The sequence below is a fragment of the Rhipicephalus sanguineus genome, chromosome 7, assembly GCF_013339695.2.
Source record: "Rhipicephalus sanguineus isolate Rsan-2018 chromosome 7, BIME_Rsan_1.4, whole genome shotgun sequence".
Lineage (NCBI taxonomy): Eukaryota > Metazoa > Arthropoda > Arachnida > Ixodida > Ixodidae > Rhipicephalus > Rhipicephalus sanguineus.
The window spans coordinates 145,628,728-145,907,933 of record NC_051182.1 but is presented as its reverse complement, the minus strand read 5'-3'; the positions used below and the strand labels follow the sequence as shown (position 1 = coordinate 145,907,933).

Sequence of the window (279,206 nt, the reverse complement as noted above, 5' to 3'; positions counted from 1 at the left end):
GGAAGGGCGCATGCGCCGTGGTACTTTTGAAAAAGGCGGATTTGTATGAATGACAAGGTTCTGATGCATGGCGATGCATGAGTATCGCCGTTTCGCCATTGTCAGTGGTTGGCCCGTGTCACGGCGGGGGCCAGAAACCTGCGCCGTGCCGCTTCGCGGTTCTTGCAGCCATCACTAATGCCGGGGCAGACAGTGACGTCTTGTACCAAGGACGACATGACGCGTCTGCTCGGGTCACGTGATCCTGGGCTGTTGAGGTGCAAACAGAGTCTCTCGGTTTATGCACACAGGGTTCGATTCAAAGCTCAAAGATGGAGTAAGGCTGAACTTGTGTCGCAAGGCAGCCGAGTCAACTTGCGCTCAATAGTGACGTCACTGAGTTACGCACAATTGTTTGACTCAAGGCTAAAAAAAGTGATGCTGGACAAAATACACGTTTAGGACAGGCAGGCATAAAATAGCGTACTGTTTTCGCTATCGATTTATTTGTTTTGTTGTTTTTTGTCCCGAGAAGACGACCTTTTCTTGTGTTCATCCTTTCAGCACATTAGAAGTAACTACACGAAGCGCGTATTTCCGGCATATTTATGCGTCAATGCGCGTTCGACGTGTCACGCGGCACGACTTAATTACCATATATATCTATCGTAGTTGACACGACGATGTTAGTACAGCGCATTGACCACTGTACGGGGCAGCCATGAAATACAGCGCGATATCATTATGCACGGATGAAATGGATGCCCCTCGGTGTCTCATGAATTTACGCTGAATATACGTATATCGCCGGAAATACGGGGCAAGCGGTCTGTGACCTGTATCAATATGGCTCGTCGTCACCTCTTCCTGTCAATGCGGCGTAACCGACCGGGTTCTCAAAGAAGTGACTATTGCAAACGCACCATTTGTACATGTTGGCCGTTCGCTGCGACATCTGTGTATACACTGTAAGCTTACAGTATGCCTGAATGTCAGAAGTTACCCCAGCATCTGGGAAAATATCCATTGTTTCATGTAGTTTTCTGTGAGGAGGGGGGTAGACCCTCCTCACACGCTTAGACTCCTGCAGACTGATTCATATCCAAATCTGGCCTTATTTCACAAAATTTAGCCGGATACTTACACTAGCAGCTCGTGTCCCCTTTGTGGGGAAATAGCTAACTTAGAGCATATGCTCTGGCGATGCCCCTCGTTACTGGGCAGTGAACAAGCCGACCCAGCCAAGTGGAGCTCCGCCATCAGAAGCCCCAACAAGGGGGATCAGCTTTGGGCCGTCCAGAGAGCCCACGATGCGGCGGTCAGGCTAAGCCTGCCCGTCCCAACGTGGGAGAAGCCCACTGCGCGCTAGTCGCGTCTCTCAGGACTATATTTAATAAAGTTCCACCATCCATCCATCTGTTTGAGAAGCCAGAGCTCCTCTGCAAGACCGCTTGCGAAACACAATGCACTTGAAACTGCTGGCGCAGTTGGCAACAACAACCGTCGGTGAGGTCGGTGACGTATTAAGCCGAGTTCTCGAAGGACAACGGTAAAACGCGCCGGCGTCGGGCTTTCGCACATGCACCCAATTAAAATCTGTTCGAGGATAGGTGTACGCGCGATAAATGCTTTGCCTCCACATATTGGGGCACGCCGCTTCCAAAATGCTAGGCCTAAAAACGCGTGCTTACGCGCAGTGCATCGACGTAAGTACGGTGCAGTGAACGCCGCAATCGAGGTAGCACGCCTTCTATCTTATGCATTCGTGTACGAGGCGGCAATGGCGTGCCGTCACGCTGAACTCAAAACGTAAACTGGGGCATATAACAAGCGTATTAGGCGAAATAACCGTCATCCTCCCTTATTGGACATTCACGAACCAAACTGTACCGCAGTTCTCACTCATTTGACATTTGATCGTACCTTTCCAGTTACAGCCCTGTACGCCACATGCGCGGTCACGTGATCACCTTATACGCTGCTTCGTGGCCATGGCGACGAAGAGTATCACGAAACGCAACGAGGGGGCGATCGAGAAACAAACGCCGCACAAGCTCGGCAAAAATGTATGTGCATCGGTAGCATCGAAATAGGAAAATAACTTGGCGTGGCTATTTCGACGTGCTTTCCTGCCGTCGAAGCACCTTGCTTGTGTAGCTACCACTATATTGCACCGGTACGGTATTTTAGGACACTACACTACCAAGGTACTACCGACGAGCTTACGACTTCACCGCTTTCTTTTTAGCGAAAATGCACGCGTTGCTGTGCTTCTATTATTTCGCTTTTAACACGCAAACGGAGGTATGGGCTAAACGGGGAGGCATACAGAATGTCACAGTAAAATGTTACTCAAGTACTCACACAATATCATTTACTATTTCTTTCATTAAACCAAGGTCCGGAACCTCAAAACGATAGAAAAAGTACTCTCAAGCTTCAGTGCACCCCAAATATTGTAATTCGAGAGCATTTCTGCAGCCAGTTTTGGTCGCGTTTCCCCGAGGTTATTCTGCATCGTGACGTCACAAGCCGAAGTTGGTGACGTGGTAGCAGGACAATATGACGTTACTGACAGTCGCTTCTGCTTGATCGATCACTTTTTATACTGCTACACGCTGCGAGGTAGAAGACAACCAAGGGAGCCGGAGCGAACGTCTGAACGTCACGTTGTGCTGCTCCCACGTGACCCCCTCCCGCGTCATGACGTCATGACAGTGTGCAAGCCTCCGGGAAGGGAAATCGAAACTTGCTTTTTACTGATGATTTGTTAAATTATTCATGGCGCTATAAGGTATGATAGTATCTTTTTCGATGATTTTGAGCTACCGGACCTTTCAGACCTTGAGGTCAGGGACCTAGACATCCAGGATCTTCACCAGGACTAGTCGAAAATATCGTGTCGGTTACCCCTTAAAGAGTAGTATTGGTGCGTAACAGAGTTCAGTTTGAAATTGACACCGCACAAATAAGCGTTCCGCAGCACCTGAGCGGCAGCTAACTAAAGAATTGAACACGTACGTGACTTGGAAACAATGACAGCTTGGAACTTTCTACAGCTACGGTCATCAACGAGGCTCAACCGTTTGGCGTCGCGTCGAAGGAAAAAAAATAAAACACTGAACGCGAGTAGTATAGAAGCAACCGACAGTTGTGCATTTTGTACTTGGCAGCGGTTTATGAACGGAAACAAAATGCGCAGGATTAAAACGAGAATTGGAGCTGCTAGGTGTATAAAATAGGCGTCACGAAGACATGAGCAAAGGGAGTAACAGTGACCGGGATCGTGTACCCGTTTTGTAAAACAAACGAACATTTTTGCCGGCACGCGATTGGTCGAGGCTCGCTCGTACGTCCCCCGTTTGTGACGTACGCGCGAGCCTCGACCAATCGCATGCGGCAAGAACGTTCGTTTGTAGAACGGCGTACAGGACCACGGTCCATGCTTTCAGAGAGTCCAAACTTGGCGTACTAAAGTTTCTTTGGCTGAAGTGTCTGCTACGAGAAAGCGTAAGCAAAAGGAGTGTTTGGCACAATAAGGCAGTTCAGTTGGCTATCCTATTATTATATGTCTACGAGGAGCTGTTCCGGGGTTCCGGTGGTGCGAGAAGTGTTAAGGGTAGCCATTCGGAGGAAGGTATCAAAGTAGGAGGGAGCATGACGTCACATAGCCAGAGCAATGTCAACTTCCGGTGAAGTCCCCTCCACATCTCTCTTTCTGCCTTCCGGGGCCTTGTCTGCATGTTGGCTCTCGCGAAGCAGCACGGAAAAAGGAGCAAATGAGGAGAAAGCATCGCGGCAGCACGATTGAGCCCCTCCTCCCTCCAACCCCCCAAGTAAAAAGAAACAATATAGCCCTAACGAGTGATTACCACGGCAGAGCTTTAGTGGTCCTGGGATCTGCAGATAAAGCTGCCGTAGCGCCGCTACACTAGCGCCGCCGAACAAGTATGCGCGTCGAATAAACACTACCGTGAACCGGACGCACTATTTCATAACCATTCATTTCTCCTTCTCCTGTGTCTCCTTAACCCTTTACGTCAATTGTGGAGTATCGGGATAGAAGTAGCAGGCTAGTAGCATCCGGGTAGGAATATCAGGCTAGTAGTAGCAGAATAGGAGTATCCCGGTAGCCGTATCGGGCTAGGAGTATCAGGCTGGGAGTATCAGGCAAGGAATGGCCGGGTAGGGTTATCAGGCTAGGAGTATCAGGCTAGCAGTAAACTTGGGAGTAGCACCCAGCAGGTCTTCAGACCGAACTTATCCACCATTCCTGTCATTAAGTTCCTCCTTCCCTCTTTCTCAGAGATCACATGTTGGGCCTACGCTTCGAGGGAAAAAGCGATGAGACTGACATCACGATTGTCGAGGCTTTCTATGTGACGCAATACCTTCGATTTCTTCCTGTTCTTAGACATTTCCCCTTCGAGACATAGGTCCGTGGTAGCTTCTAGCGACGCCCCGTCATGAGAGTCCCCTCGGCATCCGGCACTCACTCGTACTAATTTACCGCTTTCTTATATGTCGCGCGGTGGGGAAGGCATATATTTCCCATGCGCCTTTTCCTTTGGCGCTTTTAACGGCGAGACTTCGAACACTTTCACTCGACGTTCTCCCTCCTAGCCTGTTTCCTTCCTCCGAATGACGGTAGCCATTCTTAGACGTCGAAAACTCTATACATAGTGTTTTCATTCACGCGCCAACTCTACCGCTCACGCACCTTGTAACATTGTACGCAAGGAAACGTTCCCCATTCGACGCGGCAAACATGAAGCCGGCGAATCAACCTGTACGTCGCATGACTGAAATCGTAACACCATATCACGCTTGTGAAAACCACACTGCGTTTACAAACGGGCAGCTCGACGTGGTCACCTAATCCACCATCTGATCTTATTGTCATACGCTCGCGTATGTACTATCGTAGTAAGTGCATTACTGTAGTCACTAAAGCGAAAACTACATGGAGCGTATTTCACGTGTATCTCACGCGCTGATACGTACACGGCGTGTGTTCCTCGGTTTACGCTGTTATTGACACCGGGGACGAAATGCGTGTGATGTGGTTACCGATTAATTGGAAACTGCACGAAACTAATCTCAACTGCAGTTTCTCCGAGAACATGAGGCACAACAACGCGCGCAGCTGAGTGGCGTGCGAAATACGCCCGAAATACGCTCCATGTAGTTGTCCCTTTGCAAGCCCGCACTTCGCAAGGCATCTGTTCTTGGCACAGCTAGATGGAAACTATTAGCGTGGTCAAGTGTGCGAATGTGCTTCGATAGTCATAGCCTTGAAGACAACCTTCATGTATACGTGCGGCGAGGCTTAGAGACAAGCTTAAATTAATATAATTCTTCATATTTTTTAGCACGGCTTGAGCACCTAGCTCCGTCCATTCATCCTTGGAACATTTGTCATTAACGCTGTACGCATCTTCACACCATCAATAAACACTTGACCCCTATCACGCAAAGAGCGCCCTCATTTCGACAAAGCACCGGGAAAATATCGTGCTTCAAGATTGCACGCTTCACTCTCTCTTTTCCACGACTCTCACAACAAACGCGTTTCGCAGCTTAGCTCGGAAGGTGTGTTGGGATCGTATTCGCTTCGGGCAAGTCGGCTATATTTAAAGAATACCTTTACAGTTTCCTGGTATTTGCATCATGTCTGGTCAGTCCTTGAGTCGTACATGTACTGAGAATATCTTCTCTGACTCATGACTTGCCGTAACAATGTGCATGCGAAGTTATGACTACACGTTACAAGAACAGCAAAAAGAAACAGTGTATCCGTCTAATAGACTGTTAAAAAGCATTCTTCAGAAAGTGTTTTCGTCGATTTCGCAGTAGAGACTTTGGTTAACTGTAGCGTAACATAAACAGCTAATTCCGTTTTTTTTTTTTCTTCTACGCCGCATTAGCTTCAAGTATGTCGCTTCGAAGATTCGCAACAAAACCACATCGTCATTGTCAGTGTTATTAGCGAGTTTTGCTACTGCGTACGTAGCGTCCGTAACAGCGTTCTTACATACGCAGCACTAAAACTCGCTAAAATTATCTTCGCTATGTCGTCACAAAGTCGCCCACTGCTACATCATTCGAACATTACAACATTACGTGCAACTCGGCAATGACCTGTTCCGGTTTATTTAATGCTTATAGCACCTTCACGCCTTAATTAGCTGCGTTCTTTTGTTCTTTGTCCCTCCTGAATCGAAACAGCGGCAGTAGACAGCAACGTAGTTAGCTCAAAGCTTGCCACCAGTTGCATCTCTACAGACGCGCCCGAGGCCTTCGTATTACGACCTTTTTGGAACACAGTGATAGATGCAGCATAATAAATGTATATATCTTCCAACACCTATTTCTAAACGCAGCACCTGTGGCTCTTGCACACGACACGCAACTTAAAACAAACGAACAATGCACAATTTATATTCAAAACATCGCCGCCCGTGCTAAAATCTCCTCCCCCTTCAACGCTTCGAGCACAGCATACGGGCACCGCAGCAAAAAATTTTTTTGTAATCACAGTCATTAGGCTTAATTGTCCCAGTTGTTTAAAAACGAAACAACAAAATAAAGAAGGAACAGTCTCGAGCTGAGATCATTATATCACCGCGCGGCGGCGTACACCCCCTCTAAAACAACGAACGCCGCTGCTAATCTCTACGGCGGCCTCTCATGTCTACCCAGCGCGGCTATATTGATAAAGTCAGCCGTAATATCACCGGTTAATCTTGTGGCCCTGTGTTACTGGTCCTCCTGAGCTCCTCCTCCCCCTCCAATATCAGAGAGAAATACCCGTCACACAGACAGACATACGTCAGTCCAGTAGGACGCCGTACAGTCCCGTACAGAGTGGGACCACAATCTTGACCAGGATATAACTTCGCGGGTCCAAGAACTCGCTCAGGACCAGTCCTGGAGGAGACGAGGGGCTCTGTCTTGGACAAGACCTCTGGACAAGCCTCTGGGCAGGTCTAGGTCCTGTAGAGTGGCACGTACGGTACAGAAATGCTTGTGTCCTGGACAGACAGTGGTCCCCGAAGACGACCGCTTCCCTCCTGGACAAGATTCCTCCCAGAGGAGACGCGAGTGCCAGGAACCACCACTGCTGTCCATGTTTAGTCTAGACCTGGAGAGGTTAGAGCCTGCACAAGAAACCTTAGTTCTGGTAGAAGCCAGTCCACGATCCTTATAGAAGAGACCGCAGCTCTCTGTGCAAGGACAAGCCCTGGACAAGGACATGTCCGCTTCTGCACGAGACCAGTCCCGCTGAGTTGACGAACCGGTGGCCAGGAGGACTACGAGACTTTTAAATCGAGGAGGAGGAGGTGGATTGGAGGCTGACGTCGCAAACACGACCTGGTTCCCTGTCTAACAGCGGTGAGCCGGGTAAGCTTCACGACTGTGGCAGCGTTTTCCGATAGTCACCGCCAGGCGGAAGCACCTGATATTTTAGTCTTGGTGTTCGTGCGCCGCCGCAACCGCCGCCGCCGCGACTTGGGCTACCTGGCCCGACCTGAAGAGGTACCGGTACACGGCGTGGTAGTGCACCAGCGTGGCCGCGTTCACGAACAGGTGCCAGATGGCGTGCGCGAACGGCACCCGGCCGTCGGACTTGAAGAACACCACGCCTATGAAGTAAAGCAGGCCGCCGAACAGCAGCTCCTTGAGGCCTGTCAGAGGTCGCTGCGAGCGAAAACACGGGGTCGCAGGGGAGGGGAGGGGAGGGGGAGAGGTGACAACGTGGTTGTTGTTAGAGGAGCATCGATATACACTTTCTAAATTGCAGAACTTCTAGGGGGATCGAAAAGTGCGGTCATATTGCATTAGTAACCACGTTACTTGAAGAAGCACACATTATCTGTTGGTAGAATCACTTAATAATCATAGCTAATTAATATTGCTATTAACACTTGACCAACTATCGGAAGTTGTGAACTAAAACCCAGCGGTAATGAAGAACGAATGTGTTAAGCGCAACTTTCAAGAAATACGTCAAGAGAAGTGGCAAGCAGCAGTGACGTTCCAGTTCACACTATGCAAGAAACCGATGTGCTGACACTGGTACAGCCTGAAGTACACTTGTCTAGAGCGGCCAGTTGGCCGCTTCAGCCGTCGTTTTTTGCAACAACATGCAGAGACCGACGTATTCATGCCAAACATAATCATACCGCATGCCCGCATGCTAGGTCCTTGTGCTATAATTCAAGCATACATGGATAGGTCGGCAAAAAATGTGGAGCTCACTCAGACTTACTCATGAAATATATTTTGCCCCTAGAGCTCACTCGGGCTCAGACCCGTCAAAATTTTCCTCAACTGGACTCACTCGGACTCAGACTCACCAAAATATTACTCACTCGGACTCACACGGCTCTGAGTCTGAGTGAGTCTGCGTGAGTCGACTGAGTCCGTTAGCGTATAATTGGCTTTTTTTACCATGGTGTCAATGCTCTTTAACACCAATATCTCGCATATTTGGTGCTCTACTTGGCGCCTTTTGATCTCGAACCATATAACATGAGTTATCAATGGTTGCAATCCAGTAAGGACATTTTTATTGTAACTGGTGACTCACACGAGATATTTTTATCAAGAACTTCCTGTGAAAGAGATCGCGGGGGGGGGGGGTCAACCTGACCCCCCCCCCCCCTCTTCTACGTAACTCACGCATCTGATTAATAAATATTGAGCTGGCGTATGAACGCTAGTGCTTTGAAGTATGTGTGAATCGGCGGGAGTATAAAGGCGAGCCGACATAAGGCTGATAGTAATGCTGAAGTTGTGTAGATAGAACTATAGGTTGGAAAAGAAGTGTGGAGCACACTCAGACTCACTCAAGAAATATATTTTGCGCTTAAGGCTCACTCGGACTCAGACTCACCAAAACTTCCCTCTACCGGACTAACTCAGACTCAGACTCGCTAAAAATTTTCTCAAACGGACTCACTCGGACTCAAGCTCACGAAAATATCACTCGCCCAGACTCACTCAGGCTCACGGCTTCATCTGAGTCTGAGTGAGTCAACTCATGAGTGAGTTTGCCGACCTATTCTTGTAGCTAACGCTATGCAGCGTCCCATACCATTCGTCCACTAACCTCATGTACCTATCCATTCATGTAATTATCCATCCATTCATTTACATTTATCCCTCCCTCAGTTCAGCAATCAATCAATCAATCAATCAATCAATCAATCAATCAATCAATCAATCAATCAATCAATCAATCATCTCATCCCACATCATTCATCCATCGACCTCCAATCACACAGATATACATAGAATCATTCGTCCATCCGTAAATCGAAATAAATGAATCATTCATCCATCATGCAGTCACTCAGTCAATAAAACAATTTTCTCTTCCCACACCTTTTCTCCACCGACATCTAGTCCATTGACCATTGCATTCATGTAACCATTCGTCCATCCGTCAATCGAAATCAATCAATCGTTAATTCATATGCAGTGAGCTACGGATGCAGTATCCTCACAGTTGGGAAGGAACTATGCTCTCATACTGAACGAGCCCTTACCATCGAAAATGTAGCCGAAGCGGGAAACAAGGCCGAGCCTATGTAGATGAGCACCTCGAGGGTTTTGTACCTGTAGCGGGAAGAGAGAGACAGATGGACCACTTCTGTCTCAAACGTCGATGAGATTTCACACATTGTCGACCTGCTCTCTTTTTAAATAGCCTAGAATTTTCACACTATGATGAAATCTCGTGCCAATTATCCTTTACGTGCGCGTAGTGCATTCATAATTTCGAAGTTGTGTCTTTCACATATTTACGATTAGCAAAATAAAAAAGACAACCTTGTAAGCTTTCAGCACAATATGCTGTACCTTCAATCATAACGGTTTTGAACGGTGTGTCGTGTGTGAATTTTTAAACATTTCAATTGTACACTTATAAAGCAAAATTGTTATAGGTACGATCACCCTTTCAAAGTATCCTAAATCAATCAATTTTCAGCCCCATTTTCTATCTTCGTGATGCTGCCCCGCCACGCGCGAGAAGAGCAACAGTCCGGCTTTGCCGCCATATTAGTGTATGTGCAGTGAAGCCAGCTTTCGGTAGTTCATGTACGGCTTGATGTCGCAATTGTCGGAAATGCAATTTTGTTGAGACAATTATAGTACGTAGCATTTTCTGATAATGCGAACCTTGCGAACAACTTGAGTGGTTTTCACGCTGCCTTACTTTCTTTAGAATAATGAATAGCAATTCCTGTTCTTGCGTTGCCGCGACGACACATTAACCTTGCGCGGAGTGTGGACGGACTGTAAAAAAGAACGGCAACCAAAAATGCAAATAAAATTAAAAATTATTAAAGTTAGAGCTACGTAGATATAAAGATGAACATAACATGAACCTCTAGTTCAGCCAATCAGCAAGTATCATTGTCTTAACGTTACCCGGCGCCAAATTTTGCAGCAGTTTACGCGTAGTGTACTTACAGTTGGCTGTAGACAAAGAAAAAAAAACAAAAGGACACGCTTTGATTGAGCATGACGGCGACCTGAGATCCATTCTAGCGATAAGCAGATGTAGTATAGATACTGCTTAGTAATCTGATGAAAATAGCCTTGGTGAAGATGAAGATAGCCGAGCAAGATAGGAAAGCACACGGACGAAATAAGAAAGTGCCCGCGCTGGTTGGATTACTACAGCGATAACCTGCAGCTCGCTGTAAGCATCGTCATCTCGGCAAGGCGAGATGCTCACAAGTGATGGAGATAAGATAAGATGGTGCATTTATCAACAGTAAGTGAACAGCCTCAGGCAATTCGCCTTGTCGAAATGTCTGCTTTAGGCTGACGCTTGGTTAGTCTGCTCACGAACACTTCATACCACTTCCTCAACTTACACTACACGTCTAGAAGAAGCGTACATCAGGATGTGCAGTAGTGAGCTTATCAAAATGCTTCACACCACGCGCATTCCGCTTAATGTGCACAGAAAGGCTACAGAAGGCAAGCAATCATATGCGGTTAACTAGTTCATAGATAAGACTACGAGGAATCAGAAACGCTGCGTACAAAACCTTGCGCACGAGCTAAACGAAAGCAGCGTACATTGTAAACGGTGTCACACTCCTCATGGAGATTTCACGGTGGAAACACCCCCCACACACCTTCATTTTGGGCTTCTGGTGTAAAAGTGGGTGTTATTGAGGAAAATGCCCATAGCACATCCCTTGCTTACTTCAGGGGTGCATGAAGGGCATATCTTCCGATTATTACGCACGATAAATGGGTGGGATGTAATGGTGTTCTTTGAACTATTGTACCTACTATGTTCGGAAAGCATTGACACGTATTGCGTTGTTTGGACAGACTACAAAAAACTTCATTCGGGTACACCAACACTAAGGAAGCAAAGCATGGTAGCTGTACGAAGATGCTTACCTCTCGTGAAATATATTTTGGTAGGTGATGCCTAGCAGGCAGAGGAACCAGACCACGTACAGCTGCTTTTGGCCCCATGAGCTGTACTCGCGTAGCATTAGCCTGCGACACGATGGGAATGACACCATTAAAAAGGTGTATACAAAGGTATATATAGAGGATATACAGCCTTGAAAAGGGCAAACCGGCATGAAGTACCTTTAACTACTTAAATTCATCTGGAAGATATTATCTAGAATAATCTTTATGCTCCCGACGGTAAATTTCACAAACAATAATTTATACAGAGTCTAAACTGTCTGTAAGCGTTCCGAAGGCGTATAACTGCTAACTGCTGCCCACATATAGACCTCTTGTTGAAGTGTCCGGGTATAGACAACAAGACTGATTATCGATAGATTGTCAGGTTAGCGTTTTCACTCCTCCGACTCGACGCGTCACACAACCTCGGATTTAAGCGATGGTGTGTCAAGGAAATTCAAATATCTTGGAGGAAAAGTGATGGCGAACCAAGTGAAGGGAGGAATCTCGGAGCCAGTGCGTTAGTGCTCACCAGGGCGTGTAGGCAGACGCGATGAAGATGTAGATGGCAGCACGGTCGCACCGGTGTAAGATCACTTTTAAGGTCCTGCAGCATAGGCAGAAGTACGTACACAAAATTAGAACAAAATAGTCGGACAATCCATCCATCCATCCATCCATACACCAATCAATCAATCAGTCGTTCACCCAAGAAAGCAAACAAACAATTAATTATTTAATTAATTCTCGGCTGCCATTATCGTCGAAAACCTGCATAGTCATAACCCTCCACTTTAAACAATGACGGGACAGGTCCAACTAACCATGGGCGAGCGCGGGGGGGGGGGGCAGAGGGGCGGCCGCCCCCTCTAGTCATCAAAGTGTTGGGGGGAGGGCGCAAAGTCTTCCCCATACATTGACTTAATATGGAGGGGTGGGGGCGCTGCGATGAACCTTCGCCCGCCTTCCCCCACCCCCCCTACCCCCCGCCCCCAAGAAGGGGAACCCTGCGCACGCCTATGCAATTAACTAAAGGTATGGGTCAGATTTGGCGCCATCATAGAGGATTAGAGGGGGCAGCCACCCCTCCTGCCCTCCCCTCTCCCCCCTGAGCGCACGCTATGTCGAAACCCGTTTGCGCAGTAATGACGAAGGCTCGCGCTCACCTGAGCTTTCCGAGGAAGTGCACGGAGTGAAAGAGCGAGGAGGTGACGAACAGCACTACCAGGGCGATTCCGTACACCACGGCGGCCGTCAGGTGCGCAGGGGTGTGGGCGCGCTGGAGCAGGAACTTGAGAGCGAAGAAGCTGGGCAGGATGCTCAGCTGCATCACCCATCATTTCATAACACGGGCTTAGTGAAGGCAGGTGAAGCGCGGGCACAGTGAATAGACTGAGACATAGTCTGCACTGTCTTCGCTGAGTCTTGGCCTTAAAAATATGCTACCGTACCAACTAGCACGAATATCCAGATGCTAGTAAAGGCTTAGTAGCCGCATAGTAAATGCACGCCCGAAAAAAGTCAGTTTCACAGCAGGGGCGGACCAATTGTACATAACCTTAATATTTTAGCTAACATTGTATGAGTACAGAAAATCATGTTTCACCCCCCTCCATAATGCCTTTGGCCCGGAGGATATTACAAAATAAATTGTAAAGACAATTATTAGCCCCAGTGTATAGTTCCAAGGCTTCGCGACAAGATGAATAAATAAATAAATGCAATAGCAACAATTTTCGATGTTATAAAAAGTGTAAGCCTAGTAGCCAACCCCTTTAGGATCCGATCTCGCGCCTCTCTACAAAATTCTGGCGTAAGGGAATACGGCCGCTTCAGGGAGCGAAGCGGTTTTCGTGCTGTCTGTCGCCTCAACGCGAAGCGATGAGGGCGCAGCACTTAAAGGGCAGGGGCCGTCTACCAGTGCCTGTCGGCATAGCGCGCGCGCGCCACCGCGCCCTTTAGATCAACGTTCGCAGTCACTGCCCGAGCGACGCAGCCTCGCCACCGGCACCCCCTTCACGCTCCTTCGCCCGACAAAGCCGGCTGCCGCGTTTCATCTCTACTTGAGCCGCGCCCGTCAGCAGCGTCCGCAAGCTTTCGCTCGCACATAGAATATAGGACGCGCGGGGCGATGTTATTGATTTGTTCTTTATAAGTAACATGACGGCGACGGCGAAAATCCGCCTCCAATGTCCATATAATTGCTATCGCAATAAAACGCAAACTATCAGCTATCAAGCGAAGTACGCAACGGGCAGTTTCATACTCTCGTTTCAAACAAGTTATTGTCCCCGTGTTCTTAAGATTGCGCGCATATCCTTAAAGTGTTCCATCTGAAAAGCAATACACCCCCCCCGCACTTCCCACCCCCCACTGGCATCGCCACACACTGACCGCGTGCGTGATGATGTTGGCCACGTGTTCCAGCTCCGTCGGTACGTAGGGCTCGTTCCCAGTCGGCCGGGGGTTCATCAGTCTGCAATGGGAAACGATGAGCTTTAATAAGGCAGTACTAGAGACAAGCGTGCAGAAGGGTTTCTCCCATGCTGCAGCTGTGGCAGAGTTTCGTACAAAATTTTACTAGCGACTGGATGACGGTTGTGTATATGCTGCAACGAAAGCCCGGAAACGGCACACCTTAATGAATTTCCAGCATATTCGCCCAGCAAGACCAGTAGTAGGCGTTCATTTCTCAGAGGCTCCGGGATTCAAGGCGGCTGGACGCGTTAACTCGATCAGTGGTTGAGATTGGCAAGAGACGTTTAGACAACCAGTGGGTAAGAAAGCAGGAAAGAGATGGATATTATAGAAATGGAGGCTTGCATGAAGATTGAGGGAAGTAAACAAACTAGATAACTAATGCTAGGCTGCCCAAGATAGAAGTAAGTCGGATTATAACAAAGATGTGAAGTGGCTAGTTATCACCGTCACACTTTATAGGCGATGCCCATCGGTATCACCGTCGTCATCATCTACTTACTGCAGGGGAGGGTCAAGTATGGCGGTTTAGCCACTCGCTATGCTACTCTTTACACTGCCGAATTCGCCCTCATGTCAATCTTTGATTGACCCAGGGGGGCTGCTACGCGCCCTCTCTGATTGGCTTAAGGTGCTGTCCTTACAGGATCTGACAATATGGCTGAATTCAGCTATGTCCGGAACATTATCCCTCCATGGGGATGATGGACGTGTCTGATAACTTTGCTGGCTTCGAGTGGATTTTGTGACTTTTGCAAAGTGATCACGTTTCCCACTATCCGAGCATGGCGGAAGTTCAGGGCGTTGGTTCAGGGGACCTCTCATCACATCGCAACCCTCCACGTTCCCCTGAACTTCCGCAATGCTCGGATAGTGGGAAAAGTGGAGGGTTGCGATGTGATGAGAGGTCGTCACATAAGGAATGTTCGCTCGAGCTAACGCTTCTACAAAGGGACTTCGTCTTCTTCAGCCCCACGTCCCTGACGCTCCTTTTTTTAGACCGTCACATCTCCCACTATATACCGAATCAACCATATATTGCGTTAAGTATTGCGCAAGGTTTCTGTGGCCGCCTATGTCCTTGTGTTCTTTGATTCATTGATGAATGAATGAATGAATGAATGAATGAATGAATGAATGAATGAATGAATGAATGAAAAGGGACGGACGGACGGACGCAGCAATCTGCAATGTTCCTTGTGAAACAGCTCGGAGACCTACCATCATGTCGTGTATCGCTGCTTGAAATATCGGAAGGGAGGTAGACCGTATAGTGATAACATAATAAGGCTGGTTGAAGCCATGTAAGCACAAAGATTGGGCAAATCAATGGACGAACGATCATTCATGTACTTTGTGTAGTAGAAGCGTAGCCTGAAATTTTTTTCGGGGGGGGGGGGGGTTCAACCATCCTTTTTTATGTTCGTGCGCGCGTTTGTATGTGTGCGTGTATATATACACATGCAAATTCGAAAAATTTCGGGGGGGAGGGGTGGTTGGGGTTGGGATAGTTTGTGACAATTTCGGGGGGGGGGGGGTCAACCCCTCCCCCTTGCTACGCCCTGTTGTGTAGTTGCGCTATGCCAGCGCTGGAGTTCCGTGTGCAACATTTTTGTTGGAAACTCTATGAACGACAGCAGACAGCATGTTTGGGCCAAGCTGCGCCGCTTCTACCACAGAAAGATTGTGAAGGTATGGCAACGGGGGGACTAGCGGAGACAACGACTGGAAATGAAAAGCTTTGCTAGAATGCGACTTCTAAGGCTAATGACACTTTTGTTTCGAAAAAAGAAAGCTATGTATCCCACCTGAATCCTCGAACGCTCTTCTGCTCCGCATCTGTACTCGATTTCCTTCGTGTCACGCACATTGGTGATCACTCGTCTCAACATGCACGCACACTGCTGTGCAATGCTCCGTGTGCGGAGCGGAATGAGCAGCGAAAACTAAATAACTGCGCGGACAGCACGCCTAGCCAAGTCATATCCATATCCTTTGCCGTTGTCAGATGATCCAGGATGCCGATCATAGAGGGAGGAACACTGTGGGAGAGCATAGCAACGCCATTGAAGCAACAAAATAAAGCGTCAGCCGAACACGTGATCGCCACGTCATATCGTGGTGTGCAGTGCAAGAAAAGCCGCTGCCGAGCAGCCGAGCACACCTTCTCGGCCAATAAGCTGCCTCGCAGAAGGTCACATGTTAGGTCCACATTGCGTGGGATAGAGGAAAAAGAATAGCTTCACGGAAAGCTCCGCTTGCGAAGGCTGGGTTTCGTGACGTAATGTCCTCACCTCGTCTGTTTCTTACTCCATGATCGCAAGAATAACTGGTAGTGATGTATAGCTATCATGGAGGAAGGAAAAAAAGAGTCTAAGGGAGCTTCAGGTGATTCCACTAGCCTCGGCAAGCCAACCTCCTCTGACGCCATCCCTCGCGCTCTTCCGGGCATAGTTTGTGCTGGCCCACTGCGCGTCGACTCTTGGGTAGGACTAGGCCTCCACAGCACACCTAGCCACTGCGAGCTGACCAATAGTGGCGCTTGCCTACCGCATGACCTGGGGCAATTTCTCCGTACTTTTTACGATTAGGCTTCAAGGTTGTCACGTGACAGTACCTCCTAGCGTTGTTCCTTCCTCCATAATAGCGATGGAGGAATAAAAATGTGAAGAGAGCGTCGCAGTGGGATTGAAGCTAACAACAACAAAAACAAAGAATATGGGCCCAACACGTCATCGCAACGCCAGAGCACACGCTCTGTGCAGGCAAAACTACGACAGCATAGCCGAACATGAACACTCGGCCAATACGCAGCTTACAAAAGGTCACGTGACGTCTAAGGGCACGTGCTACACCTCTGTTAGCCATTGCGAGCAGAATGGCTTCACAAAGAGTTTGCTTCTAAAGGTTCAGCTTCGTGACGTAACGCTCTACCTCGGTTTATGTTTTCCTCTTTGAGCATTAACGACGCGAAACAAGGATAAAGCCAAGCCGAGCCATTTCCTTTGTGCAGTTGTCAGGAGATCCACGCTGCAGACGAACGCAATGAATGATGCCAGACAGTGCGCGAGGAAAATAACAATGCAAAAACAAAGCAAAGAAGCGTCACGTCGGGAGACGTCGTCTCCATTGCGGCACTATGCGCTAGCTGCGACACCTAGCGGATTTGGCGTCGGGTTGCCCGCCATGCCCGCCATCAGCGCCGCGGTGGCGCGATCGCTTCGGGTGTCGTGTACGCTTGCGTAACGCTGCGCGCGAACGCGTACTATACATACCGACGTTTGCGCAGGCCTGCGGCGCGGTGTCGCCTGTCTGTCGCAGGCGCTTGTGCGCACTGCCTTATGGAGAACGAAAAAAATAAGAACAAGAAAGAAGGGTGCCTGCTTTTTCATTCGTTCCGATTCTTGTTCCCCTGGCCATTTCGACATATCCGTCCACATCAGGGGCGTAGCCAAGGGGGGGGGTTGGGGGGGGTTCAACCCCCCCCCCCCCGAAATTTTTCAATTTTGCTTGCATAAATAGGCACGCACACATACAAACGCACGCACGAACACACATAAAGTATGGTTGAACCCCCCCCGAAAAAAATTTCTGGCTACGCCCCTGGTCCACATCGAACCACGGATGTCATCGCATCGGCGGAATTGCCCGCGTGATATGACAAGACTGGATAGATAGAAGGCGCATCAATTCTCTCACTAGGTGGCGCCAGTGAAATTTTGGAATGCCAGGATATTCATCCAACGAGAACCGTGGATATTTCGAGAGTCTGGGTTTCGCAGCAGATGGAATCACAGAGGTGAAATGGCGATGCTCATTTCCTGTTGTTTCTTATTAAGGCGAAAGCCTTAAATGCCTCACGAAATGCGAAAAGTGACCGTCGGCGGTGTTAACAGGAAGTGATGCGAAAAACCATTGTGATGTCATCTTGTAACATCATCACATAATCATCGCATGACCTTGTGACGTCCTCATGACATCAGGGATTGTTAAAATTTGTGACGTCATCGTGAATCGGTCCACCTTTGACCAAGCGACGATGTCATGCGTTGACGTCATCATACGTCGCATAATGTGACGTCGCGTGGTCAACGGTAGGCCGATCCCGGAGGCACCGCATAACAGCGTCAGGTGCAGACAGCTTTCGTAGGAGGGGGGAGGGGGAGGGGGGGGGGATCGGTAATATCGGCTGAGAAGAGTGACAGTTGGGCGAGTTGGTACGGATAGATTGTTTAAGAAAAAAGACGGGTTTCGCCTTCGAGTCGCCTGAGGCGAATACATACGGGACCGTGAGACCTTCTTGCATATAACATATACCCCGACAGCGACACCACGTGACGTCAACGACTAACCATTTTTAAAGCTTACACGCAAAGGATGACAAGGCGTTTTTGACAGATATATTCGTCTGGACCACTTGTCGAAACGTTGTCTAGCCTGTCCTAGGCAACTTATCGCAGCTCATTTAACCTTGAACTTTCAAGGACTCTCACGATGACGCACAATCCTTGGTTTGACCGTGCCTTTATTTGCTATTGCAATAAAAATACTATGCAGCAAATGTCTTAAGCGGTTCGACTACAATGTATGTCTACTTCCCAAGAGCTGACACGCAGACAGCACTCGAAGAAAGAGTGGGGCGGCACATCAAAGGCGGCTGGCTTGCCGAGCCAAACCGACGTCACATATTCCATTGTTTAGAGCGAAAGCTCTACTACGCTGTCCCTCATCGCGTCGCAATGACCTTGAACCACCGGAGCGCAAGTGCGGCAGGCATGGCGTCATGCCACGTGATCCGCTGTGTAGGGGCATCGCAGCTGCGGTACCATGTGACCAGGCGAATGGATAGATAGATAGATAGATAGATAGATAGATAGATAGATAGATAGATAGATAGATAGATAGATAGATAGATAGATAGATAGATAGATAGATAGATAGATAGATAGATAGATAGATAGATAGATAGATAGATAGATAGATAGATAGATAGATAGATAGATAGATAGATAGATAGATAGATAGATAGATGCATGCATGGATGGATGGATGCATGGATGCATGGATGGATGGATGGATGGATGGATGGATGGATGGATGGATGGATGGATGGATGGATGGATGGATAAACTTTATTATGGTCCCTCGGAACGCGCTCTAGCACGTTGCAGGCCGCCCCCACGTCGGAAACTGAAAGACCAAGTCTCTCTGCTGCATCGCAGGCCCGTTGGACTGCCCGTAGCTGTTCCTCGAGTGCGGAGCTGGTAATAGCAGCCTCCAATTTGGAAGGCGTGATGACTTCGCCGCCGCGTAACATGTGGCACCGCCAGAGCATACGTTCTAGATTGGCTATATCCGCGCATAATGGACATGCATTAGTTGGCTGTATTTCCGGATAAATCTTGTGCAATAGCGCTCTGACACTCGGGCTACTTCAGGTCGGGGCGTACTCTAGGCCTTGACCAGGCGAAGGCTTGATTTTAAAAAAACATTGCGTGCATAGCCTTTGAAACGCCAAGCCCAACATGCCACGAAGTGCACGCATGGTTTCTAGACTTGTATTTCCATGCATTCGCGCTTGTTTGAGGGCTGTGGTGGATGCTGGTACTGTACGTCGTGACAATAGTGTTTACCCCCATGTCACAAACTATCCACTTACGCCATAAGTGACGTCAGTCGATCGCTGACTTGACTCAGCGAAAGGGTTTGCCACTGCAATAGTTATCCTGACAATAAGGTCAAATAAATATGTGAAAAAAAAAACATTTCGGAAGTACGCACGATAATCAATTGTACCTCAACAGAAGGCCAACCTGAGACAACCGAAATCCACCAGTCTCTTACAAATTTCATTGAATTTTGCTGGATTTCAGCTAGCTTTCTGATGATATGCAACTGAGTAGCATGCCTCAATTGTTTTGTTTTGTTTTTTTTTTTCGCAAGAAAACCGGCCTCAAGTATTATTAGCTCTGTAAGTGAAATCTTCAGTCTGCAAACTGCCTAGAGAATCTGCAGACTTCACGAAAGATTGCTCACCACGGACTATCTTAGACTATAGATAAGACCTTAACGTAAGTAGGATTTTGTGTTGATAAACCCCTTTTTAGAGCACAAGAAGATGGACCAATGAGCACCAGCTGTCGAACTAACCTTGAGAAGTCCCTTATGCCGAAGCGGAACCGTGCCACGGTGCCGTTCACTCCTGCGGCGGTCGCCATTAGTGGTGCACGTCATCTGCGAATGCGTGAAACACAGCAAGGCCACAAAGGCGATGAGAAAAGTGTGCATACAGTCGTAAACAATATGACATGGAACACATAAATTATCTTCAGGAGGCAGAATAGAGCTCACAACGCCAAATGTTAAAGCTGAAAGGTACATTTTGAAAGTCATTATGTCATATTTGTATTCGCACATTAGTGTAATCGTAGCTCGAACGCGAACTCGGTGTTCCCTTTCATACTGTTCACGGCTGTACATCACGACTATCGATTCATAATTTCGGCTCGCCATTTATATCAGTATGTCAGAAAGAAAAATGTACGAGTGAATTGATCGACGAATGAGCCAGTCGATCAGTCAGTCAACAGAAATAGAGATAAGTGGTTGTGACGAGAGTGACAACTTGCATGTGTTGCCAATCATTGCTATCACGGCAGGCTGAGGAAAGAACGGGGAAAGCTTACATGTACCTGCAGCTCTGAATTGAAGAGCAGCATTTGCGAGTTCAACGGAAGCGCAAGTGGACGAGAAAAAAACAACTTGGCACCTATGGGAGGTGAACCCCCCCAAACCTCCGCCGATTACGTACGTTTGTGCGGTGCACTGCCAGTTTTGTAGTACGGCGAGGGCTGCTCCATCATACACCACCTTGCGTATTCATGCTGGTTTTACCCCAGCAATCCACAGAAGTTCAGGGGAAGTTGGAGGCTTGTATTGACGAAAAATCGTTAAACAAGGGAATCATAACGATTTTTCATGAACCCTATAGGAGAGTTAGACAGCGCCGCTCCTGTACACGATGACCGAATGTTGAGCGTTCTTTTTTGACCAATGGCGTCACGTAGCACGTGAACCTTTATTTATTTTTTTTTTTTTGCTTGTACAAGGGGTGGGGGTGCTAAACTTTCGTATGCCATTTATAAGCGTACAAAACATACCGAAGTTAAGACCCTCTCTGTGAAATCAACGCAAGTAAATGTATTAAATGTACACAAGCTCTCAACGTCCGATGTCGCAGTAGTATTTTCTATGCCCGCGGTTGGCGGGTTTTAGTCCACACTTCGAGTATCCACACAAAGCAATGACCTAAAGTGAACCAACCTTCTGTCCTGTGTAGCTGTAAACAAAATGAGCAACTAGAAGATATGCATTCGCCAACAATAAGTATATAACCAGCTTGCAGCGTCCTCCCGGAAATGAAATCAGCTTCCGGTTCCTCCGAGTGAAAGTGTGAAGGGAGAAAGGAGGGTTCTTTCCGGTGCTTCCTCTGACGCAAACACCTACGTGCGCTATCTGATACACCCCGGACGAATGCTGCATGGGTGCGTCCGGCTATCGACCGCGTGCAACTTCTCGCAGTGCACCGACCGTGTTCGTTTTTTTTTTTTTTCGGCCCGCAAGGACTACATTCTTTGTTCTTTTTGTATTTTGTACATTACTATTTTATTGCTGTATATATCTTTACAGCGGAGCTCTTAAGCTTTTCGTTATGCCGGCTGGCGTCAACAGAAAGCTATCATAACCAGGAACGAGTATGAGCCCAATGAGGCCAGTGAAGCCAAGCTCAGGAAGATACTAATTACTACTGACCGAGTCGAGCCTAATTAGTTCTAATTAATCCGAATTGGCGCTAATAAGAATAATCACAATTACGACTAATTAAGTTATGTGTGATCGGACCAAGCCGAGATACTTGAGTTTCACGTGACTTAAATAGGCTAATTAAGCATAAATAATTTTAATTGAGATAGAGTCAAGCCGGGACTAGCTAAGAGATCCCCAACTTTGCAGTGACTCATCCTTACGCCCCTAATGGTAACTGCCACATTTTTAATTTACAAATGCTGCAGGCGCTCCTCGGGCCCATGCAGGTGTGCATACACACAAAAGAAACAGCAGTAAAGTAGAGAGGTGGGCGAATTGGAAGTGATCATTTTTTAAAACTTTTCAGCGCGAACTGGACGGCGGCACAAAGAAGAGGGCACAAGGCGTCCTGTGTCCTCGTCTTTGTGCTCCGTCACGTTCGCGCTGAGAAGTTTTCAAAAAGAAACAGAAAATAAAGTTTAACGCATTGAACTGCTTGGCGTAGTTGTAAAAGAAACAACACATGCATAAGTAGAAAAGACATAGTAATGCGCTGTACATACATTGTTGCTAATACAAGATACTATCATTCAAAATAAAGTATCAAGGTAGGTATCGTACTTTTGCAAAACAAGTATTTTTTCGTGGTTGGTAATATGTAGTGAAGCAAACTTTTGGTACATTACAGGACATTTATTTCCCGAGTATTTATAGCGATAGTATTACATAATGCAGTTTTAACGCGTGCCTATAATTGTTCTCTACTCTGACTTGTTGCTCGCGGATTGTATGTCACTTTTTGGTGTAATTTGTGTATTTTTTATGTTCGCACTGTTTTTGTTGCTATAATACCACTAATCACAATTGCTCTTATATCACTAATCGCACCCCCAGCCTCCTCGACAGTATCTAATTTTGGTACCTCCTGATGCTGCATATGAAATGTAAGCCCGTTTTCTTTTGTATATGTAATAAGAATGAACCTTTACTCGATAAGGCTCATTCTGAAGGGGGAGAACTGAAGGGTGAAGGCTGGAATTTTTCTGTAGAATCCATAGGGCTGAAGTTATGACAGCAGGTAAACAGCACGTGATTTATATAAAGAACGACATAACAGATGTTGTAGAGAATCATATTTTTCTAGAATCCGGAATCGACGTACACATGACAGCTCTGTCATAGATAAGTTTCTTCGCTGAATTTCTGCCGTAAGTGGCAGGAACAAGAGATCGCTGTTCCCGACAAAAGTAACATGTCCGAATGAGCACCTGGTGACGTTACCTCCGATGAAATATGCCAAAACTTTGGGGCTTCTTAAGTAAACCAGTAACGCAAAGGGACACGTTGCACAGTGTCTGTCCGGAGCAATTAGAGCCGTATTAAACTCATGAGGAATATGAGGGAATTGGTACCTTTTCTTCGCTGCAAGCTACCCGTTTCGTCGTGCCGATGGTAAGATGGCGGATGTCTGGCTTCACCATCGGGACATCATTTGCACTCCAGCATTTTCTTCGGAGAATTTTTTCGTAGCTTAAGAAATTTTCGATGTTTGGCGAGACCTGACGACGCTTCGCGAGACTTCACTATCGAATGGTTAAAAAAAAAACTAATAAAAGTGGGTCAAAAGGGTCAAAAGTCACGTGATACTCAAGTGAATGAATGTGTGCCGTCAGCGTATCAAAAGTCACGTTATGTCGTAAATGACGACACATTGTGAGGTCACAGAAAGTCTGTGACGTCTTCATGACGTCACATGATGACGTCATCAGACGACACTGTCGCTTGGTCTATAAGGTGGGCCGATCCCGGAGGCTGTGCAAAACTACGTTAGGCGCAGGAAGCTTTCGGAAAGGGGTGGGGGGTGGGAGGAAGATCAACACAGTCGACTGCGAAGAAGATGGCTTTCGTCTTCGAGTTATCTCAGGCGAATTCACAAGGGACATTAGAAGTACTTTCTGAGGGGCTATAGTTGGTGAAGTATAATGGTGAAGCGCTCGTCATGTTTCTCAATTTGTCGTGTCTAAATTTGCGCCTTTCCTTTCAAGACCCAAGAGGGACCGTGGGATTAATCCTTAACCCCCCCCCCCCCTCCCATCTTCTCCTCCCTGCTTACCAAAAACGAGCCCTTCGATCCGTTCGCCTTGTTCCGCTCATACACTTGCGAGTCACTCGTAGCTCGACCTCAAGGGGGACGTTCGATTCGCGGTGGGCTTTATTTCTAGGGCTTGCGTGACGTCACCACGCAGCACACACGTAGGGCTTCCCGCCACAACGACTGTGGGGCTTCCTTGTTTTTCCGGCGGTGCACGCAACCGACTGCACGGCGCCTGCACAACGGGCTCGCTTGCCGCAGTGGCCGCGGCTTATTCCAACCACAGGCTAGAAAGAGGAAAAAAAAAAACAATAACCCACGACGCGCGTTGGCCGGCTCTCCCGGCAAACGTGCGTGTAACCGCGGTGTTACAAATTGGATTGAACGCGCTCGTTACGTCACGCAAGGTTGAAGACTCGTCGTGGCGCATCTTAGCGGTTCAGGTCGTTGCGCCGCTAAGCTCGAGTATTCAACGCAGAAATTTGGGATAGTTAGTAGTAACTGAGCTTGTACATCTTAAAATTCTCAAAACAACAATCACAGAAGCAGGCCCGTAGCCAAGAATTTTTTCGGGGGGGGGGGGGGGGGCACTTGCTGAAAACCTTGACTATTTGAGAAAAACGCCTATTTTCATTATTTATTTTCGATAAAACACCATGTGTCATCAAAATTTCTGGGGGGGGGGGGGGGAGCGGACCCCCTCCCCCCCCCCCCCCCCCCCTCTGGCTACAGGCCTGCACAGAAAGTAGAGACACCTCTGTGAGTGTATGCGTCCTGCGTCCGTCTAGTGTCCGTTTTATGTACTTGTATATACCTTCCTTCTCTGATTGTTGCTTTGCGCTTGTTAAGATGTAAAGCTAAGGTCTAGGATGCGTGGGTTCGACTCCCGCTCACGGCGGCTGCATTTCGACTGGGGGCGAAAAGCAAGAACACCCGTGTACCACCAGCGGAAACTGAAGTTTAAGTTAAGCCTCAGTTGTCCGCCGATTTATAGGAAACACGCGCAACTACGTGTGATTTTCCAACTACGTATGTTGTATCTATACTTTACTATGTAAGTGTGTAAGTTGCAGCTGCCTGGAAGGTAAACTTGTTGGCTAGTTGCATGAGCATTCTTATCCAGGGAACAGCGCGGAAAAACGAAGACAGGGCAGAGGCATTCATTCGTTCATTCAGAGACATTCTTCTGACCCTATTGCCAGTTCATCTATTACTAACGCGTTGTGCACAAGTCATGCGTATGACAAGATGGCCACTTGCATACTAAGTCTGCCCGTAACCTTTCATAATTCGAGTGGCGGCGCTATGAGTAACTGAACTTAAATTAAAATAACCGAATCTCACCTAACCAACAGATTTCGTTTATCGCCACAACCGGAAAATACGGTTCGATAATGTATTTAGTTACTACAGGCGGCCATCTTCACACCCACTGTGTCTAACTACTAATATCTGGGGTTTTACGTCCCAAAACCACGATATGATTATGAAAGACGCCGTAGTGGAGGGCTCCGGAAGTTTCGACCATCTGGTGTTCTTTAACGTGCACCTAAATCTAAGTACACGGGCTTCTACCATTTCGCCTACATCGAAATGCGACCGCCGCGGCCGGGATTGAACCCGCGACCTTCGGGTCAGCAGCCGAGCACTGTAACCGCTATACCACCGCGGCGGACTCACTGTGTCTAACTACAGATGTACAAACAAATAACGTATTGATTTCGCAGTGAACTGATGTCATGAAAGGTGAAAAACATTGGACGCCTTCGTATACAAAACTACTTCGTTTTATATACCTCCAGGGCGAACGCAAACAATTGTACAAAACATAACACCTAGGATCACATGCTGCGTTACGTTATGATCACGTGGCTATCATGTGATGCGCAACGCTCTTTGGTGCCCCTACTCCATGAAATTATCCGTCATAAAATTGCACTGTCATGTCGGGTAAGAGTTACTCCTCAAAATATAAGGAAAGAGCTAAAGTGTGTACAACGAGCTAAAAAAATTAACTATTTTGAAGCCTGTCAACTGGGCACGTAGTGACTCAAAGTGACAGTTTGGAAACTATATGATTCAATAACAGACAATTAAACGTTCAGTTTGATATCATAGCGATAGCACGCTCAGTGGGCCACCGTAACATGAGGCTATTTCGGTCTCCTAATTAATAACTTGTCAGTAATTTATTGCAAGAAATGTATTAAAAATGAATATAAGTAAACCTGAGATTAATCGTACTAACCGCTGAGAAGGTATAAGAAATTCCGCTGTCTCTCAATAAGTTATTCCGCAGGTCGCAGTACTAACTCATTCATTCATTCACGGACAATATTGCTACTTTCTAATACATACGGATAAACATTGCGCTAACGGTCACGTACGAAAAGGGGTTGATCGATCGCGCCTTCACACCATCCCTCCGTGCGCGTATTAACGCTATCATTTAAGAGTTCCCTTACGTAACCATCGATCAAAGCGGGTCGTAAAATGCGGTGTCGCAACCGCCGTTAATCTCTCACCTGGCGCCCTGGTACGGAGTCAAGTCACTCGGCTGCGCCGTGCTCTTCATTTCTTCAGTGTCAAGGCCGCGGTCCGACGGCTTGTCACAGTTCACCGGGAAAGCCAGCGCGCGAACACGGCTAGCCGCCGTTGCGGGTCCGGCAGGCGTCGGCAGGCCTAGCAACGAGTACGGCTCGCTGCCGCGGCGTCGTCCCCGACGTAAATCGTGGCCTCCAACGCCGATAGAGACCACGAGCACGGTGCACCCGCGCTGACGCACGCACGCGGCCGTACGTACGAGGCTGAAGCCGCCGCTTCGGAGGGCTGTGCGGCTACGGTGGTTACGTAGGGCTCACTTCCGCCGCCGGCGCCGAAGCGCTGCCGCAAAGCCGACTTGCAGGGGGAGGCCGGCGCCTGACGCCATCTTGCACGACGAGGGCGAACCTAAAGAGAGAGAGAGAGAGAGAAAGAGGAGCTGAGTGACGCAATCGGTAAGCCGATAGAGAGAGAAGAGAAGGCGCGATTATCGTGACGTCATCAACAGAGGCAATGAGCGCGAGAGAGTGCGATAGAGTGCAACAACACAGGGAGTGGCGCGGGCTGGAAGCAGCACGCCGCTTCGATTTCCCTGGTGTCGAGAGCAGGCGACAAAGCGGCGGCTCCCTTTCAGAGTAACGGACGGAAACAGGTCTTTAAGGCTACGCTTTCTTGCCGTATTGCCGCGGTCGAAAGCACTGATCTCCACTATTATATCATGCGAGTTAAACGTAGACTAAAGTGAAACTTTGGTGAGCTTTAGACCCTTTAGACCGATAACTCTTTGCTTTGTCTTTGTTAATGTTGCTATAAAACTTTCATTATCTAACGAAATAAATCAAGAGCACTGTTCGGTATAGATTTCTTCTTAAATATCGCGCCGCACTTTAGTCGCGGGAATGTCAGTTTGACGTCACAAATTTCGATGCATTCTGTTTTTCGTACTTTGGCCGCGTTGACCAGATAAATGTTTCCGAGACTTGCCCGATATAGCATCTGGGTCCCTTCACAAAGTCTCTGGCTTCCTTATAGAGCACAACACGCGTTGTTGTCGATGAAGGAAAACATAAGCCCTGGCCGGCGCAAATCATAAATTATGACGTCCCCGCAAAATGGCGCGGGAACTCCAAAATGGTGTCGCCAGCTGTCTGATCTTTTTAAAGCTCTTCTAGCTTTCCAAGCGTCTTATGATGCAAAAGTTCGATATCGTCGATGTGTAATTGACTCATGTAAGTTAAAACATCTTCTTTACTGTGTAATGTCCCCTCGAAAGTATCACGGCCAACATTGTCGGTGACCACGTATGCTGTGACCGTTTGCACTTGCTTTAGCAACACGCGCCAACGCTGATGTGCCATTAGTGCGGTTGTGATCCGGTCGGAACGATACGTTCGAGCGTTTTAGGAGAACGCAGCCTGAAGCTTTTATTTTCAAATTACGCAGTAACAAAAAAAATGCGGCTATAGGGTGTCGCATTAGAGAGATGTTGTGGATGTGCGTGGCCCAATACGAAACCTTAAACGATGTGAAGAAAGATATATAGATAGTCATAGGCGTCCGCATAATAGGGGGGAGGGGGGTCGGCCGCCACCCCCATCATATGACGGGGGCACCCCCCCTCCCCCACCCGAAAGCCAAGTACATTGGCTTCATTTTCATTTTTTCATCCGTTGCGAAGCTTCTTATCTTTCATGCGTATGTAGATAGCCCCCATGTGACGTCATGGACTCAGCTTCTGAACGTACTGGTACTCCAGGATGGCGGGTTTGATGACGTAAACGCGACATAAACACGCTGCTTCAATGTGCTGACGACGTGGCAGTAAAGTTATTGGCGTCTGCGCATGGATAACTAAAGAACCTCCATTCTATGTTCTTATCACATGAATGTGACATCACAAATGTCGCGTTCAAATATGCTTGTGCTCCAACACGGTGGTTTCAGTGAGGTCAGTGCAAGCCATCGATAGTCTTGTTGCGGAGTGACAGGCTACAGTCACGAAAAATTCGTGGACACTGTCACCAGAACAGACTAGCGGACTTGTCTCGACACCACGTGTCAGTGGCGTAGCCAGGGGGTCGCACACCGGGCCCCTCCCCTCCCGCGAAACAAATTTCTGCCTACGACCCGTGTTCACGAATTTTTCACCTCTGCGAGCTTCCACCTTCTCGTGAACCTCTGCCTTTTTTAGGGTATAGTTATGCATTTTCTGAACTGTCAGAATGAACACAAGAGTGCAGTGTATTACGTGCTTTGGAAGCTCTATAAATAGACTCACAATTTTGTTTGTTTCTTCTCAGAAACCGCCGATGTACCCAGATGATCGCCTTGGGTGTTGCTGACGTCACGGCTTTCGTTCTTCGATGACGTTGATGAAGTTCTTCGATGACGTTCTCGCCGACGCCCTGTCGACGGCGTCAGGGCCTAGCGGTGAGGGCGGCGAGCCGCCATGGCTCACTTGGCGATGGCCAAGCTGATGCCACCCACACACGCGGACGGGGCACAACCACTTGCCTTCGTCTTCTTTCCCGGCGTCGCGCAGGCGTACACGAACGTTCCGGGCGCTAACGATGGCTCGACAAGAAAGCGTGGATGCGTGATGGAACTCGACAAAAGCTCGACTTGAGGCGCGACCACGGTATTCGGCGCATGAACCGAATAGAACGGTGCAGTATAAGAAGCTGGGTTGATGATGATAATGGACGATGGGGATGACCTACGTTACTGGCTCACAGCCACCCTTGCAGGTTGGCCAAGAAACGAATACATTTTTTTTAATGGACGCATATAAATTGCATGGATGTTGAGAAATTGGAGAATAATGAATGTAAATTAGTAATAGCAATTTACGAGCTTCGAGTGAAAATCGCCCTGATTCCATTAAATATTTTTCCACGGCCTAGCAGACATCCCTGTTGCGCGCGCACTTCGTCGTCATTTTTCTTGCGAATCTCGACGAGCGAAAAATGCAAGCAGCTTCATTGACTTAACGTCGCGAAGAATGGTTAAACAGAGGTGCTGGTGGCGACGTACTGCTATTCCATTGCTTGACATAGTTTTGCCACCATCTGCCTGCACGAAAGCCCGGTCTTCCATTCCAAAGTCACCGAACAATCGAACAATTCTTGCAGCACATGTAACGAACAGCTGCTCTATATTGGGAATTAGGCGCGCACAATTCACGATGAGGCTTGCTTGTCCATGAACTTTCCCCGACAGTGTCGCCGTTTGCACATATTGCGCAAGTGGAATCCTGTGGACACTATCTATCTATCTATCTATCTATCTATCTATCTATCTATCTATCTATCTATCTATCTATCTATCTATCTATCTATCTATCTATCTATCTATCTATCTATCTATCTATCTATCTATCTATCTATCTATCTATCTATCTATCTATCTATCTATCTATCTATCTATCTATCTATCTATCTATCTATCTATCTATCTATCTATCTATCTATCTATCTATCTATCTATCTATCTATCTATCTATCTTCTGGAAAGCGCATGCTTTAGCCATCACCGAACATTCTAGTTATAAGCAGCTTACGTGGGGCAAATGGGGCGCTGCCTCGACATTCGCCTGCGTCCTCATTACAAAGCTCTTTAAAGGGCACGTCTTGTTCACATCTGTCAGCTCACTGCTGCACTTGTGGTTACACCGTAGAGTTGTACCGCACCACCATCGTTTTTAACGCGATAGCATCAAAGAGCTCATTTCGAATAAATGCAGTGTCGACGTCGTTGGTTAATTCTGAGCGAGAAATCAGCGTTGCCCATGAGCGAAAATTCGAGATCGACGCAAATAAAAAAATAATAAGAACGTTGGATTCGTGTGGCAATCGAACCCAGGCCCCCTGCGCGGCAAGCAGGTGTCCTTACCACAGGCCCAAGGCATGTCTTAGAACTGTTTCCGAAAATAACCCGTTCACGAATGTCACGTATACAGTTCGAGGCGTCTCCTCAACGCATGTAATGTCGCGTGGCAGAAGCGTAGAATCGCGCCAGCCGTGGAAACATGTGAATTGCACAACGAGTGGGCGGTTTAGAGGCCCACCCATCGCAAAAACGAAGTGAGCAGCTGCAGCTGCTCACTTTGTAGGCGGAGGCGTAGTGGACACTTCGCTAATTCGCAAAAAGAAGAATTATGGCGTAGTGGGCACTTCCGCAGCTGTACTTGTAGTAGGCATCCTATAGGATAGTTTCAAACGGCCAATGTAACTCGCACAGACGTTGCTTTCTTTGCGGCACGGTTTAGGCGTTCGCCGAGAAGTGAAGCCAGGCTGCTAGCGGTTGAGAAGGCCGTGCAAACGGGGCCCGATTTCGCTGTCGCGTTCTGCTCTTGAGGCGAATCTCAAGCGTCTTCCAACCTCTGGCGCACAGTGATTTCCGCATTAGGAAGATGGCCGAAGCATTTGCTATCTGCAGAAATGGTGGCATGTGTGTATAAGGACCCCGTCCATTGCGTTGCTTGACTGTGAGTTGAATTACTTCGAGAATACTCAGTGATGCTGCTGACCAGTGATCTTTTGTCATAGTGTATAAGTTGCGCGAGCATGTTATGTTCTTTCATCCTCCTCTTTTTTTTTACTGTTTGAATAAATCATTCAGTTAGAGTCTCGTGTTGTTCAGTCCTCTTCTGTGTGTTTTTTGTCTTACGCGCTGTCTAAAACATGAACCCAAACCAACTGGCCCAACTCTCCAATTTGTGTGGGTTGCACAAAATGTATGCTAACATTTGACAGGTGGCCTTTCCCGTATGTCATATATGGGTCATTTCTGAAGGGGATTTGGCGCTACGGATTCGAACAACATATCGATACCGATCTCCAGATTGACTGAAATCTACGCTCTGGAATATAGTTTTTGCTTCACGGCTATGTTTTGACTCATATTGACCGCATGGGATGCTTCACGAAAGAAATGCTTGAGACCAGTCATGTATCTATAGCTCATGAATATACTTATTAAGAAAAAAAATACATATGGGACGAAAACAGTCAAGTGCGGGCGGGGCAGCTATAGCGAAAGGTCCGCGGGCAGTGTGTTCGAGACCCCCGGCTTATAGAAAAGCTCTTTAGGACAAAAGATAAATGATTCATGAGTACCACTTGTACACTACTATGGGAGAACCCCGCCGCGGTGGTCTTGTGGTTGTGGGGCTCGACTGCTGACTCGAAGGTCGCGGGATCGAATGCCGGCCGCTTTTTCGATGGAGGCAAAAATGCTTGAGGCCCGTGTGCTTAGATTTAGGTGCACGCTAAAGAACCCCAGGGGGTCGAAATTTCCGGAGCCGTCCACTACGGCGTCCCTCATAATCGTATCGTGGTTTTGGGACGTTAAACACCAGCAATTCTTATTAAGGCGAGTCTTAGAGGCCTCATTAAACGCGAAATTTGACCGTTGGCGTCCCGCGACGTCGGGGACGAGTGATGCAAAAATCATGATCACGTGATGGCGTCACCATATGACGTCACAGATCGCCAAAATTTTTGACGCCATGACGACGTCATCACACGATCTTGATCAAAGGTGCTTCGATCACGGAGGCAATGCGTAATCAGGTGAGGTGCCTCCTATCTTAGAGGTACTGCAAAACCACGTTAGGTTTTGTGACGTCATTATGGCGCCACTATGACGTCACACAACGTGATGTCACGTGACGACGTCATCTCATGACATCTTCGCTCGCTCAAAGGTGGGCCGATCACGGAGGCAATGCGAAAGGAGGTGAGGTGCAGACAGCTTGCAATGCCTCCGATCCCGGAGGCATTGCATAAGCACGTAAGGCGCAGAAAGCTTTCGAAGGCTGGCGGGGCAGGATCAACACATCGACTGAAAAGAAAAAGATGGGTTTCGCCTTCGAGTCGTCTTCAGTAGATGCATAAGGGGCCCTGTTAATTTTTATTGCAATACGAGAGCACCATTCCGCCCGGTGCTTATATATGCGATAGATGACGATTGTCACCTGAGCACACGGCAACAACAACTGCTATTGTATTCGCGATACCTCCGAGCAACTATTGGTATTACCATATAGGCCCACGTTTGTGTCACTGGCTTTGCACAGGAATCTTTAATGTTCCAGCACTATGACGTCGTGATGACGTCGTAGTGCCGCCGTAATGACGTCAGAAATTTTGGCGATCTGTGACGTCATGCTGACTTCATGTGGTGAGGTCAAAAAGTGATGATATTATTGCATCACTCGTATTGACGCCGCCGAAGGCATCTAAAGCTTTCGCCTTAAAGGGACACTAAAGAGAAGAACAATTTTTCTCGCATTAGTAAATTACTCTTTCACAATTCCAATATACCTGCCACGGTGGTCTAGTGCGCTATGGCGCTCGACTGCTGACCCGCAGGTCGCGGGATCGAATCCCGACAGCAGCGGCCGCGTTTTCGATGGAGGGGAAAATTCCTGAGGCCCGTGTACTTATATTTAGGTGCACGTTAAATAACTCCAGGTGGTCGAAATTTCCGGAGCCCTCCATGCATTACGGTGTCTCTCATAATCAAATCGTGGTTTCGGGACGTTAAACCCCAACAATTATTATTATTGCAATTCCAATATCACCACGCTTGCCGCGAGAAGACGCTTGGTAAGCGAGAAAACGCGCAAAAAGAAAATGCTGGTGGCGACGTCACCTTGAAATTTCCGCACGAAACGCTGTGACGTCATAAATTTTGACGGCGTGACGGCGTCTCCTAGGTCCTAAGCAGTTTCTAATCGGTAAAAACGAAGTTCACTGTCCTCTATGTGGGCCATATGCCAAGTTTCAGGAAATTTCGTTGAGCCAATGTCGCCAAAAACAAACAAAAAAAGCGCTTTGAAATCTGTGACGTCACGCGCGGAGCGAAATTTAAACTTGAAACTTTGACATTGATTTTTTACTCTATTAGTAAACCTATGATGGTGAAATGAACGAGATTAGAATTCTCAAAGTACAATTTATCAATCTAAACCGTAAAACGTTGTTTCATTTTAGTGTCCCCTTAAAAGCGTGCGTGCCATCTTATAAATAAGGCTCATTCACCGTGCGTCGCTATGTGTTCTGACAGGCATACAGCCATGATAAGTCGGACTTGGGGTGCTAGTCGGAACATTATAAAAAAAAATCACGCCATATTCACGGAATGAATGATGATGAGTGGGGCAAAGCTCGAGAGGGGAGATCATCGGTAAAACCGTAACACTCCCGTGTAAGTTCGCCCATTACAACATTAAGAAAGACGTAAGACTCGCAAGTTCACTTCATAGAACTCGCAACTCGTAAGACTCGCAAGTGCACTACATAGAACTAGGCGGTCACGTACCACGAAAGACATGCATGTACAGACCCACGGCTTTAGGATGTATAGCGTAGTGGGTTCCTCGCAAGTGCACTTCGCCCCTAAAATTATGATGATTTATAGCGTAGTGGGTTGCTCGCAAGTGCCCTTCATAGAACTAGGCGGTCACGTACCACGAAAGACATGCATGTACAGACCCACGGCTTTAGGAGCTTCGCCCCTAAAATTCCGCCATTGGTGAACTATGATTGGTATAGAGGGCTGCTACGGCATCTCTGATTGGCTTACACATGCAGAGAGAGAGGAAGGTTTATTCAACCAACACACGCAAGCGCTACAGGTGCTTAGAAGGTACGCAAACTGCAATCGTATACACTCTGCGCTACCAAGCAACTGTACAACATCATATTAACTGAAGCATCGTACCTGCCAAGGTGGAGCAAGAATTGTTGACATCATGAAAAAAAAAATCACAGCATATCCACGGAGTGAATGATGATGAGTGGGCGAAGCTGCGGAGGTTCATCGGTAAACCGTGAATCTTTCGTGAATTCTGCCCTGTACATCATCACCGACGTGAGATCGGGCGCGTTTATACTAAAGGTTCGATGAGAGTTATGACGACTTGCAGCTCACTTTAATTTTACATGTACGCTGTGATTTTTCATTGTTTAGAAAACCATTGCTTTAGAAAACATCTGGCGTCTTTCGTTAAGCAGCTGGCGTCTTTTCGTTTTGCTTTAGAAACATCTGGCGTTCTTTCGTTTTGCTTTTAGAAAACACCTGGCGTCTTTCCTTGGTTTATTTCATCAATCAACGGCGTTTTGAACAAAATTTTTATTGTTTAATCACGCACAGGAGAAATCTCACCAGGCACTACATTGGAGGTAAACAATGGCTGCTAATGGGAATGAGAGACAGAAGAAGTCGGCGTTTAGCTAACGCGCACGCTGTGAATTTTTTATTGTTCAACAACGCACAGGAGAAATCTCCTATACCGGCACCACCTTGGAGGTCAAGATCTGGTACTAGCGTTACGACTGGTTACGCACTACGACTACGAGGGACGAACGGGTGCCGCTTTAAGGAGCTTCGCCCCTAAAAGGAAGATCAGAGTAGAGGAGGCACACGAAAAATTTCAGTCAAGGGAAAGAACGACCCATCATCGATATCACATGTTTTGCGAGAGAAATTCACTTTCCTTGCTCAAAAGAGAAAACGAACTTACACTGATGCACTTTTTATCAAGTTGCAACATTTCCTGGGCTTCTATGATTTCGCGCGCTATCTTATCTTTGTTTCTTGCAAGTACACGTGCGTGATTAAAAAGAGGCCGGCACACACAATCCCGGCAATGCATTCCCAAATGTCCACTAATAGCCCTATCTACATTGTACCTGTGTTCCTTAGGACGTATACGTTTAAGTTCAGCGCTGTGTGTGTCTTTCAATGTTGTCCTCGTTCCTTGCACTGCGAAACATCGAATCCAGCAGTATGCCACTTTCGCGCTATATTAACCCCGTGAGGGTTTTCGCCGTACATGTACGGAAGAATCTTCCTGGTACCAAATGGTTTTCGTCGTACATGTACGGCATAGCGTTTATTTTTAAAACGCGCGCCTTTTTCGATCATTTCTCTTGCTTGGCCTGTGGTGCCACACTTCGGGACTATATGGAATGTTTTTCATGCGCCGATGTCTCTCCGTTGTATTTTTTTTTTTTTGCTTCCCAAAATGGCGCGTCGGCTATCGCTTGCCCATCCAAGCGCGTTCGCGGTGCAGCTGGTTTAAAGTGCGCGCCTTTTTCGATTATTTTTCTTGCTTTGCATGTGCTGCCACGCTTCGGGAATACGTGGATTTTTTTTTTCATGCGCCGATGGCTCTCCGTTGTTGCTTTTTTTATGCTTCGCAAAACGGCGCGCCGGCTATCGCTTGCGCAACCGAGCGCGCCCGCGGAGTGGTTGGGTTCAAACGCGCGCCTTCTTCGATAATTTCTCTTTCTTGGAATGTGCTGCCACACTTCGGGAATACGTGGATTTTTTTTTATTGCGCCGATGCACCTCCGTGCGCCGATGTCTCTCCGTCTTTTTTTTTTTTTTTTTTTTTTTTTTGCTTTCCAAAGCGGAGCGGCGTGATCGGAACGCGCGCACGCGGTCCGGCTGGTTTCGGTTTCGTCCTTCGGGTGGTTTTCGCTTCTTGCGCCCGCAAAGCTGATGGCTGTTTGGTTTCTAATCTCTCAAAGGATGACCGCTTGTTACTCTCTCGTTTATTGCTCCCCGGGGCGCGATTACATCTGTTTCCGTGCGGCGCTAAATTACACAAACGACGCCGCCGTAATTGTGTTTCCAGCTTTGGGGTCTCGGAAAAACTGACTACGTCTTGTTGGCGATAAGACGAAGGATTACTGTAGCTTTTTCACTCATTTTGATTTCCGGACGGGTGCACAACCATAGAGTTTTCTTCCATGCGCTCACTGACGCAGTTCGCTTAGGCTATGGAAGCGCGCGCCGGTTGCTCTGCTGCCGGTGAGTCGAGCAGCGATTCTTCCAATGCGGACTATTCCCCAAGTGCCGAATCGGAATCTGATTAATTGGATTTCAGTTTGTCAGACAAGGATTTTTTGACGAGTTCAGACTCCGATGACGATCAAGGAGCGACATCTGAATAGCGTGTGCGGCGAGCCATGCTTCAAAGACTACCACACGCTGAAAAGTTTTTAGTGTTAGAGCAGGAACATTTTTAATCGGAAAAGTACTCTGGTGCGCTTATTTTTGTATGTATGTGAGCTATGTTTAATACAATGCATAATTTTTATTTATAAAAATCTGTTAAAAGTTCTTTTTTTTATTTTGCTTGATTTTACTACGAATAAACCATGTGTATGCAACAACAAAAATGTCTTTTTTGTCACTTTACGGTCACGAAGAATTTACTTCAGCAATGAAAACATTACACATTTTTGGACTTGATTTCGCGAGAAAATGCGACCCTCAACGGGTTGATCAGCATCATGGCCACAGAGGTACGCGCGCGTCGCGCCACGAGACATGAACGCTTGTTTCGCTTCTTCAAAGCCCCCTTCTTTTAACCCACGCCCGTATCCCCCACAACTCCGCTTTCTCCTCTGAGACGCAAGGCGCCAATCAGTCTCCTTGAAACTTTTTCCTCCGTGCCTTGAAATGCCTTGAAATGTCGAGCATTGTGGTTGGACTGTTAGGCGAGCTCTTACGCCGCCAGGCGGCGCCAACGGCGTTCAAAGAGTTGACGTTCGCGTTCAAATGCGCGCGCTTTGTGTGTAGCTTCCGTGCGTTCCAACCGTTCCAACTTCGACAGTGCACACCATACACTGGTTACATTTGTCCAACTGGAGCATCTGTCGTAAAAGCGCATCCTGCTGGTGCGAGCGTTGTTCGGGTCTTCAAAAAAACCGTCCGCCCAAGTTCTGAAAGTTCCTCGGGGATTCATGGATTCTCACGGTTCGCACTACAGGTGAGAGCTCATTTGAAGGCACGCTGAAATCTCTACTGACGGCTTCGCTCGTGCACTTTTTCGATCCGGATCGCACTTCGCGATCGCGGTTGACTCGTTTACGCATGCTTGAGAGTACTAGCCAATCGCGATCGAGAATTCAGGGCCCCTCAACTTCGATCGCGATCGGTAATTGTCTTCCTCGTGCCCCTGTGACTTGCTCGATCGGTATTCACTTGTGCCCTTAAGTTTGCACAAACGAGCCAAGCGCGATCGAGCATTCAGCTCTCCTATCGAGTTCGATTGCGATCGATATTGTCGGCCTTGTTTGACTTGTGTGGCCTTTTAGTTAGAGTGCGTAGTAGTAATGAAACGTCACATAGGGCACCGCCGCATGCATTGTGGCAAGCCACCTCAGACCTATTCAGTTACCGAATGATGTCAGGTGGTCCGTTCGTTTTGATGGCGACTAATTTCTGGCCGAGATCGTGTGCAAGTTCTGCGCCCGTGTTTTTTATTTGATTCGGCGGCATGATCAGGCATTTGCAGTCTCTTTGCGATTGGCGACGCTGTTGGCGTTTCGAACGGGTGCGCTCTTTTTAGCGGCGCTGACGAGCGCTTGCCAACGAACGCCGCGTTGTCCCTAAACATTGCGTCTTGTCGTACCTAACTGAACGAAAGGGCGTCCCTAGAAGCGCGCTACGCGTGCTTGCTGTGTGTACAGCAGGAGTTAAAGGCGTTTTCGGAAGTTTTCGGGAACCGCTAGAAATGCGGTCGTAGGGGCATTGTTGCCGTGATAACAATATTATGTTTAGGTGACATTATTCTTGCTGCTTCAGTGTGTGTGTGTGTGTGTGTGTGTGTGTGTGTGTGTGTGTGTGTGTGTGTGTGTGTGTGCGTGTGTGTGTGTGTGTGTGTGTGTGTGTGTGTGTGGAGAAGGTGGGGCTGTTGCATAGGCGTATGGCTGCCTATTCCACGCTTGTGCGTCTTGCGCTCCAGCATTGCAGAGGAGGTTGTCGCTCAGCAGGGGCTCTATAACATTGCAGCAATCTGTCATGATTTTATTTTGTCCTGCCTGGCCTGAAATTTAAGTAATCCGCGACGCAAATATGGGCGGGAACCAGTAAACGTTTTATAGCCCGATAAAACGCTCTCCTTTTTTCAGGAAATTCAGTTTCTTTGAAAACGAATAGCATCGCCACTGCTCCATATTCAAGCTGCTGTGAGTTGATGAGTGTGCAGAAGTTTCCAGTATTTTAGTTGTGCCTAGCCAGGACAGCTAAAATAGATTCCCACTTTAGTCTCCGATTGGCCTGCTTCACTTGGCTTATCATATGGTAGCCTGCAGCGATCGTGGCGGCTTGTAACAAGGCAGTGGACTCGAGTACATACATTGAGAAGCCCAGCTTTCAAGTTTGCCCCGTTACTTGATCTACCTCACCAGAGAAATGATCAGCGACCACGGTTTCTGGGCTAAGAAGGCTGCCTACCTGCAAAGGATTGTGTCTGTTCCTAATTATGTTTATTTCTCTTACTTCTTTGTCAGCAACGATGAGTTCACAGAGAGTTGTACGCGCGCAAAAACAGCTCAGCATCATTACACTACAACTCAAAGTATCTATTATACACATACGAATCCATCTCGCCCGCTATATACTATAAGCAGCCGCTGCCAATGGGATTGGCGGGCAGCCTTCTTAAATTACGTCCAGAAAGAGACACTGTCTGGCTATTCCGAAAAAAAAAAGAGTTATTGTCCAGAACAGTAATGTGCTGCTTATTGTGCACACTTCATTTTAACGCCGCGAGTTTTCGCAGACTTGTGACGTCGCGTAACAAGTGGAGGCGATTTTATGGCATATTGAAAATTTTTGACGAATAGCGAAGAACCAATGACAATCAATACGCCGTATTGAAAATAGCTCATTGTTATTATTTTTTTACATAGTCATGCGTACGTGGTAATTACGCGGTGGATCACTTAGGCGTCATGTGTTGCGTCGTTTTACGAGCAGGTGCTGTGAGTATGACCCAGAAAATTTCGACCAATCATTAACAGCTAACGACCTATACGGAAAGAAACAATGGGGGGTAGTTTAACGTTATAATCGCCCGCATTTTTTCAAGAAAAATTTGAGCTTACACAGTTTCCGTAGGCTATTTACTTGAAGGAACCGGAGGGGAGGAGTAAAGGGCCACTTCACCGCTTTTCCGTCCACCCCCCCACCCAAGCTGGGAGAAGTAGGAGGGCAAGGAACGACACCTAGTATATAAATTCGTAGTCATTTATCATATTATAACAATACACAACCAGCTCAATGTGGTTTGCTTAAGTATTAATCGACTGAACTTGGTCTTCTTCATAAGAAAGACTTTATATTAGAGGGCTCTAACAGTAAAGAAATTGGCACTCGGTTTATCCAGAAGACTTCTGCGAAGTACCTTGCTTTGTCAGCCACGTGTTTTGTTTACTAAGTGAGAATTTAAGGTACTAGAGTCCATAGCAGGTTCTTCATACTCATCGTATCTACAACGCCAAACTAAGACTGGAAAGTTTGCTGATGCAATGCTCAGCTGATCAGGTTAAATTTGGGTGTACTTTTTAAACTTCACGGTAATATTTCCAAAATGTTATTAAACACTGCTGTGTTGTTGCGGTATAGGGCGGCCCAGCCTGCACAAACTGTTTGTGCAGATTCTTCCTTCATTTAAAACAGTTTTGAAAAGCAAGTCATCTAATATATTTACATATATATATATATATATATATATATATATATATATATATATATATATATATATATATATATATATATATATATATATATATATATTGCGGCGAAGCAATTGGTACTGTTTAACGGTTGCGCTCTCCAGCGGCTCCTAGTGGGTCGCCCTCTTCTAAACGCCGCTCGCGCTCGGAGCCCGTGCCTTTGCCTTGACTGTCGCCATAGCTCATTGTCGCCGAGTGCTGTCCAATAAACAGCTTAACAATTTGGTGGAGAGTGCTGTGCTCCCATTCGATGCCCCTGGAGCTTCGTTCCCGTACTCTGCCGTCTACCATGCCTCAAGACGCCGCTCAGCAAACTCCGCCTCCCACACCGACCACATGTCCTGGTGTCCCACGCATCCGCGATCCACCTATCTTCACTGGCGCCGATGGCACCGACGTGGAGGACTGGCTCGCAATTTACGAGCGCGTGAGCGTACCCAACAAATGGGACGAAGCAGGCAAGTTGAGCAACTTGGTCTTCTACCTCGCGGGAGTACCGAGCTTGTGGTACAACAACCACGCGTCCGATTTTGCGACTTGGTCGGATTTCAAGACCGCCGTCATCAACGTTTTTGGCCGCCCTGCAGTTCGTAAGCTGCAAGCAGAACAGCGCTTACGCGAACGAGCTCAGCAGGCCGGTGAATCTTTCACCAGTTATATTGAAGACGTCCTGGACTTGTGTAAGAAAGCCAACGGCACCATGTCCGAATGTGACAAGATCCGGAACATTGTGAAGGGCATTGACGACGATGCCTTCACCATGTTGCTCGCCAAAAACCCTTCCACTGTGGCCGAGGTCATAACACTGTGCCAGAGCTACGAGGAGCTCCGCCGGCAACGTTCGATGACCCGTCGCTCTCCATCACGTGACGACGAGCTTGCCGGCTTGGCGGCCATACCTGACCAGGCCACGCTGCTGGCAGAAGTGAAGGCATTCGTGCGCGAGGAAATCGCACGCCAGTTCTCTCTCCTGGCCTTCGCCCACCCGCCGCACGTTCAGCAGTCGTCGACGACCCTTCTTCCTCCCCTCCGACGAGCAATTGAGCAGGAAATTGCCGAGGTGATGCCTGAGTACCACCAGCAACCTCCGACTCCTGCGCCACAGAGTTACGCTCAAGTACTCGCCAGGACGCACCAGGCAATCCCTGCGGCTGCTCCATTGAGTTACGCCGAAGCCGCCGTTAGACCTCCGTCCTTCGAAGCGGGCGTGCCCGCTCCGTATGCTGCCGTCATCCCTAGGCCCCGACTGCAACCCACCATGCAGTCGTTTCAGCAGCCGCCCCGTCAATCGCATCCTGCGACATGGGCGGGACCTGCCCCGGCGAACCGATGGCGCACACCCGACAATCGGCCCATCTGCTTTGCATGCGGTTATGCCGGTCACGTGGCACGTTACTGCCATCGCGTGCAGCCGCCTCGAGTCGCGTCACCCACCACCAGCCAATCCAGCCGTGCATTCTACGACCCGCCTATGTCACCGACGTCACGCCCAGCCCCATCCACTCGCCGCTCTCCGTCTCCACGACGTCGCTCACTGTCACCAATGCGGCCACGTTCTGTCGCACGAGAGCAGGAAAACTAGTCGTCGCAGTCCACGAGGCAAGGGCTGCGACGCTATCGAACTGTAAAAGCCCTCAGCGAAGTCCATCGAATGTCATAGACGTGTTTGCGGACATGTTCGCGCATCTGCCCTTATCGACACTAGGAGCCGCTGGAGAGCGCAACCGTTAAACAGTACCAATTGCTTCGCCGCAATATATATATATATATATATATATATATATATATATATATATATATATATATATATATATCGTCTCGTTCTGGCAGACTTGTTGCCTTTTCGTAGTATGCGAGGGATTATTGGTCGGCTTCCAGATCGTAGTAAGATCATGTGCTACGTGTCGCCAAAAAGGCAGAAAAAGAGTGTTCCACACTCGCCGCCATGGCTGCGATCGGCGCTGACTAACACTCCTAGGTTTGAAACTCACATATATACCCTATAAAGTGGACGGGGAGATGACCGCCGCCGTAGCTCAGTGGTAGAGCATCGGACGCGTTATTCGAAGGTCGCAGGTTCGGTCCCTGCCGGCGGCAAGTTATATTTTCGTCCACTTTACTTTCTTCACATTTATATCCCAATTATTACAAATAACACCCCCTATACTTTCCTGCGCATTATTGTCTGTTAGTTCCCATTAATATTGTATCTAACAAAGAAAAAGAAGCCCTTAAAATTAACAAAAGTAGAGATTGTAAAATGTCTTGGTGTGATACAGGCCCGTAGCCAGAAATTTTTTTCGGGGGGGGGGGGGCACTTGCTGAGAATTTGACTTTTTGATATATATATATTTATTTATTTATTTATTTATATATACGGCGGACAGAGTGAGCGACGCCAGCCCTCCCACTCGCGAACGAGTTGGTACGCCACTGGGCTGTTGACCGCTGGTAGTTATCCTAGGACGTTCCCAATTGTGTTGTAAGGTACACGCTGGTGCCATTAATAGTGATTGCGTCACTACTGTTTGATGACAATCGTAGAGAACTTTAGACTTGAATACCCAGGCCATTTGTTCGTTTGGTTTGTGTAATCGCGTCATATATGCTTTTGGAGTAAAAATTGGCCGTGTATCTGCGTGCTTCGCTGCAAATGTCGTCTAAAGACGATAGAAGAGGCGCTGCGTGAGATATGGACGCCATCTGGCAGTACGTCGGGAAACATGAGTGCTGTGTTGCGGGCTGGTAGTCCCGGCGCAGCGGCAGGCGAAGACCGGCGGTGACCAACGCGACCGGTGGGGACGCCGGCCAGCCCGAAGACGCTGTTTGGCACGATGCGCCGAAGGAGAAGAAACGTCCGCACTCAACGAGTACTCTCTACAAACTCTCTTTTTACACGTCGCCTGGGTAAAACAGGAATGCCAGAGCGGCGCCCCCTGTTATTCGTAAAATGCAATACTGAACCGAAACCGAAACAGAACATGCTTGTGCAGAGGGCACGGAGGAAGGCAAGTTTCAGCGCAGTCGCATTTTCAGCGCAGCTTAAGAAACTAGGGTCTTAAAAATTGCGTATCTGTGTATTTTCTATTAAAGGAATACACCACCTAATACTTACCTAATTATGTTGCGCCTCAGATATGCGTAATATTTACTTTTTGATCGACAACGTTCACAAGTATGAACAGCCGCACCAGTTCAAGAAGGGTGGGCGGTAAGCAAGTGGTTCAACTTTGGCCTGGTGGCTGAATCGGGTGACGTGCCGAGTCTGCTGACAAACAGAAAGACAGACCAAAATTTCTGCGTTTAAGTTCCCCAAGAAAGACTATCGTCTTTAATAGTTTGTCCTGACCCCTGCGTAAATATGGTCTGGCTGTGTGGCTCCGGTTGACTCCGTGATTTGTTCGTCCGGACGCGATCGCGCGCTCTTCATCTTTACAGGCGATCAGCAGACGGTTCATACCTTTGCACGTGCTGTCCTCACCGCTGTCTTTGCGTTGAAGCGACAGACAGCACGAAGCTCGCTGCAGCGGTCGCGTTTCCTAACGCACGGATTTTGTGGCTCTAGGCCAGGTTGGGTGATAGTTATCTGCTAGCCTTGCTTCGTATAACATCCCAATTTGTTGCTATCGTGTTCATTAACTGCTTCGGCCTTGCGGCGAAACTGTGACTTTTTGAGGTGATAATGTCTGAACTAATTCAACTTCCCTCGAGTAAAGGCCTTCCTCCGCTATTCTCTCACCGATAGTGAGGAAACTACAACCGGAAGAGACGCATAAGAGCGGAAATAGAAAACGGAAGTGCTTTGAAGGCCGGAAGTGTGTGCACGTAGACCACATGACGGACCGGAAGTTTAGAGCAGAAGGAGGAAGAAACTTTATTCAGGAAAAAAATAGAACTAGACAAAGTTCAGGTTGGTAAGCGTTCATCATTTTGCGTTTGCGTTTTCTCGTTCTCTTCTCCCGTGTCCACCCTCTTTCACGATGGACCGGAAGTGGCGTATAATCCGGAACTAACCTGACAAACGTGGGATGTGGTTGCAGTCATTTTCATATTGGTACACTAGAGGAAATTCTGGCGCTAGTGTCTACGGGAGCTGCAACCAGTGGCGCTTCAGCCAGCATGGGAATGATGAGAAGTATACATGGATAGCACTTTAGGGACCTGACTTGTCGTAGCACTTTAAAGGACCGGCTTGTCGTCCATCCTCTGTCTCATGTCGCATGGTCACACAGTGGTCAATGCGGGTCTAAAAAAACACTAACAATGCTCGAAACCATTGCAAAATAAGCTAAGGTCTAAAATAATATAAACTACCGAAATAACCAAGAATTAGTTGCAACAATTTGCCTAATATTGCGGAAAATGCTCCTGAAACATCCGGCTTGTACCCGCGCCGCGCAAGATTCTGAAACATCCTGCTTATACCCGCGCCGCTCAAGAGAAGGCGCCACCGCCTTGGCAAGCGCGCGATTGCCAAGGAAATGGCTGGGTTGTCCGTGCTGCGCACTTCCTCGGGTTTCACGATAGTGGAGTTGCATTAAGCGCATCATTTGGAACTACACCATGATCTACACAAGGACGACATTAGCGCAGAATTTTTCGTTTATTTTGTGCAGGACCCGTAGGTTTGTCGCGGAAAGGCAAGGATCCAACGCCACCACGAGGACGCGGGAACCCGATCGCCGTCTGGCCACCCCCTCGGCTTCATCCCCCTCTTCCTGCACCGACTTCAGCGCCTTCGACTACGACGAGGCACCGGACGACTGCAATGGACGACTCTACTATTGGCCCGTGTTCGTGCCGCCAGCGCCGCCGGCGGCAGTTGCCGGTACTCAGGCAGCGACACAGTCGGGATCCTTGCGGTAAGGGAGGCTGGCACTCTTGAATTATTTGCATTCATTACACTATGCATAGTTTTCACGTGACGTCACAGGTTCTCTGCGCTGGGTACCTCAAGATGGCGGCCACCGTGACTTTTTATCTCATTAGAGAGCAGGGGCGTAGCCAAGGGTTCGGGGTTCAAACCCCCCGAAATTTTTCAATTTTGTATGTGTATATATACACACACACATACAAACGCACGCACGTAAATACATAATGTACGCCCCTGTTAGAGAGCGTCAGTGCAGGGGAGGACATAAAGTCATGTTCCCCACGTTCTTTCGTGCTCTCCCCAGGGGCGTATCCAGAAATGTTTTTCGGGGGGAAGGGGGGGGGGGTAGGTTCAGCCATACTTTATATCTGTATGTTCGTGCGTGCCTTTGTATGTGTGCGTGTATATATACGCGGAGGGGCTTTGAACCCCTCAACCCCGCCTCCCCCCCCCCCCTGGCTACGCCCCTGCTCTCCCCGCTTTCTTCTGTTCGCCAGCCGCGTCAAGGGGGAACACAAAGGAACGCGAGGGGGCACCGGCACTAATCTGGTTTCACCGTTTCTTGCTCCGCGCGTTCAAGTAAGAGTTCACGCAGCATCTCAACCAGCAGGGGCCCTTATATGGCGCCCATGATGACGTCAATGAAAACTATGTATAGGGTCGTGCCTATTTCGCTCGTAATCTTAGAAGGGCAGAAAGTTGGGCTACTGTAGCTAGGGATTCTTCGTACCCTTACAAAAATATATTTACAGAGTCTACAGACTGACTAAAAATGGGTTTAGACAGTCTATAGGCTGTCTAAATTATTTTTGTAAGGGTAGAGCAAGAATTAGACTTTATTGTACGACCTTGTTATGCACAAGGGTTCCTAGGTGAGCTAGTTGGTTCATGAACATTGTGGCAGAACAGCGCAGAAAACGGGACGATCGAAGAACGTACATTTCTTGACAATGTGCAAGTTCTCAAGAAATATCGGGATCAGTGCGGCCCGCGAAATGTGTGAGGCGCGCATAATTCGCAAAAGGGGGGCAGCTTGCGTTAGCGCGCCATCAGTAGCACTTTTTGACATAGAAATTAGCTACCTTGAGCCTCATTTGTGATCACGCAGCTTTTTGTCACATGGTTTTGTTTTCTTGTTTTTTTTGTTATTGTCCCTGGTTGCAGTTTTCTAGCCCTGTTTTCACTTGCTTACAAACCTTTCTTTGTTAAACTTCGGTTCTTGTTTTTTGAATGTCCGCTTTTAGCTTTTTTTTTAATCAGTTTTTGTTCCGACCAACAAGTCATGGCGCTTTTTGCCGTGTTTTTTTTTCGCTCGTGTTTACGATTTCATGAAATCTGCTTTTCCCTGCATCTTGTAAACCCTTATCCAAATTGATAGGTATGCCGGCCGGCCGCGGGTCACTCGATAGCGTTTGCGCCATTTTTCAATTTTTCATTTCTCATTGTTCGCCTGCATGATATATTCCCAGCCTTTCCAATAAAGAAACCAGTTGATAGCGCTGCGTCCTGTGTGCTCATCGTCCCGTTTTCTGCACTGTTCTTGCACAATCCTCTTTGTAAGCCAGGTTTCTGATCCGCAGGTAAGTGCCGGTAATATGCAGCCGCTGTGTACCTTTCGTTTGAGGAATAGTGGTAAACTATAATGAGGATAAATACATAGGCCTTCTTTACAGATTTGCAGGTGGAACCACCAACAACGTCAGCGGCGGCGGTCAGTTTCCCTCGGCCACCATGAGCAGGCTGCAGGTTCTGGCTGACCGCGCCTTCGAGCTGGACTCGCACAGCACGGGTCCCGGACCCTCGTTCGTGATCGAGGCGCAGGAGCCCGAGCGCACCGACGAGCCCCGGACTCGGGCTGCGGCCGCGGCGGCCGCCAGCCGGTACCGCCACAACTCCCGGCTCATGGCCGTTCTGCTGATGGACGACCGTGTGGTCGAAGGCCCCGCCCTTCAGGTGGGCTTTGTGTCTGTGTGTGGGAATTGATATATTGCGAGTGTGCTCACCTGCATGTATACATACATACATACATACATACATACATACATACATTTATACATCAGGCACGTAGCCAGGGGGGGGGGGGGGCAGGCGAACGCCATCTTCGATTTCTTTTCAGTGATGTATTGATGCTGCTCCGCCCCCCCCCCCCCCCCCAAAAGAAAAGCTTTCTGCTCCTTACCTGGTTTTGCACAGCCTCCGTGATCGGCCAACCTCTCTATGACCAAGTGACGATGTCATGTGATTGTGGCGTCACACATTTCGGCGATGCGATGGCGTCATACGGGGACGTCATCGTGTGGTAATTTTTTGCATCACTCGCGTCGACGCCGACAATCAATTTTCGCGTTTGATGAGGCGCATCTAAGGCTTTTGCCTTAATAACACACTAACAGCTCGGTGGTGTCTCGTTGGAGCCGCCATTCGGACCCTTCTTGATTAATCCCCCGGCGATTCTCACACTTTCTGCTTCCAGTAATGCGCGAACGCATGAACTGTCGGCAATACGCAAACTTGGTGTTAGACTGTGGTAATCCGCAGACTTCGGCCGTGTTGGGCAGTGTCATAGCCGGAAATTGTTTTCGGCGGGTGGGGGTTGAGGGTTCAACTATACTTTATGTATGTTCGTGTGCTCGTTTGTTTGTGTGTCCATATGCATGCGAAAATAAAAAAAAAATTCGGGGGCTGTTAGAACGCCTCCCCCATTCCCGGCTATACGTACGCCAGTCCATGGTGTCGGCCCGTGCCGACAAAACTCGGGGTGTGTGACGACGGGCGGTTTCTGCGCACGCAGGACTGGTCGAAGGTGTATCGAAAGCGTCTTCAACAGCGCATGCGCATCGAGGAGCAGCTGCGCGCCATGAGAGAAGAGACGCGCGTGATGCAAGCGGCGCAGGCGGCCAAGAGGCGTCAGTTGCTGAAGGACTCGGAGAAGTTCCGCGCAGACCTGCTCAAGTGCTACCAGAAGGAGCACCTGCTACAGGTACATGCGCAGGTGTCCTCCAACTCCACAGATTCATGTGTGAGACGATTAATTAATTAATTAGGGAATCAATAAACAACCGCTGCCAGATGGAGCAGCTAGCTGCTAGAGGTATATGCGCAAGTTTGCTACTACTCCGCAGGTTCACGGGTAAGATGATTCACTGAATGAATGAATGAATGAATGAATGAATGAATGAATGAATGAATGAATGAATGAATGAATGAATAAGGGCAGCCAGAGTGAGCACCTGCTAGAGGTATGCATGCCGAGGTTCCTCCAACTCCGGACGTTCATACTCGAATGAAGGAATAAACGAATTAAATCCGTCATATTTCTCGAATCCGCCGAGAACGATCGGAGTTACGGAAATTTGTCGCACGCTTCAACAGTTTTGTTCTCTCGTCCCGACGAGTGCGCTGGCAGCTACACAGGGAGGTGTGGCACGGGGGAAAGAAGCTACGTCAGCGCGCGTCACGAATCGCAATCGATCACGCCCGAGAAATCGTCCACCGGGCGTGTCACCCGTCATCAGAGCAGCTACCCTCCCGACGAGCCCAGCAGGCTGGGGACGAAGAAGTCGAGTCCTGGTGCGGCCACGCGAAAGAAAGAATGGTCACGTATGGTGAGATTGTCATGCATTACCGTAGGGCAAGGTTGAAGTACCCACCCCCTGACAAGTCGCTAAATAAGCAACAGTCGACAACATGGCGATTATTACAGACGCGAACATTCCCTACACCCACGCTGTACAGTCGCATATACCCGGACGTTTACACACCACAGTGCAAAGCTTGCGGGGTGGCTCGCGCCAACCTCGACCACATTATCTGGGCATGTCCCGCAGCGACACACACCATCAAACACAGCAAGAACCCTAAACTTAAGATAACCACGTCCGAGCAGTGGGAGGCTATGCTGCTCAGCGCGTGCTCGGATGACCAGCTCTCGGCAGTCCGGGTGGCCGAAGACGCCGCCAAGACCCAATGTCTGTCCGCCGCCTGAGGAAGGGGGGCTCCGGTAGAGCTAGTCTCCCGGCCCCCGCCTCCCTTGACCCCAGCAAGGACACAATTAAAGTTATGTCTCACTCTTCCGTTGTGATTCCTGCGCTCGCTAGTGTTGCTACTGTGTAATTTTAGCGCAGTGGAGAGCGCAGCGCCGGCACGTGGCGGCAACCCGTGGCTAGAAGCGCATCTAATTCAAACGCCACTCCTGATGTATGTCAGCTATCAGCCAACAGCCGCAATCTGCTGTTTGACTACATTGCTGTTCGCGCTGTGCTCGTAACGACCATAAGATTTGGCTTAACTGTTCACAGCAAGAATTCTAAAAATTGGTGCACGAGAAAGAAAACAACCTTCCCTCTCACATTTCACTCTGCCACTGAGGTCCAATCACCGCGCACCTCTTATGGAGAGATAGCGGAAGTCTCGCCTCATGGTGGCTAGAGTGCCTCGATGTCCTCCTCGGGCGAGAAGGACATCGAGGCACTCTAATGGTGGCCGTTGTGCAGCGCACCTAGCGTTATTTTGCAATTTCGATCAGAGTTTCACATTTAAAAGCATAAATCATTTTGTATTTGAGGAAATATAAATAGTGCTCGTATAATTTCTCGCGCACAATAGTGTGGCCCAGCTGGGACCATATGAATATTACACGCGACTCGTCGCGTCAAACCAATCAAAATGCCCGGCCACTGTGTCGTCACTCCAACGTGATGAAACGTCACTTCCGATCACAAAAATAGCCGCTGCGTGTCGCCCTAGTCCGAAACTAATGTGGTTTTTCCGTTGAATTAAAATTATAAGAGCTCTTGTTATCGGCGTTGCCACTTGCGCTACGATATCGGTGTACTCCACAGTACCAGAAGAAGCGATGAAAACGACACGCTTAATTTGTGTCGCAGGACCCCTTTAACGCTACATTCTTTCTTTTGTTCTTTTTTTTCCCCAGGTTGCTCGCACTATGAAGGTCCAGGGTCGAGCTGGACAATCGACCGTGCCAAGCAACTGCAAGACGGCCTTCCGCCTCAAGTGCGTCCGTTAGCTTGGTCGTCGTATACGCTACGAAGCCTTGCTTATGACTATCGTTTTTGATTATTCGAGAAATAAAAGTTTCACGCACGTCAACTGCCACAAGTATGCTGCTGCACTTCCATCATTTTAGGTATCGTTCAAAATATATATACACATCTATATTTCAAAGGGACACCAAGGAGAAAAAATTAAAGCCAGTTCTACGCCAGTGAAATCTGAGTAAACAGCGCAGCTGGCTAATAAGCGCCACCTGGTGAACGCAAATTTAGTTTATTTCTTATCTTCTTTCTTTCCTTATCTCTTTCTGCATCTTCGCCATTTTCTTCTCTCAATTTCTTCTTTATCTATTTCCATATAGGTCTCTCCTCCTTTCCCTTCTGACCCTCACTCCCCTCTCCCACCCCTTGACATGCTGTGCTGTACATTAACCCACATATGCCCAGTGTCCTACATATAGGACGCTTCTTTGATGCACTGTAACATCGGTATTTCTTTAGCTGATGACCAGCGCCACCTACAGCACATCAAGCAGGCCTCATTCTCAACGTGTGCAAGCCTAGACATTGCTTGCTTTTCATGCTGCCACGTGCCGACCGTTTTCTCCGGGTAAACGCGTGCTTTGTGTGAAAGACGTCATGGAGAGGAACAAGTGCAATGTCGGTGTGCACGTGAAATGTTTCAAGGCTTGCCACACCCGCACATAGCACCCATAATGCCCTGTGTCCTATATGTATAGGACGGCTCGAAAAACAGTGTTGCGTTTACCTGGCAGTAAATAAAGAACTCGTGCTTTCTTTTGAGGGTGGAAGTACACTTTTTGTGAAAAAAATTATTTTTGTCATTTTTTTTTTTAGTTTGGGCATTCCCTGAACAGGAAAAAATCTAGGGACTTTCCTATACATGTCTATATGCTATGGCTTACCCTATAGTGTAGAAATTATTCTAGTACACTATAGCTTACCCTCTCACCTCCTTTTCTTCCTCCTTACCCTTACATCACTCTTCCTCCTCACGAGGGGGAGGCAGAAGCTAGGTGGCGCAGATGAGGTTGAGAAGTTTGTGGGGATAATTTTTGCCACAGCAAGCACTGGACTGGGTCAATCGGCACGCGCGCCGTGGTGGTGTAGTGGTTATTGGTGCTCGCCTGCTGGATCGAAGGTTGCGGGATCGAATCCCGGCCGCGTTTAGATGGAGGCGAAATGCTAGAGGCCCGTGTACTTAAAATCTAGGTGCACGTTAAAGAACACGGGATGGTCAAAATTTTCGGAGCCCCCCACTACGGCGTCGCTCATGACCATATCGTGGTTTGGGGTTCGTCAAACCTCGACAATTAATATTATTATTATTATTATCCGTCTATTCGAGTATAATTCAAGCACAGCTGGCACTCGAATTGTGCAACCTGCCGCAATCGATTTTTAATAATTACGTAATAATAATTGTTGGGGTTTTGCGTCCCACAACCAAGATATGATTATGAGGGACGCCGTAGCGCAGGGGCTCCGGAAATTCTGACCACCGGGCACGGGGCTTAAGCATTTTCGCCTCCACCGAAAACGCGACCGCCGGGGCCGGAATTGAACTCCGCGACCTTCGGGTTGAATAATTATGTACGAATTAGTCTTATAACAAAGAAAGGTAACCAAATAGTGTTACGCCAGCGGATTATAAGAACAAACTTATACGAGTGAACACGTTATAGCGAAGCGTGTTTCGAATTCTCTGGCGTTTCCACGTGTAGATGGGTCGCAGTGACGTCACTGAAACCGCCATGTTGGAGCAACAGCTTGATGGGACGAGATGTTTGTGATGTCACATTGATGTTATCATGATAAGTACATCACATGCAGGTCCTCCCGTTATTCATGCACAGAGGCAAAGAAAGTCGCAGTGGCGTCGTTATCACGTGAAAACGGGTTAACCGCCACGTGCTTATGCTGCCTTGACGTCATCAAAGGCGCCATGTTGTAATAATAATAATAACTATCTGGGGTTGAACGTCCCAAAACCACGATATGATTATGAGAGACGCCGTAGTGGAGGACTCCGGAAATTTCGACCACCTGGGGTTCTTTAACGTGCGCCTAAATTAAGTACACGGGCCTCAAACATTTTCGCCTCCATGCCATGTTGTAGGACCAGTACGTGAAGGTCGAACCTGCGCACATGAAATGACGTGCAAGGCATCTGCCTGCGCCTGACGTCACAGTGGCGCTGCCGTCCTCAGGAACGGTATTGCCGCTCGACAGAACGACGCCACACACACACACACACACACACACACACACACACACACACACACACACACACACACACACACACACACACACACACACACACACACACACACACACACACACACACACACACACACACACACACACACACACACACGCACGCACGCACACACCAAGCGAGCAAACGGGCGAGCAATGCTGAAAGCTACGTTACGTCACGGTCGACAAGGACCAGAACCCCTTTGCGGACTAGATATCAATTTTTGTGCTCGTTATCGCGAACGAACACAAATGCATATCGTTTCTAGCTCAGAATTCATTTGTGACGTATAGTTCACGCCGCAAGCGTGAAAAGATGGATTCTTGTTTGACGATTCCAGCGAGGGATCTAGGATAAGAACGACTGATGCATTCGCTTGGGTCGTCTTTCGCACGTGAGCACGCGCTTTACAATACAACGCTCACCGGCTCGGGTTCTGGCGTTATCTTTCAGCTTTGCCAACCTCAAGCCGCGTCCCTTTAGATCCTTCGTCACAATTTATTGGTTTTATTTTTGCTCGTTCTTATCTGAATGAGTTCAGCTGGCGAAACGATGTTCCCATATTCTCAGGAATAAACGGCGCGCCGGCAGACTGCAGCTCCGCATAAGCGCTCCCCGTTTTCTGCCATCGCGTAGTCCGTGTAGACGATTCCGTAGGCCTACACCGACCCCTCGCCGCCATGTCTCAGAGCAAGATGCCTTCAGCGACGTACCGAGGTGGCCGCGGACGCTCCCAGCCCTACGCAATCGGCAACCCGGCCAAGTCCACCGTCGCGTCCAGGTCCAAACCGTCCGCCGTGCCAATGGCTCTCGGATTAGCGCCGAGCGCCAAGAAGCCTTCGGCACCGGGCCAGTCGACAACCTGCATTGCCTACGCCTTCCAGCCCGCTCACGGACAGGAGGCCATCTTGCTCATACCGACGAGCGCGTTGAAGTTCGAACTACGCGAGCAAGCGGGTCAGAAGGTGCTGCAGTTCTTGCCGCCTTCGGCGGCGTTCCTTCCGTTATTGAAGGCGACCCCAGTTCCGTCCGCGGCGGCTGCAACCCGAAGCCAGCCGGAACAACATGGCGCCACGCAGACGACTCATCCGAAGCCGCCGCAGCAGACATCTTCCGCGTCGTCTCTTCCATCGGCGACAAAAGACAAGTCGTCCATGTGTCCGGCTGCTGCGAGCGACGTAGCTGCAGTCGTCGAGCCGACGTTTCGGTTTCAAGAACGTCCCGCATCCTGGAACGATGCCCTAAGGCTAGACTACGGCGGCAAGATCCACAGCGGCAAGGTGTGTACCGCTCCCGAGCCGTACACTGGCGTTGGCTTCATCAACAAGATGGTGCCCGTGAATGCCTTTCCTGGACAGGAAGAGGTTGACGATGAAAAGCGGAAGGCGTACGTTCGGTACAGATCGAACAACAAGTTGATAAACCGAATCCTGGATGACAGAGCCGTCGGATACGACTCGACTTGGACCGAGTCGACATCTAGGAGGGAGCGCATCAGCTCGCTCGCCTCGAAGGTACGCGCCGCCGTGGCAGACGTGGAGCGGACTGAGATTCGGCTCGACCAGAAGATGGCCGAAGTCGCAGAGGCGAGCGACCTGTTTCGGTACAAGATGGTCAGATTCCAGCAACTGGCAGCTCTGATAAGCAGCCACGAATTTCACCAGGCTACGGTTGAAGCTGAACTGCAACAACTTATGCAGGACCTTGACTTTGGCGGCAGTACTTGCGCCTTCTAAGAGGTGGATCTGCGGTTGTCTCGCTTGACAGTAATCGTTAAAGAACCGAGCTGGAACATGTCGAAGTCTGCGATGAAAATGTGTACGCTGCGGGTTTGTTGACATTCTGTCTCTCTACCTAGTAAATACAATATATATCTAATATAGACTAATATTAGCCGCCAGTTCGGGTGCCTTCCCCGCCCCAAATGCTCGGCTGTTTAGGGTTCTTGAAGAACGGCAATAAAACACGACGCTGATTGTATGCAGTCTAACATATGTCGCACTGCCAGTGGCGTTCCACTAGTGCAAACAAACAAGGATGAATTCTGTTACTGTAATTGTAATGGAACAGGTGATATGTTGTGTGGAATGATCCGCAAGGAATAAACTCATGTTGGTTGACATTTATGCGTCTCCTTTTCAAGTTGTGAGTGGGCGTAGCCCGAAAGAATCAAATAAGTATCAAATCCCGGCAGCACAATTTTCTTTCGTCTGTGACCTAATTGTGATTCTGCGATCATCTATTTCCTTTGCTCGGGTTATCTCGTAGTACGGTAGTGTTCCATAGACTGGCCCCAACTCGTGTTTTCCTTTGGCTGCTAGATTTAACACGTTTTGGCGCGAACGCGATTCGCGTAAACCAAATCTTCGCGCTAAAAACTAAATCTTACTGCTCTCAGCGCCATCTCTGGAACGGCAGTCGACACCGTCCTAGGTGGCGCGACGGTCCTTTGTGTGTTTCGGCCTGCTCGTGAACGTACCGACTGGGGCCCCCCTTTATAAAAAAAAAATATCGTAGTGGACACCGATTGTGTGTAGTGACGCCGGCGAAGGATACTTGTTGGCCATGACACAGCACGCGGCTGTCACAGGTAAGTCCTGTACCCGTATTTTCCGCCGAAACAACCGTTTGCCGAGCACCGGTTGATGGGCTAGCGCAGCTGACGAGAGAGGCGAAACTTAAGCCTAAAGCGCGTTGAGCACCACGGCACGGGCGCAACGATTGTATGTCGTCCCTCGGCGCGTCTTGTCGCGATACCGTCTCCCCCATCGGTGCTACGAAGACGCTGTAAGCGACCGAAGGTCGCCAGGGAACTCAGAAATCCTTCGTAAACGAGCTTACACGTGTTTGTTGAAAGGGGAGCACAGCGTTTTGACGACTGTGTCGGGCGGGCGGCAGCGCTAGTGTAGGTGACCGGGCGCCTAGCTCGGCTTCGCGCGCAACTGCTTCAAAGTGCGCCGCCGTCGCACGTCGTCCCATGTGGCCCGGCAGGCCGGTGCGCTAGGCCTATTTTGACGTGTACCTCGAGTCCAGGCGCTACGCGTTTTTTTTTCACCGTACAGGCAACAAGCCTTACGATCTTACGCGAAGTCGTCCTGGGTCCCCACCTCGCAAAACGCGATGCAACAACCCCTCTGTTGTTGACGGCGGCGGTAGCGCTAGTTACTACACTACCACGTCGCGTTATTAAAATCCGCCGGTGTTGTTGATGAAACGGACCACGAGAACTACGTGATCTAGCTAGTCGCGTAGCCCTCAGACACATTTTCAATGTTCCCGATGCCGTTCGCATACTTTGAGCGCCAGGCTCGCGACGGTTTAACCAACAAATGCGGGTGCGATGATAAAGAACACTTGTTTTAAACGTGGTTATCAAATCACGTTTAGTAACATTCCGCATCGTTAGCTTATGCGCGCTCATTTCGTGTACGAGTACGTTTCTTTGAGGATTCAGCTTACAGAAAGGCAACGGTGACGGCTTTTGGGAGTTTCACGAAGGCGAGGTTTGATCACACAGAAACGCGGAATATCAACCGAATTGATTACTAGACATGTCGCCATGGCCGACCTCGTGTTGTTCCCTCTTTTGCGAAATAGGCTCTGTTTATTTCGTTCGCGAGGCCATTTTTTTGTATGCAAGCACCTTCAGTTACCGGCCTTCTTTTTATACAATTCTAGCTTTCTCGATAGTGAAGCTTCAGTGGACGCTTCCGCTAATTTCGTTGCAATCGCAAACCTACTTGTATCTATCTAATCGCTAAGCGCATTCCTCTGAAGCTGCGGATAAGTTATCCCACGCAACCAACTTCGCGCTACATCCACGGATGAACTAGTTTTCTCCCTTTTTTACGATTCGTTATTAGACGTAAGAGAAATTGCCAGAACAGCCGGGACGGCTACATAGATCGGCCGGCCGGCGTATAAGTAGAAAAAAAAAAAAAAAAACCCACGCACGCCGTACGAAAAAAAAAAGGAAAATATCGATCGGTGCTGAGACGTCGGTTGCATCGCAAGCCCGCCTATTTTAAATCCACGTGATTCGAATGCGCGCCTGATGTTTTCTTTTTTTCGTAGAGCCACGCTAGCTTTCTCAACTGGTTTGTGGTAGCTTGCGTAATGTCGGGAGCAGTATTGTCCCCCTGTTAATGTTTCGTCTCTTTGCGTTTTTAACTTTCGTACCGTTCTAAGTGCGGCCGCTTGCTTCGCTACTTCGCCTGATCGCTTCCTTATCGCTAGCTTGTTCATGCGTTCGCCGCGAAGCAAACACGAAAGAAAGACATCTTTAGAGCTGTGCGTGCGCCTAGTTATGCCCGTCTTTCAAGCCGGGGAAAGTCTTTAACTATTAATTAGAGCTAACTAAGTATGTGGTAATGGTCTAACTGGTGAGCCATCATATTTGAAGAAGCAGCGCACAAGGGACGCAATCACGCACACGTAAAGAAGAAGAAAAAAAGACTCCAACACCAGCGCTTGTGTTTGCGACTTTTTTTTTATGTGTGCTTGATTGTGTCCTTTGTGCGCTGCTTCATCAAATTAGATCTAATTGGGAGAGAATCGAAAACGCGGAGGATACCGTCTGAAGCCTCGCCCCCGCTTCGATATAGGTGCGTGCGCGTGTTTTAAGAGGCCGCAGATGCGTTGCTGTTTTGGGGTTCTCCATGGGGCAAGCAAGCTGGCGAGTTGTGCTCTGCTTGTCAGCGTTGGCGCCGATCCAAGCCGAGGAGATCGTGAAAAACTGCGGCGGTCTCGAAATCGCCATTCGGCGCATGTTTGTGTACCGCCATATTGAAAAAAAACTTCGCGAGAAAAATGTGAAAGAAAAACGTCGATGTTATTATCGAGCTGCGGTGTTAGTGGAGTGTTTATTTCTGAAGGGTACTCTTGGATCACAAAGGGAACCAGCATCAGAGTTCCCAAAAGCGATTCCTGGGTCCTGGACGTACAGGGGCGGTGAAAAGTTCTCAGGCCACGCTGCCATAGGAATACATGCGATCGTGGCCTGGGAGCATTTGAACACCCTTGTACATGGTCGACCAGATTTAAGGTAAAACACCTTATTAGAACTAGAATGTTTGTTCGACTACGTGACATCAAATCATAGTGTTTATTGATAAACACAATACTGATTTTCCAAATTATGTATTAAACATCAGCCTCTATGATGTCTTGAATACTAATCAGGTGTTCTCGTTAGATGAGGCTGACCCTGTAACATCGAAGGAAACGTTACTGAAAGGTCGTGTAGTGAGAGCTGCCGGTTTTGATGGAGTGAAAAGTTGAAGCCAACCGAAAGACAAGATGAGGATGGCCCTTGCACGAGACGACATTCGTGAGGCCTAGAGGTGCTATTCTGGACACAGTTAAATTCTTCTACAACGGCATTTTGAGCCAGTCAGAGTTGACAAGATCGTGAATTTCACAGTTCCCATAGCGTCAGTTCGTGATAGACAACATGGCCCTTGAATCAGTAGAAGAGTATGTCTATCTAGGCCAAATATTAACAGAGTAGCCTACTCGTGTAAAGGAAGTCCACCGAATAATAAGGAGCAGTTGGTGTTCATGCAGTAGGCATTCTCAGCTCACAATGGATAACTTACCACTGTCACTAATGCGGAAAGTGTACAAACACTGCATTTAGCCAGTCCTAAGATATGGTGCAGAAAAGTTCTTTAAGGCCCGTATTCACAAACCAACCTTATCTTAACGCTATAAGGCTCCCTTTTATAAGGAAGGGAAAAGTGTAAGGATGAGAAAAGGCCGCAGTGCATTTCAGAAACTCGCCTTATTCGGTTTTAAGGTAGCCTTACGGAAGGCGGCCTTGTCGTGATAAGGAATGAGCATGGGAGCGAGGCTATGAACTTTTGCTGGCTGATTGTTGGTTTATTAGCAAGAAAAAATAGCTATATGCTCCTCAAAACAATAAGACAAATGCAGGAACGCATGACCGTGCGAGTTGCGGAAAGAACGCGTATCGTCTGGTCGCGCCGTGTGCTCCTTTTCTTTGTTATCGCTTTACCGTTGTCATAGCAACCGTCCGCTCGCGTAGACGCGCCGCCGCAAGCGGAGGCAGTCGAAGACGCGCCGGCATGAGCCGGTCCACGGAGCACTCATTTCTACGAGGGCACCAACGGATGCGCCAAGTTGCGAGCCGTTTTCTCCGTCTGCCTGCGTGTGTACGTGTGTGGATGTTTGCGTGTATCACACATATGCCTTGTTATTGAGTGCGGCAGAAAGGCGAAAATTGAATTTTACTGAAGATCCAGCGCTGCTCATCGACTTGAAAGCGTCGCATTGTGATAGCACGCGGTGTTCAGTGAAGGACAACACGAGAAAGCGGGAGCAGCTCAGAGCAGCAAAAGCGATGTGCAGCCGTACAGCGGCTCTGTGAGTGCAAAAAAGTGAGAAAAAATATATCCCATACCGCAGTGAAACACGCTCGCTTCCGCGCCGTACGCGCAGTGATTTTTTCACACGTTTATTATGCGGGGCAGTGTGGCAAGCGTATGTCCACCAAGTCACCGTTCACAATTTGAAAAGTGCCTGTGCCGTAGAAAGAGGGTGCCACCAGCAGCTGAAGGAGGGGGGGCACGGGAAAACCGACGTATTGGACTGTTCGTTTCTAGCGGCAAGCTCGGGGACATGAAGTGCTCGCTTCGAGAAGCGGAGTCTGCAAAGCAACACACCATCGCTGAACTATTCCTTGGAATTTTGACGGTTCCCGAGCACGTACTCGCAGCGTTAATTGCACATATGGACGCCGATCGCGTACGTCACCTTTTCTTTAATGATTTTGTACAGCTTCTTGCGTAAATAAGCCGTAGCGCGCCACATAAGTGGCGCCTTAAGGTAGCTGCCGGGCTACCTTATCGAACGCCACCTTTTCACGGCGATAAGGTTAAGGAAAGGCTGGATTGGCGCATAAGGTTTGTTTATGAAACGCGCTAAGGTGCCGAAAAGGTAAGGAAGGCAAAAGATAAGGATAAGGTTCGTTTGTGAATACGGGCCTAAGCCCACCTGCACATTTAATTATGGCTTCAAGAACATTGCCTATTTCATACAGAAAAGGAACCGTGATGGCATGTGCGATGCCGTTTCGTTGGCAGTACAAGGCACCCTTAAATGTGGTGCTGCTTGCTTTGAGTAAATGCTGAAGTCACTGTAATCAAAGTACACCGTATTGCGTCCTAATAGCTGCTCTTATATTACTGCAACTTATCTACGGCCTTCAAATGCAAATAACCGTAGATAACGCCGGCACGTATCCCATATAGAGGTCCACGCTCATTGCAAACATAAATTGTGTGCAGCTCCTCTCTGCTGGGCCTTGTCATATTTGCAAGTATTTGTTTTACAAACCTTATGTAGCTTGTGACTTGGCCGGTAGGCTTCTGCAGTTTTGTGTTATGTACTCATGGGTTTATGATGGTATTTTTTCCCCTTTCACGCTCTCCTTGTTTCAGTGGCCCTGACACTGGGAAGGAGTCTAGTCAGCACCCCCTGTAGGTTCTAAGAATTCACCCTGCCACCCCCACCCTGCCCTCCCTGCTTGGCGGCAACGCCACAAGCCTCAGCAGGAAAGATGCCACAAGAAAGTTTGAAGATGATCAGCAACTCCATTAGCATGGGGCTCGGCCGTAGTCCGCTTGGTCTCAACCAACAGGTGCGTGCAACGTCAACGGTTTGCGATAGTAGTGTCGCTGCAGAAATACTAACTTCTATGTTTGCTTTTAACATTACATATTAACATGACATATAACATTAACTTAGAACGGACATGATGACATATGTTTAACATGATGATGCAACATGTTAACATGGGATAACATTAACTTGGGACATGACACTATGGCTCGTTAACGTGGCATAGCATGTTACTTAACATGACAACACATCAATTTGGGACTTACATAACATGTTATCATAACATGGTGGCACAGTTAATATGACAAAATTAACATGGTACATGGCATGATTATATAGCACATTGCCATGAGAACACATTAGCTTGGGACTAGCACACCATAACATGTTGTGGTAACATAACATGATAACATGTTACCATAACACAACATGTGCCATGTTAACGCAACATGCTATCATCACGTGATGACAGAAATGCTTGTTTTGTCTTTTGTCAATTCGATATTGTACTAAGCTCCTTCCCTTCAATAATGACCTGTTGGCTCCACAGGTTGCTGGTGGCTCGCGGTCGTCTGTGCTTTTGTCTCGCGTCGACTTTGAGCCGGGCGACGGCGGGGGAAAGCTCTCCACAGAGGCGCTGAGGGCTAAGTATTCACCGCTGTCCCCATCGCCAGTGCACAACGGCCAGCTGAGCAAGAACAACTCCCTGCATAAGATAGGTAAGCTCGACAAGACTCGCCAATTACGAAAGATTGTTTCTGAGGTTTCACATGCAAAAACCACAAGATATGGCTGTGAGGTATGCTGCATGGCGGCAGCAACATTTCTTCGACGGTGGTGAAACGCAAGAGCACCCGTGTGCTTTGATTTAGGTGCATGCAGTGATTCCACTCCTGCGCCAACTGCGCCAAAGTGCGCCAAATTGTATTTACTGCGCCATCCTGATAATATCGACGAAAATTGCGCCAAACTGCGCCAAAGTCTCGGGTTTGGGGGCGTCTATCACCGGCAATCGCACGGCCGGCGCGTCAGAACATGTGCAGCTTGATCTTGGGGCTGCCAAAGTCGCAACCATGGACCAAGAATTATTCCGCTGAATAAATAGCGCTCGCGCGTGCGTCCCGAATAAGCCACGATGCCATGCACGGTGCCGACGCAGCTTCTGTTCTGCAAGTCGGCTCGACAGCAAAACGCGCTCTCCGCAGAGGCTCGTGACGTCTAGGCCTCTCGGTAGCAAGAAAGTGCGACGGCGATTCATCGGCGGACGTCGTCTGTTCTAGAAACGCTGCAAGATAGCTCGTTTCAAGCGTCGCACGGCACGTAAGGAAAGCAATGTTCAGTAATAACTACATGTGTGCTGCTAAAATGTCTCTCACTTCTGTTTCCGGACATCGCGGAATGAAATCTGGGATCGCTAGCAGTATATATATGGAACAATATCGAATTTTCCTTGCTTCGCGTTTTGGAAGAGCACGCGAACGGTGGAAATGCGTTCACACTTTTTCTCAGATATACTTTATCCATGGATCTTCATTCGGACGAGCTTTTTCGTAATTGCTTATACCAGCACGTCCGAGTTTAATCACTCTGCGGTAAATAGCCCCTAAAAGGCCCTGCCCTTTCGAGCTCACGTGCTAGGGTTCCAATTCGAATTTTTTGCTTGCTTTTTAAAAATGTCATCTCATTATAAAAGCATATATCCTGGTCGGAGCAGCCGCAAATGCGCAGCTGTCAGTAGTGGGCCCGTCGCTGACGGCCCACAGTGAAGCGGCTACCCCATGTTACACGTCCGCCCCTCGCTTTCGGGGGTCAATAGCTGACGGGTAAAAAAAAGCTCAGTTTCGCTTAAGGGCGAAGCAATGAATGCGATACCAACAAATTGTATTGTTAAACGAAGTAAGGCTAGTAGCTAACTCTTTTGGATTCGATCTCGCGTAACTCAACAAAACACTGGTTTAAGGGAATATGGCCGCTCCAGGAACCGAAGCGTTTTCTTGCTCTGAGTTCTCTAAACACGATGTAAGCGTTGAGAGCACAGCAAGTTTACGAGCCGTCTGCTGATGCCTCGAGATGGCGCGCGCGCAAGCGACTCGACCTTCGAACGATGCTGTCCCCTCGACCCTCCACCACCGCTCCCCTGGCGTCCTTTCATGCTCCTTACGAAAGACGGGCGGGGCGTTTCCTCTCTGTTTGATGAGCAATCGACGGCAGGCCCGCACGCGGGAAGATGTTATCTCATGCGCTGTCCGTGCGACGGAGACAGACGGCCGGCTAGCTTAATCTCCGCTTCTGCCGCGTTCGTCGCCAGCGCTCGCGAGCTTTTACCCGCGGCTAGAATGCGCGTGGTGATGTTATTAATTTGGTCTTTATACAAAAAATTACGGCAATGGCGACGGCAAAAATCCGCGGAGAGCGTCCATATAATTGTTATCACAATAAACATTTAAAAAAAAGTTGAACCATTTCACTCTGTGAAGTGGATGATAAGCGAAGCTGTTTCGCGCATGGCAAGGAGGTGACATGGTGGAGGACAGTTTGGTATGTAAGGCCAGGTTGTTAACTTTCAATACGCAATATTAATGCGAAAGCATCAGATGCTTTATCAGACACTAAAATTGACCGTCGGCGGCGTCAATCGATTGATGCAAAAAATAATCTTGTGATGGCGTCATCATCACGTCATAGATCGTCAAAACTTGTGACGTCATCATGGCGTAATATATCGTGATGTCACGTGATGACGCCATCATGACATCGTCGCTTTACACTGCTTCCGTAATCGGGGCGCCAATCATGGAGCTAGCGCAAAACCAGGTGAGGTGCAGGTAGCTTGCAGAGAAGGAGGGGGAGGATCAACCCGTCGATCGAGAAGAAAAAGAACCTGGCTTTCGCCTCGGAGTTGTCTTAGGGGAATGCATTAGGGACAGTGTGGCTGTTTGGCATTGAGGCACTGCTGTACATCACGGCGTTTGCCTAAAGTGTCTGCTGATAACCACAAAGATGTATTTAGAGTGTTATTTCATAAAGTGCAATTTTATTGATCTGGTATTCTGTTTATTTGCTAGTGTCAAAAATAATCGCCGAAGAGGTTAATTCAGAACACTCAACTGCATGAGCCCTTATTTTTTTCATCAGCGAGTGAAGTATGGAGTCCTCCTGAGATGATTTTTTCCATGAGATTTGCAATGAATCGAAATATTTCTAGCCTTCATAAGAGCCCCATAGTAGTATTCTGGTGCTTGAATGTTATTGCAATATGCTTCTGTAGTGCACTCCAGGATGTAAAATTCGCTGCTCCAGAGTGCTCCCAGATGCAAAATTATCTGCTCCAAAGTGCTCCAAGATGAAAATTTTGCTGCTCCAAAGTGCTCCAAAACGGAAATTTTGCTGCTCCAAAAATTGCTCCAAATCAGAAGTCCTCGGTAGCATCACTGTGCATGTTAAAGAACCCCAGGTAGTCCATATTAATCCGGAGTCGGCCACTGCGCCTTGCCTCATAACCGTATCGTGGTTTTTGGCAGCTAAAGACTCCAGAATTTTTAGTAGGAGTACCGGGTATAACTCTGCGCTAAAGGTGTCAAGGTGCTTATTCTCCGTTTCATACATCAGACGCAATGCTGTGGAAGCTACACAAGAACTTTGGTCAGCAAAAGATGCAAATCCGTGTGTCTCGCGCTTGGATTTTGTTGTTGTAAATGTGGCCTCCGCGATTGGCTTCGGCTGTGCGCCACCGGAACTAATCGTGAAGTCCACAATACGAAAAAAGAGATGCTCTAAGCATCCGAGAACGACCTATGGACAAATAACGTTTTTTTTTTTTATTGCTAAGGCGCAAACCATCTTCATATATTACTAGGTCTAAGAAAATGCATTACGGGTAGTAAAATCGTCGAACTATTTTTTGCTGCGGACACATCTCCTGGAAGAAGTCTTGTTAGCTTCCACAGAGTTGCACCTGGTATACGAAATGGAGTGTAGACGAGGTTTCAGCACTCTTGCTGAGAACATGTTTCTTGACGTTTGTAAATTGCACCAGGAGGCAAGGTGATGGTGAACGGTGCCGCCCTGACGAACGGGGTGGGTGGCGGCGGCGACGCCGGGAACAAGGTGGCACGCCGAGATGACGGGTGCGGCGAAGACGGCATCCCAGAGCCCCGGGTGCGGCTCCACTCCTCAGACTCCATCTTGTTGGACTGGCGGGAGCAGCGGCGCATCGGCGCTGGGCTCATCAACATGGGCAACACCTGCTTCATGAACACGGTCATCCAGTGTCTGACCTACTGCCCGCCCCTGGCCAACTACCTCCTGCACCAGGACGACCACTGCACCAAGTGTAAGTGCGCGCCGGTTGTGATTCTTGCACGATCGATGCACCAGATTGCACAGACTTCACCACTTAGGGTGTATGGCTTTTGACGGACTACCTGGCCATGTGGCTGCCATTATCTTGACCCAGCACTTTTCTGATTGTGTCATCTCGGCAAAGTCTGAGTGACGTACTGTCACTCGTTAGTGTAGTAATCATGGCTAATTTATTATCAGGTGATCGTGGTGTTTTGCAAGAGGTGGAGAAAGGTATCTCGACCTGGGGCTTGGTAGTCTGGATACTGATATGGTCAATGCTTAGTGTAACAAACACCGATGTAACTATGGTTTATAATGAAGTAGATGGAGAATAGTCATGCCAATATTACGGTGCTGGGAATGCATTGTTACAATGAAGTTTTTATATGATGAACTTATCTTCGTGTCAGATGAGACTTCATCTTGAAAAGGTGGCCTCTCCTTTCCATTATCTTGTTCTCAACCTCCTCACCCACAACACTGTGCCGTGCTTCTTTCTTAACCTCAAACCACTATTTCTCCTCGTTCAATATTAATGCAGTGATTGAGTTGTCAATGAATAGTTTTCTTTTTTTCACACTTCTTAGTGTTGACCATCTGCTTCCGCGTCTTGTGTTTGCAGGCAAGACACTGAACTTCTGCATGATGTGTGAGCTCCAGAGGCACATGAAGCGCGCCCTGGAGAAGTCTGGTGACACCATCAAGCCCCTGTACATATACCAGCGGCTCAAAGGTACGTTGCCGGACACTGCCACTTTGTGGTCACCTTTATGACCACCGACTCTAGTCGTCAACAGAGTGAACAGTGTCACTTGGTGATCATCGATAAAGTGGACACTCTGCTGCTTTGTGATCACCGACTTTTTAATCGCTAGCTTTGTCATTGCTGACTTTATAATTGCCAACTTTGTGATTGCTGACTTGGTAATCACTGACTTTGTGATCGCTGGCTCTGTAATTGCCGACTTTGTAATTGCTGACTTCATGATTGCTGACTTGGTAATTGCCGGCTTTGTGATCGCTGACTTTTGATAACTTTGCGATCATGGGCTTTGCGGTCACTGACTTTGTGATCCCCAACATGGCAGAGTTCCCTGCAAAAAACAGCCACTAGGGAAAGCTGGTGCCAGCCAGCGTACACTTGAGGTATCTTTCTAGTGTAACTGGAACACGATTTATTGCACACGAACGCATGTAGTCAATCAAAAACAGCACCCCCACTCGCATTCCCTGATCGCGTTACCAAGACGAGTTACTGCCGACAAAGTTCGTGAGAATCTGTAATAGTCCGAGCGCAATTTGTTGAGAGACAATGACTGCCACTGGCTCTGCAATGCTGCGATCAACGAATACGTGATTGCAGTGCTTGCAGAGAGCCATTTGCAGCCACCGTCTCGATCAACTTACCAACTAGTCCAATGAAAAGTTCTAGCGCTAGAAGTATCGTGACGGGTGTGTGTGATTTGATTGTTGGTCTGCATGCGTGCTTGACGTTTTGTTTGTTTCCCTTCTCGTTCTCGTTAACAGCCATAGCGAAGCACTTTCAGTTCGGACAACAGGAGGATGCCCACGAGTTCCTCCGCTACGTCATTGACAACCTCTGGAAGGCAGCGCTGGCCAACTACGACGGTGACGTCAAGTGAGTCTCTCTTTGGTCTCGAAATGGCAAGTTGAGTCAGTTGGGGCGTGTTCATTTTCTGAAGAAAAACAGTGCACAGAAAAAAAAATGAAGACAAGGAGGCAGCCTTGTTTTTTTTTCTCTTTAGTCTTAGCCACAGAATAAGATCAGACAGGAGCGCCGACTCCGCTCGTCCGGAAGGGACACATTCTGCAAGTCCGGATCATGCTTCACAGCATGTTCGCCAGATGGCGCTACGAATGAAGGAAAACGGCGTAGGAGCCACGCTGGTCCTCGAGCAGAGCCGTGGGTGGTTCCTCTGTTGTTGCTATAGCAACGGCGCACGGTCGCGCTTTGCCGCGCCTGCTTGCCTGTCCGTTTTGTTGTGTCTACTGCACACACCGCTCCCAACCGCCGTCACCGCCAGCCTCCACGATTCTGCACATGTGCTTATGAGAGCAGGTGTAGAATGATTTCTGTGCACCTCGACAGATGGCACTACGTGTTGTAATTGGCTGGGAGCGCAAGGGGAAGAGGAAGCATGGAGAGGAACACAGGGAGAGCGCAAAGGACTGAGCTAGACACCAACGTCCCCGTTGCGTGTGTTGTCCCTAGCGAATACGTTGAGTGGCAGTGGAGTCAGCGCTCCTCTTGTCTTACTCCGTGGTCTTGGCTCTTTTCCTCTGATGGTACATTTGGCTGGTTACTACTTCACACCGACTTCGGATTGCAAAAATCCAGAGCTTGCTCTTCATCCTAGCTCGGAAAAGCGTGTCTGAGCTGAATGCTCAGCCACTTGCCAGAGCGATCGGAGGTTAGAAAAGTAAGCACGTTGGCATGTTTTATGTTTCCCAAAGAAACGGTGAGGAACCACCGTGCATGCGAACATAACTTACGTCGGGCTAACAGTAGGAGCTGCGGGAGCCGCGCGACTGGAACTGTGCCAGATCTCAGTCACGTGTGGAAGTCGGGGGTTGAGAGCGCCGTGAAGTGCTCTGGGAGAACCAGCCGAATGTACCATTATTCTTTGCCTTTCTCCGTTTCGGAGCTCTTTGCCTGGTGGCCCAGCGGGCGTCGAAACGCTAGTTCATGGGTTTGGTTCCCAGTCGCTGCATCCGTGCTCTGATGATAAAAATGTAGAAACGGTCTTGCAAGCTTGTTAGACACCAGGCATACGCTATTTGTAAGTAGTCATTATGAAAATCGCTCTATAGCCAAAAATCTTTTGTCCTCTCCTTACAGGCTGGACCCTGCGAGCAAGGAAACAACCGTCGTCAATGAGATTTTTGGTGGCTACCATCGGAGCCAAGGTGAGTGAACTACTACGCACACGTTGCGCACGTGTGGTTAGGCGACTGTGTTGGCCCGTCTTGTGTCGGATTCTTGCACGGCAAGGTCTAGCCTCACAAAATTTCGTTCACTCATACCACCTTTGGGCCTGTGGTTCTTAGAATAGGTTTTCCGGGCTCGTTTAAGAATTTTTTTTTTTTTTGCACGAGCCAGTTTTGTCGGGTGAAGGGGAGGGGCCAAGGGTCTGTTCTGCTAATTGGAGGGGAGGGCTCTGGATTGCGGCTTCGACACACGGCCGATGCATCATACCCTCTCTTTAGCTCACTCGTGCTGCCGCGCATTATTGTTACAGCTAAAAACCTTGATTTAGCCATGTACACAAAGGACATTCCTGATATTAGTTGAGTGTTACAGATGTAAAACGAACTTTCGGATATACTGTAGCTATTAGTGTTCGATGCGACTCTGCTATAATGAAGTTTTATTTTATCGTGGAGAGTTTCTCGCTGTCTTTGTCCTCTGTATTGGGAGCAGTGGTGCGCGTGAAATGCTCTGTCACATCTGAATGTCCCAGTAGGGTTGCGGCTGGAACTCTTGTTTTGAGTTTGCTGAAGTGGCTGTGGAGTTTGTCGCTTTGCTGGAGTTTTTCTTTAATTGTTTCGTCTGTCCCGCCATGCAGTGACTTGCATGAAATGCAAGGAGAAGAGCAACACTTACGACCACTTCATGGATCTCATCCTTGACATCAAGGTGAGGGACCCTGCTAAATGCCCTTGATACTTTATTTATTTATTTATATTTTTGAGAGAGCCTGTATTTGTGAGCCCTTCTTACTTTGTGCAGTCTCACTTTGTTGGCCTTTTAATTGATTGGAAGTCTTTGAATGTCTTGTACATATGAAGTGATTGGCAGCCGATCACTGCCCATCTTCACACACCCGCGTCATTCACTTTTGTTAGTCATATGTACTGTGCTCAAAGCTTTGCTGCTAAGTTTGTCTAAAACGATTTGTTCGAGTGTGGCAAAAAAACGCGTCATAGATATTCCTAATGCTTGATTAGAGGACATCTTAAAGGTAAGGAATTTAGTGACAGATTTTTAAAATTTTTATTTCTTGTATTGGTACTACAGTCGAACCTCGATATATCGAACAGCACGGCGATCGCGAAATAGTTCGATATATCCAGAATTCGATATAAAAAATCACGTAAAAAATGCGTCAAGAACTCGTGGAAAACAACCAACGAACCAATCGTGGTGCAGTAAATACTCACTTGAAGATTCAAACAAAGTATTTATTGTGTTGGCTTAAAATACTGAAAAAGAGTAGCCTGCTTTTTGTTGGCAATGGCGTGTTTGACGACTGCGTCCTCAACATAGTCCAGGCGATCCACAAGTGAAAGGCCGGTGCCTTCAATTGCGCTGCAGTGGCAGCGCGCAAGGGCCAAAGCGGCTACGACCTCAGCTGATGTTGGGAGCGGGGCACCATCAGTGCTTGCGGGATCCACCTCGGCAGCGTCTTCATTCGGCTGCTCAGCGGTAGCTTCGGCGACGATCTCTACATCCGTTAGCTCCGCCGTTGTACCAGTGCTGTCGTCACCTCCAACGAAGTCTTCGATGCACATGCTTTGCGGCTCCGCACCAACAAAGCTCTCCAGCTTGCTCCACGTTTCGGCGAGCTCGCTTTCTTCATCTGCGCATGCCAACCCAGCTTCCTCGGATTATTCCATTGATGCTTCGTCAGTGCGTCCACCGAAGCCCGCATGCCGAAAGCAGTTGGCTATCGTCGACTGCTTGACGTTTTCCCACGACGCCTTGAGCATTTGGATCGCGCCCAAAAGATCGGTCTTCAGATCTTGGCCCATCCGGAGTTTTACCAGCAAAATGTCGATCAGCCGACGCTTGTAGATAGACTTAAATGTGCGGATAATGCCCTGGTCCAACGATTGGAGCTTCGAAGTGGTGTTGGGCTGCAGAAATACCACTTCGATGTTGCTCAGCTGGGCATCGGTGGGGTGTGCTGTGCAGTTATCGACGATGAAGCATACCTTCCGTCCCTGACGCACCAGGTCCGAATCACACGCCTTCAGCCACTTGAGGGAAATATCCCTCGTCATCCACGACTTCTTATTCCAGGCATAAGTCACCGGAATATTGGGGCAGTTCCGCATGCACCTCGGGGTTTTAAAGGGCCCCTAAACCCCCTCCGACATTTTCCCAAACATTTCAAGTAAACAAGCGCATCGCGTGCAGAATGCCGTCGCGATCGACGATGCCACACGCCGCAGCGCTACAGGTCGCGGGCGCGCCACAATTTCGAAAAAACAATAGCTTCTCCTTTCCGGTCCCCGCCATTCCCACCACTGACATGTGTGACATCACCAGTGAAACTATGACGTTATCAGTTTCTATGCTTGCGATTGGCCGAACGACAACCGACGACTTCCGGTTACTCTGCAAACAGCTGTTCGTGCGCACCTTGCTGTTCTTGGTCGTGTTGCCGCTTGCGAATCGACATCTGCGGCCCGTAAGGGCCCGCTCACGCTAGCGGCAAGCCTGCCGCAACGGCACGGTGCCGCAGAACGTCGGCCGTCGCCGCACGCGCGACAGCAGTCCAACATGCACGGCAAGCTACGCCGGCAAGCCTCCGAAAAACATGGCCGCAGTGCCAAAAGCGGTTGTCGTCCACCTCGAGTCTATCAAGTGGCCGCCGTATGCTCTGTAGCGTGTAAGCTCCGAACTGATGCTTCCATTTGCTTTAGATTCATGTCCTTAAGCTTCGACGGCAAAGTATTCGTACCGATGCAGCCCCGTTTTGAAGAGCCATACTCAAATAATCGATGCTGTAGGCTTAGCGAGTCGAGAAGGGCGCTTCCGAATGCTCGGAGGACATAGATTACGCGTTTGTTAGTTGTTTCTAATCCTCCATAGCTGGCGCCACTTGACCTGGCGCCAGCTTGGGGACATTTTATTTGGTTTTACGCGACGCTTTCTTTAATGCCGGACAGACTAAAACGCAACTGCCAAGTCGCTAGCGTAATTACACATCCACGCCTTGCGGTTTGACGAGCTCCGTGAACTCATCTCGAGCCGAGGTGGTCTGGCACGGCGTTTCCCCGTACGGGTCCCATCACGTTGGCGATCCTTTGAAGGCGTGCGCGCAACACAGGGTCCATACCGGCACGATTCGTAGGGGCACGGGCCGGCACGGCAGCAACAGCGGTTAGTCAACGAACAATGCACTCAAATACCACACAGAGTTGACGGCGAGCTGGAGCGTCGGAGTCGCCGGAGTCGCGGCAACCGGAAGTAGACGCTGTCTCGAACAGCGCGTCAGCGGTGACGTATGCCATGCGAGATGAGGAGGGGCATTCAGCGAGGAGGGCAAAGCGGTTTTGGAAGAGGGTAACGTAGGAAAGAGAGAAAGAAGCGATCGTCGCGTTTCGATCATCAAACGCGTGTAACTCCGCTATTACGGCACCGTTTCGAAAAATTCTCACGGCTACGTGTTCGTTGTAAACTCGAGCACAAATTCCTCACCTCAACTAAATTTCGACCGCTGGGTGGTTTAGGGGCCCTTTAAATTTGCCAATTACAAGTGGCCGCAGCTTCGTGCTCCCATCCATATTGGCAGCCAATAGGACCGTCACACAGGCCTTGCCTTGCTTGCCCCCGTGGCACTTGTCCCCGCGAGTGTCCAGCGTTTGCCGTGGAAGCATTTGCCAGAACAGGCCCGTCTCGTCAGCATTAAAGATTTGGCTCGGCTCATACTTGGCGAGAACTTTGGGCCACTCATGATCAAGCCACTTCTGAATTTCTTCATCATTGGCGTTCTCACTCTCTCCCGACACAGTCTTCCCGACAATGTTGAAACGAGTCTTAAAACGTTGTAGCTAACCGCTACTCGCACTGAAATTCTCGACGCCGAGAATGAATGCAAAGTTCTTTGCCTTCTGTTGCAACATCGGCCCCGATACAGGAATATTTCGGGCCCTTGCGTCCATGAACCACTTGTGGAGAGACTTCTCAACACCTTCAAAAGCAGCTTTGCGTACATGCCGCGCGCCCGAGTGCTGACTCTTCTCGGCCTTGGCCTTTATGTCGGCTTTGTTTTTGAGCAGAGTACTCAATGTGCTCCTTGGTATGCCTAACCCGTCCGCGACGCTCGACTTCTTCTCACCATTCTCAACGCGCTGGATTGCCTCCAGTTTTGCTGCAAAAGTCAGGGTCATCCGTTTCTTCGCGTCTGCAACCATCGCTACACACACCACAACGCGCGGCAGGCCTAACACACAAGCACAACAACGACCGATGCGACGGATGCCTGGCGATACTATCTAGGAGGAGCTGGTGCAACAAGTGCAGTGCGTCGTTGCTGCAAGGCTGCGGCGTGCGTATGCCGCTGCGTTCAAGTGGCGCACTCGGCGCCATCGATGTGTGCAGCAGTCGTAAACGCCCACCGCGCTACCGCTATTTTCGAGAGTTGCGGGAAAGCTCGCCGCCTGTCAACGGAGCGCGGGCGGTTTGGGGTGGCCAAGTTCTATATATCCATTATACGTCAAACTTTGTTCGAAATAAAAAATTAAAAATGCATGCGATTTCCCACGTGATATAGGAACCGTTCGATATAGGCAATAATTCGATATGTCCGTGTTCGATATATCGAGGTTTGACTGTAGTGCGCTGCCTCATGTTCTGGATGACAGCAGAAACGGGCCAAGAGAAAAACCGGGGAGGTGCATATCCCAGTTGACATGAAGCAAAAGAAACCGACCTGGTCGGATCACGTAATGCATAGGACAGACAACCGGTGGTCAGTTAAAGCAACAGAATGTTTACCAAGGGACGACAAACGTGGCTGAGGTCTGTGTTAGATTGACGAAATTAAGAAGTTCGCAGGGATAAAATGGAATCTGCGCGCTCAAGATAGGGCAAATTGAAAGTGATTGGGAGAGGCCTTTGTGCTGCTGTGCATCAAATAGGCTGATAATCATGATATTCTGCAACGTGGTTGCCACATTTTGAAAGCATCAAGCTTACTGGGAAACAAAATATTTAACCTTCAAAATTGGATAGTGCGAAATCGACCAGGACTACGAAGGAACACAGATGCACAAGATGTGTTCCTTCGTAATCCTGGTCGATTTCGCGCTATCCAATTTTAAAGATTATGAACCATCTAGCCCAGCAATGTATTCTATTAAAAAAAAGAATAACTATGATCAGATAAAGAAAGCCTTTTGAACACTTGATGTCTCATTCTTCGGACTATCTTATCCTGTCTTCATAACTTTAAATTTCGATTGTTAACGTTTCTCGGGCGACAATGTCGACAGATCTGCAGTATTGAGGTGAGCAGATGGCCAGCTTGTCTGCCTGTTGCGGCACTTAATTGTAAGCTGCTCCGGATTTCGGAACCGTTTTACTAGAGCCTGTTTTCGTTTCGTTGCTCCAGAATGCCTCCAGCTTGGAGACGGCCCTGGAGAAGTTTGTGGAGCCCGAGCTGCTGCAGAACGACAACGCCTACAAGTGTCCACGCTGCAACATCAAGGTGATGGCTCAGAAGCGGTTCACCGTCCACCGGGCGCCCAACGTGGCCACCTTCCAGTTGAAGAGGTGGGCGGTTCGTTTCTCTCGTCAGCCTCTCGCGAGGCAAAGAAAAGCTGTACTAGTGACTAATACGGTAGCTAAATTTCGGCAAATCGAAATCTCGACCAATTTGAGCTCTGCGACAGGTGCTGGCCGGATTCGTACGTATGGAAAAACCCCGTTAACTTGAAGCTGTAAAAAACGGGAAAAAGAAAGAAATCGCGATAAGCACAGTTGTGAAAGTGGAGCCTCACTGGACTTGCATACAGCTCACAAAGCCTTGTGTTCTGGACTGCAGCTTGTTTGAATTCTCGGTACTCCAAAATTAAAAAAAAATATGTCTACTGTTGCATAGCAGTGTTACTTTGTTTAATGAATGTGTGTGCCTGTTTTTCGCTTCATTCACCTCAGAAATAAAAAAAAGTGCAATCATTGTGTAAGTACAGTACACATTCAAGGAGGCTTCCTCTAGTCTAAACTCTGTTACTTAAAACAAATTTCCGGTCCTATTGGCATTGAATTAACAAGTTTTCTTTGTATTTGAATACAGCCGTAGTTGTCATTCCTTGCGTCTGTCCTTGCTTTTCAAGTCCTACTAATAATCTTTATGGTTCCCGGAACGTCGGGCTGCAACTACGACTGGCACGTTTCAAATTTGCTGTAGTACGCAGTAACAGCTGGTGAATGTGTGAAGCCTTTAGAAAGAAAAATGTGCTCTTATCTCGGTAGGTTCGACGCCAACCGGATGTTTGGTGGCAAGATCACGAAACACGTGAGCTACCCCGAACACCTGGAGCTGCGGCCGTTCATGTCAGACAAGCACGTGAGTTTTTTTTTTTTTACCATTCTCCACTCTTGCAGGTTGGCGCGTGAACAACGTCACTCTGAGCCATGTGTTTCGTATAGAATACTGCCACATGCACTTCTTTTTCTGTTTTCATAAAAAAAAAGATTTGAAAACTGGGCGCAAGTTTGCCCATAAAGAGTGACACTCAAAGTGGAACGATATCGGCGCACACAGTCGTCGGTTGTTGAAAAATCTGCTCGTCGGTGCAGTACGTTGGCTTTCATACATCCCTTTATCAAACCTTCCAGTGTGATCGCTGGTGCTCACGTTAGCTATAGAATACACTATTGTTCGCGTTGAGCACGCAACTTTATCGCAAGATTCTAAAATAGTCTGGAACGTTCAGAGACATTCTGGCGCAACCTGCGCAAGGCAGTGGTTACACATGTAACAGGTTGGTTACATGAAAATAGAAGCGCATGTGGCAATACTCTATGGAGGAAAAAGTAGCACCACCATTTGCAAGATTTCGTCGTCAAAGGCTGCTGCGACTCCCTGATTACGGTGGGTGCGAGGGGTCCGGCTTCTCGAACCCTGCTCGGCTCAGCACACAGCCACAACTGTGCAGTTGAAACCTTCATGTAACTGAATATCATTAGAAAAAGATTTTGTGCTTGCGTAGCATGTCTTCAAAACATTCAAAACATTTCTCCACATGAAGTGCTAATCACAGAGAACTCCACTTTCAAGGTTGCGATGCTTTCGATTGTGATGCTTGCTAAACTTGGTCGACAGCTTGCATTAAGGCTTGCAATTAGGTTCATCTTCGTACTCATTGGGACGGCCATGTTCATTTTCAGGGTGTTGACACTTAGTTGTGGTGGCATAACGTTCCAGTTTGCAAGGTTGTGGGTTTGAATCCTGGCTACAGATTGGTTTGGACAAAGTATGCAATCTGAAATTAAAAGCGTTCAAAGCAATAAAAGGGTTTAGCATTGTGCCGAAAGGCGTTGGAGAATGCTGGTACGATGCAGAAAATGGCATTGTGACCATTGACACAGACCCTGCTATTGCTTGATCACGGACTGGTTCCTTCTGTCCGGTGCGACATCGATACACTCTAAAATCAGTCGCATGCCTTTCGAATGTCTTCCTGTCACACCAAGACAATTGCTGCCTGGCTTGCTTGTGTTTCCTTTCTTTTGAAGACTGTTTATTTGTCACTTTCCTGAAAAGAATGCTAATGTCACGGTGGTAACGCACACACCAATCGTGGCCCGAAAGTACCAGATGCACGACGTTAAAGCTGGGGGAAAAAAATACTTGGGACGGATGACGGCAGATCTTGCATGACGAAAAGACTCCACGAAGGGTGTGACTGTTTTCGAGAGTACAGACAATGGTTCGTTTTTGGCGTGCCTTGGCTGACATCTCCGTATATCCGACCGCGTTACGTGACCACATCCAATCCGTTTCTCCAGGGCGATCCGGTGACGTACCGGCTAAACGCCGTTCTGGTGCACCTGGGCGCCAGCTGCAACTCGGGGCACTACTTCTGCTTCGTGCGCAATTCCAATGGCAGCTGGTACTGCATGGACGATTCTCGGGTAAGCGTGCTGCACTTTTCTTTTTCACTCGGGTACTTGCGTAAGTTCTAGAACATGCATGGTCATTCAAGAATATTCTGGAACAGGAGGTGTTGCTGGAGCCAATGCTTCGACTAGTCTCATCGTCTTCAAGGGTGCCCTGAAGACGACTAGTGGTCTCGTCGTCTTCAAGGGTGCCCTGAAGACTACTAGTGGTCTCGTCGTCTTCAGGGGTGCCCTGAAGACGACTAGTGGTTTCGTCGTCTTCGAGGGTGCCCTGAAGAAAAGACTACATGTCGAAACGTTCTTCTCTTCAAGCATCCATCTTCTCCTGCCATTCACATTCTACAGGCAGTCGAATTAGAATCGGCAATAGGATTCGAGAAACTTTTAATGCACGAAGGTGCACCTTGCACCGAGCGTTCACGTTGTAAACATTAGCTAGGGAGTGAAAAACAGTCGCCAGAAAAACACTAATAGATGTGCGTGTGACTGAGATGATGATGATGGATTTGCTTGTTTCTGGAATGCGCATTTATTTCAGTATTCGAGAAATTTTACAGCTACCTAACCTAACCTTGTCGGCTTTCGTTTCGGTTTGTCTCTAGGTGCACCAGGTGAGCTTGGGCCAGGTCCTGAACCAGCAGGCATACGTCCTCTTCTACGTCCGAACGCCGTCGGAGTCGCAGGAGAACCACATTGTGAAGGTGCGTTAGAATTTCTCCGCTTTGACACGTTTGTTGCAAGGCCAATTTTTGTTTTTTCTGTTTTCGTAGTCCTGACTCTGGTGTTGAATTTTGCATTGACTTCATTGCTAACTTCAGCATTGTTAACAGTGTTAACCGATCACATCATGCAGAGCTGCATGTTATGATCGGTTGGACAGGGCTTTTATTTTCTTTTTATTTCCAAGGCAGAGGGAATTCGCAAATCGCCCATCTTGCGAAGTTACGAGACTGAAGTCGTGTATGAGGCATTTCGAAAGGGCTTACTGTCAGAACTTGCGCGATTGCCGCTATCGTCACAGCTGAAGCTATGGAGCTTTTGGTCTGTAGGACGTGATAAGGAGCTCTTCATTCGTGAATGCTACGAAAATGAAGTGCGAGCAAGTCTGGATTCCTGAGAGTTAAAGTGCTACGTTGATTGTGAAAAGTCGGTTCATGTTAGAGTTGTTTTTTGTACCCAAAGAAAACTTGGTGCATGTTGATGCAGGTGCTATACCTTTGTAGAAACAGTTGACTTAAAAAAAAAAATGAGCCTCATGTGCACTTTCGAGATCTTGAATAAAGTATTTCTAGGGATGGGGGAATATTCGGGCATTTCGAATATTCGAACGAATATTACAGTATTCGAAATGAACGAATATATGTATACATTTGACCGCACATAACCCCCGGAAAAGGTGGTTTCACTGCAGCGTCTGGTTGCTGTGCCGTGAAACAACCCATCTAGGGAAAATCTGCACTGCTGCGAAGCCACACTTCAAGTTTAAATGTACATATCTTTTTAAGTTTAAAAGCGTCTTATATGGGCTTATATGCGCTAAGTATAGTAATTTTTAAATTGTCACGTATTGCACCACTTATAACTTGCACCTTACAGCTATTCAAGTCTTGATACTATTCAAGGCTGCTTCCACTTCATTTCAAACCAAAAAAGTGACATTCACTCATACCTAGTTCCAATCCTTCAAAATATTGTGCAAGGGTCATGACAAAAACGCTTATTTTTCTTAATATTCGGTAAATACTATTCGAACTACTCAATTCCAAATTATTCGACCAAATTAGTATTCGCGTCGGATTCGCTTCGAACCTCAAATTCACTATTCGCCCATCCCTAAGTATTTCCCAAATGTTGCCGATAACTTCTGTCAACTAAATTTGTTGCTAGATGTTCCAATGCATGTTGTCTCGACTTTCAGATTAATTGTGACTTTTTTTTTTCCTCACTTCCTGCACATGCAGAAGTCCAACTCCGTGGCCACGTTGTGCAGCCGGACTGCTACTCCCGAGCCAATCCGGAACGGGCAGCTGTGTAAGTCAAACCGTGCAGCCAGTCCTTTATTGATCCGAATTCGACGTACCGCTTTTGACGTGTTGCTGAGTTTGCATTCCCAGTGGCGTTACGAACCGTTAATCTAGGGGGATGCGTTTCGTTGAAACAGTGAAAGTTTCTCTATTAGATCGACTGCTAGTCGTATCGATAACATCAGTGTGTTGATGCTCAGTGTTGTCGTATTTCGACGAAGTTTGGCTGTTTGTGACATCACAACTGCTTGAACCTACGTTTAGAAGGCTTGCTCGGTTGGGGTGGTGTTTCGCAGCCAGAGTGGCATTCTCTACAAACTGGATTGTTCCACAGACACAGTACTTGTTTCTTTCATGCCTCTGGTGTTTTGGAGTGTAATGATGCATTAAATTTGACACATGCAATCCAGGCCCCGGTTTTAGTCTTACTTTTGTCTCGCTTAGTAAATACACTATTGTAAATGATCAGTTATGAAGAGTGCACGCTCCGGCCGCCCCTATTTGATAGAGCTTGAGAGTTGGTGGGCTGGTGCCAAATATAACCGCCTATTTTGATCACTATCCAGCCAGCAAATGCTAAAATGTTAGCGTACTTTTACGGCATACCTCGCCAGGGTTGCCAGAATCACGTCCTACTTGTTGTTTATGAAGCCCCGAATTTGCATTGTGCTTATGGCCAGAATTGTGTGACAGTTTCATGCTGGCACATACCATTGCTGTTGAACCGGTTCTAAATCTAGCTTTGCAGCTACGATTGGCTCTTTTGAAAACTATGGAAAGGAGCATTACGTGTCTGTTCTGGACGATACAGAGAATTCATGCATTCTAATGTGATGCTGCATTGCATTGATTGCTGACTTTTTTTTTTTCTATAAGATGTGAGCGCAAACGTGTTCCTGGTTTCAACTAGAAAAGCCAGCAATCTATGCAACATTTAGTGCTTCAGTGTGCAAGATCCTAGTTGGGACTTGTGTAATAGTCATGTCATTCAGTCAAGAATAAACAAGAAATATTTTGCTGGTTAATGTGCGATAAGCGACTAGAGGGTAATATCAATTCAGATTCAGGAATCGCTCCAGCTTTGTGTGCCATTGGATGTACTTGCATAGGCGCGTACTGAAGCATTGTGTACTCTCCCGTAAAAGTGAAATGCTTTCTTGGTGTGTTGACTGTCCCTTTCAACAAGCAGTGTGAGAGAGTTTTGCTCTGCGAGTGTGACACCATGTAAGTTGCTATCTATTTGGAGACTGCATTTTAATCATGGCAGCTCAAGTTTGTCCTAAATTTTGCTCATTTATGTGGCTAATACACTAGTCTATGCACTAGCAGCAAATGCAAATGAGCGTGCAAAAGCCTGCCCCGCACATCAATGTTGAGGGAAGTGAAATGTTCGTTAGTTGTTGAGATCTGTTTTGTCACCTGCCAAGAAAATAAATCTTGTGTTTTTTTATAGCCTGTGTCAGCGGAAGCTCTCTTATAGGGTAACAGTTTTGCCAAGCTTTTGTGTCGTGTGAAATTGTTTGTTTACTGATGCAAACATAGTAAACGTGCAGTCTCGGTGAGTCGAGTGCAAAATTTCTGGTTGAAAAGTGTTGCAAGGCAGTCGTGTGAGGAGGTGGCGGGGGTTGCGTGTGCCGTGCTGCGGGCGAGTGGTTCTTGACACCGAGGTCGTTGGCTCGTTGCAGCCGTGGCCGCGGAGAGGAGCACCCCGCAGAGGCCGAAGCAGCCCCCGCCCAGGTCTCCCTCGTCGCCCGCGGCTGTATCCACGGCCGGAGCAGCAGCCGCATCGTCGTCGTCGTCCGTCGCCACCCAGCCGTCGCCCCACCGGACGGCGGTGGCCACATTGCCCTCGACATCAACGCCGCTTCCCGACAATCGCCCTAAAATTGCTTTCGGAATCGGCGCCTCGTCTTCGTCCTCCGCCGCAGCATCTCCCTCCCCATCGACTTCTCAGCGAAGCATTGGGCCGCCTAAACCTCCTGCTCCAACGGCGCCTACAAAGCCCGCTGCGGAGAAGCCGGTTGAGAGGCCCGTGAACAAGCCGCTCACTCCGCTTGCCCTGGGTGACATGAGTCTGGTTCCGTACGCTGGGGACTCATCGGATGCGTCGGACAGCGACCGTACAGACGGAACCATTGACCGGCGGAAAGGGACGGCGGCTCAGACACACGCCTCGGACACTCCCAGGCCCAAGGGTTCCTCGACCTGGCAGGTTTCGGACGTGAACCTGCTCTCCCCAGCCATCTCGGTGGAGTCGAGCACGACGAGCGTCAACTCCACGACAGACTGGAACGTGACGGACAAGGAGCGGCCTTACGAGGCCCGCAAGCCGGTCGCCGAGGAGTTTCCAGGCTGGACCGTGGAGCCGGCAGCCGCTTCCGCTGTCGCGCCTGGTGCGGCGGAGCCGTCGTCGCTGCCGGGGAGTTCTAGGGACGCCCCTTCAAAGCACGTCCAAGACGAAGACGGGCCGGTCGTCACAGAGGACAAAGACCAACAGCTGCGGCCCTTTCTTGGCGACGGACGCGTTGGCGTCGTCGATTCCACCGAGACTCAACCTTCTGGTGACGGTGCGCGAGGCGGTGACGCGCTGTCTCCAGCGAGTGAACTTGCCACGGGTCACGACGGCGGCGCGGCGGCGCCAGTCGACGAGCCCCCAGTGCGGCCTGTTGTGCCTCCGCCGAATTCGACGGCGCCGGCTCCCATCGCCAACGGATGTGTGAGGGCCTCCGTCACGGCAGACACGGACGACAGCAGTGATTCGCATGAGTGGGTTGAACGGACAAAGGAAACGTTAGCTGCCGAACGGCGCCACTCGTCGAGCAGCAAAGGTAAAGGAATGGGCGGCTTGCGGTATTTTGCTGCTGGTAAACGCGTTAATCCACAGTGTAGTGTGCACACTGCGTGGGTTATGGCTCCACAGTGTTCCTGCTGTAGAATATCAGGTTTCTCGTTAAGCTTGAAGGAAAAACCTACTTTTGAAGCCATTTTCTTTTTCGTTAAAGGGCGCTCTTCTTTTGAGAGATTTCTCTCTAGGGAATGGCACGGTTGCTCGGCTCTAATGCCCATGACTCGCCGTTGCCATGATTGACGGTCTCGTCATCATGGTTCCATCTCCCACTGCTATTGGCAGTGTTTTTCCCCTTTCTTTTTATCTCTCCGGAGTAACTTAATAGAGAGAACCCTGGCATTGCAACAATTCTGCAACTGTGATGAAAGGCCAGCATATATGGATTTGTCCAAGGCCCGTATTCACAAATCAACCTTATCCTTATCTCCTTTTCCTTATCCTGTTGTACCCTTAACTTATAAACAAATACGAAGCCAGTACTCATGAACAAAGCTCGGTTATCTTTTGACATGCTGACTGTTTTCACGCACTTAATGTGCGTTTAGGGCACCGGAATGATAAGGAAAACGGAAGACACAGATACGGCTGGTTTGTGAATACACAAATTTTCGTGCCCGTTACTTCAGACGTTCTTGTGGGTTTGCACTAGCTGCACTTAGTCTTCGTGAACTTTTAAGCAGCCTTAACTTTATCTAATTGCCTGAAGGCAATGCGTTTCGTTCGCGGTCGTCGCGAATTGTTGCACTTACGACGCGATGTTTCATTGAAAACAAAACAATTTTCAAAAGTTACGAGGTCGATTGGAAGCTGTGGCAACGGAGTTTAAGCAAATCCACATGTAGCCGCCCTTCCTTCCAGTGTTGGCGGAACCATCGTACGCTTTCAGCTTCCATAGACACCAGTGCTGCAACTTCCTCTAGAAAATTTTTTTACTCTTACGTATAGAACACCCACTGCAGTGCTTCTGGTTATTTGTAGAGTTCGTTTGTTGGGTTGCAGAGTGCACTTATTGGCTCAAGATCGGGGAGTTATTACATAGTAAAGCTCCCGCGGTGAGGTACGGAGGATATGGATACTTGCATATGGAATAACGGCTAATGTGGAGTCGGCGTGATATGGGTCGCATATGTACGGTTTCTGTGCTAAATACATTTACAGGTATACGTTGTGATGGACCAGGTAAAAATGCACAGGAAAGAAAAGGTGAATCATGTTCTTATTCACCTATGCAAGTACATGACTTGCTGCCTTATGTCCCAACGTTCGGAAATTTACATAAATATATTTCTTGAAGCAGAGCTTTCGTGTTGAGATGTTTTCATCACTGAATCTACTTTTACGGCAGGTTTGTTCCTTTGTTTGACTTAAGTTTTGTTAAGACCTGTGCCCAGTGTTAATTTCATTCTTTCTTTTGATATTTTTAGAAGAATGCAATGGTCTGTGTAATGGCTGACACGAAGTGAATGGCTGGAAAGAAATCCATGGAACAGGAGAAGAATCTTTGTGAAATACAGATGCCGGACGCCGGCTGTTTGATCGCCGTCATTCGCAGCGCTTTTTGTAGCATGTCTAAAAGAAGATAGATTCTTAATTTACTGAATTGTTGCGCAAAGTCATGATGGAAACCTCGCACTTCCTTTACAATACCGTGCTACCGTGTTGAATAGAGAGTAATTGTTGTTTTTTCTCTTTCATTGCCACCTTGCATATTTACATGGAACCGATTTTCTTTCTCTGTGGTTCTGTACGGTTTTGCACTCTGGCTGAAGACGTTGAGTGTAAAACTGGAGCAGCCTAACTGGTACTTTTGCCATAAAACGTTACGGACTGCTGGAGACTGTTTGGGTGTTTATTTAGGAAGTTATCATGCCATTCATGTACCTTGTCTATTTGCTTTTGAAGTTTTCACATGGCATCATTGCTGTCGGAACCGAGCCCGGAAGTCCCGGAACGCTCGAAAATCGACTGCCGTCGTCCTCTTCGCGGAGGAGCGGTGACCTGCGAAGGCGTGGCCAAGCTTCCCTTCATGGTTTGGCCGCGCCTTTGAGAGTTTCTCACACGCATGTCGACGTAACTCGCCGTTAACAATCTACTTTCCCCGGTCTTGCGCAGCCACAGTCCACAAGTGGGACGCGCGGCCGAGCGTCAACGGCTCCAGGGAAGGGTCGTTAGCGTCGTCGCACTGGAACGGCAGCAACGGCAGTGCCAAGAGGCAGGCGGACATCGTCGGCTACCTCCAGAGCAACGGCTCCCGGCAGTACGGCTACGCCGTGAACGGATGGCGCGGCCGAGGCTCGGGAGGCGGCGGCTACCACAACGGCTACGGCAACGACCGAGGTGGCGGCGGCGACTTCTACCGGGACAAGCGGAAACACTACGACGACTACGAAAGTTACGACGCTGAGTATGACAAGGGCAAGGTGCGTGGTGTTCTCTCGAGGGAGTAGGTGTTGGTGTTGCCTTCATTTCTGTTTGAGTGAGTTCTATACTCGTTACAACCTATGAGAAGTTGTTGGCTCCGCCCACATCCATTGCTGTCCCTCCCACATAGAATTTACATAAGTGCTTCATCCAATAGCACGTACTCATTTTTGTGAAGTCGAGCACTTCTTGAGTGCTTCAGATAGTTGACTTTAACCATACAGATGCATGTTTGTGTCTCTGGTTTTAGGTCGGAAACTTAAACGTCCTGGTAAATTTCGTTACGGACTCTGACATCGCCGCTCAGCCAAACTTACGTTCTAGATTGTAACAACGAACCTTTAATTTCTAATATGCCTATTATTTGCATTAGCTGAGAAAAAGTACTTCCGCTTCAAGCGGAAACCAGCTAGCACAGCTTTCAAAATTGAAGGGCAGGTGTGCCGTAGTTCCGTTGGCGGAGCTTACATTGCTTCTTAGGTTGTAGCAGACTACAGGTGGTTTCCCGCGGTTTTGGCCCCCGAGTTTTGTGCACAGGTTCTTGTGTCTCAAGCTTGCACATTTTTCTCTCTTTTTTTTTTTGTTTCAGCAAAAGCGCACGAAGAACGGCTTCAGTCAACACTCGGGGTCGCACTACCGCAACGGGTCGAACCCGTTCCAGGAGGCGCATAACTTCAGGAACCAGCAAGGCGGCGGCGGCCACCGGTTCCACCACCACCAGGTACGACATGGCTTCGCCCACAAACACACTGCCCTGATGCCAGGCCTAAGGAATGGCACGGTATTGCCGAGACGAGAAAGCGTGCAGCCTTTAAGGGGTCATGAACCACCCCTCGGGTTTGGTGGGAAAACGAATCCTGCAGATAGCAGACACTGCTATGAACATCTCGGCCAAACCTTGCAGTCAGGCACGGCAAGGAGCGTTTATGAGCGGAGCGCGAGATTGCCATTTTATAGGGGCCCATCCTCACTTGCTTTGGAGCTGCCGGCACCCGCTGTTTGTTGTCGGACAGCGGGTAGCATGCTATTGGCCGATACTTGGCATAAATCAAGTGTGGCGTTTGATCAGATGCGCTTTTCCCCACTAGGTGCCGCCACGTGATGGCGCTGCGCTTTATAGTCTGCTAAATTTCCCAGTGAGCCACAGTTTGCGCGCAGGATTCACAATGGGTGAGAGCGATTGCATTTCATGACACACGCTCAAGGTCGTGATGCGTGCTGACATAACTTCGTTGCCCCTTGCTAGACCTTCCCGTGTAGCTTACAGTGTGCTCGTCGGGACGAGAGAGTGCTTGAAGCGTACGACAAACTCCTGTAACTTAGCTCATTCTTGACGGATTCGAGAAATTCTTGTGGCAGTTGATTCGTGAGGCAATAAACTCAAATACTGAGGTCATTTGACGATTACACTCAGACCTCGATATAATGAACACGGATATCACGAATTATCGGTTATAACGAAGTAAATGAAGAATAGTGTTGTCATATATAGTGTTGCAAATAAATGTTTATAACGAATTTTCGGATATAACGAAGTTATTTTCGTGGCAGATGTAACTTTGTTATACAGCATAGACCGCTTATAACGTAAGTCGCCGGAGTCGCGAATATCCGCACTATAAGCGGTACCGCACTATAACCAAAACAACATTTTTAAAAGGTTGCACGTGTGCAAAACATGACCAACGGGTAGGCGCGCGATTCCGACTATCGAGGCATGCGACTGGGACGTAAGTTTGCGTCTGCTTACATTTGGAAATGTTGAACGGTTAGCGTCCGCGGACCTGCGGTGCCGACGTGACGAATGCGGAAAAAATGCGCCATCACAGGAAGTCACCGCGGTAGCACACTGCGCGTGCGCCATGTCGAAAACGGTGGCGACCACAAACCACCACTCGAGTGTTTCACACGCACGCCCGCGTTTTCGTTAAAGATGTAAGTCACCCCTTCTAAGTGCAACAACTGCAAAATGTTTCATTGACTCAGCACCAAACCGCAACTTCTGTATTCCGCGGCCGCCAACATGGCCGCTAGCGCTCGTTAGGCCTTGCGTGCGCGTTGCAACTTGGCATGCCGCCGCGAGGAGCTTGCCCTAGGCAACACTGAGATCGGTTGTAGAAGAGATCGCACTCGCGAGCTAAACCGAGGGCATCACGCGTGAAACGCAGTTTCGGTTAGCGGACGGGAGAACAGCCACGGCAACTATCCTGAAAAAGTCTCTCAAACTTGTAAGTCCGCCTGTTGGTGGCAAAGGCGAAAGCTCCATCACGTTGCACGCGCGATATCTGCGCTCTACGACGAAGCAACTATTTTCCCGGCGGAGACAAATAGCGGTAACGCGCTCTTGATGCGGACGCGGGCGCCCGTACGTAGCGGAGTGCGCATGTCATGCGGCCGGGGCAAAGCGCGCATGTCAAGGGGGCAAGGGCTTCTCCATCGGCCACGCAACCGCTCCCCCTCCTCACACCACGCACCCGAGCCGGGCTGCTGCCCCCCACAGCCATCCCCTTTTTTTTTCTCCCCCCGCTCCTTGTTCGTTCGTTTCGCGTCCCCTCCTCCTTAACGCCGTCGCCGCTCTCTCCCCCGCCTGCGCATCTCCGCTGAGAAGCACGCTCGCTCCCTCGAATCTCTGAGAACGTTCCGGCAGCCGCATTATAACCGGTCTTTCATCTCGCGGGACTGCACAGTAAGCGGTATGCGTATACATGGAGTTCTATGGGAGGGTAAACGGGAGTCAGAAAAAATCGCATTACAGCCGGTACTGCACTGTAAGTGGTTACATTATAAGTGGTCTGAGCTGTACTGAGGTTTGAGTGTACCTGCAATGTGGTTCGTGACCCCTTTCCTACTCCATTTTGTCGTGTCATCCACTGGTTCACTAGTTCTGTGGGGAGATCACACACCCTGAACACTACACCCATGTATACACCACAAAAAGGGCGTCTCTCTGTAACAACAGTAACAGTTGTCTATCACTTGTGCCTTCCAGGTCATGTACGGCACTTATGCTGTCTGCGTGGCATAGCATTCCTGACGGGAATGAAGTTGATGCAGCTTTCGAGAAAGGAAATTGCGAGCAAAACGGGTGACTTTTGTTGCACGTCAGAAAGGCGCCCGAATACAATACGCCCTTTTTAGAGTGTCATGTACACTGAGATACGCACCCTTTAGGGTGTATTTCTGTCACATAGCGATAATCGTGTCTGAATGCTGCATTCCGGTTAGCCATTCATGGAAACGTTAACGCGAAAAGCAGTTACCCTTCCACAAGAAGGTGCTTGGCAAGCTATAAAAGGCACGAAAATAAAATACTAGTGGTGCCGCCACCTTCAAGTCTCTGCATCGGCTTGCCGTGACGTCATTCATTTCGACCCCGTCTGATGGGTTTGAGCAGTCTACGGGTGTTTTTGTGTTTGGTAGTTAGCTCTGGCATGGCTTGGATCGACGCCGTCTGATGGGTTTGAGCAGTCTACGGGTGTTTTTGTGTTTGGTAGTTAGCTCTGGCATGGCTTGGATCGACGCCATCTGATGGGTTTGAGCAGTCTACGGGTGTTTTTGTGTTTGGTAGTTAGCTCTGGCATGGCTTGGATCCTGCTTCGGCAAGCAGATTTGTATGCTTGCACATGAAACTTCCAGGGTTAGACTATGCTGATGGTGAAAACATTTCCCAAACTTCTGAAGAACTCGGGGCACGCCCCGAGCTACACTGGAGCTACTGCTGACATTGACCTTCCCAATGCTGCACTGGCTTGGTGCTCTAGACCAGTGGTTCTCAGCTCTGGATGTTAAGTGGTGAGGGGACCCTTGCAGTGAGAGTAATGACACAATATGCAGCGTGAAATAGGTGCCTTTGTCAAAGAAAGGTCAAACTAAAGTGCCACGCCAATTCGATCTCGTCAGCTTGTCAATAAGTTGTGCAGTCTGCAGCCACATTCAACCTGTTAGCTATGATTACTCTTCGAATATGCAAGCCTGGAAAAAGTATGCCTGCGTGAATATGTCGTAGAAAACTGCAGCAAAAGCTCTACAGCCATTTCATGGAGAAGGGTAAACGTAAGTTAACTCCACTGCAATGCAAAGGTGTTATGCAGTGAAGCATATAAAAAAAAAAATCGGAAGAGGCCGCTGGTCACTGGGCATAATGTGCCTCCTCCCGAGAATAGGTTTTGCAGACCCACTGCTCCAGACACTCCGGCTACTTCTAGTAGCCAGGAATTGGGTTTGGCAGGGTGGCCTGCCATTTCGCCAAGTTTCTACTCGTGCCTGTGAGTCTTTTTAGAGAGGGATTGTTTCTGCACAACCATGTGGTGTGTAGGAGGGAAATATCATATGTAAAGGCTCAACCTTCTTCTTTGCGACTTGTGATTAAGATGCGACGCTGCTGCTTTTTTTTGGACCAAAAGTTGCGAAAGGAAATAAATTTTTCGGAAGTGTTATTTTTGGATTCTGCCACAACTGGTGCCTAACCCTGTCATTTTTTCGTGAATCTTAGGTCATTATTTTGGCCACAGCAGCCTTTTATTTCGCATCAGCAGCCGATGTTTCGTTCTTTGCTGTTTTCCCTGTTTCAGTTTTTCATAACCGTACAATCTTCTCAAAAGCTTTTCTCAGCTTTGGCCTGCACAGTTCTGATCATTTTTGTGTTCCTGAAAAGCCGAGTGTTTAGTGAGCGAAATAGGGTGCCAAAAGCTATTTTGGGAAGTTGTAAATGTTTAGCAAGGGATTAATTAAATAAGAAAACTGTAGGGGTGTGCGAATATTCGAAATTTCGAATATTTTTCTAATAGTGTTTGCTATTCGATTCGATTCGCACTGGAATTTTACTATTCGAACTTCCCAAAAACAAATACAGTCAACGTCCGATTGAAAGCGACCCCTTCAGATTGTCAATATGCTTCACCTCATTACACTCTCGTATTGCGGCAAAGCTGCCTTTCAAGCTCCGTTACGGTCGAACATTGCCAAGACACAGTCAACGTCAGATTGGAAGTGGTCCCTAGATTTTCAGTATGCTTCACCTCATCACACCCCCTTATTGCGGCAAAGCTGCCTTTCAAGCTCTGCTACGGTTGCAAATGTATTAAATGCTGGTTCCAACATGGAGGTGAAAGATGTGGCAGAGTTGGGGGCTCATTAATGCTGTTTCGGGCCTGAAATTTCGGCAGGAAGTCCGAAAAATCGGACGCCGAAGTTTTTTAGCATCCAAAATTTCAGATGTATATATTGATGTCTACGAGGCAGATTTGGAACACCGGACTTCAAGGGAGCACACCTTTGTCCGCCACATCAGTTAGGCTTCCACAGAAGTTGAAAGAGGAGGAGAGGCTGAGGAAATGGCATCTTTGCCTATCACGTGTAAAGTGTTGTCGGCAACACTTTGGTTGCACCAAATCATCTACCTAAATAAAATTCGGCCTCTACATTGCCTCATTTTTGATAAGACAACTATGAAACACCACCCCGCTAGTCCTTCATCAAGCTAGCGAAAAGAAAAACTTTCATGTTGCTATCTCATAAGAATATGCTTAGGAATACTCTCCAACTTTTTTCTGCAATTTCGCTTCGAAGTATTCGAAAAACATTCTAGAAATATGCGATTCGATTCGCACTCACACTTTAATATTTAAATTCGCTTCGCACCTAAAATTTTGCTATTCGCACAGCTCTAGAAAAATGTCTTTTCTCGGTCGTTCAAATGAGGGCTTTGAACCTTCGTAACTTTTTCTTGTTTGAAAGCTAGGACCTCACATTTTTTGCACCCATTGGCACGTGCAGAATCCAGTGACTTTTAATTGAGCAAGGTCTGGGCAGCCAGTCTAATATGTGACCAAATTATGCTTTCATCAACAATTGGTTTTAAAAATAATGACATAGTGTATGTGAAAATACACTGTCACTGAAGTTTCATAAACCTAGCTTAAAGGGGGACATGGCTTGTGGAGACCAAAAATCATCAAAGAAAAAACTTTTTTTAATTATAATATTAACATCTACAGCTATTATTTTGCATGTAAAGCCTAAGAGAAGTCTTACAAGATCAGTATTTCATCTGCAGTTTAGATCTGTGCAACGAGTACGAGCTGAACGTTAGGTGTTTTTGGGTCATTTATTTAGCTTGTCGGAGTGATATCTCATGATCTAGAAGAGCTAGAGCTGTAATTATTTCTTTAACATAAAGCCTAAGCTGTGTACCACAAAGTGCTGAGAGCAGAATTCTAATTTTCTGCTCACAGATTTTTTAAAATTGATTTTGTTTTTTCTTTACGGTAGTCATGGTACAAACATTGAATTTCGATCTGCAGAATGACTAGTTATGATCCGATCTGAAAACTGTTTGCAGCGTTGCACTTATTGTATATAGTAGTATCTAGCTACCTGATAATATTCACTTTCTGCTGAACGGCTTTTTTTCCTATTGTCTCCGGAAACAATAGAGAGGCAGCTTTGTGTATCTCGTAAACCAGTTTGCTTACAAGAAAAATTACTGTATATTTGAAATCAGCATGAAAAACGAAACAAGTCTATTTAATTTCATCAGGTTTGGACATAAGATACAGAAAATATCTCCACACACCATGTCCCCCCTTAAATAATATAACACCTTATGTATAAACGAAAGTCACTGCTTCCCTGAAGGTAACATTGAACCACCGAATCGAAAGTCGCACTGATGAGAAGAAAGGGAAGTCAGTGGCCGTGCGCTGACTGCTACCAACCTACAATTCGTTAAAATGAAATGAGTTGTAATGAAGTCACATCAGACACGAAGGTAGATCCATCACATGCTTTGTGCATTATAAGCACATACCTGTGTTTTGTAATAGTGGCAAGCCTGTTTTAACGGTGAAGCCGTTTAAGCTGTCGGTAACTTGTGCTCCGCCGTGCAAAAACTCCGCAGGTGGGTATACGCCGCAGGAATTCGGCAAGCCCCACTACCGTGTACAGCAGGTGCGAGTCCCAAACGAACACGTGAAAAAGAGAAAGAGAGAAAGAAAGGGAATAAAGACATAAAGAGATAACAGACACGAAAAAGAGATAGCAAAAAAACAGACAGCTCGACAGAGAGAAAGGAAGAGAAACAAAAAAACGGAGAGAGAGTGAAGAAAGCAAAGAAAGATAGAAAGACTTGGAAAGAGATAACAAGGAACGGGCACAAAATATAGATAGAAAACACAGCAAGACAGAGAAAGAAGCAGAGAGCGAGAGATAGGGAAGAAAAAGAAATAAACAAAGGAAGAGCAAGGGAGAAAGAAAGAAAAAATAAAGAGAAACGAGAAAGGCTACTCAGCTGTGCTCTTTCTTTCAGGCTTGGCATCGTTAGCGCGAAGCTGCCATAAATTAACCGTAGTAATATTCATTACAGCAGACCCAACATAGTCAGCTCCGCTGGCTTCCCATCTTGGTAGCAGAGGAAGGATTCTGAATTTTTGTTTCGTTTCTTTCATTTTCATGCAGCAGTTCCACCAGAGGTTCCAGAAGGGCCCACCTCCATTCTACGCCCGGCATCACCACAACAACAACCGTCAGCACTCCAACTACGGACCGCCCCGCCGGAAGCACCACTACAGTCGCACCCGATAGCGAGAATGCGGGAATGGGGGCCAACACGCAGTGCGATTCAACCTATAAACGGGCAAGATTGTGCCGACTCGGAAACAAAGAACTGCAGACTGCGCAGTTGACGGCGTTTCCGTCGTCAGCCCCTCTCGTCTCGGCGCAGAGAGCCTCTCCTGTTGATGAGTGCATTTGTGGGACGCGACGTAGAAGGTGCACTGTTCAGCTGCGGAAACCGAGGTGTTTTGTTAGCCTTCGCGATGGACCGTTCTTCCGCAGTGCTTTCTCAGCTCCAAGGCAGCGCCATCGACCTGAAAGTGCGTCATCCACTGCAACGTTCGCCGGAGTGTTGGACTTGTAATCTAACGGGGAGGGAGGACTCTCGCAGGCGGCTAACGTCCAGCCCACGTCAGACTTGCTCCAAACATTGCGACAGTGTTCGTTGCCGGCTTGCCTCGTCGCATTCGAAGTCTGCGTGGTGCAGTAAGGCAGACACGGACTGCCTTGCGCGTCTGTCAGCATGGTGACGCGGGTCTCAGCTGAAGTGTGCGACTTTTCACGCGATTGGGTGAACTTTCAAAAACCGGCCTGTGTGTTCTCTTTCTGCTCTCTCGCTTGGTGAACGACCGGACTGAGCCCGTTCGTTTTTGGTCGATCTTCGAAGTCACCTCGTGGTCCAGCTGCTGTGGAGACACGCCCGCCAACGCTGCACCGCTACACGAACATAGACGAGCTTTCTGCCACCCCTGCACCGTTGACCGTGTACTATCACAACTAGCCATGGACACAAAGCCTTTTCATCACTGTCTGAATCAGACTTGTTAATATTCTTTTTCTTCGGGAAAACGTCGGTGGACTTATGTTGGGTAGAATGTTACTGGCAGAGGTGTGCTTTCATTTAAAGAACTCCCCCATTTTATTATTGCCCTCCGTGTTAATTTGTGCTTGTTCTCCGCAAACTTTTTTTTTTCTGTTCTCACTCGCTTAGTTTCTGTAAACATTGCGTTTGCGGTTCGACCGCTAAGGAAGTGACGTCCTTCACGGGTGGCGAGACTTTTCTGCGTGTGTGAAGTTGTGCTAAAATAGGAATTCGGTCGTGGTAGGAACTGTTGGCTTTGTGGGGAAAGTGAAAAAAAAAAAAGCGTCATTGTTTCCTTTTCGAGTACTTGGATATAAAGTCTGTAGGAGTTACCTACACTGACAACTCTCTACTCTCTTTCCTTCCCTTGCATGATGTTCATGGACTGTGTGCAAGATAATCCGATTTCTTAGTGCACCAGAGGTCACAGAAATGTTCCGAGTTTTTTTCGTGGCATATGTTAAAACAGTGTCACGTAGAAAGTTGCAAAAGACAGAAAGCTGCATGAAATATCACTTTTGCAGACACAGTTCTTCTGACCTCACATCGACAGCTTTTTTTTTTTGTATATGAAACTTGTCACATTAGTGAGCTGTCTCACAAAAAAAAAACGTAATAAAGGAGACCGCGAACATGCAGCAAATTTGTGTGCTTCTGTTTTATAAGCTTAGCAATCCTGCATGTGCTGAATTTCTTTCTTTTTTTTTACTGCAGAGCTGTTATGGCCGAGGTTTGCCGTGTGTCGTAGATAGAAAATTATCATTATGAACCAGCACGCTTTTTCATCGCCCAAGGATTCTGTACAGATGGTTAACAACAGAAGCTGAAACGAGCCCAACAGCCTTGCGCGACTTCATGCAAGCTGCGCTAATATTTTTAAAGCCAAGAGTTCTCGTTAACGCGAAGGCGTTTCTTGGATAGATTGGCGGAAGCGCGCATCAGCAGGTGTCCGCAAAAGCCGTATCCGAAAGTCACGTGACCCTTCCCACGGGAAATGACGCCGGCGCCAACTGCCGCAGCAACCACCTACAGTCGCGGCGTGGAAGAGGGGAATCCGGGCAGCAGACTTCGCGGCACCCCTCTGTTACAATCTGGCCAAAGGAAACCCTTTGGTGTTCTCATAATCTGCTCAGTGGTCCTCTGTAACCTTTTTAAAAAAATTGCGCTCACTTCGAGCGAAGAAGTGACGTAGCGTCGGTGTACGCATGCGCGGCTGGATGCAGCGTACGTCAAACCACGCGGTTGTGTCGGCGTGAAAAGGAGCAAAAAAAAAAAAAAAAAAAAAGATCGATCAGCTGACGCGGGCGATATGATAAAACGCGGCGCAGAAAGGTTGCGCGCAGCTGTACACTTGCAATTGCATTTTTAAAAAAAGATCGGCGTACCAAGGGAGCGCCTGAGATGCCTTCGGCGAACGGTAAGACGTCTCTTTGATTTCAAACTTGGCGCGCCTATGATGGCAGAACGCAAAAAGCAACAAAGTAAGTAGCCAAGACCAAGACGCTGCCAGTCGAAGTGTGCTAGCGGTGCTAACTTCATGTCGCGACCTCAAACGTGCTGCTCAAAAGTGCGGCGTAGCTGGTCGAAATAATCCTGCCCGGGCGATCGTAAACGTTACCGCCGGGGAGACGCTTTTGATCCTGAAAAACCGAAAGAGTCGCATTGCCTTGGCGGTAGATATAAAAGCCGTTCGTACCGCTGGCTCTTTCCATGCAGCTCTGCTCGCTTTGAAAACAACCTCACGCACACAGGCCCAACGTGCCTGCGCACCGCCGCTCGCTTCCGCGGTGGAACTAAGTTTTGTTTATAAAACTACGTTTACGACTCGGACCGCTCGTTTAGACGCCACGGTCGCAGTTTCGAGCTCAGAATCTTAAAATCGGAGAGTTTTTGCCGCTTGTGCGACGTTCAAACCTCAACGAGGGCACTTTCGGTGGCACTGCCGCGCGGATGAATACATAGTCCGGCCGAACTGCAAGTAATAAGCAGATGGTAGCCATTTTGGTTGTGAACAAAGATATTGGCAATCTTTTTTCGGGATTAAATTCTCCTTAAGTGCTCAGTCTGCAGTTAATTCCCATCACGCGTTACTATGCTCCAGCAACTCTCTTATGTGTATTCGTAGCCATGGCCGATAGAAGAAAACTCCAAGGTAAGAGAAAAAGCCTGTCAAAAATCTCGCTTCGAGGGATGTGCTTGTTGCCTGCCAGACCTGTCTGCTGTGCTGCTTCTCGGGGTATCGTACACACCGCATTCAGGCGGCGGTGGTGGTGGGGGGGGATGAGATTTTGCCGTTAAGCCTAAAGATGCCCTCCGATCGGAATCGAACGCTCTTTTTCGAGCTGTAGCGCACGGATACGCCGCCGCAGGGGCCGGTAGATAGACGTAGCGAGTCGTTGTGACCCGTGCGACTACGCAGCGGTGAGGCTACAGCGGGAGCAGTGGACGAACGCGCTAGCCAGCTCGGCCTCAGCACCTCGGTCTCGACTTTTTTTGCCTGCGCTCACCGTCCCTTTGACAGTTTTTTGAGTGGACACCGATTGACGCATGCAGGCCACACGTTGTGCGCTCGTTTTAGCGGCCGAGAGCCCAAGTTTTTAACGCGATTCCCTCAAATTTTTCTTGTACCCCATCCCGGGAGCCTTCGCGTATTACTCTTAGGGCTTCTTGGGGTTCGCCTTTAAGCACGCGTCGCCTTCAAACGGGACGCTTTTCGTAACACTTCGGATACCGTCAGAGGTCCGTGCGGGATTTCTTTTTCGGAAACGACCGAAGACTTTCGGAGCCCGTTTGTCTTTCGAGGAGCGGAGCCAGCGACTACTGCAAAGTGCGAGACCAGGCTTTTTCTTTCCCAGTGGTAACATGCTGAACCGTGAGCGCTACCCCCTTGGGATCTTTTGCATTTGTTGTTCCGTTCCGTTTGATGCTGTGTGTATGCGTGCGTGTGAGTGTGAGGTGCCCAGGTGATGTGACGGTTCGGGGTTGCTTTGCGAGTGGAGGGGTTGCTTGGGTTAGGCTGTCGGGTTTTGGAAAAGAGAACAGAAAAAAGTCCCGTTTTCTCTCGGACTCGTCTCGTGTCGCGGGCAAGTGAGGGCTCGTTTCGATCTCGAAATCTGAGGTCGTGGGGGTCCGTGAAAAAGGCCAGTTTCGTGGTCGTGAGGGGCCCGTTTTTGGCAGTACCATAAGCCTAACCTCGGATGGGGGGGGGGGGGGGGGGGACTACCTTGCTTTTGATGTCGGCCCGCTTTTGAAGAGTTCGGGCAGCATTCGTGCGGTACTCCGTTCTGACGCGGCCTTTCTTACGATGCCTCGCGAGAATGAAACGTCTGTGTTACAAAGTTTTTACTTGTGTACCTAGATCATCGTTTTCGTTCCCGGTGTTTTCGGAAAGATAGGTCGCACAACCTATTCGCCTCTCGGTAGTCTCTTTTTGACACCGCGGTTTGTGGATCACTCGTGGAAACGTCGCACCCTCCCCCCCCCCCCCCTTTTTTTTTTCACTTCAGGTTAGCAGTTTCGTGCTAGCACGCGGATGGTGTTTCACCCCCTACTAATCCCACTTCTTGACCTCTGAAAGCATCCCGAGCTATCACACCTGGGTTTCGCGGCGAAAATTTTTTCACGATTTTGCTTCAGCTGATTGGCCTAAAGCTTTTGAGTTCTGCGTGGTTTGCGATGTGTTTACAACGGGGACAGTTTGTCGGAATGTCGAGATATGCTTTGTTTTTTTTCTTCGTACGCTCTGTTTGATTCGATGTTGTTTTGCACAGGCAAAACGTCATTTTGCTCTACGAGCGTTTGCTCGCTTTCTCGTTGCGTGCTTTCGTGGTGCTTTTGCTGGCACCTCCTTTTGTGGGCAGGCCTACTTTGTTCGCCAATTGTTGTTCTCGGCCACTGAAATTGATTCTTTAAACCCACACCTTACGGAGTATGCATCAGCAACTGTTGTGGCACGTTTGTTTTGTTGTCATAGCTGAATATCCGTGCACCTGAAAAATTGGCTTGGGTTTTACATTGATGTGCTCACTGCAGAAGACAAAGTGATCTGACCACTGTCACATTTGATGTTATGCCAGTGTGTTCTTTTTTTTTTTTGAAACACTGATGTCTTTGGAATTGTTATAGTGATGCAGTTGGAGTACTTTTCATGTCACACGTATGTTGAGTGTCAAACTTTGTCAAAAATTTTCATCCAATAGTTTCATGCCGTGTACGACACATTGCATCACTGCAAACTTGTATTCGTGCTGTCCTTTTTTCGATAACGAGCAAGGGAGCCGTCGTTTGCTTTAGTTCAGTGTAATTCAGAGGTGGTGTTTCGTGTGTGATTGGATGTGTAACTGTGTGTCGCAGATTACAGAAGTGTAAATGTTATCAGTCATCCTAATGGCCTTTGTTTCAATGCTGGGAACCTAATCCAAACCAGCACTATGCCTCACTGCGACGTCAACAACAGTATCGTACCACCTTATGATATTGAAGTGTGCATTCACTTTGGATGCAACTTTTCCTCACTTTAAGGGCTCGTGAAAGTTCTCCCGTCCTCATTTGCATCTGTTTCGAGAATGGCTTTCTAGCAGCTGTTGGGACGTACGCAGGAATACATTGTACAACGTCAAACGTTACTGTTCTCCAAAGAAGAAGACAAAATTTCGCTTTGTGGGGCCTGTTTTAGTCCGATGCTAGACGAAGGCCTCTCTCAATGGTCCCCAGTTTATTCTATCCTGTGCGAGCTGATTCCATTTTATCCCTGCCAACTTCCAAATTTCGTTGCTACGTCTAACTCTCTGCCTTCTTCGACTGCGTTTCCCATCCCTTGGTAATCATTGTTTCTCTTACTGTCCACCGGTTGTCTGTTCTACAGATTAAGTGGCCAGCCGAGGTCCATTTCTTTTGCTTGATGTCAACTGGGGTATCTGCAACCACTGTTTGTTCCCTGACCCATTCCGCCGTCCTCCGATCTCATTGTTACTCCTATCATTTTATGTTCCATTGCATGCTGCGTGGTCCTCAACTTTTTCTCTAGTTGCTTTGTCATCCTTCATGTTTCAGCCCCAAATGTTAAAACTGGCAGTATGCAGTGATTGTATACCTTCGCTTTAATGACTGTGGCAGATTTCGTGACATTATTCAGGAGTGCCTGCTGAATGTGCTCTAGCCTATTTCTATTCTTCGGTGAATTTCCTTTTTGCGACTAGGCTCTCTTGTTAGTAGTTGTCCTAGGTATACATATCCTTGCATACACTCCAATGTGCGGATTCCAATCGTGAACTATTTCAACTGCTTTTTTTTTCTCGCAGCTGGCTTTCCAGGAAACAGTTGCAACGCGCTAACTGCTGTAACCTGTTTGTAAACGTTGCCCAAACGTTTCAACATGCGAACTGCTGCAGTGTTTACGTTGTACGACTATTCCAAAGTCGGCCTAAATTGTCAGATGGGGAGTAAAAATATCTGCGGCAGCTGGCTTCTCTTATCGATCGTTGTTCCATGCTTGAAAGCTGCTCTTTTTGACATACTCAACGTTTGTGCGTCATTCTTGTGAGCGTAGCCTGTTACATTTTAACTACATCAGCTTTGCTGTAATCCACAGGGTCTGTATTCTAGGAGTAGGTTGTCATTTAGCTTTTTAACATAAGGCTGCAAAGGCGGAAACTTGAGTAACAGTAGCAAATAATGTGTGGCAGTTTTCAAAGTGGTATTTAATTTAAAATTCAACTGAACTCTGTGGCTCGCTAGTTCATCAGGTATTTACCATGTTCTATCTGTATAAATGTGTGCGTAGACATCACGCAAACTTTCAGAAACCAGGCTTTGTAAACAAGCTCTCGTTTACGAAGGTTAAATTGCGAGCAGTTATAACGCAGCTAATGGCATCGACGTTGGACACTCCTTTGAACGACAGACAGTCGACCTAGTTTGTAGGGATTCATCGGCACAAAATGCGTCCCAGATTTCACGGGCGGCGCTGCTCGTTCTGGGCATGTGCAGATGAGTTTTTCTTTCGTTCACCTTTTCCGCCGCAGTGCAATCTTTCAGGTGACAGTTGAAGCTTGTGTTTCTGTTCCGTCATGCTTGTGTCTGGAAGCGTGAGCTTTTCTATATTGACCATCCTTCGGGTTGCCGTACCTGTTGATGTGACAAGATGAACCATTATTGATGGGCATCTGGTTAGGTCAAGTTACCGGCTCGGATGGTCTCCGAGATCGTGGCTACCTCCTGAAAGGTCGTGGAATCAAATCCCCGCTGTGGCGGCTGCATTTCGGTGGAGCCGAGACGCTAGAGGCCTCCTCCATGCTTACATTTAGGTGCACGTTAAAGAGCCCCAGGTGGTCTAAATTTTCCGAGCTCTCCACTTCGGCGTCTCTCATAATCGCATTGTAGTTTTTGGACGTAAAACCCCAACATTTACATTGTTACCGTGGCTAGCTTATCTTCAAATAGTTTTCTAGCGCGCACCACAATGCTACTTTCAAATCGATGGAAATCTTTCGAGTGACTTTCCTCCACACTGATGCCTCGTCACGACAAAATGAGTCGTGAACACAGTGCGGTGGCAGGATGTTTTATTTCGCATTCAGTGTCTGAGAGCAGTTCAAGAGATGTCTGGTACCTATTCTTAATTATGTGGCATTTCCTCAGCTGCCCTCAGCTGTTTTTGTGAGATTGTCATATTATCTAGCCTCAAGTGACGTCAAAGCAACACGCGCACCAGATAAACGTATGTTTAAAATGTTCCGACAGCTGGATTTGAACTCTGAGCCTTTAACACTAAAGGCTGACGCTTCAACCGCTATGACAGAGATTCATGCCCCATTAGGTGGAGTGGAACACCTTTAAGAATGTCATGCATGCATGCAAGCAAGCACGTTCACACTCTTGGTGCCTTCTGTGCACAGCTAGTTTCTTGAAAAATTCTCTTTGGGAAAGTCGGCTTGTTGGGATGCTTGGTGCATTTGCATTTTCAGTGCTGACAAAGTCCCCCAGATTCGCTGTTCAAGTGAATGTGGGTGCCGATAAATGCTGCTCAAAAAAAAAAAAAGCTACATCAAAGACATGTTACAAGTTTCATGAGATAGGTCTCGATTCCTGTCAAACGCGTAGCTCTAATGCGCTTGAATTCTACATTCATCGACTAACAAATGTTTGATAAGCAGTTCCGCTGCGATATTTCTTTTTTCAGCGTTTCCTTTTTCACCGAAGATAGAGCGCGTCTTTTTGTCCCACAACAATAAATCATCACCTGGCTCGCTAGCACTCCCTTTCATGAAAACCCGGCGCTCGCCATTTCTCTATCAATAATGCTGTCTCACGCTGATAACGTGCACACGGTTCACGACCTGGAACCTAGTGCCGGGCGCGTGTTGATTAATGTGAGAAAAGGCACGCAAGATAATGGACGATTGCTGTTGTTGGACAAAGACACCTTTTTTATTTAGTGTTTCATGTTGATAGTTATTGTTGCATCTGCATACTCTCAGTTTAGAACTCGTGGGTTTTTTTTCTTATTCCTCACATACTCAACGTGGCTTTTTCGATCCGGAAAGATCACTTTCATATCTTCACTGTGGACGTTTCATCACATCATTGTTGTGACTAACCGGCTGTTGTGAAGTCTGCGCTGAGTCATCTCACTGTCGTAGCAGGAACTGGTTTCGGCGAGCTGTTTTTCACTCGACGTAAACGAATCGCATATGTGAATGAATTGCTTGATAAACATTTGCGGCAGGTGAATGCTCTGTCTGATTGAGCAACTACGCGAGAAGCTCGTGCTCTGTTCCATTCAAAGGTGAGGTGACGGGTGGGACCCACGTGCTGCGATTCCTAGAATGATTGTTGCCAAAGCTTGTTGTTTGTCCGAACTACGTGGCATGGACTTCGTCATTAGACAACACCTCCAACTGCACACAACAGTTCCGTATGAAATAACCCTTTGCGACACGCATCATGATCTGCTGCCTATAAATGCGTGAAATTTACATAATTTGATGCCAAGGTTATGGAGACCAAATTTAAAGCAAGTGGCAGTGTTAGAATAAATTGTAGTGTATTTTACAGCATTTAATTGTAATTACAAGGCGAGTAATTATCTAATTATTGTACCGTCACTCATGCTATATTTCTTCATAAAACTAATTCAGCGACCCACTCAAATTGGATGCGATAGTTACCTGCTGGCAGTGAGCCATGCTGATGAGGTAAAAGAAAAGTATTTTGAAGTTCCTGCCAAAAGCCCCCACGTCCAACGTGTCGTTAAACACTGTACTGCCTTCACCAAAGCTATCGTGTGTAGCAAAGTATTTCAGCCAGAAGTGATATAAAGGAACATTAGGCAACAAAAATGGTTTATTTACCATTGACTCAGTGCTCATGGTCTATTCCTTGCAAATAGTGCGCATAAGTGACAAAAGTAAGTCGCGTCTCCAAATGAAGACGCCATGTCGCAAAGGGTTCCGGGTTCAGTTCGTAGTCGCTGTGGTTTCTTCCCAGTAGCTCCAAAAGTGCAATGGTGCTGTGCAAATAGTTTTGAAAGAGCGCAAAAGGCAAGACACAGAACACAGTGCTTGTGTTGTCAAGTCTTCGTCTTTTGCGCTGTTTCAAAGTGAACCCAAACCAGCTAGCCTAACTCTCACTCTTGTTGCGCAAATAGACCTAGCTACATTTGTAAGAAACCCAGCTGATCAAAATTAATCAGCATTCGTTCTAAAAAGACAGGGTGTGCAAACACGGACACAAGAAAAAAGTCAGGACACCACAAACGCAAAAAAATGAATCGGCATGTCATTTCGGCAAGTAGATCTCCGGAATAAAATTTACCGAACTGAATCCTCCTTAAACCTATTAAATTTTCTAATTGTGATTTTGTTTATAAAGTTCTATTGCTTTTAAAAGTGTGTTGATGTTATAATTTGATTTCTCTTATCATTGATTTTAAAGGTCTGAATCTCCTGAATTCTGTAAAAGATGCTCGAGAAAATTTTGGAGCGCCCTGAATAATTTACAGTAACGCTCGCTTCTCGAGACCAGTTTCAGTTTCAGTATCTAGGCTGTGGATACATCCTGATAAGTACGTCACCATGCTCGTATGTTCAACAGGATAGCTATGGCAACTGCACTGCACAGCCTTCTCGTGAGCAGGGCTTTTTGTCCATGTTTCTTAAACCGCAACAGCATGAAACTTGCAGGTTGTTTAACTGGAACTTTCATTCATCACGAAGTTGCAGAGTTGGTTTATTTTTTGTAAAGAAGTGATGGTCGTTGCAGTTAGATGGTGCAGTGGCTGTTGTGAGGTTGAAGGGTGTTCGTTGTGTCGTTGGCTCCATACTGTTGGTCTTTAACCTGCGTTCAATTTCATTGTTGCTTTCCACTTCTTTGCTGCATGCTGGTCATGTTTTGAGATGGGTTACTCATTTTCTTGAAGGTTTCAGATGACACGATGGGTTTTTGTTACCAACTCTCTTATCATGTTTCGTGTTGCAGCTCAAACGACACAGATTCTTGATAAATCTACTGCATAAAAACTGTTCTTTGTTTTAATTTTTGGTCTTACAAATTTGAGAGGTTGTAAAGAGGAATACAGTGAAACCTCGGTGATACGATCACAGCTCATACGAATTTCGGGCTGATACGAATTTTTCGTTGGTCCTGGCCAAGGCCCATTGGCCTGCAATGTAATGGAGTACGATTTTTGCGAACCGATTTTCACCCAGCGACGTTTGACACGAACGTACGCTACCGCCCAGGTACGAATAGGTGCTGTCGCGGAAGACGTGCCAAGCACGTGCGAGCGCGGGAACGCAAGCTTGGGCATGCGCGCCGCACCGCCAAATCGTCAGAATCATGGTGTAAGAAAAACGCTTTTCTTACGGTCAGAATAAACCTTTGGAGACTCGTCACGGCCTCCAAGGTTGTGTGCGCGATCTTTGGGGCTCTTATATGCCGCCGTGTGTTTTCGCGTTTAAATTACAGAGCACATTAGCGCCATGCTTTATTTTTCTAACGCGTCAACGCGGGCTGCTCTCGTTGTACTGTGTTTACACGTGCCTGCCTCGTGCATCAGACATCCTATGAAAGGTGGACGACAACTGAAAGAAGGCGAAAACAGTCTTGGCGAAGGGGTCAGGCTTCACAACGTCAGCATGCGTGACGGTTGATTTCGCACTTGCGTGGACACGGTCGTAAATTTCCCCAAAAACATCCCCAACACCTGCGCGATAACAAAATCATAACACAGGATCGTAGTTTGGTAATTTTGTGGCCTTGATCCATCGCGTCAACGCACCTGGTTCATTAAATACGCGCGTACGCGAGTGCCGGTATGATTGCCGACATCTAAAAACTTAACTGGCAATCATTCAGGGTTTTTCCTGATGTTTCTGTGGCCCTGAAAAGCAATAAATGAAAATGAACGCCAGCTTTCTTTTGTTGCATCATAAATTTCCATGCTTTCTGGTGATACGAATTTTGGATGATACGAATATTTTTGGTGGTCCCGTGAGATTCGTATTCGTGAGATTCGTATTCGTGAGATCCGTGAGATTCGGTTATAAACCGAAGAAGGAAATGTGGGCTCCGCCATCAGAACGCTGTCCCTCTCACTAAAAATTTGCATAAATGCTCCATCCAATAGCGCTCACTTAAAGGGACACTAAAGAGAAACAGTGAGTCGGTTTAGATTGATAAATTGTGGTTTGAGAACTCTAATGTCGTTAATTTTGCCATCATAGGTTTATCAATAGAGGAGAAAATCAAGTTCAAAGTTTCATTTTTAAATTTCATGCCGAAATCTCTCCGCGTGACGTCAGGGATTTCAAAGTGTATTTATTGTATTTTGGCGCCATTGGTTCAACAAAATTGCCCCGAACTTGGAATGTTAAGTCTACGGCCCCTTCAGAGGAGAATGCACTTCATTTTTACCAATTAGGAACTACGCAGTCCCTAGTAGGTGCCGTCAAAACATGTGACATCACCGCAAATGGTGCGGAAACTTCAAGGTGGCGTCGCCACCCACATTTTGTTTTTGCGCGCTTTCTCGCTTACAAAGTGTCTTCTTGCAGCAAGCGTGGTGTTTTTGGTATTGTGAAAGAGTAGTTTATTAATATGAGAAAAATCGTTTTGCTCTTTAGTGTCCCTTTAATTTTGTGACATCAAGCACTTTGCGAGTGTTTCAGATAGTTGAATTTTCCGTACACACACACGTTTGCGTCGCTGGTTTTTTTTGGTCGGAGACTGAACGACCTTGTAAATTTCGTCAGGGATTCTGACATCGACGCCCAGCCAAAGGTATTGCTTTAGCTAGTAACGTCGAACTTTTAGCTATTAATATGCGAACCTTTAGCTATTAATTGCCGAGAAAAAGTACTTGCGGTTCGAGTGGAAACTAGCTACCACAACTATCTCACAAGTGAGTGGCAGGTGTGCCCTCCGGCTACACTTTTTATTAGGTTGTAACCGAGTGCAAAGTTTATTCTCTGCCTTTGCGTACGTATGCCACCTTGAAAATGAATACCCAAGCTTGGTTTAAGAACGGAGAATGTTAATCAGGAATATGCGAAGCGTTGCATACCTAACTGATTTGCCCTTTTTTTTTAAAGATAAAAAGTTGTGAGGATGTTTCTTTCAGCTGTGAACAATCTTTCTTTAGAGCTAGTTTTGAAGTTTTCTTGGCAGCTTATTGCAAATCTCAGGATCTCACCTTCTCTCACCTTGTTAATTTCTGCAAAACTGATTCGCTTATTCAAATTTCACATTGGTGGCGTTATCACTGCCGCTCTAAACTTGTGTGACGTTTACAGCTACACTAAGGTCTCTCCCTGAGGTGCCCGTACTTCCGCATAAGGCCGTTCAATTTGAAAGCGAAGTAATGTGCGTGGTTAGCTGCTGCAGCAGTAATTGGATGTCTTTATTATGTTCCTCGTCCCTGTGTTTACGAAATTCTTGCGGCTACATTGACGTGAAGCTTGCCAGAGGAGTAGTGCGTAGTGATGCAGAACTATCGGTAAATTGACTATCGATAGTATCGATAGTTTCTTTGAAACTATCGATAGTGTAAACAAACTATCGATAGTACTACTATCGATAAACTATCGATAGTCGAATCGGTAGTACCATTGGTAATATTATTAACGATATTACTGCCACGCGTGTTTATTGCTTTGTTTTGATGTATTCGGGTTTCACCCACAGACTGTTAGCTGCATTTGACGCAGACCGCACCGCAATGTTTGGGAAGTTTCGCGATTGTTTGACATTTTAAGGTTACGCGCCGGACGCGAATATTCAAGTTTATTCGAAAGCTTGCGCGAGCAATAGCGATAACACTGGAAGGTTTGATGACTGATGTATGAAAGATGAAGCCTTCCACCGATTGTCAGATTACTCGACGGCCGGCGACTGTTCTCGCCGCAATCAGTGCGCAGCCTGTATCGCTTGTATTCCGAGTTTTGATTCTGTGGGCACAACTTCAACCAAAAGAAGAGCTTCGTATTTCCCAGTCTTGCTGTAGCATTCTTCACCGTCACAGCCACGCGACAAACTATCCATAGTGGTGCCAATAACGAGGCTGTTGCTGGCTGGCCATATTGCCAAAATATTTGCGATAGCCTACTATCAGCTTCGCTTAATTTATGAGGAAATTTTTATCGAGAGAAATTATTTGCGCAGTGAAAATGGCGGCATATGTCCATCAATAAATTAAAGGACCCCTGACACCAAAATTGAAACCTCGAGATCTTTGTGTTGTTTGACTTTCCTGTATACGGGGGCACATCTGACCGATTATTAGTGACGAACGTTGCCTTTAAGATATCTTAATTTGGTTTTAAAGTAAGCGTGAGTGCTCACTTGAGTTGGCTGCACCTTGCGACATCCTGGTACGACGTAGATAGAGGCCCCGTGTGACGTTCCACGAGTAAAGCAAGTATTGTGGACGTCACAGAAGGTTTGCGACGACTGGCACCCGGCGAGGCCTATTGTTCCGCACCCCTCTGGCTCTGTTGTCGGGCTGCTTTCGAGGTAGTTTTCGTGAGGGGACACGCGCTTAACAGGTTTAACCCATACCGAGGCACCCACATAGTACTTTCAATTTCTACCGCGCGCGGGGCCCCGATTTGAAAACCGCGCTGTCAACGTCACCACAGCTTGAGTGCACGTGGTCTTTGACGCTCCCCCGCATGGGGCGCCGGTTTCTTGTGGTTTTTAGGCGGGCGTTTTGAAGTGATGCTAAAATGGTCACAATTAACTACGCTAGAATTAGTTGTACGATACGCTAGAGCATTTACGATTTAATTTAGAGATTACCAGACACAAAGCTACAAATTACAGCAAAAAAGTCACCAACAAAAATTTCGCTGTCAGGGGTCCTTTAATATTTAAAAGCAACCAGTTACATCTTACAATTAACAAACTTAGTTCTTGATATTTTTTTTATTTTGCAATCATCAAACACTATAAAACTGAAGCCTCGCAGTTCCACCCCATTTAACGGCTTATTTCCGCTACAGCTTAATAGTTCGACTTTATGACCATGTTTCAGCGAAGCACTCTGGTGAAGAACGCAAGCATGTCGACTTTCTTGCCCTTCAGCCTGCTCCTCCGGCTCCACTATGTAACACGTGTGGGGGGGACCAGATTTATTCTGCAATGAGTTCGCGCTGTTGATTTTAAACTATCGATAGTACTTAGTATCGATAGCACTATCGATAGTATCTTTTACCATCGATAGTTCGATAGTGACTCAGCTATCGATAGTATCGATAGTACCATCGATAGTTCTGCATCACTAGTAGTGCGTGTGCGAGACGTGCAGCTGCACATTGCAAAAAAGAAAAAAAGAATGCAGCAAATTTTTCTGTGTCAGCATTTTAGAAGCAAAAAGCGCCAGTTCCTAAGTAGAACTGTGTTCAAAGGGACACTAAGAGAGAAATGCTGAATTTTTTTTAGAAATCTATTGTCATTCATTTTTCCGTCATAGGATCGTTATTGGAAGAGAAAATAAAGGTCAAAGTTAAATTTCAGAATTTTACGAAAGATGCAACTAACGTAATCATCAGAATTAAGCCAAGGAAAGCATTGGGGACATTATTTGTTTTTTTTTTTCTTTTTAATAACTGTAGTGCAATGATTTTGACCTACATTGAAAGGAATTAAAGTGGATGAAAAATCACCCTTTCCGTCGGCGGGATCAGGACTCGGAACCTTTGAATCAGGCATCCGATGCTCTACCAATTGAGCTACGGCGGAAGGCACTCCACCGTCCACTTTGTAGGGTATTTGTGCGTTTAATTCCTGGAGTATTGGCCATCGCCGCTCGTAGCCAAGGCGGCGAGTGTGGAACACTCATTTTGGGCCAGTGGGTGTCACGTGGCGGGTGATCTTCGCACGAGGTGGTGGCTGCAAACACTCGCATGCTACCTAAGGCACCAAGTCTGCCGGGATGAAGCTCCCGCTATGAAAGTACGAAAGAAGGGAAATTGTTCAAGGGGCTTGTTTCTTTGATCTCACCAATGGAAAGGGTGATTTTTCGTCCTCTTCAATTTCTTTCAATCTAGGTCAAAATTATAATACTGCAGTTAAAAAACAAAAACAAATATCTCCTATCCTTAATCCTTGGCCTGATCGTTTGTTGGTTCCACTAGTTATTTTGTGCAATAACCTCGGCATATAAATGTCAATGCGGCATTGTATATTTCAATGCAATTGTTCGCGTTTCGGGCACACTGTTTGGCTACGCAGGCCCCCTTAAACTCAGCGTAGCCTACTTTAGCGGTAAGCAGTTACATGTTTACTGGCAGACGCCATCAGGACCTGTGATGTCAGTGCGAGTTGTTACAGGAATCTCAAACTGGTGTCACCACCTGTATTTTCTTTTTGGGCATTTTCTAGTTTACCAAGCGTCTTGAATGAATGAATGAATGAATGAATGAATGAACGAATGAATGAATGAAGCTTTATTTCCCATTGAGCAATGGAGGAGGGTAACAAAAAAAGTCATAGAGAGATGGCTTGCGCACCCTCATCCCCATGACAAGATATGACAGTGAAGCAATGTCCACAGTGTGGTGCCTTTGGCATTGTGAAAGAATAATTCGCTATTATGAGTGAAATCCCTTTTCTCTTTAGTGTCCCTTTAAGGGCAAACAGTGTTTGTGATAGCACTTTTGTTGGCCTAAAGGGGGTACTGACACAAAATTGTGAAGGCAAGATAAGTTGTGAGGTAGATTTGTGGGAGCACGCATGGCCATCTACAAAGTGTAAATGGCACATACAGCCTAGAGCATGTTTAAGATAAATTTATAAGTGTATCCCATGCAACTGAGCATGAAATGGACGTCGTTTCGCATTCATGATGTCAACATCAATAATGTTAGCAGCCAAGAACCACCTTTGTCATGAGTTTGTGTTGGCTGCCATGCTCCTTGCATGTGCTCTTTGCAATGGTTGTCAGTGTGGTACTCACCTGTACACGTTTTGTGTGGTCATGTCACTCGCGTCACTGTTTTGTGTGGTCATGTAGCTACCTGCGTTTACAGAAAAAAAAAAAACTGGTCCCAGCTATCTCGGCACTCCCTGAAATTGAAGCCTTAACTGGGCACTTCAAAACTTCTTCAAAAAGCTTAATGTCGCCCACTGGAGCAAATGAGGTTTCCAGCCATGATAAGTGGGTCATTAGCTTCTTTAGTGCAGGGGGAAAAAACAGGATGCAAAGCTTTTGTGTCAGGATTATTTTAGCACCAGCTGAGTCTGGGTGTTCAGCAGGGCTGTTGACCCGTATTTTTGTCTTTGTGTGCGTCTGTTGCCTGCTGCATGTGTCAGATTGGTTGCAGACTTCAGCATGGTGGTTTTAATTTTCCTCTCTTTCATCTCTCCACAGGAGAAATAGAACGGTGTTTAAAGAAAGTAACCGAAGGCGTGGAGCAATTCGAGGACATTTGGCAAAAGGTAACAAACGTGTTACATCCTTGTTTTGCATGCAAATGCGTGTGTATAACGACACTTAAATTTGATTGCTCATTACGTTTGATGCCAACTCATTCATCCGCAGCACCAAAGAATGGCAGTTGTATATAATTGGCGTAAACAGTGACATGTCAATTATGTTGTCAAACTGCGAATCCTCCTTATGGTCCTTGTATTTTAATAAGGACAGACTACAATACGTCAGCTTTTGCTCGCAAATTGCACTGTTCCTGCAGAGTGTAGATAAGGTCACTTTTGTTTAGTAGCATTTGTGACAATCACAACTGGTCAGATAGCCCCCCAGTGGTGCTTTGTCAAGTGAAGGGAGCATAGATAGACTGTCGCAAAAATGTTATGTGCATTTGACACTTCCGAATGAATGGAAATTTATGCTGCAAGCACTCTCTGATAAGAGAGCGCTTTGATATAGTGCCGTAAAAGACAAATCAGTTGTAATCTTTCAAAGATAGCTAAGTATAAGCTTTGTGATTTGTTCTTTATGTCAACAGTGTGACTCTGCATTACTTTTTTTTCCCACAGGTCTACAATGCAACTAACACGAACCAAAAGGAAAAGTATGAGGCCGACCTTAAAAAAGAGATTAAGAAGCTCCAGGTAAGACTCGGTCAAATTTGAAAAAAAAATCTGACATGCTATGAGAAGTAGCAAGTGTTTCATTTTTCCGAGTGTGCAATGTCTTCTCTAGTCTAGTAGAGCAATGCTGATACCTCACGCTTTTAACTGTGTGTTATGGAGGTGTGAAACGTGAGAACTGAAGCGGTGGGTTTTGCTGCATCACTTAGGAAGTCGGACATTACCAACTGTACTGTAATCACATTCACTGTCTGCAGAGAGCCCCGTGTTTACGAACTGCTTGCTCGTGCGAAGGGGTGATTGACTCTTGGCTGACGCTATTGAATGCTAGGATGTGTACATTGTTTTATATATTGATTGTGAAAATGGCTTACGTAGTAAGTTGTGGAGAAAATGCATTGGGCAGCAAAGGGGAAATCACATTGGTATCGACTGATGATGTCATTCCTCATTGCGCTATTCTGGTAATATACTTTTTTTTTTTACTGTGAATGGGTACGTACTCCTGTAAGTCCACTGGATGCTTTGGAACATTGATAACTCACAACTACGTTTAAGAAGTGTGAACCAGACACGGACGAAGAAGGCACATAACGCAGGCACGCAGATGCCTGCGAGCATGTGTTGTATGCCTGTTTCGTCCACATCTGATTCGTGCTTTCTAAACTGACTTCTCATGTGTATTCATCGTTTCAACATTCGCTAGAGGTGCTGAATAACATTATCCGACACCCATTACATTGTGTTTTATGTGTTTTCTCTTCTCTCGTCTGCGTTTTGTCGCGCTGTTTTGTCAATTATAAATGCTGTGGCTCTGTTGTTTTGTGTTTCCGGTAATGGGCTGCGAGTGAGTGAAACCTTTCCGGCTTACTGCTTTTGAGGCAACAGCCCTGTATAGGCCGTGTGCTTTGGGGTTAAACTTTGCTCTCGTTGTGTGCAGAGGTTACGAGACCAAATTAAAACATGGATGGCGTCTAGCGAGATCAAGGACAAGCGGATCCTTATGGATAACCGGAAGTTGATAGAGACGGTGAGAAGACCTCTGGTGGACTTATTAATTTAAAATATGCAACTTGGAAAGGGGCACGTTAAAGGTACAAGGACTACTAGCCCCGCTGTCACATGGCAAATGCAACTTAATTTCCATTGAATGTAATTAAGGGCGGACACTAGTCTTAAAATTTTTTAAGATTCTTGATCAGTTTCAATTAGGCTTGCTGAGTTTTTACGTATATTTGTGTGCTGATTTCAAATATGCAGATATTTTTCCAGTATAATGCGTATCTTTTAAAATACAAAATTTTTCATGTGCCTTTTGGGGAGCAAGATTTTTCCTAAGCTGAGAGAGTTACAAAGTAAATCAGTGTATCATGATAATCTGGAATCAGAACAGTATGCACTAAAACAGGAATGGATGTTTTGAAGCCATTTGAACATACGCAAGTACGTACTAAAAAAAATGATTGCATATTTCAAATCGGCACAAAAATATACATAAACTCGGCAAGTTTCATAAAAAGTTGATCAAGAACTGAAAAAAATATATCGTGCCATGTTCACCCTGAAGTGAACATAATGTCATTTTTTTTTTCCTGTTTGCTGTCACAGGAAACGTTTGTTTGAAAATGTGTTTTGTGCCATGACCTTGGAAAAAAGGAGGGAAGCTAACAAAACTTGCATTTACCGTGTGTATATATATCCATCAAAATAATTGTTTTTAATTTGAGACAGTTGCTGTCGAGCATAAGTGTCTGGCAGTTTTACAACACCTGTGACAGCCGCACGTCAGAAACCAAGTCGATCCGAACGAATAACAATTTGGCTGACAAATATTAGAAAAACATGAGTCATTAACAATATTTTTAACACGACTCTGGCGTCGAGATTGTGCATTCGCTCCCAAATTCACTAAACTCATTCTAATGAAAATGTCATTCAGTAGAATGCAATTAGTTCTCTCTGTTGACAGCAAACGACATAGCTGACAAATATCATTCGTGGTAAGTGACATTAGATTTCCCATGTGATGGCGGTGTAAAGCACAATGATGTTTAACAGCTTGTGGTTTATCGCGCGTGGTGGGATAGTACGGTGCCTGTGTTGACTTCTCTTCTGTGCTTTTGTGTCTGTCTTGTTTGTGCTACTGTGACTTTACTGATAGAATGATTTCGTGACTAGTTTTAACAGTAGCAGGCCGGCAGTGACTGCAGTAGGAAGCGTGTTCAGTTGACGTATTGTCGACGAGCTTACGACGCAAAATTTCAAAATAAGTTAGGTTTGCCCTGAACTTCTTCTGTGGTCTCCAGCGAGATGAATGGAAGTAGGAAATTGAAAAAAAAAATGCTAACTTTCTTGACATTGCTTTTAAGTGTGTCATGGCTAAAGACTAATTTATACCCCTGTCACACGGCCACCACCGAACTTCGTTAAACTCCATCAATGTAAAACTCCATGAGGGAGTTCGACGGAGATGGAGTTGTGCCCATGTCACATGGCAGTTTTACGAGCTTCGGACAGAAGCCGCAAGGGGTCCATTAGGCGCTGCTGCACCTACGTCTGCATGCACGATTTCGCGTCTAATCACGCGGAAAACATTCTCAATGGTATGTGTGATTATAAAAGTATAAATTAATCACACCGATACAATTTTTTTTGTCTTTATCACATAAACGTGTACCTGCAAGTATGTTGGCAGTAATTTTGACAGGAGTGCTGGCAACACTGTACGCTTGTTTTGGTACGCGTCTTTTCTACGCGTACCGATTGTCAAACACGCTGCAAGTTGTCGCCGAGCTCTTTGAAGTTGCGCTACCACCCAGATCACGTTGTCCTTTCCAATTTCGGTTGAGCACAGGTCAAACGTCCAGTCCACGAAGCCTTTGCTGCGTATGGCTCCCACAACAGTCCGCATGTACTGCCAGCACGAGTGCCGGCGTCGACGAAGAAGGAAGAAAACCCGCGTCACTCACTGTTATGACTATTGGTAGTGTTGAAGTAGAATGAAGGGCAGCGCAATAAGAAGGGAACGAGATGCACAGACGTAAACAAGACGATGCACACGGACTCGGAGACACTTATTCAAAATGGCGGCACGACGATTTTTCTCGAGGCATGGTGCAGAGAGTATGTGCACTTATATGCGTATTTCTTTTCTTTAAACGCACGTTATGAATGGATTAGGCAGTGAAATATCTTTCAAAATTAATAAAATTCATTATTGTGTTGACTGCGGCTGTTTTGTGTTTGCCGTTTTTTTTTCCGTCACTACAGATTACTGGGGGCGAGAGTACTCCATTCGGCCGCTAATGGAGATCGCCGAACTCCCTTTGCGAAACGTCCCGTTTAACTTCCTTGGCGTAAGGGAGACCGTGTGACACGGACCGCATCTCCGTTGACGTAACGACGAGGGAGTTACACGGAGTTAGCGGGTGCCCGTGTGACAGGGGTATTACGCTGGCGATTTGCAGCATTCGTGCAATCTGGTTGGTCGCAAGGCAACCGGTCACACATAGTTGCAAATGGTCTACTTTGTTCAAAAGTGGCTGTTTTGGTTCAATTACTCACCGCTTGATTTCTCAGTCTTGCGCACCAATGAGATTGGTGCAAATGAGATGTCATGTTAATTTACGAGACGGCAGGGCCAGATGTTGAACGGCATCCAACCACGAGGTGTCTCGGTGTAGCAACAGGTAGATCGCGCTAGCCTGCGTGAACATTGGTTGCTGCGGGCCGCCTCTCGGTGCTCGGTTCATAACGGTCATGTGGCTTTCGCCAATTGCTGGTGTGAATGAAGTCCTGGGATTCTAGAGGGGGTTATCATTCGGTTACAACCAAAGCAAAAATGGAAGCTCCGCCCATGTGAAGGACAGTCATCCTACGTGGTTTCCGCTTCAGCCGTAAATACTTTTTCTCGGCTAATGTAAATACTACGCGTATTTAGAGCTAAAGGTTCGTCATTACTACCGAAAACATTATGTTTGAGTGAGCAGCGATATCAGAGTCTGACGAAATTTGCCAGAATGTTCAAGTTTCCGACCCTAAAACCAGTGACACAAACGCGTGTATTGGAAAGTCAAACCATCTGAAAAACTCGAAAGTGCTTGAGGTCACGAAAATGAGTGAGCGCTATTGGACGGAGCACTTATGCAAATTCTCTGTGGGAGGGGCTGCGATGACTGCGGGTGAAGCTGTCATCGTCTCTTAGGTTGTAACCAAGTGCAGCGCCGCACGCTTTGCGACATTTGCCTCCAGCGACGCAATGTGACACCTTTGCTCTTCGGTTCTGCTCCTCCACATTGCAGCAAATGGAGAGGTTCAAGGTGGTTGAGCGGGAGACGAAGACCAAGGCATACTCGAAGGAGGGCCTGGGTGGCGCGCAGAAGGTGGACCCTGCCCAGAAGGAGAAGGAGGACATTACCATCTGGCTCTCCAACTCCATCGCCTCGCTCAACATCCACGTCGACCAATTCGAGAGCGAGCTCGAGTCCCTAACCATTGGTGTCAAGAAGAAGAAAAACGACAACCAGGTGAGTGGTGCGCCACCTTTCACTGCGATCGGGTACTTATGCTGTGCAAGCAAAGAACTGTGTAGAAGTAAAGCAGATAGTGACAGTGGTAACTAGGGAAGGCACTGATCTATTGCTAGATGGGCCCTTAACCATTTTGCTGTCACTGATGTATCGGTACGTTCTCCATTGTTCGTTCGAAAATTCACGCCGAAGCGCAATGCTGGCGTGATTCAGCGTGGTTCTACTGGTTGCGCCATCAGCCGAATGTTTCTAGAAGCTCATATTTTTGCCCCTAGCTGTGTTGGTACATGTATTGAAGAGTACGGAGCGGCCGCATGCAACCATTCTGGGTAGAGGCATGGTCACTCTGCGCGCGCTACTCTCTCGGTCTGAGCGACCATGCGGCGCGAATGCGACTTAGGTACATCCTGTATTTTTCACGGGTACAAGGGTTCTGTCATCTGCCGCTGGTTTGCAGTGGTTTCTTTTTGTGTACTCTGTTGATGTGTCTGCTACGGCACGTCAAGCGGTGAGGCGCGCGCTGTTGTCGTTCCAGTAGACCAAAACGTGACTCTATTAAAGCTTTCGCTCGCTCGCCACGTCCTTGCTTGCTGATATCAGCAGCAAACGAGGTCGTTGTATCCCCTTTCCGTCCCTGTCTGTCATATTGGCTTAACGGCATGCCATTTCTCTGCGTTTCAAGCTTCCCTGATATTCCCGAAACCAAACCGACAATGGGGGTGCGTCACGGCCAGAAACACACGACAGTGAAAGGGTTAAACTGTCTTCGGTATTTCTTTACGTGCTCTAAATAAGTGAACTCCATTGCCTACCACATACCGTGATGATTGTCTTTGCATGAATTTGGAGCTTCTACTAATCACGGGAGAGCCAGAAATTCGAAAAACACTCTCGTGCTGCTCTTCATGCTTCTTCCATATCTTCTTCGGTCATCACAATACCAGCAGGGTGCTGCACACAGTGCTGCCAGGTTAACAGCTGTAGATTGGTCAGCCGGTCAACAAGGCACGATAGCACCAACATTAGATGAGCTAGGGTTGCTTTTGGTTTTGGAAGGTGGCTGGCCCATCGTGCACGCCACTGAACATTTTGTGAAGCCGGAAAGAAATCGAGTAGACGAGCCGCCTTTCTTATGGAGGGTTGTGAGGAGGAATTTGTCATTTGGCATTTCTTCCTTCCCCACTAGTGCTTTCCGCTTGTGGGGAAGGGAAGCAATGTCAAACGACAAAAATTTCGCTGCTGCTAGTCGTTCATCAAATGCCGGCAACATCGTTGCTATGTCTTTGCTAACCTTCGCACTCTGCTTGCATGTGCAGTGGTCATTCAAGAAGCGCAGAGTTCTAGGTAACATTGCTGTTATTCCAGCAACCAGAGGTCGAAATTTAATTGTGGTGTTGCAGTTGTGCATGGATCTACAACGTGCATGAATCATAGCCATGATAATTTTTTTGAAACTGTGCTGTAATAGCGGAGTTACACACGTTTGATGATACGAAAGACGCCCACGCTCGTTTCGCTATGCTCCGTTCGTCGGCTCGTCTCTCCTCCCGGCCGAGTGTTCTTCCTCACCATGCGAGGAGGAAGAGCAGCAAGCGCGCGCGTCCCTGCGAGCAAACAAAGAGCTGTTGTGGATGACGAAATGTTGACATCACAGCGATCACAGCGAATGCCGAGGGTATGAGGAATGCTGAAAGGCACGGAGAGGGGCAGGGATTGTTTCTGGGAACTTGTGGGGCGCCCGCGGCTCGTAGCGCCACCACGTTTGGCATTGTTGATCGTGACGGCATTCTGAACTCGAGGCATGCGTTTACTTGAAATGGTAAATTATCGGACGTGGTTTAGGGGCCCTTTAAGAAAGGCCATTGAAGTCACTGTTGAAATGGGTAGACCTGTGTGGGGGCCTGCCTTGTCGTGCTAAGAGGTTTCTTTCGCACCGTTTGCGCCATGATTGCAGGACCGAGTAGACGAGCTGAAGTCACTGCTGGCGAGGCATCGGTATCACATCCTGCAGCTCGAGACCCTAATGAGGATGTTAGACAATGGCACGGTCGAGGTGTGCAAAATCAAGAAGATCAAGGAGGACGTCGAGTACTACATCGAGTCTTGTCAGGTGGGCGTCACTGTGTGTTGCCTCAATCAAGAATAGTCTGCACTGCTCTGTAATGCATTTCTTTTAATTCTTGATCGATTTTAATGAAACTTGCTGAGCTTACATGTACAGCTCAGACCACTTATAACGTAACTGCTTACAGTGCAGTACTGGCTATAATGCGTTTTTTTTCTTGCTCCCCTTTACCCTCCCATAGATCTCCATGTATACACCTACCGCTTATTGTGCAGTCCCCCGAGATGAAAGACCGGGTATAATGCGGCTGCCGGAACGTTCTCAGAGATGCGGGGGAGCGAGCGTGCTTCTCAGTGGAGATGTGTTAGTGGGGGAGAGAGCGACGACGGCGTTACGAAGGAGGAGGGGATGTGGAACGAACGAACAAGGAGCGTGGGGAGAAAAAAAAAATCACAGCATATCCACGGAGTGAATGATGATGAGTGGGCGAAGCTGCCGAGGTTCATCAGTAAACCGTGAATCTTCCGTGAATTCTGCCCAGTACATCATCACCGACGTGAGATGGCGCGTTTATACTAAAGGTTCGATGAGAGTTATGACGACTTGCAGCTCACTTTAATTTTACATGTACGCTGTGAATTTTCATTGTTTAGAAAACCATTGCTTTAGAAAACATCTGGCGTCTTTCGTTAAGCAGCTGGCATCTTTTCGTTTTGCTTTTAGAAAACATCTGGCGTCTTTCGTTGGTTTATTTCATCAATCAACGGCGTTTTGAACAAAATTTTTGTTGTTCAATCACGCACAGGAGAAATCTCACCAGGCACTACCTTGGAGGTAAACAATGGCTGCTAATGGGAATGAGAGACAGAAGAAGTCGGCTTTTAGCTAACACTTACACTTCTACTTCTACTAACGTTTCCTACTGGAACATGCCAATGGCTGCTAATGGGGAATGAGAGACAGAAGAATTCGGCTTTTAGTTAACGCGCACGCTGCGAATTTTTTATTGTTCAACAACGCACAGGAAAAATCTCCCCACGGCACCACCTTGGAGGTCAAGATCTGGTACTAGCGTTACGACTGGTTACGCACTACGACTACGAGGGACGAACGGGTGCCGCTTTAAGGAGCTTTGCCCCTAAAAAGCGGTAGCGGTGAGAGGCAGCAGCCCGGCGCAGGTGCAAGGTGTGAGGAGAGGGAGCGGTTGCGTGGCTGACAGAGAAGCCTTTGCCCCCTTTACTTTGGCCGCTTGACATGCGCGCTCTGCTACGAACGGGCACCCGTGTCTGCATCAAGAGCGCGTTACCGCTGTTTGTCTCCGTCGGGAAAATAGTTGCTTCGTCGTAGAGCGCAGATATTGCGCATGCAACCTCTATTCCCCCGCAAGTAACAATGCTTTGAGACGCGATTGAGCTTTCGCCTTTGCCACCAACAGGCGGACTTACAAGCTTGAAAGACTTTTTCAGGATAGTTGCTGCGGCTGTTCTCCCGACCACGAACCGAAAGTTCGTTTCACGCGTGGTGCCCTCGGTTTAGCTCACAAGTGTGATCTCTTCTGCGTCCGAACTCCGTGTTGTCTAGGGCAAGCTTCTTGCGACGGCATGCCAAGTTGCAATGCGCACGCTAGGCCTTACAAGCGCTAGCGCCATGTCGGCGACCGCGGACTACAGAAGTTGTGGTTTGGTGCCGAGTCAATGAAACATTTTGCAGTTGTTGCATTTAGAAGGGGTGACTTACATCTTCAACGAAAATGTGGGCGTGCGTGTGAAACACTCGGTGGTTTGTGGTCGCCACCGTTTTCGACATCGTGCACGCGCAGTGTGTTGCCGCGGCGACTTCCTGTGACGGCGCAGAACATGTTGAGTCTGGTAGGATGGGCAGTGGCATAGAATGTCCTCAATCGTCTCCTCACAGCCGCATAAGCGGCGTGCTGCACTGTTGACCATTGCAATGAGACAAGAGTATGCATTCGGAAATACAGCAGTGTTGCATCGCGACGGGATTGTCTAGATGGCAAACGAAGTCGCAAGTTAGGGTCAAAAGAACACAAATGCGAGTTGGAGAAACCCTATGTATTCCATTGTAAAATCGTAATGTGGCAAGCAAGTGGTTGTAGTTGCCGTGCCTTTGTGAAGGACGTGTTACGGCTGAGTGCTTCTTTGGGGTTCAAAGATGGCCACAAGAACAAGATAGAGGGAGTGGCTCAATTAATCAAATAAATCGGGCACGCACGCAGGACCCGGACTTTGAGGAGAACGAGTTCCTGTACGATGACCTAGACCTGCGGGACATGGCGGACTTCCTGACCAAGGCGAGTGCAGCCACGACGGGCCTGGAGCACGCGGACAACAACTGCATCCTGGACTCGGCGACGCCCAATGCCAACGACGAAGCGCCGGGTGCAGACACGCCCGCCTCCACCAACTCGAGCTCACCGGTGCCTAGCCCAGGGCTCACCAATCATTCCAGGTCTAGTGAGGTGCGCTGCTACACTTGCATTGATCGCGCGTGGCTTCTACCCTGTCAATGTTCTCGCATTTGCGCATGTTTATGCCGTGGCACTTGTTGGACAATTTCCTCGTCCAGTCGCTGATATTTTCTCAGTTCTTTTTCTGTGTAGGTCTAGCAGCACGGTGTAACAGCTTTCTGCTTTAAGGGGAGACGTGGGTCTTGAAAAGTGTGTTTTTAATAATTGGGTGAACGGAATGAAATTTAATACCCTTATTCGGTTTTTTCTGCAGATTTCAAATCTCTGAGTAGATTTTTAATAGCTGCATTAGAACTAAAGATATGCTAGTTCTACAACGTTTCCTAGCACAGTTCTTATGGGGATTTTCGGCAACTTCTTTTCGTCAAACACAAAAGCAAAGTATTCGGCAAGATTGCCAGAAAGCTTGTCTAGCTGATGATGCTATTTATTTTCTTATAATGTTGTTTACCAAATGATAATTCTTGATAATCATAAAGTATATGAAGCAAAAATTTTTCACTCATGTTTGCATCCGTTTATTTTGCATTTGAAGTTTGATGAAAACAATCAAATTAGCATCATCGGCTAGACGAGCTCTCTGGCAATCTTGCCACATATTTTGTTTTTGTGTTTGACAAAGCAAAGTTGCCAAAAAGTACCATAAGAAATATGCTATCAGAAACTGCATACCTTTTGTTTTAATGCAGATACAGTGGAACCTCGTTAATGCGTACCTGCCGGGAACGCCGCGTAACTACGCACTAAACGGTAGTACGCATTAACCACAAAGTAAAGATTTGCATCTCCTCGCGTACGCCATCGCCGCCAGCAAAGAAATACAGTGCCACAGCAAATATTGCCTAAAGTACCCATTGCAAAGCCTTTTCTTTCTTTTTGCCAAAGTGGAGAAAAGATTCTGGTACTCTCGCACGACCGTCCGATAGTGCCGATAACGCGCGGTGGCGACGCCAAGCAGCATTTCGGAACTATTACAGGCTCCGGTATACGCAGTGACCAACATAGCGACAGAACGGACAGTGTCGGCTTTCCGCGATATATGTGCGTGCGTCTGTACCGCGATCTGCTCATAAACGAAAACTGACGCAGTTCCATTGAAACGCGGTACGGCTGCGTGGAGCCGATCGTCTCCTGGCTAGTTGCGTGCAGCGCGTCGCCTTCTCGGCTCACGCCGTCACTGCCGGGCCGCTTGCTGTACCGCACGCGCGCATTTGTCGTGGGAGTGTTCTTCGTAGCCACTTCGCTCCAGACCGTGCACAGATGCGGCGAGTAACTTGTTCGGTTAACGCGGCGATGACGAACTTCCTGCAAGCGATGCGCACTCCGCGACGCTGTAGCGGTTCTGGCAGCGAACGGCAGCGCGTTTGGGTGGTCGCCCAATAAAAGCGTGCAGTATGGTTGCAACAGCGCTACGCTTGCTGTACCGTACGTGTGCGTTTAACGTGATAGCGTCAATGCAAAGGTTTCTCGTCGCCCGCGACCAGCAACGCTCAACTCCGCAACAGCGAGCTGCTTTCTTTTCTACAAAGCGGCGCGCGCTTGAACACGGCCCCGCGCAACGAGGCGGCAGCGATCGGCGGCCCAGCGCGTTCAGGTTGTCGCCTATTAAAAGCGTGCAGTAGGCTTAAAGTGGTGCTGCGCCGCACGCGTGCCCGAGCAGATATCTGAAGATACTTATTGTGATAAGGTTGTCGGCGATAAGTCATGCTGGCGCGTTCGTCGGTGGCCGCCGCCTCACCTTCGTTCTTTCCCGCTTACCCGCAAAAGCATCGCCGCAATCGCGCGGAAGTCGGAATCAGTGATCGACCGATCTACGCACTTCTCGAAAAGACGGAAAACCTTTGGCGGCACATTGTGGCGTCGGGAAGTTCAGCGGCGCACTAAAATTTTATGGCACAAAACGTTATCGCGGTACGCAGGGTACGCACTAACCGGTAGGCGTAGGGCGAAGTACTACGGCTTAAGTGGTCAGCGAATGCATTGGGCTCTATGGGACTCGGTCGGGAATTCGTCGCAACTACGTTTTAACCGTTAGTACGCTTAAAGCGGGTACGTATTAACGAGGTTTGACTGTAATAAAAATCTACTTGAAGATTTGGAATCTGCAGAAAAAAGTGAATAAGCGTAATAAATTTCATCCAGCTAGCCCAAATACAGTTGAACCCCTTTATAAGAGGCACTGATATAAGAGACACGTGGGGTATAAGAGACACCAGTGTGCTACATGAAAGTAAGGGTTGATAGGAAAATGCATAACTTAGTACCCTGCTTATAAGAGACCTCATATAACAGGCAAGAATTTCTCCCCCATGCGTGCCTCTTATAAAGGGGTTCAACTGTAATAAAAAAAATTCTTTCAAGGCCCACGTCTCCCCTTAAATCCCCTAACGGGTTCTTTGAGATGGAGATATTGGCAATTGTCAATTGCCAACTGTCAATAGCCGCTTGTCGCTCGCCAATTGTAAATCGTCAGCAACGATTGTTGGCAGGGTAGTTGGTGGTGCATAATATTGTAAGAACAACAGCACGAGACATGGAAGACCAAGAAGAACAAGGGACACAGTGCTGGCTTCAAGTAACAGTTTATTTTGGTTTGTTTGCATACTTAATTAAATGAAACCCCATCAATATCAACAAGACATCGCCAAAAAAGAACCAAAGAATAAACAAGAAAAAAAAACTCCCAAATCATGTGAGCCGCCACCTCACGGAAGCCAGGACTCTGTCCCGTGTTCTTCCTGGTCTTCTTGTCTTGTGTTCGTGCTGTTATTCTTAGGATATCAATCATCAGTTGTTATACGCCAGTTGTCACTGGCCATTTGTCAATTTCCGTCTGTCACTCGCCAATTGTCAGTAGCAAACTGTCAGTCACCAATTGTCATGTGCCAAGTGCCATTCACCAACTCTCTGTCACTATTTGTCAATCAGCAGTCACCTGCCTTGCGAGCTAGTTGAGGCAGCGAGGTGAAGGCTTTACATGAGTGTCGTGCTGAAGTGTTGTGGTCGTCCTGTCCTCTTCCCTCTTCCAGCAGAGCAGTCAAGCGGTCAAGACGGCGCGGAGTGTGGTGGCCAACTCCGGCGTCGTCAATGCGACGGTCAACAGCAAGGCACCAGCGCCCATCACCTCTCGGAACAACAGGTGGGGACTGGAGTTCACTCAAAGCCATATTTGCATGGCAGACCAAACCATTAATTTACTTCGTGCATGGGTACGGCGTGGCTCGATGCCAGTGAAAAGCATTGTGCTGATCTTCAACACCGTTCACAGTGAAACCGTAGGTTTAGGGATGGGCAAATATTCGGGTGCTTCGAATTCGCTTCGACACGAATTTAGACTATTCAAAATTAACGAATGTATGCATACCGTATACACTCGATTAAGGGCCGCGCTCATGTAAGGGCCGTTCCCCCCCAACTTGGCAGTCCAAATTAAAAAAAAAAAAAAAAATCTCGCCAGCAAATGGCAGCGTCGTCGCGTCTCGCGTACGACGCATTTCACCGGCGCCACCAGATGGCAGTAGCTGTCCTGTGGCTTCGTCATGCGGCACTATCTGGGAGACCTTGTCGCTAGGGATGGGCGAATAGTAAATTTGAGGTTCGAAGCGAATAGTTATTTGGTCGAATAATATCAAATCGAATAGTTCGAATAGTACAGTCGAACCCACTTATAACGATCCCACATATAACGATCTATCGGTTATAACGACCATATTTGGGTGCACTTACGATTTTCGTTTGCTAACCATTGAAGCTGCGTCCAGATATAGCGAACATTTTTCAAAGCCTCCTACCTTTACAACGAACACTTCAGACGCGGTCGCGGTAAAAATATGGCGCATACGAAGCGAAAAAAAGTTAAGGGGGGACGCGGCTTTCGTATCGCGAAAAATGGCAAAAAAATCGATTTTCTGAAAATCAAATTTTCAGTTTCTGGAACCCTTTTTCTATCTGATTCCAAAATATCTAAACTGAAAACCACCCAGAAGTGCTTCGAAAAATTTGTTTTGCCCTCCGAGGTGGCGAAAATTATTGTGGAAATGGCAAAAAAACAGCGATTTTCAAAAAATTGTAGCTCCGCGATGACGCGACCGCGAACCAACTTTTTGGGCTTGTCGGAAAGGGCATTCCTCCGTGTTCAAATTCCCCGCTTCAGCGGGCTCCTCCATTCAGAAAGAAGCGCACAAAAAGCAAACACTTGAGAGTCGTTCCGAGGCCTCCGATTGGCCGCGTCCGCCATGTTGCCCCAGCTCGCCTCGCCATTGGTCCGATGCTCGCTCCGGGAGATCGTCGTCTGCGCATCGTCTGCGTGGCTGTCGAGAATCGCGCTACTTCGTGACACGTTCGCAATAGTTCTGTGTTCACGGCTCGACGATCACTTAAGATATAATTACGCTTTAGTTTGGAGCTGCAAGAGGAAGTTCGATCTGATTACGATGGTGCGCCGCACTCCTAGCGAACATCGCAAACGCGCGTCTCGGACCGACTCTAGCGTTGACTTCAGCGTCGGATTCGCGGTTAGATGTTCTGTTTATCAGCACTTCTGACATCGTGACGAAGGCGATCGCGGGACGACTCTTTGTACTCACGACCACGCATTACGCACTTTGAAGCAACGGGCACCACGGCCTGCGCACCTACTGCTTGGAGTCGTCACTAGGCCTAACTCCGCTCACGGCGCCGTTTGGCGAGACGAACCTCGAACTTTGCGGGCAACAACGCGCTAGCGTGCTCGCGGCTATGTGCTTCTTCGCAAGCGAAGAAGCACATCGCTCGCCGGCACTGCGGAACCGCGGATGGGCATTTTACGCATCGGCAGTGAACTCGACAGCCAAGCTCGATCGTCAGACCCCACGGCCACGGACTGCTCGGAGCAGCGGTAGCAATTTCGCGCGTCGGCACCCGAAAATGCGATACAAAGTATACTGCGCGCAGATTTTTCGTCATCGTAGCTTTGCATTCGCGCATCGTCACCGAATACCGTCACCAAGCACATTACGCGCCGGCTCCACGGACCACGCGGCCGAGCACTTCGCGGTCAGAGTGCTATCAATAAGCACTAGCGATATAATTTAGAGGTGCTTGGAGCCGTGTTTGATATCGCTGCAGGCGTTTATGGATGTTCTGAAACAATGAAAGCCTCGTAGACTAGAGTTGCCGCGGTCGGCCGAATGATAATACGTTTCATACGCGAGAGCGGCAAAAGACCGTGTAGGAAGCAGGGGGACGAATTTTTATCTGCCCGACTCGCGTCATTGAATAAACTGCTCAAAAATCGCTGTGACACTAATGTCTTGGCCATAAGCGTGCGCAGGGTTCCCCTTTAGGGGGGGCGAAGGTTCGTCGCAGCGCCCCCCTCCCTATTATGTCAATGTATGCGGCTGCCATTGCGCCCCTCTTCTCGCCCCCCCCTACAATGTATAGGGCTGACTTTGCGCCCCCCCTTCTCGCCCCCTTGCCCCCCCCCCCCCTGCGCACGCCTATGGTCTTGGCCATAATTGTTTGCTATTTGGAACGAAGGCATCGGCTATCATGGTGTGAGCCATTTTCTCTCACAACAAACCTTTCTCTTTATAAAAATTATTATATGATTAATTGTAATCAATGAGCAAGACTTAATTATGCTAATGACAGCATAAATACAAGAAATATGTGTAATTATTTCCGTATATGGCCTTATTAGATTGCAATATCTTCTTTTCTGTCATGTCTGTCGCACCACTCCTTCATACAGAGAACTTGGTTTGAAATCCATACTGGTTTTTTTTAGATCAAAAAAAAAAAGGAGGTTATGAAAAAATAACAAAGGCACACTGCAGAAAGGCCACATGTCCAAGAAGTGAAACATCATAAAAAAAAAACCAAAGATCACAATCTTTAGGTGTTTTAGAGAAGGCCAAACTTTAAACGCAGTTTTCTCAATACTGTTTTTTTGGCATCTTGCTCAGCTTGTGGAGCAGATATCTTGGCAACTACTACACAGATTTTGATTCCGTTTTTTCTTTTTCAATCCTTGAAGTCTTGTTGACAGGATGACATTATTCTTTACCTTGCTTAGGGCCTAGTTTTTTTTTGTAAGTGATAATTAGTGCGTGAGAAGTAATGATGCAATACATGAAGCTGATGTGGATGTTATTTGTAAAAAAACTAAAAGCAATAGACAATTTTTAATAATGTCATCCTGTGTAGAGCTCTTTTGAGTAAAGATCAAAACCACTTAGACCTTCCTGGCATGTTTTGTTACAATGCTAGGCTTTTCACCAGCAGACTATGTCATCAGATCATGTAACATAGTGTAATTTGAAAACTACTCGAGATATCGCAATGAAACTTTATATATAACTATTCGAGGCACTCTTCAGTATGCCTGCCAAATTTCATTACTCTAGGTCAACAAACAAAAAAGTTTTTTTCGATCGCCACCTCCCCCCTTAAAGCATGCCCTCTAAAGCGTGATCAGGGGCGCGCGCTCGCACGTGCCCCGCTGTCGTTTACTCGCGACTGAGATACCCAGATCGGCGAGCACAGCACGCAGATTTCGGACGCTGCGAGCGAGGTCGCTCACTTTCCAGGCGTTTCTTCAGTGGTAGAATGGCAATGAGGAAAAAAAAAAATAGTAGGCAGCGTGAAGCCTTGCGGTCAGCTTTGGCACGGTGACCTTTCCTGACGCCGTTCTCTGTAGCCTGCGATGAATCAAACAATGCCTTGGAACGCAAGAAGGCATAAGTGCAAGAAGTGATAACCGCGATAACTTTCCATCGCAAAAAGGTTCACTGCGTCCCTAAACTCGTCGACGCCACAATGTGTTGCAAAAAGTCGTCCGCCTTTTTGGTAACGGCAGAGACCAGTCGATCGGTGATTACGACTTCCGCGCGATTGCGGCGATGCCTTTGCGGATAAGCATCAGAAAAGAGCGAAGGCGAGGTGGTGGCCGTCGATAAACGTGCCGTTATGCCTATAGCCGACAACCTCATCACAGTCATCTGTAGATATCTTTTAACAAGACTGTTTGTTGGCCTAGTTGGTACTTGCTTAGTGACATCTTTTAGCCGCGAAAGAGCATATATCTGCTCGGCTGCGCGTGTGGCGTACATCGTACACTGCAGATTGACGGCGGTACGAGCGCGCCATGCTGCCGTTCGCAACTTTTCCGCCGCCGCGTCGTGCGAGACCGCTTTAAAGTGCGCGTCGCTTTGTAGAAACGAAAGTAGCTCGCTGTTGTTGAGCGGCGCGGGCACCGAGAAACGTCGATGCACTGACAGCGAGCGTATACTGCGTGTTTGACTAGGTGACAATTAACTGAAGTGCGCCGCGCATCGTCGTGCAGGGCCGCGAGAGCATCGCGGAGACGTAGTGCGCGTTGCTTGGAAAATGCTTGTTTTCGCCGCGTTGACCGAAGAGGCTAGTCGCTGCATCCGTGCACGATCCCGAGTGAAGTAAGCACGAAGAACGTACAAACACGCGTACTGCATACAGCAAGCGGCCCGGCAGTGACTCCGCGACCCGAGTAGGTAACGCGCTGCACGCAACTAGCCAGGGACGATCGGCTGCATGCCGCGGTACCGCGCTTCGGTGAAGGTGTCAGCTCATTGCAAAGGCGGTTAATTCACTCGTGAGCACGCAGCGGGCGTCGCTTCACGACGCGAAAAGGCTTAGCTTGTCACCGAAGGGGTTGTTAGCACTTTAATAAAAGTGCACAAAGGAAAAAAAAAAAATGGCTTGGCTGCAAAGCGCACGTTTTTAAGGGCGAGTCCATATACAACGCACTACTGATATAACGACCACTTTTTGCGACACTTTCGAGTTCGTTATAAACGGGTGCGACTGTATTTACTGCATATTATTAAGAAAAATGAGCATTTTTGTTATGATGACTCTTGCACAATATTTTTAAGGACTGGAACTGGCTATGAGTGAATGTCACTTTTTTGGTTTGAAATGAAGCAGCCTTGAGTAGTATCAAGATTTGAACAGCAGTAGGGTTATAAGTTTTGAAATACGTTACAATTTAAAAATTACTATACTTAGCGCATATAATCCCATATAACACTCTTTTAAACTTAAAAAAATATGTAGTAGAACCCCGCTGTTACGTTCCTTTCTGATGCGTTTTCCTGGCTGTAACGTCGTTTTCCTCTGGTCCCGGCACAGCTCCCATAGGGTACAATGTATTGGGAACCCCGCTGTTATGTCGTAACTGTGGGACCGTTCCCGTATGATACGTCGCGAAGTGCGCTCCGAGACAACCGAGTGAATACCTAAGAGAGCGGCCATGGTGCCTTTCCACGCAGCTTGGCCTGGTTTGACCGTAACATTAGCCCCATGAGAGGCGCAAGCGACAGATACTTTCGGTTGACACAAACTAAAGCATAGCCTTCGAGATTCGTATTGCAAGCATGGCGTCTATGACGTAAGTGCTCGCGAAAGCAAGGCCTTCGAGATTGGCATTTACTTATAACAAAATCATAGCCTTTGAGATTTGTACTGCTAACATGGCGTCTATGACGTAATTACTTGCGAAAGCAAGGCCTCCGAGATAGGCATTCACTTCTGCCATCGCGTTGGTGTTTATTTGTCGGAGTTGTTTGAGCTGGGTTCGAGTTCACGTGGTCGTGCGCGCGGTTCGCTGTTGGACTCGCCGCGCTGGTCGTGCTTGCGTGTGCTTAGTTCTTTCAAGGGACACTAAAGAGAAACAATGAATTGGTTTAGATTGATAAAGTGTGCTCGGAGAACTCTTGTGTAGTTTATTTCACCACCGTAGGTTTATTATTAGAGGAGAAAACCAAGTTCAAAGTTTCATTTTTAAATTTCGCGTCGAACTTTGTAATTCGTGACGTAAAAGACTTCAAAGAGCATTTAACGTATTTTGGCGCCACTGGCTCGACGAAATTTCCACAAAATCGTTATGTCAAGTCTCTGGCCCCCTCAGAGGACAATGTATTTCGATTTAACCGATTAGGAACTACGTAGGCCCAAGCAGGTGCCGTCAAAAATATGTGACGTCACGGCAAATGGTGCGGGAATTCCAAGGTGGCATCGCCACCTGTATTATTTTTTTGAGCGTTTTCTCTCTTATTAAGCGTCTTCGCGCAGAAAGCGTGGTGTTTTTGGTATCGTGGAAGACTACTTTACTAATGCGAGAAAAATTCTTTTGCTCTTTAGTGTCCCTTTCACGCCTGCAGCTGTTGGTGTTAAAAAGAATCACATACGTTGATCACATTTCTGTGGATGACGCCGTCCCCAGCTCCGCGTTTCTATCCGTCGACTAGACCGTGGCTGAGTGCGCCAATGTGTGCACCAGTGACGAAATTTAGGAGTTGGTGGAGCCGCTTTTGGGGGTATTTCTACTTTCGCGAGGCATTCGACCGTTTACTACAAGCCACGGTGGTCCGACACTATGCTAATGGTCCTACAGTATCGCTCGGCGACAATCTCGCGAAGGTATCGCCATAAGCGATCGCTTGTCAAGTGTAGGCCGTGGTCGCACTAGATTTATGAAAAGCTTGTGAGACTGCAGGTGCTCGAAAAACTTCTCGTGCTGCTCGGACATGAGTAAAAGCACCAGGCAACGTTAGTTTTTTTCACACATAAGCTTGAAATAAAATTCTGTGCCACTAAATATTTTGTCGTTTTTCCTGTTTTTCGGTTCTTGCGTTTCCCGTCTCTTATGTTCATTTCCTACGGTCCCTTCAAAAACGTATCAGCGGGGTTTTACTGTACATTCAACCTTGAAGTGTGGCTCCGCGGCAGCGCACATTTCCCCTGGATAGGTTGTTTCACGGCACAGCAATCAGATGCTGCAGTGAGACCACCTTTACAGGGGGTTATGTGTGGTCAAATATATACGTATATTCGTTCATTTCGAATACTTCGAAATTTCGAATAATCTAAATTTGTATCGAAGCCAATGCGAATATTGTAATATTCGTTCGAATATTCGAAACGCCCGAATATTTGCCCATCCCTACTTGTCGCTTTTCTCGCCGGCGCCATTGATCCTTTGTGCTGCCGTTCATTTTCACAACTGCCTATAGCAGAAACACTTGCGATTGTGCTATAGATTAAATGGGTTTTTCCACATGTGGATCGAAAATTGAACAAAAATTTCACACTTCCACGGAAGGGTCGCACCCCATCAAAATCGCAGAAACAAAGTGTGGCCCTTACACGAGTGTATACGGTATTTGAGTGCATGTACCCCCCCCCCCTTCCGTAAAGGTGGTTTCACTGCATTGAGGGTGCTATGCCGTGAAACCACCCTCAAGGTCAAAGCGTAAATGTATAACTAACTGATTTAGTTGCTTTTTTTGTTTAATTTTTAGTGGAGGATATATTGATGAAGTGTGAATAACAGATTGCTTTGATGCTGTACCATTTTTAAACTGCTTCTTTGGTGACAGTTATATACGATTGTGGTTACTTTTATAATTTGGTGTTCAGCTTTATCGCTTTTAGAAAATATCTGCCACAAGTATTTAGTATTCTAAATATATAGCTCATCTTACTTAGTGTTCAATGACCATCCATCTGCTTAATTATGTTTCTTGCAATTTGGAGTTATTATTGTATGTGCAATATGTTTAATAATAAATATAAAAATAATGGAATGTTTAAATGATGCCTTAAACTCCAGGAGTTGCTCGGAATATTCTGTCATCTGCTCCAAAAACACCAATTGCTGCTCTAAACTAGCATTTCTTTCTGCTCTGAAGCAGCATTTTTCTGCTTCAGAATCTGCTCCGAAAAACAGTGTGTCGCTTCCATCACTGCAAGAGCATTTTTGACAGACTAACAGTCGTTTGCAGATGTAATCAGCATAGGGTGCATGTTGCAACTAGGGTGTGACCTTTCGCTCTTTTTCTTTTAAAACGCCCTTTCAGCACATCGTCACAGAGCAGCAGTAACAGTTCGCCATCGGTCAACTCCCATCAAAATCATGCGGTGGTGTCCCCACCACTAACGCCCTATGCCGTTGCAGCGGCAGCGAACGCCAAAGGTGAGCAAGCCTCAGCACTTGTTCATTCTGTTCTCAGTGTTCGAATATGCAGCAAACTCTTGTTGAATGGAACCTGAAGGGACCAGGAAAATGTGTTGCATTTAACAGGAGTTCCACGTACAGAGAGGAGCAAAAGTGCAGAATTCAAGTACTGAATGAATTAGATCAGAGGCGGTTCCGTTCAGGCAACGGATCCGTTTAAAATATTTCTGTTTACTGATAGTCTACTGTAATCTTCGTGTGGGAGGTGCTTTTGTGTAGTCAAAGCGCCATATATTGCTAGTCTATCGAATTTTTAGTGACCGAAAACAGTCACTTCGTGAAGAACTTGATGATAATGGCAATAATTGGGTGAGTATACGAATGCCAGCATAGAAGAACTGTACGCTTGCGTGTGGTTTTCTTTGTTACGGTGGCCTCGGGAAGTCTTGACGTCGCTGCATCAATTTTATTAGGCATCTGCAACATCGTGTCTTTGCACGCGGTTTGTTGTACGCGTTGTAGGTGCAACAGTGCATCAAATCCAACGATTCTGTTAGCGCCAGGTTCGGGATTTCGTTACGATTCTTTTCCCAGTCTTTCTCACATTTCGCCATTGGCTTGCCTACTGCCAGACTGTCGTTTTTTCAGCAAATTGTAAGAAATTAATGTTGTAAGAGAAGAATTGTTGCACACCGTGTACTCCTTCAACACTATATCATTTTAGCCCACGAGGCAGGCCAAAGATGTAAGCTCGGGCTAACCTCTCTTTGAACTGACTTCATTTTGCATGCGTAGCAAATTAACTATAATGTCATGCGTATGGCGTCTCAGCCACGCAGGATGGTAGTCCCAGCTTGAACGATTGGCTTAGCATGGAGAAGTTGTTGAACAAGCAGTTGTCGCTAGAGCCAACGTTGTTAAAACGTTTGTGCCTGTGACTCTCCTTGTTCACCATCTTCATGTCTTTTCAAACTTTCGCCTTCCTCCGAACTCCAGTTTTGTTTGGCGTAGCACTGCATAGTGTTGACAAGTGTTGAAGCCGGCTTGTGGTATTGGCACTTTCAGCGGTTGTTGTCGGTGGTAGTGGTGGCGGTTGTCTGTCTGGGGTGAGAACGGGGGTGGTTGGTCACCGGATGGGGATTCTTGTCTGTCCAGGCACGCCCTCCCCTCCGCCGTCGACGGCACCCTCCATCGACGGAGCGGCCAACGCGGACCACCAGGGCCATTTCCACCGGGCACCCTCGCCCACACAGCACAACAGCACCAATGCCACCACAAACAACAGGTGCGCCGATGATGGCACTCGCATTTTGGGTTACGGCGTTTTGAAAAAATCTCGTGTAACTGTAAAAACTAAGAGACTTTTGCCTCAGTCTTCACCCAAGATGGATTGCTGGAGCATTTAACTTTCTATCTTTGGCATGGCTCAAGATGGATTGCTGCTCCCGAAAAATTTGCTTAGTCTAGTCGTTTGTTGCTAGGATAGGACCTTGTAATAGGGGTCACGAAAACTTTAGGTGCTCCATTACGTAAATTCAAGCCGTGTACTACTCGGTCACTCACTCTCAAACATGCAGTCAGTTTCGTTTGAAAAGAACCAGATGTGTCTAAGGTCTGCGGTTGACAGCGCCTTTGCCACTGTGCCAATACGTGCCGTCTTCACCCAATGCGACGAATGTTGTTGCCCGTGGTTGTCGCCGAAACACGCGTTACCATTAATATGAAATGTAAACTGTTTCACGCTTAGCTCTCAATGCCGATGAATAGTTTTGGCATAATGTTTTCTTGGGCTTGGGTGTTCTTGGGTGTTCATGACTTCTTGGAGAAAAAAAAATATGATAGCGCAAAACGACGCAAGGACAGACAGGTACACAGGAATAGCGCCATTTCCATGTACCTGTTTGTCCCACGGTTTTCTCTTCAAGAAGTGATGAATAGTGTTTGTTGCCGCACGGGCCGGTTTCTGATGAGCAGTCGATGCTGCCAAAGCCTCTCAAGTGAGATGATCTTGGGCGTCTTGCTCTGCTTATTTTGCAGTGCACTTATTATTTTATCGGTGGCACATTACGCAGAATAAGTCCCTCATATACATCAACTACAATTTGCGGCTACTTCAGATTGCGTACTGTTTTTAATGTGCCTTTCTGGTTCTGGTGTTGCTACGGCACCATTTTGGTTGCAAGCGCAAGTGGTGCGCTGCACCTACTGTTCTCAGAAATGTGTCGAGGTACTCTGCAATGCCTTTCGTGTAATGTAACGTACCGTATTTCCTTGTGTGTAACCGCACCCTCAACAGGGAACCACAGAAAAAAGAAGAAAAACTAAGATCCCCGCATATTGCCGTGAAGCTAGCTTCCTTTCATAGCTGTGAAACACTGCCATGAGGCCACCTTGCACACCGGAGTTCGTGTTTTTTCATCTTGACTTTAGCTTCAAATTTTCTGTATTGCGCAGGTTATATTTGAGAAAATACATTACTTGAATTGCAAGTGCATAACTGCACAGAGACACGAGAAGACAGTGGCCCTATGTATTTATGCATTCGCATTTCAAGTATCGTGAATCGCCAACTCGCCCAGTCAGCCATTCAGTCCCAATACGGTACTTTGTGTCACAAAAGTGCGAAGTCCTATTCTACATTGACTTATATGATGCCCACACACGTGTATCTTTCATCTGCAATGTGTTGTGTTTCCGGTCACAAATGAAGAACGATTACAGAGGTCTTTCGTGGCATTGCCTGCTATGTAGAAAATGCAGCGTGGTTAAAATAGATTTAGAATGCTGCACTTGGATTTCGTCTTCCTCTCGGGGCAAGTGCTTCGTCTAACGACTTGTGCATCCGGTGCAGTGGGTCACAGCAACTGGCGCACAGCGGGACGACGACGCTGGCGGACCACGGCAGCACGGTGTCGTCTGCGGCAGCTTCCTTGTACGCCTCGTTGGCAAGTTCTCAAGGCCGGCCAAGCTCGCCCACGGCGCCGTCGATACTGCACATGAACGGTCCCATGGTCGACAAGGTAACGTCTGGCTGCTCGGCCTTCCTTCTTTCCCATAGTCATTTTTTGTGTTTGTACCACTGACCTCTTGTGTGACCAGTGAACTTTACGTAACTTTTCACTTTTCACCATCGTCTCTCCTCTGCTTGTCTTACACTCAAACCTCGATATAACGAATTATTGTTTATAGTGAGGTAAATGAAGAATAGTCTTGGCATAGATACAGTGTTACAAAAAAACGTTTATAACGAATTTTCGGATATAACGAAGTTATTTTCGTGGCAGATGTGACTTTGTTATAATGAGGTTCGTGTGTATCGCCGCTTTGGCGTCTCAGCAAACTGTCTGTCCAGATTTCTTCTAATCCTTCAGTGGGCGCACTGTGATGCATCACATGAGTAATTTCGAAGACGAGGTCTTCCTTAGCCTTTTCTGCCCTTTTTCTGTGGCGTGGTACGATGTCCTTCGTGTTGGGTCGTGATTTCTGACTTCAACTTCATCTCGAGCAGATGCGTTCCTTGGGTAGGTTATAATTGAAAGTGTAATCCGGAAGTAGGTTTATGCAAACTGGAAGTGGACATTAAGAACGTGTGTATCTAGAAGGCACATGACGTGGCGTGATGGAATTTAGGTATAACATGAAAGTCGTGTGATGCAAGTTGGAACTGCGGTAGGAGAGAGTGAGATGCGATGTAAATTACGAGTTCTAGGATGTGATAGTTATTTTACTTTAGTTGTAGGAAAAGCTGTTTCAAGTCTGAGATCCATTTGGGAAATACTATTGGATTCGATTCACTTCTAGCACTATCAACCTGTATTCAATTTGGTCTCAAAAATCACTACTGAAGTAAGGGACACAAAAGTTATAATAAAATCAATAATCATATAAAGCTACAATTAAGATGAAATATAGACTGGAGCATTAAATGTGTATGGCTTTGTCTGAAGCCTGCTGCTTAAAACCGATCATACTTACTCGCATAATACCAGCACTGGCTAAGATTGGCCAACTGTTGGCCGCACTTCTTGACGCTCCGCTCTTTGGTGCAGCCATTGACACAGCTCTGATTGATAAAATGTGTCACACACGCAACACTTCCTTTGGGAAAGCTTACCGCAGCTATTTTTATTGACACTTTTCATTTCATCGATTCATTCAAAAAGTACCGTATTTGATATTCTGTACAACGAAGCCTCAATATTTCTATTCGCACGCCCCTGCCTTGCTGACGTGTGTGTCTGCTGATGTTGCAGAGCGGGGACTCAATGTCGTCGCTGAAGTCGATAGCGGAGCAGGCGGTACTAAACGCTGGTCTCGAGAGTCACCTACAGTCACCATCCTCACAGCAGCAACAGCAGCAGCAGCTTCAGCAAACGTCGCTCCAGCAGTCACTTCAGCAGACACTTCAACAACAGCAGCAGCAACAGCAACAACAACAGCAGCAGCAGCAACAAGTGCAGTCATCGTCGTGTGAGCGAAGTGAGTTGAATTTGCGTTCTTTTATGTCTTGACGCGTTTTCAGAGCAGTAGGTATGGAGCCACTGCTTCGCTTGTTTATGCGCAAGGACCCACTTTGAGACACCTTCATAGCGTAAGCTTCCTCAGTTTTAAGAAAAAGGCCGGTATGAATTGGCAAACGAATCATTGTGATATCTGCATCAAACAGGACTGCATATTCGACAAAATTGGGATCGATGCTATGCAAAAGAAACTCAAGCGTGATGCCTCTGATGAGTTGGCAGTGTAGTGTCATTGGTCGTTCTGTCGTAACATGCAAACCAGCCTAATCACATTTAATGTGGCACATTGGCTTGCTGGCTGTGTTGCCTGCCAAACCATTGCCAAAAACGAGCATGCGCATCATGGATGTGCATGCTCTTGCGGAATACTCGGCACTTTTGTTAACAGTGCATGCATTGAGCCACTGGTAGATGAATATTCGCTGCAACCGTTAGTGCATCTGATGTTTCCTTTTTGGTTTCTTTAGTACAGTCGTGGATCAAGTAACGCTTTAGGAATTTAAATTGGGCTAGTTGCATGTGGAAATTAAACTTTGCACGTTTTATTCAGCATTTACTTTCATCATTTGTTTGGTTGCATCCGAGTTTTATTTGCAACCGCAAAATAATGCATTCCTAATAAAATGTGGAGCATAGTATATTGGTATATCTGCATTCTTTATGTCAAGGTGGCAAATGATAATTCATTGGGGCCTTGTGGTTAGTTCTTTATGTCTAGCACTTGTCGTTAAAGGGGCACTGATACAAAAATTTTGGCTTCGCGTTTTTTTTTGCTGCAATGTGTTGCTTGGGGCCTGTTAGTCATAACACAGCACGCCGTTTGCTGCCCGCACGCGACAGATAAATAATTATAGGCTCCTCGTTACCAACCAGTCCCAGTTTCGGTTTGAGAGAGCTCCAAAAACAAGCCGCCGGGTGCAACTATCACCACCTAGCGTGTGCAACGCTCGACCACGTCAGCACACAGAACTGTGACGCACTTCTGCACGGTATGCATCAAGAAGTCCATTCAAACGAGAAATGGGACAGCAGTGTCGCCATACACAAAACTTTCAACACGTGCACTGCGACCACGGACTCGTGAGCAGCCGCCGCGTAGTAGTCTGCTGGAGCAAACGCGGCAAAAAGGAAAATTGCAGCTATGACGTCACCATAACTTGTATTGACTGAAGCGTGGTGACATGAGGGAAGTAGGGGGGTCACCATGGATCACTTTTGAGGGTGCAGTGCTCGATCGCGCACGCAAACTTCAAAATTCATGTAAAATACCTTCCAACCTATGTTCGCTGTTGATATTTTGCAGATGATATACGCATTTTCACGGGAATCGATCCTGCAGGCTATCTCGGCCGCAAAATTTTGCCTCAGTTCCCCTTTAAAGCATGCTTTGTGACTTTGCAGGTATGTTTGAGTCCGTAGTGGGCAGCAAGGAAGTTCCGCGGCCGCAGCAGCAGCAACAGCAGCAACCTGCAGCGACGACGGAGGCGCACATCCCGCCCCTAAGAGGCGTGGCCCCCCTAGGCCCCGCCCCTCTGTCCAAGGAGTGCTTCTACCAGCTGCGGCTGCTGGAGGCCGCCTCCATGCACATGCCCCACCCGTCGGACTCTGAGCGGCTTAGGTGGGTGACAGAACTGCCTTCGTATGTGCATTGTTGTGCCTTGTTATATTGGTTAGCAGTCACTAAAAGTGACAGCATAACATTGCTAACCCTTCTAACAGAAGGTGTCACTAAGGTTGTCCTAGACTTCTGCCTCAACTCCCCTCCCTTCTTTCTTTCATACTACCCATTTATAACAATGGAATTCTCCTGGCACTTGAATATTGTTATAAGTGGATTCAGCTGTGCATAGTAGGGAAAAAGAAGTCGATTTGTGCATGCTAGTTGAAGCGAAAAGAGAGAGTGTATGGTTGATAATGTTTGACACGATACTGAAGCTGTATTCCCGGTGGCCTCTGTTCAATGTTCTTCTGCGCGCCTTTTTTGCAGGCCTTACCTTCCGCGAAACCCGACGCAGGTGCCCAGTTACTACCCACAGACCTTGCCTCACTGCGACACGGTGGAGTTCTTCCAGAAGCTGTCCACCGAGACGCTCTTTTTTGTATTCTATTACATGGAGGTAAGCGTAATGTTATGGCGAGTAGCGTAGCACACCCTTGTGACGCCTCTCGTGTGGTGTTTTGGGCACATCAGGGATCCAAGGCACAGTACCTGGCAGCCAAGGCCTTAAAAAAGCAGTCCTGGAGGTTCCACACCAAGTACATGATGTGGTTCCAGAGGCACGAGGAGCCCAAGACCATCACGGACGAGTACGAACAGGCAAGTGCCATGTCATGGATTTGATTTTTTGGATGCCGTCGCTCTGTTCAGGAGGGGATTGCGTGAAATGACTAATCTCCTTTTCTTCTGCCCTAAGCTTTTCATCGTTCCTTCCTCACATCTGTCCCTTTCATCTGTTCTTTCATCTGGTCTCACATCTGCCCTAAGTGTCCTTTTCATGTGTTCTTACATCTGTCCTAACTGTCCTTTTCATCTGTTTTTGCATCTGTCCTTAGTGTCCTTTTGATCTGTTTGTACATCTGTCCTAACTGTCCTTCTGATCTGTTCTTGCATCTGTCCTTAGTGTCCATTTCGTCTTGTCTCGCATCTGTCCTGTCTGTCCTTTTCAACCCGCCACGGTGATGTAATGGTTATGGTGCTCGACTGCAGACCCAAAGCTTGCGGGATCAAATCCTGGTCGCAGCAGCCACATTTTCGATGGCGGCGAAAATGCTTGAGGCCCGTGTACTTCGATTTAGCTGCGCGTTAAAGAACCCCAGGTCGTCGAAATTTCCAGAGCCCTCCACTACGGCGTCCCTCATAATCATATCGTGGTTTTGGGACATTACCCTCCCCCCCCCCCCCTCCCCCCCCAACCCCCCCCAAAATTTTCCTTTTCATCTGTTCTTGCCGTCCTTTTCATCTGGTCTCACATCTATCCTAACTGTCCTTCTCATCTGGTCTCTCATCTGTCCTGACTGTCCCTTTCATCTGTTCTTGCATCTGTCCTTAGTGTCTTTTTCATCCGTCCTCGCATCTGTCCTGACTGTCCTTTTCATATGTCTTTAGTCACTGTCTTTAGACTGTCTTTTTCATCGGTCTTCAAGGTATGGGAACAGAAAGTATGAGATGAGTTCTTTCGTCTGTCCCCATTTTTTTACACTGTATGTTATCATGTCAAACCAACTTGCCCAAGCTTCCCGTGCTACTGAGAGACTGAATGCCGAGTTGCCAACGTTGTAGGCTTTGTGCGCAAGTTTGCCACATAACTTTATAAAGTTCTCACATATGTATCCAGTAACCATAACCATCAATATAACCAGAAGCACCAATTTCGTACCAGCATTTTGTTTTTTTAGAAGACTATGCGGAAAACCAGAAGTAGGTGCTCAACAGGAATGGCTTGGAAGACAAATGTGTGTGTCTCTCGTTGTTGCTCGTGCCACTGAAGAAATTGCAAGTTTTTGTGAAGCTTATTTACACTTGTTTAATACAGTCGAATCCCGCTATAACGAATCTACTACAGCGAAATTTCTGTCAAAATGAATAATTTTCGATTCCGTGCCAGCCGCCCATAGAAAACAACGCGAAAAATGTCTCGTCACAACGAATACTTTTCCTGGGTACTTCCACTTCAACGAAATTTTCGCAAGTGCTGCTACTTAAGGAAAAGGAGCCTGCCAAGGATTGCCGTGAAATTCCGCTAGCAACTCGACAATTTCTTGTTGCCTTGTGACTTCCAAAGCTGCGCGGCTGCATTGCAAGACCTGTGTCTTCATCGGAGAAGGACTTTCTGGCACCACATGCACATCCCGGTAAATTTTTCGCCCTTGAGATGCTTGGTGACAGATATTGCATCCACCATGGTGCTGCTGGTGGTTTTGGTGCGCGTGCGGGCCGCGGTAGAATCTTCAAGAACTTTCGCTATCTTTTTGACGTAGTGCTCAAAACTACTGCTCGTCGTCACCAGCCTTGTGATCGTGAATGACAACCACAGCGTTATGAAGGCACACGTGCGGCCAACGCACACCTAGTCCAAACGTAACTACCGTGCTTTCTCACACATAACCCGCCTCTTCATACGACCCGCATCCCTAACTTTAACTTTATGCAAGGAAAGAAAAACATACATATCACCCCGCATATAAGCCGCAACCCCACTTTCTAAGCACATTATCCCGTTTTTTGGTGCACGTTATATGCGAGAAAATACGGTACATCCTGCCGCAACCGCTGCGAATAGCGGTCGTGTCAACGCAATGACGGGCTATCACGAAACTACGCGTGCACCTAATGCGTACTGACTCAGCAGTGGTGCTTGCCGCAACTCTGCGGCCAAACCCCTGTAGACGTGACCACAGATAGCAATGACGCGGTTCTGAAGGCATGCGCAAAGATTGAAAACGGAACTACCGTTTGCTGCAATCGCTGCGCAGGAAATTGCGGTCGTTATCATCACGATCATCGATAGCGAATAAGCTCCGAAGGTACGTAGCTAGCACAGCGCAAGGTTGAAGGCAATGAAGTCGTAAAACGGCGTGAAGCGTTTCGGCTTTCCTGTCGTTTGCTCATGACTATGGTAGTGCATAGCTTTGGCAAGTTTTCAGTTGACCTCTAGCATAGTTTTGGCAGACTCTTTTGCGGTGCTTGAAACACTAGTGTAGCCTGAATATTGTATTTTCTCGTGTATAGCCTGCCCCTGCATATAACCGCCACCCCCCACTAGAAACCACGGAAGGAAGAAAAAACATGCCCGCGTATTGATGCTACTGCGAAGATGTGACGTGAAGCCAACTTGCGCGCCGATAACATGCATCCCAAGTTTAGCTCCAAATTTTCTGTATATTTTATGCGTGTTATATGCGAGAAAATACGTTCAATCAGTAGGCGGCCAAGTAAAGCTGAGTTAGCGAGGGTTCAGTGCAAAAGATAATGTATGCGCTTGCTGGGACCAGAGGACAAATCATAATTAACAGGCCTTCCTAACTTTTGTGGTCTATACATGAAATTTCGCTGCAACAAAATTCCGTGACAACAAACTTTTCCGCGGGCCCCGTGAAATTCATTATAGCGAGATTCGACTGGACTAGCACTGTTTGGCGAGTGCCGACTAATACTGTTGGCTACCAATGGCAAAAAGATGCTGGTTAGCTTTGGTTATCAAGGTAATTAGAGGTAATTAATAATTTATATCTCTCTCATTTGCTGCCACTGAATGTGTGTTTCTCTCGTCTTCGCAGGGGACGTACATCTACTTCGATTACGAGAAGTGGAGTCAGAGGCGCAAGGAAGGTTTCACGTTCGAGTATAGGTACTTAGAAGACAGAGATCTGAACTGAGTGGGGTCTTCTTCGGCGCCCAGTCGTGCAGCCTCGGCCCCCGGACTCTCTTCAAACTCCAGCAGCCTGTGTCTCTGCTCCCCTACCGCTGCGACCCCCCCGCTTCGTCGTTGCCGTTTGTCATTTTCCGTTTTTTTCACGACCCCTCGACCCTTGGTTTTTATTTGATTGTGGGTTTTTTTTATTCAATGCATCGTTACTCTGTTTTTCGTTTCTCGCGCATTCCCCCTTCGGCGCAACCGAGCACACACTTTCACCCCGTCGATTTTTCTTTCCTTTTCTACAATGGTTTTTTTTTTTTTTTTTTTCGTCTCTGCTCGGTTGACGCTTTTCGGCATCATCGTCACGTCAGCGCAGGGGGGACTGTGTGCGAGGAAACAGAAAACACCGGAATGCCCTGTGAGAGCTTTTTTCGTTTCTGTTTTCGTCGGAAGAAGAGGACCATACGTTGTTGTGCCGCATTTCTCGGACTCGGCAAGCCATCAATGCCGCCCACCACTTCGCCGGGGGACAACACACACACAAAAAGAAAGCCTGCCAGCGTTTTTTCGTCGTGCCGTAGTAGTGTTCAAGTCTTGCGTTTTTTTTTTTTCATTATTTTTTTCTTTATCTCCTCTGGCCTCTTGTTCGTTGTTTTTATATTTATTTTTTACGTTCGCTACCTCTCTTGGTCTTCTTCTTCTTCTTTGCTCATCACAAAACATCCTCGGGGGTTTCTTTTTTCGAAAAAGAGTGAGAGTGACTCGTTGCATCAGCCACATTGCCACATCAAACCCCCCCGTTTTGCAGCCTCTTTGGGACGAACTTTTAAGAGTGAGCTGGGCAGCAGGGCACTATGTATTTACGCAACTACCCGCTCGCGTCGGGCGCGTCGCGGGATGTTGCCACGGAGCGTTAATCGGCTCCGCGCACGGCTCTGCGAGGTGCCAGACGAAAGGGGCCTGTTGCGCATGGATGTTGCGAAGCAGAACGATGTCGATGTACAAATTTATGGTGGCGAAACTGGGGAGCGAAGGGATTTTCGAAACGGAAAAGCAAACGGTGTGTACGTGGTCAACTGGCAACCGGCCGCGCGTCATTTTCATTTTTTCAGTACAAAAAAAAAAAAAAAATGCTGTGGTAGTTGGGAAACGGTTTTGAGAAACTTGGGTGGTGATTTGTCCACTCTTAGACATTCCCCCCAAGCGTTTTGCAGGTTAAGTTTGGCCTGGATTTTGGAATATAGTACAACCAGGAAGTACATTTGAAACAACAGAAATTGATTCGTATCCAAGAGTGCAGCTCAGCAATGTAGAGATCCTTCTGGTGCTTCTGTTAACGATTTCCATCTCTTCGCTGTTATAGCCTTCTCCGCGTCTTCCTTCTCTTTTTATTGTTTGTTTCTGTTCAGCTTTCATCTTGTACGATAAGCTTCAGTACTTCTTTTTGATAACTGCGAACACAAACACATGCTTTATTCTACGTTGTCGACACATCCTACCATTCTTTAGTTTCCCCATCATCTTAAGTGTCATTCACAGCACGTGTTGTACATAAAGAAAAAAAAAGACATCCTTCAATCTTCTTTTTTTCTTATTTCCTTTCTCCACGCATTCATGCGTTGCAGAAGCCAATGTGGGTCATCTCTTGCTGGGCAGGCGCATTTATTTCTTACCACCTCGTAGTAGTGTGGTAGAAAAAAATATGGCTGTCGTCGATATGCACGTCAGTTCCTTTGCTCCTAGTTTCGTTCATACCAATGCCAAAAAAGATTCGCACCATTATCCACTCACCAATGAGTCAAAGTAACGTTCCCAGCCGTTTTCACAGCGTTTTTGCACCATTGAACGAGCCCAGGGGGACACCTTTATGAGTAGTGGTTTGTCGCAGGGGGGTGAGCGGCAGACGGCTCTGTGTCGAAATATTTCCTTTCTAGCGCGTTTTTCCTTATACCCAAAGTTTCTCGAAAGACTAGTCTCGCTTGCAGAAGGGCCAAAAGAAAAAACTTGCTGACGGCATTGCCTCGTTCGTTGCGGAGCATCGTCGACACAGACGCGTCTCCTGCCGCAAACGAAATTACGGACTGGCGCGCGAGGTGCTCTCTCATTGGCTGAAGCTCGCAGTAGTGACTGTTCGGTATTCCTTTCGTAGCACAATGTGGCTGCTGATGTTGAATGAGTCATCATTTTTGTTCTCCACACCCGGCTTGTCGGGGAGAGCGAAGTCCGGTGCTGGTTTTGAAAAGGGAGAAAGCGTGTAAATATGTGCGTGACAGTGTACATATATATCTATTATGCACGTGCGTTATATATATATATATATAAATATAAATACAAAGAAGCCAATTTGATTATCGCCGTGGCCGTCTCTGACTGTGCTGGCAGTGAAGGTTTTACAGGAAGTGCGGGGGTGGTCGTAGCTGCATTTAAGTTCTCTTAGTCTTTCTCTTTTTTCCTGACGCGCGACCACCACACCGTCGTTTTTTTATTTCTTTTTCCCAGATTGCACCTTTTTTGAGAGAAACGGGTGTGGGTCTGTTTGGAACACTGCGTAATTATCGGCACGCCGTTATGAGCTGCCATCATAGTCTTTGTAGTGCCTTCAGCAAGTGTTGTGGGAGTGATGAATGACCCGGCATTGCCGGTTGAAGGTGAATTCGCGAAGACGTATCTGGAAATGAAAAGGAAACAAACATAAGTCTAGTGAAGCTGTGATTTTAATTGCTGGCAATCACATGATGGAGGTTCATTTAGAATTGTTCAACTTTTTTTTTATTTCTATGGGTGACTCGCTGCCCATCAACTATGGTAGTTGAAGTGGGAGCAGTGATGCAAACTGGTGGGGGATATGTCAAGAAACTTTGTTTCTTTTTGCCAGCTCAGTCAAAGGGGCACCGTGCCCAAGCACTGGACTTCGGTTTTCTGTCTTGCCGTGTGCGTCGTTTCTTTGTTTTCATACTGTCAACTGGAATGGTTTCTTTTAGATGTTCCTCCGGGCTTCAGATATCTGTTTGTCGGAAATTGGTGCGAGTAGAGGTGCAGTCGCGTCGTGGTTGCGTTTGTCGACGACCAAACGCAGGCTGCGAAATTTTCTTTTTACCAAGTTGCCCGCTTGTTGCTGCGAATCCGTGCTCGATGCTCGTGCATCGAATCGGAGGCAACGAGAAGGGAGGGAAGAGAGTTGCGTTTTAAATGTACGTGGCTGGTTGCCAGTGTGCCGCTATGTGGTCTTCTTTTTAATGCTCCAAAATAGATGTGATTAAAAAGAATGTGTCTAACATGTAACCGGGATGTACAAAATTTATTTCTTTTACTGTCAAAAAAAAAAATATTGGAAGATGCAGCGCTCCAACAACTCATTCTGTGTGTTGCCTTGGTTTTTGTGTCGATGCCATCGAGTGCTGCTGCAAAAGGCAACGGTCTTGCGAAGTCTGGCAAACTCAAATTTTAACACGCTCTGCATTACATTGGCAGTGTACGATTGTCGAAACGAGATTTGCGGGCGTGACGCTCTGGGAAAAAAGAAAATCGATAAAAACACATTGCGAAATATCTGTCGATCCATTCGGATTCTTGTTCTTTGAAAACCACCGAGCATCAACGAACAAATGTACATAAAAGGACAGTCACTTAAACTGTGGGGGCTTATTCAAAAAGTACATTGACAAAATGTAAATCTCCTGCGTAGAACTTGCTGCAGCTTCGCAGCCTACGTATGGTTTGCTTCACCAGCCCGCTAAGGTCGTCGCCGACTGCCGCAGCACTCTTGGCGGAGAGGAGTTGGTTTGAACGCTGTTGCAATCGGAGTAGAACACACAAAAAAGGGAGTAATAATGGTGTATGTGGGAAAGGGTGCTTTTCGGAGGGAGTTTGTAAACCGAGCCAAAAAATGAAAAAAAAAATGTACACGGGTGCGTTTGAGAAGTGTGTAAAAGGGAGGGTTGTTGCCTGGGGTTTAAAACAAAACTATATCCGAGGGGCCGTGGTTCCACCAAGGGGTTGTCAAGGGAACACAAGGTTTTTGCAGATCTCGCCGCGGGGCACTGTGTAAATAAATATTTCAATAGGGGGGGCCGGAGAAACTGAGCGTTTCCCCGTCCCCACTTTGGAGTCTTTGGACTTTAAAAGTCCCCCCCCATGTGAATGAAAGAGGTCGAAAAATAAAAAAAAAAGAACTTTTTTCCGTTCGTGAAAAAAAAAATATATCACTGTTGTGCCTGTCTTTTTCTTTCTTTGTGATTTAACACCAGCGTTTAAAAGAAGAGTGAAGAATATGTAACAGTTTGCGACACGGCGTCCTCATTCGGAGGCGCAACTTTCGCCATTTCTGTGCACTGTTGGCAAGACAAAGACCACTAACACCGAGCTAATGTTAGATCAAGCAGTCTTGTCCTAAAGTTCCTTTATATCACTTTGCGGTGAAATACTTTGCTACACAAGATCGCTTTGGTGAAGGCAGTGCCGTGCTTAGAGACACTTGAAATGGAGCATTTTGGCAGGAATTTCAAAATACTTGCCTTTTTAGAAATGCTCGCTGCCAGCAGATAACTATCTCGTGTAATTTGGGTGGGTCATTGAATTTGAATTATGAATATAGCATGAATAATGTACAGTAGAGAATTATTTGCATTGTAATTATAATTGCTGTAAAATAGACTAACTTATTGTAACACTTCCACTTGCTTTAAGTTTGGTCACCAAAACGTTGGCATCAAATTATGTAAATTTCATGAATATGTGTTTCAAAGGGATAAAACAAAGCTTGTTCCCCTGAAGTCCATTAAGGTCCACTAAAGGTTTTCTGTAAATGAGCTTGTGAAATGCACAAAGCAGGTTAACATAGAAACCCCTGTATCTTGCACTGGATTCAAGGGCTGAAGGAGATTCCTAGGTGCATGAACAAAGGTGTGTCCAAAGAGTAAGCTGAACCCAGGAGGCATTTCTGAAATTTTTTTTTTACTTGCACAGGGTTCAAGAGGTCTTGCATTACTGCCGTTTCCCTATATAAAAAAAAAAGATATTGCACTTAGTTGCACAACAAAGGCCTACATGAAATAAAATTGCCAAAATGTGCAGAAAGGCCCTTGTAAGAGTTGAAATTGTTGTACATTGCGGCCTCGTGCATTGGCACTACTGTTTTAACGATTGTATTCCCTTCATAGTTGTAAAATTGTTGAATGACTGCCTTCTCTATTTGCAGTTGGTTCAAAGGCCGCTAGCATTCCTAGAAAAGGTGTACAAGCTTAATTTGCATAAAAAAACTATAAATGTAAACCAAACTAGAGTTTTGAAATAGCCTTGAGCAATTACGGCCCAGTAGAAATACAGGCAGCTCAACCTAACTTTTTTGTAAAAGTGACAAACATGCAAACAAAATGTGTTTTGTAAAGTGAGAGTTGTCACAAACTAAGTCATACAATGCGGGGCAGCAAGTTTTTTTTTAGCTGTAGTGATTGCCAAATTCGATTTAAATCCTTCCTCAAAACACTACTCCGAACGCTTTTGCTTTGGGGCACTTGCAAGAGCCATCGTGTTCAAAAATAATTGCAGCTGCATCAGTAGTAGGACCACATCTCGTTCAAGCTAAATTACAGTCACCAAAATTTGTATGCATGTTATGCAGTTGAACCTATTATAACGAACACTGACATAGCGAATTATTGGTTATAGCGAAATAAGTACAGGCTGGTTGGTCACATTACTCCTTAAATACGGAAACCAAAAACTCGAGAGCCGCCATGATGTCGGCTGTAATTAATAAATGTTTGGTTGGCGTGTGGCTCAAGACTCGAAAGGTAGCGTGAAAAGCAAAATAAATGTTGAAGACCACACTTTTTTTAATCGTTTGACAAAGTTGCAGAAATTTTCATCATCTAGCGCAAAACAACAAAAAGCGTTTGGCTGCTTGCGCCATTGTATTATTCGAAGATTGTAATGCCACAAGGCGACAGGTAAGCATTACTGTATTTATAGAGAGTTTGAAGGCTAGAACGATGCATTTTTGTATGAAGAATTTTTCACAAGCCAGATTGCCGATGTTTTTAAGTCGATTCATATCTACAGTTACAATGAAAAAACTAATTTATGGTGCCAATGCTGCTGCTTTGCAATGATGTTTGACTGTACATCTTTTTTAATATTTGCTAGCAAAAGCAATTAAAGGCGATTCTTTAAATTCAGCTGAAACTTTTCCGTTTCTGCAACATAACTTCTGGGGATGAGAGATAACGAGCTGAGAACGCATGATTTTGTAAGCGTGTTACAACTCGCTTTGTAGGATTCTGTACAGAAGCATTCTTCGTCTTGTTCAAGCAATGTTGCATGCACTAGTGTCGCCAATTTTTCATGCCGCAAACACCAGGGGTTAAATATATGCGCTAGCGTCCGTATGCACTCTTGCCACGACTTAAACAAGCATGCAACTGACAGACAGCAAATAGATTTGCCCCTCTTTGCTGCTTGATATGAACTCTTGGGTTCTGTCTACTTTTCAAACCACAAATCAAGTTAGTTTCACTTGGTGAGTGTTCGCTGGATAACATCTAGGTTTACCAAGAACTCGTGTGCAAAATTTATGCACTAATTGACAATGAATTAGCTTAATATGTGCTGCAATCAAACCAACGAAGGGGTGCAACTGCAGTGTGCTTATTCAATAAATCCGTGTCAAATTGCACGCAAATCAACTGCAGTAGTTGCCATGTTTTACGGCCAACGCCAATAAGTATTTACTAGGCTTGTGCGAATGGTAAATTTTAGGTCCGAAGCGAATAGTGATTTGGTCGAAGTAAATTTCGAAGCGAATTCGAATAGTTTATATCACATATTATAAAGAAAAGTGAGCATACCTGTCATGACCCAACTAACCAGCGAAATATTTTTAAAGTTGAAAAAAGACATATGTCATTCTTTTTGGTTCAAAGGGAAGTGGAAGCAACTTTGAGTAGTAGCAGGATTTGACTTTTGGTAGAGTGCAAGTGATAACCTGTAAAATATCTTACGTTGTCAAATTTAGTATACGTAGAGCATATAAGCCGGTATGACAAGCTTTTCAACTGATGAATCGATGTGAGGGTAATTTCAAAATCCCGCATAATTAGAAGGATTTCTGCAGCCCCGTATCTTGCAATGTAAATTTGAGTGGATAATTTGAAGCGGTGGTCAGTACCAGCCCGGTTAATTCGAAAACTTTGGGTGCCATCCCGATTTAGCCACAAATCCGCAGAAACTATGGCCCTTAGGAGCCACAAGGCAATGCAATGCAGCGATACTAATGGGTGACAAGTGAAGCATCCCAGCCTCGCTGCTGCCAGCGCAAGAAAAAAAAAACAAAACAAAAGGTGGTCTCGTGGTCATCTGAAATGTGCGCCTGCGGAAAAGAAGACGTGCTTCGCTGCAACACAGCGGTGACACGCGGGTAGCATGACGCATGCTTCTCTCAACGTCGGCGCGTCATGATTTACCCATTCTTTCTTGGAAAATAGAGAAATTTATATAATAAAGGGCGGTCTGACGGAATTCGCGATGTACGCGAACCTCCGATTGGCGGTTGTTCCGGCAATTTGCGCACTTGCACTGCTGACGGACTACTTGCCTGCAACGCCTACTTCGAAAATTTCAATGATGATCTTTTCCACCCAGTCACATGATGCGCTGGCGCTGCGAAGAGCAGGTGATATGCTGCCTGCGTGTCACCACTGTGTTGCAGTGAAGCACGTCTTTTTTTTTTTTCGCAGGTGCGCATTTTAGTTGACCACGAAACCGTCCCCCCCCCCCCTTTTTTTTTTTGTTGCGCTGGCAGCAGTGAGGCCCACCGTTTCCCCGGTTTAGCGGCAAAATTGGGGCCAGGTATTGCTGGAAAACATAACCCTTGTAGCTGCAAACTACCAGGCACAGCAAACGACCACCTCTGATTACTTCCAGTAATTCAAAGTTCCTTGCATCCCGCTTTTTGTATGTTTGGGTAATTCGAAAACCCGCTTAACTAGATTATTCACAGTCCCAGTGACTTCGAATTAATGATGTTTTATTGTATGTTCATTTAACCTTGAAGTGGGGCTTCGCGGCAGTGCGGATTTCTCCTGGAAAGGTGTAATCACGGCATAGCACACCTCCACTGCAGTGAAACCACCTTTACAGAGGGTTGCATGCGGTTTATGTCTATTCGTTCATTTCGAATACTTCGAAATTTCCTAGAATTTAAATTCGTTTCGAAGCGAATTCGAATACTGTAACATTCGTTCGAATATTCGAAGTGCTCGAATATTCGCCCAAGCCTAATATTTACGTAGCACACACATGTCTGTAATTGTGCCCTTTGCATGATTACACACCTCCGATCAAAAGGCAATACCAGTATTCTGAACGTGCACATGCAAAACAGCATTCCCGTGTCTTACAAACTGTTCTTGTACTATACTCGGTTACAACCAAGAAAAAAATGTTCGCTCCACCCACATAACTGTGGCGCACCTGCCCGTCACCTGTGAGAGTCCTGCTAGCTGGTTCCCGCTCGAACCATTAGTACTTTTTCCTGTCTAATTTAAATACTAGGCATGTTAAGAGATAAAAGTTCGTTGTTACTATCTAAAACATTACATTTGGCTGAGGAGTGATGTTGGAGTCCCAGACAAATGTTACCAGGGCGTTCAAGTTCCCAACCTAAAATCAGCGGCATAAAGGTGTGTCTGTATGGGAAAGTCAACTACTAGTATCTCAAACACTTGAGAAGAGCTTGAAGTCGCGAAAATGAGTAAACGCTACTGAATGGAGCATTTATGCAAATGTTCTGTGGGAGGGACAGCAATGGCTGTGGGTGAAGCCATTTAATGTGTAACCGTGCATAGCAACGGGGAAGTTTGCAATTGGTTCAATGTGTCAAGAGTCTCGCGACCATTAAGTGACAAGGCTTGCGTTGAGCATGCAACAAACATGTTTATTGTTCCCGGTGGCAAATGTTGAACACAGAATCACTTCTTGCTATCAGGTAGCATCATGCCTACGGTGTTGCTTAAATACCACTTGCTCTCGGCTTTTGATTAGCTGTGCGCAGCAGCTTTGGCGCTGAAGCTAATAGTCTGGTTGCTTTATTACATGGTGCAAAATTTTTCCCACAATTCCAAGTGCTCCCGAAAAGAGATTCGTGCAGACGGTTTCTGGATTGTTATGCCTTTCCAACGTAACTCCGTTTACGCTTTCTTGAAGACGTTGCCGTGAATAGTCTACTTTTATTGTCTACTTTCAAAGACGTTCCCTTTTGTTTTTGTTTTTTTTCGCTAACTAAATAGAGGAGGCATTTAGGCAACACTCACAATCTGTGGATCTCGCAAACACGCCACGTGTGTTTATTAAGTTAACAGATCTACATTTGTGAGCCCAGAGAGAGAAAACTACAGCTCAGTAGCAAAATCGTTATAATCCACATAAACTACAATCCTTGAAGCCAACAACAATCGTACATTGACTTCCTCTTTGTTGTTTATTTCACGACAGAGTGCTTATAGTAGCTTCTGACAGGAAACAACGGAGAAACAACAATCCTGCAAACAACCCTCAACGAGTGAATAAACATTAACACTTTCCAGCTCGGGACAGACTCAACACTGCCAAAAAACCATTCCTTCTGTACTAATCCAAACAGCACAATGAACTGGACCGATATTGGCACAATATTGCCTATACTGATATATAAGGTAACCTATATATATGGTAAAACCATACATATAGGTTTTATCAACTCTTCATCAACGGCATTGCTCCAACAGTGGCCCACCACGTTATGCTATTTGGAGTCTTTTCTTCATTGCTCTTTCGGAAGAGATTCATACAATCTGCCACTCCAAAACAGTCTACACCATGCCTTGATGGGCACAGTAGATAAAACGCGAACTCAGCTATCTTGGAACACGTCCTACACCAACAGCATGTGTATGATATACCTACTCAAGCGCTTTTTAACACACTTGCTAGCAAAGTGTCGCAGGCAAGGAATGGTCTACAAGACGGGTTTGGTCTACTACAGGACACCTGCACTGCATGCATGACGGAATGGGATTTTTTTTTTCCTGTATAGAGGTTTGTATCACATAGATCGTAGAATCTTACAAATATCAACAAAAACCGAGTTAGTCGCCTTCGAGTCCAACATGTAAGAAGGTGGGGGTGGGGGCAACCAAACATCATTGCCAAAATACTAAGAAAACAATCTTCGTAAATGATGCTTCAATACCATTAAGCAAACATTTTAACACCTTTATGCACAATGCAAGGAGTATGAACAGAAACGAACCCTATCGTAATTTTGTCAAATTTCTCAACACCTATTCCTACAAAACTACTAGATAACCACTCAATGGCACCTTGTTACAGGTTACACATTAGTATCGGTCACCAAAATGAATCTGGCGTATAAATTCATTCACGCCAGCATGCTGACAACCCTGAACACAACGTGCAAATACATAACTGCCTCTCCACTTAAAGGAATATTAATAATACTGAACTTAACGACTATAAAAAAAATTAAACGAACACCTTTTTGTGCCATTCATCAATTTATGGGACCCCAGATATCTAAATAAATTCCGACTTTGCGAAATGGGGAGGGGCTGGGGACAGAAGTCTAAAAGTGTATAGAGATATAACAAAATATATAAACAAAGCTCTGTCGTGTACATATACATGTTATCATGGTGCCTACCTAGAGTACAACTCCGAAAGACCGCTCGTGGATCATATAATACAACCAAATATATAGCTCTCGTCGGTCAAGCGCGGCAGGTACTTTTTTGGCTAATGCCTGCTGTTACGGGAGAGGAATTTGTAGCAGTTGACGAAGAAAAACGAGACAATCTGGGCGGTGGATGTGGGCGCACTTGGAGAGACGGCGGCCATTAATATGGTTGGTGTTGGTGGTGGTGGTGGTGGTGATGGCATGCATGGATGGCACGTTTGCCGCAGCGGACTCGGTTGGACCCGAGAGTCGTGGGCACCGACTCGCGGACTAGTCCGTCAGCCAACAGCAGAACCACGTCAGGCAGCAGGTGCCGAGGCAGCACTTTGCCAAGTCGTCCATGCGGCTTGTCTCCTGGGTCTGTTCACGGACGACGCTGCGCAAAGAAGGTTGTTACGGCTTACGAACTATATCCCATAGAGGCAGTCGCCACTTACAAAAGCACATTGCCTACACATTGTGAGGTCGTGTTATGTGTTCTAGTAATAAATAATTATTGGCGTTTTGTGTACCAAAACCACAATGTGATTATAAGAGACGCTGTAGTGGAGGGCTCTGCAAAATTTCGACCGCCTGGGGCTCATTAACGTGCAGCAACATCTAAACACACGAGCCTCTAGCATTTTGCCTCCATCGAAATGCACCCACCTCGACCAGGATTCGATCGCATGACCTTCGTGTCAACAGTCAGGCACCACAACCACTAGACCACTGCGGCGGGTCATATGTAGTAGGTCACGCCCTAATTACAGACCACTGCCATCAAGCGGTAACGGCTGCATTTTATCTTTCGTTTGTTTTTGGTATTAAAAATGGCTATTTTCACTAGCTTTTCGAGATGCTACCGCATATCAAAGTTTCAAATATTTCCATATGGTTCCGTATTTCAAACTTTCAACACATTTCCATATTTCAAACTTCACGTTGCTTCCGTATTTCAAACAAAATATTCAACTGAGGCACCTCTATGTATAAGACATGAAACTGGCTTTCTTTATGCAATTTGAAATTTCGTAGTAGTTAGTTGGCATTTAACGGAGCAATTCGGTCACTTACACTGTGTTGCCCCCGGGGTAACCCGTTGCACCATAGTATCCCTGATTAGCACCCGGAGGTGGCGCAGGTTGTCCGGGGTAGTAGCCACCTGGCATGGGCTGCTGCGTGGTGCCATTGTAGTAGCCGCCGGGGGCCGCTGGCTGACCCCCCGGTGGGTAGTACCCTGCTGGTGGCACGACGCCAGGCTGACCAGTGGGCACGTAGGTCGACCCTTGCTTTACGTAACCCTGCAGAGACGGTCAGGCAGTACAGGTCACACACCGATTTGCATTCCAGCGTTTTGCATGCCAAAAGCACAATACGATTATGAGGCATGCTGTAAGTGGTGGATTTCGTAGCACTTTATTACCAAATGGGTCTCATTAACGTGTGCATAAATGAAACTGCATGGGCATTGTGCATTTCGTCTCTACTGAGATGCAGCCGCCATGAATAGGAACTGAACCCGTGTTTTCAAGCTAAGCAGCACAACACTTTGGCCACTAAGCCACTCCGAGGGAGATGCAGCAGGCTAAGGTGAAGCAGTAGCGGCTACGTCACACTTCGGATGGTTCGAGTCAGATTGATGGAATTTGCGTCACCAAAGTGGAGTATCAGTGGCTTCAGATCTACTCCGCTTCATACATCAGATGTAATGCTGTGGAAGCTATGCAAGATGTTCGGTCAACAAAATATACAAGTCCGCACGTCTCGCGCTTGGATTTCGTCCTTGACACGCTAAGTGATTTAAGACAACCTATTGACAACCATATAAATAAGAAACACAGCGTCTTCATTTATTACACAGTTTAAAAGTGAAAAACAAAATCACATTATGGGTGGTAAAATCATTGCACTATTTCTTGGTGTGAATGCATCTACCGCAAGAAGTCTCGCTAGCTTCCATAGTGTTGCACCTGATGTGTGAAACAGAGTGTAGTGTGAGAAAGTTAATGATGGATGCAGGACTTCGTTTTAGTTGGTCTTAGGTCAGCTTAACATAGATAATTCTTTTCGATTTTGGACCTCCCAAGCTTTGGGGTAGTTCGATTAGACCGGAGTAAATAAGGCACATCGCAATTCTTTCCGGAAAGCTTGCAACCTAGCTCAGCATGTAAAAACAGTAGCATTACATTGCAATTCTTTCAGCATAGCTAGCAATCTGGCTCAGCATATGGAAACGGTGGCATAACAAAGCAGATGCCGCAAGCCGCTTCGTCGAGGCTTGTGGCATCTGCTTTCAGCCACGGCATTACCTGAGCTGCTGGGTTGAAGACGGTAGCCTGTGGCTGCTGCGGTTGAGGTGGGGGCTGCTGCGGTGCCTGTGGCGTCGTAATCCATCCCGGCTGTGGGTATCCGTCATTGCCCGCGTGCGGGTTGTACGGTGGTGGGGGATCATAGGGCATCTGGGGAAATGAAGGCTGCTGGGGAGGGTAGGGGGCCTGGTGGGGGTAAGGGACTTGGGGTGCAGACATCTGTAAGAAACAATGTGAAATCACTATGTGTGAGTAGTAGTTTTCAAATCAGGCACTGAACGGAGTGCAGTCGGCCAAAAAAAATTTCCTGGGACACAAGCTTCACGAAAAAGTTTCAATTCTTGCAATGCATATGGCTTTGAATCTGGAGCCTCAGGAGTGTAGTAGCCTTTGCAGCTTACACACGATCGATTAAATTAGAAGCATTATGCCTTAGAAAATTCGATTTTCCATGGGACTCATGTCCCGTAAAACTAATGTGGGTGGCAGTCCATAGCTATCACTCGGTGCCAGTACAGCTGAAACGTGCATAGCACTATTTTGACATGAGTAAAACCAATGTTACTAGAATAAAGTAGTGAAATCTGTACTGCATGGTAAGAAGTGTACATCCTCTGGAGCTTATCTTGTTATCTAACAATAAATCATCATCTCGCATACCTTAACTGTGAAGCTGGTATTTCCAAGCAATGGACGAAATGTGCATTATCAGTGTGATAGCACATGATGAGATGAATATTTGGGGAGTTCATTATATGCTAAAAAAGATGCAAACATTTACACATTTTGACGTTTACATTTCTTACAACTACTTTTACACCCATAATGATGCATCACAATCACAAGGCTTCATACTAGAAAAGCTCAGATGTCATTATTGGCAGAAGCAGAGCCCGAGCTTCTAGTATAGTGTTGTTATTGAAAGAAAACAAATTCTGAAAATTGTCTCATATTACAGTGCCAATTGCCACTGATGGTCACTGTAGAGCAGCAGGACACACAAACTGCACTTTTGGACACCTTTTGTGTGTAGCTTACTCCTACCGTAATCAGCAATGCGAGAATTTCTGGCATGCTGCGTGTATTACACAGTTGCTCTGTCAAGCGACAACAAAACGCATCATTACAAGTTTTAACGCTGCATACTTTTTTTCCCTCTCGTTAGAGGTACTGAGGTTGCGCACTGAATCCCTAAGCGCTCTACACACAGACCCAATCAACGACACAGTATCGCATCAAAATTACACCCTAAACGGTGTCACATTTCTCAAATGTAACTGGAGTGATTTATACCCTAAAGATCACTTAATAAACCTAGCACCTTTTGGTGTCATCTGTCGCGCGTTTTTCGACGGTCCGTGCCCGGAACTTCCAGATCACGAACGGCGTACGCGTTATCAGCGTGACGTCAAACTCTTGACAAGAAAATGGCGGGCACAGCATCTTCGGAAACAACGCAAGCAATTCAGATAACGAGCGCGTTTGGAGTCAAGATACGCCCTAAAGAATGTAAACGACGTTTGAGTGTATCGGAATAAACATACACCTTAAAGGGTGTCAGATAAAGCGACGCCTTTTCGGGTGTCACTTTGGCTTTCGCGCGGTAGTGTATTTTTCCTGCAAACAAATCAGCGGCGAAATCCGCAAAGTAAACCAGAATGCACGAAAGCCTAGCATTATATAGTCAGTAAGCAGAACAATGCGGGGCTGAGCTTAGTACAGCACTCATGCTAACCCGTGTGCGCTACAAAGGAACATCTGACAGCAAACGCATTATAAAACGAAATGACAATGCGAAGTCAGAGCAAACTCGGAGATTTGTGTACAACACGACGCGCGAAGGCAAGCTGCGAGCGCGAACGAATTTATACAACTGCGACAGCGATCAAGCTCCGCACAGAAACATCCAGGAATACAATTAATTGCAAGCACAATCCCTAAGGTTTCGTAGCAGAGTGGCTTTAGAGTGTAGTCTACGCGCATTTGACGGCGTTTTACCGGCAATCTCGACCCGCATTCCGCAGTCACGTGCCTGCGATCCCCAGTTCTGCCGCCTGGCAAATACCCCGTATCGCCGCCGTCGCTAAGTCTTCTAGCTTATCAGCCCTGTAAATTAGATGTCCTCAGCTGCACTCTTTGAAAGAAATTAGCTTGGGACTGGGCCGTTTCGCTGACGAAATCAAGCTGTTGACAGGGGGATTTTATTACTGCGTGATAGGAAGCCTCCGTGGGTTAACACACCCTTCCGTTCACGACGTTGAACACCCAGTTTAACCCTTTAGAACACGAGTCGAAGTGACACAACGCTAAAAACTGGAAAACACGTACGTCAACGGGTGCGTCACTAACGTTCTTTTGAGCTCTGTCCTGCACAGGCATGCAAAAACGCAAAAGGAAATGTACCCAGCTACGAGCAATGGCTACACCAGTCTCGTTAAAACTGCGACACACGTACTGCTGGCGACACAGAAGCTACAGACCAGTCGAGTCAGCTGATCGCTACGCGCTCAGCCTGACGTGACATACGGTACCCGTCAGAACGTATCGATTCGAAATAACAATGCCTAGGGAATAATAAAGTGCACCTACGACGATTACGCTGAGAATGAACGTCGCGCTGGCTGCGGAAAGTCGCTTGGCATGTGAAAGTTGCACTCACTGCTTGAAGTCCAGCGCTATCAGTTGTCACTGAGCGCTTTTTAGCGAAGGCGCGAGCTATTTAAAGAGGTCACGGGGCACTAATCGCGGCGTAGCACAGTCAGCGAGGCGTCGCTGACCGCTACAGCTACATGAGGATTGATCGCTAGCAGATACGCGGAAAAAAAGGGACAGTGTATAGCAACGGCATGCGGGTACGCGCCCGCTGGCTAAACTGCGTTCGCAGCGCTGAACAAGAAGAAGCGAACTGTAGCACTTACTTTTTCGGGGTGTGACGGCTCCAGGATTGAGCCCGATGCTGAACAACACGCTCTTTAGTAAACAAGACCTTGGATCCTAAAGCCCAAGAGGCTGAAGATCACTGCGCTGACTGCATAACGCAACCACCCATGATGATGGTGACCGCCCATTTAGTGACGTCACAATGCGAGGTTGCATCAAGTTGCCATGGCAGCTGGAGCACGCGAACGTCCTTACCCGCAAACAACAAGAACAAATGCGTTGTACCAGAGTATTTCGTGTACAGCGTATATCCATAGACCCTACTTCGAACGTTCAGTTAAGGAATACATTGTCAGATTTTAACGAATATGGTGTCAGACCACCAGTTTTGCATCATTTCACCGTGAGCCTCATCTAAGGCGTTCGACGACTTGCTGCATGTTAGACAGTTACGATATAAACTCTTTTCAAACGTCTGAACGCGTACCGAGGCACATTACAAACGCCCCAAGTTTTAGGCGTCGTTTTAGAATTGAAAGCTGCCCCGGCTGCCCTCCAAACTCCCGTCCCAGAGCGTTTCCTCATAATTACGTTACAGGTCTCAAAGGCCATGCTTTTGTACTATAAATACGTCATAGCAGTCATGTTGTTTATACTACTTATAGAGAGATGGCGCTTGTTACCGCACCATTCGGGGACGCTAGGAGATGTCAGATGTCCGCTCAGCGAGTTTTCCTGAGGCCCAGTGTGCGTGTGTGTGTGCTCGTGCCGATGCTGTCCGTGAGACCAAGTTTCGCGAGCTGAAAGAAGCCAGGCCCCCCAAAAACGAACGTCCAACTGGACATCGTTATGTGAAATGTAAGCTGTTCCACCACCACCGCTATATTCCTCACGCTCGTCCACTAAACCCGTCCGTGAAGTCCCCCCCCTTGCTACCCCGCCTTCTCCTTTTTACGTGAGGCTTGGTAGTCGTAGGGGCCAACTGTGTGTTGTTGAACGCGAGACGGAACAAAAGAATGGTCGATTTGCTTGAGTTGCGCCGCCGTTCTTTGACCCAGCTGGACGCTACACTGCGCTCCCCAGTGTGGGCCAAACGGCGGCTGCCCTCGAAGCTGAGAAAACAGCGCAAAAAAGACGAAGGAAAACACGGTACACTTGACGAGCGCGGCACTCTAGACGAGCACTGTACAGCGCAGCGCGCTCGTCCAGTGTACCGTGTTTCTTTCGTCTTTTTCGCGCTCCTTAGCTAAGCATGTACCAACTCGCCCTAATCAAAAGTCTTGCCCTCGAAGCTTTCAGAAAGCGGTGGTTTCTTCCGAGAAGAGATACACAAAAGCGAAAGCCACTGGGACCGAAGCCATATTCTAAGGCGGCGGCATCAAACAACTTACCCGTTGCTTTCAAAAACAAAACTCCCTTCTCCCGACGAAACATTGTTAGCGCTGCAGCCTCCGATTGCAAGGAGCCCGTCGATTTGATCTCGATCTTATCTTTTTTTTTTTTTTTTTGCTTTTCGTTCTACACAGCAAATCGCTACGTGTGGTGTGACTCACTACTCCGCAAACTCGTGACCATTGTGCTGTGTCCGGCAGTTCCCGTTCTGCGAAAAAAAAAAAAAAAACTGAAAGAAAGACGGCAACCGAGCGTAGTGGCAAAACCCACCGCTGTAATGGTAGTAGTAAACTTTGTTGTACCGGTAGCTTGCAATCTACGAACGACGCTTGCAACGGGGCCTCCCTGAATGTCGCCGAAGCGCAGACTTGGCGGTATTCGCACGTGAGCCGTGGTTATCTTTGTTTTGTGTTTAGGGAAAGAAAGAAGATTTATAACGGGCCGTTGTGTTTTGGACGTGCACGTCGTATTTTAACGACTTCCGCGATCTACCGGTGTTCCCCATTTTTAGTGATCCATCAATTGTTCGCTGATTTTCTTTTGATCCCGAAATACCGCGTGTAGTTTGTTTTTAACTGTCGCTGAGTCGCCGATGCTAAGGTCTATACCTTTCCACCATACATCTGGCTTTAGGGCTCGAAGCATATGGAAGCATTATTAAGTAAAGAAAGAAAATGTCACTGTCGAAGCCCGTGCTCTGTGTCTTGTCTGTATGGCGATTTGTTTATTTAAACTGTAAGCCTTGCTTTTTAAGTTAAATTCGTGGTTCAGCAATTCGTTCCTCACTAAAGCAGCGCCAACGCGAAGCTAAAGTTGTCTGTTTTCTGAGCAGTACCGGGTTTTATTTGACACGTCTTGTATAACAAGCAAAAAAACGTGTGGTGGCCTCAAACATCCTGTCAGCGAAATGTGAAGACGTCCTTGTACCTATGTTGAGGGTACACGTCAAAGAACCCCGTGTGGTCAAAATTCGGAGTCGTCCACTATGGCATGCCTCATAACGGTATTGTAATGGTATTATTGCACATAAAACCCTAGAATTAAGCTCAAACTACCCTTTAAATGGCACAGGGTATGTAAGTCTTCTCATGCAGTAAGCTAGGTAACCGATATTTTCTGTAGCTTCTCTCGTAGCCCATTTTCTTGTGGCAAAACGTGTTTGTTGGCATTTTTCCATAATTTCAATACAGACTGTTATGACTTACAAGTGTGCTTCCACAGTTGCGAACCGTGATGGCTCCTCAAGAGTTGCAGGCATTAATAATAATTGTGCTTGATAAGCCACTCAGTAGTGTAAAGGCACGGTTGATTAGACACGACGTATTGCGCTGTGAGTCATGGGAAAGTGATAGGAAATGGATGTCCCGGTGGTTGCCGACAACATTTAAATGTTTCCTTGGAGCCGGTTATCCGGAGCCCCTCTTTGGCACTAAACATTTGTGTGAGACGTAAGATGAACCATGTAAAACCGCTGGTCATTTCTCAAGCGTGAAGTCATTACTAAATCAAAATTTTATACCTTGTATTGCTGTGCTCTAAAATGCTAAAGATTCAGAAAATGTGTTGGGGCAAAATGTCTGAACAGGCCTATTGTTGTGAACATTAATGAACTGGAACGAGCAAAAAGGAAAAAAAGAGCGCCACAAAGGCTGACTGCTGCTACTAGAGGTAGCCTTTGTGAATCTGGTGCATTCAAGATTTAGAAGTGTAATTATTGGCAGCATCAATTTTCCACCTGTTCCGAATACGGATATAATCAAATTCCTTTAAATTGCCGGGTTTCCCTCTTTTTATTATGAATATTTTTTTGCAATGTCGTACTGATAATTTATTAAGGCATGAGTTGTCATAATGTATGGAATGTACAGCTGAATCTACAAGGTTGTGTAGTTAAGTTAACGGTATCCTTTTCTTAATTGCCTATTTGCCGAGTTGTAACTTCATAATGAATTCCTTGAGAACTTGGAAACTTTCAAGAATGTTTCTTTCTGAATGAATCTGCAGCATAGATTGAATATCCAACTCGCTACAGTCACTAGATTTTATCCTTTCCCTACAAATGCAACAAGCCTCTCTAAAATCAATGCAGGCAATACCAGGAAAAAAAAAAAGAAAACTTGTTCCCATGCATTGATATCAAAGTTCCTGGGAAGATGGCTGCTAATTACTGTAGTTAGTTGGAAACTGGAATATAGTCATTGGTCCGCCTAGTTGCATGCTGAATTGTACTATCTGCTTTTGGCAGTATTTGTATGCCCTGTAACATAATCTCTGTTAGCGGTGAGAAACTGAGCTGCTATGTTTGTTCTCATCTCCATTGAGTTCTTCCGTTAGTCGCTGCTTCAGACTCTAAATACGAGCATTTCCCAATGCACTTGAGTGTTTCCTTCTGTGTGTTGTCATGGTTACCTTACGCTCACCATACCCTTGTCACCGTGCATGTCAGGACAATGTATGTGGTAGATCATTCCAGTTGCCAATAGTATTTAGACATTGGAAAAGCGTGTTGCTTTGAACGCGCAAAACTCTTTCAGTCTCATTCTTGGACACTTGTTTTGACTGTAACTTCAGTTAGTGTTTCGGGTGCACACTTGCATGCATTGTGCATACGTGTTTTCATACCTATGTGTTTCATATGTGATCGATTTTACATCGCATAACCTACTCTGGTGATTCTCTCTCCCACGAATGATATCGCTGCCAAGGTGCTCCCTAGCTACCTTCTTCGCTTCTTCTTGCCTTATCGTTTTTTTTCTTGTTCACCTGCTGGGTTTACTTGAAGCATATCTGTGTTGCAGCACCATGGTATGTGAGCCAAGCCGATGGGGAACGCGCTGTGCTGCTGCCTCGGCCAGGACGCGTCCACAGGCGACCACCCGCTAAAGTTTCTCGATCCGGCGTGCTCAAAGGGCGGAGCCACGGGTGTTACCAACAGCCAGGCTGCTGCCACCGCCACGGGTCCCGCCTACGGGGCGGGTGCCTCCACCACACCCACTGGCGGTGGCGGTGTCCTGGCTTCCACGGTTGCCAGCACTCCAGCAACTACACCGACCGGCATTGCCGGTCTCCTCGCCAACTCGGCCGCGGCCACCTCGGAGTCCAACGTGTCCGCCTCGACAGCTCCGGCAGCACCACGGACCAGCATTGGCGAGCGGTTTATGTTCTACCCCCGCCTCCAGCGGGATGCGGGACGTCGGGGCACGTTCGAGCCGCGGCACTCGGAGGCACGCGCTGCCGCGCTCTTCGAGAAGTACCGGGACCCTGAAGAGGACGCCGTGCTTGCCGAGGGCATCGTGCGCCTCTGCGATGACCTCGGCGTGAGGCCCGAGGAGTTCCGCGTTCTCCTCCTTGCGTGGAAGTTTGGTGCCCAGCAGATGTGCCGGTTCACAAGGGACGAGTTCCTCGGTGGCTGCCGCGCCCTCCGTGCCGACTCGGTGTCAGCCATCCAGGTGCGGTTTCCAGAACTCCTGGCCGAGGCTCGGGAACCAGCCCGGTTCCGCGACCTCTACCGCTTCACATTCCGTTTCGGACTCGAGTCCGGCCAGCGCACGCTGCCGACGGACATGGCGGCACAGCTGTGGCGCCTCGTGTTCTCCCAGGAGCCGCCGGCGGTGCTTGAGCGCTGGCTGGCATTCCTCGAGAGCCACCCCGAGGTGCGCGGCATCACGAGCGACACGTGGAACATGTTTTTGCACTTTGCCGAGACGGCGGGCCGCGACCTCAGCACGTACGACGACTCTGAGGCGTGGCCCAGCCTGTTTGATGACTTTGTGGAGTACGAGAATGACCAGACAAACCAGAATGTGCTCCACCAGGTGAACAAAGGCGGCAGTGATGTGAAGGCCGAGTGACGGTGCATCGCCAAAGGTGAGGGTCGTTGAGATGCTCTGCTGGTAAGGACAATGCCCTCGAACGCGCTGTCAGTGAAGCACTCCACAAGAGACACCGTACACACGAGAGTCGCGTTACAAAGGCCCCCCTTTATTTCCGATCCCTCCTTATATTACCATGAAGGCTTGACTAGTCAGTTATACAGTCAAACCCGGATATATCGAACTTTCAGAAAAACGCCTGTCAGTTCAATATAGGGCGTAATTCAATATAAGCCTGCTAAAGAATTGGACGTCATAAATTCACACACCATTCATAAAAGCACTTTATTGAAGAAGCTAGCTTAGTTGCGCTTGAAATAGTCTTCCATTTCTTTTCCATTTCGCTGCCTGCGACAGCACGCATTCTCAACGTAGTCTAAAGAGTCGGAGCAGGCGAGGCCGCAACCTTCCACATTCACGCAGAAACGCCAGACTAGTGCGAGAGCACCAATCACCTCTGAGGATGTCGGCAAAGGATCGTCATTTCTCGTGCCTTTCTTTGAACCGCTGTAGCCAATCGAAGCCACCTTGAAAATCCTCCCTGCCAAGGAGAACAGCCATGTCCTTTGCTTTTTGTTCGATCATGGGGCTGGACAAGGGGAGGTTGCACAATCAAACGTCCACGAACCACTTGCTGCCTCGACGTCTTCATACACGGCCGTGCGTATGCGTCGGGCGCCACGGGCACCGGGTCTTTTGTCCGCTTTATCCCTAATTTCCGCCTTATTCTTCAATATCGTGTTGTGAGTGTTCTTCGGAATCTTGCACGCTGCCACGACGTCAGACTTTTCTCACCATGTCCGACTCGATTTATAATTTTGAGCTTCACGGTGAAAGGCAAATTCTGCCGCTTCACGCTAGCCATCACGGCACGGGCGCATGGTGTGAAGCACAACGAACGAGAAATGCAGGGAGATAACTTGCACGACCCACACGCTCGCACGATGAGAGTACAAGAGGCCTTGATTGGCTGTCTCAGCAAGCGCTGCGGGCGGGTCAGGATCATTTCTTGCTGGGGGGGGGGGGGGGGGGTGACGGCGGCTCGACTGACGCGGCGCGGTCACTGTAGGGAGAGCGGGTCATGTGCCGCTGTGTTAAACCACTTTTGGAGTGAGCGGTGGGGAAAAGCGCCAATTTTCCCGCCGCTATGAGGGAAAGCCAACTTCTGGGGACACTTTTGCCCCGCTTGGCGTTCGATATATCGAGAGTTGCTGCTATTCTTGTTCGATGTAACCATAATTTTTGCGGTATATTCTCACTGTAATTATACCGTGTTCAGAAGTTGTTCGATATAGAGGATAATTCGATGTAAACGGGTTCGATATAGCCGGGTTCGACTGTATAATTTATATGTGCCCTTTACAAGGGTCGCCCGCTCATGGCATGCTCATTACTGCCATTCACCGATTGATCGAAATGTACGCAGTACATGCTGGAAGCGTGAAGGTGTGTGTATATGTGATTTTACGTATCCCTCTGTCCACGCACTGCGTCTCTAATACACAACGCAGTAGGTAATGGCGAATGTCACAGGTCGAAAGCAACTGCCGTTTGGAATGTGCAGATTGACACTGCTATGAGTGTGCAACTTGCATAGGGCAGGGCAACTCTGCATATCTCACAAGAAGATTGGTTAAAGCTCCTGGCAGCTAGTTGGTTAAATGCCTCGTCCGTGTGCTAACACACTGCCGAGGCAGACACATATAGCGCTTGTTCCGTTGTCTTCCTTGTCCATGTGGGTTAGCACTATGGATGTTTACTTTGTATCTTTTTTTTTGCTTATGTGTAATTAGTGATCAATGCTGATGTTCTTCTCCGCCCACGTAATGCCTTCATAATGAGGGCGTTTGGGGGTATAGTAATAATAATAATAATAATCTGTGTACGTATATTTAGAAGCACATTGAAGGATCCCAGGTGGCCAAAATTAATCCAGAGTTGCCCACTGCGGTGTGCCTGGTAATCGTATTGTGGTCTTGGCACTTACAACCCCAGAATTTTTCGATGTGGCAGAGTGCAGAGCCATCGCATTTTGCCAGAATCTGCTGTGGCAAAAAAAAGGAAACAAAGAAAGAGAAAGGTTTGTCTGCACTTGAAATATTTATCCCACCGATCTCCTAACGTTTCTGTATTTTGCAGGGTTGTGACTATTCAGAAACATCGAGCCGAGGTTCCGAGCGAAGACACATGCTCCACAGCCGCCCAGAACACGGTCCTGACGGCTGACATCCTGCAGCACGTGGTCTGCGAGCCCGGTCTTACGAAAGGGGCCCCACTGCCGGGAGCTTGCGAAAGAATCTACACTCTCTTGTCTTGAGCTTTGTAGCGCAAGCGCGATCGCATTCGTAGGCTGCACGTTTTGCTGCCAGTTTGAGGGAAGACTGCTAAAGATCGTGTAGGCAAGTTCGCAGTATTGAGGTGCCGGTGTTGTTTCTAATGCTTTGTTTTCTGTCGATGACGTAGCCGCGCGTGAGGAAAGAGAAAGCTTTCCTCAAATTGACCAATCGGAGTTGTGGGATGAAACTGTGTTCTCTTTGTTCGAGTTCGGTCGGATGTAAAAGCGGCGGGTCGCGTTACCTTGTTTGCCAGTGAAGTGCAGACTGTGTAACGGATGCACAGACTTTGCCGCACCTTCTGCACCAGCCTTTCAATCACTACACGATGTCGAAACGAGGCAAGCGCAGTGTATGCCTTAAGAGCACAGAGAACTAGTCAACAAGCCTGTGGCTCTCTGGAAGGTGTGGCATCTTGCGGTGGTGTTATATATTACAAGGGGAACAGTACGTGGTTGTATGCTGCCAGCAAAAAAAAAAAAAAAACAGATACAGAAAAACACACCAGTCTGCTATTTTTTATAGTGTGTAGTATTGTGACTTAAAGTTCTGCAGTGGCTCTTAAAAATGTAGCACTCTTGTTGCACACTTTCCCTTGCCAGCCATGTTTCATACTGATGTCACAGAGGCACTTTTGATAGCGATCTGGGCTGATTCGGATTAGGCTAATCCGAATCACGTGCTGCTACACTGTCACTCTTAATCACAATCGGGATCGAGACGATTGCAATCTACGCGCCACAAGGTTTGGCTCCCCGATCACAGTGTGACTTAACGTTTACACCGAGCTCGTTCCAGATAAGTTTTGACCGTTTAGCAGCGACCATTGTTGCTCGTGATCAAGAACTCAGATTCTGATCGGCCTTGATCACGATCAAAGAGGCCTGTGTGACGCCGGTACTAAGCTGCATTTGCACTGCGACAGTGATTGTGGACGAATGAACCACATGACTCATGTCGTAGATCGAATAACTTTGTAACTTGCGTTCGTCCAACTAAGGAATTGTGAAACTAAGTCTCCTTCATTTCCTGAAACAAGGGAGATGGCATAAACTTTGCAAAACTTTCGCGAGTAGCTGTCCACCTCGGAGCATGTGCGACCGATGCCACCTTGTTCAGTGCGTGACCTAAAGACTGTTGTTGTTTTCAGACGAACATGTTTGCTGCAGTGTTTCTAGCCTGAAGCAGTGATTTATTTTGCTGTATCGGTGAATCACTTCATGCAAACCAGGGGAGTAATCACCTACGATGATAGCGACATGTACGATCTCGTGATGCGTACAATCGGCAAGCTGAGGTCGGAATTTCATTCTGCGTCTCCATCCGCTTTCGCATTCAACATTTTCCTCAAGATACCAGTGCACAGCACTCATGAACTGTACATTTCTTGATCTGATGGTGCCTTGTTGAAGGCTGTGTTCTCTGGTGCAGGGTTTCATAGGCAGTCACTGAATATCCTTTTAAAAATCAACCCGACTTTTTTTTTTTTTTTTAAGGGCCTCAAAGCCATTTAGTTTCGAGAAATGTTCATTAAGATTCTGGAATTTTGTTTTCTGGCCAGCCTCGGCAGATTTTGTTTGTACGTCTGGCCACAAGTTTGGCACGATCCCGACACCAAAACAAACCAGTCCCAATTCTCTGAATTAGAGTTACTGTAGTTCACTGAATAACCCTATCTCGCCTATGTTTTCCCTTTATGTTCAGTGAGGAAAGAAGTTCGCTTATTGAAGGCAGTGCCTTTTCGTCTTGCCGAGCCTTAATTTCATTTTTCTTTTGTTCTGAAATAGGTTCTGTGAAAGCCTTGCAAGTTCATAAAAAGCCTACAATTTCATCTGCAAAAGCCTCCCATGAACCCTGCTAGTGGGCAGCTGCTTTTCCCCTGCCAAGATACTTGCTACGGCCTGGTAAGGAGAGCTGCCAATGTCATAGACAGTTACACAACTCATGAAGGCAAGAGGGGCTTCCCCAGATGACCAACCACAGCAGCCGATTGCCTCGGTGGCTAAAAAAATAGTCCTGCTCATGTACTTGGCCACATTCAGCAGGATCACCGGCTGTTCGGCCCGTGACACTAGTGTGGAGTGCACGCCTATTGATGCAGGCTTCTGTGCACTCACGGAATTTCGTTTTCTGGCCAGATGTGACAGATTTCATTTGCACATCTGGCCACACGTTTGGTGCAGCCTTAAAGCCAAGTCAAACCAGTCCCAGTTCGGTGGAAACATTGCTGCCTTCTAAAGTTGTACCCGACTACAGAGCTGTCTGTAAAGGTCTTTTGAGTAGCTGTAGGTCGTGCACTAATAACACTTGGCATCTCTGCTATGCATCTCTCTCTAATTTCTTTGTACAAATATGAAGGAAATCTGCATTGGAGTATACATGTTCATGTCTTCCTCGTTGAAGGTTGTAAGTCAATTTGATGCCGGCTTATAAAGCACTTTTTCCAAGTCCGCTGGTGGCCATCATCAGCGGACGCGTGTGCTATCGTATGTGACAACGAACAACACAAGGATCTCGACAGTTGACGAAATGCTTGTGATGCACTTCCGGACACTAGGAATTGCAAATCAGTTATGAGGAATTCCACAAGGTGGCAGTTCGATATTTACATGTGCTGGGTCTGGAAGCTCTCAAGTGTGTGGTTGACTCGTGTCGTTTTAAACCCTACAAGACTGGGGATTTTCGTTTTAGTTATTGGGAAGTTGAATTATCCATAGTTGATGAGCATACAGCCTAAAATGCAACTGAAGTTAGTTCGGTAAATGTACATTGCTAGCTTCACGATATGTGTTCGACCAGGCTTGTGAAAGCGAATTTGACCTAGCTGCAATCGCTTGGTCAAATGTGCCTTCGCAAGCCTGGTTAGCGATGTCACCTTGATTGAACCTTTATTGCTCTCTCGAATCAAGTGCCATCTTTGGAATGCACTGAGAACATAGCAGACCTCTCAAGATCTTGCGTTTGACATTTTGACCACACAAAAAAGATGAGGACAGAGGGAGGTACGACGACACGGGCGGTCAAAATGTCAAACAGTAAGCACCAACTAGGCCAAACGCAAGTTCTCCTCAAGCTCTTGCGATTTGCTCGAATTGCCCGACCTTCTAACGTCTCAAGTTGGATTGCCAAGAGACTACCGCGGCTTGGCAGTAGTTGTTGAAGTGTGGCGCAGGACATTTTTGTTATGGCCTTTTAGTTATCGGCATTCTTCTGTGTTGGCTATTTGTTGCTCTTTGAATTGGGTGGTAAAATCCATGCAGATGACAGCAGAAAACTTAGATGTATGACTCAGTTGTGTGTTGTCACCAGGAACTCATATTTTCTTTCAACTGGTGAAAAGCAAATAGCAGAGTTTCTGTAACTTAGAAACTGTGTGTCGGTACTCTTTTAAACCTTCGAGCTTACTGATTTCTTTGTCTTAAAGGGTCCCTAAACGACTCTGAGTTCAAAGATGAGGGAGTGGCTTCTTTCTCGCCTTCACTATCCTTCGTACAGGCGCCATCTCCTCCTCGCCACTCATTTCTTCATAAAACACGTAGAAAATGTCAGCTCTAAGCATTGAGCCTATCAGGATTTCGCGTTTTTCGGTTACAGGCTGTCATCTCTGCTTGCGCAGTCGAAAACGCACAGAACGAAGGGAAATCACTTGATCGTGCACGATAGTCATGCGAGACAAGGCAGAATGGCCATACGACTGCATGGCAAAGCAGGGTAGAAGACAATTCACAACTAATACCCCTTGTATACGGACCAATCGAGAGCTTATTTCCTCATGATGCCACGTGAACAGATTGCCGGTGTCGCGAATTGGACCGATAAGACGGGAAACACTAATAGAGAATAATGCGCTCGTTCGTTGTATTTTCAGAGGTTGTTTGGGGGCCCTTTAAGTTCACACTTCATAAAGCTCATTGCCAGTTGTCTTTTACTTGTCTCTAAATTGGCACGGTAGGGTTGCCTCAGCGCTTTAGTTCATTGACTCTGTGTTACCTTTATGGTAACACAGAGTCGTTTATCGTTTTCTACGTTTCACCACTCACGTCTCACCATTTTTCTCCTTTTTCTTTTTGCTTGCCTAACTTTTCGCCACAGCTGTTTACGAGGGTGCCTTTAGCGTCAATGTTCAGCCTTAGACACCAGTCCATTTTTAAAGCCATTTTCGTTGGGCTCTAGTCCTTATGAAGGAAACCTTCGCTTCTGGGCGAAACCATTTTAGGTGCCGTTTACATTTCCCTTAACCCTTTACCCTCTGAAGCAGGGATGTGAAACGCAAATTTTAATTACCTATACTTTTTTCAGCTCTCTTTGTAATCGGAAAATTAAACGCAAGAAATTTGTTTAAAATGAATATTTTTTTAGCGGAGAACATTGGGGGGGTTTCTCTGCACAGCTTGCAGTGAGTTTTTTTTCTTGTGGTATTGTATTGGTAAATCGCATCGAGTTAATCTGCGCCATTAGCTCGTGAAATGAGGGCATCTTCGACAAATTGTGCCAGTGCACACAGTACACTTGGACAACTCTGGTACACTTGGACAAATCGTACCGTGGTGCCGCGTTTCACCTAATCATTGCTGCGCCTGGGTTCACTGGTGTGGTTTGGGTTTGTCGAAGACCCCCAAAAAACTAGACGCATAGAGTCCACCAGATAGCCTTTAGTATGTGAAATCGAGACAGTTTGCTGTGGATGACCACCACTAGTCCACTGTATTGAATGCACCAAGCTTGTCTTAACGAGTGTAAGGGTTAATGAAGTAACTTGATAAATACTGATGTGACCTGCACAAATTGTTGTAACATTTTAATACAGTTTAAGCAAATGACGTGCTTTTTTTTTCAAACATAGGTAAACAAAGCTTGCTGAACAGAACACTCTTCTTGCCAAGAAAAGGTGCTGGAGGGTTTTACCCGCCTGTGTTCAAGAACTATGACAGGAGAACATTAGTTGTGATGTATATTTATTGAAACGAATGCACAGCCACTTTAGGAGCTTCATCTTGTGACAAAACTACGAAACAAGGCAGTGATTGTTTTTGCTTTGTGATAAACATTTTTTACGCTGTAGTTGCAGCTACATGACTTTGAGTAGGAGTTACTAGCAGTTCTACTGCGCTCATTTATTGCGACGGCATACACTTTTGTAGCAGCTGGGTTTCAACATGAGAGTGTTTCTGAAACAAAACACAAATTTGGGATTCTGCCCAGGCAGTCCACTCACGTTTGGTTTCCAAATTAAGCCAGCGCGTTGTTTCTCGACTATTCAGTTGCAACATGGCAGTCAGTCATAGTTGTAGACTTTGACCTACGGTGTTCACATGCTGCTGGTGATAGTGTTTTCACCAGAAATATTGCTCGCTACCCTTAATTGAGACGTCGTGCCTGTAAAATAGAGAAAGAAAAAAATATTCAGCCTTCGTGTTTACTCGCAGAGTGTTTGGTACTTGCACGACTTGTCTATTAGAACTGTGGAAACGTGGGTAGGTGACGAGTAGACGTTATAGACATAGAAACGAAGGAATGCATCGCACAACGATTTATTTAGGAGCTATCACGAGTTGTTGCCGATCGTCAATGGTTGTTCAATTATGCCGACATAAGGTGGTTCAAAGCCTGTCAGGCCAACATGGTCTGGGAGGGCTCAGCACAGTTTGCGAACCGCTGGCCATTCGGCATCACCTATTATGTCAATGCGCGGAACTTACATTCCCGACGAAGCTTGTGTAGGTCGCATAGGACTTTGCGCATGTGTTGAGTGCAGGCACGTTGTGGTGGGCAGCAAGTTTAATAAAAGCCGATCTTGTGTTCGAGTGAGAGTGTGGAGCCTTGCTTTGTAGTGTGTTGGTGCAGTGCGGGTGCTTTGTGCGTGAATGGTTGTGCCTATCATCATCATTCATGGGAAAGCTTGGGATGTGTGAGCCGTCGCCATCTCGTTTGTATTTTCTAGGCAATGCTTTATTTTATGCTTGTCAATCCCTGTGGTTTACTAAGAGTTCTTCTCAACGAAGCATTGTCCAACTATTGTATCTAGCATGGAACGCAACACATTGCCGTCTTGAGTTCTTGTATATTGTCCTGAAGTCATTTGTGACATCCGTGCTTGACATTGTGAACGTTACCTTTTTTTTTTGTTCTCTCAGTGTTTGGGAATCACATCTTGGCATTTGTGTGAGGAAACTGCGACACCAGCTGTATATGCTTGAATCCTTCTGTTCTCAATGTATGTGTGTGTCTGCTCTCTGGAAGAGTGTTGCGTTTGCTATCGCTGTTGAAATCTCTGAAGAATGTGTGGCTATTTACAAGGAATGTGTGAGTGTATGTGCGTGTGAGCTATCAATAAACTTATTTTCTACGAAAAGTCGTGGGCCTATACTGTACGAGCTGCATACGTCAGCAAAATATGTGGAGCTCACTTAGACTCACTCATGAAATATATCTTGCCCTCTGGGCTCACTCGGACTCACACTCACCAAAGTTTTCCTCAACCGGGCTCACTGGGACTCACACTCACAAAAAAGTTTTCTCGGCTGGACTCACTTGGACTCAAACTCGCGAAAATATTACTCTCTTGGACTCACTCAGACTCACGACTCGATCCGAGTCTGAATGAGTTGACTCAAGAGTCCATTAGCATATAATTAGCTTTTTTGACCATGCTCTCAATGCTTTTTAACACCGATATCTCTTATAATCGGTGCTCTATTTGACTCCTTATGATATCGTACCTTCAAATATGAGTTGACGGGTTGCAATTCAGAATTACATTTTTATTGAAGGAGATGACTCGCACGAGATATTTTTATGAAGTTCCTGTGAAAGAGTTTGTGGAGTAGGGGGGGGGGGGGGGAAGATAGGTCAAAACTCACACCTCTGATCAATAAATATTGAATGCTAGTGGGCTGAAGTATGTGTGAGTAGACGTGAGTAAACATGCGTACAAACATGAGCTGACATAAGGCTGATTGTAATGCTGAAGTAGAGTAGGTAGGACCATGGGTCGACAAAAAATGTGGAGCTCATTCAGACTCACTCAAGACATATATTTCGTGCTTAATTTTAAGGCTCACTCGGTCTCAGATTCGCCAAAGTTTTACTTAGTCGGACTCGCTCAGACTCGCTAAAATTTTTCTCAACCGGACTCACTCGGACTCGAAACTCACCCGAATATTACTCGCACGGACTCGCTCAGACTCTCGTCTCGATCTGAGTCTGAGCGAGTCGACTTATGAGTGAGTTTGCCGACCTATGACGAGCTGTAATTGCATTGAGATCGATGCAGCTTGGTGAGTAGATGTAGCGCCTGGAGTTCTTGTTCATTGTCAGTGTTGGCCGTAGTGCTGTACCCTCTCCGAAATGATAGTTGGGCACAGCTATGCCCCCACACATGCACAGGTGTAAAGGATCTACGCTGTACTGGCGATATCGAAGGTCATGCATCAATGGGAACTTTCTTGCCACTTTGATGATTCAGAGTGCTGCCGTAGAGGTCGCTGTACTAGTACATAAAAAGCGTATATGGACGAACGAATCCTGGGATGATATACTGAATGTTGTCAAATTCCGCCTTAGTGTCAGGTTTCGTAATGGCGGCATTTTAAGCCAATTGGAGAGGTTGTAACAGCGCTCTGGACCAGTCAGAGTTGACAAACGGCAGAATGTGCAATGTCTAGGATAGCACCCCAGGGCCAAAATGTCATACTAGTTCCATAAATGAACATATTTGTTCGCACACGATTGCTCGAGGCTAGTACTTATGTCCTCCGTACGTGACGTACGCACGAACCTTGACCAGTACCGTGCGGCAAAATTGTTTGTTCGTTTGCAGAATGGGTACAAGATCCCGGACTACATTGGCACGCTTTTCAGAAAACTGGTCAGGGTAGTGATGTCGAATGCCAAGGCATGACATGTGGGATAGTGACAGAGCGGAACGGCTTTCGTTGTACAGTGACCTTACTCACTCGCCAACAAATCGAAACTTTTTCCCAAGGCCTTCCCATTCAAAAGCTATAGTTTCGAAATCGGCCTGTTCATTGAATAAGATCCCCGGTAGTCCAGCCAGTGGTCGTTTTCGCTGGTGGCAGGGTTTTCCCAAACGGAACATTTCTTGTGCCCTTCCAATACTGTTTTCTCATAGAATGCATGCGTGCTCTATATTTTTCATATCTTTGTCATATATTTCCATAAAAATCTTGCGAAAACACGGAATTATTGGAATAGCCCACGGAACGTTTGTGTGGACTTTTCGACCATTTCAACTTGTGCACTTTCCTACGGACTGTGTCTTGATCAGAGGCCTCTGGATGAGGGGAGGGGGGGCAGGACTGCTCACGCGCCAACAAATCGAAACTTTCTCCCATGCTCTTCTCGTTCAAAAGCTATACTTTCGAAATCTGTCTGTTTATTCAATACGAGCACCGGCCTTAAAGCAGTTTGCTGGGCTAGCTGGAATACTGAACATTGATGCATTTCCAGCGCTTAAGCGAAATAGGAAAAAAAGCAAGCAGACATGGAAAGTCAAAACTAGGGACAGTAAGAATGCTGGAATTGCTGTCCCTTTTCCTGCCCAACGTTCTTACTGTCCCTTTTTATTTCCATGTCTGCTTCTTTTTTTCTCTCTATTTCATTTAAGCGCTGAAAAGGCATCAAAGAGCAGCGCGCATCCAGCTAGTGGTCCGTCTTGCCGCCTCCACTGGTTGCCGGGTTGAGTTGGAGTATGATGACCACGTACGAGATCAGAGCGCCGGCCAGCGTGAGCACGAAAGAGCGCGAGAAGGTGAAGAAGCCCCAGCCGGTGAGCTCCACCGCCGGAGCTTTCAGCATGGAGGCCAGGATGCGGCCTTCCAGAAATGGCGCCGGTGACGCTGCCGGACCGCTTCCAGCAGCAGTGACGTCCTGCGGTGACGGCCACCGGGGGGCGCCGCCGACGCTGCTACTGCCGCCACGCGTTAGGGGTGTCGCCGTCGTCTTTGCGGGACCCAGGCACCGGTGCAGGGACACAGGCGACGCGTGAGCGGCCTCGGTGAGCCGCGAAGCCAGCACCGAGAGCAGGAAGAAGGCCAGGGTGACGCTGCCCAGATTCTGGGCTGAGACCACGTGTAGTGAGTGCAGGCTCATAAAGGGCACTAATGACCAATAATAATAATAATAATAATAATAATAATAATAATAATAATAATAATAATAATAATATAAAACAAACCAATGAATGGTCGGTGGATGTCAGAAAAATGCGTTAGCTTTACCTTTAATTGCAGGGGCGGCGACATGAGTACAACCCCCGGCCTCCCCAATCTGTATTGCATTGGCGTATAGCCAGTGGGAAAGAGGGAGGGGCGGGTTTTGCAATTTCGCATTTGTATATCCGCACGCACACAAAAGTATTGTCGACCCCCCCCCCCCCACCCCCACCCGAAATAAATTTCTGGTAGAATGGAAAGTTGGGCAGAAGAATTGCGGTCTGGGCAAGTTGGAATTGGTTACTATGCATCTTTGAAGCGGGCGGCGCAAAAACAAGGATAAGAGAAACGTACGACACACCACAGAGCGCCTGTGGTGTGTCGTACCTTTCTTTTGTCCTTGTTTTTGCGCCGCCCGCTTCAAAGGAAAGTTGGGCTAGTTGAAATGCATGCATGATTGATGCAGCGCTAAAGACGGAGACGAAAGGAACACACAGGACACAGAGGGCACAGGACAGCGCTCGTCCTGTGCACTCTGTGTTCCTTTCGTCTCCGTCTTTAGCGTTGCGTCAATCATTCATTCTGGCTACCCCCCTGCTGCATTGACCCAGTTTCTTCAGAGGGACAGGGACGCTCCCGAAGGAACTATAACTAGGTTCAGCTTTCTTTAGCTTTAGGTTCAACTGGGCAGCTGCTCCGCCATGTCCAAGTACCTTCAGCTACCGTGACAGCCAACATTGTTGCTAATGTGTCGCATATAATACGCACTCTTGGCTCCCGCCTTGAGGCTTTAAGTGGCGTGGAGGCTCACAAAAGCGATCGCAGCTCCGATAGCGACTCGTCGAGACAGTCGAGGACAAGCGAAATTGCGGAGAGCACACTTGTAGACGGGACGGTAAACTGCGGAGCAAAAATATTTGCTACGGGACAGAACACACAGCAGAGGAAGCTGCCTCCATGTGTGTTCTTCCGTGTCCCGTACCGAATTTGCGCTCCGTAGTTTACCATTATGAACATATGCGTGCGTACGTGGAGGAGGGGAGGGGAGCGTGTGGATCCTCAAGTCATTTAAAGGGGGCACCAATTCTGCCCCAGTCGGACCTATCGCGTCAGTTTTTTAATGCGCGGGGTTACGCCTGGGAATGCTCTTTGACAATAACGCCGACCAAGGACCTAATGCTGCATTGAATGATCTGTTAACTTATTCCCACCTTTATCCCGCGAAGCCGGGGACCAATGGCAGGCCTTTGTGGTAAGCACGTCATCGCATCATTTTCACCTTTGCATCCATATTGCGGTGCTCGTTTTATTTCGGACTCAACCAACGGGGAGTGAGGAGGGGGGGGGGGGTAGGGGGTTAGGGGGCTGCGGTAAAACTTGGCCACCCTTAATGGAGAACACTGCGCACGCCTATGATTATGAACCAGCTAGCCCAGCAACACGTGTTAAAGCCCCGCCCCCCCCGGAATGAAATCGGGGCTGTGCCCCTGGCGGAGACGTATACGGAGGCAAAGGAAACTTCAGTGTGTAAAAGTGCATGAGTGGTTCAGTCTCAAAGTTCTCACCGAAGATGACGAGTTCGTAGCGATCACCCGCGCGCCGGTGGCCCAGGAAGTGGCTCACTTCCACGCACACGCCCAGGACGAAGAGGGCGACCCACAGGAAGGCGGAGGGTGAGAAGTCCCTGTCCAAGTCGCGCACCACCGAGCCCAGGTCGGTGTGGGCCAGCATCAGCTGCCGCAGCTCCGTCGCGTCCAGGAAGGCGCCTCGAAGAACGTGTCGCTCAATGACGGCGTTGAACGCCACGTACCTGCGTAGAAGTCCGAGAATTAAGGCTCGTTCACACTTGCGGCTGTAGCGCAGGTCGCGCGACCATTTGCGAGTGGCGATCAAAAAGCGACCCAAGGCGAACGATGTTCACACCTTGGTTCACACCTGCGTGCGACCTATACCCGTCGCCAGGGGCGTAACCAGAATTTTTTTTTTTTTTGGGGGGGGGGGCACCTCCTTGATCCGAAATGGGGATCGGGCAGGCAGATGTGATCGAGTGTCATTTTGTGCTCTCTATGTCATGGCGAAAAAAAAATTTCTTCATATAGAGAAAAACTTTCTTCATATTTATATCCTAATCGCTACAAATAACACCCCCTATGCCTTCCTTGGCGTTATTGTCTGCTAGTTCTCATTATTACAGCATATATGGCAGATAAGTTGTACGGAAGCAGAACTCATTCGCCACATTGTAATTCTCATTCGCCCTGCGATTTACCATCCTCTAGCTAGCTGCGATAGTAGTGTGATTGCTCCGGAAAGGCCATGGTACGTGGTTGGAACTCCAGACCAGGACAAATTTCCAGAACAGGGACACTGTAACTTCCGTCAACCTTACTCCATGGTGCGGGATTCCACAGAAGTGATCTCACACATAAAGCTGGAGAGCCATGATGTGGTTCTATACCCTTTTCAACTAAGGCTTCCATAATCCCCTCTGCAGGTTGTGGTAAATATGCGTGATCCCCCAAAACGCATTGCTGAAGCAGAGACGTCAGCGTGCGTCAGCCATTTTACTCCCCCTGCCACGGTCCAGAAAGGAGGCGATCCTCCTTTTCATTGAGAAGGTCTATATAGAGAAACGAAGGCCGGTGTTGAAATGGCACGAGGCCGCTCCACGAACCGGCATTGGGAAACCCACCTGTGCCTGAGTGCCACAGCGAACGACAAGTACAGGGCCATGCTGAAGAACAAGCACCCGTTCTCCAGAACGCTGGTCAGCACCCTGTCCACTATGCAGAGTGGGAGCAGAACATCCTGGGGCAGCTGGCTGTCGATGCCAAACCAGGAGGAGGCAGCGTGCTCGGACAGCTCTGCGTGTACCGAGATGATTGAGACATGCTGACCGTCATAGATAGATAGATAGATAGATAGATAGATAGATAGATAGATAGATAGATAGATAGATAGATAGATAGATAGATAGATAGATAGATAGATAGATAGATAGATAGATAGATAGATAGATAGATAGATAGATAGATAGATAGATAGATAGATAGATAGATAGATAGATAGATAGATAGATAGATAGATAGATAGATAGATAGATAGATAGATAGATAGATAGATAGATAGATAGATAGATAGATAGATAGATAGATAGATAGATAGATAGATAGATAGATAGATAGATAGATAGATAGATAGATAGATAGATAGATAGATAGATAGATAGATAGATAGATAGATAGCGTCATTCGCGAAGGAGGCTATCACATTAACAAAAGAACAAAACACCTTGAGGCGTGCACGATATGAGCGCGGCGCACTCTACGAAGGTCCTCAGGAGCACGAAAGTCCACACGCATGCGGCCATGATCGTCGCCGTGGTCCTCAGGCTGACGGTCGTCGCCGGAGGAATCTCAGCAAGCCGTCGAGCCAGACGACAGACTTGGCCTTCCTTGCGGATCAGGGCTTGGCTCGAAGCGAGCGCGACGGTCGTCTTGAGGAAGGAGAAGGCCGATGCCCAGAACTGTCCTTGGAGGCACGAGGCCAGCGAGGCGATGACGTGGGCGCACAGGACGCCCAGGACTACGCACGTCCAGGAGGACACGTGGTCGTGCCAGTGTGTGAAGCGCTCGCTATCCTTCTCTTGCTTACCTGCGTATAAAGAAGCCACTGCGTAAAGCTTGATGCAGGGCATATTGGGTAGTACACTATGGCGAACTGAGAGTGCGAACAACGCGACAGCGGAAGAACACACAGGCTTAGTCCCGTGTTTCGAGCTTTTTCGCCATGATGTATGCAACCCCGCTAGCTCAGCTATGGACTCTTGTATAATACGGTCCACTGTTAAAGAGAACACTTCAGTGAGCATCTTTGACAGCAAGTGGATGCGGAAGCATATTCTCGCACGGTGCTAATGTGTCAAAAAAGTCATACCTGCCAACCACCAGTAGTCTTATGGAGATCTAAGCCACTGTGCTTTTGCAAGTGAATGAAATCTGGACATGCCCTGCGCGCAAGTGCTTCCTTTAACAGTGTACCCGTTTGTACATTCCGTGTGTGTTTATATTTATTAGAACTAACAGACAAGAAAGCCAAGGAAAGAGCATGGGACACGTTATTCGAAGGTCGCAGGTTCGGTCCCTGCCGGCGGCTAAATCTTTCATCCACTTTACTTTCTTCACATTTACATCGTAATTACTACAAGTAACATCTCATATACTTTTCTTAGCTTTCTTGTCTGTTGTCTGTTAGTTCTAAATAATGTTGTGTCTACCCAAGAAAAACGAGCCCTGAAAATTCCCCTTCTTTCGCCTGTGTTTATAGGCGTTTACGTAGAAAGGTGAATTAATTTTGATATTAAAATCACTGCTGACTTAGAGCGAAGTTCACGGCCATCACCCTCACATTTTGGCTACATACAGATATACGACTTTTCAGACTGTCTATTCCTAAGATTTGCTGACAAATCGATTTATTTTATTCGGCATGTTGCTCAGATACAGTAGCATACGGCCAGATAGTCCACAGGCATATATAGTCAATAGATGCATGGTGGAGGAATGTAATGAGTAAAACGTTAGGTACAGTACACGAATCGTCTCTATCTCTTATGGGAGGATTGCGCCTGAGCCTCTATACTATTAGGTACAGGAAACTGCCCTCCACTGGGGCCAATCGAGTATGGTGCTCTGGTTCTGGACCACGAGGCCACGGGCTCGATTTTTTTAGTGATGAAAAACGCTGCATTTGTGCTTACCGCTGTACAGGCCGAGAACCCGCAGGGAGAAGAGTAGAGGTCGCAGATGCTGAAAGACGTTGATTGGACCGTCCTTGTTGCCTTTGTGACCGTTTCGTCGCTGCTGCTTTGCGGCGAGGTCAGATGAGTCAGTGTCGATCGTGAAGATCTTTGTCGGACGCCTCGAAAAGTTTTGCATGGTTGTATAAGAAAGGGCACGGAGCTATCGAGGACGACTATGAGTTTTCAAACCGCTGGAGGAGGTCTCCGAGGGATTCGACGGGCGCTGCTTTTCGATTGCGTGGTACTTAGAGTCAGTCACGTGGTACGTACGTGCTGTGGACGGCGTTCGTGGCTTCTCCTCCTTCACCGTCTGGCGTAAAAAGTATTTCGGACTTTACGTCTGACAGCACTACCTTACATCAACAGCCTGCAGGACACCGTTCTCGGTCCGATGTAGGACTGTTATGGACACAAACGGACTTCAATGGCGTAGCAGTAGACACTTTGATTTCTTGGCATGTCTTTTTCTTGCCTTGATATTTTATTGCTTTCTCCAACGCTTCTTTGAATGATAGTCCCGGATTAGCTGCGTACAGCAGAATGATACCAAACCCGTTTCTTGAACTCGCTTGTGATGTGCACGCCCTAGAGGACTTAGTTCCCTTAAACTTCTTCAATAGTCTCTTCTCTCCTTCTTCGACGACTTTCGAACGTCTGTTGTTGATTCGTTACTGATCTAAGAAATAGCGACACACTCACAGGCGTCGAAGGTCACTGCGTCTTACTTTCTACGCACTGACCTTCCAGCGATGATACTCGGTGCAGGACCGTGTATCTACGGACAGTGTTTATACTGAAACGCGAATGAGTAGCTCGTTCCAGTAGACATGGTTGGTTCGATACGAAGATATATATTTCACAATTTTTACATTGTTCTCACGAGCTGTAATTTGTCTGTAGCGGCAGGTACGTGCGTTGAAATGCGGTGTAGATAGACTCGACCTTATAAAGTCGTTGAAAGTCGTAACCATTCGGGCGTGAACCATCATTCTCTCGGGCGGCGCGAACGTGGGTCAGAGACGATCAAAGTGATACATTCGTATGTCTACGCATTTGTCATTAAGAGTCCATTAATTTTGCACACAACATGCCGCAACATATAACATAAAAAAGGCAATGCTAATATGGAACACCTTGTGGCAGGACCGTCATCGTTGCCTGAATATTGAATGTTCCGTGCCTGGGAGTGTAACATGGTACGTGTTTGGGTCGCCTTGAAAATATATAGCCGGATGTTTAAACTCGCCTCTGCGTATCGATCTTTAACTGGAATTTCAAACTTATGAATTTAACATAAGGGTGGTGCTCCATCGTATATTTCGTTGGTCGTCGCAGCTGAATCGCCAATTTGCCGATAAAAAAATCAGATGCCACCATTGTCGCCTAGACATGAAATCGCTCGTTCAGATCTCAAAGACTGGTCCTGTTCAGTGGAACGTTTCAGAAGCTTCCATTGAACTGAAATTTCGAGTGGCTTAGAGACTCCTTCAGTACGATGGGATTTAGGCAGTCCTGATTTTGCCAAAGTTTACAGCCTGTGTCCGGAAAGAAAAAAAAAGAAACTAGCCACTAACTGCATGACCTGAAGTAAGGTGGCAAAGTGGGCTAGTTGGAACGTACTCGCCATGTTCAGCGCAAAAAAGAAACACGAAAACACAAGGAAGTGCACGACACAAGCGCTGCATGACCACTGTCCACCTCTTGAGGTGTAGTTGACATTCATTGCATCAGCACTGACCAAAGCTTCAGAGCCAGCTGTGTTTGCATAGTCAATCTATATTTGATCACACCACTTACCTTAAATACTGGAGAGCCTGTCCTGCGCATTAGTGTTCTTTCTGTTTCCTGTGTTGAATCCACGCTATTCAGTATTTAGGATTATGAACCAACTAGCCCAACAACTAACTTTGTTAAACTACATCACTTACCATTGCTGTGGCGATTTCACAGGGCAGATTTACACGTACAAAAGTGCATGTATAGAGCGACATCGTCAATCCTCTCTCGCAGTGAGAGTGTTGCTGCGGCTTCTCAGAGAAACCGGACTGGACTGAGTGTTGTGGCTGTTCACTGACAATGTTGGTACGTAGTACTTGGACAATGCTCTTTGTAGTGTAATCGCAGACTCTACGCCTCTTTCATGCTTTCTCATTCCTTTTTCCCTTCCTAATTACAGGGTAGCCAACCGCAATATTTCCCCCAGTTAACCTCCCTGTATTTCCTTCACCTTTCTCTCTCCCACTCTCGCTAATGCTTTCCCAAAACCACGTAAACCGAATAGGAGGTTCGTGGCTTTCCACGCATGCAATGTCGCCCGTAAAGCTGTCTTTTCCTCACAGAGGCATTTATTGCAAGAAAGCTGGCTTTGCCAAACGTTCTTGTTTTTACAGAGGAGCTGCCTTTGTCTACGGTGTGCCGTCGTCGTCGTCGTCATCGTCGTCGTAGTAGTAGTAGTAGCAGTAGTCACGCAGGTCACACAAACAGAGGGGGAGTGAGCAAATCGATAAATAAATAAATAAAACTAAATGATGATGATAATGTTTCAAATGATGATGATGATAATGAATTGTTATTACCGAAAGTCGTCATCATCATCATTACAGCTTCGTTCTCTGAATGTTTTCACGTCGTTGAACTGCTTATTTCCTTTCTTTTTTTTCCACGCATAGACGGCGCTTGTTTTGGACAAATCCAACACTGAAAGCTGCACTCTCGCAGTAGTTCAGTAATTCGTAGCCATATGAGCTGCCGCAGGTCATTCATTTATCTTCATACAACTGCTCTCACCGTTGCCATGGTAACTTCTTCGGTCAGTTGTACATATGTGACCCAGAACACGATATTGGCCCAGGACACGATATTGGTCCAGGACACAATATTGGCGCAGGAATATTGCCCAGGACACGATATTGGTATGGTGGAGAAATTTGACATCAGTTGCCGTGCTAGTACTTCAAAATATTCTTAACAGAACTTCAAATTTGGCTAGTTGGTAAGGATTCACTAACCAGCCCAACTAGTCCAATTAGCGCCTGTCCTGTGGGGTTCTTTTGTGTCTACGTTTTTCGCTCTACGACCACAATTAAAATGTTCTATTCCGTAGAATGACATGCCTGTAACTTGCGTTTGTTCGAGGGTTGTGGGTTTGGATCCCACCGACGCAAAGGGTGCTACATTTGCTGCATGAGGGACGGGACCCCTGTCAAGCTGCGTTAACGGCTATTTGTGCCGCCTACCTCGGCAATGAAATTCAATTGAAATCGAAATCTGTTTGGCGGATACAAGCCAAGTTTCACGCTTACAGACCGAGAAATATAGCGTCTAGTTAGAAGTGTCACGCTGTGATAGCCTTTGAGACTTGCACAGATATTAATAAAACTAGAAGGATCGACCATGCGATTTAACATGAGATAGAGCGAGAGAGTACAACTTTATTAGAGTCCAGTGCAGACGCTGAGGCTGCCCCCACCACCAGGCTACTCCCACGCGGGGACCGGCAGGTCTAGCCTAACGGCCCTGTCGCGGGCGCACTGGACGGCCAGCAGGGGCGTAGCCAGAAATTTTTTTCGGGGGGGGGGGGGGGGGTTCAACCATACTTTATGTATGTTCGTGCGTGCGTTTGTATGTGCGCGTGTATATATACGCAACCAAAACTGAAAAATTTGGGGGGTGGGGGGGGTTGAACCCCCCCCCCCCCCTGGCTACGCCCCTGACGGCCAGGATTTGGTCTTGATCTGAATAAGCTTTCCTTCCTCGCTAACGCCTGTAAAGCTGGCTTCTTCTTTTAAAGATGCTTGTTGCGGGAAAACCTGTTTTGCAGAGCGTTATTGTTTAAGCAATGCACTGACGTTGCCTTTGACGGCACTAAAGAGATAATCGGTTTTTTCATGTTAGTAAATTATAATTTTAAAATACCCAGAGAACTACTCTTACCGAGAAAGGGCGCTTGTTAAGTGAAAAAACGCGCAAGAAAGAAAATACAAAAATACAATCGGCTACGCCGCCTTGAAATTCCCGCACCAGCGTAGATTTTGATGACGTCATAGATTTTGATGGTTCATGTACTTCGAGAACTTCTGCGGGTCTAGGACAGCTATAACTTCCTTAGTGACTCGAAACGAGACGCGCGCCGTTTTGACATCATGTTTATTCACAAAGACAACTTACAAAACAAATCTTCAAGAAACATACCTCTTCTGACATCAGTGGCCAGCTCCTGTCTCTCACGTGTTGCCCACTTTACCCAAGACCACTTCTTCAACCACCCCCACCTATAACCCTTGTGCTATGTACTCAGCATAGCTTCAGCAGGCAATGCGTATGTTTTTGAGTAGCTTCTTCGTGCTTAGGAATACAGACAGGGGCGTAGCCAGAAATTTTTTTCGGGGGGGGGGGGAGGGTTCAACCATGCTTTATGTATGTTCGTGCGTGCGTTTATATGTGTGCATGCCTATATACGCAAGCAAAACTGAAAAATTTCGGGGGGGGGGGGGGTTGAACCCCTCCAACCCCCCCCCCCCCCCCCTGGCTACGCCCCTGAATACAGATGAGCATGCTCTATCAGTCACTCCTGTTATGAGAACTGCGATTAACGAGGTAGGAGTGTCTGTGCCTTTCCAAGTAAGTGTTGAGTCACGTGACGCAGGTACAAAGGCAGAACACTCATTCGGTCGTGAAGTGTGTATAAAGCGAACTTCGCGACGTAGTACAAAAAGGGTGCGCTGGAGCGCTACCGGCTGAGAGAGAGAAAAAAAAAAGAGGTCAGGAAGCGTTCTGGTTTCACGCCGCTCCAAGCCCTGCCGACAAAACGGCTGACAGTTTATGGTGTCGCGACGGCAAATTATCAATGACACATCAAGACTACACAAAGTAGTTAGTCGAGTATGAGCAGTAGAGGACATTCTAGGTCGCTTCCACAATGTTTCTGTCACTGTCAGGCCCGTAGCCAGGAATTTTTTTTCAGGGGGGGGGGGGGCACTTGTTGAAAAGCTTGATTATTTGAGAGAAACACCTATTTTCATTATTTATTTTTGGTAAAAACACCTACCTTACCAAAATTTCGGGGGAGGGAGGGGCCCCTAGCCCCCCCCCCCCCCCCCCCCTCGGCTACGAGCCTGGTCACTGTAGGCTTGCGCATATTCTTAGGAAGTCATTGAATGAGACACTCGCTATGTTCACACCACGTCTGAAAACACCCTCCCGTCTCTCTAACATTCACATTCTAGAGGAACCTTAGTTTGAGGTTTGGTAAAGAAGATAGGAGAACCCGGTGTGGCGTTTATCAAAGAAGGCAGGCATAATGAACTGTTTTCCGAACTTGAAAGAGCTTGCTTGGGTGTTGCATAAGTTCGAACTGAATCCTTGTGACAACAACAGTCACCTATTTCACCCAGGAATAATGTTACCCCGTTGCCACACGATGCACTGCTGATCGCGATTAAGCCTGATCCTGATCAAAATGCTCAACAGCTATTGGCTTCATTCTGCAGCTTGCGTAAAAGAGCGAAACGTGATCAATAAGTTCGATCCGGATCAGGCCCGACCACGATCATAAGGGACCGTTTGACGCTGGTGTAAGACTCCTTTATTATCCTCTGCAGTAACCGGCGATAAGTGCGGAAAATGAGAATTCTTATACAGGATGACGATGTGCTTCGTTATTCGTGGAGGAGACGATAAGAGGACATGATAAGGAACCTTGAGGGATTCAGTGCTGAAGCTTACACATATCAGCCTTGCCAAGATCGGCAGGAAGCCAGCACTGAAAGCTGGCACAGTCGGGAAGCCAGGATATGGCCTCCCAACATCGATTTCACTGACCACTTGAACATTTCCGGCCCAAGCCTGTGCTTCAAGTTTCTTTAGCGACAATGTCTATTTTCCCTGGGCTTAGTTCACCGTTCAGGTGCGCATATGCCCTCTGAGAAGCCAACATTAATGCGCACTACATGGACATGCCAAGCCATCCTCGGCCTGCCCCCCCCCCCCCCCCTCCATTGACCAAGCGAGTCTGGAGCGGTGGGAGGAGTTGCTGACCAGCGAAAGCCTTGACGATCAAGTCAGTTTGATCGACAGGGCACGCAGAGCGGCAACTGCCTGCGGCGCCCTGGACTGAGGGCAGCCAGCACTGCTAGATGGAACTTGCGGAACAAGCTGGTCCCGCACCAAAGCCACTTCTTTCGTGCTAATAAATGTGTTTCCTCCTTCCACTTTTATAGTATATGCACATACGCAAAGCTCCTAGAGTATCTATGACGTATATGTCACTATCCTTGTGCCCAAATACAGCGCATATTATGGATGAGTGTGGTTAGGAGGTGCACTTTAAGCCCGCCCTCACAGGAACGACCACACTCGTGGAATAGGCTGCGCCGTGGCTATACCAGGGGACCCGTGCGGAGACCCATAGCTAGCCGTCGGATATGGAGCGGCCCACGTGACTCTGGTTGATGGAGCAGAGCAGGCGGTCCACCGTGTTCACGGAGAGGAGCCGGAGCAGGGCCAATCGGAACTTGTCCTTGGCGCCACCGCAGAAGTAGGACCGGCGCGGCCGGCGCGAGCTCACGGCGTGCACCATGTTGTCGACGACCTCGTAGAGGTCTTCGCGGCAGCGCCGCGATAGGAAGTCCAGGCAACGGGATCGGAACTGCTCGAAGTACGTCTTGCCGTACACGTCGCGCACCGAGGCCGGGGTGTCCTGCCAGGACTGGTCGACCGTGCACTGGATGTGCTCGGGCATCGCCATCTTGGTCCTGCAGAAATAATGACGATTGCGATTATGATTATGATCTCAAGGATTATGGTCCACACTTCAACCTTCTAAGAAACAGTTAGCAGGGCAGGGCTAGCAAAAGTGTCAACTAGCTTTCGAAGCGATCGGAATGTGTTCACCTGAATACGAAAGTGAAAAAAACAAAATAGAACCCCGTGGACATTAATGGGACTAAGGACAACAGTACACGTTCATCATTGTTTTTTCTTTGTTTTTTTTATTAAGTTCGATTTATTTATTTGCATACAACTGGTTGGACTCATAGCCGAAGGCTATTTGTAGGTCCAATGGAAAAAAAGAATTATTACGAGCACAGAATAACAATATACATCAGGTGCGTACAGATACGCATATTTGTACAGATACGCAGATACGCATAGAATTTGCTCCAAAGTATCAGGACTTGCTACAGGGTGATAAAACATTTAGACTATTTCTTTATGTCTAACCTAAACAAACGAAAGCACTGATTAAGAAAGCAACATTAGCAAATTTCACACTTACATTATTAATGTATTACTTTTATTAATGTATTAATAAAAGTAATATTGGTCAGTTTCAAGGGGTTACAAAAACCAAAACCACATATAAAAGTAATACGTGCATAAGCAACAAGTTGTTACGTTTATCCCCAGAGTTTGTTGTTGTTGTTTAAGGCAGGGGTCTCAAGCACGCAGCCCGTCTACCTTTCTTTAGCGGCCCGCGGCACGCATATGACAGTATTCCTCCCATACATTTTTATGGCTTTATGACCGCTTGTGACATTGATAAATGGTGCTCGCATTATTTTATTGCCTATAGTCGTTAAAACGCTTTGTTCGGGTAAGCTACGTTGACGTGACTGGTCTTGAGCGTTTTTTTTTTTTTTTTCGTGAAGCACCCCATGCGATCACCTTGTGTTGAAACATAACCGCGGGACATAAACTCTATATTTCAGGATCGGCATCCAGATTTTAGTCATTGTGAAGATCGGTCTCGATATGTTTCTCGAATCTCGACGGCAAATCCCTTTCAGAAATGACCCATGTATGAGATATGAGAAAGACCTTCTTTAAAATGGCAACGTTAGCTGACATTTTGTTCAAATCCCCCCCCCCTTCCCCCCGTTTTCAAATTTTCACTGTTCCGGCCCTTTGCGGCACTAAATTTTGAATTTCGTGACTGCGGCCCGGTAGCTGATGTGACTTTGAGACCGCTGGTTTAAGGGATTGTGGATTGGGCAATAGTCAGAGCTTCTGGCATTGTCGCCCCGTCCTAATTGGTTTTTCCACATAAACCAAATGGGTTGTTACGGTACTTCGTGAATTGCGCAGTCAAGAGGCGTTCCCCGCCGGATATGCTTACCTGTAAAGTACGGGCTCGATGGTCGAGACGAGGATGTCCCACTTGCGCATTTCACGCCTGAGACCGTCGGCGAGGGAGATCACGGCGTGCTTGGACATGCAGTAGAAGGCCAGGCCAGGATACGTGAGGCGACCTGGTGGAAGGAGAGTGCGAAACAAAAGGGGCCATTTGATATGACTCTCTTACAACGGCGCTCTCTTCGGCTATGCGCGGTCACTATTCGGGAGTGACGGAGTAAGGTGAGCTCGCATGAAAAAATCGCACGTTCACTTACGTATTTGCCACTAGAAGGAGAAAGCATGATCATTCTTCCTTTTTCTTCTCAGTCGATCGTATAAGGCCGATTGTACAAAACCATAATGTTGCCTGGTGAGATTGAGGTAATAGGTAAAAAGGCTCAAACACAACCACACTGAGTGACAGAAACAAAAGGCTGGGGGACCCTTAAGCTTTGTCTTTAAGAGTTGAACGCGATAGCGATATCCGCATGCACGTACTGTTGAGGCAAACTATATAGACAGTGTCCTGCGCCATCCCTGCCTTTCCTTTCTCTCCTGTTCCTTCCTTCTGTTCTCTCTGCGTTCGTACGCGTTGCGTTCACTCAGTCACTGCACACACACTGCACTGACACATTCAGTCACTGCAGTCAAAGTCACTGGCGTGAATCCCGGGGGGGGGGGGGGGGGTCAGGGGGGTCCTGACCCCCTTGTGCTCAGGCTCGGGGCGACACCCCTTGCAAGTGTCCCCCCTTGAGATTTATATTTCAAAAAAATATATATATATATATATATATATATATATATATATATATATATATATATATATATATATATATATATTGTTACGGGGAAGAAACTATATACACAGGGTATATTTGACTGTAAAAGCATACAACGCTGCTGCAGTCCAAGCGCGTTCCGCCCAGCACTTCGTCTTCGTCGTTTGCTGCCCTTCTCCGCTCGTGACATTACCCGCCGGCGGCAGAAGCACCGTCCCGGTGCGATCAGTTCTCGGGGCGAGAGTGGTACGGTTTAAGTCGCGAGACATGAACTATATCGCTCGTGGTTGAAGCTGTCGCTGACAGAGGATTGAGTGGAGCGATCTCATAGGTCACGCTAGTGACCTTTCGTATGACGCGGTAAGGGCCAACATAACGGGACATCAGTTTTTCGCATAGACCAACACGTCGTGATGGTAACCACAGCAAGACCAGTGACCCCGGAGAGTACTGCACGTCGCGGTGTCGGCGATCGTAACCACGCTTTTGGTTAACCTGCGAGGCGCATAAACGATCCCGGGCGACCTGGCGGGCGATGTCAGCACGAGCCAGCGCATCACGAGCATAGGCAGTCGATGAGTCGGTGTCAGAATGCAACAAGGTGTCCATGGGTAAAGGCGGGTCGTAGCCAAACAACAGGTAAAAAGGTGAAAATCCAGCTGTGTCGTGGCGTGAAGAGTTGTATGCGAAGGTTACAAAAGGTAGGTTGATGTCCCAATCGCGGTGGTCCTCAGAGACGTACATTGCAAGCATGTCTGTCAGGGTACGGTTCAGGCGTTCGGTGAGGCCGTTCGTTTGTGGGTGGTACGCTGTAGTGAACTTGTGGTGGGTCGAGCAGGATCGCAGGAGGTCGTCGACTACTTTAGATAGGAAGCAGCGGCCGCGGTCCGTGATCAACTGACGAGGAGCACCATGACGCAGAATGATGTCATGAAGAATAAAATCGGCTACATCAGTAGCGCAGCTGGTAGGGAGTGCCCGTGTGACGGCATACCGCGTTGCGTAGTCGGTAGCAACGGCAATCCACCTGTTACCGGTGGCCGACACGGGAAAAGGTCCGAGAAGGTCGAGGCCGACTCGGAAAAATGGCTCATCTGGGACTTCAATGGGCTGAAGACTGCCAGCAGGCAATAGCGCAGATGTCTTGCGCCTCTGACAGAGGTCGCACGCCGCAACGTACTGTCGCACAGAACGGTAGAGGCCAGGCCAAAAGAATCGGCGGCGAATGCGGTCATACGTGCGTGATACCCCTAGATGGCCGGCGGTGGGTGCATCGTGAAGCTGGGCCAAAACATCCGAGCGGAGATGCACAGGAACAACGAGCAGAAGCTCAGCACCGTCAGGGCGGGCGTTGTAGCGGTGCAAGATGTCGTTGCGAAGAACGAACATCTGGAGGGAGCGGTCAGGCTGTGGAGATTGTAGACCATCTATAATAGGCCGCAAGGACGAGTCGCGGCGTTGCTCAGCAGCCATGTTGACGAAGTCTGTAATGGAGAGAACGAGTGCTTCATGATCATCTTCCGTCGTTTCAGGGGGATCGACTGGGTGCCGAGACAAGCAGTCGGCATCCTTGTGAAGTTGTCCAGATTTGTAGGATACCGAAAAGGTGTACTCCTGTAAGCGTAGCGCCCAGCGACCGAGGCGTCCCGTGGGGTCCTTGAGCGAGGAGAGCCAGCAAAGCGCATGGTGGTCTGTAATAACTGTGAAGTGTCTTCCATACAGGTACGGTCGGAATTTCGTGATAGCCCAGACGAGAGCTAAGCACTCTCGTTCGGTGATCGAATAATTTTGTTCCGATGGCGACAAAAGGCGGCTTGCGTACGCGACGACGCGGTGCATGCCCTGTTGCTGTTGTGCAAGCACTGCGCCTATACCGTGGCCACTGGCATCGGTACGAAGCTCCGTAGTGGCAGAAGGGTCGAAGTGTGCCAGAACTGGCGGGTTGGTGAGGATGGCAACGAGGGATGAGAAAGCGTGCGCTTGTTGTTGGCCCCAAGTGAACGCGACGTCCTTTTTCAGTAGGCAGGTCAGAGGACGGGCCACGTCGGCGAAGTTCTGGACAAAGCGACGGAAGTAGGAGCACAGTCCAAGAAAACTGCGGACGTCCTTGGCCGAGCGGGGAGTGGGGAAATCTCGAACTGCTCGGACTTTCCCAGGGTCTGGTTGCACGCCCGCAGCGTCAACAAGATGGCCGAGTACGCAGATTTGGCGTTGTCCAAAGTGACATTTAGACGAGTTAAGTTGAAGGTTAGCGCGTCGGAAAACATCAAGCACTGTGGACAGGCGAGTAAGGTGGTTTTCGAAGGTGGTGGAAAAAACAATAACATCGTCCAGGTAGCAAAGACAGATGGACCACTTCATGCCGCGAAGGAGAGAGTCCATCATGCGTTCGAAAGTCGCGGGAGCATTACACAAGCCGAACGGCATCACCTTAAACTGATAAAGTCCATCAGGGGTCACGAAGGCAGTCTTCTCTCTGTCTTGGTCGTCCACAGCGATCTGCCAGTACCCTGAGCGCAGGTCGATTGACGAGAAATATCTGGCGCCGTGCAAGCAATCGAGTGCGTCGTCTATACGCGGGAGAGGATATACATCTTTCTTGGTAATATGGTTGAGATGGCGGTAGTCAACACAGAATCTCCAGCTATTGTCCTTCTTTTTAACAAGGACAACAGGGGAGGACCAGGGACTGGAAGAGGGTTCGATTATGCCCTTATGAAGCATTTTATCTACCTCCCGTTGTATAATAACACGCTCCGGTGCTGACACACGATATGGCCGTCTGTGAATGGGTCGAGCATCACCGGTATCAATGCGATGGGTGACCACGGATGTCTGGCCCAAATTACGGTCGCCGAAGTCAAAGATGTCCTGGTAGGAGACGAGGAGGCGGCGGAGAGCAGAGACTTGCTCTGAAGTGAGCTCTTCGGATATCATTGGCGTGAAGCGGTCGCAAGAGGAACGTGAAGCGAATGACGGCATTGAAAAATCTGGTGGCGCATCTGTGGTCAAAGCGGAAACTGTATGGTCGGCCAGTGGTGTCAGATGTGCAAGTGACATGCCGCGAGGAAGAACTTGCGTCGAGAAGCCAAAATTGAGGACGGGAAAAGAAGTTTGATTGGCTGTAACTGTCACCACCGTGTTGGGCAGCGTGACATTGCGCGTCATGGCGACGTCAGGAATCGGGACAGCAACATAATCACCATCGGGTACTGGTGGGAATGGCGAGAGCTGGACTTGAACTGCGGCTTGCGGCGGAAGTCGAAGAAACTCGAGGGATCGTAGACGAGGTGGGCCGGCAGGAGCGGTATCTGAGAACGAAGGGAGTTCTAGCCGAAGAAGTCCTGCAGAGCAGTCGATAAGCGCCGCGTGTGTGGTAAGAAAGTCAATACCAAGGATGAGGTCATGAGGGCAATTTTCTAGTACAGCAAACAGAACTGACGTGTGATGATCAGAAATTGTGATTCGCGCAGTGCACATTCCTAGTACAGCAGGAGTACTCCCATCGGCTATACGGACGGTAGGAGCAATCGCGGGCGTCAGAACTTTTTGGAGGCGGCGGCGGAGGTTTGAGCTCATGACAGATATTTGTGCACCGGTATCTATAAGAGCAGTCACAGGTAAACCATCAACGAGAATTTCGAGAAGGTTACGTCGCTTGTCCGGAGTAACGAGAGGTTTTTCAGTCCAAGTCGTGTATGCAGCGTCACCTCCGGGGGCTGCACCGGCTAGTTTCCCGAGTGGCGGTCAAAGGGAGACCGAGAGCGGCGAGGTTGGGGCGAGCGGGACTGGCGACGCTGGGGCGATGGCGATCGGCTGGTTCGATGTTCTGAAAAACGTTCCGCACTTGTCTCAGCACGAAAGGACGGAGCATATGGCGCACGTTCGGAGCGGGATCCCCAATTGTAGAAGCTTGGTCGAGGTGATGAGGTCCAACGGCTGCGGCAATGGCGGGCTATGTGTCCTATCCGATGGCACGTGAAACATATGGGCCGATCATCAGGTGTACGCCATACGGCTGGGTTTCGTCGCGGCGCGGAGGGGAGGGTCGGAGTAGCAGCAGCAACGACTGGAGAAGCCGAGTTGGGAGTAGCATTGGCACTTTGAAGGTTTGGTGAAATGCCCATATTCGCGATCTCTTGGCGCACCACGGCCTGTATTAATGAAACAGTAGCGAGATTGCTTCCGGTAGTGTTGTCGTTGGACATAACAGGAACAGGAGCCATAGCCTCGAGTTCGCGACGGACAATCCTGGTGACGTTTTCCGGAGCTGCTGGTTGATGTAGCGTGGGTAAATCTTCGCAGGAGGACGTAGCCGCCGTGTTGGGAAGACGGTCAAACCGGTGAATGATGCGCCTACTTTTTGCCTGTTCGAAGCGACGACATTCTGCAATGACTGACTCCACAGTCGAGCAATCCTTGCACAGCAGAAAATTAAAGGCGTCGTCGGCAATTCCCTTTAGTATGTGTCCGACCTTGTCCTCTTCAGGCATGTCCTTGTCTATCTTGCGGCACAAAGCCAACACGTCCTGGATGTACGCGATGTACGGCTCTGTGGAAGTCTGGACACGAGTTGCGAGCTCTTTCCTTGCAGCTGCTTGTCGTCCGATAGGCTTCCCAAATAAATCGCGTAATTTTTGCTTGCACACATCCCAACTTGTCAACTCTTCTTCATGCGTCTCATACCAGAGTTTTGCAGTGCCACGTAAGTAGAAGAGGATGTTGGCCAGCATCAGCGTTGGGTCCCAGTGGTTGCTGCTGCTGACGCGCTCATACAGAGCCAGCCAGTCGTCGACGTCCACGCCACTTGTGCCGTTGAACGTGCCAGGATCACGGGGGTGCACCACAACGATCGGCTGTGGGCCTGACGGATCTTGTTCACACTGGGTCGCTTGGTCCGTCATCGTGGCAGCTGCAACGCGCCGTCCGCTGCGAAGATCCAGTTCCTGGTGCTTTGTAGCGAGTCGTACCCCGCACCTCCACCAAAGATGTTACGGGGAAGAAACTATATACACAGGGTATATTTGACTGTAAAAGCATACAACGCTGCTGCAGTCCAAGCGCGTTCCGCCCAGCACTTCGTCTTCGTCGTTTGCTGCCCTTCTCCGCTCGTGACAATATATATATATATATATATATATATATATATATATATATATATATATATATATATATATATATATATATATATATATATGGATTGTTTTACAGTTAACTATAGTGCATTCACCTTAATGCATGTTCATTTTCTAGTGTGTACCTGTGTTCAATACCCCTGAGCTGTGTGAGACTATTGAATTCGCAACTGCCGCTAGGACGGGTTTCAGAGATGAGCCAATGGAACAATGCGATTACACGATCTGGGAACCCATGCTGGTCATTTAAGTTGTGATAGCTGACCAGTTGTGAGGTACCAAAACATACAATATGACCGCTTGTGCGTCACCAAAAACATTCAAAATGGCCGCTTACGTGTCACCAAAGAAGCCACGCAGCGGAGCAGCCGTGGAAACGTCACGATATTTTGCGCGAGCACGTGCCGAGAAGCTCATACAGTGTCGTGACGTCAGGGTACAGCAGGAAGCGGCACTAGCTTTTAAAGGCATACTGTAATTATTAATTATCTTTTTCGGGGTGCATTCACGCTTACCAGTACATTTTCTAGGCTCCTGAGGACTTCGTCTTTCATTTGAGGCAAAAAAAAAAATCGACAACTGAAAATTTTCGTCTCGGTGCCCCTTTAAGGTTCTAAAGCTTTAAGAACCCGTAATTCGGTCAACAGGGAAGTAGTCAGCGAAAGGGGTGGCACCTACCAGCTACACTGGCGACGATGACGGCCCTGGATCCTGGCTGTCGGCGCAGGAAAGGTAGCGCGGTTCGAACCGTGTTCACGACACCGAACACGTTCACCTCGAACAGGTAGCGGGCAGCGTCCAGGCTTCCCCACTCCAGCTCGCCGGCGCTCATCATACCCGCGTTGGCAACCACCGCCCAGAGCCCTGCGAGAGACCATGATTTAGCATGACGAACCGTCCGCGAGGCGATGGGAGAGGAAGCGAGGGATGACGTCACAAGCACAACTGTTCACGTCACTTTCTCAAGAGACGTGGACGGGGCATAAATTCTGAAGAGACGGGGGTCAAGGGTTCGATATTCTGCAGACTTGTAAGGTTTGGGGTGCGAGTTTCTTTATACTTTGGAGGCCAAGACTTCGATGCCCTGAACACTTGGAAGGTTCGGGGGTCGAGTCCCCCTATACTTCAAAGGTCGAAGGTTCGACACCGTACATGCTAGTTGGTTCATGTTGGTGACGTATAAAAGAAGAGCAAACTCTTCGTGGTATAAGAGACAGACACATGAGCAGCGTAAGCCTTGTCATGTACTCGGCCTATCTTTTTGTGCCGTGATAAACCTGCACTTTACTCCAGCCGCCATCACGAGGATCAATGAGGCCATGGCTTTTTTCTATACCGCTCACCCCTGGGTCCGAGCTCGGCGGCCAGAGTCTTGGAGGCTCGCCGGAAGTGCTCCTCGCGCGTCACGTCCAGGTGCAGGACGCGCAGCGAGGCCGAGCAAAAGTCCCTGAGCATGGTGGCACCCTCTGAGGATGGGTTGAGGCAGCCCGCGAGCACTTGGAAACCCGCGGCGTCCAGACGCTTGGCGAGCTCGTGGCCGAAACCCGTGTCACAACCTGCGCACAGAAAAGAACGCACGGAACGCCAATGTACAATATTCCTTTTACGTCAGAAGCAAGTAAACTAAGTGCGCGTAATGGTTGAGGAGGAATAAGCGTTTATTTTTAGAAACAGCACGAAAGTGTTCTTCCTTCGCCCGAGCTTTCTCAGTCCACAAAGCCGTTGGTTAATGCCGCGTCCCGTGCCTGGTCTACCAGACTTCTCTAGTCTTCCAAGCTCTGCGCCGTCAACATTGCATCCCACGTTAGTCAAAAAAAAAAAAAACAGTAACAATTTAGCAGTAATTGCAAGAGAAATGTGGCAGAATGACCTTTAATTGCCTCATGACCTTTGACCCTGTACGCATGGACAGCCGACCCAAGCCACTAGCCGGCAGAAGCCCACACTAGCCAATTGGCGTGCGTCGAACGGAATAGTGTCCTATTCTATTTGTCCCTGCGTTATAACAGCCACTATTTGTAAATATAAACATTTAACGAATATTTTACCGAAATCTAGAAATAAAAAAGGCAGCGAAGTAAACGCGCTATTGGCGCAAAATTACGACAACGAGCGCTGTTGTGGTAAAGTGACCTAGTTGTGGTTTGGATGGGGGACAACCGGACAACTGGTGGTGTTACCTTGGGGAGGGGGGGGGGGGGTCAGGTGCCCTTTCTGCACCATTCAGCCGATGCCCATGGCTGGGATCTATCGAAGTGTCTTCTATAGTAACTTTTGATTTCTCTATCATCACATTTGCGTTTGTTGACGTTAGCTTAAAGGATACTAAAACACATCAATCATTTTACGGGCAGTGATTCATGCTGCGGCGGGTGTCATCCATAGCTATATATATATATATATATATATATATATATATATATATATATATATATATATATATATATATATATATATATATATATATATATATATATATATATATATATTGACCAAAAGGACCCTTCGAGGTAACGTATGCTAGCATTGCTTCACTATAGTTTCTGCGCATTCATGGACCGCCCCCATTTCTACGGCTTCGCTGCAGAAGTTTTCATTGCGTGATATGCGCAGGCCTTAAATGGGCGTCTCAGCTCAATATATGACTGTCGTTGGCCAATGTTAACTGAATGAAAGAGCAAAAATGAACCGTGGCGCTCGCCCGTCAATAAGTGGCCATGGAACGCTTTGCGTCGACAAACTTGAGTGCGTTTCCTCAGACCCTGAATGGCTTCACCGCACGCTTAACCTCGAAAGAAAGCAAAAAGTAAACCCTCGTCCTCCATCGAAAACACGTAGCGGACCAGTGAATGACGAAGCCGTATACACTGTGTGTAAAGGGAGTCGTGCCGGCCTTTACTGCGGCTTCACTGGCCTGAGACCTCGACGAGCTGTTGTCGGAAGTGGTCATTATACACTGGCCCACACACGGCGCGTCACGAGAAATCGCTTTGCTCGCGGGTTTGCATGCAGCGATCGTTTGTCGAAATGAGTCTGAGATGGGGTAGACGGGCACCTATAGCGGGGTCGTGCATGGTTTCTATACTGCGCCGTTGCCTCATGCCTGTGCGACGCATGCCGCGAGCCTAAACCAAGAACGAAAAAAAAAAAATCTAATCTAGTCCCTTTAGCTGTCGCTAAGGAGAAACCAGGTGAAAATATATACTCTCACGACTCACGAGGCACTCACTTTGACGTCCTCACTCGATTTCATTGTTGCTTCCTTTCGCTGTTTCTCTATCGGTCGTGTAGGCATCACCATCACAAGGCAAATACGGCGCACACTTCACGAAGACAGAAACAAGGTACACGAGACACAGGCGCTCGTGTTCCTTGTTTCTGTCTTCGTGAAGTGTGCGCTATGTATGTGCATTGTGATGATGAACAAACAACTAACCCGAGGTGTGTTATGCATCACCATTGGTAGGTTCTAGTTGCTTAGAATTGGTCGCCGAGGTGTTAATTCACATATGGCTCACCTTTAATTCACCTTAATTCACATTCACATTTGATTCATTGTTAGCTCACGTGTCATGTAACTTAATTCACTTCGACATTTGATTCACTGTTAATTGACATGCGGTGCCTTTTTCGCAATAATATGCCCCTGAAAGATGCGCAGCGTATTTAAGAACGCTTCATTCCTATTCAGCGTGTGCGCCATGGTCTGAATGGGCAAGTATTCTAGACGAAAACGTGACGTAAGCTTCGTGTCCTTGGCTTAAAACACGTGCTCTTAATCAGTCGTTATTGTGGCCCGTAGATTCCGCGTGTTCAGCAAGCGCATTCGAGGCCACGTGTCGTTTCCCTTTCACCTTAATTCACCCTAATCCACACTTTATTCTGTCTACTACACGAAGTCAAGAGAGTCAAGATGGCTGCCCAACACAATCGTGCACATGCCAGCTTCTCTAGATGTTCTCCTTCCTTCACCGTCTTGATCTTTCGTCTCTCCGTGACAATGTTGATTTCTATACATATAATATCGCATAAATAATGATCTCCCGAAAGACCACTTTCTGTATGTTCCTCGTTGGCTTGCGATATAAATTACGTCAGTAACATTTGCTGGCAGGCTAGTTGGTGATGCATGATTCTCAGGTATAACATAACAAGCGTAACAAGACACAAAGAAGACACGGGGCATAGCACTGACTTCAACACTTTGAAGTTATCACTCTGTCCCGTGTCTTCTCTGTGCCTTCTATACGTTTGTGCTGTGATGCCTATGAACTATAAATTACGCAATATATAAATGGTCATGATTCTCAATAGAACGGTAGCTTGGGCTAGTGTTGTGTCCTTTCATCTGCCCTCATCAATTTTGTGCTGTGCAAATACATGGCTCTCAGATTATGACACGTCATTACTGATCTTGTTGTGGTGCAACGGTTACCGTTATCTTCGTATCAAGCCCCAGGCGAACTTGACATGTCGCAAATGGCGATTGAATAGACCAATGACTTTCATTTTTTATCAGTCCACGAAACAATATTTCCATTATTCACATTCCAATATTCACATTTTTATCGTTTTCCAGTTGCGCTGGTGCTCATTGGACTCTCTTCTTCTCTGCTCTTATTTTCATTCTGGCATAGCCCTCTGGTTGCACTTGCTAATAATATGACCTCGTGTCGGGTTACAACACCGTATCTATTTCCCATTTGCCCTTAGCCATCGGGGTTATTATCTCTACCACGAGAGTATACATGCAATGGCTCCAACCCACACAATGCCTTTATCATGCGGACTTCTCTTGTCACTTAAATGTAATTGATCCTGTAGCGCCTGGCGCGGAACGCGCATGTGCGAAGACCAAACCTGTTTGTTTTTCGGTTTTGTCGTTGGTGCTAAGAACCAAGAAAAAAAAAAACCTCGAAGTTATTTGGAATGTCGGTGTCTTCAGCCATGCGTTTATGATGGCTTGTTGAATATTTGCGAACTGAACTTCTTAAAGCTAATCCTTGTACGAACTCATTTTACCATGTCCTTGTTTACCGCAGGACTCATCACTTTGTCCCTTTAGAACTATCATGATTCTTGTGTAGCGTAACAATCAGGGGTACAGCCGCAAATTTTTCCGTAGGTCGGGGGGTTCAACCATACTTTATGTATGTTCATGCGTGCGTTTGTATGTGCGCGTGTATATATACACATGCAAAACTAAAAATTTTCGGGGAGGTTTCACCCCCCCCTTCCCCTCCTGGCTACGCCAGTGGCAACAATCCTTATAGATACTAATACCAATTACCGGGGTTTTTACATGCCAAAACCAGGACGCGACTGTGAGGCACGCACGACATAAGACACGAGTGCTCTTTAATACACGGATCGACACGTCTTTCTGTGTATATCGTCAGTGGGCAAAACCTGTCCTTGACATATTACCGTCTAGTGACGCATGCTCACTACTCACGGAATTTACGACATAGAACTGAAAAACAAAACAAGAAAGAAAACAGAAGCCCGCGTATGAACACAGACTGAAATCATGTCTCTAGGTCAATCGGTCGCGAGTCTTTATTTTTTTTTTCATCTTTTTGCTTTATCTTTCGAACGTCGTCGCGAGTTGCACGTTGAATAACAAAGAAGAAACCGAGCCAAATCCTTTATTCGCGTGACTAGCGTTTCGCGAAAGGCGCGCTGCATGACGGTATACAGCCGTGGGCAGTGTATAGTGTCGGCTTTGCGCATGCGCTTGAGTGACGCGTAGGAGTTTACGCCTGGTTTGGCGGCTCGTAGTGACATGAAGCGAAGATATAAAAAGAAAAAGAAAAAGGAAAGGAAAGAGTGGATGCCGACCAGGAACCTGCGTAGAAGAATAGGCCACTCAAGGTTGTTTTCGGGCAAGCAGAATTCAAACAAGAGGTAAGCAAGAAAGGTATGAGAGCAAGAAAAGAGCAAAATTAAGAGAAGACTTGAAATGTAGAAAAAAAGGGAAAAAGTTCGACAGCGTTTAAGAAGTAAGTAAGGACAAAAGTTACACGTGAAGGACAGAAAGACTGAGTAAAGGTCTGAAATGATGAAAAGATTTCAGAACTAAATAAAAAAGGAGAGAAAAAAGAAGGCGAGAAGTGACGACGGAAATAGAGGAATAAAAAAAATGAATTTTTTAACTAAAGGAACAAATAAACAAACTAATAAAAATGAAAGGAGGACACACATTTAAAAACCATTAAAATATTACGAAGGAGGAATTCAATGAGTGGACTAATACGAAAAAAAAAAGAAGGAACATAGTGGATGAATAAAACAGAGGAGGAAAGAAAGAAAGGAAATATTTTGAACTCAGTAGGACGAAAAACAATAACTGAAGAAATCTTGGTTGAAAGATACGTAATAAAGTTATTGAATAGTACGTAGGATAGGAAAAAAAGAACATAGGCAAGAAGATGAAGATACAGCAAAGAAAGAAAGAAAGAAAGAGAGAGAGAGAGAGAGAGAGAAACAAAGACGCATGCATGCACACAACTGCACCGACAAACAAATCAAGAATAGAATGCTTCAACAACCTTGGCTGGTCGTCCCCCGGAGGAGACAATGTGTTGACGGCGTGTTAACTTCTATTTCTTCTTTTCTTTTTTTATTAGTGAGGAATAGTTGAATGCCGGAGGCGTCGCGCGCGAGAACCAGTCATCCGGGCGATCGAGCGGAATGGACAATCGAGAAGGAAGTGCGTCGTTAAGAGACGAAGAAGAGACGACGCCTTTCTTGCTCGGTGAATAACGATGCGACTCGTTGAAAGGGCACCGTGACAGCGGAAGATGCGAAGATAATTCGATAAAAATATTAGGAGGCAGGTTGTTTAGAGAGTCGGGCTATTTATATTCTCCGTCGATGCGGTGAGTTTTTTATTGCGCATCATTGGAGAACCTGTCAGGGTAGGCTCGTAGAAGGAAAAAAGAGAAATACAGAAAGGTCATTCCGCGCCGAACGTCCCAGCCAATTTGGCGACCATGTCGAATGTATTCGGAAAAAAAAAATCGTGCTGATTTCGTGCATTGAAAAACAGCATCTTACTAGGATATTTCGGAGAGAAAAAAAAAACTTTTAGGTCACGTGGGAGCCATCGGAATCTCGCGGAGTGTCGTCTTGAGTGTTCTTTGTCAGAAACTTTACTCTGAGAGTGTCGTTTGTTGTTTCAATACCAAATTTGCTTTACATCTTAAGCAAAAGCTTTTGTGTAAGGTCTTAGATGCTCAATAATACTCTGCCATGTTTGCATTTTCCCCCTTGTGATACTGCAGTGTTAACAGGGGGGGGGGCTCGCGATCATCATGAGCCCTAGCGTTTTCTGATTCTTGGAACAATAAGTGAACGGCTTCACGCATGATGGGACATTTCACGACGGTCGTTAATATCCTGCCCTATAATACCTGGTACAAAACGCTACGGTTTACGATTATTGCGAGTGAAACTTCGCGTCTTTCCTCCTCACACTCTGCCTGCAAACCTAAGCTTACGTGCTAACCTAAGCCTTATCTAAGCTGACAAAGTATATGGACGGACTTCCCGTTTACTTACGAAACCAAGGATCTTGCTTTTTTCTTTCTGTCACTCGGGAAATTCCGATTACAGCTTGGCTAAAGTATACAGTGGCTACCTGTAGTTAAGGTGTGGTTATCGTCACCAATTGCGCGCTGCACGCAAACGTGGGAAGCTCCGTGGGAAGGTTGCAGCGTCTGCCCATTTGCGCTCAGACGCCCCGCATTTGCAATTCGTAATGTGTTGTAATGACGCGGAGTTGACGGATGCTAGTATAAAGTCACGCTACGGCAAGTGTCTTCAGGGCAACGTCAAGGTTACCTACTCTCTCTCATGAGATCTACGTCACTGTACAATAGAATTGAGGTTCAGAATAAAACGAACATAAAAGTAAGTTTGTCTGAAACTCACTCTTTTTTTGTGGTTGGGAACAAAGCTTTTGGTGTCGCCTAATAACAGCTAATCAGAAGCTGGTTAGTGCATTGTTTCTTTTTCTCTGGTTAGACGAAATACGCGCTAGCCGGCGTTCTTCATTGTCTGCTATACAGCTTTATACACGACTAAATTTTTTTTTTGTACGCAGCGAAGTTTCGATGTGCATTATACGTATCGGCAGTCCCATAATGATGATGTTCATCAGCGGAAGTCAATACGTCTTGTATACAGTACTGTGAGCACATTGTTCCAAAAACGTTGACAGATATTTTAAAACAGCCTGCTAATTCTTCAGTGGACTACAGACGTCCGAGCATGTTGTTTCAATAATGTTAGTATACATTATTTGGAAATAGCTGAGATGAATCCCTTAAAAAACTTCGTGAAAACTTTTGTGATTATTCTCATGTCTTTTTGTTGAATTTCGTTGCCCTCAAAAGATGTTTATGGATACAGTGTCGCTTCTATAGTGCTTTGTCGTGCAACCTACCCAATCTGCGTCTTTAACACAGACAAGCCTCTTACCAGACACCTTATATTGTTACTCGTTACTGCTTGCCCTTTTTAAATAATGTGCTTGCTTGTGCTGTGCGTGTGAATTGATTCATATCATTCAACAATGTCGTCATATGGAGTATTACGCTAAGCATATATGGCTCGGCATATATTTACAGCACGCATTAGACCATTTTCCTATACCTTTCTACTTTGAATTTTGTGATATTATACATCACTTTTTGAGTGGGATTGATCCACAGGCCATGGTTATCGACAGTCTGTGCACATCCCAATAAGTCTCACAAGAGTTTTCTAGACACCGTCCGAGCATAGAACGCAGCCGACACCGTCCCAACTCGTAACAGAACGCAGCCGGACCACTTAATTTGGCCAGGTGGTAAATACTGCCTATAAATGTACTAGCTCACACTTTATTGTGGACTAAAGCATCTTGATATTTTGTGAAGCAGCCCGATCGATCGTCAGTGGTCACGCGACGTTCTGCTGTAGCGTGCTGTTAGTTTACATTAAAGTGTAATACGTCTAAAAGTAATCTTCTGTAAGACGAGCTGTAGACGTATTGAGTGTAACTTTATTGTCTAGCAATGCCTCGCACACTGGAGTGTCAGTGGTTATGCGACGTTCGGATGTCGCGCGCTTATTAGTCGACAGTAAGATGGAATTCGCACGTCTACAGGATATCATCGGCAGACATTCTGTAGACTTCGCGAGAATAACGTCCAGAAACTCTCCAAAATGTCCAAATGATATTTTTGGTCGTGGTTGCATGGTGATAGTTGTTGATAGTCGGTGATAGCAAGCGGAACTCGAACCATGGCCACCGAAACAACCGAATCACTGGGGTTATAATTCGTGCACGCTGCAAAAGTTTCAATCTTGACTCATCTATGTGCAACCGCAACGTATCTACGGTCTTATTTGTTCCGCAAGAAAAGGATGGACGATGCGAGCAAGTTGCACGCCTCGCAACACGGTTTTGCGCGTACATGACACCTTGGCACTTCCTGTTTGGAATTCCGTTCCGGCCCATTTTCCTCACCCATCCGTCGGTGGTGCGCAGATATTAGCGCCGGAAACACCGGCACGCATCTCCCGTGAAACATCCGTTAACCTTGTCTCTTTCTTTTTTTTTTTCTTGTTAACTTATTCTTCTTATTAAAGTTGACGCATCTTGCGGTGTACTGTAGAACGAAGGGGTCGGATTTGCATTGTTTTGTCCTCGTACAGATTTTCTTTTCTGTCTTTATTTATCTTGCCGGTCTTCTGTCCTGTTTTGATGGGAGCTCTGAGAACTGTGCCCTCGAGGTTCATGATAGTTTCCGTCTTATTCTGCCGTGCGAACGAATATTGATAGAGACGAAAGTCCTTCGGCATTTCGCGGACCGACAGCGGAATACCGCGGGATGTTGGAGATATAAGGCAGCTCTGGCCAAAGAACGATAGCTTTTTTTGCCGAGAAAAAAGCGTTCTGCTTCCGGCGGGTGCTGCCTATAGTGTTAAGCCTTCTTTTTGATAAAAGTAACTCTGGTGCGACCGCCTTCGGCAGTGTTTAGTTGAAGCTTTGGAAGGCATAAACAACTTAATCAACAAATATGCAATGATTTAGTTCAGTTTACGAAGTTTGGCGTCATCTGAGAGGTCGGAATATATTTGGCCACCTGTGGTATACATTGACATGCATTCAGTGCTCAGTTTTAGAAGTTATAAAATACGGGGATATTTGAACGAGGTTTAGCTGACTGTGCACATTTAATGCATGATGCATGAACCCTTTTAGAATTCTAACTATTAAATTGTGACTATACCAAAAGTTTTTGGTGAAGTGTTTATCACCTGGTTTTCATTAAAGCTCTCCAACGTTTTGCTCGGTACACGAGGCATATTGACCTCTAAATTCCTTATCGAAATGCAACCAAAAAAGCGGAGAGTCGAACCCGGTACTTCGTGTACCGCCTGCAGCATAGCGATGTATTCAACGAGTCATTGAGGTAGGTTGAAAGCGAAACACGTGTAAACAGATATGGACAAATAAAGGATATATAGACAAGCTTGTGGGTGCATTATGTATTGTGTGTGTGTTGATGGGCGGATTGCGTCATCTCATTATTCATTCAACATCTGTAATACAGACTCGCAGGCTCTCAGTCAACATTTCATCTATACAGATTCCTGTTTTTAGTTTCACGGTCTATCGGCTCAGAAAAGATCGAAGCTTGCGAAAATACCGAGGTATCTGCGACGTTACCCTAACCTAACTGATCTGTGTTTCGGTGCGAAATTCAAAACTATTAGGCTTTGTCCGTCATCATTTTCCCAACCACTAACCAACCTTTCTTCGAAATATAATATAACTGAATTTTTTTTTTCGTGACCAGGCACTTCACGCTACTAAGTTGATCTAGTGTTTTAGTATAACGTCCTTTCAAGTAATTAATTCGGAATAATGAGTGACTTTTGATTATACATTATTTATTCAGGGCTTAACAAACCTAATTTCTAATGTTGTTTGGCGTTATTGTAATGAGTACGCGTTTCTATTTACATTTTCTACTTACATTGGAAGCTCATATCAAGCAAAAAAGTCACCTACTTAGTTGTGGTCTCATAGTTTTATTAATATATTTTAGAGTACGCTTACAAGCGCGTCAAGAAAACGCGAAATGTATTCTACGTGGCTAATTTTACATTAGAAAACGTTTTTCATAAAAAACTGGAGTGTCGAACGATATTTAACAAAATTAGGTCTGTGTAGACAAAAAGACGAAAGGAGAGAGTGCCCTTTACCTTCAACTTATTTCAAAAAGGTGGGTATATAGCGAAAAGAACTGCGCATGCGCTCACAAAACCTATACAGCAAAAAAATGAACATAAACGAGAAAAAATATCTACTTTAAAGCAATGCTTGGTCAAATTATATAAACCAGTAAAGTAAAGGGCTATTTTGTAAGCTATTCAAGATGGCTTACTCGAACTGGTGAACTTTACTTGCATGACAGTAAATAACACTGAAATATGCAATTAGCGAAGTTGCAGGATTTGGTTGTTTAGTTGTTGACTTTATAGAGAGCACATGAGGAAATTGCTTGATACTAAAATGAATAATCGCTTGTAGGTGCATATGCGGTCTAAGCGGCTGTTTTTTAAGGCATCGATCCAAAAGAAAAGTACCGTAAAAGTTGCGTGCCAGTCCCAGTTAGTGACGACCCTAATATGAACATCTATCCTTCACATGTTGACTTAAACGTCTTTGTTGCGCATTTGTGGCAGCAGATATACCTCGATGTCGGTGGCAGCCTCAGAATTCCTACAAAACGGATAAGAATTGCCTGTTTTTCGGCTTCAATTGCGTAATAGCAGTACCTGTCGTAAAAAGAATAATTAAACAAGTTAATCCACTTAATTGTGCACTTTTCATCACTATATAGCTTCAAGGTTATAACGTGACGAATTACCAATGGTACACTTTCTTCATTCATCCTTTTTTTTTTTTTAATATTGTGACGGGGAGAAAAGACGATATCTTTAAGAACTCTTGGCTCTGAAGTTGTCGGAACGTTGAGATTTCCCTGTAAATAATATTCACTTACTCGGGTAATTTGCCTGACGCTATAAAATTGCTCTATACCTAGACGTGTTGCTTTCTTAAACAGTTCCCCATAAAGAGACAGTGCGGTTGTACTAGCGCGCAAACGTCTACAAGACGTCTATTAGCCGTCTATGGTCGGCACAAGTTTGCTTTTAAAGGGCTCATAATAGCTCGCAAGCCGATCATTTCGTGAAGCCCGTGCAATGTAAACTGCAGAGCCGTACAACCTCTTCAAGAAATCGTGCCATCTACTCAAGTGCCTAAATATAGCCGCAGCGGTATACTTGGAAAGGCCTAGCCAGCATGATGTATACATCCTGTCGATTCCAGTTGCGTCAACCGCTCGTAGACTCTCGTTGGGGCATTATGAACTGGGTTCGCTCGATGTGCGCACCGGCACGAACGCTTACGAGATCCCTGTATCACATTTTCATGATAATGAGTTAATTATCGTAATTGCTCTGTCAACGGCGGTAAGTATCGCCTATGGGCATCTTGCGAAACAGAGGACTAATCACCGGAATTACCGGTGTTGTTACAGGCCTAGAGACGATAAAGGCACCGAGAAAGAAAAAAAATGTACAAATACTAAAGAAATTAGCACGAACATGGGTATTCTTAATAGAAGTAATGGGATATACCTAGATACATTGCGAACTACGTGGGTAGATTTATTACCGGAATTTTTTTTACCACCTCCGCTTCTCCTTGGCAATGAACTCTCTCGGCTACTTTTCACTACAAGGCTATTAACGACACACACCAGACGTGTGTATCGGCTCAATCAATTACTCAGTGAATTAATCAATTACTCTGCACGAATTGACGTGTTTAAACATGTTTAAATATATTTTCCTGTTCACTCGAACCTACGCCGAGGGGTATTGTTTAAGCGTTACAATGACATTGGGTTACACTCTATGACGAATAATTGAGGAGTCATTATTATTATTATTATTATTATTATTATTATTATTATTATTATTATTATTATTATTATTATTATTATTATTATTATTATTATTATTATTATTACAATGATATCTTTTACATTTTCTCCCTATACAATTAACGTATACGTACTTGTACTCGATCCATTATTATGCTGATGCGTTTTGGGCGAATCAGTGTCCTCTTAGCTTGGACCGCTGGTTTATGGTATGCATTGTGTAAACTAAACAAATTTCACCCTCGTGACGTCGAAATCAGCGCTGTGATATACATTAGCCGTATAGGCGAGTTGCAATTTCAATTTTTCGCGTCGCATTGACAGCGTGCAAAGGAATGCTACTCAGTCCCTTTCCGGCTGTTGCACTCAAGTTTAGATAACATTGCTAGTACCGTCACCACGACCAGGATTTGGGGACATGTGCACGTAGCGCCATCTCTGGTCGATGACAGCGGTGGCCTGCCGTAACTGAATGGGAAATAGGCGAAAAAAATCATATCTGACGAAAGAAGCTAGTTATCAAAAACGACTCTCGTTTCTATACAGCCGAGACTTATTTGAATATTCTAGTAAAATTACAGTATCACAGTACAAACCGCGTGGCTTCCCAGAGCGTTTAATATTTAACAATGGGGCCCCATGTGTTTCCAATGGGCGGTGTTCAATTGTCCTGGGAAGCCACACGTCTTATAGTGCGCTACTGCAATTTTGCCAAAATGTCCCAGTAGGTCTCTGCTGTATAGAACCCGGAGTCGTTTTTGATAACTAGCTTTTTTCAAGAGATATGATTTTTTTTTTTCGCCTATTTCCCATTCAGTTATGGCAGGACGCCGTTGCTGCTGCCGAGAGATGGCGCTACGTTGAGATGTCTCCAAATCCTGGGAATGGAAACCATATGCTTGCGTCGAGCCTACGCCTCCTCTATGGTCGAGCTTATAGATATGGTTATAGACAGTACTATAGCGACCTCTCATTTTTGATTTCAATGAAAAATAAATTAAGGAGTTGTCACCATTTCTGGTCCATGACTACTACTTTCCACTTGTCAAGAAGGGAGCCGACAGATGGATACACGGAGTGGGATAGGTTTCAAACAGGAGAAAGTGCCTCAGAACAGGCTGGCCGACGTTTCGATAGGTGGACCTATCTTTGTCAAAGGAGCCTTGTCATCCTTGGCGTGTTAGTTTTAAAGGGTTAGTGTTGACGTCATGTCCAGCGATGGCGCTTGTCGCTCACCGCTGGACATGACGTCAACACTAACCCTTTAAAACTAACACGCCTAGGATGACAAGGCGCCTTTGACAAAGATAGGTCCACCTATCGAAACGTCGGCCAGCCTGTTCTGAGGCACTTTCTCCTGTTTGAAACCTATCCTACTTTCCACTTGGTTATTCATACAGCGATACATAAGTGTATGTTATACATATACTTATGTATAACTAAATGCACAACCATTAGACACAGCAGACACTTTAGAAAATATTCGTGGTGGCGATAATTGAGACGCTTGGCTAATCTAGGCCTTCGTATAAAGCACTGCGAAGAGATTGTTTTAGTACTATTGGACAGTCAAAGCATCGGCAGTATTCCGCTCGCAAAAGCCCACCTTTTAGGAAATGGCGGTTTTTGTGGGAAGAAAGACCTGTAGCCTTTTCAGCAGGAAAGGCTTGTCTACAGTACTTCTGTGAATCCCAGAGTATACTAAGGCGCTGGGTGGGGCCCGTAAGACATTTTACAGCAGAGCTGTTGGTGGAGGTTTGCTGTGTGTCGTATATAGAAAATTATCATAATGGTGAACCGGCACGCGTTCTCGTCATCCGCTTCTTCACCTTCGTCCTCTTCTTCCTCTTCTGCTTGGTTCCCAGAACACGTGTGCCGATTTGGCTAGCAGATCATAACATCATAATAGCTTTGTATAGTGTAGTAAAGCAAGGGGGCGGGAAAGGGAAGTGAGGGTGAGGAGGACAGACGAGAGTGAGGAGGAAGGGAAGGAGGAGGGAAAGGAGGGGGAAAGAGGAGGGTAGAGAGTAAAGCATAGCATAGAAAGTAAGAGAAAGAAAGTGAGAAAGAGAGAGACTCAAAGAATGAAAGACAAAGAAAATGAGGGACAGAGAGGAGACCGAAAGAAAGAAGAAGCGAGAAATAAAGAGAGAGAGAGAGAGAAAGAAAGTTAGAAAGAGTGATTAAGAGAAATAAATAGACAGCGAAAGAAAGAAAGGAAGAAATATAGATAAACAGAGATAAAAAAGAAAAAGAGAGCGAGCATAGCTATGTATAGTATAAAATAGTATAGTATAGAATAGTATAGTATAGTATAGCAAGGGGTGGAAAGAGAGAGGTGAGAGGGTAAAAGCCTAGCCAAGCCAAGACCAGCTGGGTGCCCACTAGCTCTGCTGTGACCCAGCCTTGCGCGAATTAGTGCAAGCTGTGTTAATTTTTTAATACTAAAACTTCATTCCTTGATGTGGCTGATCAAGGCGCATAAATAAAGTAAGAAAGAGGTCTGATGAATTTGAATCAGTCTTCCGATAGTGCGGCATAAAAGCCGTCTGCAAGTGTAAATTACTTGGGCTACTCTTGAAAACTGTGAATGCGCATAAAGTGATGAGTCTGAATAGAGAGAGAAAAGCGAGAATCGTACCAAGGTTATCCTGAAAAATTCATCCATATATCTTAGCAGACACGAACGCGTTGTGGCAGCAACGCGCAAAACAAAACATGGAGAATTTTGAAAATTTTCGCATACCAATCTTTATCAGACTTAGCAGTATATAATGAATTTGGAGTAATGAAATTACAGCAATTGAATTACGTCTTTCTGTGTTGGGAACTACTTTCGTGAGCTGGTAATTTAGTGTTGTAACGAATTACTTCGAGCGAGTAATATCACCAGTATTACTCGTTACTTTCTCAATTACTTTTGACTAGAATGTAACATGTCCACCTCCCTCATGGCATATAAAAATTGGTCAAAAAGGGAAGAGTAATAGCAGACAAGTTAATCTGAGTGCCAAAATTCGAGCTCGGGAAGTTGTACAAAGATCTCTGAGATTTCGGTGTACATGTCTGCAAATAAACTGTACATGAGCTAGTGCATGGATGACGAACTTTTGAAAGTTCATCATTCATTAGTTAAGTAATGTCAAACTAATTTCATTACTTTTGAGAAGTAATAGCAATGTAAGGTCATTTCTCTCGGCCAGCTGTAATTTATAGTGTAACTTAATCACACCTAATAAAATTTTATAAAAATAATTAGTAATGTAGCTTAATTATTTTAGGAGTCATATTGCCGTCTCTTATAATCATACAACGCGCAAGAGAAAATCTGGGGAAGTATACAGTCGCGCTCAATATGAGTTACAACACGGTGGCCGTGGTTGAAGGGGCCTTAAGCCTGAACGATGACACCAACAAACGTTAAATTGGTTCAGAAAGTACCACTAACGGAAACAGTGCTTAATTCACTAATATTTTTCTATGTCGGAGCTGTTTTGCAGTGTTGGCGCCATTTTGAGCACGGACAAAATCTTGCAACACATATTTGGCGCGACTCTGCATGTAAGCCTGGAGATGTAAAGCACTGACACTCACCCGTAATGAAGACGGCCTTCTTGACCACATCGTTCCCTTGTGAGCCGTTGCTTTTCTTCAACGAGCCGTTCTTGACCGGCTTTCCGTTCTCCTCGGCTACCATGGTTACGGCTGTGTTGAAAGAGTTCGTTTGAAGATGTGTATATACAGTCAAGAAAGTGGACACTCCATTCGCCTGTGGCAGCGAACCTGATTATACAAAGTCCTCACAAAGATAGTGACCAACGGTGCATAAATCCAATGCACAGTAAACGGTTCCACGATTTATGCGCGCTGAATTGTACCCGTAATGCACCACCGTCACCGACAACGATTCATGTGTGCGCAGTGTTCGTAACGAGATAGCGGGCCACCGGTAGTTCGAAAAGCAAATCAGCCTTTTGTATCTGGCAGATATAGTATCGTACTCAATAGCTACGAATGTGTCCGAGATGTGCACCGAAGGGCAACGCGTAGTAACTGCATTGACGTCAGTGATTAATCCAAGTTGCACCTTTGGTTGCGACAATCGGCAATCCTCTCCAAGTCATTCACCTGTAAACACAACGTCAGTTAAGCTAGCCCAGCACAAACTTGCGTTGCACAGTGTTCAGGAGTCTGGTTGTCCGCCTCGGATCTCCTTCTTCCAGTAGGCGGAAGATTTTTCACACTCCGGTCGTCTTCACAGTTCTGTCTTTCCTTCTTTACGAAGCCTTAAAACTTGGAATCTTCGTCGACGTTGCAAGACTGTGCGGAAGGCTTGAGTCTTGAGCAAACTTGAATCTTGAGGTAATTCGAGGGTTAGCTTTGGCGTGTACCTAAAAGCTTCGCAAAACTTTGAAGGCCCTCAATCTTGAGAAAACTCGAAATTTGAGCGAACTCACTGTCTTTGCTGTCTTCAGGCAATGTCTTCTACTTCTGTCTTGGGTCTTGAGGAAGACATGAGGCAGCCTTGCAAGAGGCCGAGAACATTGTTGCCAGGGCTTTTGTAAAGAACCTGTCCTCGACTTGAGCTTCGCGCTGTCTTCAGACAGTCTTGAGTAAGCTTGGGGACTTTTCCAACATCGTCAGACACTGCCGTCTCCTCGAGGACTCACTTTCTCAGGTGGTTATGACGCGTCAGCACTTTCTGAAATGTATAAGCAGTCTGTTAGTCCCACGAAGCAGTCTTATACAGTTCCTTTCCTTCGGTCATTCGGTGGGATGTTCAGCAGGGGAACTCCCAGGAAGTTTCGAAGAAATCTCACTCACCAAGACGAACGCGCAATGTTCCGCAGATGTCCAGCAGCGCTGTGGAAAGTCACGTCCAGGTAGAAATTTCCAAGCAGAGTCTTTTTTTTATGTTGCAATCGCGGAAGTGAACTGTCAGGGCGAAGTGATGGGTTGCTGGCAACGCACCGTCTTTTCGAATGATCGAAGCGTTCGACGCAAGTCACGGGCCGTCTGCACTGGTCGCCCCCAAGGTCTACTCTGATCTTTGCTCTGCTGCTTGCCGTCACTGCGGCGTTTGCTCGCTTTGTGACCGCGAACGCTCTCCTCGTCCGGGGTAGTTTTGCTGTCGCGGCCGGTGGGGGAGCGGACCGGAGAGGGGATCGGCGCTCACTTCCTTTTCCCCCCTTCACCGAGACGAGACGTCGCCGAGGGTCGGGCCTTTCCCTGGGATGGCGACTACGGCCGTTGTTACAGCAGGACTCGCGTAACTTTCTTTCTTTCTTTCTTTCTTTCTTTCTTTCTTTCTTTCTTTCTTTCTTTCTTTCTTTCTTTCTTTCTTTCTTTCTTTCTTTCTTTCTTTCTTTCTTTCTTTCTTTCTTTCTTTCTTTCTTTCTTTCTTTCTTCACGATGGCGTGCTGGACCTCACTCGCTGTTGAAACGGCGTCCTCACGTTCCAAGGAACACGCACACACACGCAAACACGCGAAGAAGAGTTGCAACAAACCAAGCACAGCGATAAAAAAATGATAGCTTGGACGCCCCCAAAAAGCACCCCGACGGCCTGGAGCTTGCCACAGAGGTGTGAGGGGTGTGTGATGATGACGATGATGATGCCGTCCGTCGCCTTTTATTTTTTGTGGCGTGACGGGAGAGTGCGATCTCTGCAGCCCTAGCTGTTCGTTCTTTCTGCACTTATACGTTTCTTTCTCACTTTTTATCCCTTCTGTTTTGCTATCGAAGAAACTGCTTCAGCTCTCTTGACGCGAAAATTGTGCTGCTCCGGGCATTCTTCGCTTCGTAAAAATGCGTAGTTTCTCCTCACACGTAGCGCCACACATACTATGGAAGACTGCGTGGGTTTAACCTGCGTTACCACTCTCAAGAGTGGCTGGCGAATCGTGCGGACGCCTGTGCGAGTAAACACGTAATATAGTCCTTTTTAAGTGGTTGTCCTTCGATAGAGTGGTTTCGAAACGGGGACCTTGTATTCTTTCTCTTGATCACTCTTTCTATCTTTTGTGAATATTAATATTTCCTGGCAACGCTACATGTCGTGAAGGTTTTCTTTCTGCATATATGTACTTCCGCAGCAGTCGCGGAAAACGAAATTGGTTTCTTGCACCGTTTCTTTAGGAAACAGTTGTTTTGTACATTTCAGGTAGCTTATATATAGGAACAGTTAGCGTTTGTATGTCGAAGAAACTTCGAACCATGGCTCTCAGCGAAGAAACGTACAGCCCTGGAGAGGTACGTCCCCTTCAACAAAAAAAAAAAAAAAAACACGAATTCGGGTACCGCTTATTATTTTTTTTTCTAGAAACATTAGAAGCGTTAGAAGCACTCACCAGTCTTCGTTTGTTGGGGTTGATGCAAAATACAAAGGGCCGATTGCGGAGGCAGTTTGTCATCGAAGGTGGCGTTGAGACGATCTCGATACCCGGTACACGACCGTGCGTTCTCGCAAAGTTATCAATGGGGTTTCTGACGCGCACCGTTATCGGAGGCCGCGTAATCAAACGCCTGGATGAGCCACTTCCAATGCATGGCATTTGCGCCCCTTAACTTATTTATAAAGCGGTTTGCGACACGAAGCGGCCGACTACGGAAGAAAGCGTCATCAAAATGCGGATGGACGCCGATCCTGATAAGGCTATCTCACTGCAATCTCTCAGGTGTAACGAGTCAGTACGTATTATCCTCTCTTGTTGGTTTTATACGCAAATTTTTCTTTGCACATAGACTTCCGACCACCTCAAAGCAGCACGAAAAAAAAAAGGCTTCTTTCTTGTCCGGTATGCCTTGAAAGGATAGATTTCCTACCCTGCGGTTGCCTGAATCCATTAGTAATAACCATATGCACCAATTCTCAGTACTTGCCGCGCGAGACGGTGAAGTGAGGAGCAATGAATTGGGGGCTTGCCTTCATGTTTGGCTCTACAGATGATGTCGGAAGCTGGCGACGGTGCCTTTGCGCTGTTCAGCCGTCGTTCTCACGCGTTTCAGGCGATGATCAAGTCGTGGACCGGAACCACACACACACACACAAATAGTCACTGACTCATTGTTGTCTTACCGGCGGATCCATTGTTGAGCGAGCAATTCCGGCCAGCATACCTTTGGCAGGTCACGTGTGGACTCTAATCTTGCTCCGCGGGTGTCTGTTGATGCGTGTACGATATCGTATCTGGTGTAGCGCGTTGAACTTATTGACAGAGGCGCAAACGGAATGCGAGCCAACGCATGGCAATGGCCGTAGCAGTGGCCTTGCGATACTCCAGTTATTCGATAGATAAGAAAATCAATTCATGCAGTAGAATGTCGTTGGAGTATTTCCCTGTGGCATCTCGATTCTGTAGATCAAAAGATCGGTCGCTCTAGCTGGTATATTAGCAGATGTGCTCGCTTATTGCATCTGAAATAAGAGAGATGTTAAATAATGCATTGCTTACTGGTGAAGTAACCTTGTGATACTAATGTGTGGGAACAAACAAAGATCAATGCAGAAATTCTGCGGGCTGAAGCCACGATCTGATGATGAAGCCATCGTAGTTGGAACCCCAGATTGATAGAGGAATAGCGGTGGCCTGGCTCTTATATCGCGCTAAATCCCACTTCGTGGTTCTCAGCATCATAATTTTAATATAACAAGTGCAATTGCCTATTACATGAGGCCTGTGGTTGTTGCGATTTTTCAAGTGGTCGTCGGGGCTTTCAGTTCCCCATGTAATAAAAGTGAAATAAAACATAGATAGATAGATAGATAGATAGATAGATAGATAGATAGATAGATAGATAGATAGATAGATAGATAGATAGATAGATAGATAGATAGATAGATAGATAGATAGATAGATAGATAGATAGATAGATAGATAGATAGATAGATAGATAGATAGATAGATAGATAGATAGATAGATAGATAGATAGATAGATAGATAGATAGATAGATAGATAGATAGATAGATAGATAGATAGATAGATAGATAGATAGATAGATAGATAGATAGATAGATAGATAGATAGATAGATAGATAGATAGATAGATAGATAGATGCAGTGGCGTAGCCAGAAATTTTTTCGGGGGAGGGCAGCCATACTTTATGTATGTTCAGTAACACAAGGAACAACAGGACAGGGTGATTTAAAAACTCAAACAACTGAGAAGAGCAAGAAGGAGATGAAGATCGCTTACGCCTTCCAGTTGTCCTGGTAACACAAAGAGCAACAGAACAGGCTCGGAGTTGTTTTATTTTTTCGGGGGAATAGGGAGGTGTTTCACACAACATTTATGTATGTTAGAGCGTGTGTTTGTATGTGTGTGTATACATACACATGCAATTTTTTGAAAATTGGGGGAGGGTGTTGATCCAGTCTCTCTCTCTCTCCCCCCCCCCCTCCCGGCTACGCCAGTGAATGGATGGATCCTTAAATCATCTCCACTGCTTCAATGCACTGCGCGTAAGTTCATACGCGTGACACTGGGTACGCATTGTTCTTCAATAAATGGGAATCTCAAGGCGTGCGCACAGGAATGATGCCTTGAAATTGCCGTCACGTCCTTTTCCCACTGCTTCCACACACAAACTGAACGACCTCGTATAAACGAAAAGAACGAAAAAGAAGAAAATAAATTGATGCTTGCTGGCGTGACATCGCGGTTTGATGATACAGCGTTTGGTCCGGTCGTGACATTGCACACGTGTACGTAGGAATTACTCGCGCCGTCGTTTGCACTAAGCACAGCGCGCCGTGTCATTGAAGCCAAAGTACATAGTACACTACAGCAGCAGGAGCATAGTAAGCGACGGTTTAGTAAAGTCACGACCCTCTACGAGGTAAGATTTCTGCTGCGTTCGCACGTCGTCTCCTTGGTGGTCGCTGTATGGCTGTATTCATACGCGATGCTATCGCAAGCAGTCAAGAAACACAGGCAGCTCCTAGTCTTGATCGATCTGCGAATGGATGTTATTGCCGAGACAGTGAATCGGTATAGATAGTGAATTGACTGATGCGAGCATTATAGTCGAATCCTGCAATCTTCCAGGTGCACTTTGGAAGAAGGAAGCTTTGGTGTCGAGTCTGGCAACTGTGCATTGTAGTGGCACTGATTTCAGTGCTTGGGTTGCCACTGGAGGGTTGGCTGTGAAGATGACTCTTCAGCATTGTAGATGTCCTTGTACAGGCGGACGCTGAGTGCACTCAGAAACCGCTAATCTAGATTCAGAATGGAATGTGATTTCGACAAGAGACAATCAACGACGGTACGTGGGCCATTTACAGGCCCGCGTGTTTTGATGGGCGTAATCTCGTCCAAAATCTTTCCTCTCCTTTTCAGTGCATTAATTCCAACTTCTATTCACACTAACTAACTAACTAACTAACTAACTAACTAACTAACTAACTAACTAACTAACTAACTAACTAACTAACTAACTAACTAACTAACTAACTAACTAACTAACTAACTAACTAACTAACTAACTAACTAACTAACTAACTAACTAACCGACCGACCGACCGACCGACTAAATAAATAAATAAGAAAAGAACGAAAGAACATTGAGCTCTAGGCTCACTGCTGCGTCGTGTTTTCATACCCGATCCAAGTCAGGCTATATGCCTTTAGCCCCAACATCCTTTTGTTTCTTGTTCCTTGTACAAGAATACAATAAAACAAATTTTGAAATTGAAATTGAATTGAATTGAAGTAATCATGCACTATACTCCTCGCCACTCACACTCGTGGCAGAATTCCCAATGCTTTGTTTGTCATGATTTCTGATGTTCTGACGCATAAAACAAAGCGATGGTCATCGAACGACTTTTCGATGACTCGTGCAAGTTCTCTAGAGCGCTGAAAACGAAAGGACTTTGGAACGAAACAAAAATCCGAACAACGGCGCGCATCGGTGTATCTGAACTGAGTTACCTACCCAGAGTAACGAAAGAGCGTATTAATAAACCTTCATTCTTTAGATGTGAAGCATCTTATAGCGGAGTTCAATCCGGTGGTGGTGTGCGGCGTGACCACCCTTACTGCGCATGCGCAAGCCCTCTCCACACGCCTCCTCTCCCTCTCCTCTCCCCTCTCCCCCTCCCCACTTCCCATTTCCTCTCCCCTTTCCCCTTTCCACGCACCCTCTCCACTTCCCCTCTCCGCCTCCCCACTTCCCATTTCTCCTCCCCTTTCCCGCACCCTCTCCACTTCCCCTCTCCCCTTTGCCTCTCTCCCCTCCCCTCTCCACTACCCCTCTGAAACGCGGGCTCTACATGCCGAAACGCTGCTTCGCATCGCCTCATGGTCCCCTTTAGCGGGAGATGGTGTGATTTTTTTTCGTTCCTTCTTTTTTTTTTCGTGGTTTCTTGTAATCAGAGGTCAGGCATGGAAGCAGTGACACGTTGCTTAGATTTTTCCTCATTCTATCTCTCTCTCTCTCTTTTGTTTCATCAGAACAGCAGAGGGAACAACGTCGCATAAAGAATTAAAGATCGCCACCAGTCAGACGATACACATAGCTCCATCAACTAACCCCGTTTCTTGCCGCTATATTATCGGGACATATTTATGTCCTTGAAATAATTCTGCCTCCATTGTATGTATTCTTCGTTTATTTCGTTTTGTTCATAAAAAAGGCGACATTCAAAGACGCGACCGATAATAGCCAGAGAACATTTCCGATAAGAATATGTATTGGTCCTATAAAGCTATATAGGTCCCATAAGAGGATGTATAGGTCCCATATCACGATACAGGTCCCCTAAAGATATATGTCATTCTTTTGTCGGAACAATAAGATGTTCTACAGGACAAATAAAGCTCTGACGAACAGAATGAGTGATATGTACTTGCATTTGACGTATAAAATGCATTATAGATCCCAATATATGCCGTAATATTTTTGTTAACTTGTATTGGTCTGTTAAAGAACTGTAAGCACATTCACATCTGTCAAATCATGTAGTTAAGCAATTGACGGCGGAAGGTGGCAACTTATTTGCATGTTTTTCAAGCCCTCAAGTGCACCGACACTCGTCTCGTCATGATATAGTCCGGCTTATCACAAAACTTCAGTGGTCCACTTGTATCACACCTTTATTATATTTACGTATATATCTGCCGACATATTTGCATATTCTAGTTATGCTAATAAAGCAAAATTCGTATGTCAGAAAGTTAAGCATTCTTCACAGCTTTTTGAAACAAATCAAACTCTTCAGGCCGTTGGTTAAAGTTGTAAACCAGTTGTGAAATAATATGGCCACTACGCGTTGCTGTTAATTTCTGGGGCTTTGCATGTCAAAACTACAGTATGATTATGAGGCATGACATAGTGAACGGCTCTAGATTAACTTCAACCATCTGCAGTGCTTTAATGTGCAGCTAAATCTAGATTATGCTACTACTGTGTACAAGCTGGTGCGTGGTGCGCACCTTTAAATTCTGTGATATTTCTGTGCCCTCAATGTGTTGTTAATTCTCAATTTATTTGTGATTACTCTTCTCTATTCTTCTTCACAGCAACGTAACAAATATTTCGTTGTTTGTTTCCAGCAATGCTTATGCTCCCATTGTCTTTAGCTAGCGCATTGTGTGCGCCTTTAATTTTTTTTTTCATCGAGTTTGGTGCTCTCAAAGTTCACTTGTAGTATTTCAAATATATTTTGACATGTTTGCCTGTGCTCTGCTGCTTACTGTGTGACAGTAGTCCTAACTACACCTACGCATGCATTTGATATACACCGATACATGCTAGTATTAGTGTTGATTAGTAAATTCCAGCAGTTTCATTAATGTATAACGTCTAGGTGGCTATAGTTTACTAAACCAATACAGGCTATCAGGTCTATCGTATGATAAAATAGGCTAATGCAAGCTTTATTGGTTTATTGGGTCCATCGTTTCATAACACAATGGAATGCGAGCAATAAAAAGCAATAAAATATCTCTATTCGAATTTGTCCTACGGCACGCAAATAGGTGACAAATGTGCGATCCTTAATCTTTTTTTTTTTCTATTTTAACCCAACTACAAACACAGCACCACACTAGCCTTTCATGGGACAGAGGTCATTTCATTTATCTCCTCTCTGCCCGTCCCATACCACCGCAATTCCAAAGCCTATCGCTCCGCTGGGCGGATTCGAATGACGCGGCCATTTGAAAGCCCCGCTGCAACGCCTCTCGCAACAGCCCCGATTTTTTTTTACGATGGTAGCGCCGCCCCTCAGAGCAGTTCGAAGCCGAGAAGATATTAATCTTGCGCCCCCGACCGCTAGATGGCCCTATTGTCCGCTACGGTAAAGAAAGGAGAGTCCGATTCTGCCTGTTTGGCGTTTTGTTTGTTGTAGCTTTTTCGTGGAACCGAGAGGCAGATGATGAAGGCTGACTGGCCATCGGATTGGTCATTTGTCAGCGCAACGGCGGAGGGGGCGTGGCTTGTCGAGATATTTCGGCGCTACTGTACTGCACGTCTCGAGCAGCGGCGGCGGCCGGTGATTTATTTTGCCGGTCATCCTGGTAAATAGAGACGGTGTTGAAGTCGATCGCCCCGCCCTCTCTGCAACGTTCGAGAGACATCCGGAAGACATCTCTCCACTGAGCATTGGATGGACGTCCCATGGTTGATTAAGCTTATCGGTTTTCGTAAAACGTACCGGCAACGTGCAGCCACATAGAGTTCGCTGTGGTGTTCAGATCTCTATAGTCATTCCGCTGTTCTATCGCTTCTGGCCCATGTCGAAGTAGATTAATCACGGCCAAGACAAAATAATTAATGTAGCCCTTTGCGGAAGCCCAAGAGTAGTCACACTTCCTGCTGCACTATGCGAAATGGACAACTTGCGAAAGATGTTCTCGCATGCGCTGAAAGATAAGCACCAACCAAAAGTGTTCGTCTAGCCGTCCCCACGCCATTTGATACGAAGCTAAACGAGTCATATATATTAGTCGTATATATTATGCTTTGTTTTTCAACAAAAATTTGTAATTTGGCATCTCAGCGTAACCGGCTGCTTACAACTTGGCAAGCTTTCTTCGTATAGGCCCATTGCCCTAGCCAGTTGCGTCGGCAAAGTAATGGAACGCATGGTGCTGACGAGACTGGAATGGCTATTGGAGAACAATGTCATCTCGCCAGACTTTATGAATGGCTTCCGAAGGGGTCGATCGTCAATAGACGGCGTCGTTGACCTAGTTTCGTCGATAGAAAAAGAAAAACAACGTCGGAGGTTAGTAGGCGCAATTGTTTTGGTTATTAAATTAAAGGCGCCTGCGATAACATCCTTCATATGAGGCCATTCTTGATGCGCTTGAAGACATTGGCGTAGGAGGCCGCCTTCACGCATTGATAGTCAGCTATCTTAATGGACGTATCATTTTCATGTTGACGCCTGATGGTGACACGGGCCGGCACCACGTCAGCCGTGGAGTTCCACAAGGCGCGGTCCTCAGCCCCACACTTTTCAACATCACCCTCATTGGTCTTGCGGCTGAGCTCCCTAATGCTGACGATATATGTATATGGGCATCTAGAGCAACGCGTCCGCAACTGCGAGCAAGACTTCAACACGCCACATCATTAACGTCAAAGTAATTGTGCCGTCAAGGCCTGCAACTCTCAACAACGAAGTGTGCTGCATTGGCGTTTACAAAGAAATCAATGACGCGGTACCCGATCTTCGCTGACGGAGCAGTGATTCCTGCTGTCACGCACTACCGATACCATCATTGACCGCAGCCTATCTTGGACGGAGCGTGTCGCTGGGCTACGGACCAAACTTATTAGTTTTGTAGACGTTCTTCGAGTTGTAGCAGGACTAAGATGGGGCCCCTCTGAGAAAAGTCTCCTTCAGTTGTAGCATTGTTCGTTGGCTGTCTACGGTACAGTGCACCTGTGCTTTCGAGTATGCGTGCAACATGCATCCGTACTTGGAGAGCCTTCAAGCGCGAGCGCTGCGAACGTACCTAGGGCTACCAAGGTGTACAACAACCTCTGGCCCCATGGAGGAGTCACGTACATGCCCTATTTCGAGTCTTCCTTCGACTGCTGACCCTACACGCAAACCATCCCTTGTCTCCGCTCCAGAGAGATCCACCAGGCTGCACCTACTCACGATGCCTCGATACACACAGGCGTGTCATCCCTTCTGACTTTACACCAGTCATCATCCCCGCAGTGCCACCGTGGACGCTGAACAGCTAGGCCACTGGTGTCCGTTCAAATACCCGGGATTACGAAGAAGCGTCGTGTTCCTTGCGATGCGCTCAAACAGCTCACCTTGGCACATTTGACTCAACGATACGACGACATTCTGCACATATACACCGATGGATCTGTGACTCCATGCGCTTCGACTGCGGCCTTTTTGGTCCCTCATATAGGTACCTCCCGGAAGTACAAATTAGATCACAGGTCGTCTTCAACAGCTTCAGAACTTGCGATACGGGAAGCTATCCAATTCGTGTCCGGCCAGTCACCACGTAAATGGACGATACTATCTGACGCAAAATCTGCATTACAAGCCATTCACTCTTGCACAAGAAGGGGACAATATTATGCACTAGCTTTAGAAATCATTCATGCATTGGACCTTATGCAGAAGATTGGTCACTCAATTACATTGCAGCTAATCCCTGAACATTGTGGATTGGCAAGCAACGAGGTTCCTGATGCTGAAGCAAGAGCCGCTGTCTATAACACCCCCATTGACGTGAAGGTACCGTACACGCGAGGTGACGCGAACGCTTCATTGAGATTGCTCATGCGAGAGTACATAACGACTTATTAGTCTCAGCCAGACCATCGATACAGGCGTCTGCGAGAAATAGATCCGGAAATGATTTTTTGCCTTCCGGCTAGAATGAACCGAGTTTGCTGCACCGGATTCGTCTGGGAGTTGCATTCACTCGCCGGTATGCCCACCTAATCCGCCGTGCGGACAGCTCGAACTGTGAGCGCTGTCAAGTGCATGAAACAACAGCACATCCGTTTTGTGATTGCCCATTTTACGTGTCGCAACGTAATACGCTCGCTTCAACGTTGGCAGGAATCGGTGTGGCAACACTAAGTGACACTGGTATTTTGTCAGCTATGTGCGACCAGACAAAATCACCAGCTGCTATCAGGGCTGTTGTAGACTTTCTTAAGAGCACAGGACTGGACACCAGACTCTAGCGAAACCACTATGTTACGTGGTTATTGTATATACGCATATCTCTTTCCTCTCCCCATCATCACCCCTCATCACTCCTTATCCCCCTTTCTCTTTTCGCCAGTGCAGAGTAGCAGGCTAGAGCACACTAGCTCAGGCCTACCTCTCTGCCTTCAAATGAATTCTCTCTCTCTCTAAGCCGAATTCTTAAAATAGAATGTTTTCTTTACGGTCAGTCGCGATTTCTTTTTTTGTTTTTTGTAAACATGTAACTCGCTGCTTTTGACGGGCAAGTTAGGTTGAAAACCTTTATTTCTATTATTTTAAAATAAAACTGGGTTGACAGTTCGCTTTTTACTTGTCGTGGGTCTCCCGTTTTCTTTTTGCTTTACTAACTTTATACGAGAACCAACTGGTGTATGCCACAGCGCAACATAAAGACGAAGGTACACCAAATATACATATTTTAAGCTCTGCTGACTTTCTTTGTCAGTTTATAAACAAAAGAAGAACATTCGGTCATAAAATATGGTGTGTAAATCTTTGTTCAGGGTTCGCTGCAAAATACCCCGTGCGAATACTGCAGCCCCGGGAAATATTGTCCATATTGTCTCAAGCTTGTGACACTCTCGGCAATCGACTGGCAAAATCTCTCGTCGTAGATACGTTATATTACGGGGTTTTACACGTCAAAACAACGTTATTATGAGGCACGTCTTATGGGGGGGGGGGGGGCGTCCCAGAACTAATTTTAACGTTTCTTAAGCGTGCACCTTGCTCTACGTAAACGAGTGCCCTTGCATTGTTTAGGAACTTCACCCATGCAGTGCGCGGCATATGTCGATTTTTTCTCTCTTTTAGTCCGTATCTATAATCTCTTTCACTCCGACTTAAGCGTGTATACCTGGGTACTCTGTGATCTGATCGGGCTGCTGGGCAGATTAGATTAAGGATCTGCGATCAGACTGGCATTGGCCTTTGGCTATGTGGCACATAGGTGTATGAAAATCCTTGAACAGTGGGTGTTGCTGGAGCCAACGAATGCTTTCGGCAAGTGCTCTTCTTTTATTCAAGGCAGCAAATGACCACCAGCAGTTGCTGCCTTGAAGAAGACCACTTGCCGAAACATTGTGTTCAAAAGACATCCCCTGTTCGAGGATTATAGAGCACAGATTTTAGGCGCCCGTCCCTGCGTCGAGCGGCATCGCCGTTGTTGGCTGGAGTCGGCGTAACTGACAGAGCGTACGAGGACGAAAGAGAGCGAACGCAGAGTATGTCGATATCACAAGCCACTGGCCTCTAACCTCGCTTTGTCCCTCCGTCGTATGCGCTGGCTCGTGCGCATGCAGGGCTAGCATGTGCACTGCGGCTGGCTTCGCTTGTCGCAACGGGGCTGTCGGCGTTTCGCTTGGTTCGTCACAGAGTGATGTGCGTAGTAATCGAGCGCTGGCAGTTTCTGTGGCAATATGTAAAGAATGTTACATTGGTACAACTGCGGATAGAAAAAACTACAAACACAGTTGCCTTTGCCCCAACACGAAGCTGCGCTCAGAATTATCATTAGGCAGTATAATCGTCGGTGAATTTTTGCATCTCTTCAAGCGCAGTCCATCTTCCCCTGAACTTCCACATAGGTGTATGCCACTCTGCAACATCCGCCCCCTCTCTTTCTTTTCTTTATTTATTTCGTGTCAACTTGTATTACAGACAATGCGTCTCTTTTCAATGGACATCTTCCGCGCCAACTTGGGTCATTGGGTACGCGCTGCTGCATATGTACAGCTGTTCAACGGAGGAAAACACATAACTGTAGTAGTAGTAGTAGTAGTAGTAGTAGTAGTAGTAGTAGTAGTCGTAGTAGTAGTAGTAGTAGTAGTAGTAGTAGTAGTAGTAGTAGTAGTAGTAGTAGTAGTAGTAGTAGTAGTAGTAGAATACAAATATGACGGCTTTGTGACAGCCGAGTAGCCTGATTAAAGGGCTATATGCGTTTGTAAATGTAGTATTTAGCTGCGAGTCAGCGCTTTATGTTGTTGTAGCCTTGACACTTCACTCGTGCCCACGAGCCCCGCCACGGTGGTCTAGTGGTTATGGCGCTCGACTGCTGACCCGAAGGTCGTGGGATCGAATCCCGGCCGCGGCGGCTGCATTTTCGATGGGGGCGAAAATGTCTGAGGCCCGTGTACTTAGATTTAGGTGCACGTTAAAGAACCCCAGGTGGTCAAAATTTCCGGAGCCCTCCACTACGGCGTCTCTCATAATCATATCGTGGTTTTGGGACGTTAAACCCCAGATATTATCGTGCCCACGAGAGTCGCATGCAGATAATGAAAATCATCTGGTTTCGTCTTAGTATTTCACGCTGTTTCACTGTCATCCCAGGTGGAGGAACCAATTTTAGCCGAACCACGTCGCACCCGCTCAGGAAACGAAGTCCGCCTCGCGTTGTCGGCCTGCGAGACCCTTTCTGGATCGACGAATGAATGAAGGGCCTCCTACAGTCCCCTATATCAATCTAGCTATGGGTCTCCCCGCACCCCCCTGACCCGTCTTTCCGTTGGCTTGACCGAAAGGGCAGCTTAGGTCTAAGCCAGGCATAGGGGTCAGCGGCCAGCGGACGGCGTTGATAAGGGGAGTCAACGGAGGTCTTTTGTTTCTTGCTTCTTTCGGAAGAGCCAACGCCAGGGAAAGGAGCTGGTTTGAAGGGGGGGTTGGGAGCTCATCGCGTCGTCGGTCGCCACGGCAGCGTGTGGGCAGGCCCGGCGCCGCAGAGACGGCGCGGACACGGCACGCAGGACGCCCACGCACGCCGTCGCCACTGCGTGCAACGTCTTCCCTGCAGCATCAGCGGCGGCGTCGTGGTCGTTCGACCCCACCTTACGACGACGGCCGCCAGGTTTCGTTTTTGCGCGTACGTACGCACGCACCACGAACGCTTGCTTGCTTGCGCTGAGGACCCTTCTGCAGTGTTCAGCGGCTCAAGAGTGGCTGGCAGCTTGGCGACTGGACTCGCCTCCCCCTCCCCCCCTCTTTCCCCTCTTCTTCGGTTCTCTCTGCGGCATGTGTGCGTACTACGTCGGCAACAGAACTGGCTTTGTCGCCTTCTTCTTGCTCTCTCATCTCCCCCCATCATTCGCTTCTCGAACCCGAAGCGTGTAACAAGCACGACACGCCCTCGGAACGCTACAACGGCATCGAATGGCACTCTCTTTTTTGCGTGGCCGTGACAGTCGTCACAGCCGGTGTAAGAAAGAAGGAAGGGAAAGGAAAGACAGAAAGAAAGTGAAGTTATAAGCGGGATAAATGTCACCACCCCCACCCCCTTTCTTCTATAGTCCCTCGGCACTGCTCGCATTTGGAGGAAGACTTCTCTGGCGAGGATAACCAGCGCATGACCTCTTCCGTGGGCTTACACCCTAAGCCTGCAGACCTCCAGCCCACGGCCTCTATGTCGTCGACGACGACGTTTCGGCGAGGCGTCACGAGGGGAAGAGCGGAGCGTTTTCTTTTCGTGAGCGGCTGAGTGACGTCGCAGGCACAAGAAGCTTCGGCCCGAGAAAGAACGCGGCTTGTTCATTTTTGGCGCTATGCGGCGTGGAAGAGGCAGCTATGGTATAGTGCCAAGAAAAATTCACTCGATCCCTTATGCATTGGCCCAAGACTACTCGAAGACGAAGGACACCTCCCTTTTCTTAGCACATGAAGTCATCATGTGACGTCATAGTGACGTTACAAACTATGGCGATCTGTAACGTCATATGGTGGCATCATCACGCGATTTTTTTTTTGCATCACTCGTGTTGGAGTCGACGGTCAATTTTCGCGTTTGATGAAGCATCTAAGACTTTCGACTTAATATATTCTAGCCGCTATAAATATAGGCAAGCGGGCGCAGCTTTGCCGTGGTGGCTAGAAGCACTGCTTTGTTCGCATTCAACCTTGCGCCGGAGCCTTACGTGTGTGACAAAGGCGCCGAAACGCACAGCCCTGGTGGGCCGTTTCGTCCAATCGTCGGAGCGCCTGGGCGATTGTGATTTGTGGGAGGTGGCATAAATGTTGCCTCATTTTCTTTGTACACCTAGCGGCCGTTGTTGGCGACGCTGGAGGGATGGCAAGTGAGAGTTACGTCGCGGCGTTTGTCAGCCTGTATCGTTGACTGGCTTGCGAGTTCTGTTGTGTTTATGGCCGAATTCGCGTTTATATATGACCATTTGTTTACTCACGAACCCAAGGTGGTCGAAATTTCCGGACCCCTTCACTACGGCGTCTCTCATAATCATATCCTGGTTTTGAGACGTTAAACCCCAGATATTATTACAATTGTTGACTCACAACGCTCGCTTGTTGTTGCCGGGATAGCCCGGGAAAATATATGAGGCACTTCTGTTGGTGTCTGTCAATGTTATTGTCACCATATGACAGTGCATGCGTACCCTGGGTCTTTCTTGGGGTAACGCGCGCGTCTCCCTCATACAATTTAGTTAACAGCTGATGCTTCACATTACTGTGGTAGCTTTTAGGCATCACATAATCACATGCTCACAGCGTTTCCTTAAGAATCAACCGGTCAACTGTCTGTCTTTAGCTGGGATTATTTTGATCCGGTGCTCGCCGGACCAAATAATCACAGCTATCAGGAGATGTTGAATGTAGCTGTTTCTTGCATTGCACCGATCGTATACACTTGGAACGAAGGCAGCTGGCGATAGCGATGACGCTACTGTAGCAGCGATAGCTGTACATTTCCAGTGTTATCCGGTCTGAAGATATGGAAGGAAGAGAACAAATAGGAGAAGGCAGGGAGGTTTACCAGGCACTAGTCCGGTTGGCTATTCAACGCTGGGGGAAAGGTGAGTATAAAAATGAGAGAGAGAGAGGAGGTAAGGGAAGAAAGAGATCATCAATAAATGCGCAGACAAGTATGTGGTGGTGGCACAATACGATAGTCAAAGGCATTCACAAAAGCCCGTATACTCGTTAAAAGCACAAATGTGCTCTAACTGCCTAGTGAGCCGACGAGCGATGGCTGCAGCATCTGCACAGACAGCGGCCGATCGTCCAATCGTCGCTATACGCATCAGAAAGTGTTCGTCTTTCAGAGGCAAATCGAGGGCAGATATGCATACACGATAAAGAAAGGAGCAGGCAGGCGATTAACACGCCTGTTCGGACTTCACGACGGCAAACAGAAGCAAGAATTAAAACAAATGTAGAAAGAAAAGAGAGAGTGATGTAAGAAGAAGGTAGCAGACAAGGAAACACTTCAGGAACACAGCGACAAAGGATAGAGCGAATGAGTGTATATAAATGTATAATGAAGCCAAACAAGACAGAACAGGAGAGGATGGAGGCTAGAAGATATGACAAATCCTTTGAACGCGGGTTGTCGCTGGAGCCGAAGTTTCGACAAGGGGCTGTTGCTGCCTTGTAGAAGACAAGGCCACTTGTAGAAACGTTGACTCCAGTGACATCCCGTGTTCAAAGATTTTTCATCTCTATAATGAAGCCAGTGGCACCAGGTGCTGCGCAGAACCGCAGCATCTCTGTGGTGCTTCTTTTGTGAACCGTGCGGACAGATTCCTCAACCTTTGCCTCCTGTACTTCTAAAGGTCCCTAATGTGTCAAACGTTGTCAGCAGAACCAACGATAAGACGTGTCTCTTGGAACATGTTCAGCGTTGCCAGCAGATCCAACGATAAGACATGACAATAGCCATGTTGCCTGCTTTTATTAACCTTGAGCTACAATGCTTCTAAAGCTCCCTAATGCGCCCAGCGTTGTCAGCAGACCCTACGATAATACGTGACTCTTGGAACAACAACCACATCGCTTATAGGGCGAGGGTCGATTGCCCGTCGATTCTCTCAACTTTCGGATTTTTCCATATCGGTTGTCTCATCTCTCTCGTACATTCCTCCATACTTCGAGAACACACCTACACAAGAACGCGCTTAGGGGAGAAAAGAACACCGCACACACAAAGCCGCGCGTTTTCTTCAAAAAAAGACGACGAACGGAATGGCGACCACGTTGTTTTCGATATGATTCCCACACACACACACACACACTCACAGCCCAGCTAGCGAACGGGCCATTCTCTTTTTTATGGCCGCCAAAAAGGAGGGAGGGGTGAGAGCGTGTATTATGCGACCGAGTGTGCGTAGTAGTACTATACGTACGCATCGCCTCCGATTCCTGCGTAGTTTCTTACAACCGCGCTAGTGTGAAGGAGAGACCCCGAGTAAAACGCGTGGGCCACGCCGCTGCTGCCACGCAACAACCAGGGCCATCGGAGAGAAGACGAGTACATACTTCTTTTTCTCTTCTTGTCACTACTTTTATTAGACGAAGTGGAAAGAGAGAGAGAGAGAGAAGCAGACGACAACGCCTCGCGTCGTCTGCTAGCCAGTTTTCGAACGCCTCCGCGCTCGGGACATCCTGGTGGCGTCGACTGTACGATGGACAACGCAGAAAACTTGAAAGCCGCGGCGAATCGGCTGACACGCGGACCTTTTCTTTCGTGGTCTTTTTCAAGGCTGGTTCATAGACAACCGGAACAGACAACCTGTCGCGTTATTATACATGTAGCGTGTGTCGTCTGCTTGTAAGCTTAACCCTAATCGCCAAACGATTTCCGTTTCGTCTGTTATCGCATGTTAGAAACAACGCACTGCATACTGGAACAAGCGACGGCAGTGCCGTTCATTGTAGTCGTCTGCCAGCTTAACCCTAATCACAGGGTCTCGCGATTTCTCGTGGGCGACGACAATACGCTGCTCCTCGCTTGCACGCCTGTAACGTACAGCGTTAATGCCAGAGATGATCGATGCAACGAGGGAATAAAGAACTGCCGTTACACGGGGCTGCACGTTATTTAACACTGTTTTCGCACCGGCGTCGACTACGGGCTGTAGTCGAAGGCTTCCCGTTGAGCGAAGAAGCACTCCATCTTCTTTTCCATCCTTCTCCCTGCTAAAGGGGGCCTTTCGTTCTGCGTTGCCCACGCAAAGTGCAGCACTTTAGTATAATGTGTTATACACTGTAAAAAGGACCAGACGGCTGTGCCGCCGCCAGCCGTCTCAAGTACACACACAAACACGAAGAGACAGACGACCAGCGCCATGCCGCGTCGCGCCGCTTGGCGTAAAACGCGGCGGATCACCCGCAATTAAACGCACACGCTCTCCTAAGTATAAACCTGGCCATGACGAGAAGGTGCGCACGCACGCACGCTACTGACGCCCATTCATGGACGATGAAACGGCGCGGAAGAGTGCGCTGTTTTCAAGCGAGGAGGAAGACGGCTTGTAGAGGTTTTGCAGACGTGCGTGGCATGGCGTCGCGCGCCGGTCGATCCACTTGTGGCCAGCTGTACGCCCGAGGGGGTGGCAGGGGGGTTGTGGAAGGGGGAACGGGAAGGAGTGCGGGGGTTAGCTGGCTGAGGGATGCCCCCGAACTGGCTCGGTCGAGGGGTTGGGGGCGGCTTCTTTTTCGTGAATGAATCGGGCCGTTTTTACTACGAACACCTGCTGTGCAAAGGCAGCGCGTTCGCAGGCACTCATTCAACCCTGCTACGATTGCTGGGCGGCGGCGGCGGCGGCGGCGGCGGCGCCTGGCGGCAGGGAGCGTCTCGATACTTGAAGGCAGCTGGATGTTCGAGGAAGTTGCGGGCACGGCGCGGCCGGTCCGGAAAAGCCAGAGACGTTAGCTTCGAACACATTGTATCGCCTTTCTTCTTTATTGTCTTTTTTCGTTTGTGACATGCATTATGTTTTGCAATTCGTGTTAGCGCTGGGCGTCTGTCTTGAGTTGCCGGGGAGGAGGAGTAGAGAACACGTACCAGTGCTGGTTTGTGTTGCAAACCTACGCACTTCACTATTAACGGAAGCTCCACACTGCTCCGTGCACCTCCAGAATAGCCTAACCTGAAGTAGCCCAACCTAACCTAAATTTAGCATGGCTACAATTAGGTCGAGAGCCCGTAATTCTACCGCGACGGATCTCCGGCATCGTTGTCAATGTTCTGGTTTCATTATTCACATGCTAATTTTGTTCGCACGCAGACGTCTCCATTACGACGTTCGTAACATTTGTTCCCGTGGGCTGGTACCAGAGATAGTACACTCTAAATATGTGGCCCGATGTCGTGGGAATATGTGCAGTCTCGAAGTATGGGCAGGGCAGTAGAGACATGTGCAACGATCTCCAAGGCAGTGTGGTCTATATATGTGGCCGCTTCTCATGGATAAATGGCAATTGTGAATATGTGGGGTGAACTGAAAAAACAGCGTGTTATAAAGTATGACCACATCTCGCTGGTCTATATCAAAAGTGAGAAGGTGAGCCGAACCTAGATGCAGAGAACAATATAAATATCTGAACCTTTAACCTGGATATGCGTCCATTCTAAATACGTGGACCAAATCGAAAGGTAGTGTGAGGCCCATATACATGAATATCTGCAGCGGTCTACAAATGAAGACCGAAGCTCCGTCTGTGCAGTCTAAAATTGGGACCGATCCTGAATGTAATAACGTCCACGAAAGTGACCAGATCCTGTGGGTTGTTTTGTGCGTTGTTTTTTCGCAACACAATTGTTGACAGTCAGCACTGTGTGCGTCTTCTTCTGCCGTCCTGTTGTTTTTTGTGCTGTTCCTTGAAGTATGTACCGCCCACAAGCCCTATACTATGTCCGCACTTTTGGTTCTGTTCACTCCAGGAATGTGACACGATGCCGAAGGCACTGAAGTCCTAATATACGTGACAAGTTCTTGCAGTATACGTACACGAGAGCCCAAAAATGTGGGTAAATATTGAATGTATGAACTGTCCTCTAAATGTACTGCCAATGTTCTTTGGAACACGTTTAGTCGAAAGATGGGCGCCGGTCACGAAGCTTCGGCAGTCCAATCTACAAAAGGTGTAAGAGCATGAATGGAGGACTGTTTAGTAATGTGATCGGACCCATAACAGTTTCACAATGTGGCCTATCCCAATGCGTATACGTTCTCTATTAAAGTGTAAACCTTGTGTGACTTCGTTCCGTCACCTTCTTTCTTCGCCTCTTGGGTCAACACTCAAGTTTATTTACTACCACGAACCACATCCAACTAGCCAAGCTTGAGGTACTAAATAAGGCTGCAACGTATGCGGATTCGTCCCACATCCTTACATCGTACTTATGGCCCGGCAAATGGAGCGCGTTTATAAACTGGGCAACGTTCGGGATCGGCCCTCATTTTCATACTGGACTCATACCCAAGGTAACGGGCCACATCTTTAGACTCTACAGCTTCTGGGAATGGAACGCATTTTCAGGCTGGACTCGTACCAACGGGAATGACCTACATGTTTAAGATGCCCAATATATGGTATTGGCACGCAATTTTAGATTTCCCGTATGCACCTCTTCAATAATTAAGGGCTTCTTGAGTGCCGCCATAGTCCCATCTGGGCTGTCGTAAATACGCGTGACTCCGCCCCCCCCCCCCCCCCCCCCCCCACTACCTCCAAAATGCACTGCCGAGGCAGAGACGTCAGCCTTTGTACTCTCGTAGAAAGTACAGGGAGGTGGGGCACCCTCTCTCCGATGATAAGGTCTATATACCCAGGAGAAAAGGCCACATGTTAGGAGTTATGACTGCCCTATATGCGCGTTCGGTCCATTTCTTTAGACTGCTTGTCGCTGCCATGGAAGACACGGCTCACGGACTGCAATCTGGAGGGGCAAATGGCTCTTTCAGATCAAGCTCCGAGAGCAGCAGCCCGAGTCAGTCGAGCTCCGAACGAAGGACCCCACCATAAGACAGCCTTTCCTCTCTATTAGTTTCCACATAACGTGGGCGTGTGCACTCAGGCCACCCGAAATTAAGTCGCCCTTATTGGGGAGAAACCCAGTGTGATATGTCTGGCTTGAGAGCAAGGATCGGGTGAGCCAAGTTGCTCTGCTTGATCAGGCCCTGCGAGCGGCACAGGCCAGGCCTGGCCTGTGCCGCTAAGGGATACACCCACTCTTGCCCTGATACCGTAAAGTAAAATAAAGTTTCTACTACTACTACTTTCAATATAAAGATTTCCACCAACAACACCACATCTACACAGGCGTGTACTGATGTTAATGACTGCAATGATAATAATTGGGATTTTGTTCCTGTTACTAATGATAACGATGACAAAGATGATGACCTGTTCCGACGCGACCGAATGGCGAAGTACTCTTTGGTTTATATAGCCACGAGTGGGTACACAATCAGCGCTGCTGCACGGAATTATCAGTACTATACTATTACTCATCAAGTGGCCGTGCGTACGTGACTACGCGGCAGTGCATATTGCCATGTGTCTTCTGCGCGTGCAACGGCAACGTTACACGGACTGCGCACATCCCTGCGTGCAAGCTGCATGCGACCGCCTCTCTTCCGTCTTTTCGATGGCGCTCCGCGTGCGCTCCGCTGCGGGACCCTCTTGCTTATTCCGTGGTCGAATCAGACCGTGGGCGGCCACGGGCCACACGTATCTTCTTCTTCGTGTTCTCTGTTGTTGTTGTTTCTTCTTAAGGTGGTGGTGGTGGCGAGGGTTGTACCGATCTCTGGGCCGAACTGGCGGGATCTCGACTCGCAATCGCGTGGGGATGGGCACGACCAACGTACGGCGGAGCATGCGATGGCGCCCGGGCGCCATCGAGAAAGGAAGATCGTGGCTGAAAGATCACGCCGGAGCTTTTAAAGGGCCAAGCCCGGCCTCTTTTGCCTGGCGTGTGTATGACTCCTCTATCGCTTTTTGAGCGGGCGCCGGTCGGTTCGTTTGAGGCCTCGGCTATAAGCACCGAGAAAGAAAAAACTAAAAAAATATAAGCGATGCTCGGGCTTTTTCAAAGAGGATTATACGCTTTTGGAGGACCATAGCTAGTGTCTTTGTCGAGGAACCGACGACGACGACATCGCCGACTTTACTCTGGTGCCATCACTTTTGAGCTCGCCGTCTTTTTATACTGTCTTTGTTTTGCTGATGAAGTATTCGCTTGCTGCTTTGCTATCGGTTGCCAAGAGCTCGAGCTGTCCTTTTCCAGGGACTGATGTGGGACAACGAGCCTGAGTGTCGTGGTATCCCTTCTTCCAAGGATATATTTTCTTCTTCTTCTTCAAATGATTAGTCTTGATATCGGTTTTCGCAAGTGGACTTACCAATTTTGAACTACTTGAAGTGTCATGGTCAGGGGACGATTGACAGCGATAATACCTTTATGGCATCATGCCCTTCTGCTGAACTCGCCATCTTTTTTTTTTAATAAGCTTAGATAATAATGAACTTTCGCCGGTAGCTGCTCTGTAATCGGTTATTCCTTCTAGTCAATCTGATCTCATAGAATCATGCTGTTACAACCATCGAGCTTTCCCCAAGCTTGCTAAAATTTAAAGGGCCCCTGAACAAGCTCTGAAAATATAAAGAGCGAGTGCGTTATTCTCTCCGGGCGTTTCCTGCCTTGTCGGCACAATTCGCGACGCCAGCAGTCTGTTCACGTGACGTCATGAAGAAATAAGCTCACCATTGGTCCATATACGAGGAATATCAGTTGTGGATTGTCTCCTACCCTGCTTTGCCATGAGGTCACACGCCCATTCTGTCTTGTCTCGCATAATTATCGTGCGCGATCAACTGATTTCACTTTGTTTTGTGCGATTTAGAATGCGCAAGCGGAGATAACAGCGTATAGCCGAAAAGCGAGAAATCCTGATAGGCTCAGCGCGTAGCGCTGACATTGTCCACGTGTTTTATAAGAGGCAAGGAAGAGCTAGGACCGGTAGCAAGGGTAGTGAAGGCAAGAATGAAACCACTCTTTCCTCTTTGAACTCGTAGTGGTTTAGAGGCCCTTTATCGACAACTGTTCTCGGCCGTTCTTGTGGGTACTGCTTTAGCATGCATCCATTCATAGCCAATTTATCCTGAATGAGACAGGTCGAAAAGGAAGGAAAAAAGAGTAGAGAGATAAATATAGGATGTCACGCGGTTCGTTATTGCACGCGAATTTGGGAGAGAAACGGGATCATCAGGCAAATTTAACTCTGCCTCACATCAAGATGGCATATCATCTGGGATAGCCTCAAACATGCATCTTCCTACTATCTACCAAGTCGTATGCACTCAGCAAGGTGAAATGTCCTTCTTGTTTCATTTGCGTTTCAATTTAACCGCTGCAGCCAAGTGTTCAGATGTAACAGGCCATCTCACCCCCCAGAAAGATTCATTTTGACACTCTCTCTCTAGCTAGGTCTTCTGCAAAGTGTAGATTATGTGAAGACGTGAGGTCAGCTTACTTATATTATATGACCTTATATTTTTTCTGTAGGCCATCTACAAACAATAAGTTCCCGTTTACGAGTGTATAACGCGAGAAGTGTCAGGGCTTGTTTCCTTTTGAAGAGTTTATTCGTACCAATGAAATCAACAATGCACATTTAAACCATTTCTTTTTCGCATGCACACACGGTGTCAAGGTACAAATGGCACAACACTCGCTATAGTGAACTGCGTCAACCCTGCCAACCTAATGTGATCCTTAGCGCGTGAATGTGTGGCTTTCGGTGTCTGTCGTACCCACGACTGCCAAGACAGATAACTTCCGACCGCCTGCGAAGCCAGGTCATGAACTAGTACGCTATATGCTCATAAATGACATGGAAAACAACATGTAACACATATGGCATCGCGGTAAGCAGGATATCCTGCCAAGTTCAAGGATGGCACACGTGAAATATACAAGGAACTAGGGAAACAAATAGAATGAATGTAACCACAAAAACGGATAAACTCAACTCTCGTACGTTTCGAGCAAAATATGCAGATGCGACCTTAAATAGAGGTAGTGATAAATTGCACTGGTGTTGCGTGGTATAGCACATGTAAAGCAGTAAAGCGTCAGGTCTTAAACTCTATGTACAAATCCTTGCGTACTCTACGCCATTCAAGTACACTGTTTGAAATGTGAAAACTCGTGAGCAGTTCGTTTGTGCTCATAGCTTTAGCTCGTCTACAGAACTAACAAGTTGTTAACAGCCGTCGATGTATTCTTATACCTCACAGAAAACCTGAGGATCAGAACGTACAGCCCACTCAAGGAACTGTCTGACGGTGAACGACAGCAAGCTTTGATTCGCACTCATTTGATGATAGAACTGCACTCGTGTAAGTTGCGTGTCCTTCAGTCTCTACATCCTTAACGTCTTTAAAACATGTACGCCGCGGTACATCAAGTGATGTGCTGCCACGACTAGCAGCTTCTGACGATGTCATGGGGGCCTATCCGTGGTCCTAGTCGGCACCAGAATTCAGCTGGCTCTTCATAGCTCAAATCAAACAATCCAGGTCAGTAGATTGTATGCCCTTAGCAAGTCTTGTCCATATTTTTCGTTAGGTAGCAGGTATACCTTTGACATAGCGTTCTGTTCCAGTAAACATTAGTATTCTTCAGTTAAACTTGCGAACTGAAACAGAAAATTTAATGAAAGGAGCATTGCTTGTACTGCATACTCTCCGTTCCTGCGTAACAAGACTGCTATGCGACTCTAACCTCTTTCTAATTCATAAGAGATGCATCTGAAGCGTATGCAGCGAGGGCAAGAAATTATGAAGTGTGCATGTCTTTGTTCAAGGTAACAATACATTCCAGTGCACAGTACAGCACCTACACATGCTCGTGCCGTACAAGTGACACTTTGACTTTGCTGTTTTGAAGCAAGGTAATGTCTTGCACGTTTGTGTTAAAAGCTTAAATTGATGGTTCGACAGATCCTTGAACTACAGAGATGCTTGGAAGATCTGAGTTCCTCTTCCTACTTAACATGCTACTTAAGCACTTCCATGTGGAACCTCCGATGACTTGGAAACCTTTTATGACGCCGCAGCTTTCTCACAGAACCGGGATGCCAGACTTCTGGGCACAGCATGCCGCCAAGCGAAAACTCATCAAGGCTTTTCTTTTATACTTCTAGGCTTCTAAGCTCGAATTATAAATAACTCGATCGCAGTGTACTCGTCAAGTAGTTTACTGTGAACTGCTGCGCAAGTCGCCCTGCTAACTTTACGATGTCACCACCAGTATACATACAGGTATTCGTTCACGCTTACACTATTCATTCCACAAAAAGAACAACGCCAAGGCATGTGACCAACCAGCATACATGACCATACGTACATGCTGAAGTTCTGACCCTTTCAAAGCGTATGAAGAGCAATGATGTACGCTGATACACATAACTACGCTAACAACGTGTCTGCAGATTTGGAAAGTTCTTTATGAAGGTCATTGTTTTCGCACATATAGAACAAAGCACGGAGGAGTTATCCTTTACTGACGAGCATTTTGAGAGATCAGGGTCGTCTTGCTTCCAGCTAAGCAAAGCGAAAGAAGCCAACCAATGCACTGCGTTACCCGAGATTGCCACAAGACCAGCTTTTTGCAATCGTGTACAAGATAATGCGTCTCTGTGTACATACGATGAGGCTAAGTGATGCAGCCACCAGGAAGCGACAGAACGTAACTTAGTTTTCTTGCTTAACCCTGTAGGCCTTTCGAATATCCTCAGAAGGGATGAGAAAGAACCTCGTTGTCCTGTCAGGGGCACAGCCCCTTCCTTGGAATCGGACACTCTTGTGAAGCTACTGCTAACGGAACTTGCAGAAGTTCTGTCATCCGACCAATGACATGCTTTTATGAGGGCATGACAACGAAAATTGCACAAGCACTGTCACTAACCACGTGTTCTACACACATTACGTCCTGCAGTTACGATGACTGAAACTGCCGCGTAAGCGGTTGGGTTACAGTTCGCAGTATTTGCAAAACGAACCCCCCCCCCCTCAAAAAAAAAAAAACACGTGGTTGTGTTGTAAGCCTTGTTCAAGTTGCATCCACGGTAGTTCCGTCTTTGCAGGGCGAAAGTGAGGATGTGCCCGTGGCGCCTGGCGCGCTTCACGATGGTCGAGCTGCAGGACCATTGTTCATCGGCGACCATTTGCTGTCCACTCCTAGGAAGCACGTCGGATCACTGTGCTCACCACGAGAATCGAGTCAGTACAATAACCATGTTGACTGCACCGGTCACAACACTAACTGGAGGGTCACATACACCTTTGCATAAAGTGCAACCAGGGTGCGACATTTTCGACAATAGGGACACGTTGTGCATTTTCGAAGTGACCGTGTTGTTTGTTCACTGTTGTAAGCGGTATACCCGATCCGTTGCACACAGTCTCATTTCGGCCGGCGACGAAGGTGGAATGCGACATCACCGTGTCGATGATCATTCAGTTTTGTCCACTTGCAAAGTCCGACTGCATCACTCTGACTTGCCAGAACTTCCGGTCGACGTTGTTCTGATCTCGGCGCCTTAGGTGAACGACCTGCACTCATTATCCATGGTTAAAATGCACTAGCGTTGACGCAAGTGTTCCTCAGTTGCCACGTGCTTTCTCAGATGTTCACCAACAGGAGTGACGGACACATTTGAAGACACACGCACGCACTGAATCGTTCTCTTGCTATTCTTGATTCGTCGCTTAAGGTGTAGGTCGGGCACACAATGCCCGTCGTTAACTATGACACTAGTGTTGAGGTAAGTTCAGGGGGCGCTTTGCCTACGACTCTAAATCTCACCGCTGTCCGACGTCGTGCTCGCCTCAGTCACGTGGTTTGCGCATGTTCACTCTCGGGAGCAACAAACAGCTTCGAAGTTCACAAGATCACGTGGCTTCTAGATTTCCCGTACGCCTGGATCAAGGCTGTCGAACGTTCAACCACATCGAGCGGCGAGCACCCTTTGAAGTGGACAAAAATCACGTGGCTTACAGGCTTTTTATGCGTGCCTGTATCACGTCATTCACGCGATATTAATCACTTTGAGGAGCGGGAACTTCTCGAAGTCTCACGCGCACATCTTTTAGTGTCTCACGTCGCGACAGGGTTCCCACCGGAACCATGCTATACATACAGAGTTCGTAGCATAGTCACTAGGAGGGGTAGTATCTAGGACAGAACGTCTGTACCTATCTCAATAACGTTCACCGGAGCCTGGGACCGAGTGGTATGCCCACGCTGCGGCACTTCAGCACGAGCAGGAGCACTCGACGAGTATTGACATGGTGGCCGGTATCCATCGGCATTGGCGCCTCTGCGTCCAGTCCCGGCAGTGCCAGCGGAGCACCGTCTTCTCCGTGGAGCTCTTCTCGCGGCACGACATACCGGGCGGGAAGGAGCACGAGCGCCGACTCTTGTAGCAGCGGCCCTCCCGTATCCATCGGGGCCAGAACCGCAGGCCCAGGTCCTTCCACCGGTACACGAGAGGGCAGTAGGTGTACGTCCAGAGGAGCTGGCGCATCTTGCGCCGCAGCCGCCGGCCCATGTTCAGCCGGACCCGTAGCCCACCGGGAAGGTCGATGTTCTTGAGCCTGATCTTCTGCAGCTCTACGGGCATCGGCCTGGCGGGCACCAGGCGACCTTTCCGTAGCCGGAATCCCGGCTTGAGGGTTCCTGCATTTGCCGACAAATGGGGGCTTGTCTTTCGAGGAACACATCTTATCGTAATACAACAAGCCGTCTGATCGGGATGTCGTACATAATTGAAATGGTAAACAACCATTGCGAAGGAGAATAATAGGGAATTGGGATGTTTTGTTACGAGAGCATGTTTGGGAAGGTTATCAGGCAGGCAAATTTTGGCATTATAAGTGTTCGCAGGGCGTGGGTTGTGCTATAAAATGCATAGAGGACGTTGACTGTTGTCTTGAACTGCTGTGTACTAATTGCGACTTACATTGAAATGAAATGTGACTTAAATGAATGTTCCTGCTCAGGTCATGTGACCCCAAGCTGTAGAGCTTCAGACAGACAATTCCGTTCTTTTCCTGTGTTCGTGCCACCCTCTTTCGTGATTTGCAATAATTTAGCGACACTAGGTGACATTTACCAATAAATGTGCAACCATAGCCATCATAGCAATCATAGCCATCAACCATAGGAATCATTTAGCCATCTTTAGTCAACACCAGCCGATATAAGCCAGTGCTATCATGAACAGTCAGCGTCAATCGATTAGGGACCACGAAACACAAACAAAAGATCAATATTCCCGCTGCTTCGGCAGGAAGCCCTGAATTTAGATTTCGGGCCTGTTCTAAAACGCGCTAACAGTATTTACTGTGCAGTTCGATCGAATACAGTCGCAAATTCCTGAGAAATTCAAAGCTTTTTTTTTTTTTGCAGACCCTCTAAACTTTTGACGCCGACTGTACATGATGGTAGCGTGCTAGTTAACGTGATAGTTCAACTCTGATAGAAATATTCATCATACTTCGTTACAGAGTATGGTTGTAAGAGACCGAGTAAGACATTGTCTTCAGCATGTTCAGAGGCACGTTGAGGGTTGAACCCGCATAACGGGCGTACATTTGACACCACTTGCGGTTGAACTTTGGATTGAAATATAGAACCTTTACAGTTCTGATTCTATACCGTTAGGATGGAGGTAGCTTTCTTTCGGCCTCTGCACGGCCATGAACTTTGGGTCGAAGTGTCCCGCCAGAATCCTCTGCAGTTTGACCGGGTCGAGGTCTTCGGGCCCCGGGTCGTAAAGATGACCGACGGGTTCGACCAGATCGATAACCGGGAGGTCGTCCGAGGGCAGAGGTCGAAGGAGTAGCGGCGGTTTGAAGTCCTGGCCCTGATGACCACCGTGTCGCTGCTGCAGCTGACCCATATGATGACTGTGGCGACTTCTGGGCGACCTGCGAGAAACAACATATTGTCAATGCAGGAAAATAAGTGGGCATGGACTTGCAAAGCTCAGTGGTTCTTTAGCGCTATATTCAAGAGAAACGCTCGCTAGCATTACGTCGTAGCTCTATTCTTCGTAGATCATTTTGCGGTTGCACTCAACCTTCCGTAAAAGTCATTTCAGATTTTCCTCTCCCTATGACGTTACCTCCCACTTTCATCCCGTGACTTCCAGATCACGTCTGTTATAGTCATCGACATTATTGGTCCGCAGGGGGTTGGGGGTTCAAACTCCCCCGAAATTTTTCAGTTTTGCTTGCGTATATATACACGCGCACTTACAAACGCACGCACGAACATAATAAAGTATGGTTGAACCCCCCCCCCCCCCCGAAAAATATTTCTGGCTATGCCCTTGTTGGTCCGACACGTGAATTCGGGGTGCACATTTCAGGTCTTCATTTCACTGCTGATTCCTACTTTCGGTATTAACCATATCTCATCATCATCCTCATCAGCCTGTTTCATTCCAATGCAGGACAAAGGCCTCTCCCAATGACCTCCAGTTTATTCCTATCCTGTGCGAGCTTATTCCATTTTATCCCTGCGAACTTCCTAATTTCGTCACTCCATCTAGCTCTCTGCCTTAATCTACTGCGTTTCCCATCGCTTGGTAACCATTCTGTTGCTCTTACTGTCCACCGGTTGCCTTTTATACGCATTACGTGGCCAGCCAAGGTCCATTTCATTCGCTCGATGTCAACTAGGATATCTACAAACCCTCTTTGTTCCCTGACTCATTCTGCCGTCCTCCGATCTCTTAATGTCATTCCTATCATTGAGCTCTGCGTTGTCCAACTTTTTCTCTAATTGCTTTTTTATCCTCCATGTTTCAGCCCCAAATGTTAGAACTGGCAGTATGCAGTGATTGCACACTTTTCACTTTAATGACAGTGACAGCTTTCCTGACATTATTTGGGAGTGCCTGCCGAATGCGCTCCAGCCCCTTGTTATTCTTATGTGAATTTCTTTTTCGTGTTTGGGCTCTCCTGATAGTAGTTGTCCTAGGTATACATATTCTTGTGTACACTCCAATGTATGGTTTTCAATCTTAAACTCTTTCTGTTTCACCAGGTTTTTCAGCATTATCTTAGTCTTCATCATGTTCATTTTTAGGCCTATTTTAATACTTTCTCGCTTTAATTCCGCAATCATTTCTGCAATTCGTTGCTATCGTTACTGAAGATCATTATGTCATCTGCAAATCGTAGGTTGTTGAAACATTCTCTGTTAACAAGCTTGATTCCTCTTTCTTCCCAGTCTAGCTGTTTAGACATTTCCTCCGAGCACACAGTGAACAACATTGGAAACATAGTGTCTCCTTGTCTGACTCTTTTTTTATCGCAATTTTATCGCTTTTTTTGTGGAGAAGCAAGGTAGCTGTGGAGTCTTTGTAGATGTCGGCTAAGGTATTGACATAGGATTTAGGCACTCCTTGTCGACTTAGTGCTTTTAAGACTGGATATATCTCTACTGAGTCTAATGCCTTTTCGTAGTCTATGAAGGCTGAATAGAGGGGTTTGTTGTATTCAGCAGCTTTCTCCATTACATGGGTTATTGCATGAATGTGATCCATCGTAGCCTTTCCTGAACCTCTTTAGGTTGGTTGAAGTCAAGTGTTTCTCTTATCCTGTTTGAGGTTACCTTTGTAAATATTTTGTATATCACCGAAGGTTAGCTGATGGGCCTGTAGTTCTTTAAATCTTTTATGTCGTCTTTCTTGTGTATTAGTATAATGTTGGCATTTTTCCACGTCACTGGAACCGCTGCCGTTTTGAGGCACTGAGTGTAAAGGGTAGCAAGTTTCTTCCAAATAAATTCTCCTCCGTCTTTAACTAGATCGGCCGTTATTCCGTCATCACCAGCTGCTTTTCCGCGTGGCATATGACATGTGGCTTTTCTAACCTCATCTAGTTACATATGGGACTTATCTTGCCCCTCGCTACTTCCGCTCGAGGGTGGATGTATTATTTTCGAACTATATGGTTCAGCGTAGAATTCCTTTTCCAACCGAACTATGTCATTGAATATGTTGATAATAATCAACCGTATCTAGTCAACCACTAAATGTTACAGTTGACTCACTTTGCCTTCTGCTGTATACCGGTCTTCAGCTTCAGCTAGTTGTTGAACTACTTCAAATCGTGATAAGAAAATAGTGTCACTGGAAACTTAAAATTGGGTGTCATATTGACTGAAGATATCTTTGACATGATTTCACCCGAAAGTGTGTGAAAGATTGTTTTCGATAATAGATACAGGCACATGGAACACTGTTCCGGATATCATCCGCTGAAACCTAGGCCCACACATTCACTAATATGCTCACTAAATAGAACTCCCGTTCTATATATTTTGCGATGTATATCTCGCGATGATATCTTGCTATGTTGCGTGGGGCGCAGTTACATTACGTAGGTGAAAAATGTTTCCTAATTTTTCCACTCATGCCTAGAATCGAAGTAGCTCGACAATAAGAGTTATACGACGTACCTTGTGGTTCTAGGTGGTGCTCCAGTGCGGGCCTGTGTGGTCCTAGACGTCATCGCGAGGAGCAGGAGCACGGGCAGGGCGAGCGCTACCGGACCCGCCGGCCGGCGTCTCCGCATGGTCCCGCGCAAACACCACCTGCGCAGCAGCGAGTGGCCACTATCAAGAACTTGTTATGGACATGCCCTGGCCTGAACCAGATACGACGGTGCTACCTGAAAACAGTGGGCCTTCATCCAACGAGACCACGATTCCTGACTATATGGGCCGAATCATAGAGCACTGTTGATGTATATCGCGGAAACCAGCCTCCATTTATATATTTAATAGTGTGTTCCGTAGTGCAAACTTAAGAATGAAAAAAAGCTATATCCGTGGAATCAGGTGGGCCAGTTTCATGAATTACAGAAAACAGCACAGATGAACAAACTTCCAGGGAGCGCAGTAATATGTACGCTGAAGTGAAGGAGGTCATACTGTTTACATGTGCTGATGTGACGTTGCATTCGTGATTCATATTACGTAATGTCGGAACAGCACCAAACGGCACATACAGAGAAGGTCGTAGACATCGTGGATGTTGGTGTCAAAAACAGAGACATGGGCCAACTTGGAAGACAACTATGACGCAAACAGGCGAACTGACAAGTGGACAAGGCAAGTCCAATTTTGAGCATCTAACTTTTGGGCTAGCGAAATTCGTACTTCCAATTTAACATGTGGACTGCTCTTTGTAAGTTTCTTCCCCTTAGCAATGTGAGAAATTTGCAAGCGCCTAAGAACCAGCACGGTACCCGATCGACAACTAAGTAGTATTTGATCCAAGCTACCTGTGGATCTTACATGTGGACCTTTTTCAATGGTAGACAAGGCGTCAGTAACCGTGGCAACACTATACACATTTACCTCCATTCGAATATTTCAAAAGGTCATTATCGAATTCTTGAATTGGAATACTTTACTTTAAAGCAGCAGTGCTCAATAAAAGTATTGTCACAGTGTAAATACAGTGAGTAAGGAGGAATGGCGCCAGAAAGAACGAATTAACAATCTAGGGTATGAGTAATCCAACTTTTTTCTCTCTTTGTTGGACAGCCCATTGCTGGTCGGCGCGAAGACCCATGAGGCGGCCGTCAGGTATTCTCTGTCGGTCCCTACGAGGGAGACGCCCGCTACGCGCTAAGCGCGTCCGGCAGGACATAAATAAAGTTTTTCCAATCCAATCCAATCTCTCTTTGTTGAAACTCCGAGTGAAATTTTCTCCACTTGGTGGATTTCCGAAGAACTGAAACCTATAGTTCACAAAGCTTTTTACCGCTGGCGAGTCGCCTTCGCTAAATGTTCCAGAATCAGAACAGACCGTTATTAGCTTTCTGGAACAATTATAGCTTAACATTATTTTTTTCGAGTGAGCATGATCCCTGACTTACCGCATACTCAACGTGCCTGGAATTGCAGAGACGTTGCTTGGTCTCTGGTTCGATCCCCGGAACCGAATGAAACAGTCTTCTCTCTGGGCTTCTGGTTTTATTTGTATCGCTATCGCTCGGATAGCCTTCCTTTTTTTCTTTAAGGAATATATAGGTCCTCTCATTTCGCAATCTCAGTAGCGATAGCAGAGATGGCAACGATAAGAGTGATAGCAAATATAAAGCAAGGTCAAATTTGCGCAAATGACGACGCACACAAGAAGACGAGGCAGGCGAGGACCGCCTTGTGTCCGTCTTCGTTTGCGCAAATTTGACATTGTCATAATGCAAGACCAATTAGCCCAACAGTTGATCCTACGGATAGATGTGATAACTACAATGGTAGTAGCGAGTACGGTCATACTAATCTGATCTCACTCATAAAGTCCGTCGGATAATTATGCAGATGTCCTCGCTCGTCTCAGAGCAATGACATGTTGCCAGATTACTAGATTGCAGTTTGGTCGAAATGTGCGCCGCGCCCGTGTTATCTCAATTAGACAACGGCTATGTGGGTTATCCTATGGACCGAAAGCGTTCACGAAGTTTCGTATCAGCATATGTTTTTCTTGCTGATTGTCAATGAGATGACAGGCGATGACTCGGCAAACGCGGTAGCTGACAAAGAACAAAACAAAAAAAATGCTGGTGTGCAAGTACTCGAAATATCTAACTTACGACATCTCTAGATCATTATTCATTGCCGAATATACTAAAGAAGCTTTAGTTAACGACAAAGCCTCCTTTGGCTGACGATAACAACTTCTTGCTATTTGCAGATGGGAAATTTTTCTACGCTTCATTCGATATTGCAAGTCAATTTTCTTTCGGATATTTATGTTGCATTCGCTTCTGAATTTTCCCTGTACGAAGACATTTACCTTATCTACCTTCGCAAGAAAATTTTATTTGTGTTTTACTTTTCAATTCTATTTTATGCGTTATCAGAATGCAGTACAATAACTTTTGTGGAAGGTTACCAGAGAGTTTCAGTTTACAATAAAGCCTCCTTTGGTTTACGATAACAATTTGGTGATACTTTAAGATGGGGAAATTTCAAATGTTTCATTTGATATTGCAAGCCGATTTCCTTTCAAATATTTCTATCACATTCGATTCTAAAATTTCGCTGTACGAACATATCTACCATATCTACCTTCGTAAGGGAAGTTTGCTTGAATGTTACTTTTTAATTTTAGTTCATTTGTCGTCGGAATGCAGTATATTAAGTTTTGCCGAAGGTTATAAGAGAAGACCCCTTACGCAAACATGCTAAGACTTTATGAGCACAATTTCTGCGAATGATTAGAACACAAGTGAAATACATCGAATAAAAGGTGAAAACAACGCAACCGGTTGCGACACCACAATCTTTAAGTCTGCGAAGAAACTGTGACTCAAAGGGCGGTGATTAGTCAACGTAGTAAAAATATTTAAAGAATACAAGTTTAAATCGTTAGTGACTCAGCTGTGCTGCGCCCAACTAATATGGTGATCCGAGGCACTAGAGTTTTTCGTAGTTAATTAGAAGTACTAGTAATAAACTCACAATGAAACCAAGGAAAGCGTAATTAACTTGTCATTTTAACTGAAACGCAGGAAGTACTAGGAAAACAGAAATTAAAGCGAATTAATTTACCTGATTTTGATAACGCTTGTTGCTATCAAAGAAAAATGTCAGAATGTCTGCGCTGTGTTCAGACCAAGCTTTTAATTTCAGCTATGAAAATTTTTTACACGTCACCGACAAATCAGTAATTTCAGCGAGAAATTTGATATTTGAGTTGACAACTGCGTAATTCCGCAAGGCAAACAATTTGAACGACACAGTAAACTGCACAAAATACGGGCCTCCAAAGCGATAGAATGTAGTACATCAGACAAGCTCTCAAATGTTCCTGTAATTTGTGAACACGAGTTCTTTTATGTGCTCAAAGTTACGCCACCATTTCATGTTATTTTCGAAACTAATACACAGAATTGTCACACTTTGAAAATCTTTTTTTGTCCTTGCGTTGCCACGCAGCGTTGTATATAGACGAAAATAAATGTCAGCGTATAGCTGCATTTCGTGCAGGTACAGCAAAAGAGACATAAAAAACCGTGATTGCCCATTGCCTGTCGTTCATAGTTCTATGTTTTTTTATAGTTAACTGAATTGTGATGTTAGATCTTTGTACAGAGTTATTCCTTTATAAAGTGTCAACTTGTCGATTTTTATCGATATGTCAAGATACAGCTGAAATCACAAATCAAACTTTCCATTTCGATAGCGTCCACAGTTTAACTTCGGATCGAGAAATTATAAAACGAAGCATGTTTCTTTCAAACCGGTTCGGTGGTCGTTTCATAAACTCATTTCCGTGTGTTTCGCATGCATTGAACAGGCAAAATGTCGTTCGTATTCGCACATAAATATTTAAATATGCAAAGTGTTCCTAAGAACAAACGCCAGCCACTGATAATGTCGGCCGATATTCCAAGCGAGGAGGGTCTGTCAATGTCATATACATACATCACTTGAAAGAATAAAAGCTTTACGCATTATTTCCCGCTGCATGCGAAATGCGTGATTGGGCCAATTAAAACGTATCAGATTTTCTAAGGAAGGTCGCTGGTGATAAGTGTTAAGTAGGACACCAGTACATTTTCTACTGACCTTGTGGAGCTCCTCGAAACTTGTCATCACAAAAAGTTTGGCAAATCGCTGAGATTGGCTCAGGGTCAGGGACGAAGCTTCAAATTTGCGATTACATAGCACCCGCAGAGATGCTAATTAGAATTGGCGAAATTTGTCTAATTAGTCCGCCATACAATTGGGCATTCTCGCGCACATCCAGAATTAAGTGTTTTACCTCAGTAAATTCGTCGTAAATAAGTAATGCGTAATTTGACATTGTTCTGTGCTTCGCGATCAGCATAACTTATTCGTTGAAAACGTCTTCGTCGTAGATCGGAATTTCACATATTGTACTAAAGGTTTTCGCCAGCGATATAAACGCTATATTTGAGCAACACCGAGACAAAAAATGATCCGACAAGCAGCTCAAGAATTTTACGGGATATGCAGCAAAAATTGCGCGCGATTCAGAACTTGTTTAAAAAACTGAACGTTACCCCCATGCGCATATCCACTCAACGGCAGCGTTATCTAAACATCGCTGTATTACCTGAGCTACCTAAATGTACTTAGAAGGTTCACTCAGCTGTGCTAGTTGTTAGAACTAGTTAACGTTAAATCAAAATATTTAAAACCAACGGTAGCACGATCAAATGTGCGAAGTGGTAAACACCTGCTGCCTTCCAATGTGTAGACAAGCTGCACCCACTGAAAATCGCGACTAGCCACATTTAACGGAGATAAACTGTCACTAAATGAGGCTAGTTTTCAGTCAACTTGTCCACGAGCTTATTACACCCTTGGTCCAGCCTTTTAATTGGAATGCCCCATACTTCCGTACTGTAAGCGTTAAGGATCAATGTAACGTTAAGGATCACTGGACAGCTGTATTTGTTCAGGTACAGAACAACCGTGAAATGGCACAAGAATATTGTTAGCCTCAGCCTTCAATTTGTACTCCAGTGGACCCTCATATTCCACATGTACCATATCCAACATTATGCCTTGAGATGCGTCGCCATCGCAAAATAAGAAAGCAATAATCTGTGCTAGTGATTAACTCCAATGTCCGGTTTATCCTAAACGTTACTCCGAGTTTAATGCCTCTACCCTACGGTTTAAGCACAAAATACGTATATAGCATACAACACAGAACAGCATTTCTAATTCAGTGTAGTGAGATTTGAGTTGTCGGGATAGTCCAGCAAATCAATGACTAATTTACTAACTACTCAACAAATCAGGCTTCTCATTCAAAAAGCCTTTCACGGTTTTCTGTGCAGGTGTACTCTCTTAGACCAAAAAAAAAAAAACCGTATTAGTTCTAATCTTACATATTGTGCAACCAACGCAAGGTAAGTGTGATAATTAGTTAAGTTAACCACCCGGTGGTTAACTTCATTGAGCCATAGTGATTATCACTCAGTGGCTACTGCGAGTACGGGCGGCTATTTCCGGACTTGCGCCAGATCGGATAGCCGTATAAATAAGCTGATGTTTTTTTTTTTATTAATCCGGAGTTCACCACCACAGATTGCCGATCAGATGGTCGGTTCTTTTTACACGTGAATACCACTGGATTTGATTGTTTCAATTAATTGGGAATTAACGTAAACAGAACGCAGCGCTAAATAAACAACCTGTCAACTCACCAGCTCGCTCTCCCGCCAATAGAATGCGTCACCCCCAATAAGCCCAGGTTGTTTAATTTAATCCGGGGATCACCACCACAGATTGCCAATCAGATGATCGGTTCTTTTTGCATGCGAATAGGTCAGTATTCAACTAATTTAATTAATTGGGAACTAACGTAAGACAGAACGCAGCGCCCAACGAACTACCTGTCAGATCACCCGCGCACTCTGCCGCCAATGTAGTGATGGGTCACCCACCTCTTGTCAGGGGACAGGAGCCGAACTGGCCGCTGAGCACCGCGCGGATTTCATGACTGCCGGCTTGCGACGGACACCGCTACCACCTCGCTGGCGCTGGCGTCGGCGATCGCCGTCGTCGCCGCTTCGAAGAGTTGCCGCCGCTTGCCCGTCCGCTCCAGTATCATACGGGGCTCTGGGGGCGCAAAGAAAAGAGATGGGACGGCGCGCGCACGCCTCTCAGAAGATGCGTAAGAGCACAAAAAGAAGTGACGTAAGAAAATAGTAACGCGATGATCACGACGCCGATCCCGGTCGCTCCAGATTTTTCTTTCGCGTGTGCGCCGGGTATAGTGTAGTAACCACTCAAAACCACGATTGTTTGCCGCTGCGTTTGTCTTTCTTTCCTTTAGAAAGTGGTATCCTTAAGAGTAAGCCGACGAATCTAGGCCTCTACGTCGAAAATTGGGCTTCTTTCTTTCTTCGATTTAGCCGGCGTTTGTTCGCTGGATCAGCCTCCAAGGCCCTCAGGCCTGATTAGGGAGCCGGTGCTCACGGAAGATAATCGAACAGAGAGACGCTAAAATAACAGAAAGAGCTTCGAGGTCTCTTTTCGGTCTTCTAATGACTTACTTGGCTTCGAGTGTTTCAGTGAGCGAAGAGCCTCTTACGGGAGCAGACGGCACCGTGAAGCAGACGACAGGACAAAAAAAAAAAAAAAAATGAAGCGAGCCACGTTTTCCAATCAGCGTTGAGTCCCTAACCGCTGAGCGAAGATTGTTTTTTTCGGCCCTCCGAAATTACGGTTTCTCGTCGACGAACTGAACGGTGGTAATCCGCAGTGGAAACAAGGGCGTTAGTTCGTGGATCTCGATAGCACGCTAACCGAATAAGCTGCAGCCACCGCTCGCACTTCTACGTCATCGATCACTTGCAGGCTCGCCGAATCCAATGTATCTTGGTCACTACACTTCGCCACATCGCCACTTAGGATCTGCAGGCGGTATTCCGTTATGTCTGTCACAGTTGTAGTTAATCTAAACGGACCAGGAAAAAAACTGTGGTCTATAGTTGCGGATTCACTAAAAGTTTCCTCACCAGAGGGCTGACACCTTCTTTTGGAGCGAATTCTTGGGAAAATGAGGGCCTTGCTTGTCGACTCCGATGCCACGGCTACGCAGACTGATCGAAGTACATCAATCGATTATTATGAGGTCGATGTCTTCATCCCGGTATCCCACCGCACTCGTTGCCGCATTGGTCAGTCCTCTTAGCTGATGGTAAAGCCCGGCAGCACAGTACGACAAACCACTCGTAAAACACTACACTTAATCGCCAGATATTGTCTTCGGCTTATGTCACTGCGTAATGCAGAAGACGATGGCGCTGCTCTATGTACTATCCGTACACACGTAAGCCTCAGTATCGTAGTCCAGAGAAGGATACGAAACTATCAACTCTAGGAAGACACTTGTGGGTCCTTCGAGGAAGTGCTTGAAGTCGTACCCACTCAGCGCTCAACATAAGAGTCGTGGAATTATTCCTCTGGAATTAGCCAACGTCGACGTAAAGATGTCCTTCCCAATGACGTCACAAAGCATTACGGCTTCAAGAAACACCGAGTTTCACTACGTCGATCTATAAAACAGACCTGTCTTTTTCGATTGCAAGTTCACAAGTCGTCGACTACTGTTACATTCAGAATTTCCGCACCATTAACGTCATCACCGGTTCCAGCGAAAGTGATCAGGGAAGATTTCCATATTTCATGCGCGATGACATCATTTCTGGTCGTTATTATAGCCCGGAGGTTGGTCCCGTCTGTACTGGCCGGCGGTGCGTATTCTCCCAAAGCATGCGGAACCGAACCCTCGCCGTTAACGTGGTCCCTTGCGTCGTCTGCTAATTACATGCACCTGCCGTCTGCGATGTTCTTTCGGCCGAATTCAATGTCGAAACGATATTCATCGACGGGGATATAAAGTATCTGCCGCGGCTGCGATCACAGGCTATGTTCACGCTTGCATTGTCTGCCTCTGTACATTGAAACTGGTTAATGTGATTCACGTCGTCGTCTGGCGCGTGAACGTTGTAACCGTCGCTTAGCATCTGCAGTGCTGCAATGAAAACATATACGATCGGTAACGTCGCTTGGATCCCTTATCGTCGCTGCTAGAAGGTTCGTCACAGACCACGTGAAAGTGGTAACCGTTCCCCCGCGTCGTAGGCTTGGCGCTGTGGTTGCGAAGGTCACCGATGACGTCACTTCTCTAGCGCCTCCTGACGATGACGTCACTCGGCTCCGTTATCTTCTGCCAGAAGTAAGCGTCGTTGCAGACGGCGTGCAAACGAAAGATTCATCGTCCTCGTCACCACTGAGCAAAAAACATATCACCACTGGACACTCGTCGTTCCGATTGCCGAAACCAATACGGTGACGTCACTTGCCCACCGTCTACCACCGATGACGTAACTCGGGTGCCCTATCATCTGCCAGAAGAGGCCTCATTGCAGACGACGACGAAAAGCCGTTAGCCAGTTCATGTCAGAAACGACTTGCGAAAACTTCTGGATGCTTAGCGCCTTTCGCAGCGTCACAACGCACCACGTCAGCCGGGTGTCAGTACACCGTCCCGCGCCCCGGACGGTTCTCGAAAACTCTTCAAAAAGCCCGTTGACGGGAGCCGCGAAAAAGGGGCGTTTCCCGATGAAGCCGCCGCCGCCGCCGCCGCCGCTGATCCATTGCTTCGAGGAGTTGGCCTTTACTGGCGTGGCCGCCGCGTCGTTGTAACGGCTCTCACGCAGGCCTAGCTAGCTCCGCTCCCTTGCCTCGATTGCTCTCGCGTTGATTAAAAAGAAACAAATAGATCTAGAGAACCAGAGAGAAGGAAAAGGTCATGTGTAGAGGCGCAGCTATCGCACAGGACTATCACCCCCTTCTTCCCCCGGCTTACCCTTCTTCTCTATGTCTCGCTTTATTTTCGAACTTGATTTCTTGCGCGCTTTTCGAGAGGTCCTGCACACTTTGTAAAAGACGTGGGCGCCGTGAAGCGACGGGTGTGTACGCAGGAGAGAAAGAGAGAGCGCGAAGTCGTCGTGGAGGTGAGCATGCATCCGCGTGTGTCAGGCCAGGCCAGTCACGCTACTCGAGACGGGCACTTCGCAACAACCCGTGACGTCACAATCGGGTGGGCGGGGCCATTGAGTCCGCGGCCGCGCCTGCGGCGACATCGAAAAAGAGACGACAACGACGACGCGGTTTTCTTATTTTGTCGCGCCGCGGATGTGGTGGGTGAGTTTATGTCGCGAACGCCCTTGGGGAAGTAAGAAGACCACGCCACGTGCGGGGCCGTAGTGCGCACTAGCGGTTTTTTTTCCTTTATCGACTATACCGAAGTGAAGTTGTCGCTTCAGTCTGACCTGAGACCGGAAAACAATTGAAAAAAAAAAAAGAACACAGTTCGCGTTATGCGCGTCACTAATGGGACGTCTCTATAGCTCGGTATAGTCTTGACTCTGTCTGTTTGTTGGACAGCGAACGTTCAGCAAAATTTGTCGCCATGTAAATCTTATATACCCGTTCACAACCTAAGAAAAAAGTGTATATACAGGCTCCGCCCACGGACCGACGGCGCGCCTGCCATTCACCCGTGAAAGTCAGTCGTGCTAGCTGGTTGCTAGCACGACTCACTAATCATCATTAACCGGCACGCGCTCTCATCGTCCTCTTCTTCATCTTCGTCCTCTTCTTCGTCTTCTGCTTCGCTCCCAGAACACGTGCGCCAATTCGTCCGGCGTGGGACGCAATAACTCTGATGGGCGAGAGAGCGAGTACACAGAGAGAGAGCGAGTACACAGAGAGAGAGAGAGACAAAGAAAGAAAGAAAGAAAGAAAGAAAGGAAGAAAGAAAGAAAGGGAAGAAAGAAAGAAAGGGAAGAAATGGAAGAAAGAGAGAGAAGATAGAAAGGCAGAGAAAGAAATGGACACAGAGTGAAAGAGAGAAAGAAATAGACACAAAAATGAGATAGAAAAAAGAGAGACCAAACATAGCCATGTGTAATATAGCAAGGGGTGGGAAAGGGAAGTGAAGGCTAGGAGAAGGGAAAAGAAGAGGTGAGAGGGTAAATCATAGCATAGTCTTGTGTATCGTATAGCAAGGGTCGAAAAGGGAATTCAGGGTGAGGAGAAAGGAAATGAGGAAGAGGGCAACGCCACCAGCTCCGCTGCTTCCTCAGTCTTCGCTTCACTAGTGCGTAGATGCCCCAATTGTTTTTTTTTCTCGGTTAATGTAAATACTACGCATATTAGTAATTAAAGGTTCATCGTTACTACTACCTAACATCGAACACTTGCTGTGCCACTGACCTCGTCTTGCCTCAAAGAGACTAGTACTTTACAACGCGCTGCGGCGACTGGGTAATCGGCCAATTTCCGTGCAGATGCTACTGCAGCGCCGTCCACATCTCTCGACGGCCCACAAGGTAGTGAAAGCACTCTTGTGTTTTTTGAGAACGACGGGCTTGTGCGAACGCCTCTGACTTGTGGTGCAATCCCGCACGCTGTAGGGAATGCACTGCATCTCTTCTCTCTTTTTTTCTCTTCCCTCCTCTCTATTTCTCGTCTTTCTATTCCCCTTCCCCGATCCCCCAGTGTAAGGTAGCCAACCGGAAGTGTTTCTGGTTAACCTCCCTGCCTTCTCCTTTTCTGTTTTCCTCCCTTCCTTCATCGCTACTACCTAAAACATTAAGTTTGCCTGAGCAGCGATGCCAGAGTTCCTGACGAAATTAACTAGGACATTCAAGTTTCGAACCAAAAACCAGCTGCAGAAACGTGTGTCTGTATATTGGAAAGCCGAACTATTTGAAAGAGGCTAGAAGTGCGTGACGTCACGAAAATAAGTAAGCGCTACTGAACGGAGCATCTATGCAAATTCTCTCTGGGAGGGATAGTGATGGCTATTGAAGGAGCTAATAGTTTTGAATAGGTTGTAACCAACTATACAAAAAAAAAAACATTCCGCAGATCCCACACCTTGTGGGAATCGGTTCGATGCGAAGCAGGCAGCCAGTATACAGTTCTATGCTGCATTTTTTGACCTCGAGACAAGCGTGACGAGGTGGATCGACGTGGTTTTGTAAATGGAGGAGTTGTGTGCACATCGTGGGCTTACCAGGCACACCGACTACACTGACGTTTAAATAGTAACTTATGGTCTGACGCAGTATCAGCACTCACGTTAGAGCACTGACGTCTGTGGTATCGAAACGAAGTGTATGCAACGGTGCGGTGACGTGAATATCATACGTAACTTTCCTTAGCGTATTCCTCCGGAGTCGAACAACGCTTTAATATAGCTTGCTCAATCATAGGAATACAAATGTGATATGTTTGTTAGACTGCTATTAAAGTGGAGCCAACACGAGAGCCACAATTGACGTTAACCCGACATGACGCCTGTGTCATTGGAGTACATATGTAGTATTTATTGCTTGGTAAAAAAATTAGATAGCCAGCACTACAACCACTATTGACGTTACACCGACAATGCACCTGCATAGGGTCTTTTTCAATTAAGTAGTTTCTAGACCTGACACGGCTCTCTGGTAGAATACCTGATTGCTACGCAGAATGCTTGGGTCCGATTCCTGCTGATATAATAATTTTTATTCTTTGCATTCGTCGGGTCAACGCTGCCTGTCGGTTATTCTTAACGCTCTCGCATTTAAATTACCAATGTCTGTTATCGCCGTTCCTGGATAGATATAAGCTGTCAATCACCTGTGGCGCATACCTGTATAGAGCGGCCCTTGGTAAACGGGTATGTGCCACAATTGTCTGGACGAAAGGGTGTGACGACGTACGCGAGTGGATTTTTACGTTATTCATGTCATGACCAGTCATATTCGTCAAACCCTCTTACCCTCACATTCCAGATAGATAGATAGATAGATAGATAGATAGATAGATAGATAGATAGATAGATAGATAGATAGATAGATAGATAGATAGATAGATAGATAGATAGATAGATAGATAGATAGATAGATAGATAGATAGATAGATAGATAGATAGATAGATAGATAGATAGATAGATAGATAGATAGATAGATAGATAGATAGATAGATAGATAGATAGATAGATAGATAGATAGATAGATGTGAACATCTATCCTCACTATGTGACCTCACTATGTGAACATGCCAATCGGCTTTCATTATTGACGTTATTCAACACGGAGGAAGGAAGAGAATAGGAGGGAGTGTCACGTGACAGTCTTGAAGCCTAATCATTAAAATTGGCGCAGCTGAGAGCGGAGCTGAGCGGCCTTCCTCGTTTCTCTTTCTTCCCATCTCTCTTTCTGTTCCTTTCTTTCTGTCTGATTTTTTAAATCTCTTTCTTGTCTCTGTTTCTTCCTATTTCTTTCTTTCTCTCTATATCTATTTCTTAATTCTCTCTCTTTCTCACTCTTTGTATCCTTTATTCCTTTCTACCCTTTCTCTCTCTCTATTTCTCGCTCTTTCTATACTTCATTCCTTTCTTCCCTTTGTTTCTCTCCCTCTCTCTATTTATTTCTTTCACTTACTTTCTTACTCTTTCTGTCTTGATCTCTGTTTCTCTATCTTTTTTTTGTGTCTGTTTCTTCCTATCTCTTTCTCTCTATGTCTATTTCTTTCTCAGTCTTTCTATATTTTTCTCCCTCTTCCCTTTCTCTCTCTCTCTCTCTGTACTCATCCTCTCGCCCATCCGAGTTATTGCATCCCACGCCGGAGAAATCGGTGCAGCGGGAGAGCGCGCGCCGGAGGCGCACGGGTTAGGAGAGCGAAGAAGATGGAGAAGAGAGCGCGCTCTGACATGATGATGATAGTTTTTGCGAAGGTGAACCGGAGGTTCGCCGAACTTAAGCAGCTCCGCTGTTCAAAAAATTTAAGGGAGAAATAGTCACGTGACGGGCAAGCGGTATTATTGGTCTATTCGCTTTGGCTGCGGTCGCTACGGGGGCCTGATCCTACCCAACAGGCACCGCGCGATGGGCCCCGGAGAGTGAGAAGGGGCGGCGTCAGAGGAGGTCGGCATGCCGAGGTTAAAGCCGAATCGCGTAGCGCTACCTACTAGTCATTTTCGGTTACAACCTAAGAAAAAATGCGAGCTCCGCCCACAGCCGTCGCTGTCCCTCCCACAGATAATTTGCATAAATGTTCCATCCAATAGCGCTTACTCATTTCCGTGACGTCAAGTAGTTCTCGAATTTTTTGATATGGTAGACTTTGCCACATAGACACGCGTTTGTGTAGCTGGTTCTAGGTCGAAAAGTGGTCTTTTGCTTTCCTCCATGTTATTTACTATTGGTGGCACGACTCATATTTCTCTGCATGCACGGCATGTAGGAGATGAGACGGGAGCACCGAAGAAATGTTTTCTTCGGAGGGCGGCACTTGTCGTTGCCTGCCACCCTCTCCAACCGCTTCCTCTCGTATCTTCGACCTCCACAAAAAAAAAAAAGTACAAGAGCGTGCACCGACCGCACGTTCACAACCTCACGCCTCCGCGAGTCATTCCTCAAGGCGTCGATCTGAGTTCGTCGCTTGCATACAAACGCCTCATTAGCGAGAGCTGTTGTTCAAGTGCGCCTTCTTACGCATATGTGTATGGCTGCCCACCAACACCGAGTGCCGCCTGCGGTACGATGCGCCCATGGGAAGACGAAGCGTGCTGCTTATTATTGAGGCGTTTATCCGCTAGCAAGTTCTCGAAACGTGGAGAAATGCAACGCGACTCAAACGAAGACAGACGACACAGATAGACACAGGCGAGAGCTGTGTCGTCTATGTCTATCTGGGTCTCAGGACTGTATTCGTCTAAGTCTCACTACGTTTCTCCGAGTATCATTCAACTCGCCCAAATCAACGTATTACTGGAAGTTTGTTGCGACTCGTCATGGTTGCTTAGCGCCCATGGCGTAGATTCGATATATGTTCACGCGAGCTGTGTCGCTCGAAGAGCACGGTCGCTGGCGCGCGAGCTATCTCGACAGGCATCGGGAGACGGCTCGTAAACTTGCCGCGCTCTCAACGCTTACTTCGCGCTTAGAGAACTGACTGGACGAAAACAGCTTCGGTCCCTGGAGCGGCCGTGCTCACTTAAGCCAGCGTTTTGTTGAGTTACGCGAGATCGGATCTAAAAGAGTTAGCTGATAGCCTTCCTTCGTATAACATTGCAATTTGTTGCTATTGCATTCACTGCTTCGCCCTTACGCGAATCTGTGATTTTTATAGAGGTCACATCATTCCACGTTGCCACATTTCATTGTTTCCTTGATGTGAACTCGTGACCGTCGTTGTTGCCCGTGGCAACTGAAGTGTTGCGCTGCTAAACACATGGGTGACGGTCCAATTCGCGGCATGGAGGAAGGAAACAGTTAGGAGGGAACATTGCGCAATTGCGATAGAATGGAAGAGGGTCGTTCTTCAAGCACGCAGACGCAAAGCTTCGTTCGCCCCCATTTTCCTGATAGGACAAGTGCTCCTATCCACCATGGTGGTCTGTTGGTTACGGCGCTCGACTGCTGACCCGAAGGTCGCAGGATCGAATCCCGGCCGCGTTGACAGCATTTCTATGGAGGCGACATGCTGGCCCGTGTACTTAGATTTAGGTGCACGTTAAAGAACACCAGATGGTCTAAATTTTAGGAGCCTTTCACTACGGCGTTCCTCATAATCATGTCATGGTTTTGGGGCGTAAAAACCCAACAATTATATTATTAAGTGCTCCTGAATTTTTTTATGCTATTGTATCGTCAATACAACGCATTCATATGGTTCAGATGTATTGTCATCCTTCAAGCATGGGTGGGTGTATAGCATAGTCGGTATAAGACCCTCGCCTTCAGATCGCGGAGCCCTAGGTTCGAAACCTAGCACCGTTAGCAAGATTTCTTTCGTACATTTATTACTTCATAGCGATTTATCTTACGTGACAGAGGGACTGACGGACAGTTTTCTCGTTGAAACTGCATAGAAATGCGCATTTATTATTATGGCGCACACACACACACACACACACACACACACACACACACACACACACACACACACACACACACACACACACACACACACACACACACACACACACACACACACACACACACACACACACACACACACACACACACACACACACACACACACACACACACACACACACACACACACACACACACACACACACACACACACATATATATATATACGGACAGTCTGTTTAGGCATATTCGCTCTGAAGATGTCTTTGAGCACTGTGAATTCGTAATCTATAGTGCACAGTTACAGTGTCTGTAGATTTGTGGCCAAGCCAAGCACCTTGCGCGGAAAACGACGCCAACGGTGCGTAGATTCGTAGTCCGTCACAGACAAGGAATTTTATTTTATACATTCAATATATAGGTGCGAAGCACCTTATGCGCCCGGGCTATCGGAGTCTCCTGTTGTCGTAGCCCGTCACGGTAAAGCAAGTAGCAAAGACGGCGCGTTCGCTCAGGAAACGCTCGCGAGAACGCACGTTCGCCCGCGAGGCGGCACTTTGGCCCAGGAAAAGGTCTGTTTCTGCCCAATAAAAAAAATCACCGCATCTCCACTAATGTGAATCATGACGAATGGCGAAGCACTGGGTATCGTACCGGTATGTCACCTTACGTCACCCGCGCATTGCCACTGCGAATGTAAATTGAGTGACATAAATAAATAAATATATATATATATATATATATATATATATATATATATATATATATATATATATATATATATATATATATATATATATCTATATATATATATATATATAGATATATATTGTAACGAGAGAAACAGAGACAACGCCTATTCACTAAGCCGGCTGTTCTCTTCTGACCCGTCTGCCTACGACCCGTCTGCATGGCATGCCTACGAAGGCGTCCGGCAAGGATCTTGGCCGGAATGGTCAGCCAAGCTGATCAGTCTTTTTCGCCCGCTATCTCATGCCTGCGACCACCTAGCTCAAGATCCACTGTCAACCCCGGATGGGAGCTGTCAGACCCACAGCCTAGACAGTGCAGCTCAAGCCTCTACCACCCTGCCCTCCCTCAATGACCGAGATCCTGAAAGGCATCATCCCGACGGTGCAGGTGCGCCCTGCACGGACGTGCTCACTCTCAGGTACCGAGTTCCTGAAGAGAACTGCCGCGATGGTACAGCTGTGTCCGGCACCTCATTCACAGCAAGCTTTGCGGAACGCACCACCTCAGACACTGACGCAATTCGCAAGGCGGGAATCGCAGTCCAGACCTCAGACTCCGCGTCTGGACACACCTCACGACATACCTTGCTCCAGACCACGACCACCTGCGGGCCACCGAAGCCGATGACGGGGACCCCAAGCTCATCATCACTTCGAAACGTGGGGACTCCGGCTCCTCTAATGCCTGACACGCGTGCAGTTCAGAAGCAGAACGAGCCCATGACAGCAGATGGTCACATTGCGCCGAATGGGAACCCGGGAGACCCCCCGGAGGCCGGGAGGCCCATGGAGGCCGGGGAGACCAACACGGCTGCAGACATTGAAGACATGCCTCTGCTATCTAAGTGTTACGCTCCCGCGACGCCAGCGCAAGACGTTTCCTTGCACACACATCTGTCACCTCTGTGCGACGCTAAAGTTATGGACATTGATGACTCGGCAGCGCTGAACCTTCTCCCAAGGTCGCGCAACAAGGGTCATCCACTAGCGTCATTTCCTGCCGCTCAGCCTGTTAAGTCACAGCGTGACCAAGGCCTTCGACGACCACCCCAACACAGCCAATGTCGCCCTCCGGAATGCTCGGCAGCTCAGCAGGACAAGTCACGGCGTATACAACACCGACCACCGCGACACAGTCAATGCCGCCCGCCTGAACTACGTTTGGCACCTCATGAAACCAAGTCACTGCGTGGCCGAGATCGGCCACCTCGATGCAGCCAGTGCCGCCCACCAGAGACACTGTCGGCAGCTGCGGCCGCTCGCAGTCGTGGCCGAGTGTAATGACGAAGAACGACAACGGGGCTCTGGCGCGAGAGCAGGATGCGCGAAGAAGAGAAGAACGAGGTTCAGAATAGAACAGCCTGCCCGCAGCAAGGGTGCTGTCTCTGTGTCGTTCTTTTACAATATATATATATATATATATATATATATATATATATATATATATATATATATATATATATATATATATATATATAAGGAATGAAGAAAGAAACTACGACTTTCGTTGATTCGGCACTGTATATTTGCACTAACGTTTCGTCTGGTGGACCAGACTTTGTCAAAGTCCACCAGACGAAACGTTAGTGAAAATATACAGTGCCGAATCAACGAAAGTCGTAGTTTCTTCCTTCATTCCTTATTCTATCGGGGTCCGCGTGATTCTTTTCCCACTACTATATATATATATATATATATATATATATATATATATATATATATATATATATATATATATATATATATATATATATATATATATATATATATATATATATATATATGTTTGGTTCCTCTTTAATGCTCTTCTATTTTAATCATCTTGTTATAACTCGTATAACGCCTTGAGTTCTGGATTCCATTTTCCCTTCATTATTACTGCTTTGTGGTCTGTGAAATGGAGAGCCAATGGTCAAACTGTCAGGCACACCTTCCACATCCCACTGTGCACATCCTTCAGAATTGTGATAGCCAGATTTGTTGATTTCGAGAACATAGTGCCTGTAATTATTATTCGATTTCACTTTTAAGATATTTCAAGACCGTTTTGAGTGCTGCATATGACTTTTATCTGAGACTTTATAATCGTTATCGCAACATACACACATATGTTTCGACTATAGCAACGATTTCTATATATACCGTGACAGCGGACAGTAAGATTCGACGACAAAGCTAGGTGCTTCGCCCCTAAAATACTGCCCAATAATAAATACCCATCTGCGATGGGCGCTATAGACACTGTCTGCGACGCTGTCCGTAGCAATGAGAGGACGCTGTCCTCTCATTGCTATTGACCTGTTCCTATGGGAAACACCGGTGCTTCGCACCTCCCCATGTTTCACGTTAGTGGAGCTGTCTTGTATAGTATAGTACAGCAAGGGGGCGGGGGGAGGGAAATGAGGAAGAGGAGGAGGGCAACGCCACCAGCTCCGCCGCTACCTTAGTCTTAGCACTGCTAGTGCGTAGCTGCTTGACTTTTTCTTTATTTCTATAAGCATTCACATGGCTCACATGGCTCACATATACTCACCATCGGCAAGCACGGGTGTTCATTCCAGTGGGTAAGACACTCGGCTTCTGAGCGTGGTGACGTAGGTTCGCAGTCCACCACTGCCCAAGAATTTTATTTTATGCTTTATTTATTTTCGTTCTATAAGCATTCACATGGCTCAGACATATTCACCGTCTTCAAGTGGTGGGTGTTTAGTCCAGTGGTGAGCCGAAGATGGTTCCACTTCTGGCCGCCGCAGTGAACGGACGTGTGAAGATGTGTTCCCTCGGAGCGGCTTCGGCGGCCCAAGGCCGCGGTATCAATACTACCAACTGAACGTTTATGTGCTTGTCCTTGTCTTTCTATAAGTCCCTGTATAAATTACGCGCTCGTATTTCTAAGTATCATGAATCACCAACTCGCCTAATCAACCATTTTAACAAATGACAAGTGACTTCGATAAAAGATCACATTGCCATATCAGAAACGGCTGATCGCCGGCAAGCCCACGATCGAGAGAGCACCGATTATTAGAAAAACGGTGCATGCACATACGCAGGTCAGGTGACCGGAGCATCTTCGAGGGCCGCATTTGATTGCACTCGAGGGCGCCGGATTTTTTTAGATACGACACCGAAATATGCGAGTTATAAAGGCTTCGCTTTAAAAAAAAATTGTAGGAAACTCTATGGCTCGAAGAGACGCCACTCTCTCCTCTTGCGACGCACGCAACGTCGTCGTCGCGGAGGCCTGCTCGATCGTGGTCCCAAATCGACGACTAATTACTCCTACCGTGGGCGCACTGGCGAGCACCTGTTCGATAATTATGCCCTTATAGACGGTCGGTGTGGCCGAGAAGACGGCCGGAGGCGTACTCCGCGTTGCGACACAGGCCGGACGACGGCGAACGGCACGCCAGCCGAAAGTGCTGCACCACCAAGCAGGAGGGAAAGGGGTCGATTGCCGTGCCTATGATGCACGCATCATCGGCTATCTTTCTTGTTTGCTTCTTTCACTCCTTCACACTGCTCGAGTATAGTGGCCGCACTAAATGCGAGCAGCATTGCTAAAGCTAAACGCTGATGAGAGCTACATAAGTAGTACGTTTCCAGCTTCCGTTTGTCTCCCAGGGCCTGTAGTTAACGATGTAGCATATGTAACTGGCTAAATGGTTATGCGTTATAATAATAATTGTTGCAGTTCTAGGTCCCAAAACTCTGATGTGATTACGAGGGACGCCGTAGCTGATGGCTCCGGAAATTTTGACCACCTGGAGCTCTTTTACGTGCACTTAAATCTAAGTACACGGGCCTCTAACCTTTCGCATCCATTGAAATGCGGGCGCCGCGGCCGGGATTCGATCCCGCGACCTTCGGCTCAACATTCGAGCACCATAACCGGTTATGCGTTACAAACTGGCGTTGCAATGGCGTCCGTATTTTCAGCTGCAGCGAAGTTTTAAAATTCTTAAGCGTTTCGGTGCCAACTCAACGATAAAGCATTGTGCCCGTCCGTCCATCCGTCACTCAAGACGACGCGCCACGAGGAAATAAATCTATAAAACAAAATGACACTTCTTCGTGGTGCTGGGCATAGGTCGGCAAAAATATTGGAGCTCACTCAGACTCACTCAAAAAATATATTTTGCTCTGAGGGCTCACTCGGACTCAGGCTCACCAATATTTTCCTCAACCGGACTCACTCGAACTCAGATTCACGGCCCGATCTGAGTCTGAGTGAGTCGACTCATGAGTGAGTCTGCCGAGATGTGGTGCTGGGTTTCGAACCTAGGAGCCCACGCACCGAAGGCAAATGTCTAGACAACCACGCCTGGAAAATGTGAACCTCTGAATCATTCGTGAATGCGCTCTACCGGCGGTGCAAAAAGGAATGTAAAGGGACAACGCTTTCTATGAAGGCTAATGTAAATTTTGTGGTAGTGGAATAAAAGGTCTCTGCAGGACAAAATGTAAAAACGACGTGGAGGATTGTGTGAATCGGGAAAATTCTGGCTTTGCTGAAAATTTAATGCGAAACATGCGTTCGGGGAGTAGCGGGATGCACCTTCCGTTGGGCCGTTCCGGACGCTGAGGAACGCTTGAACGAAGATGAAAGACGCCGGGCCGATGCCAACTGACGACAACGTTCCAGCAAAGGCTTTGACTATAGAGTTAGACTCTACTACACATTCGCATCCCTTAAACGGCAACAACAACAACAAAAAGATTCTGCGTTTTTCAGTGGCACAATCAACGAGCGTCAGTTGTTTCTCGTCCAAGCATGCACTTCCTGTGAAGCACTTACTTCCCGTTTTTCGAGTATTCACAAAATTTGTTTAAAAAAATAACACTGGTACGTATAGGTGGTAAATATAGATGGTCTTGATACAAGTTAAAAGTTATATTGAATATATCGACCAAAGGACCCAACCCGCGAGGTAGCACCGAGTGCCAGAACTTTCACAGCCCACCTAACCACCACGGGTGGCTAGCGTTTTCCGCACGCTGCATGTATCTAGCTGGGAAGTACTCCGGATTGCGTGGCTGGCACGGTGCCCTTGTTTTAGTTTTAACTTGTTTCCTTTTCCTCTCCAACCTCTGTCGAAGAAACGATTAATGACTCTGTCCAACACTAGGGGGAGGCGACAACATCCATGCTAGTAGGTCTGTGATGGCTATTAGAGCGTCTGGCTTTACGATTCCTTCTTGTACGTACCCGACGACACCGTCCCCGGTACGCTGCCATATTTGTGCCGTCTGCTTCATCGATGATGTGTCGCAATGCCGCACGAGGCGCTCCAGACGATGACGTCACACTGTGCGTTAAACTCACGGCGGCACTAACTGATGTTCATCTGTTCAGGGTTTGTGTCGCCTGTTGATCGATGACAGTCTGAAATGCCACTCGAAGCGTTGCAGACGCAGTCGCCTTCTGCTCGTCTATAACGTACTATTTTTTTTATATAGGTATATAAGATAGTTGCATTTTTCTGTGACAACCTAAGAATTGCAGTTAGGCTCCCGCTTGCGGCCAGCGACAACCTAAAACTGCAATGAAATGGATACAGCTGTCCAACTCAGAGATGGCTAGTATAGATGCGTCAGACAATTAGGTTCGCTCATTTCTGGGACCTCAAGTGCTTCGCCGCATTTAAGGCGGTTTATTTTACTATGCGGCTCCATTTTTGTGTCGCTAGCTTTAGCTTCAAACTTGAACATCCTGGCAAACTTTGCACAGCGATCCTGATGTCTAGCCAAAGATAATATTTACAGTGATCCAGAGATCCAGCCGAAGATAATATTTTAGCTCGAAACGACGAACTCTTATTTGCCGATAAGCCTAGTGTATATAATAACATACAAAAAACACTTAAGCTGGCAGTGATCTTTCCTAGAACGCGCGGTGATAATAGTTTTCTTTTGTGTTTTCTGTGCTAAAAACGTGATATCATAATGTGGCACGCCGTAACGGGTGAATCCGCATTAATTTCGACCAACTGGTGTTCCTGAGCAATGTGCATGTCCGGGCCAGTTGGTAATACATGATTTCTTCTTTGGGGCAAAGGAGCTTTTGGAAAAAGGGACGAAAACAATTCCACAAAAAGAAGTGCTTCTGTGTGTCACATTCTTTTTGTCCCTTGTTGCAAAGTTTTTTATTAGTTTTTTTTTCGCTAAAGGTCAACTTCCTTAACGGGCACCTAGGCATAAGTACACGGGTGTTCTTGCATTTCGCCCCCATCGAAATGCGGCCGCCGTGGTCGGGATTCGAACCCGCGCCCTAGACCTTAGCAGCGACACCTTACCTGCTAAGTTCAACGGCGAGTGTGCCCGGCTATTTCGAGGGCGCAGCGTGCAGTAAGTTCTTACGTTGTCACCGAGTACAGCGTTATGGTTGAAGCGCACTAGTGTACAGTGTTGGTGGCATATAACGTCGGCCACAAAAAGTTCGCAGGGCACGGGTGCTTCAAAGATAGCTAAATCACCACGAAGCCCTCGACACACTGTAGCATTGGATCTTAAGTGTTTCAACAAGTATATAGTACTTACTCAGTGATTAATAAAATTTGAAATTTTTTACGCCTTAAAAGAAAGCAGCAATTCACCTTTGTCGTGAAAAACCTTTCCCACAACTTTTGAGGCAGTGTACGCTCGTCAGCCGTGAAAAAAAATTTTTTTTTTTTCATGACACCGTGCTCTCGAGGCCGGCTGAAGTGTCACCTAGACCCTCAAATTTTACTGCACTGTCTATTTTATCTTATCTGCATCAATCGTTTAAGAGAGGAGGGGGGGGGTATGATCTCTGATTCGCTCGAGATAGTGTATAGGGCTGGACTTCGTTTGACCTCGGCAGTCTCGTATACTATCTAAACTGCTTGTGTGACAATAAAACTACCGTTATTAGTCCATTCACTTTATCTCCTTCCTTTGCCTGCGTGCAGCCGAGGTGCGTGCCACCTGCAACGATAAGGGTTAACTGCGAGGGAATACGGAATACTCTCGTTTTCGCCGAGGGCTCGCACGGCCAAGGGTACAGTCCTTGAACTCAAGAGAAAAAAATGCGTGGACGCGGCCGTCTCATACGAGGCGCCGTGAAGTCGAGAAGGGGCCGATGACTTATTTGCAAACGGAATCTCATCTACATCTCCCCTTTCATCTTTTTTTTTGTTCTTTTAGCCACGGTGTTGTTGGCACCCGCCCAAACTCCGCACCTTATAGTCTGCCTCGTGACCTCATTCTCTATTTGAACTAGGCTACACAGGGTTGCTTAACAGGAATAGCGATGCGTAAACTGTACGCATTTGAGAACGTACGAGGCTTTACGGCGAACGCGGGATGGAATCACCTATGACGGATACTTTCGCTGCTTCCCACCCCATCGACTCTGTATAGAAAACCGCAAGGAGCAGATCTGTGCGAGTCTTTCGTTCAGCGGCTCCTGGCGAGTCCTTGTTTGAGCCAGGGCAAGAGTATGAGTCTGTATTTGGGCCGTACGTGACTGATCGTGAGGAGCCCGTGACTCACCGACCTCGTTGCACTCACGATGGCTTCTGTGTACATTACGACAATGACCGACCGGCTAAGACTTACCAGCTGTCGAAGCAATACCTGTTCGAGACGAAAGTTGCGATCAGTGATTTCCCCGTCGAAACCTGTCCAGCTCCGAGTCAATGAATCAATAGCAAACAGCGTATGGCCGCGTGAATAATCTGTTTCACCTACGATGGGAAATCACTCGATGGCGTCGATAGTCTTACCTCGTTGTGACGTCACAACTGGGCCGTGGTGATGCGGCGATTCTCGCACTTTCTTTTTTTCTGTTCCTTGCGCACGCCGTTCTGCTCACCTTGAAGCGTCAACGCTTTTGAATTTCGTGACGCAATCAGCTGTGTGCGACTGCTTTTTTAGACTACCCTTAATAAGATCGATGGCAGCTACAGGCGCTGTTCTTTGCAATCTCATAAACAGCTTTCCTGGTTAGCTGTGCGGTCTCGTGTTCGACTCACCGCCATATTTCAGCGCAAAAATAGGCACGTAAACGAATCGTGGTTTTCGCATGACTGTTCACGTAGCGCAAAAAGTTTACACAGGGACGAAGATTGCTGGTATCTCGTAGTTTTTTAGAACTTTTATCCATTTATTTGAGAGCCACTTTTATCTAGTGGGATGGAAAGCCCTACCTCTAATTCGAGGGAATATGCGTCGGGTCATGCATTGCTTCAAGTTTAAGCGACTTGTTTTTGGCCGTTTGACAGAACAGTCTCCGGCGACCTATGTGACAAGAAAGTCACGAGCATTTTTAGATTTGCACCTGCTGATCGTACCAGCCAAGGAGCAACAAACCTCTGCTTCCGTACCATTTCGCTCGTAACAGCGCTCGTCTTCGCTCCTCCTTTATCGGGGGCGTAAATCCAGTTAAATCACAAGGGGGGCACACATATTGCCATAGCGACGATTCTGCTTTCATTTTTATTTATATAAATATTGAAATATGCTCTGAAATAAAATTTCAAAAACCGAGCGTGGGTTCCCACCTCGTGTAAGTGCATTGCTCTATTGAGCCTTCTCCGAAAGCGGTCAAGCAGCAGTTGCGAATTCAATAGTCTGACATAGCTGAAGGGTATTGAGCACAGGCCTATACGCACTATAAAATAGACATGGCATTAACAAAAAAAAAAGTTGTTTGCACTGTACTTAACTCTCAAGCAATTCAAATATATGACGTTTGAAAAATAAATCTCAAGGGGGACAATGCAACCCCCAGCCTGAACACAAGGAGGGTCAGGACCCCCCTGACACCTCCGTGATTTACGCCAGTGCTCCTCTTTGCCTGTGTCAAATTTTTGCGCTACGTGAACAATTACATGTATCGCCAACAAGCCCAACATCACTCTCATGATTTTCGCCATTCAAGTTTTGTGCGTTTTGGGTCATACCGCACGTCCAGAGTCACCTTTAGTTGCACTACAGATGTAAACAGCGGTCGATCAGTGGATCGCGCTGGAGCCAGCGTTTCGGCGAGTGTACTTATCTTCCACAAGACTCTGACCAAGTAAACTCGAATATTTGTGTCGATTGATTGGCGAATTTCCCTGTTCTTCCACTGCGGACTCATAAAGTTAGCACGTCTAGCTAGTTGACCTCAGAAGAACTGACATCTGGGCGAGTTGGATTCTGTTAAACATACTGAGTGGACTCAGAGCGATACAACGAGGAAAGTTAGTTGTGAGAACAGCGCTGATGTTCGTGTCCCTTCTTCACCTCTCTCTTCGTTGCATCGCGCTGAATCCACTCAGTATGTTTAGTCGACCTCAGTTTCACAATATAAGTCACTGTACGGTACTACTAACAGAATGACGAAGCGCTTCATCTGTCAGATATTCCGCAAGATTCAGTAGCTTACGGAGTACCGGAGCCCTCCTCTGTTCCTTAAACAATAATAGTTCACGGATAGGCTATATATATGCTCAGTGATTCACACGTGTAAAGCGAGATGAGTTGTCCCATCCACAAGACATATTTTGTCTTAGAAAGTGGCCTATATATGGGCTGGTTGCGACGACAGCGAACGCAGTTCTTCTCAGCGGCACACATTATTTAACAAACGTCCACTACTACCAAGGATGCTTTCAGGAACACGCTGTATAAGAGATAAAAGTACACGATCACGGAGGTTTTCACCCGTAGATGCGTGAAAGAAGGTCTTGTTACGTCACCTTGCACGTGCTAGTCGCAGCACTATAGCACTACACTCACTGTGCGGTTCACATCCATCGACGTAATCGGTCCTCATGTCACTAGAGAAAGTACAACACATGTAGCCGGAAATAAATGTTCTTGTAACCCGTAACCAGACGACGAATAGTCGTAGTATGATGTCATGGTGTATAGTCCTGAGCCGTTTGAACATGTAAGGGCAGTCGTCTCAAATGAAACTGGATCATCTCCCACTGAAAAAAGCCGACTGAGTTCTACTAAAAACTCCGATTTTTTTTTTTGGTACACGTGTTCTCTTCTATAAATTCAGAAGTTTGTCCAGCAGCACGAGTGATGCATACACGCTTAAGTCGGTTTAGAAAACATGCATTAGTACGGCTTGGTAGTTTTACGACCGAGTCTTACAGAACACACCATCATAGGCTTTAACTGCAACTGCTGAAGTCTAGCGTGGTGTCTAGTATGCTTCTCGATCTTGTCTCACGCTTTTTTTTTTCTTTTTTTTTTTGCTGTTAGGCAAATGTCTCCAAGTTTGCAATACGCACAAACTTAACCAGCAATCAGGTCTTGGAATGCGATTGTAACATTTACGACCGGCTTCGCTCTCTCAGAACAACCGCTTGCGGACACTCTTTCAGGATGACTCTCACGGGACAACCGCCTTCACTCTTTCGCGACCGCTTACGGAAGGTAAGGCTTCTGGACCACGGCCGCATTGGTCAATGGTGACGTCGCTGGTCTACTTAAAGTCGACAGGTCTATCAGGTCTCTGCTTGCAGACTCCATGGGCAACTTCAAGTGTGCGCACAATTAGTGCCTTTCGTCTTCCCTACTGTATTGCTTCTCGTCCCTGGATCAATTTCTGCTGTGCAGGATAGCCAACCGGACGTGCGTCTGTTTAACCTTCCTACCATTCCTTTCGTTTCTTTGCTTATCTGTCTTTACCTCTCTCTCTCTCACTCCTTCCCTTTCTCGGTAAAAGAACATTACCGATTGTCTTGTTCTATAGACAACGGCATTCAAACCGTGACCCTTGTCTCGGCGCTCGATGAAATGACAGCCGGAGTGTTCTCGTGAACGTCGTCGGTGCTCGAGCAGCAGCTGCTGCAGTCTTTGTCGTCGCTATCGGTCGTAGACCTTTCGTCGTCGGAACTGTCGCTTGTGTCGCTGGGGTCCAGACCCCCGGGCGTGTCGCGGCCGCCCGTCGGAACCTCGTAGCGTCCGTTGCTCATCGGCGGAGTGCGAGTAGAAGGCGGTGGCGGCGGAAGCAGAAGACCGGAAGTCAACGGGACCGTCACTTCAGCCATTTCCGAAGCCACTGTACCAGCAGCCGGAACCTTGATGCGGTAAGGCACTGCCGCAGCAGGAGGAGGAGCCTTGGTGTTGTTGTTGTGCAGGCTCGACTGTTGGGCGCCTGGCCTCGCCCCCGTTCGCAGGTTGCGCACCCTTCGCCAGGCCTCAGGAATGCCTGCAATAAAATTTTGGATCGCCATAGAAAGCCGCGTTTCCGGTAACATAAGTGCAGGGTATGCTTGGTACAAAATCTATCACTTTAGGTACAAGTGTAAGCGTTAAAGAAATTTAGCGCATAACACTTGTACACCTTTCGTTAAAGAAAGCTCACTGTAACAAAATCGGGGAAACTTCGCCATTTCCGTTAAGGAAGTGACGTATAAATCGTCAGATGCCTTCAAGAGCGAGGTTATCGGTATATCTAAACAATTAAGTGCAGGCCAGGGCTCGTATTTTGCAACGTTCCGTTTCATTTCCCTTTCTTTTTGTCACACACTGCACCAAGCGGCCAAGTCTGGTGACAGTGGCAATGCGGCATGGTCTGAGCCACGACTGAGGGCAAAAAGGGCGTTAAATGAAAAGCATCTTCAGAGAACACGCTTCGTGCAGCACCCACCTGGGTTCCCATGCGTCCAGGCATTATTACTATGCACTTTTACCATTCACATACCACCGTGGGGTGCCTGCGTAACTTACCAAGGTGCTACATCAAGACTTTTACAGAACTAAACGACTACCAACTTTGTTTATTTGCCCATATGTTACACGATAGCGGATACTTCCTGACAGATTGAGCAAGTGCTAAATTTCTATGAGCACGCTGTCATGGTATAGCATATTTAGCGCAGAATCAACACAAGCCTGGAAAAAAGGAGGAACACAACACATGCCGCTGTCATCACTCGCTACGCATGATTTATTTGCTTGGTAATGTGCTCTCACGAAATAAGCTCCGAACGTACTCACTCTTGCGAGAGATGGCTGGGGCGTCGCATCGGCGCACCACCAGCAGAACGGCGGCAACGGCGAGCAGCAGACCAGCCAAGGCGCCGAACACGATGCCGACGATGACGCCCGCGCTGGCGCCGGCCGACGGCTGCACGCGTGCACCCACCAGGCCCTTGAGCTGGAGCCTGTGCAACCGGTGACGCAGCAATTCAGGAAGAAGTTCAGGAAGGCAGAACTTCAGGAGAAGATGGAAGCTTCAAGAGATGAAAAATTCTTCAACACGGGTGTTGCTGTATAGCCAACGTTGCGACAAGCGGTATGCAGTTGTAGACTTGAAGACAAGAAGACAAGACCGCTTGTGGAGACGTTGCCTCCAGTGACACCCCGTGTTCAAAATGTTTCATCTCTTCAAGCAATCCGTTTAGGGAGTTTAGGGAGCTGGGTACTGGAACCCCAGACGTTGGGGCCCCATGCTATTGCGCTCTTTCGTACTACCCGACTTTCTTAAGTTCGCCAGCCGGAATACAAATAAATGCGAGAGCTTGGGGTATCGGGTGCTAGAGCTTAGCCAAGGGAGAAACACTTTGACTTTATCGATTCGCCTCATCTTTCTTTTCTTTTTTCGGAAGACATTTGTTGCGTTGTGAAAATGAAAGCGCTGACACAGTCATTGGATTGGTTATACTCGGTTACAACCGAAGAATAAATGGCACATCCGCCAATGCCTCTGCGCACAGGCGCCCTTCACCTGTGAAAGACAGCAGGGATAGCTGGTTTCCGCTCGAACCGTAAGCACTCTTTCTCGGCTAATGTAAATACTACGCACATTAAGAATTAAAGGTTCGTCGTTAATACCTATACGTTTGGCTGAGCAGCGATCTGAGAATCCCTGAAGAAATTTACCAGGACGTTCAAGTTTCTGACCTAAAACCAGCGACACAAAACATGGGTATGCATGATAGCCAGCTATCTGAAACACTCGAGAAGGGCTTGACGTCACGAGAATGAGTGAGCGCTATTGGATGGAGGATTCTGTGGGGGAGGGGGGGGGGAGAGCTTTTTCTTAGGTTGTAACCGAGTGTAGTTGTCCGGTGATTGGCCAACCGATGGTCTGAGCTATTTACTGACTGACACAATGACTGACTCGCTAATGCATCGCTGATGCATGCAGAGCAGTGAGGGCTCCGAACACGACGCCCACGCTGACGCTTGCACGATGGGCCGAATGATAAGCTATAGGTGATTAGCCGGCTAGCCATTTCATTTATCAGTCGGTTAGCCGAGTGACAGATCTTACGCTTGGTCATGTCGCAGGTTTTGTCGTTGGAATAACATCCGTTACTCAAGGCTACGTGAACAGCGCTGGAACAAGTACAAGCAACCGACGAGGACTGTCTTTGTACCTCTATCCCGCGCTGTTCACGCATAGCTATGGAATACTAACTAGCCCCGGTCACACACCTTGCTTCAGTTATTTAAGGGCATGGAAAGGATTGAATGACTGATTGGTTGATAAAAGTACGCATGCCGTCACGAACGGGTTACCTGCGCAGCATGTCGAAGTACGATTGTACCATGGACTCGAGTCCTAGGTAGAAGTTGCAGTTGGAGAAGTGGCCGCGGCTCTCCAGGTAGATCTGGTCGGCCACTTCCTGCGGGAACACGCCCGACACGGCGGGCCCCACCAGGGTGGTCGACTGCGCATTGGTTACAGCGACGACAAGAAGTGCTGTGCAGTCGTAACTAGAAACGGTAAACTCGAAGAACAGTGCACACTAAACCGTTTAACAATAACAATAATTTTAAAGAGCCTAACTCTCCGACGACAATCTCGTTATATTTGAACAAGTACTGCGATTCGTGGTTATATAGGTCAAATAATAATTCACACATATCGGTCTATATGTAATCACTCTCTTGACCTTGACAGAGCCAGACTGGCCCAAACTGCAAAAAACTCGTGCAATATCTAACAAGTTACTCCGGACCGACCCCTTCTCATAATAAAAAAAATATTAAATTGCAGACTTGTCTAAATTGTACTATACTGAATCAACTACAATCTCCCGTTGCGTCCTTCATACAAGTTGCTTCGCTTAAATTGCAGTCCTTTAATCTAGTTTTAGCCTAAACACTTATATAAATCCCACAAACGGTTATAGGAGGCCCTTTAAGAAATGATCACATCTTCTCTAAGAAATACCGTTTTCATCATAATGATCCCGGCATGAAGACTACGGTCTCCACGCAGACGTCATTACACATTACCATGGTATCCTTGGTTGAGATGAGCAGCAGTATGTCGTCGTCGCAATTGCCCAGATTCCAATTCTTGCGCAGGGTCTCCGCGAACACGCGCACTGCTTCCTCGACCGGCTGGCTGCAACAGAGATAGACTAATTGGTCACTCGATCGATATTATAACCGACCGACTTATTTACTCTACAAATAATTGCATGCTTCGTGTGCAGATTGATTGGCCGTTAACTGAACTAGTCTTTTGAATGGTGGCCATGATCAGTCGTTCGGTGAAGATCAGTTGGTCCATTTTTTTTATGAATAGGTTTAGTGAGTGGCTCACAGAACGCCTGTTATAGCACAGAGTGATTTGATTAGCAGTTATTATAGCAGAGGACGATTAATTCATTTCGTTATTAAGGCGAAAGCCTTAGATGCCACATCGAACGTGAACAATGACCATCGGCGTCAACACGATAATAATAATGATATCTGGGGTTTAACGTCCCAAAACCACGATATGATTATGAAAGACGCCGTAGTGGAGGGCTCCGGAAATTTCGACCACTTGGGGTTCTTTAAAGCGGGCGTCAACACGAGTGATGCAAGAAACCATCATGGGATGACATCACACAAGGACGTCACTATGGCGTCGCATAACGTGACGTCATCGCATGAAATCGTCGCTTGGTCAAAGGTGGACCGATCCCGGAGGCAGTGCAAAACCACATAGGGTGCAGAATGTCTTTCTGGGGTGGGGAAATCAATACAATCTACTGAGAAGAATGTGAAGAAGATGGCTTTCGCCTCTTCAAATGCATAAAAGCCCGTGTAACTTTTTATAGACAATTCAGGAACTAAAAACACAGCAATGGAAACGGGGAATTCGCAGTACAATAACAATAAGAAGAAAAGGAAGCATGAAAAAAAATGTTGATACATTAAAAAAGTCAGAATTAGGATAAAGAGCAATTAGACTTACAAAATTACGCAAATAACAAACACTTAATGTTCCTGAACTAAAGTCCTTCAAAGCAGTTCAGGTAATACCAGAATCATTATTACGGTTGATACGTTCCTCAAAACGAGTAGGGGATCACTGGTTGATAGATCTATTTATCATCTGTAAATCTGCTGATAGTGCAGGGTGATCTTATTGGTTTGTCGGTTTATCTATCAAATGAATGACTGATCGATTTACTATCCATTTGAGCACAAAGTGATTTATTCTGCCTGTTTTACCATACTGAGGCTGATTTGTCGATCGAATGAAAAACTAGTTGACATTGATTTTTCTATGTATATATTGATTTAATGACTACTGGCTCGTATTGGCTGAAGAATTTATTGATTAAATGATTGCCGATTGTGTTGACTGATGTAATGATTGACTGATTGCTGTACGCTCACTTGTTGGCCCTGTGAACGTGTTCCATGATGGCAACGCCCAGTGTGATACCCCTGGCGTGAGACTTGCCGCACGTCGGGCAGATGCACAGCGTCTCGTTTCTGATTCGTTCGATAATTCCGTCCAAGGCGTCAGCTGCGAACAGAAACGAGGAGCACTTAAGTAATCACCATGACGGCAAACGAATTTCACAGTCGAACAGAATCGGGAGATACTTGACTAAGACTTGTGAACATCAGCAACGTTTTGTCTAGAAGAGGCGTCCAAAACAAAATGTATACGCTAAATATCGTTAGTTCTAATCAGCTGTTCCCTATAACAGTTGGCCGCACTGTACTTCGCGCTTTATTCTTGTCTATGCGTATGAAGTAAGTTCTGCAGCACAGTTAAGTTCATGCATGAAGTTACCATAATCTTCATAATCTTTTAGCCCTCCTTGCCTCTTTCCCATGTGCCGGGTAGACAACCTGGCCTGGCTTCACTAACTTCCCTTCATTACCCTTGACTTCTAAGTGTACTTGATAGATAGATATATAGATAGATAATGTGTAATTAGTTATGATTAATTAGTTTTTTATGTATCCATACATTTATTCATTTCGGCCATCATTTAGCCTTTTAGGTGATCAAGTAGTTGGCAAGTCAGTTAGTCCGACAGTAAGTTGACTAGTGAGTTATGCTAGTGATTTTCTCGTGTGAATTTGTGGGTGTGCGGACATCCGACCACTACGGCACGTCGGAAAATGGCCCACAAGCAACATAATGTTACGGATGCGTTCAACTGTCGCCATCTTGGTAGAGCTGCATTAGGCGCAGGATTTAGACCTACCCAAGAACGACATTAGCGCAAATTAACCGCAGAATTTTATTGCGATAGCAATTATATGGACAGTCTCAGCTGGTTTTTGCCGCCGTTGTCATGCACCGTATATATATATATATATATATATATATATATATATATATATATATATATATATATATATGTGTGTGTGTGTGTGTGTGTGTGTGTATGTGTGTGTGTGTATAATTCAGAAAAATGCTTCCGAAGAGCGAAATCGAACCAGCGACCTCTCGGTCCGCAACGCGTGGCGCTAACCACTACGCCACAAAGCGCAGATCCTTCAGGTAGCTAACGGCGAGCGTTATATACGCACCCTTTACCGCTGGCAGGACTCAGAGACGGCAGGCGTTTATAAGCGTTTCTTCATTACCAGCTAGATGGCGCGAGGAGCGCAACGGGCGCACTTAAAAGTCGTCGGCCAGCTCGCTCGCTTCTAATATTTGCGCAGGGAGAACCTTGCCCTTCCGCTGTCTGCTCGCGCGGTAGTTGCTGCCGGGGGGTAGATATTTCTGCAGCGTAGCAGCGCGTGCATCACCGGCCGCTTTTCTTGCTATATCATTCATTGCTTCGCCCTTGCGGCGAAACTGCGACTTTTTTTTTTCGTTTACCAGCTTACCCCGCCACTCTACCAAGAGTACGGATGCATTTGGCCCAGCGTGAGCTTGTAAACTTGAGCGTTGCCACATGCGAAGACGGATCAATCATTCGTGTAAGAATGCCAAGATGGCGGCACCCGGGAGTCGCCAAATAAAACCGTCTACCACTTGCCTTGCTTCTTGCTCATGACGCGGTCCGGGTCGCAGACGAATGACGGCCTGTAGCGGTTGCAGTACCGCGGCTGCGTCAAGGGGTGCGGGTACTCGTCCACGCGCCAGTACCACTTCGAGTCCGGGTCCTCGTCCTCGAGGTTGCACCAGCTCTCCGCCGACAGCGCCACGGGGGGCGCGCACGACAGCAACATGGCCGCCAGCAAGATGGCCGCTGCCGGTCCTCGGCCATTGCCGCGGTCCAACATTGCCGCGCTTCTTTCCCGTAGATCGGCCACCATCGCTGCCTAACTACATGAGCACGCTGTCCAGCCGTCGGCGATGAAAGATCGGTTCGCGGCGAGCACCGGCAAGCCAAGCGATCGAGCCTCAGCCCAGTTGGAGGCACGTCGTCTTCGTCTGACCCGTGGTCGCACCAGCGGGCGCCCTGGTTTGCGAGCCCTCGAATTTCGTCATGGCGTCAGCTTTCTGCGTCGATGTCATCGACCGAAGATGCGTCGGTTTTATAATAGCCTTGGAGGTATCCAAGAGTTGCCGATCACTGGAAGCATCGAGTGTGTCTGCAATGATAGAAAACAAGAGGGAAAAAACCAGTGCTGGGCTGTGTCGAAGATACATGTATCTTCGATACTATCTTAGATACTCTTTGGGTATCTTGTATCTGTATCGCGATACGTCTTGCAAAATGAGTATCTGTATTTCCGATACATTCAATAATGTATCGCGTATCTTAAGATACAAGATACTGCTATAGAAACACCACCGTGCGAAACAATAAACGTCGACCGGAATTCCGGTTCTCAAGCTGATATTGCTGCCACTAAGCCACCTGAATAAAACTAACGACAGTAACATTCTTGTATATTTCCGCCAGAGCGCTCCAGCTAGCACAGGTGACGATGTTTAAGCGTTCCTATTGGTGGAGAAGAGTCACGTGATGGCGCTCGAGCCATCGCGACAAAAACAAGCGTGCGAACGTCTACGCGCAGCCTACTTTTTTTTTCTAGATGTTTTCTTTCTTTTTAGTTGTGTTGATGTCATGACACTTATTCATAGACCCTGCACTGCTGCGTACTCCAATATGCGTGCGGCGTCTTTCGCACAAGTTCTGATGCCGCTATACTGTCATTATCGAAGTTTGTCTTGCGTGATGCTTCGTTGCAATGTCTCAAGAATACAAGAATGGGGCGGCTTTGCGTCTCGCGCCTTTCACACATCAGCGATTTGAAAGATCTTGTGGATGCAAGCTTGACTTACATAGTACGATGAGATTGACTACCGTCCCACTATCGGTGCCGCGTGAGATGCAATAGAACAAGCATTTACGTAACAGGAAATATTTTGACGTAATGTGTCTTTGTTCTTCCTGCTAAATTATTCGAAAAGTTCTCTTAATGATAACGTGATTGTTAGCACAAGTGCTTTCTTTGCTGTCTTCCGTTTGCATCCCATACATTACCTAGTCCTCTGCATAGGTTTTCGCCCATCTGTTTATTATAATATGTCTTTTGTAACCTGCTCTGCTTACTCTTATTTTTTAACTGTCTGCGAACGTGGTTTTATTTCATATTTCGCGGGCTTTCTCTAAAAGCCCGAAAAGATTCACCACGCAGCATGTACGCTGCCAAAAAAAAAAAAAATTGAGTCGGTCGTTTTTAAATTCGCTCTACGATGTGTCGAAGCGCAGTTGGCCCTAAAGTGAATATTAAAAATGTCACAATGTCGCATAATTGACCTTATTTAATTAACCAGTTAAGCTTAGTACAAAACATACCATAACGAGTGTCACATGACGGCAAACCAAATACCTTCGGTTTCTTTCAGCGGCGGTTAACCACTTGTTTTTTTTTTTTAATATTAGGTTCTACTTACATGAAACACCCTGTATACTTATTCACTTTGATTGTTTAATACGGAACCACCTTGCTATTTGACTTAAATATATTCGTTTTCTTTCTTTTTTTTAGGTCACCTTAAAGTATTCTTATTGTTACAAACCCGCTGGTAAGCAGAGCTAGAAGTGGCAATGGGGTGAATGGCAGTGATAACCTGCGGCGTTTTAGGCCGCTAGAATACGTCTGAGACGTCTTCTGGCGGCTCAGGTTCTCTCGGAGAACAAATGGTAAAAGATTGCACGTTATTGAATATGTTGCTAACGAACGCTTTACGCCAGCAGATAAGTAAAATATGAAAAATCACTGCAGTTTGATGTCCTCAATTGTGAGCGCCGACTATGTAGTTCATCGTCTTCACACGATGCGTCACAAACAAGACCGTTACCAACGTTGTTGCTGCTGTACACCTGTCGGTGAATGCGAATGCGGTACTACGAAAACAATACGCTTGCGGACAAGGTAAGACTGCACAGCCGTATTTGCGCCATCGTGCGGAGGCATCTTAATAAGGTTCTTGCAAGTAGATGGCAACCTGCTAGCTGGTCACCGAGTAAAGCAGCGACACCAATAAACTACAGAAGTGTCAAGCAAAAACAACTAACAGCGCAGCAGTTAAAGAGCTGTCATGTTAAGCAGCCAAACAAATCCCAGTAAGTCGTTTAGAAATGAAACAAATACGCCTTGAGCAAGAAAGTTTGTATCTTGTGATACAAACAGGTATTTTGTTAAAATTAAACAAAGCTGGTCGCAGTTGAGAAATTTTCAAGTAAACACATTTCTACATAGGCCTTTGCTGCTTCATTATATCGATATATAACAGCAAATTTGCAAATGTATCGAAGTATCTTAAGATACAATTCGGAAGTATCGTATCGGATACAATTATTCCGCGAGTATCTTGTATCTGTATCTCAAATACTTCTTGCCCGAGTATCTTGTATCGCATCGCGATACAATTTCAAGGTATCTTTGCCCAGCCCTGGAAAAAACACATTCAGCGAGCACATGCGAAAGCATAACTTTCGTGCATCCAGCTATTTATGAAGGAATGGTGACCGGTGTTCTGGCCTATCGTATTCATGCGCATAATATCAGTAAAGATAATCACTGGCCAGGGGGGTGGTTTGGGGGTTCAACCAGGGGCGTGGCAGAAATTTTATTTCGGGGAGGGGGGGGGGCACCTCCTTGATCTAAAGTGGGGGCCGGGGGCCGGGGGCCGGGGGCCGGGCAGGTAGATGTGATGTGGTGGAGTGTCATTTTTTGCTCTGTATGCCATCGCAAAAAAAAAAATTCGGGGGGGGGGGGGGGGGGGGGGCCTGGTGACCACCTGGCTACGCCACTGGGTTCACCCCCCCACCCCCGCTATTTCTTTTTTTACATTTCGTATGCTGGCGAAAATATCGCGGAGGAGGGGGGGGGGGAGCTGCCCTAACGGCGCGCCCCTGGATTCGAGAGTGGAAAGTGACGGACGCAGTTGACTGTAGTACAACCGTCGAACACAACGGAAATCTGAACCCGCGAGAACGCAGGTCGCGTCGATGATAGTAACAGTGATGCATGACGCCCCGCGGAGTGTACCTTGTTAATCTTGTTTACCTCCAGTCGAGCGCTGAACGATAAGGAACAGCGGGCCCCTGTTCGGTACAAAGGGTAGCCTAGCACTTGTCCAAAGAGAAGAGGCTGTTCCGCTCGTGTGCTACGTATAGAGGAACGACCGAATACCCGCGACAGCGAATCGAAGAATTCCAAAAAATTCAGCGTTCATAGTGACACGATTAGTATGTCGCCATCCGGAATTTATACACATCTCCAACACCCCTAAGAAGATCCTCACACACCCCCAAAAATTATGACACCAAGCACTTAATTTGGCTCCCGGGCCATGTGGGCTCCGACGCCCACCCCCTCGTCCCAAACGCCAACGACCTTGCCCACTCCCACTGAGGCGCGAGACCTTACTCGCCACGTCAGGAGAGAGGGCGGCCCACGGCCCAAGGGCGAGAAATGGCTCCGGAATCAACCCCAGACCTATAATGACATCTGTCAGCACTATCGTCTCGAACGGCGAAAGTTTCCGTTACCTCACCCTCGACTAAAACGACCACAAGCACTATCCTTCCGTCTCCTACAGATAGGAGCATATCCCTCACCGGCAGTTTACGCAAGATTTATAAGCGAACTAAGGCCGGGATACCCCCGATGCGGCATACCGCGATGTAATTTAAAACACATGCTGTGGCAATGCCCCGATTTGCGCGTGGACGACGGGTCGCCAGCCACAGAAAAGGACTGGGACACACTCCTCACAAGTCCCCACGAGGACGACCAACTTCGGGCCGTCCAGAGGGCTCATGACCTGGCCGTCGAGTTTCAACTCCCGGTCCCGTCGTGGGCGCGGCCCGCAGACGAGGCCCCCTAGGGGGCCATCGCCTCCTCAGGACCGAATAAAGTTATTCAGTCAGTCAGTCAGACCGACACATCCCCCCTCCCTCCCCTTGAAAGCGCTTATGCTTGGGCATGTTGGTAATTCATGTTCACTTTTTTAGTGCACTAAACGAACAAGGAGGCGCTGTGTCCGCGTCGTTATTTTCTCTCTTGTTAGTTTAGTGCGCTAAAGAAAGTGAACAGAATGTAAACCCCCTCCCCGCATTGGTAACACGACCCCTAAATAAAAAAAAAAATTAACGCAACTTGCACTAAGCCGCACAAGGCTGGGTCACAGCAGAGCTGGTGGGCACCTAACTGGTCCTGGCTTCGTTAGGCTTTTAGCCTCTCGCTTCTCTCTTTCCCACCCCTTGCTATATCATACTATACGTGGATATGCTTGCTCTCTTTTTTTTCTATCTTTTCTATCTATATCTAAAGCCGCTATTTGAAAGAGAGTGTTTCATATATCTCATGTATGGGTCATTTCTGAAGAGGATTTGACGTCAGCATTCGAGAAACGTGTTGATTAATCGCAACAGGAGAGAAAATAATACGAGTACCACATAGCAAAGTACCAAAACTTTCTTTGTTGTGAAGCATAAAATAACTGCTAAAGTTCTAAACAGCGGCTGGCTTGATGTCTGACAACGCTTAGCTGTAACGAGAGGAGAAACGCCCGCATTAAATTCTTGTGCGGAGACAATCCTCATGGTCGGTCGCAGATTACTCATCTTCGACCGGATAGCTGACTTGTTCATTTGGGAGAAAATTATCGGACAAAGGCAGTCATGTGCGGGCCGGCCCGCAATAACGAAAGGTCCGTGGGCCGCGTGTTCGAGACCACTGCACTAAAGGTTATCTGCAACTGGATGTTCATACAATATGGCACCAGGGACACTGAAAAATCAAGTACGATATGCATGCCAATGCGAAAACTTTACGGTGGCGCCACCACCAGTCGTCTTTTCTTCCCGTAAATTGTGGCTTTACCAAGCGTGTTCTGCGGCATGGTGATTGCAAAGGTATTATATAGAGCACTGCACGGGCCGGGCCGACCCGAAAGTCCGGGCCCGGCCCGCGGAGCCGGGCCGTCCGAAGCGTTTTCTGGTGGGCCCGGGCTGGGCTCGAGATCGAATGCGCGGGCCTGAGCCGGGCCCAGGCTTGAGGCTGCGGGCCGGGCAGGACTCGGGCCCGCTCATTAAAAGGCCTAAGTCGGGCCTTCGAGCACACGCGAACGTTATTGCCTTGCATCGTATAAGGCATTCTGTACCAATTAACTTGATTATATAATTATATTGTACATGGCGATAACGTTTCCATGCCAACCGTTAAAATATGAACGATTTATATTTCATCTGCTTTTGATGGCTGTTCACCATATATAATGTTAACGTTTTTTTTATCTTGCTGCAAACAAATTAATCAGGATCCTCTTTTAAAAAATGTGTAATTAATGTTTCCAACGCGAGTGTAGAAAAGAGCATTAAAGAAAATGTCCCGGGTTTGCTTCTATCCGCTTTTTCATGTTGTACACTTCTTTTAATATAAATTTTGTTGCTGTGTTTTATTTTCACTATACTGTTGTAATGACTTGCCTTGTGCCATATAGGCAACATTTCATTTATATTCCTTGGTATTAGCTAGGTGCCAAGACCACGATATGATTATGAGGCGCGCCGTAGTGGGGACCGGATTAATTTCGACCACCTGGAATTCTTTAACGTGCACCTAAAGATCGGACGGATTTTCCGTCCGATCGCACGCTACAAAGCGCAAGGCATCATTAATAATCATCATCAACAACTAATATCCTCTAGCGGGCCAGGGCCGCGCCTGGTCATGAACACGCTGCCCTGGATAAGTTTAGTGATGAACGCCCGGGCCCGGGCCGGGCTCGCGCTGGGTTCAGTTATGTACGCCCGGGCCCGGGCTGGGCTCGGGCTTCATAAAGCGGGCCCGGGCCGGAAAATCAGGCCCGTGCAGTGCTCTAATAGGTATACGGGCCGTAAGAGTGGCAAGGGTGCGTTACCTACAGGTCGTATTAATTTAAGTATGTGTCAGGGTCGTAGCGAGAAATTTTTTCGGAGAGGGTGTGAACCAGGGCCGTAACTAAGGGGGGGGTGAGGGGGTTCTGACACCCCCCGAAACTTTTTCATGCTTAACTTTTCGGGTGACACTAAATACTTTCATCGCCTTCACAGCGACCACTAGTTGACAAGTTAGCCGTGTACACACAAACACCCCCCGAAATAAATTCCTGGGTACGGCCCTGGTGTGAACAACGCGTTATGTATGTTCGTGCAATATCGAAAAATTTCTGGGAAAGCTAGACCCCCCCCCCCTCCTCCCTCGCTACGCGAATGGTACATCTTTATGCATGGTGAAAAAAAGAAAGAATAGGAGAGAGCATTGCGTCACGCTGCGAACTATTGGCGAAGCCACTACTTTCGCAGTATCGGTGCAAGGTACAGCCAGTGTCAGAAACCACGAGACCCAAGAAAAAACTGCATATTCCCGCTGCTTCGGCAGGCAGTCATGAATATAGACTTCTGTCCTGTTCCAAAAAAAGCTAACAACATAGGTACTGCGAAGACCGACAGAATGCAGTCACAACTTGCTGGGAACTACATAAGTTTCCTCAGACCTAGCGGTCCTTAAACCTTCAGTGCCAACTGTACGTGGGATTGGCCAGCTGAAGGTGTGTAATCCAACAGGTTTCAACTGGTAGCTGTGGGAGACATTGCAGCACATAAGCCAAGAATGTTTATTGGGCTGCACTGCCGTAGTTCTTGCAGGCACTGCACGCGCGCACGTGGTAATCCTGAGTTGGGCCAGGCCCGTAGCCGGGCGGGAAAGGGGGGATAGCCCCCCCCTCCCACACGGGCCGAGGGGGGGGGGTGAAATTTGGTGAAGTAGGTGTTTTTACCAAAATAAATAATGAAAATAGATGTTTTTGTCAACTAATCAAGGTTTTCAGCAAGTGTCCCCCCTCCCCCCGAAAATAATTCCTGGCTACGGGCCCTAGTTGCCCCCCCCCCCCATTTGTTTTATTTTTTTACTTCAATCACGCTGCGGAATGCTTTCTCCCAATTTTCTTCCTTTATGCTTTATTGTTCCTCCAAATTTCTGAAAAACTAGAATATGCAGCCTCCGCTTAATTGCTAATTATGAAACGTGCTTTCCAAAGTCTTTGGTCAAGAACAGAATCAGACGCTGGGCTACGGTTGTCGTAGTGCAGCGCGTTTGTCGGCAAGCCATACTTGTTGGAAGCAAAAACGTAGCATTGACAAGTTTCATGCCTCTGCTTCGTGGGCTAGTTATAGAGCATTTATATGTTAACGTGACTCTCGACGCAGAGAGACATAGAAAGGATGAGTTTCATATGGCACAGGGGACGGGCCCGGAGTGCCAACGCCTGGCTATGCCAGTGGTATCCTGTTGTTTAGGCCGTACTGTCCTATAGGCTTTCTCAAGGCGTAGCTACATCAGAGTTACACGTAACTGCGAACGTTCAAGACGCACAGACGTGAGCAACAGCGAATTTGTGTTTTATCAACGATTACGTATACGTGTCATGCATCGATACGCCTGTGACATATTGAATTGCAAGAGACACCTTTTCTCCTTGATAATTTAATGTTATGAACACTTTTGCGCTAGCCAACTGCGTCCAGCCGCTATGACCTTTAAAAAGGTTATTTCAGTGTTTCCTTATGGCGGAAGAGCGCAGAATACGGGACAGTGATAGAGACTGGACACAACTCTGAACCCGACGCAGCGTTGTGTCTTTTGTGTTTAACTGTCCCGTATTTTGCGCTGTACTTTTGCCACAATGTTCACGAATAGCCCACCTAAGAAACCTCAGTGTTCCCCGTGATAACTGCTCACTACTTACACAAGACGTGCAGTTTCAGACCTGCACAAGACGGAGAACACCAGGGTTACGCGCAAATCGGAACGTTCGAGACGCGCACAAGACGTGTCGTTCCAGACTTGCAGCAGACGTACTACACCACATGTATACGTAGCGAATGCGTCTGCGATCGTACAACAGCTGCACGACCAAGCGAAAATGCACCTTTACCGGACAATTCTATCGCATAGTTTGCACTGTGAAGGCCAAACAAAGTACGAGAAAAGAGACCGCTATCCACATTTTCACCCGCGCGCAATATTCCCTCGCGATCGCCCATTTTCTGAACAGTGCACGCTCATATTCTTGATCGCAACGTCAGCTGCATTCGCTGCGACATAGCTCCTAGCGCGGAAAAAGTTAGGAAAAAAAAGACGGGCAGGATTATGTAGCGTTTTGTCCTGCCTCGTCTCTTCTTTCTTTTTTTTTCAGTTTTTTTTTTTTTATCGCGCTAGAATGCCTACGTCTGAGCAAAGGCAACAGCACGCATTGTATGCCAACATTCCTCCTTAGCGAACTGCCACGCTGTAGCGACGAAACTACGCACGTTGTCTCAGCATGTGTACCACACACTACTCAACTCGTCATTCGAAGAGCACTCAAACGCCTCCGGATGATTACGAATCCGCGAAGAAATAAAATCTTACCGAACAAGTGTGGCATATAAGGTGCTATGAGGAAAAGGAGCAGCCGAGATATCGTCGCCCAAGGAGCTCAAATCACGCACTCAAAGGAGATAAGGGTTCCCATAAAAAGCGAACGACCAAGTGACAAAAGAAGAACGCACCTTGCGTCTTCATTCGAGACGAGGTCCGACGTCGGCCGCATCCGAACGCTTCTTCCTCGCGAGCACATATTATAATAATCCGTAGCGTTCACGGTGGCTCGAAGACGGGCCACTAACACCACTCTTCTCTGGGCGATATATACACACAAAA

The 279,206-nt window shown here is 47.0% G+C and overlaps 9 protein-coding genes across 14 annotated transcripts in view; 4 read left to right on the top strand and 5 right to left on the bottom strand.

Annotated features, from left to right (window-relative positions):
• Nucleotides 1-7,444: 7,444 nt before the first annotated feature.
• Nucleotides 7,445-26,465, bottom strand: LOC119400188 (monocyte to macrophage differentiation factor). Its single transcript, XM_037667187.2, has 8 exons — nt 26,335-26,465; nt 20,062-20,145; nt 13,828-13,909; nt 12,600-12,757; nt 11,966-12,040; nt 11,413-11,514; nt 9,534-9,603; nt 7,445-7,680 (listed from the first exon to the last, which is right to left on the bottom strand). Exons 2-8 carry the CDS (start codon nt 20,127-20,129, stop codon nt 7,447-7,449), a joined length of 789 nt encoding a protein of 262 aa, XP_037523115.1. The 5' UTR covers nt 20,130-20,145; nt 26,335-26,465; the 3' UTR covers nt 7,445-7,446.
• Nucleotides 26,466-46,391: 19,926 nt separating this feature from the next.
• LOC119400187 (uncharacterized) lies at nt 46,392-49,819 on the top strand. The gene is made up of 3 exons (XM_037667185.2): nt 46,392-46,717; nt 47,556-47,744; nt 49,698-49,819. Exons 1-3 carry the CDS (start codon nt 46,496-46,498, stop codon nt 49,788-49,790), a joined length of 504 nt encoding a protein of 167 aa, XP_037523113.1. The 5' UTR covers nt 46,392-46,495; the 3' UTR covers nt 49,791-49,819.
• Nucleotides 49,820-54,502: 4,683 nt separating this feature from the next.
• LOC119400185 (ubiquitin carboxyl-terminal hydrolase 36) lies at nt 54,503-91,267 on the top strand. Of its 3 annotated transcripts, none has more exons than XM_049417992.1 (17): nt 54,503-54,647; nt 59,518-59,717; nt 60,249-60,417; nt 63,735-64,031; nt 64,665-64,775; nt 65,570-65,681; nt 66,903-66,970; nt 67,630-67,700; nt 72,406-72,566; nt 73,269-73,362; nt 74,808-74,933; nt 75,521-75,619; nt 76,880-76,949; nt 78,628-79,770; nt 81,903-82,210; nt 82,801-82,932; nt 89,670-91,267. In XM_049417992.1, exons 2-17 carry the CDS (start codon nt 59,637-59,639, stop codon nt 89,790-89,792), a joined length of 3,165 nt encoding a protein of 1,054 aa, XP_049273949.1. In that variant the 5' UTR covers nt 54,503-54,647; nt 59,518-59,636; the 3' UTR covers nt 89,793-91,267. The 3 variants fall into 3 exon arrangements, with proteins under 3 accessions (XP_049273949.1, XP_037523110.1, XP_037523111.1); XM_037667182.2 differs by having other exon boundaries at nt 89,667-91,267; XM_037667183.2 differs by lacking the exon at nt 78,628-79,770 and having other exon boundaries at nt 89,667-91,267.
• Nucleotides 91,268-92,565: 1,298 nt separating this feature from the next.
• Nucleotides 92,566-141,238, top strand: LOC119400184 (CCR4-NOT transcription complex subunit 3). Of its 3 annotated transcripts, none has more exons than XM_037667179.2 (16): nt 92,566-92,776; nt 106,493-106,560; nt 107,119-107,193; nt 108,113-108,202; nt 111,474-111,698; nt 113,656-113,811; nt 116,003-116,245; nt 119,287-119,393; nt 127,132-127,247; nt 128,385-128,514; nt 130,081-130,249; nt 131,483-131,708; nt 133,151-133,367; nt 133,737-133,866; nt 133,941-134,066; nt 137,027-141,238. In XM_037667179.2, the coding sequence occupies exons 1-16, from the start codon at nt 92,752-92,754 to the stop codon at nt 137,123-137,125; spliced, it is 2,202 nt and encodes a 733-aa protein (XP_037523107.1). In that variant the 5' UTR covers nt 92,566-92,751; the 3' UTR covers nt 137,126-141,238. The 3 variants fall into 3 exon arrangements, with proteins under 3 accessions (XP_037523107.1, XP_037523106.1, XP_037523109.1); XM_037667178.2 differs by having other exon boundaries at nt 92,568-92,776; nt 119,284-119,393; XM_037667181.2 differs by lacking the exon at nt 92,566-92,776 and adding an exon at nt 92,899-93,496 and having other exon boundaries at nt 119,284-119,393.
• Nucleotides 141,239-146,423: 5,185 nt separating this feature from the next.
• Nucleotides 146,424-153,231, bottom strand: LOC119400183 (protein lifeguard 1). Its single transcript, XM_037667177.2, has 4 exons — nt 153,045-153,231; nt 150,127-150,345; nt 148,892-149,118; nt 146,424-148,211 (listed from the first exon to the last, which is right to left on the bottom strand). Exons 2-4 carry the CDS (start codon nt 150,343-150,345, stop codon nt 148,106-148,108), a joined length of 552 nt encoding a protein of 183 aa, XP_037523105.1. The 5' UTR covers nt 153,045-153,231; the 3' UTR covers nt 146,424-148,105.
• Nucleotides 153,232-153,735: 504 nt separating this feature from the next.
• Nucleotides 153,736-166,955, top strand: LOC119400182 (DCN1-like protein 3). Its single transcript, XM_037667176.1, has 3 exons — nt 153,736-153,864; nt 157,197-158,265; nt 160,410-166,955. Exon 2 carries the CDS (start codon nt 157,221-157,223, stop codon nt 158,247-158,249), a length of 1,029 nt encoding a protein of 342 aa, XP_037523104.1. The 5' UTR covers nt 153,736-153,864; nt 157,197-157,220; the 3' UTR covers nt 158,250-158,265; nt 160,410-166,955.
• A 12,710-nt stretch (nt 166,956-179,665) lies between these two features.
• LOC119400181 (17-beta-hydroxysteroid dehydrogenase type 6) lies at nt 179,666-206,724 on the bottom strand. Of its 2 annotated transcripts, none has more exons than XM_037667174.2 (5): nt 205,214-206,724; nt 189,950-190,162; nt 189,285-189,470; nt 182,694-182,826; nt 179,666-181,329 (listed from the first exon to the last, which is right to left on the bottom strand). In XM_037667174.2, the coding sequence occupies exons 1-5, from the start codon at nt 205,314-205,316 to the stop codon at nt 180,987-180,989; spliced, it is 978 nt and encodes a 325-aa protein (XP_037523102.1). In that variant the 5' UTR covers nt 205,317-206,724; the 3' UTR covers nt 179,666-180,986. The 2 variants fall into 2 exon arrangements, with proteins under 2 accessions (XP_037523102.1, XP_049273948.1); XM_049417991.1 differs by having other exon boundaries at nt 182,694-182,829; nt 189,288-189,470.
• Nucleotides 206,725-231,761: 25,037 nt separating this feature from the next.
• On the bottom strand, nt 231,762-234,529 carry LOC119400929 (noggin-2). The gene is made up of 2 exons (XM_037667816.2): nt 234,280-234,529; nt 231,762-233,298 (listed from the first exon to the last, which is right to left on the bottom strand). Exons 1-2 carry the CDS (start codon nt 234,521-234,523, stop codon nt 232,874-232,876), a joined length of 669 nt encoding a protein of 222 aa, XP_037523744.2. The 5' UTR covers nt 234,524-234,529; the 3' UTR covers nt 231,762-232,873.
• Nucleotides 234,530-262,828: 28,299 nt separating this feature from the next.
• The window catches only part of LOC119400180 (uncharacterized), a 16,398-nt gene continuing 20 nt past the window's right edge, over nt 262,829-279,206 (bottom strand). The window contains exons 1-7 of the mRNA XM_037667173.2: nt 279,056-279,206; nt 270,035-270,593; nt 268,425-268,557; nt 267,045-267,156; nt 266,322-266,473; nt 264,795-264,961; nt 262,829-264,003 (exon numbers count right to left, since the gene is read on the bottom strand). The exon at nt 279,056-279,206 is cut by the window's right edge and continues 20 nt beyond it. Of these exons, the coding sequence (XP_037523101.1) occupies nt 263,555-264,003; nt 264,795-264,961; nt 266,322-266,473; nt 267,045-267,156; nt 268,425-268,557; nt 270,035-270,314 (1,293 nt within the window). The 5' untranslated portion in view covers nt 270,315-270,593; nt 279,056-279,206 and the 3' untranslated portion in view covers nt 262,829-263,554. The remainder of the gene's footprint in view (nt 264,004-264,794; nt 264,962-266,321; nt 266,474-267,044; nt 267,157-268,424; nt 268,558-270,034; nt 270,594-279,055) is intronic.

Excerpts from the sequence above, each read along its gene's own strand:
- LOC119400187 (XM_037667185.2), top strand. The coding sequence starts at position 46,496 with ATGAGCAGGCTGCAGGTTCTGGCTGACCGCGCCTTCGAGCTGGACTCG. Across the intron at positions 46,718-47,555 it reads TCGAAGGCCCCGCCCTTCAG|GACTGGTCGAAGGTGTATCG; the intron begins GTGGGCTTTGTG and ends CTGCGCACGCAG. Across the intron at positions 47,745-49,697 it reads AGAAGGAGCACCTGCTACAG|GTTGCTCGCACTATGAAGGT; the intron begins GTACATGCGCAG and ends TTTTTTCCCCAG.
- LOC119400929 (XM_037667816.2), bottom strand. The coding sequence starts at position 234,523 with ATGGGTCAGCTGCAGCAGCGACACGGTGGTCATCAGGGCCAGGACTTC. Across the intron at positions 233,299-234,279 it reads AAGCTACCTCCATCCTAACG|GAACCCTCAAGCCGGGATTC; the intron begins GTATAGAATCAG and ends CGGCAAATGCAG.
- LOC119400182 (XM_037667176.1), top strand. The coding sequence starts at position 157,221 with ATGGGGAACGCGCTGTGCTGCTGCCTCGGCCAGGACGCGTCCACAGGC.
- LOC119400184 (XM_037667178.2), top strand. The coding sequence starts at position 92,752 with ATGGCCGATAGAAGAAAACTCCAAG. Across the intron at positions 131,709-133,150 it reads GTCATCGTCGTGTGAGCGAA|GTATGTTTGAGTCCGTAGTG; the intron begins GTGAGTTGAATT and ends GTGACTTTGCAG. Across the intron at positions 134,067-137,026 it reads TCACGGACGAGTACGAACAG|GGGACGTACATCTACTTCGA; the intron begins GCAAGTGCCATG and ends TCGTCTTCGCAG.
- LOC119400185 (XM_037667182.2), top strand. The coding sequence starts at position 59,637 with ATGCCACAAGAAAGTTTGAAGATGATCAGCAACTCCATTAGCATGGGG. Across the intron at positions 65,682-66,902 it reads AACTACGACGGTGACGTCAA|GCTGGACCCTGCGAGCAAGG; the intron begins GTGAGTCTCTCT and ends CTCTCCTTACAG. Across the intron at positions 75,620-76,879 it reads AGGAGAACCACATTGTGAAG|AAGTCCAACTCCGTGGCCAC; the intron begins GTGCGTTAGAAT and ends CTGCACATGCAG.
- LOC119400188 (XM_037667187.2), bottom strand. The coding sequence starts at position 20,129 with ATGGCGACCGCCGCAGGAGTGAACGGCACCGTGGCACGGTTCCGCTTC. Across the intron at positions 9,604-11,412 it reads CAAAATATATTTCACGAGAG|GTACAAAACCCTCGAGGTGC; the intron begins GTAAGCATCTTC and ends TTCCCGCTACAG. Across the intron at positions 7,681-9,533 it reads CTTCGGCTACATTTTCGATG|CGACCTCTGACAGGCCTCAA; the intron begins GTAAGGGCTCGT and ends TTTCGCTCGCAG.
- LOC119400181 (XM_037667174.2), bottom strand. The coding sequence starts at position 205,316 with ATGGTAGCCGAGGAGAACGGAAAGCCGGTCAAGAACGGCTCGTTGAAG. Across the intron at positions 190,163-205,213 it reads GAAGGCCGTCTTCATTACGG|GTTGTGACACGGGTTTCGGC; the intron begins GTGAGTGTCAGT and ends TTCTGTGCGCAG. Across the intron at positions 181,330-182,693 it reads ATCGAGCCCGTACTTTACAG|GACCAAGATGGCGATGCCCG; the intron begins GTAAGCATATCC and ends TTATTTCTGCAG.
- LOC119400183 (XM_037667177.2), bottom strand. The coding sequence starts at position 150,345 with ATGTCTGCACCCCAAGTCCCTTACCCCCACCAGGCCCCCTACCCTCCC. Across the intron at positions 149,119-150,126 it reads TCTTCAACCCAGCAGCTCAG|GGTTACGTAAAGCAAGGGTC; the intron begins GTAATGCCGTGG and ends CCGTCTCTGCAG. Across the intron at positions 148,212-148,891 it reads TACCCCGGGGGCAACACAGT|CGTCGTCCGTGAACAGACCC; the intron begins GTAAGTGACCGA and ends TTCTTTGCGCAG.